At 40.8% G+C, this 288,358-nt stretch overlaps 3 protein-coding genes and 2 long non-coding RNA genes across 8 annotated transcripts; 2 read left to right on the top strand and 3 right to left on the bottom strand.

The window, feature by feature from the left end:
* Window positions 1–45,712: 45,712 nt before the first annotated feature.
* Window positions 45,713–52,726, bottom strand: Fbxo5 (F-box protein 5). 2 transcript variants are annotated; one of them, XM_076926743.1, is made up of 6 exons: window positions 52,069–52,723; window positions 49,840–49,981; window positions 48,569–49,232; window positions 47,858–47,948; window positions 46,969–47,148; window positions 45,714–46,367 (listed from the first exon to the last, which is right to left on the bottom strand). In XM_076926743.1, exons 3-6 carry the CDS (start codon window positions 49,150–49,152, stop codon window positions 46,116–46,118), a joined length of 1,107 nt encoding a protein of 368 aa, XP_076782858.1. In that variant the 5' UTR covers window positions 49,153–49,232; window positions 49,840–49,981; window positions 52,069–52,723; the 3' UTR covers window positions 45,714–46,115. The 2 variants fall into 2 exon arrangements, with proteins under 2 accessions (XP_076782857.1, XP_076782858.1); XM_076926742.1 differs by lacking the exon at window positions 49,840–49,981 and having other exon boundaries at window positions 45,713–46,367; window positions 52,069–52,726.
* Window positions 52,727–59,359: 6,633 nt separating this feature from the next.
* On the bottom strand, window positions 59,360–70,517 carry Mtrf1l (mitochondrial translation release factor 1 like). Of its 2 annotated transcripts, XM_076926741.1 has the most exons (7): window positions 70,134–70,509; window positions 67,502–67,581; window positions 66,125–66,308; window positions 64,764–64,927; window positions 63,254–63,371; window positions 61,985–62,121; window positions 59,360–61,339 (listed from the first exon to the last, which is right to left on the bottom strand). In XM_076926741.1, exons 1-7 carry the CDS (start codon window positions 70,369–70,371, stop codon window positions 61,139–61,141), a joined length of 1,122 nt encoding a protein of 373 aa, XP_076782856.1. In that variant the 5' UTR covers window positions 70,372–70,509; the 3' UTR covers window positions 59,360–61,138. The 2 variants fall into 2 exon arrangements, 1 of the variants encoding a protein (XP_076782856.1); XR_013107997.1 differs by lacking the exons at window positions 59,360–61,339; window positions 61,985–62,121 and having other exon boundaries at window positions 66,252–66,308; window positions 70,134–70,517.
* A 5,658-nt stretch (window positions 70,518–76,175) lies between these two features.
* Window positions 76,176–165,304, bottom strand: Rgs17 (regulator of G protein signaling 17). 2 transcript variants are annotated; one of them, XM_076926739.1, is made up of 5 exons: window positions 164,974–165,304; window positions 114,780–114,923; window positions 95,041–95,130; window positions 92,438–92,672; window positions 76,176–80,419 (listed from the first exon to the last, which is right to left on the bottom strand). In XM_076926739.1, exons 2-5 carry the CDS (start codon window positions 114,896–114,898, stop codon window positions 80,231–80,233), a joined length of 633 nt encoding a protein of 210 aa, XP_076782854.1. In that variant the 5' UTR covers window positions 114,899–114,923; window positions 164,974–165,304; the 3' UTR covers window positions 76,176–80,230. The 2 variants fall into 2 exon arrangements, with proteins under 2 accessions (XP_076782854.1, XP_076782855.1); XM_076926740.1 differs by lacking the exon at window positions 164,974–165,304 and adding an exon at window positions 164,577–164,854.
* Window positions 90,158–125,852, top strand: LOC143440103 (uncharacterized). Its single transcript, XR_013107996.1, has 4 exons — window positions 90,158–90,291; window positions 120,024–120,204; window positions 120,907–121,059; window positions 123,992–125,852. It is a non-coding gene; the product is annotated as an uncharacterized LOC143440103 (long non-coding RNA).
* A 116-nt stretch (window positions 165,305–165,420) lies between the features above and the next one.
* LOC143439962 (uncharacterized) lies at window positions 165,421–209,524 on the top strand. The gene is made up of 5 exons (XR_013107921.1): window positions 165,421–167,658; window positions 167,778–167,850; window positions 171,175–171,278; window positions 208,176–208,301; window positions 208,859–209,524. It is a non-coding gene; the product is annotated as an uncharacterized LOC143439962 (long non-coding RNA).
* The last annotated feature ends 78,834 nt before the right edge of the window (window positions 209,525–288,358 follow it).

Below are 288,358 nucleotides of genomic sequence, written 5' to 3'. Positions count from 1 at the left end.
TTACTTTGTCTTACTATTCCATGTGTATCATAAAAACAAAGACTTTTCATTTGATTCATGTGATGACTATCAGGCTTCAGAAGTATATGGACAAGGTCTCACCAAGAATTCCTCCTTCTTAGATATCTGGATCCTGGCTCTGCAAAGCTCTCTATTAAGTTCTAAATTTGATAACACCAGAGTTATTTTTTTATACCTTAAGCCTTAGATATAAACCTATTTCTTATAGTAACTACCTCTATTCTATGGTTTCAATGTACCCTCCATGACCCAAATTTCAGACATGCAAACTTAGTTGCCAGTATGATATATGATTGTAAAATGTAATAGTATCTATTAAATAACTATCTCTTCCCTTTTGGAACAACCTTAATAGCCCTATAAAAGAAGTGTTAGGCAGACATTGAGTTCTTTGCTCTCCTGCCACACAAAATATCATTCCTCCTCTTTAGTATATAAAACAACAAGATGTTATCTTAGAAACAAAAAATAGCCCTCATCAGATGGTCATATCTGCCAGAGCTTGTATCTAGAACTCTGAGGAAGTGATTTTCTGTTCTTTATACATTATCTGACCTCAGATATTTTGTTGCAGCAATGTAATGGACTGAGAAGCATTGACAATTAGTAATCCAATCTATCTACAGTTATAGTTCCTTGATATCTGATTGATAATCCTTACAAATGAATCACTTCAAACTAACCACTATGGTTTCTCTGTCTTAATTCTACCCTGAACAAGAACTGAAAGAGGTTGAAATAACATAGGTGATACTGTAGAAGGGGGCTGGCTGAGCTTCTCATTTGAAAAGCTTAACTGTGTAATTTACATCAAAGTTGAATCAACTTCCACATCCAGTTCTCCAGTTGGGAAATATGTCCAGGCTTCCGATACCAAGCAGGCATTTTCTGATCCTGTTTCCCTTACAGAAAAATAAATACCATAAGTTTTGAGTTTCACTCGTGCAAATGACACTACAAAATCTTCTTATGTGCATGGCTAACAGGGGAAATAAACAGGAGAAATGAACAATTTAAGATATTCTCATTTCCTTTAGTCCATTCCCTTAATAAGAGAAAATGGACACATAATACTAAGAGCACATTCTTTGCTACCACCAGTACCGTAGACTAAGCAGCAATGTGCAATGTCATAGAACCATGCAGTTTACTGAGGATGATAGCTTCAGGTGTCAACTTGCCACAATCTAAGCTTGCCTGGTAAGAAAGCCTCACTGATAGATATTATCTAGGTCAGGTGAGCTTATTTTTATGTCTTTGAGGTATTGTCATGACTACATCAATTAGGTTAGAAAGCTTAGGCCACCATAGGTACACCATTCCTTGTCCCTTGGTCTTGCACTAAATGAATAGAAAAGATGAGCTAAATCCTATTTATATATGCATGCATACATGATGCATTCATTCTCCCCACCAGCCTGCTCTTGGTTGAACTGTGAATTCTTGACTTGAACGCAATGAACTTCTTTAAGTTTCTTCCTGGTTTTCCCTAGAACAATGGGCTGTAACTTGAAAGTGTAAGCTAAAACAAACCCTTTCTCCCTTGGTTGCTTTTCATTGGATAATTTGTTTTAATCACAGCAATAAAAATGAAACTAGAACACTGAGCATTTTGGAAGGGAGAAACATAATTGATTCTCTTTACAGTGATATGGTAACATAGTGTCCAAAAGTGATGTCTTCTAGAAAACATCTCTCTCTCTAGCACTCTAAAAACATGTGTCTGAGGTCAGTTGATATCTAGGGTTTTTTTTTTTTGTTTTTTTTTTTTTTTTTTTTTACAGATTTGTGGCAGTTTTGGAGACTGGGGCATTGGCTACAGCACACACTGCTTTGTAAAAGTCAGTTTTATTGTCTAAATCATGTCTACTGAACAATTTGCAAACTAAATCTATGAGGAGTTCCTACAAATCCCTAAAAAAACCACAGTGGACACAAAGAATCAACTTTGATATTTAAGTAGTATTTCTGGGATATTTCTCCTTTCTCTGTTGTAAACCAATTATTCTTTGTGGAAAAACTTTGTTGCTTGTTAAAGGAAAGAATTAAAATATTTTCAAACCACTACTTTTATTTAGAAAAAAAAGGAAGTATCTCTAACAAACTACATAATCTCATCCTTCCTCCATTCCCAAGGCTACTCCTATCTTCCAATGGATGAGAATTTTGATCAAGTATTGTGCTGTGTATACATATTACTACTCCAAACACTGGAAATGTAGACATCCTTAAACTAGAGTAAGCCCTCAAAAAAGATGGATAGATGGATAGACCTTAAAGGGGGGAATGGATAAGAAAAATCAGAAAGCTATAAAAATTCAGAGAAGACAAGGGCCATGCAACTAGGAAAAATCAGAAGCACAAGTAACATTTGTTAAACTCAATGTGTTACAGCATGTGGCTACTGAGGTACATGCTAATTGTACCTGCATATATTAGACTTTAATGAGTCCAGACTTGAGAAGGACTGTCCCTAGGGCTAGGGAGATGGCTCAGTGGGTAAAATGCTTTGCCCTTTTTCTGTTTCTTAAAGTCATCAAAGCTCGATGTTATTACTGCTTTGTTTTGTTGCAGAATTTATAATTTATATCAATATAAACACAAAACAAAAAAAATAGTAGCAATTTCATTGGCCTTTATTTGATCTGTTCTATCTACTATAACAAAATGTCATAAACTGGGTAGATTATGAATAACAAAAATTTATGTTCTCAAGGTTTGGTTATCCAAGATCAAAATGTCTGCAAGTTTGGTGGCTGCTGAGGCCAAGATCCCTCTCCTTGTTCAGAAATGGTGTCTTCTTCCTTCATCCTGGCAGTGTCAAAGGAGCAAGGAGCTACCTTGTGCCTATTTAATAAGGTCACTAACATCACGTTTGAAAGTGCAATCCTCACAATCTTACTTTCTAAGGACCACCTCCCAACCCCATCATCTGACACACCATCACCTGAGAAGTGAAAGTCACAGCACGAATGGAGAAAGGGTCCAGTATCTCCCCTCAATGACTATCATTTTCAAATATCACTGAACTTTCTGCCTAAGACTATTCTTTTTCAGAGCAGCCACTGACCACTCTTTCTGGTAAACTAAACACAAAAATTAAACAGTACTCTTTCAGATAAATTAAACAAAACGAGGCTGGCAGGGTGTGTGTGACTTATATGCTTGTTCTATAGCTTCACATCACATTTTGCTATCTCTTTAACCAAAATTTGCCTTTCATCTTTATCTCTAACTTGCTTCTCTACTGGTGGATTGGCACAGAAAGAAGGAAACACTTGAAAAGCTGAACTGCAAGCTCGGGCTTCCATTTGAAAGCGTGGTCAAAGGAGATCTGAATCAAAAACCCAGCAAATTTATGCTAATTGTGTCCAGTTCCATGAGTTCCAACCCACTGAGTTGGAGCCAGGCCACCTGATTGTTCTTCCTTTGGTAAAGAACATCTCAGATGAGCCAGCTGTCATGGACATGGTTCAGAAAACTGGCCCCCAAAAGAAACCTGGGACATCTGTGTTTGCTGTTCTATTCATAGGATACTCTGCAATTCACGTATTTTTATCAGGAACCTCACAGCGAGGGCCTCTACCATTGGAACACTGGAGAACCTTGGTCATCACCATCTCTTGCACTCCCTTGGGGTGAGAGTGCTGTGATTCCTAGCAAAGAGAACTCAGGGCTAATGTGGATAGCAAAGACAACGTGGAACTTCCAACATCAGGAAGCGTCCTCCTCTTCCCCTTGCTTTGTCAGATTCTGTGACTGACAAGAAATGGGGTGTGAGATTATGTGAAAGTATCTTGTGTGTTGCACAAGAACATTTGTAGACTTAACCTTTGTGATGAGAAAAGTTGTTTACATTGTGAAAGAAATGCAAGGAAGCCCACAGTCTGATCTTTCAAGTAACTTGACCACATAGACACAGATGGTGAGTGGTCTGGAGAAAGTTTGGATATAGACTCTTTGATGGCAGAGATGGTGAGATATATATTGGCGTATGCCTTCTCATACCTTAACAAAAAGGGTTTTTTTTTTTTTATCTTATTGGTGTACAGATGGCATCTTGAGGGAATATCTGCAAATGCCATAAGGTACTGAATTAGATGAAAGTGGAGTTACAGTATCTGTGATCTACCTGGCATGGGTACCAGGAATAGTGCTTGTATCCTCTGCAAGAACAGCAAACATTCTTAAATACTAAACTGTCTCTCCAGCACTATTTCTGGTACTTTTTTGCTCTATGCTTTTGTTTGTAGGAAGCTGAACTTAGATTATGATGTATTTGTCTCTACTTAATCTTTGGAGATTTTTTTCATGACTCCAGAGAAAGGTGAAATGATGAATTCAGTGAGGCTGAAACAGCAATGAGGGTTCCAAATATTTATGTGTGTCACATGGATAAGACTAAGGTTCATAGAAATAATACCAGAGAGTATAAAATATGATGTAGTGTCAAACCAGGCCAAAACCTATATGCTTGACACAAGAGAGAAAATGTTGAGCACACAAAGAGAAACTAGAAACAGTAATTGTGAAAGGCAATCTTTTCAAAAGGATTTTAAGATTTTTTTTCTTCAGAATCATGTAATGTAAGTAGATTCCAGAAGCATTGCAAATATATCAAATATATTTATGTGAACTATAGGCATAGCATCTAAATTTGCTTCTGCTATGCATATTATCTATGGATCAGGGCCCTCAGATTTTAGTGACTGTGATAGCTATAGAAGGTTATAATTAAGAAGTAAAAAGATGTAGGGATCAGGACAAGGAAGAGATAACAAGAGAGTATAAGAGATGTGGATAAATTGGGGCTAAAGAGATGATTCAGAGGACCCAAGTTCAATTCCCAGCATGCACATGGCACCACACAACTGCCTATAACTCCTTTTCTAGGGGATCCAGTGCCCTCTTCTGTTCTTCATGGACACCTACATTGCACATGGTATGATATATATACACAGGCAAAACACTAATACACATAAAATAAATCTGACTTTTAATTAAAAATACAAATAAATCTTTTTAATGATGTATTATAATAAATAATGTTTTATAGCAGACTAGAGGAAGAAACATAAATAGCAATTTTAAGAGCACAAGGAAACAAGCAAATAACAAGCACTGGCCTTATGAAATATGTTGAGTCACTATTTAAAACAGGACAGTCAGCTACTACTTACCAAAAGTGAGGTGTAAGGAGTAGAAGCTATCCTAGTATTTGTTTTCTGAAGGTGACATGAGAAGATTCTTTTGGAGCTTGAAAGATGGAGCTTGTAGCACAAGCTGGAAGCTTGAAAACTGAGTTGCTGGAAAACTGAGTTGACTCTCTGGGACCCATGTAAAGGTGAGATAACAGTATTCTTCAAGTTGTTGTCTGACCATTGCACACATGTGCCGACACAAATACACACACACACACACACACACGTGTGTACACACTCACACACAGACATAAATAAATACATGTTTTAAAACTTGCAAGGGACAGCTCACTACTTTTGACTTTAATCATTAAATATCACTTTTAATTATCAATATTATATGAGATTTTACTTTTCTAGCTACTGTTGTCCTTTTGCTCCTTGAAGGCATTAGTTGAGGAACTGTGTAATTTCATGTTTGAAGGGTTGAGTCCCTTTGGCAATACATCATGATGACAGGACTTTGCCTGTGGTGACTGTGTGAGCTACAGCCTTCCCACATTTCCACAAACACAACCTTTACTGACCTTTGGAATTTGAAAACTGCATGAATCACCATTGTAGGGAAATTGGACTAAGACATCTAGACAGTTATTTCCCGAAGGATTAACTACATACATCCTGAGTCACATATGATCAGTAAAGGTAGGTATAGAGCCACATCATTTATCAAGCTAAGAAATGTTTCAGTGATTCATTATCTATGATAAGCCTTGATGTGATCATAAATTCTACACAGCTATAAACAAAAACTCAAGAGCATGACTAATTTGATGTTGCCAGCATTAAAAATAGAGTTCACTTATGTATTGCACCTTTGTTAACTCTGAATGAAGGTTCATGTGATATGCAAAACTCAGCTCTGGAAGATCACTTCAAGATTAACTTTCCAAAATTACTATTAATAATTATAGATTATTTTCCAAAACAAAACAAAGACCTATGTATTCACAAGAAACTTACAGGGATTGCTTGAGCTTGCATGAGAAATAAGTTTAATTTGAATTATACAAGGGTGAGTTAGAGTTTGGCTTTAGGGAAATTATTTCTTTTTCTAAAGAAAATAATTACTAGAATCCATTTTTATCTTTACCGTAGGATAATATTTCTTAATCAGTCATAGAATATTAATAAAGTTTCCTCAAAATATTGATAAATCTACCAGCATAAGATGCAATGTCTAACAGCCAGTTCAGAAATTTTATATATTTTCCCTGCATGTAAAATACATCCCTCGCCTTTTGGCTAGGGCAGACACCTAGCTGATCTGCTCCCTTGAAGACACCATATCCTGAGCCATCCTAGAGGAACCACTGCACTCAGAGAAGCAGGTAAGGACCCTTTTCCAGTACTCTACACCCCAGAGCTACAACTGGGAGCGTGGGGCACTCAGGACCCATGAGCCACCCAAACCCTGCCCCTCCGAAATACTACTTCCCTTCTGCCCCTCGCTTGGTCCTTTTGGCTAGGGCAGACACCTAGCTGGTCTGCTCCTGTGAAGACACCATATCCTGAGACATCCTAGAGGAGCAACTGCACTCAGAGCAGCAGACACCTAGCTGGTCTGCTCCCTTGAAAACATCATATCCTGAGACATCCTAGAAAAACCACTGCACTCGGAGCAGCAGGATTTCAGGATCCCAGAGGAGCCCTGAGGCCCAGGAGTTCTTCCATCCACAAGCTCAGGATCACAGGATCACAGAGACATCTGGACCCTGAGTAGTTCTGACACAAGCAAGATAACTGAAAAGACAGGCTCCAGTCAGAGACAGTGAGTGGAGGTAGCACTGGACTTACCAGATGGTGAAAGGCAAGTGCAAGAACATAAGCAACAGAAACCAAAGTTACTTGGCATCATCAGAACCCAGTTTTTCAACCATAACAACCCCTGGACACCCCATCACACCGGAAAAGCAGGATTCAGAATTAAAATCACTTCTCATGATGATGATAGAGGACTTTAAGAAGGACATAAATAACTCCCTTAAAGAAGTACAGGAGAACACAGGTAAACAAGTAGAAGCCCTTAAAGAGGAAACACAAAAATCCCTTAAAGAATTGCAAGAAAACACAACCAAACAGGTGAAGAAATTAAACAAAACCATGCAGGATCTAAAAATGGAAGTAGAAACAATAAAGAAATCTCAAGGGAGACTACCATGGAGATAGAAAACCTAGGAAAGAGATCAGGAGTCATTGATGCAACTATCATCAACAGAATACAAGAGATAGAAGAGAGAATCTCATGTGCAGAAGATACCATGGAAAACATTGACACAACTGTCAAAGAAAATGCAAAATGCAAAAAGCTCCTAAACAAAATATCCAGGAAATCCAGGACACAATGAGAAAACCAAACCTAAGGATACTAGGTAAAGAAGAGAGTGAAGATTCCCAACTTAAAGGGCCCATAAATGTCTTCAACAAAATTATAGAGGAAAGCTTCCCTAACCTAAAGAAAGAGATGTCCATGAATATACAAGAAGCCTACAGAACTCCAAAAAGACTAGACCAGAAAAGAAATACATCTCATCACATAATAATCAAACCATCAATTGTACAAAAAAAAAAAAATACTAAATGCAATAAGGGAAAAGGTAAAGTAACATAGAAAGACAGACATATAAGAATTACACCAGACTTCTCACCAGAGACTATAAAAACCAAAAGATACTGGACTGATATTATACAGACATTAAGAGAACACAAATGCCAGCCCAGAATACTATACACAGGAAAACTCTGAATCACTATAGATGGAGAAACCAGGATATTCCATGACAAAACCAAATTTACACATTATCTTCCCACAAATCCAGCACTTCAAAGGATAACTGATGAAAAACTCCAACACAAGGAGGGAAACTGCAACCTAGAAAAAGCAAGGAAGTAATCTTCCAACAATCCCAAAAGAAGATAGCTACACAAACATAATTCCACCTTTAATAACAAAAATAACAGGAAGCAACATTCATTTTTCCTTAATATCTTTTAATATCAATGGACTCAGTTCTCCAATAAAAAGATGTAGACTATCAGACTGGATACATAAACAGGACCCAGAATTTTGCTGCATACATGAAACGCATGTCTGTGACAAAGACAGACACTATCGCAGAGTAAAAGGATACAAAACAATTTTCCAAGCAAATGGTCCCAAGAAACAAGCTGGAGTAGCCATTCTAATATCAAATAAAATTGACTTTCAACCAAAAATAATCAAAAAAGATAAGAAAGGACATTTCATACTCATCAAAGGAAAAATCAACCAAGATGAACTCTCAATTCTGAACATCTATGCTCCAAATACAAGCACACCCACATACATAAAAGAAACTTTACTAAATCTCAAAGCACACATTGCACCTCACACAGTAATAGTGGGGAATTTCAATACCACATCCTCAGCAATGGACAGATCATGGAAACAGAAACTTAACAGAGACACAATGAAATTAACAGAAGTTATGAACCAAATGGATTTAACAAATATCTATAGAATATTTCATCCTAAAACAAAGGAATATACCTTTTTCTCAGCACTTCATGGTACCTTCTCCAAAAATGACCATATAATTGGTCACAAAACAGGCCTCAACAGATACAAAAAGATTGAAATAATCCCTTGCATCCTATCAGATCACCATGGACTAAGGCTGGTCTTTAATAATGACAAAAACAATGGAAAGCCCACATACACATGGAAACTGAACAATGCTCTACTCAGTGATGACTTGGTCAAGGAAGAAATAAAGAAAGAAATTAAAGACTTTTTAGAATTTAATGAAAATGAGGACACATCATACCAAAACTTGTGGGACTCCATGAAAGCAGTGCTAAGAGGAAAACTCATAGCTCTAAGTGCCTACAAAAAGAAACTAGAGAGAGCATACACTAGCAATTGACAGTACACCTGAAAGCACTAGAAAAAAAAGAAACAAATATACCCAAGAGGAATAGACTGCAGGAAATAATCAAACTCAGGGCTGAAATCAACCAAGTTGAAACAGAAATAACTATACAAAATACCAACAAGATTTTCTTTGAGAAAATCAACAAGATAGACAAACCCTTAGCCAGACTAAACAAATGGCACAGAGACAGTATCCAAATTAATAAAATCAAAACTGAAAAGGAAAACATAACAACAGAAACTGAGGAAATTTTAAAAAATTATCAGATCCTACTACAAAGGCCTATACTCAACAAAACTGGAAAATCTGGATGAAATGGGCAATTTTCTAGACAGATACCAGGTACCAAAGTTAAACCAGGAGCAAATAAACCATCCAAACAGTCCCATAACCCCTAAAGAAATAGCAGCCGTCATTAACAGTCTCCCCACCAAAAACAAAAACAAAAACAAAAAACAGGACCAGTAGAGTTTAGTGCAGAATTCTATCAGACCTTCAAGGAAGACCTACTACCAATTCTCTTGAAACTATCCCACAAAATAGAAATAGAAGGAACACTATCCGTTTCATTCTATGAAGCCACAATTATGCTCATACCTAAACCACACAAAGACAGAACAAAGAAAGAGAATTTCAGATCAATTTCCCTTATGAATATCGATGCCAAAATACTCAATAAATTCTCGCAAACCGAATCCAAGAACACATCAAAACAATCATCCATCATGACCAAGTAGGCAGGAGGCAGGGATGGTTCAATATTCAGAAATCAATCAATATAATCCACTATATAAACAAACTCAAAGAAAAAACCCACATGATCATCTCAGTATATGCTGAGAAGGCATTTAACAAAATTCAACATCTTTCATGGTAAAACTCCTGGAAAGATCAGGAATTCAAGGCCTACATCTCAACATAGTAAAAGAAATATACACCAGGCCTATAGCTAAATGGAGAGAAACTTGAAGCAATCCCACTAAAATCAGGGACTAGACAAAGCTTCCTACTCTCTCCCTACCTATTCAATATAGTACTGGAAGTCCTGGCCAGAGCAATAGACAACAAAAGGAAGTCAAAGGGATAAAAATAGGAAAGGATGAAGTCAAAAATATCACTATTTGTAGGTGATATGATAGTATACTTAAGTGACCCAAAAGCATTCACCAGAGAATTCCTGATAAAAAACTTCAGCAAAGTGGCTGAATATAAAATTAATTCAAACAAATTAGTAGCTTTCCTTTACTCAAAGGATAAACAGACTGAGAAAGAAATTAGGAATATGACACCCTTCACAATAGTCACAAATAATATAAAATACCTTGGTGTGAATCTAACCAAGCAAGTGAAAGATCTGTATGACAAGAACTTCAAGTCTCTGAAGAAAGAAAATGAAAAAGATCTCAGAAGATGGAAAGATCTCCCATGCTTGTGGATTGGCAGGATTAATATAGTAAAAATGGCCATCTTGCCAAAAGCAATCTACAGAGTCAGTGCAATCTCCATTAAAATTCCAATTCAATTCTTCATAGAGATAGAAAGAGCAATTTGCAAATTCATTTGGAATAACAAAAAACCCAGGATAGCGAGAACTATTTTCAACAATAAAAGAACTTCTGGGGGAATCACCATCCCTGACCTCAAACTGTACTACAGAGCAGTAGTGATTAAAAACTGCATGGTATTGGTACAGAGACAGGCAAGAAGATCAATGGAATAAAATTGAAGATCCAGAAATGAACCCACACATGGTCACTTGATCTTTGACAAAGGAGCTAAAACCATCCAGTGGATAAAGGACAGCATTTTCAACTAATGGTGCTGATTCAAGTAAAGGTCAGCATGTAGAAGAATGCAAATCGATCCATTCTTATCTCCTTGTACAAAGCTCAAGCTCAAGTGGATAAAGAACCTTCACATAAAACCAGATACACTGAAACTAATAAAAGAGAAGGTGGGGAAGACCCTCGAATACCTAGGCACAAGGGAAAAGTTCCTGAATGGAACACCAATGGCTTATTCTCTAAAATCAAGAATTGACAAATGGGACCTCATAAAATTGCAAAGCTTTTGTAAGGAAAGAACACTGTCAATGGGACAAAATGGCAACCAACAGATTAGGAAAAAATCTTTACCCAATCCTACATCTAATAGAGGGCTAATATCCAATATATACAAAGAACTCAAGAAATTAGACTCCAGACAACCAAATAACCTTATTTTTAAAAAAAAAAAAAAAAAATGGGGTACAGAGCTAAACAAAGAATTCTCAATGAAGGAAATTTGAATGGATGAGAAGCACCTAAAGAAATGTTCAACATCCGTAGTCATCAGGGAAATGCAAATCAAAACAACCCTGAGATTCCACCTCACACCAGTCAGAATGGCTAAGATCAAAAACTCAGGTGATAGTAGATGCTGGCGAGGATGTGGAGAAAGAGGAACACTCCTCCATTGTTGGTGGGATTGCAAGCTGGTACAACCACTCTGGAAATCAGTCTGGCAGTTCATCAGAAAATTGGACATAGCATTACCTAAAGACCCAGCTATACCACTCCTGGGCATATACCCAGAAGATGCTCCAACATATAACAAGGACATATGCTCCACTATGTTTATAGCAGCCTTATTTATAATAGCCAGAAGCTGGAAAGAACCCAGATGTCTTTCAACAGAGGAATGAATACCAAAAAAAGGTGGTACATTTACACAATGGACTATTACTCAGCTATTAAAAAATAATGAATTTGAGAAATTCTTAGGTAAATGGATGGAACTAGAAAATATCATCCTGAGTGAGGTAACCCAATCACAAAAGAACACACATGGTATTCACCCATTGATAGTTGGATATTAGCCCAGAAGCTTGAAATACCCAATATTCAACTCAGAGACCACATGAAGCTTATGAAGAAGTAAGACTAAGTGTGGGTGCTTTGGTCCTTCTTGGAGTAACAAAACACTCAAGGGAGCAAATATGTAGACCAAATGTGGGACAGAAACTGAAGGAGGGGCTGTCTGGAGACTGTTCCACCTGGGTATTCATCACATGTTCAGTCACCAAAGACAGATGCTGATGTTGACGCCAGGAAGAGCATGCTAACAAAAGCCTGATATAGCTGTCTCCTTAGAGGTCTGCCAGAGTCTTATTTTTACGTTGGGGATCTCATGCAGCTCAGGTTCATGCTGGCCTCAAATTCAGTATGTAGCTGATAATGGTATCGAGCTTCTATAGAAAAAAATAATTCAATCCAGCAACATGGCTGCTCTGATCACATACAAAAACCTATGAGGTTTGCTGATCTGGCTGATATGCAGACATGCCCTTAGTACACACCTTTAATTCCTTTGGCTGAAATCCTTTAGTAGACACCTTTAATCCCAAATAATAACATCTAATTGAGGAGCAGACAAAGTGAAAAATCAGAAAAAGATTTGACAGAATGAATCAGAGATGAGAGATGCCCAACACCCTAGGAAAAAGCTATTCAAGAGTGCAGTTGAGGAGAAGTTAATCAGTTGAAAGTCAGTGCTGTAGAGTTGAGTTTATTCATGAATTCATGCAGTTCAGTGCAGGTCAGCAGAGGCAGTTGAAGCCAAAGAATAAGATGGAACCAGAAGATTAGAATAGATTGCCAGAGTTAGCTTGGAGATAAGCAGAGCAATTCAGTAAGGAAGCCAAGAGAAGCCAGATTTAATCAGTCAGCTTGGAGAGGATTTTGAGCCAGAACAGCTGAGTTGAAGCAGCTAGCTAGAGTTCAGAAAGAACTTGGAAGGGTAAGCTTATTCAGCAGTAAGCCTTCAAGATGACAATTACATCAGGCAAATAAAAGTTACATTTATACATATTTATGTCTCCATCCCCCTACTTCTAGGATTACAGATAAGGACTATATTTATGAGGTACTTAAGATTGAACCCAGGGCTTTGTGCATCCACAGAGCTATGTACCCAGCCCAAGAAAGTACATTTTGATCATTACATTATTACTGAAGTATAAGTCTAGTGAAAGTCATATGCTCAAAGAAAAATCCACAGAGAAGATTCTCATAAGCCTCAAGTTTCAGAGCCCTGCCTTCTAACACACTGTCCAAAATTCAGAGGAAGACAATAGATACACTACTGGTGTCGTTAGCATTCATAAAATTTTTGTTGCAATTGTTTGACACAGACATTTCAAACTTCTTTGTTTTAGTTACATAAATATAAAAACCACAAATTATTTCAAAGATCACTGCAAGGTATGGAAAAGATTCAGGGAATTATTCTATACAATGAAATGTAAAATATGGTATTGTACATGTTTTACTGTTTCTCAGCTGATTCTTGCTTGGGACACATTTTATAGTTACCATGTTGGTATTCATAAGACTGTTACCTGCTAACTCATATATGAGCTGCTTGCCTAAGTACCATACAAAGTATTCTACTGGTCTTTTGTTTAAAAGCTGATGTCCAAACAGTAAGGCAAGAAAAACATTATGTTCCTGGTACTCTACACAGTCTATAGATTCATGGAATAAATTATATTATTATCACAAACATTTTTATAAAAATTTCATCCCAGATACTAAACAAAATTCAATATTTTCAATGTATTCTTTCATCCTGACCAGATACAGGAAAGCAAAAAAAAGCAATTTTCTTACCTAAGTCCAGATACTCCCACAGGACCCATTTCTCCAGCAACACTTCCCAAATTACTCCCTTAAACCTGTCACTAACAGTAATAAAGACAAAATTAGTGAGCAAATAATAGCCAGTACTGTGGTATGACAAAAATTTTGTCTGTTCTCAAATATTTCTTTATTAAATAAGTTGTCCTGTTTGTGGAAGATCAGTAGAGACTATACATCTGTGCCAATATCTTTCTTATACCTCCTGATGACTCAGAAAATACTGAAATTCTACAGTACCTACAGCCAAGTTAATAATAATTCTTGAGATTAATTTAGACTGTGTATTTAATCTGCTATCCTACTGTGTGCTCTATCTGTTTTAATTAAATCTGCCCTTATGAAAACAATGTAAACAACCTTACTATGATTTGGATTTCCCATTTAATCAGCTTTTACAGCCTAAGTTAAATGTATAGCTTTCATCTTTAGTTATTCATTCTTCTATGCCCCTAACCAAAAATAAAGTTTGAGTGAGTGAGTGTGTGTATGTGTGTGTCTGTCTGTCTGTGTGTGTCTGTGTGTGTGTTAGTGATCCATTATGAAACAGCCAACTGGTTGAAAAAAATCCTAAACAAAATAAATGTTCTATCAGTGTGAGAAGCAACATACAGACAGAGGTTGATAACATCTTTGTGCAGTTTAGAGTGTTATTCTGGGTCAATTAGGGACAAACAACAGAGACAGACACACACAATAGATAGACAGCAGACAGACCAACAAGTAGCTAAAAAATACAGACATATGGAAGACAGAGACAAAAGTGTAGAATTTAAATCTGGGTTCACTTTTAGACAAAATACTCTAAGAGGAAGTCTCCTTTAACTCCTTAATGTAACACTGGTACATAAATCTATTCAGAAAGAAGGTGGAGACCTGACCTCAGTGTGTGGATTAATATCAGGAGCACAATGTAAGTTATAATCAGGACCTTGGAACAACAAAGACTCCTTCATAGGAGTTTCCAATTTGGTACTAAAAACTCCTTAATTTAACATTGGTACATAAATCTATTCAGAAAGAAGGTGGAGACCTGATCTCAGTGTGTGGATTAATATCAGGAGCACAATGTAAGTTATAATCAGGACCTTGGAACAACAAAGACTCCTTCATAGGGGTTTCCAATTTGGTACTAAATGCAAATATAGCAAAATTATGAAAAGAGCTATATACCTCATTCTGTTCCCCTTGTACTGAGAAATATATATTTCTGTATATATTCATGATATATATTTGTAAAGGAATATTAGTAAACAAACAAACAAAAAAAAGAACAGGAAAAACCCCATCACCTTATTGGATTACTCTGTCTTTGTGTTGGGTTATGTGGTGGTTTGAATATGCTTGGCCTATGGGAAGTAGCACTATTAGGAGGTATGGCCTTGTTTTAATAGGTGTGGCCTTGTTGAAGGAAGTTTGTCACTGGGTAGGCAGGCTTTGAAGGCTCCTGGTTGTTGGGGTCCACACTAGCCCCACGTTAGGCGCCAAAATAATGTTGAGACCTAAGCTCAAGTCCCTGTTCGGGCGCCAAAATAATGTTAGGCTCCACACTAGCCCCACATTGGGCGCCAAAATAATGTTGGGGTCCACACTAGCCCCATGTTGGGGCAGCCAAAATAATGTTGGGGTCCACACTAGCCCCATGTTGGGGCAGCCAAAAACATCACAGCCCAGGCAAAATGTTGAGGCCCAGGCCGACCCACGTTTGGGCGGCCACTGTATCCAGGCCCAAGCTGCCGCTCCGGTCTACGGGTCGGGGTTCAGCAAGAGCGAGGGTGAGGGCAGACTCAAAGAATGGAGACCAGACAGGGTGTGATTCGATCCCGTTTATTCTTCAGTCTCTCTTCCTCTAAGTGTCTCCTCCTCTGTTTCCTCTGTCTGCTGTGTCTGATTCTGTCTGGAGCCAAGTGTCTTCTACCTAATGTCTGATGTGTCTGATTCTCTGATCTTAGTCTGATTTTGATCTGTTCTGTCTCTGCCTTTTATTTGTGTCACTTCTAAGCCACGCCTCTAAGTTACACCTTTAATCATGCCCTTAGGTCTTGTCTCTAACTCTGATCTCTATACTTCTAAGTCATACTCTTAAATCACACACCTTTAATCTCACACACCTTTAATCTCAAGGTATCTAAACCAAGATTATTTGAGTGTGCTCAGCTGTTGTAGGTTATTGTAATCCAAATCTCTTGTCAGGGTATATGGCTCAAGATGGCTGCAAAGCTGATAGCCGCTTTCTGCTAAAAGTCGGCCCCCAACACCTGGTGATCAAGCTCTGCTCAGTGTGTAAGAGAGCCTCCTCCTGGCTATCTTCAGACCAAGATATAGAACTCTCAGCTCCTCCTCCAGCATCATGTCTGCCTGCCATGCTTCCTACCATGATGATAATGGACTGAACCTCTGAACCTGTAAGCTACCCCCAGTTAAACACTGTCCTTGATCAGAGTTGCCTTGGTCCATGGTATAACTTAATAGCAGTGAAACCCTAACTAAGACAGGTTAAAACTGTAAAACATATCACTAGTTGGAAAACTGGTACCTAGAGCAAATGTACTAGTTAATTTTGGAGTATCCAATGTGTTGTCTTACACAACACATCCCAGAAAAGAGGATTATTAAATACAATTCAATTGCCATTGATCACATCATATTTCCAGTTTATACCCTGGAAGCCACAAGTAGCTACATCTCTATTTAAAAAACTATCTTTGTTTCTTCTACTGCCAAATAGAAAGCTACAAGACATGCAACACATTTAGCCCCCAGGAAAATATCTCTCAAAGACATGACGCTAGAGGAGGAAGTGGAGTCAGGTGAAGGGCACCTGCTAAAATGAAAGGAGGCAGAGCAGGCAGTGGCAGAGGATGACACAATGCCTATTTTGGTCCAGTAGGTGTTGACTGAGGAAGAGGAAGATTTACATTGCTGTAATTACACCTCTCTGAAAAAGGCTAAAGATTTCTAGGTCACCACGTACTGAGCTTTCTCAAAGTGACTTTCAAATGTCACATAGCTATATAATTTCTCTTTTGGCTGAAGTTAATCAAATAAAGTAGGAGGTCTTTGAGGATCAAGCTGACCCTGACCTGGCTCTATTCACTCTCCATAGTATGTTCAAAATGAGGAAACTATTTCAGTTTTCAGCAGTCTTAAAAGTAACAGAAGGTACACTTTTCCAGAACCTATACATTAGGTGGGGGAGAAATAACCATTCTCAAATGCCTTTTCTTTCTTCCAATTGATTATACTCATTATGGTCTGACGTTAGACTTTCAAGCTAACACTATAGAGACAAGAAAAGAACTACACTGACTGCTTACAAATACCACTATCTTACTGGGAGAGGAGATTGGTGAAATCAGCACAGAATCTAACAGTAGAGTTAGCTAACTCTAATCTGAGTGATCATAGGATAGTCACTGGTGACAATTTGGAGAAAGAACAGTCCCATATGACGACAGAAGATCAGGATTCCTGAAAAGTTATCTCTGTGTGAGCAGAAAGGGATAATTTAAAAAAAAAGTCTTCCCTCTTTAACTGTCATTTATGTGCAACTAATAACCTATTCTCGAAGTGGTGAGTTTAAGATAAGTTTCATTTGGGGAGATGGGGAGATGGCTCAGTTGGTAAACTGCTTCTGTATAAGCCCCCCAAAACACACCAAAAAGGTGGCATGGTGGCACTTGCTTATAATCTCAATCTAGCCTAGTTCTAATTGGTGAACTAGGAAGAGACTACCCTCAAACACAAACAAACAAAACAATGAATGGGATCTGAGGAATGATTACATCTGATCACACACATACATACACACATGCACACACACATACTACACATATAAATCAATGTAATGGTGGGCTTTGTCACCCATGCTCAGTTTCCCTGAAATAATGATTCTGAGACTTAATTAATTATGAATAAAAGCCTAGGCCTAACTCCTTTTTCATCCCAAATAACTTGTAACTTAATTAATACAGTTATTCTAGCCTAAGGCCTGCCAGGTAGCTAGTTGCCTCTCCTCAGGTTCATGCCACTGTCCATCAGCATTCATAGTGAATCCTCTCCTGTCTATTCCAGAAATCCTCTCTCTCCCTTTTGGATGTCCCACCTTCTAATCCCACCTCAGTTCATTGGCCATAGGCTTTTTAATTGACAGGTGATTCGTCCACACGTTTCACAAGAGATTTCCTCTGCAAATGAATAAATAAATTCTATTTTGATTAAATTGTGTGAACTATAAAATTCCTACTGTTTAATATATTCACACATTTTATATAGTTATTTCTACTGTTTAATATATTCACACATGTTTTATATAGTTATTTTCTCAGAATATCACTCAGGCATGATTAAAAGAGTGAGGAGGCTGTCTGCTTAGTGTTGGGTGTTAGGTTACTCTAGGTTAACAAGACTGAGAGAGGGGAAGAGGAGGACCGGAGCAGGGAGAGGTTGGGATTTGTCAGTGGCTGAATGTGGAAATAGGACAACCATTAAAGATGAGAAGGACATTTTATCAGGCAAAAGTATTTTTATCAGAATCTTGAAGTTTAATACCTCTAGTCTCAGGAAGGATATCATACATGTCTGGATCAGGCCAAGTTATAGGATTCCCTTCTTCACCAATAAGTGCCTTCATTACATGTGAACTACATACACACTTTAAGAAGGAAATGAAAATGATTATTAGTCATCCAGTCACATCCTGAGGACTTGTGACTGTGTTTTCCTTCTTTCTTTCCTTCTTTCCTTTTTTCTTTCCTTCTTTCCTTCTTTCCTTCTTTCCTTCCTTCCTTCCTTGCTTCCTTCTGTTCTTTGACTTTTTCTTTTTCTTTTTCCCCAACGTTATCCCTATATATAGATGTAGAAAAGAAGACTGTCAGGAAACATGTGTAATTGTGTAAATGTACCTGAAGGTTGTAAATGGCATCTCACCCCTCGTTCTTTTCCTTTGTCACTTGGTCCAGAGATGTCAGGAGATATCGGCCATCATTATTATGTTCATACGGTTTACAGAAATGAATAAAAGCATCAAGCATAAAGTTGCTAAAGCCATTGCCTCTCACAGGTGGTGAAAGAGGGATTCCACTTGCATTTATCTTGTACATTTTTGACAGTTATTATTATGAATTATCAACATTCTCTACACTACCAGGAGAGTCTTTAGCAACTTCAGGAATAATCAAATTAGACAGCCAGCTCTAGAAGACACCAAGCCCAGTAAGAAAATTCATCCTTACAATTTTTTTCTGTAGAGCCCATTCATAGTACCAATATCTGCATTGATTAGGGTTCCTTAACAGAACAGATCAATCCTGTCCACATATATATACATGCATGTATACATATAATACTTACAACTATTACAATTCTACATGTATCAATCCTACCTGAAAATCCCCCAACAGACATACTCAGAAGTATCTTAGAAATGTGTACATTTAGTCATGTTAAAAACCAACACCAATTATTAATTTCCTAGCATCAACCTCAGGAGCACACACACGCACGTGTATATATGGACAAACATACACAAATACACACAAAAAAGAGGAAACTTTCATATGCACTTATTGTGACTGTGTTTTGTGTAAACTCACATAATAAAGCTTAAAGAATATAGTGAATCTAAAATAATAATGAGCAATCAATTTAAAATAAAGATACAACATTTTTCCCTACCTTCCAGTTTACAATGCATTTCTAGGTTTATACCATCTGAAGTGTTGTGCATATAATAAATTGTAAGTTTTCTGAAAGGAATTTGAAAAAAATAAATTTTGCAGAGAAAGCTGTGCTGTGTCCATATATTATAGAAATAGCCACTGTGTTAGAGGCAACAGTAGTTAAAGCCATTCAAATGCAATTAGTCTTCAGACTTTCAGAGTAAGAGATTTCCAACTCCAGTACACTAACTCAGGAGTTAATTACTAGCTTAAAAGTAGTTGAAGGCCATTTGCATTGTGTTCAGGGGACAGCTGCAGGCCAGTGTGAAAAACAGCTCAAGAGAACATCCATACACTGAGACCTACAAAGCTGTAGGGGCAAGGCTGCATGAAACCTTGAGGAGCTATTTCTCAGTCACACCATATTGTTGCCAGTACTTACAGCTGAAAGAGCCTGCCCAGAGTCTCAAGTGAAACTGTTGACTTAGAGTTGTTAACAATTTCGGAACACTTAAGGCTGTACTCTTAAACAGATGCTAGTGGTACATACCTTCAATCCCAGCATTAAGGAGGAAGAGACACTGGACAACGACAGGAGGACCGGAGCCATTACAAGGTCCCCTTTAATTTCTGGAGGTCAGGACTCTATCCCTGCCTTGGCAAGATTAGAATTGCCACAACCCTTCTAAATGCCTGCTAACACAAAGTCTTGGGTCTCTGTGGAAAAATACTGAAACAGATGGCTATAAGCTATTCTAAACAAGCAGTTTTTGTGGAAATCTACCAGCCTGAGTAGTCATAGATCTTGTAAATAGGCAGCCTTGGTGGATAGTACCAACTTAGATAAGGACAAGTGAATCATAGGCAGAGTCATAGTGACCTGTCCCCTGAACCTTTACCCAGTTGATACCCTGTTCTGAAAGATATCTGTACTCCCCCTGAACACCTATGCTCCTGTGTCATCCCCTTCCCCACATCCTGCATCTTTGTGTTTATAACCCCTGTGTTAAAAAGTAAAAATTATGATTTGATAATAATAAAAAAAGAGAGAGAGACAAAAAAAGGAGGCAGAGGCCAACCTGGTCTACAGAGAGAGTTTCAGGACAGGTAGAACTACACACACACACACACACACACACACACACACACACACAACCTGTCTTGAAAAGAACCACATTCCCCCCAAAAAAGACTGGACTCTTGATAATGAATAGATAATGAATGTAAGACAGACATGTACATTGGAAACCAGGGGTAGAGAACTGTGGATTAAATGTCTTTGAGAGTGTCCAAAATGTCCATTTTAATCAGAGGCTTGATCCTCAGACTGGACCCAATAGTGATGGTAGAGGTGCTTAAGACATCAGCACTATTGAGAGATTCTTAGGTCATTAGAGATCATAACCTTAGAAGGGATCATGGGACCTCATTCCTTGTTCTGAGTTGCTGGATAAAATATAATATTTGCACCAGAGATGTTCCACTTTCTGCCACTTGCCATGAGGTCCTCGTGATGTTCTTGAACCTTTAAAGCTGAGTTTGATATGTTCTCTGTCTTCCTAGTAGCTGGTGCCAGACATTTCTATATAGCAATGAAAAGCTGATTAACACAGTATAGATGCAAGGGTCCCAGAAAAATACCCACAAACTGAATTTAACAACACATTCAAAGGTCATGTGTTATAACCAACTTAGATTTATCCTTGGGATGCAGTCATTTGGCAAATAAAAATCAATTGAGGTGACATACTACATTAATAAAACTAGAGATTTACTTAAACCTATATGGGTATCTCAAAAGAAGCAAAAAAGAAAAATTGAGCATTTAGCAAAAAACTCAAAGGTCTTTTCATGACATATTATTATAAGAACTGAGGCAGACATGAATGGAGGAACGAGGCTGCTATAGAAAGCCACTTCTTTTGTAACAAGATATATATCCATCCAGTGAGGGGGAGTTAGGCATCAGGTAATGAAAGAAATTGTAACTGTATCCTGCCACCTGTGTCTCCTGATATTTAAAATGCTTCTTTATGGCTAGAAAGCCTAATAATATGAACATAAAGACAATCAATTAGACCATAGGACAGATTAGGGAACTGAGAAATAAACCTAGGTATGAACCGTTAAATCATCTCTAGAGTGTCAAGTCTATACAGCAGGGAACAGAAAGTATGGTTTTCTAGTATGGAGTGAAAACCGGTGACTCTCAAGGAACCCTCCAGGCCATCCATTAGATAAGACCGCTGAGACATCCAGCCCTGTGGGATGAACCCCTCCAAAGTGAAGCTTGTAAGCTTAGATTTTTCAAAACCTACTTTAATTAGGGTTCTTTAATGCTTCAGCCTCCCTTCTAGCCCACCACCCACCAGAGGTGGGTGAAAAGAGAGGTTACTAGGAAGTGGGGGTTGTGGACCTATTTAGAAATAGTTTTTTGGGGTGATTCTAATCTTCATTGTCAGCAGTACAGTCCACTAGAGAACACTAAACACAAATCAGCAGCAGTAGTCAAGTTCAGTCAGCAAACACCAAACACAAATCAGTAGCAGTGGCTTGATCCAGAAGAAACTGAGAGGCTCTACCGACTGGCTTGAGTCTGCAGAAGGGGTAAGAAAAAGTCAGAATATCACCAGATTTTCTTTGGTGCATTTCTTCCTAGAATGTCACGACAAGTGAAGGCCAGCAAAAAAAGCAAGGTGAACCAATGCAAGAGCATCATCCACTGTCTGCTGTGTCATACTTGCATCCTTTCCAAACATCACACATCCTCTCAAGCATCTACCCTAGCAAAACACCACATGCCCTTTCACCAGACAGCTTCCAGAAAAACATCACATGACACAACTGAGTCTCCAATGAAACCAGAAATTCCCACTTCAGAAGCTAGCCATTGTTAGCCTACCCAGCACATTTAATGTCAGTCAATCTAATAAATCCCCTTTGAAATGTGCATTCACTCTATGGGTTCTTAGTCAGAATAAAAGTCTATTGTAGAAGATTCTATCTACAGTTCTACTGTCTAGCAACATGCCTTCAGTCAACAATCCCCCACTACCATTAGTGGAGAGAGTTCGTGTCATATATATTTTTACTGCAATTAAAACACATAGCCCAAACAAGGAGACTTCAACATCCAAATTTACCCATGTGTCATTCTCTAAGAAGCTCTACGGAGATGTTGTTAGGGTATTAATAAATTACAGCCTTATGGCTAGCAGATCCTAAGCTCGGATTGTCCTTTGGAACTGCCTGGCATAGAAGTCCTCTACTGTGCTGTTGAGAAACATCATCTAGACACATATGTAACTGCCTTAGTTGTGGATTCTATTGCTAAGGGATTGTTTTGCCACCATGACCAGAAGCAACTTGGGAAAGAAGGGGTTTATTTCATCTTACAGTTTCTAGACCATCACTAAGAGAAGCCATGCAGGAACTCAGACAGGAACCTGGGGGCAGGAGCTAAGCCAAAGACCATGGAAGAGTGCTGCTTACAAACTTGCTCCTCATGGCTTGTTCAGCCTCCTTTCTTATAAAACTCTGGACCTGTCCAGGGGAGGTGTCATCCACACAGAGCTGGACCCTCTAATAATCCAGAAAGTACTTTATAGACTTGCCTACAGGCCATACTGATCATCTAAAGGAAGCATTTTCTCAGTTAAGTTTCATCCTCCCTGCTTTTGTCAGCTTGAGAAAAACCAAACCAACCAAAGAAACAAACAAAAATAACAAAAAAGGCAAGGAAAGCAACCATGACCCCTCCAGAGAGCTTCTCTTTTCACCTTCTCTCGTGAAAGGTTTCTTCCAGGTCCACTGCATAGACTCTTGCTATAAGGGTTTTCTCAAGTGACTTTGGCCATGGTCTTTGTGGTTGTCTTTTTTCTAATACCCAAATACCCAGCATACAATGTTGATCTAGAGCTGCCAAATGCTTTAGCAGTGACCCTGAAGGACTGCTGTTAGGTAGTGGAGAATTTAAGGAGGCAATAGCCATAGAAAGAACAGTCAATGCTGCCCATCGAGTGATCACAGTGCATTTACAAGAAAATAAACACTATGTGACTCATCTGGAGGGTGAAGAGAAGTGGACATGGCAAGGTGAATCATGGAATCCTTGTGCCAAGCTACACTCAACAATCATATCAGATCAGGTCATGAGAGATATCTCAGTCCTGGAGACATCTTTGTACTTCCTGAAGTATAATTTAGTCCCTGGAGGCACAATATATTATTGTACTAACATCTGTTGTCAAGGTTTACACAATTAGACTTGATTTAGCCAAAGCTCTGAGAAACAAAGAGAGACTGTATGAGAAAGCAGGGTCATGTTTCTATTCCTAGATGCAGTGATGTTAATGTTCATGCTTTCACATCAAAACAAGCATGGTGAATTCAGGGTTATAAACATGAAGCATTGTGGGAGAAGTACCTGAATATCCTTTATTCAATGAGAACTTAATAATGGTAAGGGTATACAGATTTTCTTCATGTGTTAGCCTCCACCTGACACATGACCAAACTTTCATCAAAATCCAAATACCTTGGTGTTCCTGCTGCCTCTTCTTTCCTTACTGCATTTGTCTTTCCTTATTGAATCTGAGTCTTTGACTTGTTCATATCACTACTGTGGTACTGACTATATGTGCTGTGGCTAGTTGCTAGTCTCCACTAGACAGAAAGCATCATTGATGCAGAGAATACACTGTGTCCATGGGAAATCCCCATCACATGGGGACATATGCTTTCTTAGGATATAAAAGGCCAGTACACACTGTTTTGCTTCACTAGCTGTGAGCTGCTACCACACCCCTTGCTTTTCAGCAGATCGGGAGAACAAACACGAGTACCACAAAAAGTGTTAATCCCTTTTGGTCCTAAAATAGAATAATATTTCATATATCTCTTCTAGTAAAATATGGTTCCCTGTGCTGTTTTATAAAAATGTTGTGCACTTGCATTATAGGATTATCCTTTTGAAATTTACTAAATATTGACTTTTGTTTTATGAAGAAGAATTTTATTAAGAATATTCCATGCTGTCATTGAGATTCATTCCTTGAGCAAAAGATGCTGGACATCTATTATATAACTGGAGGGAAATGGTGAGTTTGATGAAGCTTAGAGACTAGCAAGAAACATAAGATGTGTCTTGTCAGAATATTCCTCATTACTCAATTTCTCTCTCCATCTTAGCAAAGTGACAATTGGGAGGAATGGTGGCAAATGTGGTCTGGTCCCCTTGCCTTTAACAATTGTCTCCTTCAGCACAAAAACAGGCAAAGGTTGAAAGGAACTTGCAGTAGTAAGATCCAACTCACTAACTAGCCTTACAGTTAGGTAGCAGCACAATCTCTCTCCTTCAGTATTCTTATTAAAAAAAAATGTTCATCTGCCCAGCCCAATATTGTATTGATTTTCTTCTCCCTCACTGTAAGTTAGGATACTCAAGAGAAGACTTCTTGCCATCCTGCGCACCATTGCCACTCAGTTTACTTTGCCATATCTCTGAAAGAGGACAGTCCTTGTTCTGGCTCATTTTATCAGCTTGGCAGGGAGTTTTTTCCTTCATATATTTATTCAGAAATCCTGTCTTTTGGTTATTGCTTTTTCTCCTCATGTTCTGTCCTCAGAGGAGATTTTGCATATTTAATTTTCTTCCCAGACCAAGCCTTCTCAGTATCTTTCATCCTCTTCTGATTTTTGATGTGCAATGTGGTTCTTCTCTGATGCTCACACAAACGTTTGGCCTGGGTCTAAGTTTTATGGATGCAGGAAAGCAGCAGTGATGTCAATAATGATCTGAACATGGGCCAGTATGTACTACTCACCATCAAACCAGGAGGGTAAGATGGCGGTCAGTGGCAATTTGTTTCCTTCACCTTTGCCCAATGAACGTGAAAATTCTAATTCAGTACATATACATACAGAAATATTAAAGTTATATTCTTTAAAATAATAAAATGGTTTTATTATTTTATTGGAAATAAAGATGGTTGACGTTCTTAAACTTTAAACCCAGAACTAAATAACTTTTTAAACCATGAGTAACCATAAATAGGTCCTCCCAATCCTAATTGACAATTACTTTTCTTTTGTACTTCCCTCCTTGTTGTAAGTTTCAATGAAATTATGGTTAATTTTTAGATATTAGTTCTCTGTCATCTGAGCCACACAGATCAAGCCAATAATATTTGGCTTCATAGAGCTGCAGGTATCATGTCAGACTCTAAACTACTCAATAAAATCAGCCCCATTTCTTGAATATGGATAAAAATTTATCTATTCCTCCAGCAGAAAGAGTATCATCTTACAAGAATAGGGTCTCTGATATTAAAGGAATTGGAGAAGATTGGAGAATTTTCTGAGAATGGCTGATCATGCATTCTGTTATTCTCTTTCATATGAAAATGTTTTAACAGACACTGAAGAATTACAGGAACGAAATGCAGAAGGCAGTTGGTCTTTTTGCAAGGAGGATTAAAAAAAATTCTGGCATATCAAAAATGAAAATCACTATGGGACTTTAATGACCAAATATTTAATGTCCAAAAAATTTAATAAAGACTTGCTGATTTCATTCCTTGACATTTTTTTCCATTGTGTTCATAATGAAGGCTGAGATATACACAGGGTTTAAGTACAGTCAGATAACAAGAAAGAATTAAACACAAAATTCCATCTACCACTGACTGAATCATTTTCCCACACCAGGAACAATATCGACCTCACACTACTCTGCATGATAAATAAAACATTAGCATGAGTTATAGGTCCTCACATAAGTTGGTGCTATATTGTCAACTTAATTTTCCATCAAACTACTTCACCGTCTTAAATTGGAAATATGTCCTCCTAAAGGGCTCATGTGCTGGACAGCTTGGTGTGCAGGCAGTAACACTAAGAGGAATCAATTGTGTAACTTTATAAAAATTTAAGTTTCACATATTGATACTGAATCATTGCTGGCTTTACTTAGTTTCTATGTTAAGATGCATTTTAAAGCCGGGCAGTGGTGGCACACACCTTTAATCCCAGCATTTTGGAGACAGAGGCACATGGATTTCTGTGTTCAAGGCCAGCCTGGTCTACAGAGTGAGTTCCAGGACAGCCAGGGCTACACAGAGAAACCCTGTCTCAAAAAACAAAACAAAACAAAAATAAAAACAAACAAACAAAACAAACCAAAGATGCATTTTAAAACCTTAGCAACTGTGAAATTACAGAAACGACAGTTTCACGTTCTCAACCAAATAATTTAGGTGTCCAAATATCTTTATAGAAGTGTTAATTTGTGGGCATGTCAGTGGAGTGTGTGTGCAGGAGAGAGAGACAGAGACACAGAGAAAGAGAGACAAAGACAGAGAGACAGAGACAGAGAGAGTTTAAGAACATGGGTATGTGGAGACTAGAGGTCGAAATTTGAGTCTTCTTCTGTCACTCTCTGCCAAGGACCAAGTCAGTCTCTCCCCACCAGCAGTTCTCCATTTTAGAGACTACTGAGCCTAGAGCTAGACTGATTGGCCAGAATGATCCTGGGATCCACTTGTCTGATCTACACCAACACCTGGCTTCTACATGGGTACTGTCAGTCTGAAAAAATGTATTTGTAATGTATATGTCTATGTCTTATATGTCTTCATGATTATATAGCAAGGCCTGAGAACAGGAGCTAGCATCTGACAGGTAAGTTTGTACTGCAGTGGTTGGCAAAGCTACCATTCATTCCCTGTGATATTGAAGTGACACACAACAAACTGTCAGGGAACAGAGAAATACTGAGGTTGGTGTAGGGGTGGGCAATGGGGGTAGCTGCACCAGGCTCGGGATCTAACCACTGAGATCCTTCAGTCAAGAAGACTCACAGTAGTGAAGCCAGAACAAGAGAACCTGACCTGGGAGCTGCTGGCACCAAGGTTCTTGTCCATGCTGGACTTGCTCCCAGGACAGGTGGAGTCATGGTCCCTGAGGGAACAGGCAATGTAGACAGAGATGGAGGATGAGTGGTCCCAGCGGCTGCAGATTTTGGAGTTAGAAAAGAAAGACAGGTAGGTAGCCCATTCATTGCAAAGCACAAAGTAGCTTAGCACAAATTAATTAAAGGTATGGAAGTTTTAGCTGGGCCTGGTAACACAGGCCTTAAACCTCAGCTGCTTAGTAGAGAGAGGTAGAGAGATTGCATCTTCATGAACTATTTGTGTTACAGAGTGAGTTCCAAGCTAGCCTCCACAACTTCCTTACATCCCACCTCCTGATCAAAGGAAGGCTGTTGATAAACTTTGGTCACAGTTAGGTGTTTTGCCATGCATAATACCTTTGGATAGCATTTGGTCAGCCTAACCTACTTGATATTTTTTTTTTTTTTAGTTTTTATTATTTTATTAATTGTGCAATCATCACGAGATAATAGACTTAATTAACGCATGTTGGTATCATAAGCAAGAGAAGCATCCAATGATGAAGACTTCCAGAATTTTAAAGAAAGTCTTTTTTTCCCCCAGCTACAGTGCCCACTAAGGATCAAATTATCCAAAGTTAAATATACAGATCTTAGTCATGCTTGCAATGTTCTGCCTGAATAAGCCTGTCACATTGGATACTGTGATTAATATTTCAACATCATCAATCATTTCTAGTTAGTAAAGCTTTACTTTATAAATGCTCTCAAGTCAATGATGTCATGAGACCGATTTTTTTTCTAAATACATTCCAAGTGAATTCAAAGAATAATCATAAGAACTTAAAATAAACTTGAAACAAAATAGAAATTACAGGGAACAATGATAAACATAAATTACTTCCTCTAAGTAGACATACTTTTATGTGCAATCTGCAGAAAATTCCTAACCTGGAAGCCAATTGAATAATGCTAAATCACATTTAAAATATCATCTCATCTCTGATATATTCTTCTCTTATAATCTTGTTAAGATGTTACCATTTGAAAAATTCTGATAGTACATTCAAGAATGTGATTTTTGTAATAACAGTTCTGTCCACACAGTCTCTGTGATGAAAGGTAGATTATTCTAAATATAATGGCCATTTAGAAATAGATGCATTTTTCATCTTCCTGTGACTCACTTCCCCATCATAGCAAGCTTGGTGCTTTTTCTCCCTCTCATTTGAGATGGTTGTCAATAGCTCCAGGGGAAGAGAGCAAAGAAGCCAATATTCTCTGTAAAGGTCAATCTTAGTCATAGATGAAAGAGATGGACATCGGGGGTTTAGGGATATAATTTAAGAGGTATCAAGATAGGTTTCTAGTCCCCAAATATTTTCTCATTAATCCAAAATTTATAGATGGAGTCACTGTATAGATGGAGTTGTTAGGAGGATTTTAGACATCCGAGCCTCATGCAAGGCAGAAAGATTTGATCCTAAGTAATTTAACTTCTGTGAATTCTTAAATAAATGTTTGTGAAATAAGAGAACTTAGCTGAAAGTGGTGTAAACTTTTGGTTAGGCGAAGCGTGGCAGAGGCAAAAGGACTGAATTCGTTCAATGACTGTACCCCCTATAAAAATGCTTAACTAAGAGCTGGAAATGTAGAGGCCACTCCGATGTTAGTTGTCAAAAATATCTCAAATTCTGAGAGTAAAGCAGAAAATTCTCATGACAGATACTTCATGTGCACATAGCTGTGTGTCTGTCAAATGGATGAAGGGACACTAATGAGGCTAAAATCCGTTTAGGATTGCATTCTGCTTTGAGACGCTCTGGTCCTATGAAAGTTAGTCACCCAACAACGTGAGGTCCTCACAGTACCCTCCTGCAGCTATTCTGGGGAGGAAGGGAATATCATTTTGCCATTCTGGGTAAAGATATGGAAAGCTTTTACTCTCAGGGGTAATTCAATTCAATTAAAGTTACATGCCTGACACCCAGAATGGTAGCTTATCAGGAAAGGTATTTGGGACATGAATTGGGACTTGGATTGAGTAATGTATTCATTAGTGGATTCACAGGAATGAAGCTTTTAATTAAATAAATCATAAGATGTGGTTGAGATATTGGAAGATCAGCCCACAAACAATGTGTATACAGGTTACTGAGAAAAGGCAAACATAAAGTGTTCTTAATGCTGTCTGTGCTCCTGTAATTGATGTGACAGAAAGCCTGTGACAAGCAGACTCGGGAGATAATAACACGAGGCAAATCATGATGCATTGCAGGTTAGGTGAAGAAGTAGCCTGAAGGAATTATGGGAAATCTCCAAACAATGAAAAATAGAAAGCCAGCCAAGGAGTCCTCAAGGAGTCACCCTCCTTGCCATTGGTGAGAAATGGAAAGAAGGGGCTAGAAAACACATTTAAAGTGAAAATGCAACACACAACTCAAGAAATCAGATATAAATCGGAGAAGCCAATCAAAGCCCAGTTTGTCTTTAGTTGATCCCTGCATCCCCTAACTCAATACAGACGTCTGCTAGTACACAGCACCCAGAAACTGTGGCATAGTGCTTTCATAGTTTACAGTCCAAATGCAAGGGTCTTTCTCTCCATTATTCAGCTCAGATTCCAAATCCAGGACTTAATAATCACTGCCCTCTAGAGAATCACCAACAAAACGAATGAGAGAAAGATGTTGAATATGGACAATTACAGCTTATGTAGATCCTTGTAATTAACTTCAATTTAAATGAGATTATGGTATCTGTCTGATACACAACAGTTCGTGATCTTTCTCGCAGATACAAATGAATTTGCTCATATTACTCCAGGAAGCTATGGTGAACCCTAACATACTGGATTTCCTTAGGAATGGGTTCACTGGGCATCCAATTCCAGATCCCAACATTTCAGATTCCCCATTTTCCTTATCATGTAGCCACTACATAGTAGAGCATTTTGAATCCCATGTCAGCTTCCCTTAGCCCATTGGTGGGCTTACCCAAAATAAAGAGGCATCACCCTTAAGAAAAGGAAAGCTGCTGTGCAAATTCAAACATTCCTCCCTGAGGTCTTCAAATAGAAGAATTCAATTTTGCAGAGAAGCAAAAATGAATGAAAGGAAATCTTTAAACCCTTGAAAGAAACCGCCTTGCTGCACCTATCATTTCTAACCTGGAGATAATTTTGGTCTTGCTAGAACTGCGGCTGAAACAGTCCAGTATTAGCTTTATGTGTTATAACTTTTCCAGATAATGTACAGAGATCAAATGGAGTTCAGTGGTGAAGTGCTTGTTCAACCTGTGAAAAGCCTGGGTCAACCCCCAGTACTGCAAAAACAACCAGTTTTTTTTTTTTAAGAGTATTTACAAAAATCTGTATGCATTCACAATATAGACAGATAGACAAACATACATACACTCATATTCACACATAGTCACACATGGTCATACATATATACACACTCATACATACATGCATATACATACACACTCATACACACTCTCCCATGTACTCAGCCATTTACATACACACACATGCACACTCACATATACATTTGAAGGTTTTATGTGGACACTACAAACTTTCAAAAAGACATAATAAAACACAGATATTATTAAAAAAAACTACATGCATGTAAGTTGCATGTAAAATACCATTTACATGATGCATAGAATGAATGCATGTGCAGCATATATTTAATAAATAAATATTTGTATAAAATGTATGTACAATATATATACATATACAAAATACAGTAGACAGCAAAGATTTCCCTGTGTATCTCCATGGGACTGAACCATATATACAAACGTCACTTCAAGTTTCTTTGACTTTTTATAGGAGAAGTTTTATAACCCAAGCCAAGACATCTGTCCTGCAAAATGACAGTCCCATGGATTTCTGCCTGGCTATTTGCCTCCAGCTTGGAATTTAAAAAACAAGTCTTGATGATTTACACGTAGAGCAGAATGTAGCCTTGACAGATTCCTATAAATAAAGGGAAGTCAGACCTTTCACGCAGGCAAGCCACGAGAAATCCCCCTGCAAAATGACTGTAGAAACTTGGTCTACACTGGCATGCGTGTAAGTCTCTTAACAAGAAGAAATAAATACATTTGCAGTTTTCACTTTCTAAGACAAGCATACAGAGCACCAGGGTCCCCTGCAGCTCCCTTTTGGAAATGTAATGCTGACTGGGATGAGTTTTCTTCCAATGTTATACTTTCTGAAATGTGCTAAGATGACTGTTTCTTTGTTGGGGGCCGACTTTTAGCAGAAAGCAGCTATCAGCTTTGCAGCCATCTTGAGCCATATACCCTGACATGAGACTTGGATTACAATAGCCTACAACAGCTGAGCACACTCTGTTAACATTTTGCTTTGGATACCCAGGACTTTCCTTGGATGAGATTAAAGGTGTGTGAGATTAAAGGTGTGTGACTTAAGAGTGTGATTTAGAGATCAGATTTAGAGACAAGACCTAAGGGCATGATTAAAGGTGTGACTTAGAGGCGTGGCTTAGAAGTGAGACATATAAAAGGCAGAGACAGACGGCAGAGAAATAGACTCTTTAGGGAGACTCTTTAGAGAGTACAGCTGGGAACAAGACACATTATTGAGTACAACTAGGAACTCCAGACTTGGGACTTGGACTAAGAAGAGAGACTGAAGAATAAATGGGATTGAATCACACTCTGTCTGGTCTCCATTCTTCGAGTCCGTCCTCACTCTCTCTCTCTCTCTTGCTGAACCCCGACCCGCGGACCAGAGCAGCAGCTTGGGCCAGGATACAGTGGCCACCCCAAACATGGGGCAGCCCGGACTTCAACATTTTGCTCCGGTCACGACATTTCGTTAAAGGGGATCAGCCCTTGAACAATTCAATTCCGCAGTGGGACCGTATTAGCTAAATGAGGCTGCTCGTGGCTGCATCAAATCACCTAGGGGTAGTGATAAAATGCCCCTTTCCTATTCTTTAGGTATGAAAGAGACTGCATTCCTAGCAAGTATCCCATAGGATACTGATCTTGACCAACAGACAAGACACTATGTACTAAAGCACTAGATATTTTTTTAGCTATAGTTACCAGTTTCTATTCTCTCACAATCAGCAAGCACTAATGTAACACTGGCTGTGGGCCAATCATTCTGCCTTCCTGAAATGTTAATTTTATTGTATTTCTCACTTTCTCCTCCTCTTTCTCCTTCTTGAGATGTCTCTCTAGATAGCCTAGGCTAGCCTTACACTTACTGCTTATCCTAGGCTGACTTTGAACTTGTAACCTTACTGCCTCAGCTTCCCCGGTGGTAAAATTGCAGATATATACCACTGTGACCAACACACCATCGTGTCTGGCTTCCAAGCAGCTTTTTAATGTGTTTATTTTTCCTCATATTTCACAGATGCCATTTGGTTATGGAAGATAGTTGGGAAATGCCATTCTAAAAACTCCTAGTTAGGAATATTCATCAGACCTGAGCATTCTAATGCCTAAAGTTACATTTTTCCTCTGTCCCATCTAAATGCTGTTGGAAATAAATCTCAAAAAGTATTACTGCAAGGAGTACCTCCCCTCCTTCCTCCTGAGCAGTACAAAGACTCAGCCAGGCAGGTCAGTTATCAGACTCAGTCACGTGTTCATTTTCATGGAGCTTCTGAGTCTATCTTCAAGGTAACAAAGCCCCATGAAAAAAAAATGATGGCCTTCAAGGGTGAACCTGATGTGGTTTAAGGCACAGTAAGCTCCATCTATTTGTGTGATCTGGGAGAGTTGTGCCAACTCCTTGTGTTCTTCCATGTACATCTAGATGGGTGTGCTAGGTTTCCATCACTATGAAAAATACCCAAGAGAATAAATTTAAAAGAAAAACATGCTCATGTTAATTCATTGCTGTAGAGATTTCTGTCCATGATCACTCAGCCAGCTCTGTGACTCTGGGTACCGTATAGAATATCCGGAGTTCATGCCTGCTCATGGAAGCTCAGAAGCAAAAAGGAAGCCCCAGTATCCCCTTCAAAGACATAATTCCAATGACCTAACCTCCTCCCACTAAGTCCTTCCTACTAAACATCCCAACCTTCTCTTGATGGTGTCATGGGCTGGGGACAGAGCTAACCTGTAGGCTATGGGAGGCCTTGAGATCAAAACGTTAGCAATGAATTAGTAACCTTCTGTTTCTTGAACAGCTAATTTTTTTTATTTATTTATTTATTTATTTATTTATTTATTTATTTATTTATTTATTTGGTTTTTCGAGACAGGGTTTCTCTGTGTAGCCCTGGCTGTCCTAGAACTCACTGTGTAGACCAGGCTGGCCTCGAACTCAGCCCAGCAAAACTTTTTTCCTTCTTTTTTTTCCCCCATTAGACGCGGGAGGAGATGCACAGGATTCGAACCCGCGGGTCAGAGAAAGAGCGCAGAGGGCCCGCCCCCTATGCAGGAGGACGCCTTACGGGCTGCGCCACCACCGGTTCGCTCAGCTAATTGTTAAGAACCTGTGATATGCTGGGTATTGTTCTAACACTTGAGATAAATCAGTGAGCAAAGGAAATGGGATTTACCTTGCTAGGCAGAAGACATAGTGGGTGGGAATAACACACGGAAATAGATGCTCATCTATGTACCTGACTCCCACTCCCCAAAAAGCCAAAAACTAGTAGCTTTATTTAGTATCTTCTCACTCTTGGCTGTCTTCCAGGTAGGCCTTAGGTAATACAGACCCGTCGTTTCTGTAAACTCCACAGGGACTCTCCCTTGCGTAAAGCATACTACATACTAGGCTTGGCTTGGCGGGAAGAGTGTGAGGCATGTCTAAACTTACTGAGTACTCACAGCTGCCCCCAAAATAAGGTTGCTGCTTTCCTGTTTACAAGGATGATAACACCATTGCTCGGAGCTTGGGGATGGCGGGGGGGGGGGGGGGACCAAAAACAAAAATAAAAAACAAGAGATCCTCAAAACCATGGACCTGATGAATAGTGAAGCTGAACACTAACCCCAGAGCTTGTCCCTGGGTCTCCTCAGCAGCACTTCTTAGGAGCAATGAAATCCCAACCATTCGAAAGAAGCCCAAAGAGTTCCATCTCAAACACTGAGGAAAGCTGCAAGCTGGGGATTAAGTGGGTTGGTTCTGCCCTCTGGTGGAAACTCAAAGAGGGACAGAACTAACTAAGAGACCATTAGCTACAACAGGAAGAAAATAGTAAGTCACCCCACATTCTCAGCTCTTCAAAAGTTTGGGACACTTAAAAAAAAAAAAAAAAAAAAAAAAAAAAGGACAGGAAACTCTAAAAGCAACACTTAAAGAATATAAAGTGAGTTTCCAAGTACCTCATACAACACAGATTTCCCCCACGTTCTGTAGAGTGAAAAATTATAAAGGCCATTTTATGAAATATGTGTAAATTTATCGCCTTAGACCTTGGGCAGAAAAGCACCTGCCAGCAGGTTTGGGCCCATCTAATTAGTTACAGAGGAGGGGGGGTTACAAGACAAAGGCCTGTTAAGAACATCCCAGAAACTGGCTGGCCAAGGGAGGAACTACACCCTGCCCCATGGTATGGCCTACTAGTGTTCAAAAAAAAGTAAAACAACCAATCCTGTGCACCCGCGCGAAAGTTCGCTTTTTCCCCACCCCGCCCATATATAAGCGCTAGACCCCTGAGCCACGAGGTCAGTCCCTCTATCCCCTATGTGAGATATGGGGATATGGGCTGGCCCAGAGCTCTGATTTAATAAACCACCTCATGTGCTTTACAGCAAGACGGTCTCTCGTGTATCCTTTGGGTGCGTGCTATCCTGTGACTTAAGTGGACCTCCTTTCTGGGGAGTCCCGGACCTTTCAGTTCTAGCCACACAGGCAAAGAACCAAAGGGAAAGGAAACGAGGTAACATTTGGAACAATAAAAAGCAGAGGTTGAAATTTTGCTAGAAATACTAGAGATTATTCTAAGCAAAACGGGTTTTGTTAGTATTGAAGAGACATGGTCGTGAGTCTACAGAAATGAATTGTTAAAAAGAAATGCTGTTGCCGGGCAGTGGTGGTGCACGCCTTTAATCCCAGCACTTGGGAGGCAGAGGCAGGCGGATTTCTGAGTTCGAGGCCAGCCTGGTCTACAAAGTGAGTTCCAGGACAGCCAGGACTACACAGAGAAACCCTGTCTCGAAAAACCAAAAAAAAAAAAAAAAGAAAGAAAGAAAGAAAGAGAGAGAGAGAGAGAGAGAGAGAGAGAGAGAGAGAAAGAAAGAAAGAAAGAAAGAAAGACTGTATTCTTTTCACTATCCAGCCTGAGTTCTTAAGGCCGATGAGTACCCAGGATGATGCCCCCAACTGGCCTTACTGGCACTCTGCACTCCTTCCTGTCAGCTCCCCAATAGGAGCCTGTGTGGAATAAGACATCACCTCTTCACTCACCAAGCTAGTCTAACACCACAGGTGTCAAACGTAAGATGACTGCTGCAAACCGGCAACAGCACGGGGTTTCTTGGACAGCCCCTACACGGATACATTTCTGTGCTCCAGCAGCTAAGAAGAGTGGAAAGGGCCGTACATTCCTCTTCCCTCTTCTCCTCAATCACAGACATGCCAACATCCAAATTTCGCACAGGCCAGCGGGCTCTCCAAAAGACTGCTGCTATTTCTTGGAGTGGTAATAGACCATCACCTTCAACCACTCTCTTAGGCTAAGCGTTCCCTTGTCTCTTCCCAACTGGGTCCCAACAGAATATAGGGATGGCATAGATATTGCTTGTGTATCTGTATCCTGAGAATCTGTGGCTTTGTGTAAGCGTTGGTTTATCTGAGGGGAAAGGATATGTTCGCCTCCGTCTTGGGTCTAGCACGTCAGTTCTGCAGTAGCCTGACCCAACAATGCTCTCCTCACGTTTCCTCTGACGATCTTCTTTACTTCCTTAAAGCACTTTTAATCCACCCTCTACAACAAGGAAGTCAGTTATGGATACAACGGAAATACTTTTGCTTAGAAAGTACTAGCCAGTGTGGTTAGTAATAAACACCTAAGGCATCTAATACTATCTGTTATGAGGTTTGAAAGCTGGGTAATCTGATAGAACCGGACATGGGCTTTGCATTTGACATTACCCAGCAGGCTAGCATTGTATACAGAAGGAGCTCAATAGATGTTCTAACTAAGGACAAAGGAATAACTTTTAAAAACTAAGGTAGCATTTTGAAGGCATTAAAAAGTTCACTACCTCCATCCATAGTACAGCACATTTTTTATCTGGCAGTAAGTCTATTTTCTCTTGTCATCTTATTGAAGACAAAAGGCTTTTTAGTTTCCAGTAACACAGTAATACAGATGAGAGAAAATTCAACACGGGATTATTCTGGCTGTAAAAATCACAGAGTCATTGGAGGGGATTCCTCCATTTTGACTATCATAAATAACAAGGTAGTCATAATAACTAACATTTGGACCATAAGAAACTGGTATGGTGCCGGGCGGTGGTGGCGCACGCCTTTAATCCCGGCACTTGGGAGGCAGAGGCAGGCGGATTTCTGAGTTCGAGGCCAGCCTGGTCTACAGAGTGAGTTCCAGGACAGCCAGGGCTACACAGAGAAACCCTGTCTCGAAAATCAAAAAAAAAAAAAAAGAAAGAAAGAAAGAAAAGAAAAGAAAGAAACTGGTATGGTAGTTACATTTAATTACTTACGTTACAATTGTTTAGTGTTTCTCTTGTATTTTCTAGTTTAATCATTGCGCCAATAGTATCAAGTAGGCCATGTTCCCTTTTCTATATGCTATGAAAACAGTTTATTCATGTTAAAAAAAAAAAAATCTTGTCCAAGGTTAAATAGTGAGAAAGAAGTTGAAGCCACAAGTATCTGATGAGGAGGAATCAGGTGCCAGCACTGTGCCATAGGAGCTTTGGAAAAACAAAATCTCACTGTACTCAGGAGAAATGGCTGAGAGTGCTTGCTACTCTTGCATAATAGGACCAGAGTTCAGAGTCAACAGCCATGTCAGGTGGCTTATAGCTGCCTGTAGCCTCAGCTCCAGGGGATCGTATACCTTCTTCTGATCACCAGAGGTATCCCTCTTCCCTCCACACACATACATGTGAGTAATACATACATGTACACATATAAATAAAGGTAAAGTAAAACCTCTCAGTGTACACCTAACTTCTAACCCCATCTCTTCTATTGTAGATAAACTTACCTTTTACACGGTAGCAACTCAGAATTACATTAGCAAAACATAGTGGGTATTCAGCCTCAGTGTTGACTTAAGATTTTTTTAGATCCCCCTTTGCTCATTTTTCTAGTTGGTGTACTCTCACTGACATGTCTATTGAATAAAATGACTTTTTAAAATATTTTTTTATTTTTAAAGGTTTATTTATTTATTTATTTATATGAGTACACTGTAGCTGTCTTCAGACACAACAGAAGAGGACATGGAATCCCATTACAGATGGTTGTAAGCCACCATGTGGTTGCTGGGAATTGAACTCAGGACCTCTGCAAGAGCAGTCAGTGCTTTTAACTGCTGAGCCATCTCTCCAGCCCCAATGTTTTCTAATAAAAGAAAAAAAAAAAAAAAACACTTGAGCTCTGAACGCTATGGTCCTCTATCTTGACATATCAGTTATGGTGCCAGAAAATACTTCTCTGGAACTCAGGAGAACTTCATAGTCTTTAATTAGCCAGTAAAACTAATATATGATTGTTTCAATCACAAGATGAAACGTGACCATCTGATTTTGTTTTGCTTTGAATGAACTCTCTGATATCTGGTGTGCAGGGTACATTCATAATGAATCTCACTTTGAAACTCGAAGAGATGCATTTCAACTGTCCTCTCTCTACATGCTGCTCCCACACTGGCTAGTATGGAGCTATACTTTGTAAGGAAGAAAGGCTTTCAAACATTGAACTGAAGAAGTAAGATTTAGCCTTCATGTCTAAGACTAAACGTTAAACTGTTTAAACTATAATTATCCATATATATATATATATATACACACATATATATACATATGTACTTATATATCGATATGTACGTGTGTGTGTGTACTTGATTTTCTAATCTGGCAACATAAATTGAGTAGAAAAGCAATACTATTCTTCCATCTTTTTTTTTTTTTTTTTTTTTTTTTTTTACATTAAATTCACAGGAACGAACATGCGAAAGGACAGTGTTGAAACTGCGCCATCTCGTGGTGAGGTGTTAAAACAGTTGAAGTAGAATTTGAAAAAAAGGGAGCAATGCCGTACAGTCAGGGTAGGAGAGAAAGGATTAGTCTCTTATTTAGTCTTCAGCGGGACCCTCGAGTTGTGTTTAAAAGGCACGGCCAGCTTCCTAGGCAGAGTCCTGAAAATATTCATCTCCTGGTACCCAATAGCACTCCCTACAGGGCCACTGGTGTGTTGCAAGTTAGTCTAAAGGCTAACCTGTGAAGACAGCATTTGATTCTATGAAAAGGGGAACACCAAGGTTTAAAATACCCATGAGTATTATTAGCACATGAACGCTAACCCATCATTCCCAGCATCCGATAGGAGAGTTGATGCAGGACTGCCAAATCTGAAAGGTCTTCATGAAGAGTTAAGTCTCAGTTAATCTGCATCTGCCGTCAAAGGGTTATTATCCAAGGGACACAAAATATTCATTCACCTCATGCTCTATCAGGATGACGAGACACAGGCCGTAGGGAGCACAGGCTGCTCTCTGGCTTGATCAGAGGGACTATGGAAGGGAGTCACCGCCAAGCTGAATGCCCAGCTCGGACCTCACTTAGCTACCGCCAGCCTCTTCCAAAAGTCGTGTGTGCTCTTACTCCAACACGCACCAATTAGGGAATCTTGTGGTCTAGATTTTATGCAGGTTCAATCCAGAGAGCCGGGTCAACCGAGTCTTACAAGAAGTTTCGGTAAGTTTTAAGCTAGCCCTTGGTCTTCCTTGGTCTTCCGTACAGAGACAGTGTGTAGCGTATCACCGCAACCAGGAAAGCGCTGCCATCTAGAAGTTATCTGTCTTCTTGGTACATCAAAGTGGGTTGAGATCAAGCTATGCAGCAAAATTCTAGCCAAACTATTCAGTAAAAGGTGGAGACCATGTACAGAGTCTGAAGTACAAAAGAGACCATTCTGACCACTCCATGCCGATCAATTTGGTAAACGTCAATCCTAGGGAAAGTTCTTGAGAGACTAATAAATTCAATCAAAGAGAAATGAACAAAAGTAGAAAACCCAAAGAGCCTTGTGCCTATTTTTAAAACACACAAGTAAATAAACACTTTCCCATGGCGAAAATTCCTGATCCAGACAGCTCTCCTGGTGTGTGGGGAGCCGACAGAAGGCGGCTATCATCCTTGCAGCCATCTTGAGCCATATACCCTAACAAGAGACTTGTTTACAACAGCCTACAACAACTGAGCACACTCTGATAACATCTTGTTTTAGATACCCAGGATTTTCCCTTGGGTGTGTGAGACTTAAAGGTGTGTGACTTAAGGGCGTGACTTAAAGGTGTGATTTAGAGACAAGACTTAAAGGCGTGACTTAGAAGTGAGACACATAAAAGGCGAGAGGCAGACAGAAGACAGGCACTTGGAAAAGACACTTGTATTTGAGAGAAACTTGGAAAAAGAACTTGGAACTGGAGACTTGGAACTGGGAAAGAGACTAGTAACTTGGAACTGGGAAAGAGACTAGCAGTTTAGAGCTGGAATTAGGAATTAGGACTTGAGACTTATTACAGCTAGAACTAGGATTAGGACTTGAGACTTGGTGCTTGGAACTAGGGACTTGGAGAGAAGAGAGACTGAAGAATAAATGGGATTGAATCATACTCTGTCTGGTCTCCATTCTTCCTCTCTGTCTTCACTCTCTTGCTGAACCCTGACCCTCGGACCGGAGCAGCTTGGGGCAGTGCGGGCTCTAACAATTTAGCATCCAAGGCTTTTGGCAGTGTGGGTTCCAACATTGATAGAGCGGTTTGCAACATTTTGGCCCCCAAGTGTGGGGCAGAGCAGTCTGAGACACTGGTGATTTCTAGATAACAATGAAGGAGAACAAACATTCCTGACCTACACAAATGTCCAGGAGACTGGAAAGGGGTTAGGGGGAGTACATCTCAGACACTGTAAGAAGTTACAGACCAACATTTCATATGCACACAACTTCAGTACTTCTCAACACACACATCATGTGCACATACACACTTGTGCACATGATGTGCACACATGTATGCACACACACTCTCTCACACATATATAGTTCAAGAATACAAAGAATAAATATCCTAACTAAGTGGACCATCAACATAGGAACATCCTCGAGTAAATAAATGAAGGCAAACTCATGGAAACAAAAAAGACAACTAACGTTGTTTTCTGTTTTCCTTAATATCTGGGGCAAGACAGAAACACCAACATTTTTTGCTGAACTGCAGGTTTTAAGTCTACAAGATGGGCCACAAAAAAAAGAAAGAAAAAAAAAAGAAAGAAAGAAAGAAAGAAAGAAAGAGAAAGGAAGAAAGAAAGAGGATAAAAGAAGAAAAAAGAAAGAAAAGAGAAAGACACAGGCTTATAGATTGATAAGAGAAATAAAGTTGTTTTGACTTGCTTAAGGCAAATCTACTAGAGATTCAGCTATAATTAACTGTATTTAATAAGGCTGCCAGCCAAAAGATAAATGTATTGCACTTTAGTATGTAAGCAACAAACCATTCAAAATGAAATAGGATATATTCACAGTATTATAACTAATATGGACTTTAGGGATGCACTTAAGGGTGTGTTATATATGTAGTAGACATATATAATGAAAAAAATAGTGTTGCTAAGAGACATGTTGAGTGATGTATATCAGACAAACTGCCATGCTCAGGACTGTTGAGACAGGGGTACTTGGCATATTAATATGGACCCTGTACTCCCGATCAAAACTAATGTGCACCAATTATAACATTTATGTAGAAATGCAAGCCATGACATAACTTGGAAAATGTTCAAGAAAAGTTAGAAAGCTTCCATTGTTAGATTATAAAACTTAACAGGGTGGTCCAGTGGAGTCCCAGAGGACTGCAATCAGTAGATAAAGGACATGTGTCAACAGTGCTGGGACAAGTGGAAACCCATTTCAATACACTCCTCCCACTATTCTCAGAACTGCAGACTAATCATTGACTCCAAACACACACACACAAAAAGTATACACAGTTGGACTGGCAAGATGGACTCAGCTGGTAAATGTGCTTGCTGCCAAGCCCAATGACTAGAGTTCAATTCCTCGGCCCCACTGATACCAGGAGAGAACCAACTTCCAAAAAGCTGACTTTTGACCTGCACATCTATGCCCTACAGCAGGCATCTACCCCCGACCCCCAAATTAATGTAAAACTTCTGAAAGGGAAGGTGGAAGAAAATTGCCGTGTAAGTAGACTAGATAATTTTCTTAGCTACAACAGGAAAAACATGACCTGCAGAAGGGAAATCATTTGGAACAATAGAAAAAAGTGAAAGGCGTTAGCAAATGGAAAGAGACGGGTGAAGAAAGCATTTGATCGATAATATATACCTTTGAACGCCAGTAAGAAAGTAATGCAAACAAAGGCAAATCATTTAAATTCACTAAGAAAAATGTATAACGACAAGTAACATGGGAAGATGCTCAACATCCCTCCATCCACCCATCATTAGGATATAAATGAACGCTATTAAGGAAGTACTACTACTGCCCTGGCAGTGCAGCTGCAAACTACGGGCTGTACTGAGTGCTGAAAGAATTCAAAATAAATGGAACCTTTATATGTTTCTTGAGAAAAGGGTGCCAATCTGAGAAATATCTTAAAGCGTCCTTAAAAAGTTATTTTGCAATCTGTGATAAAACACTACAACCAGAAGCAATTTGGAGAAGAAAGGGTTTGTTTCAGCTCATGGTTTACAGCCGTAGTCCATCAGGAAGGGAAGACAGGGCAGGAGCTCAAGGCAGATGCAGGAACTGAAGTAGACCGTGAAACAAAACAGTAAGTAGCCCTTAGATCTATGGCTTGCTCAGCTTCTTTTGCCTACACCCGGGGCCATGCTTACAGGGATGGTACTACTGACAGTGGGCTGGGCTTTCCCACACAAATCATTAATCAAGAAAATGCTCCACAAGCTTGTCCATTGACCAGTCTTATGGAGGCATTTTCTCAATGGAGGCTTTCCCTCTTCCTAGGTGATCCTAACTTGTTTCAAGTTAACAACAACAACAAAACTGAACTGAGACAGGCGGTGGTGGCACACACCTTTAATCCCAGCACTTGGGAGGCAGAAGCAGGCGGATTTCTGAGTTCCAGGCCAGCCTGGTCTACAGAGTGAGTTCCAGGACAGCCAGGGCTATACAGAGAAACCCTGTCTCAATAAATAAATAAATAAATAAATAAATAAATAAATAAATAAATAAAATAAAAATAAAAACTGAACTGAACTGAATTTACCAGCACAACATAGACATATTGACATTTTCTTCAAAAATTAAATGTACTAGATTAGAAGCTCCCTCCAAACCGCTGGGCAAAAGTTTTGGTAACAAAGCAGAGACACTATCTCAAGAAGTGGGGGCTGGAGTGATGGCTCAGCGGTTAGGAACACTGACTGCTCTTCCAGAGAGATTCTGAGTTCAATTCCCAGCAACTATGTGGTGGGATAACCATCTGTAATGGGATCTGTTGCCCTCTTCTGGTGTGTCTGAAGATATCAACAGTGTACTCACATAAAATAAGTAAATCTAAAAAGCAAGTAAACAAAAGAAGTGTATTTAAAAACCAAGAAAGAGGTGACAGGGCAGCTAAGCTTAGAGAAACAGAAAAAGTAGTTTAGGATGGGAAGCCTACACACCGTTCCAAGATATGAAGACCCAAAAGTGCCAAGCACTCTGTGTGTGTGTACCTAGGGGCAAAGCTGGGTGCTGGTACCACCCCTAGAAGTCTCAATTGCTATTTACATCTACTTGATTTCTTTTCTGGTAGTGCTGGAGAGTAAGCCCTCAACTGGCAGCTGCCTAGCAAGACCTCCCTTCATCAAACTATAAGAGATCTCCATCACAGTAAATATGCCAATCAAAGAACACAACAGGAGTCAGCCTCGCAGCATGGCTCCTTTGAAAGCTCTGGAAAGCTAAGGAAAAGTTTGAAGTAAGGAACAAAGAACTTCAGTCAGGTTTTAAAACTGATCAATGAGCTTAAAAAGGATCAAAAATAAAACGAGTGAAATGAAGAAGGCAAATCAAGGTGGGGCGGGGGAAGATTCTGATTTAAGAAATGAACAAACTATAGTGACAAAACCCAGAAGTCTAGGAGGAAAGCTCAACAAATCAGATAGAAACAAGAAAATCCGTGGACACACCCCTCTAGTGTGAGGGCTAGTTTTGACAACTACACCCAAACTAGAATCATCTGAGACAAGAGGAGGAACCCCAGTCGAGAAGATTCCTGTGTAGGATGTAGGTGAGCTTGTAGGGCATTTTCTTAGTGATTGATGGGGAAAGGCCCAGCCTGATGTGGGTGGGGTGTGCCATCCTTGGGCTGGCAGCTATGTTCTGTAAGAAAGCAGGCAGAGAACCCCGTGGTGGTGAGGCACCCCATACTGTCAATCTCAGCACCCTGGGAGACAAAGACAGGTGGATCTCGTGAGTTCAAGGCTAGCCTGGTCTAAGTGTTCCAGAACAGTCAAGGGCCACAGAGAAATTGTTTCAAACCAAAACCAATGGGGGGGGGGGGGAGGGGAGGAGCAGGGAGGGGGAGTGGAGTTGGGGGTGGGGGATGTAGGTTGAGCAAGCCTGAAGAATGAGGAACAAGCCAGTAAGCAGCATCCCTCTATGGCCTCTGCTTTAGCTCCTGCCTCTAGATTCCTGTCCTGTCTGCTTTTGATGATGAACTAATATGAACTATGAATGAAATAACTCTTCTCAAATTGTTTTTGGTCATGGTGTTTCATCATCAGCAATAGTAAGATATACGGCCTGCCCCTGCACCAACCCAAAATAAGGGAGGCTAGCCAGGCGAAAGATTGGCAGGATCACATACCTAAGAATGATTATTTAGATACTAAGGGCTGGGGGAAGCAATCCCAACTTCCAAAGCTTAGGCTACAACTAAGAAACCAAATCTGATACCAGTAATGTTCAAGAAACTGAGGTACAGAAAACCTATTTGATGCAATTATGGAAACCCCTCACAGGCAGATCTCTGTGAGTTAAAGGAAAGCCAGGGCCATACAAAGAAAGCCTCTTGACGAACTAATTCCCCAAATCTAAGAAAACTGGATCACCAACTCGAGGATGCATTCAAAAATCAAAATTGTCAAAACACAAAATCAAAATCCCTGTTCATGCCCTTCCTATTATATATAAAATGCTAATAGTACAGAATACTGACAGCTTCAAAAGGTCAAATTATTTCCACAGGTAATCCCACTAGAGGAATCAATTTGTTCATCAGGAATCCCTAAATCAAGGGAAGCAATGACAGATGGTGTGCTTTGAATATGCTCCGCCCAGGGAGTGGCACTGTTAGAAGGTGTGTCACTAAGGGTTTGGGCTTTAACATCCTCATCCTAGCTAGCTGGGAGCCAGTATTCTGCTAGCAGCCTTCAGAAGATGTAGAACTCTCAGCTCCTCCTGCACCAATGCCTGCGTGGATGCTGACATTCTTGCCTGAGATGATGAAAATGGACTGAACCTGCCGGGCGGTGGTGGCGCACACCTTTAATCCCAGCATTTGGGAGGCAGAGGCAGGTGGATTTCTGAGTTCGAGGCCAGCCTGGTCTACAGAGTGAATTCCAGGACAGCCAGGGCTACAGAGAAACCCTGTCTCAAAAAATAAAAAAAAAAAATTTAAAAAAAAAAAAAAAAGAAAGAAAGAAAATGGACTGAACCTCTGAAATCTGTTAAGCCAGCCCCAATTAAATGTTGTCCTTATGAGTTGCCTTGGTCATGGTGTCCGTTTACAGCAGTTAAACCCTAAGACAGATGGATTTCAAATCTTGAAATGAGCAAAGTGGTGGGGTGAGTAGGTCTCCAGAGCAAGTTCCATGACAGACAAGGCTACAAGGAGAAACTGAAAACAATCCTGAAATGAATAATCACTGAACTCACTATATGCAATTAAGTTATGATTAACACAGGGGCCCTTCATTGTTTTAAGGAGTTGCTGTATTGACTAAGATGTTTATCTACAAGTCTGTATGACTTACAAGCTTCTGGGAGAGAACTCAGGGAGGATATGACATGTCCCATGGGACATGATCCACCCAGTTTCCTTCACAGCTTAATGTGCTTATTTCCAGGACTAACACATTCATTACACAAACCGCACACAACACTAAACCTCTAACAATTGTATTGTAACAAAATTATGCATATTATTTATTTTCTTTGGCACATAAAAACAGGTATTTGCAGATATAAAAACATTGAAACAGATTTCAGAAATAAATAGGACTCTACAATGGACACTTAACACTGTAAGAAGCTCATATCGACAAACATAGACTCAAGTTTATAGGAGTATGATACAAATTTGGTAAAGCATCTCAGATGCTAACACTGAAGCACATCTATTTTCAAGACAAAACACCACCCAGGCTTCCCTTTACCCTTGCCCCCAGGGGGAAAAAATGAAAAAGAAAGAGAAAGAAAAAGAGAAAGAAAAAAAAGAAAAAAGCAATCAATTTTATCTTAGCATCTAACTACAAATAGATAAAAAGTAGCCCTTAAGATCTACAGCTGACCTAAAAGGTCATAATCTTTGTAAGTTCTTTTTACTCCTTTTAGTTCCAGGCAAAGGATCCACTTTACAGCTGGCTTTCAGGATCTTGCCATTCAAACAGTCTTTGCTGTTATGGTAAGCACACAGACACTTTGTACAATATTCAAATTTACAGCTTTCCCGTTTGCAGACTGCTCGCTCTAAATACTGGTCATATTTTGCAGGGAAATTACAACGAACACAAGCTTTGAGGCTTTCATTGTTTTTCAATGTCTTTGCCACCTAGAAGAAAAAAAGAAATCCATATAAACTTTAGTATCCTGAATGAATTTGTTACTAAACCAGGAAGGGGAGCCAGACTTCCGACATTTTAGTATCTATCACACCCAATGGGTTCAGAGTAATAGGAGCCCTTAAACTCCTGAATGGCATACCTTACACCCAGCTGTTCTCCCTTTTGATGGTAGCAACTATAAAATGTATTATGGGACAGTCTAAAATATTTGGTTTTTGTATTTTTTACACTTGCTGCCTTCAGAACAACAGAAGAGAGCATTAGATCCCATTACAGAAAGATGGTTCTGAGCCACCGTGTGGTTGCTAGGAATTGAACTCAGGACCTCTGGAAGAGCAGTCTTAGCTCTTAGCTGCTTTGACACCTTTCTAGCCCCCAGTCTGAGATATTTCAAGGTCACTACTAGGAGTAAATGAAAGGGGCAGAAGATGTGACCTCTAACCACCTTAATGCTTCTTACTACAAACCCAAACATCATTATGTGATTTAGTAGCAGACACTAGATGAGACCATCTAGTGTCTAACTGTCCTGTGAAACCCTCTTTCTTACTTTAAGTGTTCCTTGTTTCTAACTTTCCTGATAGTTACCTCCAAGAATTCGTTGTGCCGGCTATAAGTAGAACCTTTCTGACCACGCTGACTGGAGGACTTGACTTGAACATCTTTTTTTGGAGGTGCCCAGGTTGATGACTTCTGAATAGAAGTTAGTGCAGTTCTGCTCATGACATATCCTCTGGTTGAAGCATGCAGTGACAACTTACTGCTGTCCTGATTGAAAGTTTAACAAGAGATTTTAAATTCCTTTTTTTTTTTTTTTTTTTTTTTTTTTTGGGTACTCATTACATTTACAGTTGATAAAAGGATCCCACAGGAATGTAATACCCAGGCCTCCACTGAACAGAGCTATGCACAGAAACACTCCAAAATGAACTCACTCAAAGTGTGGTGAATCAGAGAAGCTTATTAGGAATTCAAGGTGCCTTTTACACTACCCAAAGCCAAGACTAAAGTCCTATCCATAGAACAAGTAGTCATTCTTCCCACTGCCAATAGATGGCAGGAGTCAGTTAACAAACATTTATTTTAGGTTTTGGGGAAGAGGTTTATGTCCTTAAACTTAAGCCTCCAGCATTCCAAGATTATAGACACTTGCCACCACCCTGCCTTAGCGGTACATTTCAGTCATAATGATCAACTGTCAGAAATACCACAATTACTTCAGAAAGTTAAACTCCCTCTATACCACAGTTCTCAACAGTTGCTTGGGACTGCTTTGTGGTATGTCTCAGAGAAAAGTAGAATCTTTTAAACGAAGGCTTATTGATGAGTTCTACAGAAGACCCACACACTGCCAGCCCCGCACCCTCTCTCCCCAGGAAGCTGACATTCTTTATGAATTTAAGCAATTTACAACCATCTGCCTCTACCTCTGAAAGAGCAATGGAAGCTGAAGAAGACAGCACTTTGAAAGACTTACAATGATTCTTTGCATGGCTTTGCTGTACAGCTGGAATGCTCCTTTATCATTTTCTAGTATCTTCTTCCAAATTCTGCTCACTTTAGACAAACTAGAAAACGAAGGAGACAAGGGTCTAAGTCCAAGGGAGAACAGAAGCAGGTTACAAACCATACTGACCAACTATGCACTGAAACTGAGTACATTAAGCTTTAGGAAGGACAGAGCCTAGTCATTAGTGCTTAGCCAGACTAAATAAAGGGCCAACATTTTTAAGGATTTAAAAAACCTCCCATCAAGCTTTTTGTATCCATCTTTTCAAGTATCTATCGGGATAAGCATTTCACACAAGTACAGTACCCACACCTCCACCTTGGTTAGTTGTTCGTTTGATAGGACATTAGGCTACTTGTAACCAATTTTGAAAAATCCGTTACATCAGCCGAAATGGCACACGTCACCATGCTGAATACAGAAATCAGCCAATAATAGGAACCAACATATACATCCATTTCATTTCGGCTAGTCAGATAATTCAGTATAGAATACTAACAGCAAGACTATGAAATTCAAAGTGACAAGACCGGAAGCAGATTCCTATAGATTTTCTTCTGTTTCAAATGTCAAACAAAAATTAAAGTCAGCACTGTAAAGCCATATATATATATATTGGTCTGCACAACCAGGTCCTCTGTTATCTACTCATGCAGTGTGCAACACACTCAAACTCACTTTATTAAGTCCATGCCACTGAGCCTCGTCAAGATATTAGCTAACAGGTGCATAAATCCCCTCCGGGAGAGCTCCGCCAGGATATCTAGGTGCTCCAGGCCCATTTTCTTGCCAATTATATTTTGCAGCCTAATGTTTCCACTGGCAATAACTTCCTTCAGCATTTCTCGGTCCACTTTAGAGTTTCTCTTGCCATTCTTTTTTAATGTTGAGCAAACCACTCTTTCAAAATGCAGGACAGGCAACAAGTTTTTGTTGGGATGCTGGTCTGGGCTCTGAGATGGCAGCAGACGGGCCTGAGAATTGTTTCGGAAGTTCTCCAGGAGAAGGATGCCATCCTCATGGTCACTCTGTATGAAGGATGAGTAGCCACTGTCCTCATACAGTCTACTGGCCTCTAGCTCTTCTGTTTCGTCTGTACTATCTAGTATGTTTTGTACACGTTGATTTTCCTTGTTATCATGCCCTACAACTGGGGATTCAACAGAAGATAACCTTTCATGGTTTCTAACACAGTCCTCACAGGAAGGTTCCAAACACACAGGACTGTAGAAGCCGTCTCCCCCAGTGTCCTCAGGCTTCATCACTTTAAGCTCAGAAAGACCAGGGTCGCAATTATAACACTTCCTTGCAACAGAAAGGACAGGGCTCTCTTCTTTACAACCTACAAGAACACAAGAACAGAATAAAAAAAAAAAAAAATCACTTTTGTGCTAACTTGTTCCTCAACCTCTTGCTGGGGACTGAACCCCAAAGTCTTTACAGTGACTATCATAGCATACACACACACACACACACACACACACACACACACACACACACACACCTATCTCAGCACCAGAAATGGATACCTTCAATTACCATGGTGTGCATGTGCCAATACAGACTACTTCTTTAGTTCTTTCTAACCTGTTCCAGTATGCCACATCCCAACCAGCTATCATTTCCATAGGCTTCTTCTGAACTAATGAACTAAGTCTCCTCTCTCCCATTTTATCCTTCTGTGTGGGTATGCCAAGAGTCACGCTGCACAAAAAGTGAGGACAACGGCCATGAAGCTGGTTTTCTTCTATCTTTATGTGACTAGGCACAGGTGGCAAGCACATCCACCTCCAGCCCTGGCTGTCACTCTCATGACTCCCCTTAGTCAGTGCCTCTGAACTGCATTTCCTCATTTCTTTGAGACAGAGGACTTGCAGGAGCAGGAAAACCACAGTGGACAGCTCTCCACCAAACCGAGTGCCATCCTCGTTTATATTTACAGTGCTTACCTTGGCTCAAACTGCTCTAATGCTTGCTCTCAATAGCTGTTCCAGTCAGCCTGGGACTGCGTTTCATAGGCTGCCATCATTTCGTTTTTTTAAGAACTTTTAAAAACTTTTCCAGACTACAGGACTCTCTCTTATTTGTTTTCTAAATTAGAGAAAAGTATCAGAAGATTAAAATCTGGAATATATATATATATTTAATAGCTAAATCCATCTTAGATCAAGAGACTTTCAAAGATCAAGCTAAGTGCTTCTAAACAATAAGAAATATTTTGTATTCTGTTCCTGTTGAGCAGACAGATAAAGGCAGATTAACAAATTCCATAGCACCCCCCACAATCAAATGTGGAGCACATGCTTAGCCTCGCCACTTCATTCACTCGATATCCACTTAATGAATGACAAAAATTTGGCCTTGGTTTTCCCATCCATAAAATGAAGAAAACAAAACTGTGTCAAATGAATGATCTAATCAAAAGTATCCGTTTTTTTTTTTTTTATCTAGTCAGTCACAATAAGGCAAAACTCGCTGGCATTTCTTACATTGCAATTCAAGACAAATTCCACCCACGTACAAAATTAGGAGGCAAAACTTCAACTGAAAATATTTCTGCTAAGCTTTCTGATCAGCTTATTCTATTAGGCTTGGAGTGGCTCTGTCCTTAAAATGAACTTACAGATAAAACAAAAGGTATTTCATGTTTTAGAACTCACATTAGCACCCCTGAGCCAACCACAAGGTGGGGGAAAGGTTGATAGTTGTAAGATACACTGACCTTTCATTTAACCTAAAAACACAGGCTTTACACTCTACATTAAATACTGTGATTAAAGCTGGGGTTAAAGTCTTAGCTCTTCCATATGTGAACTCCGTTTCAGTCTCAGTACTCAGCCATGTGGCCAAGGTCAAACACCATCCTGTCTTTGTGGAAGAGTGAGGAAAGGTGACTGAAAGTATAAGTCATGAAAAAAACCTTTATGCCTAATTTTAAAAAAGTATATTTAAATGTACTAATTACTTTTTAAAGTTTCTTCAAGGCTGCAAACCAAGTGGGGGAGGGGATTTGGGGATAGCAAGTATTTCCTGAGGAAGAAACATTGAGCAAAAGAATCCCATCCTAAAACCATTAAACTTCCAATTTTTAAAGGGCGACTCAGGTGACCCTTTACAAACACATTCTGCTAAGGGTGGAGTTTCTTCCCTCAAGACTTAATTCCTTTTCTGAAGAAGGAAGGTTACCGAAGTTATATATAAAGTTGCTTTTTCCTTCAGTTTCGAAATTTTCTAGGGTAAAACCGATGCATCTTTCATTGAGGTTTCAAGAAAGATTAAAAAACTTTAAAAAAAAAAAAACAAAAAAAACCAAGCAACTGATTTTCTCTGCTCTCACCCAAGCGTTGGAACAAGTGACCATTAATTCATCAAAACTGAGGAAAATTAAACCCCTCTTAGATCCTTTCATCAACTAAACACTACAAGCAAATTCATGGTTTTGGAGGAAAAAGGGCGCTTTTTAAAAACCCTCCCCTGCTCACTCCAGGCCTTGAGACTTAGTGAGAAAAGGCAAAAAAAGGAGAGAAAATAAATCTTTTTCCATTTGGTAAGGTGGGCAGGCGGGGATGGGGGTCCTATACATTTGGCGGGAGCTGGGAAGGAGCCCCTAGAAATGCTGAGGGGGTCGGTGCTGGGAGGTGCCCCGAGGGCGCGGTGCACGAGGGAAGGCGGGAGATAAGAGCGGAGCTCAATCTCCCGCGCTCTCCAGCCAAGACTCTGAAGGCAAAAAGTTTAAGAGACTGAGTTTGGATGTGAGGTAGCTGAAAGCTGTGAAATGGGGGGGTGTTGGGGATAGAGATGGGGCCATCTGGCCAGCCTGGAGTCCAGCAGTCCTGTCACAGCTCGGTCAGGAATGGGGGAGGGGAGAGGAGGGGACATTTGGCGCCCAGGCGGGAGTGGGGGGTGGGGGGGTGGGATATAATCGGGCGCGCAGAAGCCACCACCTTGCACGTCCCCGGTGCGGGGTCTCTGGGTGGGATGGTAGGACCCCGTGCAAGGACGACCACATCTGCCCCACTCTGCACCAACCACCCTTGTCCCGCGCTCACAGTCTCTTTCCTCCCCGTCCCGGGTCTGGGAGGTCGCCCGAGGCCCAGAACCCCGTGATCTGCATGCACCCCGTCTCTGAGGCTGCGGCCACAGAGTGAGGATTTCCACGATGCCCGCCTCACACTCACCATCTACGGTCGTCCGCGCGCCAAGACCGCAGGAACAGGAGGACGGCCGGGGCAGATCGCTGCAGGCGCGCCGGCTCATGCCGCATGCCCCGGGCTCCAATGCAGGTGAGGTGGCCAGCAGCTGCGCCGAGCCTTAGCTCTTAAAAGGCGCCAGCTGGTACTTTTAAAATCTTTGAATTTGGTGCCCAAATCAGAACAGACCAATGGGGCGCGGCGTTTGCACGCGCGTGCCAATAGGCAGGCGGCATCCGAGGACGCCCTCGCTTGCCCAATAGGAGGGCGCAGGGGCGGAGCCAGCCCTGGAGCCAAGGCCCCTCCCACACTCCTAGGTCCGCCCTCGCTTCCCCAAAGATGCTGAGTGAGCTGGCAAGAACCCCCATGTAGGCGTGGCCTGCGAGGCGGCGGGGCGCCTGCGTACACCCGCCGTGCTGCCCTGCCTCCCCCGTTATCCCGCGAACCGGCCTCCCGGGAGTCCTCATGTCCTGGGGACAGCTCCGACTTCTGCCTGTAGGTCTGTGATGAGCACAGACAAACAGGGCCCCGGTCTTCCTCCATCGTCTGTTACGTGCGACTTGGATGAGCTGCAAAGCGGCCACCCTAAGCCTACACCTTCCGGAAAGCAGGCCCTTCCCCTAGCTCCGGACCCGCCTCTCTAGGATTTAGGCGCGCTCTACTCTCCCTCCTAAATTGGCTCCACCCCCTGCCTGGAGCTCCTGCGCTTGCGTACTGCGCGTCCGCCGCTGCTGTGTTGGCGGGTTGGCGCTTGCGCGCTAGGGGCCTGGCGGTTCCCTCCGGGAGGGGTGGACTAGCGGGGCGGGACGGGTGGCCGGAGAACCGCCTTTGCCCCCGGGAGGGCGCGCTGCAGGACCCCGGCGTCCCTTGGCTTCCCGCCACCCGGAGGCTGAGGGCGCGGCCTAATCCCTAAACCTGGTCATTGCATTCTTTAGGGTTTTCAAACACCACGAATTCTTACTAGTGTTAATTTGTATTTTGTTTTATGTGTTCTTAACCTTCTTTGGCTAGGCGCTAGAGACAGCCGACCTGTTCCCCCAATAGTCCTAAATAAATCAGACCCCCACCATGGTGGGGTGGAGGGCCCTGGCTACGTGGATGTTTTTGTAGCAAAGGCGAGAGTGAAAGTATTAACTATTAAGTCTTCTGGTGAGCTGTAGTGCACCACTAATGATACTGAGTATTGCACACCTTGAATTTTTGCCTAAGTGGTGACAATACACCGGACTCCTATTCAGAATACCGCTCAGTAAAGCTACAAGATATGCCAAACCCCTCCACTTGCCATTTCCCTCTTGCTTTTCTGCCAGCGTGTGTGACTTTCTGTTAGTGTTCCATGCAGCTCCTGTGTAAGGCGGGACCAAGATGAGTCATACAAATGCTGGGTGGATCCAGTTTTTATCTAAATTCTTTTTGTTTAAACCCTAGTTTTCTGACGTTTTCACGTTAGAAAGTGTTGCATAAAAATAGTGATGTGGATGGCGCTGCTTGCCAAAATCGTCACAGCTTTTTCTGTTTTGTACCAGAGAACTGAGCTTCTAAGTAAAAATGGCTGAAAAGACATGAGCCCTGTCTTTCAGGACGTTTATATACTAATGAGAAGGAATTTGGGAATCAAAATTTTCTGTAAATAGAAGATACAAAACCGCGTGTTAAAAGGACTGTTAATAGAAGTTAGGGTGAGAATCTTGAATGATGAGTTAAGTTGGAGACTTTGAACCATCAGCCGAACTGTATTGATCTCGTAAAGAACTATATTTAAAAAGTGCCTAGAGCTCCTCAAGCAAGTGGGGTCCGAAAAGTCAGAAGCTAGATCATTTGGTATTTGTAGATTGTATGAATTTTAGCTAGAGAATTTGCTGAATGGATATTAAAACGCTGGGTGGTCAGGCGTGGTGGCATGCACACACACACACACATACACACACACACTAAGGAACTGGAAAACCTAGTTTCCAGACACAGAGGGCTACACAGAGAAACCTCTGTCTCAAAAAACGAAAATAAATAAACAATTTTAAATGCTGTACCTGGGAGATCTTTGTGCATGCGAAATGTACTCCCTAATGTGAAATAACACTAGATGCAGACCATTGGTGTATTGAGTGTACAATAGTGGATTTGGGTTTTAGCGACAGTGGAAACCTGTCACAGTGCTGAGAAGTGACAAGAAAGAGCTTACTATTGGCTTGACATTCTTAACTAATCTTAACAGTATTTTTTCACTTTATACTGATTCCGATTAGAAGTCTAAGATCTCACTGTGGTCTCAGAGCTAGTGAAGAGAGCGCACAAACCTTTGAATCCTCCTGGGGTAGTGGGAGGTATTCTTGAGGGCAAAATGAACCAAGTTCCTTTCAGCAAGACTTCAGGAGTCCAAGAGTTCAAAAGCCCAGGCACTCCCTTCTGTTATCCCAGGGAGTAGTATTTGCTGGAATCTTAATCATTGATAGTGCACATTCCTGTTTCTACTCTGCTTGACCTTGGAGACTCCTTATCATCTTGATTTGCATACACAGAGAGTTGGAAATTTGAGACAAGTTTAGTAAACAGCTGAGCACCTGGACTGCAGCCTTTGGTTCTTCACCAGAGCCTGAAACTACTCTTCAGCATTTTTTCCCTTCCGGAAGAAAATGGCTGGTGGATTATTGGAAAACCTCACATTTCTATAAGGAGACAAGCATGTTTTCTTACATACTGCAATAATTTGTCACAGTCTTTGTCAGTTTCCAGGTTAACTAATCATTGACTTTAAATGTTATTTGAGCTTTATTATAATGGAACAGTTTTTTTTTTTTTTTTTTTTTTTTTTTTTTTTTTTTGTGGCTTTTTCGAGACAGGATTTCTCTGTGTAGCCCTGGCTGTATCATAGTATCATAGTAATTTCTATAGTGGAAACTTCCCTGAGTCTTAGAACTTAGGCGGTGAAGAAAAAGGCACTAGTGTGGGATGAGAGCTGCATGGTGCCTTGGAGATAGCCTCAGGAGAACTAAGCCAGTCTGTAGACAAGGCTGGCCTGGAACTCAGAAATCCGCCTGCCTCTGCCTCCCAAGTGCTGGGATTAAAGGCGTGCGCCACCACCGCCCGGCATGATGGAACAGTATTAACTGATGCTCCTAGCTGGCTCGTGGGCACTTGTGAATCTCTCCCTCCATGAGATAGAGAGGGCCATGCTGCAATTCACTAGATGCCAATCTTTTCAGGCCCATTCATGTCAAGTTTTTGTTTTTCTCCTCTTGGGTGAAAGATGAAGTACAGAATAAATTGCCTTCATCTCTGCAAATTCTTTTTGCAGACTTAGTGCAGACAAGACATTGAGGTATATAGAAAGAATGGAGACGTGCAGATTGCCCTGTGCTCACTGTCTCTGCTCTTGAGATTTTCCGAATATTCATTTATGAATAAAATAGAAATAAGTAATAAAATGAATAAAATAATTGTAAAGTGCCAGAGTGCTGAGACTCATCACTGCTCAGAATCATAAGGGGTTGTTCTACCATAACCTTTTTTTAAATATGCAAATTTGGCCATTATTAGTGTGTGTCAGTGACTTTGTATATTTTTACCCTATCCTGTAACTTTACCATTTCATTCTTTATTAAGCATACAAACTTGGGATAGAAATCAATAAATTTACTATGTTGAAGTGAATATTGCTTCTTAGATATTACCTTGGTTTGTTTTATACTGCTTATATAAGTATCATAGTAATTTCTATAGTGGAAACTTCCCTGAGTCTTAGAACTTAGGAGGGTAAAGAAAAAGGCACTAGTGTGGGATGAGAGCTGTGTGGTGCCTTGGAGATAGCCTCAGGAGAACTAAGAGGCAAGGGCAACTCCTCAGCTGTTAAAAACAATGAATTCATAACATTTTTAGGCAAATGAATGGAACTAGAAAATATCATCCTGAGTGAGGTAACCCAATCACAAAAGAACACATGGTATGCACTCACTGATAAGTGGATATTAGGCCAAAAGCTCGAAATACCCAATATACAATTCATAGACCACATGAAGCTCGAGAGGAAGGAAGACCAAAGTGTAGGTGTTTTGGTCCTTCTTAGAAAGGGAACAAAATACTCATGAGAGCAAATATGGAAACAAAGTGTGGAGCAGAGACTGAAGGAAAGGCCATCCAAAGACTGCCCCACCTGGGGATCCATACCATATACAGCCACCAAACCCAGACAATATTGTGGATGCCAAGAGGTGCATGCTGACAGTGTAAGGCCCCCATGAAGGGAGGACCTCAACTAAGCCTCAGGAATTCGAGGACACCCATTAACTCACAAGACACTAAACATGATGCAATCAGCAAGTGGTATATTTCAATCAACATGTTGAGGTCAAGACCCATGACCCACACAGGGGCAGTGGGGTCTGACCCGGGGCTTTGGAGACAGAGAGAATTTAAAGCCAAAAGCCACAACTCAGGAGGGAAACCACAGCCCAGGGGGAGTAAAGGAGGGTTATTGGAGAGTACCTGTGGAAAGTCCCAGTCCATTATTCAGTTTGTGACAGGGTCCAAGGAACAGTCACGGGGAACATTTTGTATAGGCTATTTTCTAAGAGCCTATTCGTAACCAACCATCTATCTTGTGGCCAGCCAAAGTTCCTGAAACACAGAGCTCACGACCAAGCTGACCTGCACTCTTGGTTCTGCTCTGTTAGGAGTTTTTGAAAAATTTTAACCCTTTCAACAGAAGTCTGATATAACTGTCTCTTGAGAGGCACTGCCAGAACCTGACATATAGAGGCAGATGCTCGCAGCCAACCATTGGACTGAACATAGGGTCCCTAATAGGGGACTTAGAGAAAGGACCGAAGGAGCTGAAGGGGTTTGCAACCCCATAGTAAGAACAACAATATCAACCAACCAGACCCCTCCCCCTCACCTCCGAGCTTCCAGGGACTAAACTACCAACCAAAGAGTACACATGGAGGGACCCATGGTTCTAGCTGCATATGTAGCAGAGGATGGCCTTATCTGGCATCAATGGGAGGGGGAGGCCCTTGGTCCTGGGAAGGCTCAATGCTCCAGTGTAGGGGAATTCAAGATTGGGGACAAAGGAGTGGGTGGGTGGGGGAACATCCTCATAGAAGCAGGGGAATGGGAGGTAAGGGATTTCTAGGGGTTGGGTGGAACCAGGGAAAGAGGATAACATTTGAAATGTAAATAAAGAAAATATCAAAAAAAAAAAAAAGATAAGGGCAAACAGGCCCAAACTTGTAATCTTCTGTTTATCCCATGTCTAGAAGCTTTGGACACCTTCCAGAAGGTGTAGGTCCACATACCTACTCATTGTATTGGGATTAAGTTTTCAGTTCTTGAATTTGGGAGGACACATTCTGACCACAGCATATGGAGAAGTGTTGTGGGGTACAAATAAAAGGTGTCATTACTTCTGTCTTGAAAGTAAAGTATCCTTTGAGTTGGGCCTTGACATTTATCTGCAGAGGTAACCGGAGTTTGAGTTTCTAGGTTTAGGCAGGTAAGAAAAAGGGCATGGCTCCTAATGAGATGGTTGTAACCATTCCAAGAATCTCAACACATTATGGAGCTATTAGGCTTCTATTGCTTATTATTATACTGCACTGCCTTAACTTTGTATTTACTTCCAAATCACATTTAACAACTAGGGATTACTTAGTGAGTTCACAGATGGAAATCTGTCAGTTACTCTGCATGGGCTGATAATGCACTCAATGGTATCTTAGTTTTAAATGTATTTTTGCAGTCCTGAGTATTGAGCTGAAAACCTTTAATATGGTCATAAGCACATACAGTGCCATTAAGCTGCACCCTAAGGCCCGACACATTTTACACCTCTACTGTTGAAATAGTCACATAAGCTTTGGACAGTTCCTTCCTAACCAGCTATATCCCAATGCACAGGTAGTTTAAAATTCCATCTAAGGCTCTTTTTGATCTATAAGGTACAGGTCTCACACCTTTCTCTTCCCAGGGGTAAGGGAGTTTTCCCTTGTTAATAGAATGCAATCTAACATTTTGTTTTGTTGAGACTGGGTCTATGCAGTCTTGGCTGTCCTGGAACTCTCACTATGTAGACCAGGCTGGCCTCAGTCTTTAAGAGATCTGCCTGCCTCTCTCTCCAAGGAGTGCACCACCACTGCCCAGTGAAATCTAACATTTAATATCCTTCACAATCCATCTTAACTTTCTAATAACTGTCTTTTGGATCAGGGAGAGATTAGGTAAAGTGTAATTACTTAATATAATTGTAATGTTAAGGTTAAAGCAGAAATAATATGGGAAGCTCTGAATATAGTTGAATGGCCAGTCTTGAGTTGTATAGGTTATTGAAAGCTATTTACCAATTTTTTTTTTTTTTTTTTTTTGGTTTTTCGAGACAGGGTTTCTCTGTGTAGCCCTGGCTGTCCTGGAACTCACTCTGTAGACCAGGCTGGCCTCGAACTCAGAAATCCACCTGCCTCTGCCTCCCAAGTGCTGGGATTAAAGGTGTGCGTCAGTTTATTCACCAACTTCTTAAAAATGTTTTTTTTTTTTTTTTTTTAAAAAAAAAAAAAAAAAAGGCTTCTTTAATCCTAGCACTCAGGAGGCAGAGGCCAGCTTGGTCTACGAAGTGAGTTCCAGGACTATTAAAGAAAAGTCTAAGGGTGGAGGTAGGAGACCCCCCCCCCCAAAAAAAAACAACCCCCAAACAAAACTACTGCAAAATAAGGGCTGGAGAGATGGCTCCTTAGTTAAGACCAATGGCTGCTTTTTTAGAGAACCTGAGTTCAATTCTCAGTGCTCTCTGGGCAACTCACAACTGTCTCTAACTACAATCCCAGGGGATCATACACCCTAATCTGGCCTCCACAGGCACTGTAGGCATAGTGCACAATCATACATGCATGAAAAACACCTATGCATATAAAAAGGCAGATTAATATACACATTTTAAAGGTAAAGTACCTTTCATGAGATTTGAAGGGATTGTTCCTAAAACCTGGTTTGTGTTAGGCACTGTAGGCAGCTTAAAAATCCTTGCCTATCACTCATGGTTTTGTGCTACTTCCTTTCAGTGAGGCACTAAATATTCAGTATAAAGTGTTAATGTCCCATAATGTCTGAACAACTCACATAGTACCAAAATATCTAGTTTGATCTTTATAGGTGAAAATCCAGTGCCTGACAAAGGGGATTAAGAGTCCAGTAAGGGAAAGCCCACTAGATAGTACATAACTGGATCTTAGTTTGAAGAAGCCAACTCTAACATATCTAGGAAAAAAGGAGAGAAATCTGAACTATTAGGTATTGAATGAAGTATTTGGGATTTACTGTACATTTTGTCAGGCAATGATACATACTTTAGTAGAATTGTGTTTAAGTGTCAGCTGATATGTGTGAGAGTAAAATATGTTTGTAATTTATTTCAGACACTGAATGTATGAAAACATTATTGGTTTCTGGGTGTTTGACAGTGTACAGACATCAGCCCCATTCAGAAGGGAGTCTTAAAACTTTAGTTGTGAAGCTATATACTTTATATGATCATATTAGCATCACCTGGATTTTAGAGGGAAGACAAACTATTGACGTTTACACTTTTTCTGCTGGTATATGTGAAGCTTGTAAGTAGTAGGCGGTGGAGAACACTGTAAGCATTTTATGGCACAGCATCTGGGGTAATCTTGGATACCATAATGGTTAGTTTTGTAGACTTGGCTAGCCTTTATTGTGACTGTGATGGCTAGTTGTCAACCTGACTATATATGGAATGAACTACAATCTGGTTCTTGAGGCAAGAGGACAATGTGCCTTTGATCTAGATCCTGAGTTGGAAAGATACCTCTAATCTGGGGCCACACCTTCTGCTAGAAGTCTAGATAAGGACACTGGACGAAGGAAGTTTTTCTTCATTGCTTCTTGCCTGGCCTTGCTATTGCATCCACTCCTTCACTGGCATTAGAGCCTACTTACTTCTTCAGATTCCCACATAATACTGAAGACCAGCTGAGATAGCCGGCCTTGTTGGACTGAGTAACTATTAGATTCTTAGACTTTCACATACAGCCATTGTTGGATTAGGTGGACTGTAGAGTGTTAAATCATTCCAATGAACTCTATTTACCTGTGTGTGTGTGTGTGTGTGTGTGTGTGTGTGTGTGTGTGTGTGTGTGTGTACAGAGACAGGGAAAAGAGATTCATTCTGTAAGTTCTATGACTCCAGAGAACCCTAATATTTGGTAACACATTATTTTGGGTGTCCTCAAGATTTGGAAGTTTCACTGACATTTAAATCAGTGAAATATCAGTCATGCTAACATGTTTTATCCAACTGGGCTAAAGGCCTGAGTAGAGAAAATCTAGCCTACTCCAACCAAAAGAGATTTCCCCAGCAAACTACCAAGTAAAGTGAACCATCAACTCTTCTTGGTCTCTATCCAGCTGCTTCATACTGTAGATCTTGGACATACGGTATTCTATATGAGGCCATCCTTATAGCAAATTTGTGTAGACACATCCTATTGGTTCTGTTTCTCTGAGGAACTGATATAGAAGACCACCAAAGCTTACAATCTAATAAAGTTCACACCTTGGCAGAAGGCTTCTGGCTTACCAGGCCCCATGGGCTTGAGGTTCTGTTTACAAGGCCAAAGCTTTCAGATGCAGGGCAACCCAGGAATATTTCCACCATTGAGAGGCTATCCTTACAACATGCCTGACTCCATTAGAGGGAGGAAGCACCTTGTAAGTGCTTCCTTTCTCTAAGAACTCTGTATAGGCTGTTTTCAATCCTAACAGTCCTGATGTGCTTGACTCTTATCGGTTCTTGTTAATTCCACTGCCAGCTTCTGGTTCCTTCTGTCATATTAACATGAACATATCTGCTTTATATTTGAAATTTCTGATTAAATATTTTGCATAAAAACAACTGTCTTTCTTTGTGTCTATTTTTTTTTAGAGAATTGTCCAAGAAACTGTTAACTTACATTCCTCAAGAGAATACTGGTTAAATATTTGCACACAGTGGATTTGCAGTAGAATTTTCCTAGTCTATATAAAAAAATATATATCTTTACAAAGAAGCTTAGTCTTTTCTGGAAATCAATTCTACTAGAGATTCATAATCCGAATAGTCCTTCAGTGACTGTATCAAGTCATCCAGAAGACAGTCTCCTTGCATGAAGCTCTCAAGGTCATGTAGTGATTTGTTTATTCTGTGATCTGTGACTCTATTCTGTGGGAAGTTGTATGTTCTTATTTTCTCTGATCTTCCTTTAGTTCCAACCTAAAACAAACAAACAAACAAAAAATTGGGGGAGGCTGTATGAGATGCACTTAGATCCAGGACAACTTAAATCTACAGCAATACAAGAACAAAGTATAAACCCCAGACTCCCCAAATAACATGGGGTTATGATACAGAGAAAAGGAGATAGACCTTATAGTCAAGATGCAAGTATCTGAGTCCTGCCTGTGCCACTTCAGTGCTCTATGACTTAAGGTTAAGCTTTAATTTCCAATCAGCAAAATATTGATTATAATGAGAGAGTCTGGCAAATGGCTGATATTTAAATAGCAGAAGCAACATATTTATATATGCACTTATGTATATGGTAGCTCTGGGAATAAATATCCTGTTGTGGACATAAGGTGATGGGTCTACACACTAAAGAAGTCATGGAAAGACTGTGTATGACATACAATCAAATACAAAACAGTAGGCATAATCTTCCAGTACTCTTGCTTCCAGAAGTTCAAAGGATTAAAAACTGAGTAGGGATTTGGTACACTTTCACAAATCTGAGAAAAATGCCTTTAACTACAGATAAAGTGTATAACAGGATAAAGTGTACACAGGTATTTGTCCTTATTAAAAAAAAACACACACACTACCGATAAATGTTTTTGAGTTTCTTAAATTCATTTTTACCTGGATCTTTCGAGCATTGTATCTCTTAGTAGTTTCTTCCTCTAGATGCATGCTGTATAACCTTGCTCGTAACTTTTTCATAGCCAGCTCCCTGTTCTTCAGCTGAGATCTTTCTTGCTGGCATTCAGAAACAATGCCTGAATAATGTTATGCAAATTAAAGAGTTTTAATACAAAAATCTTTATTATCAGGGATTATTCCTTTTCTTTCTCATCCTTTTTCTTCTTTTATGAGGCAATAAAAACAAGAATCAAACAAAAGACTTTAATTTGTTTGTTTGCTTGTCTGCTTGTCTGTGACTAGGTTTGTTTGTGTAACAGCCCTGACTGGCCTGGAACTTGCTTTGTAGATCAGGCTGGCCTCAAAGTCAGAGATCCACCTGCCTCTGCTTCTCAAGTGCTAGGATTTAAGGCGTGCACCACCACACCTGGCAGACTTTAAATATTTTTAATACAGACTTTTTTCATAGCTTCAACTATCATAATTTCTAATAGACTTACAGAAATGAACGGACATATAAAAGCTACAAATCCTAGTATTAGAGTAAGCAGAATAGAGTTGAGGACTTCTTTTTGAACCTATTTTTATTTATACACCCCACTAATCACCGCAATATCTAACGGTTTCTATATTTAAAGCCAAAGTCCTATCTGCCCAGCTATCGTCATTACTCTTGGTTAACAGGAACTGTGGTAATGTAAGTTCCATGGATGTGGGAGTCCAGGAGAGCCTGAGCTATAGTACCTAGATGCCCCTTGTCACTCATGAGCCACTCCAGTGCTCTAGTAACACTTAAAAACTAGATTCAAATTCCACTGGACTTTACACTCTCAATGGAAAGACGCTCCTGAAATCGTATCTAGAACTATCCATGTATCATGCTTCTGTGTAGGAAGTCCAATGCTTTTCTTGCCTTCAGGGTCCTTGTTACTATCTTAGTCCTACAGCTAGTAACTGGTAATTTAGAACATTTTCTGATAAATAATTCAGATAAGTCTGTCACTGAGGTTTTTGGAAATAGCAAAATCCAATAAGTATGTATTCCATAACTCAATTGGCAGGACTCTGCTCTCTTCCTAGTGACTAACATGGAGATTCCTGTGCTTAGCCTCCTTCTTCCTGGCTTTGTAATTATCCTAAACAAGTGGTTAGTTAAGAGCCCTTAATGGTATATTTTGGTATCTGGAGGTCTGTTTCAGTGAAAAATTAGTCAGTGCTCCAGAAATTGACCTTGACTCAAAGTTTCACATTGAAAAACAAAGTACATACCTGTGGGAAGATGAACTATCCGAACAGCACTGTCTGTGGTATTCACGTGCTGACCTCCAGCTCCACTTGCTCTCTTAGTATCAATTCTCAAATCTTTAGGATTAATCACCAGTTTAATCTATACAGACAAAAAAACTTGGAACTTTAAAAAACAATTACATGTACCAATTGTCTTCAGGTGAGACCTACGCATTGTAAATAAATGCCATACATAGAATTCACATAAAAGGTAAAATGTTTAAGAATAGACCAGAAGTAGAATATTATTTAAAAAAATTTTTTTTTTAAATAAAGGCAAAACAGCACCAACACTTTCTAATCCTCAAAGTCGAGTTTTGTGCCTCACACACAGAATTAGGGAGTGTGAGAACAGGAACTCTGGTGCTGAACAGATGCCTCAGTGGGATGAGTGTGGTCAGCACTTCAGGTGACTCCCGCCTCCTTTAACCTCAGCTCCAGGGCATCCCTGCCCTCTTCTGGCCTTTATGGGCTACATGCACAAAGATGCACAAACATAAATGTGATTTAAAAAAAAAAAAAAACAGAAAAGAAAGAAAGAAAATATAGAATTTTGCTGAATTCAAAGATTTTAGCAAAGGAAACAAAAAAAAATAGCAATTTGACTACATGAAACTGTTTTGGGGAGGGGATATTGTTTTTAAAATATTATAACCATAATTGGGAGGCAAAGACCATGAAGCCAGGTTATACATTCCATGAACACTGGAATTCAACAGGGTAATGCAGTGTCCCAGGAGAAAGCATGAGAAGCACCATGTTTAAAAATGTCTGTTCCATGAACAACTGCTCTCTATGGTATGTCAATCATCCTGCAGTAAGACAACCCCTCTCAGAGTTACTAAAAAAAAAAGCCGGACAGAATCTAGAGCACGCTCCATGTCCCAGGAGCTAGCACGGCTCCTGACCTGGACTCTCCTGCACTTCCTATCTTAGCTCTTCTTTTCTCACTCAGGCTTCCCAGAGAAACTAACCCATCAACCCTACCATACAGCTAAATAGTACTATCTCTTAAAAATTATTAAGTAGAAACCCCAAATCACTCATATTTCACTTTTTAAGTGAATTAATTTGTCACTTTTAGCAGAAGAGAAATGAACAAAACAGGCTGTTTTCTTACATACTGAGGTCTTGCTTTGTGAGGCCTTTCTAATACCTCTGGGTTCTAAAGTAGCATCTGTGCTGAGCATCAGCCCTTTACTGACGGCAACCGGAGAACCCATCCTGCAATGCGAAGTGAAGCAGCCAGCCTACATTCAACAGTTCATATTACCTGACTCATGAGGACGCTTACAATGTCCATTTCATAGAGAAAACATCCAGTGTTTTTCTAGACAATCTAAAAACATTTTCATTCATACCATCTGTTGTAAAATTACATTTCTTGAATTAAATATTTATGAGTAACTCAAACTATGAAAGAAGACCAAATGATCAGGTTATGCAGTTGCTGGGGGAGGGGCCCTGCGCCAGCTCCATTCCTATGCTTTACCTCAGTAGGCTGGGGCAAAATCGCCACTGTCATGGTGCTAGTGTGGATGCGGCTTTGCTTCTCTGTCTTTGGCACTCTTTGTACTCTGTGCACTCCTCCTTCAAATTTCATGTGTCTATAGGCTTCTGGACCGCCAATGCTGGCTGACGCATGTCTAAGGCCACCTTGAAAACAGAATTGAATGATTTCCATCATTCCTGCCATGCAGAAACAATTGACCATCACATGTATTCTCATGCGCTTAAAAAAGCTACAATCTGTCAGTAGAGAGTGCAAGCATATTAAAAACTTTAAAGTTTGATATCTGCTGTTTTAACACATAATCTTTACTTCTTAAAATCTATGTATTTAATTTTAGGTCTGAGTTTTTAACAGTGTACACGTATGTATGCATGTGTAACACATGTATACCAGGTGCCTATGGAGTCAGAGGACCACATCAGATCCATTGGAAATGGATTTATAGGTAGTTGAGAGCCACCATCTGGGTGCTGGGAACTGATCTCAAGTCCTCTGCAAAAGCATCTTAACTACTGAGCCAGCTCTCCAGCACCTTACTATAGAATTATTTAGTCACTTATTAAAGTATGGTACTGATGAATTCATAGGAGCAACAGCTAAAAGACCACCTTTTTGGTTTCTTTTTTAGATAGGTTCTCCTGTAGCCCAGTCTAGTCCTGAACTCTGCAATTCTCTTGCTACAGCCTCTTGGGTGCTAGGATTAAGTGTGAGCCCAGAGAATCCTAAACTATTTTTCAAAGCTAGAAGTGCTTCTCATGGAACAGCTTACCACCATGCTTCACAGGAAATTTCAAAACTGTGCTTTTATTTAAAATCATTAGGCAAATAATGAGCACATCACTACTTAATCCTTACAAATGCGTTCTCATCCTCATCATCTTGCCAACCCTTTCCCCAAGACACACTGTAGGTACATCTATGCTTTAAGAAAACTAATCAATTCACATGCTGACTGTGCTGGTTAGAATAATCTAAGGAGCAACTTCAACTGAGAAATTCCACAACACCAATCTGTAGGGAAGTCTGGGAGACGGGATCTTGATTGATGACTGATGTGGAAGGACCTCTTGACTGAGCTAGAGGGTGATGCTACTCCTGGGCCAATGGTCTTAGGGTGCATAAGAAAGCAGGCTAAGCCAGCCAGAAGGAAGAAGCCACGAGCAGCTTTCCTCCATGGCCTGTGTTTTAGTTCCTGCCTCCAGGTTCCAGCCTGGAATTCCTGCCCTGACTTGTCTTCAAGGTACTGCAAACTGAAAGATGAAATAAATCCTTTCTTCCCCAAGTTGCCTCTGGTTATGGAGTTTTTATCACAGCAATAGAAACCTAACTAAGACACTGACCTAGTTCACTTGGGAAATATTCCAGTGTTTCAAAATGCCATCTTTTAAATGCAGCATACTGCTGGTACATGTCAAACATCTCAGAAGTGAAAAGCATGGCTTCCTGACCACCCACACCCGCAGTCACCTCCAGGATCAGGTCACTCCCATCCATTTCTTCTGAAGGAACCAAAAGTGAGATGATCTATAAACAAAAGACAACACTTTCCTGTAATTAACCAGTCCTCAAGACGATTGCTCAGAGCTACAGATCAGGAAACTTAAATACGGAACCTAATTTTCTCTAAACAAATAATTTAATATTGCTCTTTGAACAATTTGACCATCTTGCTAACTAAAAATGTACAGTGCATAATTTCAATATGGTATTAATGTTTCAGTTACAGTTTAAGGGTTATAAAATGCATCTGTTTTTGATAGATTTGTTTGTACTACTTCTTGGAACTCTTTCGTGTTTTCATGCTCCTGTCTCCACCTCCTCAGTGCTGGGAACACGGGTGTACAGCACCACACCAGATCTTATGTGGTACTGAGGGCTGAAATCTATCAACTCCGTGATCAGGTAGTTAGGAATGAAATGTCTGGGAGCAGACATTACACCACATGTCTTGAAATACAAGGCCTAATACAGAAGGAGAACAGGGCACTCGTCCTACATGTGCTAGGTAAGTTCCCTTAGATGGCAGAGAGAGTTACTGCTTTTGGAAGTTGAGGACTGACCCTCTATCAGTGCTAGGATAAGGTCACGTTCTCACCCCAGGACGTTTACTTCGCCATCAGTCAGTCTAAAATCTTTGCTAACCATTGTCTATCCACAGTGAAAAAAGACAAAGAAAAGGCAAAAGCAGAGCTTTCTGTATCTTTTTGCCTTTGCAGTAAGAGCTGGTATAGGAATTTATCAGTGAGGCTTGTAGCCTGAGAAACCTGGATGATGAGAAGCATGTCTTTTTCTGCTTTAAAATCCTCTTTGATGCTGGTAATTCCTTCATGGAGTAAACACAAGAAAAACAGACAAGAGCTTTGAAAGAAAGTCTAGAGTTGAGGTCTAGAGATGGAGAGGTTAAGAACAATGGCTAAGTCTGCAGAGGACATAGGTTCATTTCCCAGCACCCACATCAGGCAACTCACTCCACCCGTACATCCATCCCAGGGGATGTGATGCCTTTTTCTGGCCTCTAAAAGTACCAGGCATGCTTGTGGTTCAGACACACTTGCAGACAAATACAAATAAAAAGAAAAATCAACAGCAACAAACAAGTTCTATGTAAGTAGCAACAGGCTCCTTTCCTGGACTTTCTGCTAAGCCTGTAGTGATATGGGAAAGAGGCCTGACTTAATTCTCTTAAAGGCTTGATTCTTCATGCATATATTACATACCTGATGCTTCAGCTCAGTTATTTCTTTATGACACAAAGCTATTTCAGTTGCTGCAAGTTTCTTTAAATCTTCATTCTCATCTAGGAAAAAGAGCAGCATTTATATTTTGCTTAATTACTGTTAAATTGCTAATAGATTTTCAGTTTGTGTGTTTATAGTTACTACAACTGAAGGAAAAAGGAAAATATTTTTCTTGTTCTTTTCATATTTGCCACTAATTAAAATTACTGATATAATAGTTTTTATAAGTATAGTTTTTCCTGATGATGAAAGTTAAAATAAACAATTCCAATATAAACATTAAGACTAAAGTTCTCTATATTTTCAACTCCAGAAAAGCTGTAATAACAGACTTTAAGAGAAAAAAAAAATTAAGAAATGGCTCAGTAATTAAGAGCACTTGACAGTCTTGCAGAGAGCCTAGGTTCAGTTGCCAGCACTCACATGTCGGCTCACAATCATGAAATTCTGGTTCCAGGAGTTCTGACACCCTCTTACCTTTCGGGCATCAGCACCAGGCATGCATATTGTGCACGTGCACAGATGCAGGCAAAATACTCATACGCATAAAATTAAATTTCAGAAATGTTTATGGGTTTTATTTGATATTTATGGGTATTTGCCTGCATGTATATGTGTGTACCACATGTATGTTGTGCCCAGAGGCCAGAATGGGTCTATGCACCTGTGACTAGAGTTACAGCAAGCTGTGAGATGCTATCTGGGTGTTGGGCACAAAACCTGGGTCCTCTGTAAGAGTGTTCTTCACAGTTGCGCTGTCTCTCCAGCCCCAGTAAATAGACTTAGTTTACCAAGTTAGGTTTCACATTACCAAACGGATGCATCTAGTTAGAATGCCCAGGCAGGGGCACAGAAGGCTTGAACTGTTAAGCAAAATTGAAGCCTACAGTTAAAAGTCAGTCTTAGCGAATGTTTCCTTAGGATAAAGTATCCAACCAAAACACTCACTAGAGTCTGCCAATGTTTATATAAATATTCCTTTCATCTCTGGCTTTATGATTATTTTATCTTTGAGTTTTCACTTTTGACTTAAAGATAAACTTTCTCATTTGTTTCCCTGTTCTATGGACATTTGCAGCCTAGGAAAGAAAGGGATTACACACTGGTTTTGCTCTGAAACATCAAATGTCCACATAGCTTAAGTGTGTGTGCTTACCAAGACCTTCCCTCACTGGGAGGTGGGACAGTGCACACACAGGACCTCTCTTAGGGCAACATTTTACAGTTCTAGGTTCAATGGCTGCCCCACTCCAAAGGGTTCTGTTTTCTCCAATTCTTTAGGTAATGGCTGTTGTCAACCTCAGTTCTTCACCCCATCAAATCTTGTTTCTTAGTGTCTTGCTCTGTACCAACCTACTACTGTCTCTCCTTTGGATGGTAAGCAGCTTCCTCCTGACTCAATTCTCCACACTAATGTCAACAGTGGACTTTCCCTAGATGATGCCAATTCTTTACCTAAAATGTGAGGCACTGCCCTCAGCCTATAGAAATAATGCTAATCCTTCATCTTTGATTTGATTAGGAATGACTCCCAGAGATGTGTGTGTGTATGCTTGGCCCAAACTGAGTGGCACTCTTGGGAGGTGTGGCCATGTTGGAGGAAATGGGTCACTGTGGAGATGGTGGGCTTTGAGGTCTCCTATGCTCAAGCTATGCCCAGTGTGGCACACAGTCTACTCCTGACTGCTGAGCAAGATGCAGAACTCAGCTCCATCTTCAGCACCGTGTCTGATGCATGCTGCCATGCTTCTACCTTTGAGGAAAATGGACTAAACCCTCTTAACTGTAAGCCAGACCCAATTAAATGTTTTCCTTTCTAAGAGTTGCCGTGGTCATGGTGTTCACAGCAATAGAAACTCAAACTAACACAATGTTTCTCTTCTGTTGCCATCTCCCATACCAATACTACTCTTCCACCATATAGTGCTTCTCAAGCGGCACCTTCATCCACGTTGGTCACTTTTGCCTTCTAGTCCCTATACCACCAAACCACCTCTTTCTTGCCTTTAGGGATCCACTTTAATGCTACTTTCTGCTTTTTAGCACTGCTTTTTATATTGATATTTAAAGTCCTTACATTTTATTTGTTCCCATTATCGCGCGTATGAGAGTAGGCATGTTTGCATATGTGTGAACTCACATAAACATGGAGCCCCGAGCTTGATCTCCGTAACCAACCTCTTCCTATTTTCTTCATCGAGGCAGGGTCTCTGAATCAAGCCTAGGGTTCCCAAGTGTGTTCTACTGGGCAGACATCTCTGGAGGCTTCAGGAACACTTGGGCCTCCGACGCATTCTCGAGGGAGAAACGTGCTGAGAACTCGAATTTCCAGGTCTCGGGTTCTAACGGTACAGGGCATCACTCACTCCTCTCACACTGTGGCGGGTCAATGTCATAAACTCACCGGGCTTCAGTTCCTCTGCTGGGACTAACAAGTCTTTCCTGAGCATCTGAGCTGCCAGGAGGGGAGGGGAGGTAACCGAAAACCTTAGCACTTTCTGAGGACAGACCGGCAAGAGCAGCGTGTCCAAGGAGCTCTAGAGAGCGCTAGGGAGGGTTATCGGAACCCTAGTGACGAGTGGCTTCCGAACCCACGGAGCGGATGGCTTACCGTGCAGCAAGGACTCCGTGTCCCGCAGCTCCCGCTCCTTTTCGCTCAGCAGCCGGGCCGCCGCGGCCAGCTGGGGGCCCCCAGCGTCCAGACCGCCGGCCTCCGAGCCCAAGCGGCGCTCGAGGAAGGCCCGCAGGGGCCCGCCGCGGGCGAGGAGCTCCTCGGAAGGCGGCGGCGTGCGGCTGAAGGCGCGGCGTGCCCACAGGCACCGGGCACCGCTCAGAAACCCGCTCCGCATCCTGGTGGAAACTATTCAGGGAACACTCTAGGAAAGATTCGGAGCCAGGCCGCCAAGGCCGGAATTTAAAAGCTCGGCCGGAAGTGTTGAGAACTTCCGCAAAGCGTGAGGACACCCGCTAGGTTCCCAAAAGTCAAAAGGTAAGAGGGCGGGGCGGGCGGTCATGAAGCCTTTGCCCCGCCTCCAACTCGAGCGCACAAGTCTCCGCCCCACCTCGGGGGCGGGGCTCCGGATCCTCAGCTCCACCTTCAAATGAGAGAGTTCTGGGACCTCGGCCCCGCCTCGGAGGGGGCGGAGCTCCGCCGCCTCAGCCCCGCCTCCACGCGGGGGCGGGGAACCTCCAACGCCTGGGTCCTGCGCTTCTAGCGGGTGAGTTCCGCTGACTAGGCGGGATCTTGAGGTGACGCCTCAGCCCCGCCAGAACTCCACTTCCTCAGACCAGCCTCTAGGGAAGAGTTCCAACGCCTCAACCCCGCCTCCACGGCCCCGTCCCCAAAGGAAGCTCCAAAACCGCGACTCCACCTCTGCAGCCCCGCCTCTAGGGAGGAGCTTTAGGGCCTCAGTCCCGCCTCCTCGGCCTTGTTCCTTGAGGAAGTACTTCCTCCGCCTGTCCTCTAAGGGGGTGGAGCTCCACCTCCTAGCTCCGCCTACAGGTTGAACTCAGAAGCCTCGGCCCCTCCTCCAAACCGACTCCGAAGCCTTGACTCCGCCCTCAGGCTGAACTGGTCTGCTCCCCAAGTCCAGTTCTCCCAGCATGCCAGGCTGGAAGTGAACAGCAGGTCTCTGCAGTCTGAAAGTGAAGGTTTGCTTCTCAAGGCTGTGGGGACTTGAAGAGCCTTGAGGATAGTCAAGCGACCATCAGGCACAGCGGTCACAGCCACAGAAGTCATCTGTCTCCCCAGTCTCTAAGGGTTAATTTTAGGGTGGTCATCGGACACAATTAGGTTCCTTTCAAGGGATGGCATATCTTAGTAAACCTCCCAGTGATGCTACAAAGTTCATGTTTTCCTAAGGTCACCTTCCACACCATTCACTAGCTTTCTCCGTTTCCTGCCTCACCTTCTGATCCACTCAATCCAATTCTCCATTGTTCTCTCACTTTCTTGGTCTCGCTCCCTCCTTCTACAAATCCAAGTTAAAACTAACACAGTACAAAACGAAGCATTTAAAAACTTCTCTCCTGCTCCGAAGTTGTAACTCACAGAGAGTACTCGCTTAGAGAGAGAGAGAGAGAGAGAGAGAGAGAGAGAGAGAGAGAGAGATCAAAGGCCTACCTCTAGTGGCCATCCATCCTCCTAACTACTAACTGATGCATTTGCAATTCCAGAGAAGGATGTGAATAAATACAGACAAGCCACTCTTGGGGAGGCAGGAATTGAAGCTTAGTCTACTTGCCAATTCTACCGGATTACTAGCTGTTTTTTGAACCGTGGTGGTTCACTGCTGATCAAACAATTGGTAAACAATGGCTACTCTTACCGCCAACAGAAACCAAGACTATTAATTACAAGCTTTCTTTATATAAAATGAATTTTGCATCATATCTATTCAATCCTTAGCATCACATACAAGGGCACTGGCAGGAAGAAATGAAGTGACTCTTAAGTAACAGCAAGCAGTTTTAGCACCTCAAATGTCCCTTCCCTTTTTGCACCCAAGTGACACTATGTAAATGTTTAGCTCTAAGATGGAGGTTGAGACCCTTGATTCTGACCTGAGTATAGAAAAGAATTGTCATGTGTTTTCTATCTCTACCAGGAAAAGTTATTTCTAACCCTATGCTCTATTTTAAAGTTTTTTTTTTTTTTTTCCCCTGCGGTAGAAATGAATGGTGAGGTACTTTGATTTTAGTGTGAGAAATCCCTCCACTGTACTTTTAAGACATCAGTAATTTCAAGAATATATTTTATTTCTTATATAAAAAAAAAGGTACTCTAATGTTACATAACAGTGTGAAGGCTCCACCCAGAAGTCGTTATACTCAGATAGCATTACACCAATAAGCAAACAATAACTTGTCTAAGGATACATGGGAGAATTCTTTATTAATTCAAAACAGGTTAAGAAAATCAGTGTAATGCATATGCATTTTACAATAATACCCATAAATTGCCACAATATAGTTAAATGAAAACACCTATTATTTGATTTCCTTTGAAAACTCAGATCTACTTAGGAACGTCTGAGTTTTCTTACAGTATTGTCATGCTCAAATCTATTACATGGTAAAAACTGTAGCACTTTCAGGAAGTCTATTATTGTACACAGGTAAGTGATGAAATCGGTTCAATGGAATAAAAACCCAGAAAAACTTGAGGTGCAAGAAAAAGAATCTGGAGTATCTATTCAACTATGAGTACCCACAGGTATTTCGGTAATATAAAATAGCCAGGCAGGGCTACTCCTGTATTCATGTACTCAGAACCTTTTTGTGGCCTACTAATAAGTATATTGGTGGAATATAAAATATGGAAATAGATCACTAAATAGAATGAACATGGAAGTAAGAAGTTGTACATGTTCAAAATGGTGTCTTTCATAGAGTTGAATTCATTAAAATACTTTTAAGTGTTTTTGCAAACTCTTTAAAATCACACACAAGAGACACTATGACAAACGGGTTAAAGCTTGAGCAACAGCATCAAGTCTTCTACACTTGAGCATTGTATACATTGCTCAGGGGACGGTATATAGGAAGGCATTAAACACGAGTAAGAAATAACCTCTTGCTACAATTAACGAGACTAAAATCTTCAAGTCCAGCATGTGTGCAGGATCTAAATACGTACACAGGGTGTTTCAGGGAAAAGGGAACAGTTGCACTTTTATTAAGAAGATAGCCAAGCTAACACTGTTTTGGACTTATTTCACTTCCTGATCCATTACATTTTATTTATAGTATTTGCTAGTAATCCTTTAATGGAGCCTAGTATTCATGCTGAGAAGTTAGCCAGAGTTGGTTGTTGTTGTTTGGTTGTCTTTCTTGCTCAGTGTATATGCAGGGTCTATTTGCCCCTAAGATATCCTCTTTGCATGCGTGTCGTGTCACTTGGCAGCAGAGAGACTGTATCCAACAGGCAATGTGACAGCGTGAACAGCAACAACAACAGCAAGGAGGAGCCCAAAGCAAGAGTACTTAACCCTGGTGGCATTTGCCTTTGAGATATCATGTAATGAGGTTGGCTATCCGGGGCTGGACAGGTGGCTCAACAGTTAACAACACTTGCTGCTCTTACTGAGGACCCTGATTCAGTTCCCAGAACCTGTATAGAGGGGCTTAAGACCATCTGTAGCTCCAGTTTCAGTTTCTTCTGGACTCAGGTGCTGCACACATATGGTCACATCTTGCAGACAAAACACTCAATCACATAAAATAAAAATTTATGATAGAATGGAATAACATTATTCCATCCAGAAACCAAAACCACTAGTCTAAACATGAGAAACCTTGACACATGCAGAGTGATGCCCTGCACATTAAATGCCATTTCCACTCAAAACTGTCAAGGTTTTGAAAAACACAAGAACATATATAGTCATAGCTGAAAGAAGCAAAAAGAGAGGTAACACCAGGAGGTCATGTGGTTCCAGGATGGGAAGGGCAGAGAGAAGACAAGAGGTGACTCATCAGGATGACAGAGCAGAGTACAGACTCAATGGGTCAGTGTTAGTTATTAATTGGGGGATAATTGCTTCCCACACATGGAGAACACACAAGAGCATTCTGTATTTTGTAATTTTCCCATAAAGCTGAAAACATTCTAAAATTTTGTGAAACTGTTAATGAACACTTAGCCACTTGTGTTCATCTTTCTATTCACATTTTCATGACAGAACCGACAAAGTCACACTGATATTGAAGGGATTATTTTTTTTTCAGTCATGCTTTATGAAATTGCTTTCAGCTCCGTCGCCCACTGGGCGTACTTGGAATATTGGTAACTAACTTGATTCTATATTATTCTGATGCATGGGGATGATGATTTTATTTCCTATGTCTCCATCTTTGAGTATGTCTGCGTGTGTGTCTATGTGTGTGGTGGTGTATGTGTCTGTGTTTGTATGGATGTCTGTGTGTGTGTGTCTGTATATGTGCCTGTGCATGTGTGTATGTGTGTGGTGTGTTGCATGTGTCTGTGTGTGTTGGGGGCCAACTTTTAGCAGAAAGCGGCTATCAGCTTTGCAGCCATCTTGAGCCATATACCCTGACATGAGATTTGAATTACAATAGCCTACAACAGCTGAGAACACTCTGATAATCTTGGTTTAGATACCTTGAGATTAAAGGTGTGTGAGATTAAAGGTGTGTGACTTAAGAGTATGAATTAGAAGTATAGAGATCAGAGTTAGAGACAAGACCTAAGGGCATGATTAAAGGTGTAACTTAGAGGCGTGGCTTAGAAGTGAGACTATAGAAGACAGAACCAGAGATCAGAGAATATAGACGGAGATCAGAGAATACAGAGGGATCATCAGAGACGAATCTCAGACATTAGGTAGAATCTGCCGTCACCCTCGCTCTTGCTGAAGCCCGACCCGCAGACCTGAGCGGCAGCTTGGGCCGGGATACAGTGGCCGCCCAAACGTGGGTTGGCCCGGGCCTCAACATTTTGCCTGGGCTGCGACATTTTTGGCCGCCCCAACGTGGGGCTAGTGCGGTCCCCAACATTATTTTGGCGCCCGAACAGGGACTCGAGCTTGGGCCACAACATTATTTTGGCCGCCCCAACGTGGGGCTAGTGTGGACCCCAACATGTGTGTATGTGTGCTTGTGCATGTGTCTGTGTGAGGGTGTTGCATGTGTCTATGTGCATGTGTGTGTGTGTGTCTGTTGCTGAGTGTGTGTGTGGCAAGTGTTTTGCACACCTGTGCAAATTTAAAATTTTCAAGTATGTTTAAAAAAATAAGCAAAGAAAGTTAGAGGGCCCAGGAAAAGGCAGTGGGGAACCAATGAGAACAAGACACCGGTATGAAAATGTCATGAGGAAACCCTCCTTGTTTGCTAACCTAAAAATTCAAGGAAGCATTAGGAGAGAGTACACCGAAATGACACCCACTACAGACCTTCCTAAAAATGTGATTATTACTGGGCCGAAGAACTCTGATCAATTATTATATGCAACATTATTGTTCCCATGGACACCCTATAATCAATAGTCTTCATTTTCAGACAAAGAAACAGATGCAGAAAGGTTATTTGACTTTCCCCTACCATCTCCGGATATAAATATAACTCGAAATCAGATCCATCATTTCAAATGGAAATGTGCCCAAACTTTAGACAGCTTGTTTAATCATTGGCTTAAAACACATAAATTTCTGTTTAAAAAGCTGAAATGCTGTGATTAAGGTACGAATCAATGGAAAAAATTGCAACAGAAAACACTAATGTAAGACAGGAGGAGGGAACTGAATTTCCGATTGCATGCACGATATTAAAATATTACATATGGTTGTCATCATGAGTGTTTTAGATAACTGTTTTTTCCCAACTTGGAGCTTTTGTCATGAGAATCAAATGAGTCCCCAACTCCATTTGCCCAACTAAGTCAACAATCCATCTCTAGGTATTTTAATAGAATGATGGTCTGGTATATTCTCTTTAGCCAGTGAGAAAGTAAGCATGTCCCTTATGCTTTATATTACTTTTATAGATACAGTAATATCTGTAAGAGTAATATTTTTAACATCCATGGAAATCAAAGCCAGTGCTCATCCATGCACTGTGTTGCAATGATATTATAACGGTATTATAATCTTGCAGATATGTTCTAAAGGAAGGCTTGGTAGGTTTTAGTGGTGGTAAATATTTGCAATTGTGGCAAGTGAACAATTACTAACATTATTACACGTGGTATGCTCCTTCTAGGTACAGCATTTGATGTTGATTGGGAATTTAAGAACAGAAAAGAGTACTCAAACAGATTTTAAAATAGATACTTTGGAGACTGGTCATTAACTGACAATCTAAATAGATAGGTAACCCAATCTTTTGACTGTATCTTCTATTTCAAAAATAATTATATCAATATATAAAGCTGAAAGTATTTAAAAAAATTCATGCTATACTGGGTTCTAGGTGTATCTTCTATGTGTTTAAAAATAAATTGATGGTTCTTTAAAAAGTTCATTTTTCTATGCTTTATTTTCATTCCTTCCATTTAAAAACCTTCACCAAAGCACCTGAAATTTTTTATTTGTTGCAAGTGTAGTTCCCACAATTACAGTGTGACTTTTTCTGAGACTATTAAAAAATTCTAGAAAAAAGAATAAACTTAAATTAAGATTCAAGTATTATTTTAAATTAGCACAATAGGGAGAGATGTATATTTGTTTTCAACAGATAAGCCTTTAACTATTTCTATAGTCCTTTGACACTTAACTATCAAATAAACATACCACATTCTTTATGCTAGGAGACATTGAAGGGCACTAATAAATGTTCTCAGCACAGTGACACAGTGTTAGAACTGGTCATATATAAATATTGTAAGAATGTTTTAAAGGCCATATTATGATTTTGAGTTTTATGTTTATAACTTCAGTATCAAAATCCTGTTTTGCTTACATTCATATGTGCCTTGTTATGCTGTCAAAGCATCTATGCTAGCTTTGGATGACATCATAATAAGCCAGAAAGAGAGGAGTCACCCCTCCAGTGTTAGCCTGTCAATGTGTAAGATCCACCTATGAAGACATCTGTCATTGAGTCACCTCTATATACATCACCTATACAATCTTCTTTTCTTTCCACAATAGATATGCCTATAGACAAGTACTATAGAAAGTGTATTAACCTCTTGTGTGTGCATTAGCAGATTCTAACAATATAGAAAGTCATCTTGGCCATCATAAATGCAGGGTGCTTCATTTAAAGTGCTAGGATCTCCCCAGGGAGCGATTTACTCTCTAGGAATTAAATCAAAATTGAACAAAGCAAATGTTGTGCTCTTGAAACGGTGGCAGAGACACCAGTTGAGGGCTTTTGTTTGTTTATTATATAGCTCTGTGACGTAAACAGAAGAAATCACACCATACTTTAAAAACCATACTGGCATAGTCACAAGTCCACAGACACACTCTTCAAAACTTGAAACATTCTGAAGTGAAATAAGAAACCATCCCCCTGACATATGAATTTAGCCTAGAGCTGCTCACACAGCATGGCTAATGACAGGGACTGTGCAAATCAGCTCTAGAACCTCTTCAGTGAAACTTCGTACCCAGGTTCTAAAGACACAGCAACTTTGAAATCAAACACTGCTAACCGCCTAGGCCAGAGATGAGGACTCTATAAAGGTCCTTACCTCTTACATTTGGTAAAAATATTAAATGCATTGTCAAGCAGACAACGTGCCCAGTAGTCCAGTGTAAAGATCACTTGTGACAGTAAGTTCACTAGCATCCACAGTAACAGGAATATAATAAAGTCTACATCAAAAACAATGCATGCAGGGTGTCGTAGTATATTACATATCTCCTGGTCATGTGCACCAATTCATTGTGCCCCAAACACAGAAATAAGGATGATGGTATACTATATATATATGTGTACACATCATATTACCATAATAAACACTAATCAAGAAAAGAATCAAATCATTCAGAACAATGGGACTTCACAGTAGAAGCAATGATGCTTTTATGTTTTCTTGACTCTTTAGGAAAAAATAGGATTGTTTTTTGTTTTGTAAACATCTTCATAACTATCTTTTTTTCTCAACAGATTACTGAAACTATTCAAATAGTAAATATCTAGGTGACATGAGCAAAGCATATCTTAAACACACTAACACTTTCAGGAAAAAAAAATCCATAGGCATTTGTTAAAAGATGACTATTATAAATATCTTCTATTTTGATTTTGAACTATGTTTTCATAAATAATGTATTTAAAAGTGCTGAGCGTGGTAGGATAGTCAGCGGCGCCAGTGTAAACACAACATTTGGTTTTTCCACTCTGCAAATTGTTTTTTTTTTTTAAATCCCATTTTGTCAAACACTGCAACAGTTAAAATATTTGCATAGGGAATATGTAATAGCCCTTTGATTCATAGCTCCTGAATTCTATATAAATTAGAAAACCATAGTCACTTAAAAAACAATTCTTGAAATGTTTTAAATTTATGGAAAAAGAAACATGATGCCAACCTTTCAAGTAAAATGAAGTGAAAAAGAAAACTCCAAACTTGCGCTTTAAAAAAATATGTTTAATAAATTAAAAAATGAGAGGTAGTTAAAAATGACAAATAAAACCTATAATTTTAATATCATCCTTAATATAAGGCCAGTATTCTCAATGGATATAAATCTTTTTAAATCTTTCATTTTTTTAAAGGTCACTCAACATATACTCATTGAGTTTAAGATTAAAAAAATAGTCTCCAGGGGATTTTGATAGTGAAAGGTAAGACCTTGATACAAATAGGACATTGATTGTAATTTTGGTTTTGTGCACTAGACGATACTGTTCTGAAGGTCAGAAATACATGCCATAGTCAGGGGAGTATTTCATGGGAGTATTTCATGTAAAGAGTTAATGTAATCATAAAACAATAATATTGGCAGCTAAAAGGTTTGAGCACTGTACTGCCTTTTAGTTATGGATGAGGGTTAATAGTTTGCTTTTAACAATGTTAAAATAAGTCTTTCTTGAGAGACTACGTGAAGACAGTTAAGGTCTGACATCGAAGGTTGTCTCTATAATCCTTTGTAAAATGTTGCTTAGGAGAAACTTAAGCTTTTCACTGGATTATACGTTCAAGGTGAACACGCCACATGCCAGATGTGATTCCTCAAGATGATTTTGTACAGTGCTACATGTAGGCATTCTTTTACTATATCTTTTCCTTTATATTCCCAAACTGGATTATCAAGCTTATTATTGTTTTACCTGCTGACATTCATTAGTTTACAGAACTCTTTTAGAACTGGAGAGCCATGCTTTAATAAATTAATTACAGTATTGGAATATATATATATATATATATATATATATATATATATATATTTCTTCTTTTAGACCTAAAAACAGTATCACTCTTGGAATTATCAATGAGACAGGATATCTGCAGATTGTTTTGTGCTTTTTAAAAAATTTCTTACCATTAGTTATTTTTGTTTCTTCTCTCTCTCTCTCTCTCTTTCTTTCTTTTTCTTCTCTCTCTCTCTTTCTTTCTTTTTTTTTTTAATATATCAAACTCTTCTGTAACAAAAATGCCAGAATTTGGGCAGTGAACAACCAGAGGGCTCACACATTAAGATCCTTCAACAGCTACTTTTTTTTAACATGAACAGAAAAATTGGCTTCAGAGTTCGTGTACTAAACACAGTATGTAGCATGGTTAAATATCACGGTTACATGTTTAAAATAGCCTTTGTGTGTATCAGATTATGCTTTAAAAAAATGCAAACCACGGCCAGTTTGTTGGCAATTGTTTCTAAGAGACCATATTGCACAAAAGTCCTTAAATACAGAGACAAGGTATGCTACTGATTTAATAGTATACGTATAGGGCAGACGAAGCGGTTTTACTTTGCACATGCGGCCTCTAGAGATGCGTTAGGGGATTGCTCAGAGGACTAGGAACACAGTTTGCTTGCAAGGAGAGCAAGTGTTGAATCAAACAAACTTAATTTGGCAATTCATTGTCTTACATAGGCTTTGTTTGTTTGTTTTCAAACAGAATCATGGATAACCTTGATAAAAAATGGAGACCAAAGACCTTCCCGGTTGTCTTTTCCCAGTAGCCAACCTGTAGGTTTTTCAGGAACTCAATTTCTGATGTTATTTAATTACTTTTATTTCCCATCCCAGCCCTCTGAAATGATTTTTTTTTTTTGGCCTTTCAAATGGAAATTAGGATTCAGAAGTAGGGCTGGAAGTACTTTCGACAAAAGCTTTATAGATCTGCGAGTTCAAGAACCTTGGGAAAGAATCTCTGTGCATGAGGGTGTAGATCTGAAGCTGGGCATCTTCGTACATGTGAGGGCTGGGGTCCAGCAGATTCTTGTTGATCACCTCTCTCACTCGAGAATCCAGGCTCACCTAAAAGGAACAGAAGCAGATATGTCCATGCGTTTTTGGTTTTTGTTTTCAAACAAAAGACCTCTGTTAAGTAATCATGACATCTCCGAGAGACTTCATAGATTAAGTCTCACACCCATAAGGACCACACCAAAGGACCAGAGATGGTCCTTTCAAAGGCTAAATAATTCTTAATGATTGCCCTTCCCTTCTAGTGCTGAATTAAACAATGGTTTAATTCAGTGTTTATCGTCTCAACATATTACAGAATGCCAGAGAAGAATCAGACATCACAGCACCCTCAAGCCTCAAGGATCCAAGAAAAATAAAAAGGGCTGGAACCATTTTAAGAGCCAGAGGCCAGGGAGGACCAGAATGAACCTATGTCTTCTGGACACGACAGGACTCCACTCAGGAACCCACAATAGCCGTGATTGCCCAACCTGCACAGGATCAAGCCAATCAACATCCCATCATGGGGTCCAAGGGCCCAGAAGCTCAAATCTCTAGCCAAGGAGCTTCTGGGGGAGTCAACTTGTTTTTTCTTAGACATCTGGCTTCTGGTAAGACAACCACAGTTGATGGCCCCACAACCAGGAGTATCAGACAGTACAAACTGGAGTCAATGCATTATGAAAGTTAGAATAGAGCAAAACATTTTTTAAGAAAGAAAACACAACACAACATTATCACCAAGTGTGGAGGCACCTAGCCGTGCTGGTGTCATCTGAAGAGTCGACGCTCTGATGTTGTGCTGGTGAATATTGCTGATTCCCCTCAGCTCACGGCTTAGAATGATATTGTAGAATTCTAGAGGTCGTCTTTCATATCAGAAATTAAGTAGACTCTAACTCGTTATAGAGCAACTTCAAAAGCTATAACCTATACTAATGGAAATATTTTTGTTACGATATGTTATAATAAAGACAAATTAACCTTTAAAATAGAGGGAAAAAAGAATCAGAATTTGAATTCACCCCCTTTTCTGGTGATTGTTAGGGGTGACTCTGTTGACAAAGGGACACAAATCTGAAGGGCGAAAAGAGCTCTCTAACCAAAACCAGCACACAGGTCATATGTGGTACTCAGTAGCTTCATATTCCAGTGGTCTCTCAAAGTCAAGGATGGAAAGCATGGCCATGGAAGAGTAAAGAAGAAACAGAGGTAGGCTTAATGTCCTATCTGAGGGGATACATCTGGGAGACATCTGTAAAAGATCTCTACACACATGAAACAGAAACCAGGGTAATGATATGTAATAATAAAAGAATCTTAGGAATTCAGAATATTTACTAATATTATCAATGTAGTGGAGCTTTAAAAATACACAGAAATTAAATTCAGTAAAAAATTCAGTAACATAACACATCCTTCTTTTACTGGATCACTCCCTTGAGACACAGGGGACATGTTAGAAAGGAAAAGAGTGACAAATATATAGCACTAAGCCTATGGTTAGAAGGAAAGCTCTGTCCTGAAAGGCCACATCAGGAAAAAAAAATCCCTATAGATGTAAGAGGTTTCCTTCCCCAGCATAGCAAAAAGAGAGGGATAAAAGAAAAACCATACAGGAGACAAAATAATTACCCTGAGTGTTGACTGCTTTCAGCTGTGACCAGGGTGCAGTGGTCAACAGCTGACTGTCTCTTTTTTGTTTAAGAATTTATTTATTTGTGAATACACTGTCACTATCTTCAGACACACCAAATGAGGGTGTCAGATCCCATTACAGATGTTTGTGAGCCACCATGTGGTTGCTGGGAATTGAACTCAGGATCTCTTGAAGAGTAGTCAGTGCTCTTAGCCCAGTTGACTACCTCTTAAAATGCACAGCCTTTGACATTTATGTTGAAACACCTTAGTGTAAGCCTGTTGAGACAATCATCTTGATTGATTCTGGCTGCTTTTCTCCTCTGCAGAGAACTGTGTGCTGTCTATAATGATCTCAGAATCAGAACATCTTGCCATGTTCCTGAACTCAACAGACACATGTGTTAGGATGCTGGATGCCCCAAAGGGCAGTTTGCTAGATTTGTTTGGAAATGAAGGTCAGCAATTTGTTTCCTCAGTTTGACCCAACCAACATAAGCACAGAAAGAAGAACGTATTCATCTCTTAGTTGAACTACACATTCTTTTTTGTTGGGGATTCTCTTTTTAAGAACATGTTTTGGCTTCTGGTTTCCATCTGTGCCCAGGAGCTGACTCTGTTCTACAACCCTCCAAACCCCAATCCCACCCAGAGAAAGTTTGTCCCCCAGGAGTGTTGACACACCTAAGTTAACAGGTGAGACCACCACTACCACTCCAATACCTGGCCCAAGTGGGAACCACAGGGGACCCAGTGGATGAAGAAACTGTAGTGCAGTCGAGAACACAATTGTTCCAGGTTCCATCTACACCTGGGAGCTGACTCTGTGCTACAGCCCTCCACACGCCAATCCCACTTAAAGCTGGACCCCCAGGGGTGCTGACATACCCAGGCTCACAGGCTCACAGGAGGCATAAGCTCCAGTCAGAGACAGCAAATCCAGCTAATCAGAGATAACCAGATGGTGAGAGGCAAGCACAAGAACAAAAGCAGCAGAAACCAAGGCTACTTGGCATCATTGGAACCCAGTTCTCCCACTACAGCAAGATCTCGATATCCAAATATACTAAAAAAGCAAGATTTTGATCTAAAATCACATCTCATGATAATGCTAGAGGAGTTTAAGGAAGACATAGATAACTCCCTTAAAGAAATACAGGAGAACACAGGCAAACAGGTAGAAGCCCTTAAAGAGGAAACATATAAATCCCTTAAGGAATTACAGGAAAACACAACCAAACAGGTGAAAGAATTGAACAAATCCATCCAGGATCTAAAATTGGAAATAGAAACAATAAAGAAATCACAAAGGGAGACAACCTTGAAGATAGAAAACCTAGGAAAGAGATCAGGAGTCATAGACGAAAGAATCACCAACAGAATACAAGAAATAGAAGAGAGAATCTCATGTGCAGAAGATACCATAGAAAATACTGACACAACTGTCAAAGAAAGTACAAAATGCAAAAAGCTCCTAACCCAAAACATCCAGGACATGATGAAAAGATCAAACATAAGAATAATAGATACAGAAAAGAGCAAAAATTCCCAACTCAAAGGACCGGTAAATATCTTCAACAAAATTATAGACAAAAACTTCTCTAATCTAAAGAAAAAGATGCCCAAAACCATACCAGAAGCCTGCAGAACGCCAAATAGATTAGACTAGAAAAGAAAATCCTCCTCATATAATAATCAAAACACCAAATACACAGAACACAGAAAGAACAGTGACAAAGACAGACACTACCTCAGAGTAAAAACCCGGAAAAAAGATTTCCAAGCAAATGGTCCCAAGAAACAAGCTGGAGTAGCCATTCTAATACCAAATAAAATTGACTTTCAGTTATTTAAAAAGATGAGGAAGGACACTTCATACTCATCACAGAAAAAAACCTACCAAGATGAACTCTCAATTCTGAACATGTATGCCCCAATTGCAAGGACACCCGCATTTGTAAGGAAAATGTTATTAAAGTTCAAAGCACACATTGAACCACACACAGTAATAGTGGGAGACTTCAACACCCCACTCTCATCAATGGACAGATCATAGAAACAGAAACTAAACAGAGACACAGTGAAACTGACAGAAGTTATGAACCAAATGGATTTAACAGATATCTACAGAACATTTCATCCTAAAAACAAAATAATATACCTTCTTCTCAGCACTTTATGGTACCTTCTTCAAAACTGGCCATATAATTGGACACAAACCAAGCATCAACAGATACAAGAAGATTGAAATAATACCATGCATCCTATCAAGTCACCACGGAATAAGGCTGGTCTTCAGTAACAACAAAAACAAAAAAAAATCCACATGCACATGTAAGCTGAACAACTCTCTACTTAATAATAACATGGTCAGGGAAGAAATATAGAAAGATATTAAAGACTTTTTAGAATTTAACAAAAATGAAGACACAACATACCACACTTATGAGACACAATGAAAGCAGTGTTAAGAGGAAAACTCATAGCTCTGAGTGCCTCCATAAAGAAATTGCAGAGAGCATAAACTAGCAGCACATCTGAAAGCTCTAGAAAATAAAGAGGCAAATACATCCAAGAGGAGTAGATGGCAGGAAATTATCAACCGTAGGGCTGAAATCAACCAAGTAGAAACAAAGAGAACTAAACAAAGAATCAACAAAACCAGGGGCTGGTTCTTTGAGAAAATCAACAAGATAAATAAACCCTTAGCCAGACTAACCAGAGGGCACAGAGACAGTATCCAAATTAACAAAATTAGAAATGAAAAGGAAGACATAACAACAAAAACTGAAGAAATTTAAAAAATCATCAGGTCTTACTACAAAAGCCTGTACTCAACAAAATTGAAAAAAATCTAGATGAAATGGATGATTTTCTAGACAGATACCAGGGTGCTAAGGTTAAATAAGGAGCAGATAAACCACCTAAACAGTCCCATAAACCCTAAAGAAATAGAAGCAGTCATTGAAAGTCTCCCAACCAAAAAAAAGAGTCCAGGACCAGATGGTTATAGTAGAGAATTCTATCAGACCTTCAAAGAAGACCTAATATGAATACTCTTCAAACTATTCCACAAAATAGAAAGAGAAGGAACACTACCGAATTCATTCTATGAAGCCACAGTTACACTGATACCTAAAGCACACAAAGACCCAACAAAGAAACAGAACTTCAGACCGGCTTCCCTTATGAATGAATATCAGTGCAAAAATACTCAACAAAATTCTTGCAAACTGAATCCAAGAATACTTCAAAATGGGCATTCACCATGATCAAGTAGGCTTCATCTCAGTGGTGCAGGGATGGTTCAGTATACAGAAATCCATAATGTAATACACTATACAAACAAACTCAAAGAAGAAAACCACATGATCATCTCATTAGATGTGGAGAAAACCCCTTCATGTTAAAAAGTCTTCAAGCTGAAAGATCAGGAATTCAAGGCCCATACCTAAACACAATAAAACCAATATACAGCATCAAACTAAATGGAGAGAAATATGAAGCAATCCAACTAAAATCAGGGACTAGACAAGGCTGCCGACTCTCTCCCTATCTATTTAATATAGTACTCAAAGTTCTAGCCAGAGCAGTTAGACAGCAAAATGAGGTCAAAGGGATACAAACTGGAAAGAAAGAAGTCAAGATATCACTATTTGTGGATAATATGAGAGTAAGCTTAAGTGACCCCAAAATTTCACCAGAGAACTTTTCTAGCTGATAACTTCAGCAAAGTGGCTGGATATAAAATTAACTCAAACAAATCAGTAGCCTTCCTCTACTCAAAGAATAAATGGGCTGAGAAAGAAACTAGGGAAATGATACCCTTCGCCATAGTCACAAATAATATAAAATATCTTAGTATGACTCCAATTAAACAAGTAAAAAGATCTGTATGATAAGACCTTCAAGTCTCTAAAGAAAGAAATGGAAGAAGATCCCAGAAGATGGAAAGATCTCTCATGCTCATGGTTCAGCAGGATTAATATAGTAAAAATGGCCATCTTACCGAAAGCAATCTACCTTCTACCCAGCAAAATTCCAACTCAATTCTTCACAGAGATAGAAAGAGCAATTCACAAATTCCTCTGGAATAACAAAAATCCAGGATAGTGAGAACTATTTTCAACAATAAGAGAACTTCTGGGAGAATCACCATCCCTGACCTCAAGCTGTACTACAGAGCAATAGTGATAAAAATTGCATGGTATTGGTACAGAGACAGACAGGTAGAACTGATGACCCAGAAATGAACCCACACACCTATGGTCACCTGATCTTTGACAAAGGAGCTAAAACCATCCAGTGGGAAAAAACCCAGCATTTTCAACAAATGGTGCTGGTTCTGCATGTAGTGGTCTGCATGTAGAAGAATGCAAATTGATTCCTTCTTATCTCCTTGTACAAAGCTCAAGTCCAACTGGACCAAGGACCTCCACATAAAACCAGATACACTGAATCTAATAAAAGGGAAAGTGGGGAAGAGCCTCGAACACATGGGCACAGGGGAAAAGTTCCTGAACAGGACAACAATGACCCGGGCTCTAAGATCAACTATTAGACAAATGAGATCTCATAAAATTAAAAAGCTTCTGAAAGGCAAAGGACACTGTCTTCAGGAAAAAACAACAACATACAGATTGGGAAAAGATCTTTACCAATTCTACATCTGATAGGGGGCTAATATCCAATATATACCAAGAACTCAAGAAGTTAGACTCCAGAGAACCAAATAGCCCTATTCAAAATGAGGTACAGAACTAAACAAAGAATTCTCAAGTGAGGAATCTCTAATGGCTGAGAAGCACCTAAAGAAATGTTCAACATCCTTAGTCATCAGGGGAATGCAAATCAAAACAACCCCAAGATTCCACCTCACCCCAGTCAGAATGGCTAAGATCAAAAACTCAGGTGACAGCAGATGCTGGTGAGGATGTGGAGAAAGAGGAACATTCCTCCATTGCTGGTGGGATTGTAAGCTGGTACAGCCACTCTGGAAATCAGTCTGGCAGTTCCTCAGAAAATTGGACATAGCATTACCTGAGGAGCCAGCTATACCACTCCTGGGCATATACCCAGAAGATGCTCCAACATATAACAAGGACACTTGCTCCAGTATTTTCATAGCAGTCTTATTTATAATAGCTAGAAGCTGGAAAGAACCCAGATGTCCCTCAATAGAGAAATGTATACAGAGAATGTGGTGCATTCACACAATGGAGTACTACTCAGCTATTACAAACAATGACTTCATAAAATTCACAGGCAAATGGATGGAACTAGAAAATATCATCCTGAGTGAGGTAACCCAGTCACAAAAGAACACACATGGTATGCACTCACTGATAAGTGAATATTAGGTAAAATGCTTGGAATTCCCACAATACAAGTCACAGACCATTTGAACCTCAAGAAGAAGGAAGACTGTGCCCTTCCCCCAGGCCTGAGCAGGCCTGCAAGTCATTTACCACAATAGACCAAGCAATAGTAGGACCTGAGATGCATTACATTACCAGCCTTGACGCCTTGGAGCCTGCTACCAGAGCTAAGAAGAATGGACTGCCTGCTGAGCTAGCCTTGACACCTTCCGGACTACTATCTCCTCTCCTAGCCCCTGGGCAGAAGAGACTCTGGGGGGCAGGGCGTCCCCTTTATACGTGAAAGCAAATTATTAAACTTCGGGCCTTGATCAGAATACTTTGTCTTAGCCCCACCTGTCTCTCACCCTCCATTCCCGTTCATTCCCAGGCTTCCTCTCAGGAGAACCCGGTTACCCGTGGCTGCAGGCAGCTACAGAAGACCAAAGTGTGGATGCTTCAGTACTACTTAGAAGGGGGAAAAACAATCATGGGAGGTAGAGGGAGGGAAAGGTATGGGGCAGAGAGAGGAGGAGGGGAAAGGGGGACAGGATCAGGTGTGGGAGGAGAGGGGAATGAAGTACAGAGGATCAGGAAGTTGAACAAAGGTATACAGCAGTCGGGGAAGCGGAACTGCATAGCCACTAGAACGTCCCAGATGGCCTGGCAGTGGTGGTGCACACCTTTAATCCCAGCACTTGGGAGGCAGAGGCAGGCAGATTTCTGAGTTTGAGGCCAGCCTGGTCTACAGAGTGAGTTCCAGGACAGCCAGGGCTACACAGAGAAACCCTGTCTCGAAAAACCAAAAAAAAAAAAAAAAAAAGTCCCAGATGCCAGGAATGCAAGAGGCTCCCAGGATCCAATGGGGATGACATTAGCTGAAATACCCAATAAAGGGGAGACAGAACATGAAGAGACCATATCCAGAAGTTAACCCAGAATTGCTCCTGTCTAAAGGAAATGCCGGGACAAAGAGTGGAGCAGAGACAGAAGGAAAGGGCATCCAGAGACTACCCCACCTAGGGATCCATCCCATATGCAGACGCCAAACCCAGACACTATTGCTGATACTATTGCTGATAAGAAGTGTTTGCTGACAGGAGCCCGGTATAGCTGTCCTCTGAGAGGCTGTGCCAGAGCCTGACAAACACAGATGCAGATGCTTGCAGCCAACTATGGGACTGAGCATGGGAACCTCAATGGAGGAGTTAGGGGAAGGACTGAAGGAGCTGAAGGGGTTTGCAACCCCATAGGTAGAACAACAATATCAACCAACCAGACTCCCCAGAGCTCCCAGGGACTAAACCACCAGCCAAAGAGTACACATGGAGGGACCCATGGCTCCAGCTGCATATGTAGCAGAGGATGGCCTTGTAGGACTTCAATGGGAGGAGAAGCCCTTGGTCCTGTGGAGGCTTGATGCCCCAGAGTAGGGGAATGCTAGGGTGGTGAGGCAGGAATGTGTGGGTGGGGGAGCACCCTCATAGAAGCTGGGGGAGAGGGGATGGGATAGAGAGTTTGCAGAGGGGAAACCTGGAAGGGGAATAATATTTGGAACGTAAATAAATAAGATATCTAAACAACAACAACAACAAAACCCAAAAAACAAAACAAAACAAAACAAAAAAACCCATGGTTTGTGGGGCTGGAGAGATGGCTCATTGGTTAAGAGCACAGGCTGTTCTTCCAGAGTTCAGTTCCTAGCAACCACATATAATATAGCAACCGCTCATAACTATCTCTGATGAGATCTGGTGCCTCCTTCTGGCCTGCAGGCGTAAATGCAAGTAGAATGCTATTTCCATAATAAATAAAATAATCTTAAAAAATGTTCCATGGCTTCTTTAAAAAAAACATGTTTTCTAAATGAATTATTTACATTTCTCATGAAGTCACCATCAACTACAAAAATACTAAAATGTGTAGAGCTTTTTAAAATTTTCTTTAAATACATCTTCGTATATTTCTTCCCAAACACATGGTGGCTCACAACCATCTCTAATGGGATCTGATGCCCGCTTCTGATGTGTCTGAAGACAGCTAGAGTGTACTCACATACAAAGAATAAATACATCTTTTAAAAATATTAGCCTTGGAGTTTAAACCAACTCATCTTATTCTGAAACGTCACTGTCATGTGATACCTTGCCAAACAATACACCCCCAGAGTTTTGCTACAGTTGTTTTACTTTTACACGTGAGAGAACTTTTTTTTTTTTCCTGTGGAGAAAGAAACTGAGGATTTGTGGCCAAGAGAAGTTTATTTTCTTCTTAGCAGCACAGTGAGATCTAGTCTAACAGTTGCCTGTGGGGTAGTAACTGGTGTCATGTCATATCTTAGGACTAATAAAATGACTTTGATAATTGTATGGACCAGAACCTAACAATATATTTTTAAAAAATTAACACTAACAGAATACCAAGGCACACACTAGACAGTCCAACATTCAGTGCCCTGCAACAATAATGTCTTTTCGTTGGTCTTTTGGAAAACGAAATATTTACCCTTCCCTCCCACTGGTTGGTTTTGCTTTGTGTTTCATCGCAGCAACCCAGCAACCCAGAGGGTTTATCCGTTTGCAGAGAAAACCCTGCTGGAATGCTGGTAGCATTTCAATACGAAAACGGGTGTGTGTGTGTGTGTGTGTGTGTGTGTGTGTGTGTGTGTGTGTGTGACTTGGGAGGGACTCATTAGAAGTGAAACTGTTGGTCACAGTCACAACGTAGAGAATGGGAAAGAATCTGCATTTCACATGTCTCAGAGGAAGAACGTGCGTGCGTGCGTGCCTGCGTGCGTGCGTAGAGAGGATGAGATCCCACGGAGGACAGCTCGTCAAAGCACTGATGCCCACCACAGCCCTGTTCTAGGGGACTTTGGCTGGGTAATGCTCAAGAGACTAAACTCTGGGAGTAGAAAATACCAGGTCCAGACATTAAAACGTGCAGGTGAGCATCATGGACAGCAAAGGGCCGTCGGGGTAGTGAGAAGGGAAAGCCTTCTTGAAGCCGCCGTGTTTTCTGGAGGTTGGTAAGCACATCTGGAGTCTGATACTTAGGATCCAGGGGACTGGGTCAGCACATTATTCTAACCCCTCGATGAGACTGTTGCTCAAGAGGAAGTTGATGTTTACAGATTTAATATGCTTGCTAGAAGTTGCTAAAGATAACAAGGGAAACAGGCTGGCGCCTCTTAGAAAGGGTTCAGGAAGTCAAATAATTTCTATTTTTCCATCTCTATCCAAGAGTTAGTAGTAAAGAAAGGTAGGAAGGGAGACTTTCAATATTGTGTGTGTGTATGTGTGTGTGTGTGTGTGTGTGTGTGTGTGTGTGTGTGGTGTGGTGTGTGTGTGGGGGAGATGGGCAATCCCAGCCTAAGAGTCAACATGGATGCCGTGGGGTTTTATTTTTTGTTTGTTTGTTTTGAGTTGCCACCCAGAGAAATGTCTTCAAACTAGCATTTATGCCAACAGCTGGGTAAAAGCACAAAATCCTGGGCTGGGTTTCCAAAGGGCCGGATTAAGCAGTACTTAGTGGGGGTGCAGTGTGGGGATAGCTTAGCAGTTAAAGTGGTGGGGCTTGCAAGCCTGAGGACTAGAGTCTGGACTCCACTTCAAAAAACTGATAGAAAGAAAGAGAGAGGAATACAGTAACTGGGGGAGGAGGGGCAGAGGGAGGGAGGGTCCTGAGTGGGAGAGGCAACAGGGAGGGGTAGGGGGAAATGTGATCAGGTATTGGGGGGGGGGGGACAGGACTGAAGCCCTGAGGGCCAGCAGAAAGAATGGAAACAGGCAACCTCGGGAGGTAGGAGGTGGGGAGACCCTCTAGAATGTACCAAGACCTGGGAGGAGAGAGATGCCCAGAGCTCAAAGGGAGGGACCTTAGATGAAATGCCCTACAGTGGGGAGAGGGAACTTGTAGAGTCCACCTCCAGTAGAAAGACAGGGCATCAAGTGGAGGGATGGGGTTGCATCAAAAACTCTGACCCAGAATTGTTCCTGTCTGAAGGAACTTCAGGGACAAAAATGGAGACGAACATGAGAGAAAGGAGGTCCAGTGACCTGCCCAAATAGGGACCCATCTCAAGAGAAGGCCTGGGGCCCTGACACTGTTACTGATGGTGTGGTGTGTTTGCTGACAGGAGCGTAGCATGGCTACCCTCCAAGAGGCTCAATAAGCAGCTGAAAGAGTCAGATGCAGATACTAGCATCCAAACAATGGACAGAAGCTGGGGAACCCTTTGGTTGAATTAGGGGAAAGTTAGAAGAAGCTGAGGGGGAGGGCAGCCCCATGGGAAGACCAGCAGTCTCAACTGATCTGGACCCCCACCCCAGCCCCAACCCCCCCAAGATCTCTCAGACACTGGACTTGGTCTCAGTGAGAGAAGACAGGGGGGACAGTGAGTGGGGAGACCTGGTGAGGTGGGGGTGGAGGGGTGGGGACATCCTCTTGGAGACAGAGTGGGGGAGGAGGGATGGGATGGGGAGTGGGGGCAGGGGTTGGTCAGACTAGGAGGGGGATGAAGACTGGACTATAAAAAAAATTTTTAAAAAAAAGCCTGGTGGGTGTGGTAGTCCCTTGTGATTCTAGCCCTGGAAGCAGAAGACAGGATATCTCCAGAGCAAGCAGGCTGGGGAGCTCTAGGTTTGATTGCAAGACCCTGCCTCCATAAGATGGAAGAGAAACTGAACATGATGGCTAATGCACGTGCACCAATAGGCATGTACACATTCGTGTGTGTGTGTGTGTGTGTGTGTGTGTGTGTGTGTGCGCGCGCGCGCGCGCGCGCGCCCGCGTGCGCACATGCGCACACACAGAAAATAAACAAAGACTTCCTGGGAAGGCTTCAAAGATTTGCGTTTTAGACAAACGACTCAGGTGATTCTCAGGCACATGGTCTGAGCATCTTGTTTTGAAAAGCATCACCCACTTTAAAACATAGTGATTTACTTACTTGTGCCTGGAAGTTTTTATGGAAAGGAAGTACCTGTCACACACCATTTAGCCAGAGATAAATGATCAAAGCACAGTGGGGAGACCTGGCCTGTAACATGGCCAGGCGGACTCTGAAGGGAAGTGCCCTCCGGATTCTTACCTCTTTCGGGGACAGTATAGAAATGTAATCCTCGTATATCATCCTGGCCTTTTCTTCGACGGCTTTTTTGTTCTGCTCTTTCTTTAAGTCTTCACAGGCGAGCCAGAAGAGTAGGTTCTCTTCGCTGTATTCTGTTCGGAGGAACTCTCGGAATAGGTTTCTTCCCGCAGGCGCCTTCATCATCTTGTCAAAATTTTGAGACCAGGACAAGACTTCGTCTGCAGTGGGGTTTTGGCTGCAGAGACAGAATGAAGCCCTTAGGAACAACATCCATCTGAACACGGGCAGAGGGAGCCGCTGATGGTTTGAAATGTGTAGTCATGTGCTGCCCTCTAGTGGCCAGGGTCTTGCTATTCCACCTGGCTTGATGATCTGAGAGACTGTCATTCCTGGGCCTTGACAAATGATCCCGTGGGTGCAAGAGACAAGAAAGGGAGCTGAGGGTTAGAGCTGTGAGGAGGTACGCACCACATGCCCATGGCCGTCAGACACTCCTAATGAATCCTGAAAGTGGGGATGCGTCTTAGCAACTTGTTGTAAATGGATAGGAATACTGTGAGTCCCTTTTCTTTCTACGTAGTTTGCTTTGTCCAACCATAAGAGGTTATTTTTCATCTCCAGTAACCAATCCTAAAACAAGGATACACTTCGTGCATTTAGCACAAAATATCCTCTTGTTCTCAAGGTATTCTTTGAAAGGCAGGGGACTTTGAGAACAGTAAGAAGAATTTTTCTGGACAACCACATAAATTAAAGATCAAGTATTATTGCCAAGACTACCACTCGCCGATCAATTTGTCCTTATACCAAAGAAGAAGGAGTACAGATTGTGGAGATTTTTATTTTCTAACAGAAATCTTGAACAGAATCTTGGCTTTTGATTAAAATATATATATTTACTTAGGAGGGGCCCTGTGTTTTATTTTTCTTAATTTCTGACCAAGGATCTTAAATAGATTTGCAGCTGTCCCATGGTGTCTGAACCTCTTTATTCATTTACAATATTAAATTTGGGGTTAGGGAGACAGTTCAGTGGGTAAAGTGCTTCCTATGCATGTGAATCTGAGTTTCCAGCACCCATGTAAAAAGCCAGGTAAGACGATGTGCCCAGTGCCCAGGGGAAAGGGGAGAGAGAGGCAGAGGCCAGGGACTCACAAACCAGTAAGCTTAGCAAAAAACCTTGAGCTCTAGATTCAGCAAGAGATCCTGTTTTAAAAAATGGCAGAGAGTAATAGAGATAGACACGATCTCCACCTCTAAGATCCATAATACATACATGGGAGAGCATGTCCACACACATGTGCATACACACATCCATCTAACACACACACATGCATTCACACATACACATTTTCTCTCTCTCTCTCAATAAAAAATTAAATGTAAAAATCTTTAACATCACAATGAAACTTATATTCAAATATTAAAATTTCTATAAAAGCCGGGCGGTGGTGGCGCACACCTTTAATCCCAGCACTTGGGAGGCAGAGGCAGGCGGATTTCTGAGTTCAAGGCCAGCCTGGTCTACAGAGTGAGTGCCAGGACAGCCAGGGCTACACAGAGAAACCCTGTCTCGAAAAACCAAAAAAAAATTTTTTTTCTATAAAAAGCAAAAAGGATGCATTTATCATTATGTGAACCACCAACTCATAGTTAAGTTTTATCCTCTAAAATTGCTTTTCAACTTCTCATTTTAGAAAGACTTAGATGAAGTCTGTTCTGATGATTATAAAACCAGGAGCTGGCTAGCTGGGTATGTTTACTGGCTGATTTTGGTCATCCAGAGTGTGTGTATCTGTGCATGTGTGTGCATGCACATGTGTGCATGTGTGCATGTGCACACATATGTGTGCATGTTTGTATCGTGTGCACATATGTGTGTGTATATGTGTTCTTGAGATTCTTCTCTTATAAAATGAAGACAAATTTTAAAGTATTTTCAGTGGGGCTGGAGGAATCGCTCAGCAGTTAAGAGCATGCAGGCTGCTCTTCCAGAGGGCCCAGGTTCAACGCTCAGTATCCAAATGGCCATGAACAAACTGTTGTGTAGCTCCAGTTCCAGAGTATTCAAGTGCCATGCAGGCTTCCCTGTCCACTGAGCATGGACATGGCACACAGACCTGAATACTGGCAGAACAGATCAATGCACGAGAAGTATTTTCATTCCAAAAATATTTTAAAATTTGTCTTCATTTTATAAGAATCTCAAGAGCACACATACACACACATGTGCACACGATACAAATATGCACACAGATGTGTGCACATGCACACATGTGCGTGTGTGCAAGTACACATCATGCACACACATGCACAGCTACACACACTCTGGATGACCAAAATCAGCCAGTAAAATTAAGGCTTTTCTGTGATAGTTCATGCAATAATCTTTATTTACTAACAGAGAAAGATCAATTTAAACAATGTGCCAGCTTGGAAACTCAGTGAAAAGTTATTGTAATCACAGAAGAGGCCTTCCAGGCTGTCACTTTTCATTTTACAGAACTATGTGCGAGAGGACCACAAAGAGATGGTGCTTCGGCACTGAGTGGACATGCGTGGTGTTTAAACACAGAAATGACTGTTCCTGTCTTGAAACTCACCATTCCTCTAGGACCTGGATGCTCTCCATTTTGGTGGTGTGCGGCGGTCTCCCAGAAGAGTCTCCTCTTTCCTCATTCCTGACAGTGAGGCTGTAATGCAACACACGTCGTCAAGGGAATCGCAAATAGCCAAAGAAAAGCATCACTTTTTCAGGAGAAACATGTCTCAGGAGATTTCATTGCCAACCATGTGGGATTATTCAAAAGACAGAGAGAGAGAGAAATTACACTTTTAAATGGTGGCAGAGAGTGGGAGTTGGTAAGTCTATACCAACTTTTAAAAATCATAAAATAAGTCAGAATCCTCACGCCATGGATATCACTATCCACTCTGACTCCACGATTGCTTAGTTTAAATTAATTAAATTCATTTACATAGTTGTACCTTTATAGTTTCAAGATTGGACATGCTTTGATATTTGACATACTATTATGTTACCTTTAAAAGTAGAGAATCGCTGGGCGGTGGTGGCACACGCCTTTAATCCCAGCACTTGGGAGGCAGAGGCAGGCGGATTTCTGAGTTCGAGGCCAGCCTGGTCTACAGAGTGAGTTCCAGGACAGCCAGGGCTACACAGAGAAACCCTGTCTCGAAAAACCAAAAAAAAAAAAAAAAAAAAAAAAACCAAACAAAAAAAAAAAAAAAAAAAAAAACCCAAAAAACCAAAACAAAAAAAGTAGAGAGTCATTTTGAATTTTGCTTAGTTCTGTTCAGTCTTTTTCATTTACTTTCTCCCTATTAATAGCTAACAAGACAGATTATATCAGAAGTCAGCACAGACCTAAATAACTCTGTACCAGCCTTCTCTTTAAGCCATATTTTCTTTGTCATTAATGCCATCATTCCTCCAGTCTCTAGAGATTGAGAAACTGCATTAGGTTCTATGTCAGTCAATCTCCAGTGTCTTGGCAGAGACAAGGGAGTGACTCTGAGGCTGTGGAGCAGGAGACCCACTGGGCAATCGTGATGGTTGCTTCCCACTGTCACCTCTATGGTACCTAGAACCATCTGGGAGATGGGACTCTGGCCATGCGTATGGGGAGGGGGAGGGACACAATATCTTTATTATCACAATTGAATGTGGGGAAGCTAATTTAATTGCGGATGGAGCCGTTCTCCAGCCATAGATCCTGGACAATGTAAAAATGTTTGCATTCACTCCCCCAACCCCCGTTTCCTTACTATGGGCGTGATGAGATAGTTTCATCAAGGTCCTGCTGACTTGACTTCCCAATTATAATGGACTGTATCTTGAACTGTGAGCAAAACCAAGCTGGTTCTCCTTCAAGCTGCATTTGCCAGAGTATTCTATCACAGCAACAGGAATGGGAGCAGTAAGAGAAGGCACTGGGACCCAGTGAGATGTTGGGCAACCCCGTGCGTTCTCCTAACCCAGGACAGTAAGAATGGTTAGGTACCCTTCAGCTTAACGGTGACTTGGGGTAGAAACCAGGATCCTAAGGATAATGAGGTCACTAGAAGAGATATTAAAGAAGTTAGGCTGAAACCCCTGCTTGCCCTGCACAAGCTGTGAAAGCCCATCTGCCCTTCTTCCCCTAACTCCACTTGCACAGGGAAAACTTCCTGATCACTTGTCTCAGAGAAAACTCTGGGCTAACCTGTCGTCATTCCTCATTTCCCCATTTCTGGCAACCCGCCCAAGAGTGCCCGCCCAAGGGCTCAGATTTTGTCCGTGTTATGGAAACAATTGTAGCTCCTTGCTGGCACGCCCTCACTCTTTGCCTAAGCTCTATAAAACTCCATTGCTTTAGCCTGGATCCATGACTTCACTGACTTCCCTCTAAGAGCTGCTTTCTAGTAAACCTGCCTTTATCTATTTTTAATCTGGTCTAATCTGGCCTGTAGCTGCATCACTCAGGGAGAGAAAAAAGCTCATTGTAAGGGAAGGTGGGACAGTTCGCCCTTAGTTGGTTAAGACACCTATCTGCCTGGCAAGAGAGGAGGTAGGAGGAAGACTCAGTGGTCTTTCCTCAGTAGAAACTCAAGCTCCTGAGTTAATAAACTGATATTTCTGTTGAGTCTAAGATGACAAGCTTCATGAGAATCCATCAGAAGCAAAAGAAGGTCCTGGTCCTGTGACATGTCTTTCACTGGTTCACTCATTCAGTGACACCATTCTCTTTGCATTGACATTATTATCCCCATTTTACAGGTGAGGAAAATAAAGGTCAGAGTGGTCTGGCAGGTTGATCGTGAACAGAGGGCCAGCTGTATGGTATGGCTAGAGTTTGAACTCTGCAATCTGCATTTTTACTGAGGGCCTACTGTTAGACTCAGTCATCATATACCACTAAATACGACTGTGGTAGAAAGGAAGCCTTTGGAGTTGGGGAGGTACCCACGAGGAGTCCTTCTCAATCTGGAAAGTCTGGCTAGAGAAACTGAGAGACAGTGTCTGATGAACATGTTCTTGAACTGTCAGGTTGGGGGAGGTAAAGATGGAGAGAATATAGCTTAGGGAAGAATCTAAAGACTTCAGGTCTCTATTGGTGATGCTGCCTTTGAGTTTAACGAGGCAGGAAAATTAACTAGAGGAAGCACACTCATTGCAGAAAAGAGATTAATTGATGGTGGGAAAGATCATTAAACTGGTAGCACCATAGACCTCAAAGGAAAAAAAAAACACCTTAACAATGAAGTAAAATACAGTTTCCTCCTCCCACTCTGGGGTGCAGTGGCAAGCTTGCTGGTATAGAGTCCCCAGGGAACATGAACCTCTGAGAAAAGGGGCATAGTCCAAAGACTCTAGAAAGCAGAACCAACATCTAGCTGGTTCCAAGAGGCACTGATACTGGCAATACACCAAGGAGAGCCCAGGAGAGGCCACCACGCCAGGGCTAGAGAAGCAAAGGCTTTGATGTAAGGTAGAGCCAGAGGAGACAGACCCAGAGAGCAGCCAGGCTTGATTCAGTCTAAGCATCTGAGGTCGCCTAGGGAACCACAGCATTCAATGCATTTAGGTGTGGCATGTGTTATCGATGCGATCCATCAGTTTCCCTCCATGTCTGGGTGAGCTACACCACTGACATTATGCTGTCAAACTTCCCCACAGACATCAGATATGCACCCTTTGTGACTTTTACAAAAAGATCTTACTGCAATACGAGGTCACTCATTCCACACAGCGTCCCAGAGAATGTACCGCACAAAACCAAGGTTAGCGCTCATCTCAGGCAACCATCTTAGAAATCCCTTCTCTCTGTGCCTCTCTGCTGTACAGCAACATGTCTAGAGTCCACGGGCATGACTGACACAGTTCTGAGCATAAATCCTGGCTCCCGTGTCTGTTCCTGTGATGTTTACAAACACCACAAATGCTACCATATTAGAGCCATCAGCATAAAATTTTGGATTGTGTTTACGTCTCTCGTTTCTACGGGCACACGTTTGGACTAAAACTAGTTATGACTGCCATTCAGTAAGTGCTTAACTGTTCGCCATGGGTGCTGTCCTCAATTTAATACTGAGCACAGTCTTACCCTCCAATAAAAAAATTGAACTTAAGCAGTGGTAGCCTCTGAGAGTAGGACAAGGATCCCCCAGGACGCTGGCTAGAAAAACCAGCCAAACGGGCGAGCTCTGGGCTCGATTCAGAGGGTCTGTCTAAATTAGACATCTGACATCAGTCTTGGGCTTCTAGTGTTTGGGCATGCATGTGCACCCCTGACAGAGAGAGGGAGATGAGCAAGGAAATGAAGGCATTGCTGCTGGTCTGCCTGTCTGACCTGATCCTGACCAAACCACAGTCACTTTCTCTTGGTTCTGTTCTAAGGATCCCTAGGCTAGGAGCTGTTTTTGATGGCAATTAATTCTGACTTTCCATTTACTCTCAACATCTCATGCATTCTATGTGTTTGAAAGGTTGAAACTGAAGGTGCCAAACATAAGAGTTGTGAGTTCTCAAAACCATATGTGTCGTAGTGTTCATTGACAATTTGACAGAATGTAGAACCACCGGGGAGATGGGCCCCTGGGCTTGCCTATGGGGGGTTATATTGATTATATTAGTTGGGATAGGGAGACCTGTTTTGATTGTATGTGGGACTACTTTTGGGCAGGGAATTGTAGACCACATAGAAATGGGGAAAGTGAGTTGAACACTGAGACACATTCATTGCTGTTTCTTGACTGTGGATGTGCTGCGACCAGCTGCTTCAAGCTCCTGAAGTCCTGATTTCCCTGTCACGATGAACTGTGTCTTGTAAGCCAGAATCAACTGTCCCCTCCTTAAGCAACTTTTTGTTTTTGTTATTTTCCCCCCTTCTACCTAGATAACTAGGTAAATTTCTTCCTTTTCTTTTTTCTTTTTTTCTGTGACAGCATTTCTCAGAAATCTTCTGTAGGATTTCTCAGGAACTCCCTCTGTAGAACAGGCTAGTCTTGAACTCACAGAGATCAGCCTGCTTATGCCTCCAGAGTGTTGGGACTAACTGTAGGTAGGTAACATTTTAAATTAACATTTCCAGCTTCTAATCTAAGACACAAAGACAATGAGACACATCCACAATGCTCACTCTGGGAATCTTGATCGAAGTCTCAACATTTGAAGGAGGAGAAACATCAACAACTTAGGCAAGATTTACCAAAGCAAGTGTGGAGACACATTAGAGCCTGGTGACTTTGAAAAGGGGGAAAATGGGGCTAGAAAGATGGCTCAGTGGTTAAGAGCACTGATTGTGCTTTCAGAGGTCCTGAGTTCAATTCCCAGCAACGACATGGTGGCTCACAACCATCTGCAATGGGGTTTAATGCCCTCTTCTGGTGTGTCTGAAGAGAGCAATGGTGAATACAAAGAAAGAAAGAAAGAAAGAAAGAAAGAAAGAAAGAAAGGAAGGAAGGAAACAAATAAATGTGTGTAGGCCATTCCAAAGCATAAGAACAGTGGGCTCTGTCTGTGGTTGGTGAGCTGTTTGTAAAGAACACTGGATTGTAGTGGAAGAGAAACATCTGAAGCCAATGATGGGTTTCCTCACTCATTATCAGAGATAGTGCATAGTCCATTTGGAAGATGGTCGACCGTTGTAAGAAAAGAATCCATTTTTAGAAACAACGCTGGAAGAGAGTGGTAAACAGCTTGAAACCTTTGCAGTAGCCATGGTGATGCAGGAATAGCAGATGACTGCATATACTTTATGCAACATGCATGTGAGGGGATCAGTAAAGTGCAGAACTGAATCCATTTCAGCGGCAGAACTCCAGAAGGGTACCACCCTCCTCAGGCAATGGGGACTGAATTACTAACCAGCACCACTTCATTTGCAAGGACACAGAAACTCAGGTCGACTCGTGCAGTGCCCACATCTGCAGCAGGCTGGCTCTGACCTCCTCTAACTCCTGGCCTCATGCAAGCTTTGTTCTGAAGCATGACCACTGCCTTCTGCTATAAAAGCTGCCTGAGATGGGTTTTTTTAAATCTGTTTTGTCATTCACAAAAGGGGGATGATCTTAAAGCTATGGGAGGAGCACCTTTGATTTCCGACACAGAATAAGTCAGTTTCAAACCTAGGATGCAGATATCACCATCTTCTCATTTTTGTAATATGACCTGTAATATGAATGGTGTCAATGGATCAAATAGTTTGTGCAATTTGTGTCTGGAAATGTCAGGCAACACAAATGTATACTTCTAGTGTGTGTGTGTGTGTGTGTGTGTGTGTGTGTGTGTGTGTGTGTGTGTGTTTTAAAGATTTATTTATTGATTTTAAGTATGTAAGTACACTGCCACCCTCTTCAGACTCACCAGAAGAGGGCACCAGATCCCATTACAGATGGTTGTGAACCACCATGTGGTTGCTGGGAATTGAACTCAGGACCTCTGAAAGAGCAGTCAGTGCTCCTAACCACTGAGCCATCTCTCCAGCCCACTTCTAGTGTGTTTAATGAAATGCTAAAGAAGACAAAATGCCACACTGCTGGGATTGAGAATGTAGCTCAGTTGGTCGGATGTGTAGGTAACATGCAAGAAGCCTTGTATTCAATTCCCAAGTCTGCTCAAAACCAGGTGTGGTGGAGCATTGCTTGTATTCTCAACACTGGGGATGTGAAGTCAGGAGAATCAGAAATTGAAAGTCAACCTCAATAAGTTTGGTCAAGGTTAGTCTGGGCTATGTAGACCAGGTCTCAAGAGAATCAACCAATCACATGACGCCACATCACAAAGACTCGGGTTTTATAGTCATATGTTAGATAATGAAATAAAAATGCATTCAGCTAGTTTTTGTTTCATCTTTAAATCCCTGGAATAAGAGAATCTGCTATTATTTCCGACAAGAATCTAAATTTTAGGCTAGAACAAAAAGTAGACCTCAGACATAAAAATGACCTTGGGCTAGGACAGGGAAGTAGGCTCAGATACTTTGGTCATCCTGATGAGCCTTTAGAAACAGTGATCACGGGAGTGTTCACGTAACTGGGTTTAATGCCTTGCTTTTTCTTTGACTATTTGTGTTTATTGTATTGCTTGTTCCTTGACTATTTGCATCTATTGTAGTGCTAGACCCTCAACCTAGAACTGACCTTAATACATGCATGTAATCAAAATGGTATAAAAGCATAAAGGAAGAGGGGGTATAGGATGGGGGTTCTAGGGAGGGGAAATGGGGAAAGGGGATGACATCTGTATTGTAAATAAACAAAATATCCAATAATAATAATAAAAAAAAGAGAATCTGCTATTAAAGTTCTTTCCACTAGATGGCGGTGTTACCGTAGAAATACAAAGTTAAGTCACTAGAAAGGCTGAAAAATCTGAGTGTAATTACCCTTAATTTGGTAAAAGAAATATTTTCTTACATGTAACACATTTTGGTAATCCTGCCTTTCCAAGGACTTTGATAATAGGTGTGCAGTTTTTCTGTGGATGTATTAATCAAGATGGGATGGGAGGGTGGATTTTCACTTTGAGCTGTGTGCTCGAAAAACCTGGGGTTATTTCCCTCTTTGGGTTTTGAGAACGAATACGCTCTGGCCCTCAGTCACCTGATTTGGGAAAACAAAGCCTTAAAAAAATGCTGGCATTGCCAGGTGTGCTTGTGCACACCTTTAATTTCAGCACTCAACTTGGGAGGCAGAGGCAGGCACATCTCTGAGTTCAAGGCCAGCCTGGTCTCAGGGTGAGTTCTAGGACAGGCAGGACTACACAGAGAAAACTTGTCTTGAAAACAAACAAACAAACAACATCAAGAAGAATAAAACAAAACAAAACAAAAAACAATGTTGGCAAAATCTTATTAACATCATCAGTATGAGTATGGAAAATGGTCACGTATACTTAGAGAAAGATCCATCTGTCTGTCTGTCTGTCTGTCTATCCATCTATCTGTCTGTCTATCTATCTATCTATCTATCTATCTATCTATCTATCTATCTATCTATCTATCCATCTATCCATCCATCCATCCATCTATCTATCTATCTATCTATCTATCTATCTATCTATCCATCTATCTATGTTTTGAAAGAGCTGTTGTGAGAGCAGACTCTACATCATTTTCAGCTTAGCTTGGGCAGAAGGATTTACTTTGTACCAGGCATAGTACCTTTAATTCCAGAACTTGTGAGGCAGAGGCAGGTGGATCTCTATGAGTTCGAGGCCAGCCTCATCCACAAAGGGAGTTCCAGGACAGCCAAAGCTACATAGTGAGACCCTGTCTTGAACAACAAAACAAAAGAAACAAAAAACCATTTGATTCCTTTTAATATATGGAAAACAAAAATACATTTTTTTTTTCATCCTGACTCAATCTCTCTTTGTTCTTGATTTCCATGCATACACATGCTTTTAAAGATAGGTTTCAAAAATATCCTCTTTATATATGTTAAATTATATTTCCAACCCTAAGACAGGTATTTTAGGCTCATCACCAAGCTTATCAGCAGTGGCACTTCTAACCTTATTCAATAAGAAACTACATGGTTAAAATCTAGACCTATTTAAGCTGATGTTCAGCTAGAGGACCAACGTTTCTTATTTTGCAGGAAGAAGGTATCTTTGTTTTTCCTCAGAATGAAAAGAATTACTGGGACAAAACTATAGAGAATACCATAACACAAAAGTCAACCATTGGGGCTCCTCTATTCTCAGAGTGGTTGAAAAGCCATCTCCTTTAACTCACTGTCATTTTCTTTACAATTAATAAGGAAGTTAGTGAATGCTTTTGTAGAAAACAAGTACCTTGGGTTGAGCAGGGCAAATCAATACCGGTTTAGTGAACAGACACTGTCTGGGAAATGGAGTGTAAGTAATCACTCTACTGTTTAAATGTACCCATTAGACTGCAGCTCGGGCTTGTGATTTAGATTGTGTTCCTGCCACGACCAGCAGGGTGGAAACGTTACCACGCTAGCAGAAATGTGTTTGGATGGCAGGGACATTGATTCACTCCTCATTCATGCCTAGACTGGGACTTCCCAGTCATTGTGCATGTGGTTTTCTGTGGAATGGAAATCAAGGACACGTTTGGGGACATGGCTGATTGACAAAAACAATGTTAAGCTGTAGAGACACTTGAGTGTAGAATATGGAATTCTCGAGGCTCTGAAGGTTTTTCTGGATGTGTGGTATACCCTTTGAGAAGATTCTAGTTAGTCAGAAAACCCTAGAGGAAAAAAATACGGTGATGGAGAATACAGGAATAGTGTAGATTACATCAACCAGCTGCATACTGAGAACGTTTGCAAGCATACAATGGTCAAACCTTACAATGTCCAGTAAATAAATCCCTTGCACACTGAGACTTGTGCAGATGTCAGGGTAACCTCAGTTACAGATTATCCATGTGAAGACCATGGGCTAAAAGGTTTACATCTGCAGAAGAGCTGGAAGACAAACTCTTGATGTACAACCTTGAAGACCTGAGATCACAAGTACCAGCATCCACATAAAAAACAGGTACGAAGCTGTAACCCCACTGATAGTGGGGGGCAGAGGCAGGGGCATCCCTGGGGCTAACTTGTCTTCCAGACTAGTCTCCTTGTTGAGCACCAGGGCCCAGTGTTAGGCTCTATTTCAACAAACATGGTAGACGTCTCTTGAGGGAAGAAAATTGAGGTTAACCTCTGGCCTTTGTATAAGCACATGAACATCCATGCAGGTTCACCTACATGTTCATACAAACAGGTTTGTTTATGCTCTTAATCATATCTCACTAAGGGAGAAGCTGAAACTCAGAAGAGGGATTAAGTGGCTTGCCATCAGCTTCATGTTTACATGTGACAAACTGGGACAAACCAGACTTTGTCCCCTACCTCATGCTGCCTCCCAAAAGTCAATTTTATTAAAGGGAAAAATATCACGAGAATTTTTTGTGTTATCCTCAAGTGTGACAGGGTGGCTTCTACTCATGATAAAACACATGGGGCTACCACTGTGCTGCCATTTGTAGAATGAATAATTGGAAAGTTTTCATAATTATGTAACATATATGGTTTTATAAAAAAAAGAATAATGATAGGTATTTGGTTTTTACTTTGCAACAGAGGCTGCCATCTGTCCATGATATGAACGGCCATATATTCCATATAGATGTAAATACAAATATGTATATGCTAACTAATAGTGATTATGAATTTGACACCATCTAAGAATTACCTAGGAGGCAATGCCTGTTAGGGAGCATGTAGATTAGGTCAAACTCTGGTCATGCTTGTGAGAGAGTCTCTTGATTAGGTTGAGTCACGTCCATCCTAAAGGCAGGCAACACCAGTCCCTGGGATTAGATCCTCAGTGGATAAAAGGAAAAATCCAGGAGAATACTGGCATGGTTCTCTCCATTCTCTTTGCCTTTTGACTGCACATGTGGTGTTCTCTCTCTCTCTCTCTCTCTCTCTCTCTCTCTCTCTCTCTCTCTCTCTCTCTCTCGTTATTGCATATTTATGCATCTGCTGTATGTGTCTATTTAGCTGTTCTCTTATACCACCTGGGGGATTGAACTCATGGCCTAAGGCTTGGCAGCAGGTGCCTTTACCCACTAAGCCATCTCACCAGTCTATTGGGCTAGGACTCTGGGCTTCTGTACTGGCAGAAGACACTTCAGACTGTCTTCAGAGAGACTACGTTTTCATGTCACTTCTCTTCTTTCCCACTGCCTTCAATGGCCCCCTTAATACCCATACCCAGCATTGCCCCTCCAAGGAGCTTTACAAAGGCTGCTTCTCCGACACATGCCATAGAGCAAGGAGGGGAACAGCATCTTTCTCCCAAAGCCAATGGTGCTGTGCCATCTGCCTCCCTCTGGGTCCTTTCTTCTCATGGCACTACTCACTGCACAGCCTTCTCTCTCTTTCTGTCCTCACCTCAGGGTACCCACGCCACATACGTCACTATTGCTGACACTGAGTCCAGGCCATTTTGTTTGTTCTGCACTGAACTAGCTAATGAATGTAGGAGGTGACTTAGCTCCCAAGATGGCTTCCCCCTTACCGGAGCTGATGCAAATTGGTCATCTCTCTTCTGTTCTTTTGCATTATTTCGTCTCCCTTTATTCTATTAAATATGCCACGCACAATACTTTTATCTTTCATTTTATTTCTTTTCTTTTTTTCTTTTTTTTTTTCTTTTTTTTCGAGACAGGGTTTCTCTGTGTAGCCCTGGCTGTCCTGGAACTCACTCTGTAGACCAGGCTGGCCTCGAACTCAGAAATCCGCCTGCCTCTGCCTCCCAAGTGCTGGGATTAAAGGCGTGCGCCACCACTGCCCGGCGCTTTTTTTCTTTCCATCAGAAATCTAAATCGTGCAAGGCGAAACTTAGAAAATTATTCATTCCTGAAAGAGTCATTTATTTTTTTTATCTCATGTACAGGATTGTTTCGTCCACACATTTGTAACTATATCAAATGTGTGTCTGGTGCCCACAGAAACCAGAAGAGGGTACCAGATCCCCTGGGACTGGAGTTATGGATGGTGGTAAGCTGCCGTGAGGGTGCTGGGTATTAAAACAGAGTCCTTGGCAAGGGCAGCAAGTGCTCCCAACAACTGAGCCATCTCTTCATCCATAGATGAAATATTCACTTAAAAAAAAAAGAATTTCAAGAATGGTAGATGGAATATACCTGTGATGGACACAGGTCAACTTAATTTTTATTCTGACAGTGTCACAGTAGACAGGAGCCTGTCAGGTCTGTTTTACATGTGACGAGAAGCTGCCATAGTACTGAACCCTTTAAAGGGCTAAACCTGGTAATTAGAACAAACACTGATGCTTGGATAGTCTGATGCCTTTCTTCTCTGCCACTGTGGAAGAGGCAGGGACAACCTGGTGAAAAAGTGCTGAGGAGACAAAAGCGTGCCAGCAATGGATGCTTGACCAACCATGACCTTGCGACTTAATGAATGACGGCTGTAAAGGAGTCCCAGTGCCCACTCGTTGGCACCTGTATACAGACTAGGGAACCTAACATCAATTGGTAACCAGCCTTTTTTCAAGACAGGGTTTCTCTGTGTAGTCCTGGCTGTCCTGGAACTCACTTTGTAGACCAGGCTGGCCTCGAACTCAGAAATCCGCCTGCCTCTGCCTCCCAAGTGCTGGGATTAAAGGCGTGCGCCACCGCCCGGCTTTTTTTTTTTTTTTTTTTCCCATTAAACGGGCAGAGTCACACGGGGAAAGCGGGATTGGAACTGAGAGAGAGCAGAGGGCGCGGGCTCGCCCTCTGCAGGCGGCTACCTTAGCTGCTGCGCCACCAGCGGCTGGTAACCAGCCTTTTGATTGCATAAAGTTCACATAAATGATAAGAGCTATTCAGGAAATTGCCGCACATCATCATGGGATGGAATTTTAAGCCTCGACCTGTCTGTAAGCTATGTTCATGATAACCCTGTGAAATTCTGTGCAGAGTAAATCAGTGGCTTACTCCATGCAAGATGAGTCTCTGTGGGCAGTGGGTACGCAGGAGACACTTGGCTTATTCACCGTTACCTCTGATGAGATGACTCGGCTTGCACATCGTGAGTATCCGTATTTCCAGAGAGTCTTTTTTTTTTTTCTTTTCCCTTCACCATGGCGCAAACTTGGATTTTTGTTTTCTTTTTCAAAAAATATCCTTTGGCTTTGAAAGCATGCATCTTAGTGTTTTCATTGGCAGGGAGCTCAAGCGTGACAGCATCGGAGGATAAAATAGCACATTCTTTTTGCACTGTTTTGAGTTACAGAGGCTACGGTGCTTGTAAAAATGGAGGGAGGGACAACCAGAAGCATGCTTATGAAGGTCCCAACATTTACTTAGCGAGATCTATCCCACGGTCTGGGAATTCTGGGAACTAATGCGTCTAAATGGAAGACCATTTTAGTTTCAAAGGACTAGTTAATTTACTAAATTTATTCTGTGACCAATCTTTCCTACGAAGAATCTAGTGTCACTGCCCAAATCCAGTGAGCAATACCCCAAGTAGCCATTCAAGACTTAGGCTGGGAAAGCTGTATTTATCAGTGGCTCACATCAAACGGAAATGCCAAGTTTGTAAGGACCATGTTAATGGGGACTAGTCACTGCACTGGATATTAATCCTACCTTTGCAGCAGGTATGTTTTCAGAACTATGAAATTAAAACATATTTCCATCATCATTCTCACCACCACCACCACCAACCCCATCATTTTTTAGTGAAGATAGCTTTGTTTCAAACAAAGTTTTGTTGTTGTTTTTTTTTTTTTTCTGTGTTTTTGTTTTGTTTTTGCTTTTTGGATTTTTCAAGACAGGGTTTCTCTGTGTAGCCTTGGCTGTCCTAAAACTTACTCTGTAGATCAGGCTAGCCTCAAACTCGAAGATCTACCTGCCTCTGCCTCCCAAGTGCTAGGATTAAAGGTGTATGCTACCCTCTACGCCCACCCACTCAAACAAGAGTTTCTATCTAAGCGTGGGAGTTACTGTTCCTGCTGATACAAATACCTGACAGAAGGAGTGTAAAGAAGAGAGGATTATTTTAACCCTCAGCCTCAGAGGACATTAATTCATCATAGCAGAGAAGACATGCCAGCTGAAACAGCTTCTGTACAGATGGCTGTTCCCTCCAGTACAGGCAGGAAGCAGAGAGAGACAGGTAGACTTGAATCAGGTGTGCAATAGCCTTCAAAGGTCCACACTGACAAGCTAATGTCTGCCAAATAAGCCTTGCTTTTTAAGTGTTATGCAGCCTCCAAAACAGGGGCATCAGCCAGTGATGAGATAAATGAGTCTGTAGGGAATGTTTTGTCTGTAAATCACAATACTAAGTCTAACACTATAATGACCAGAGGAAGTGCAATTCAGTGGGAAATGGAAACTGAAAATGGGAACTCAGGAGGGCTTTGGTCAGGAGTCCCTCTCTCGTGTGTTCCCGAGAGTCATGACTGTGTCTTACATCGATTTGATACAAGCTAGAGTCACCTTGAAAGAGGGAACCTTGATTGAGAAAATGCCCCCCATCAGATTGTCCTGTCAGCAAGCCTGTAGAACTTTTTCTCTTTTTGATTGGTGATTGACATGGGAGGGTCCAGCTCACTGTCAGGGTGCCACTCCTGAGCTGGAGGTTCTATAAAAAAGCAGGCTGAGCAAGCCATGAGGAAGCAAGCCAGTAAGCAAGCACTTCTCCATGGTCTCTGGCTTCAGTGCCTCCCTCCAGGTTCCTCCCTTACTTGAGTTCCTGCCTTGACTTCTCTCAGTGATGGACTGTTACCTAGAAGTATAAGACGAAATACCGTTTCCTCCCCAAGTTGTTTTTAGATGTAGTGCTTTATCACAGTAATAAAAATCTTAGGTAAGACATTGATCATCACTCATTGTCAAACAGAGAGCTGAACATTGGGGACTAGTAGATCATGGCTCTGGAGTTCTAATCTTTAATCTCTCCTGCTTGGTAGACACCATTAAAACTGGGCAGGCACTCAAGAGATGATTAGCACCCAGTGACTTTGGAGGTAAACCAGCCCAAATTATTATTATTATTATTATTATTATTATTATTATTATTATTTTCATTCATTCATTCATTTTACTTCCAGATTGCTGTCCCCTCCCAGTCCCCCCACAGTCCCTCCCCTTTTTCCTCTGAGAGGGTGGAGACTCCGTCCCTAAGTATTCTCCCACCTGGCACATCAGGTCTCTGGAGGGCTGGGCACATCCTCTCCCACTAAGGCCTGACAAAGCAGCCCAGTCAGGGGAGTGGATTCCAGAGACAGGTGACAGTTTCAGGGACAGCCCGTATCCAGTTGTTGAGGGACCCACATGAAGACTGAGACGCACATCTGCTACATATGCGCCTCTGTCGAGCTCACCATGTATGCTCTTTGGTTAGTTAGCCTGACTTATTTTAATGAAATCTATGCTATCCTGAGAGAGGTTTCATGGAGCATTTGGACCTTAGCTTTAAGGTCAGAAAAATATTTGAAAGCTTTACGTTGTGACCTTCTTTTTGTGCCCCTTATGTGGCCAAGCACAGAAGTTTCTAGTCTCCAATGCACTTGTACAGATGCCATCTTGGGTGCAAGTTTCTCAGCAACTTCTGTATTCCATACTGTGCTGACAGCTAGTGGTGAGGAACCTTCAGGCTGTTTAAAAATATTCCTCAGTTTTAAAAAGAATCATTCTAGTTGAAAGAGTAAGTTGTGGCCAACCTCGAACCCCTTCAGATGAGTGATTCTCTCAAAGTTCCCGCCCCACCTTTTTTTTTCTTGCAGAAAAGGCTCAGTTGGTATGCAGATTTTGTTCTCTGCACTTAGGGCATCTGTGGTCCATTTATAAGACAGTTGAAGGATATAAACGTCCTTCTCTTGTCATTCCTGCTTGAAATGGAGGCCACAAGGGCACAAAAGAAAGAGACTTCGTTAAGGAAGAAAGTGGCTCTTTCACAAGGAGACAGACAGTTCATGGTGGTTGTTATGAATGTGCAATGCTCTGAACTTGGGGGAAGATGTAGTGAGTGATACCCAGCAGGTATGCATGCTACAACGATCTCTACAGTGCAATGCTGATCATTTCACGAGGAGGGGTAAGTTAAAAACCGAGAGACAGGCTGTCAGTGAAGTATAACCAGACATGCAAACTAGAAAGAAACGCTACATCATTTTAAAAGTCCGTGTTGTGAAGCTACAATAAAGCATTTACATTTATTTCTAGACATAGACATTTATTTTTTTTCAGCCCTTTATTTCCTTAAAAGGAAGCGAAACCAGCTACAGGACAACGGTCCCCATCCATGGTGACAGTTGTTTCAAGTTTTGATTCCTAACACTTTTCAGGCTCTAAATCACATTTTTTTCCCATGGTGCTTTTTGTTCTGCTCCTTTGACCTAGCCTGGGAATTTTAAAGAACATTTCTTCCTTCCTTACTTTCTTTTTTTTCTTTTTAAAAATTTCTCACTCTAAACAAAGAGCCCTCACAATGTTCTTTCCTAAATTCAAAGGGCAAAGATAATAAAATTTTAAAAAAACCATTAATGTGTAAAGAAACGGTATTCTCATCTGCAATTATGTAAACAATTTTATAATTAAACTCTGTAGCGCAAGGCAACTGGATTTTTGGGCTTTCTGAAAAACCAAACTGCTTATATCTGGAGGGATGAATACGGTAGGGGTAGGGAGAGCTGAGAAAGTGAGGGGTGAATACAGTCAAGGTATATGATGTTTATCACTATGTACAACGAGTATAAATAGGATAAAAATTTCATGTAAAAAGAGAAACTACCTGTCATGTGTCTCACATGACTTGTAATAATTTTAAGTCCTAGTCACAGGCAGTTATGATCCATTGCTGAGTAAGGCAGAACATCCAGACAAGGTATCATGTCTTTGGGGGTGTCTGAAATATTGTCCCTGGCTGATGCAGCTTCTCAAAGCTACGTTGCTCGTGATCCTTAGTCTATGCTTTGTGGCAATTTGATGCTCATGAACAAGTTGAAGTGTTTGATTATCCGATACATTTGGTCACATAGATGTCTATCTATATGGCAATGGCATCAAATCTCATGGTGAATAGTTACATACTAAATGATTCAGTCAGGGTAAGACCATAGGTTCACAGTGGTTTATTATTATAATGGAGCTTAAAGGTCACTCTCTTAGTGACATCATAACTACTGTTGTGTTGTGGTGCAACACACTACCCGCTCATCCGTGATGATCCCGGTGCAGACAACCACCTGTCTTGGAGGTCACAGCACATGGGACATACTTCCTAATGAATAACCAACCATGTTGTTACCAAGTTTCTGTATTGACTAAATTGTACTTTTTATTAGTGGAGTACACTAATGCATAGAATGTCATGGGACTGGAGAGAGAGGTGGCTTAGCAGTTAGGAGCACTGGATGTTCTTTGGAGGGATCCGTGTTCATTTCTCAATTCCCACATAGTGGCTCACTGTAACTCTAGTTTAAGGGGATCTGGTGCCCTCTTATGGCTTCTGCAGGTACTGCGAGCATGTGGTAGATGTACATACAGACAAAACACTCATATAATTAGATAAAATAAAAATAATATAATATATAATAATATTATATAATTATAATTATATTAATGTATAATATAATTAAATATAATATATTATTATATAATAATATATAATATATAAAATAAAAATAATATAATATATAACAATATTATATATTATATATTGGTTCAATTCCCAGCACCCACACAACAGCTCACAACCATCTGTAACTCCAGTCCCCGGGGCTCTGACATGGTCTTCTGGTCTTTCTGGGTACCAGAGAGGCACATGATGCATAGACATACATGCAGCCAAAATACCCATGCACATAAAAATAAGTAAAAAAAAAAGCAAAACAAAACCAAGTTTACCAGATTAAAAAAAAAAAATATATATATATATATAATATTGTTATATATTATATATTATAATATATTATATTATATAGTATATATTATATAATATATATATTATATATAATATATTATATTATATATAAAATATTGTTATATATTATATTATTTTTATTATATATTATATATAATATATATAATTAAATATATATTTAATAATATATTATATATTTATAATATATAATAATATATAAACAATACCAGGAGCTATCCTTGCAGCATCAATCTCTTGTTTCCTGAGTCCTCCAAGAGCTACATGGAGTGGATGGCATGCACGATTTTTGGTTTGTTTAGGTCTAGCATATAAAGCTACATCAAGGAAGAAATGGCCCTCATTATAATTTTCAGAATACATTCCTCTTGTTAAAATGACAAATGTCTGTGCTTATTAAGCATCTAACAGAGTGAAACCCAACTTCAAGATTATTGTACAGTGTTTTAATTCCAAAAATAATGAAGAACAGGCCGGGGGGGGGGGGGGATATCCTGGAAAGGTGAGCTGTTGGTTTAAGAGCACTGGCTGCTGCTCTAGATGAGATTGGTTCAATTCCCAGCACCCACACAACAGCTCACAACCATCTGTAACTCCAGTCCCCGGGGCTCTGACATGGTCTTCTGGTCTTTCTGGGTACCAGAGAGGCACATGATGCATAGACATACATGCAGCCAAAATACCCATGCACATAAAAATAAGTAAAAAAAAAAGCAAAACAAAACCAACTTTACCAGATTAAAAAAAAAAAATAATGCCAGGGGCAAAGTGAACATGAGAAATAGAAACACACCTTTCCAATCACAACTGTATTTCCAATGTTTATACAGAATTGTGTGTGTATATGGTGTGTATGTGTGCATGCACACATATATGAAGACATGAGTGCACCTGTGTGCATGTGCAGGTGTGAGTGTGCTAGGGCAGGAGTGTCAACTTTCTATGGTTGCTTTGCTCTTTTCCCCATGTTGGTTCCAGGGTCACATGGCAAGTCCTTTTGCCTGCTGAGCTATCTTGCTGGCCTCACATGCTGGTTTTTAAATTTTGCACTACACTCTCTGAACATATTTCATTATCCCCGTTTGCAATTTTCCATTGCCTGGGGGAGCAAAATCACATTAAATGCTCACTCTCTGACATATGCTCCCCTTAGTGCACCACACGTAGCATCTCATTTAATTTTATAGCTTTATGAGATATGAGTTCACATTAGTTATCTGACAGATAAGGATTGTGAGGACCAGAAAGATGAACTAATTTGCTATTGGTCACACAGTTGGTAACAGATAAGGACACAGTATGATCTCTGGCAGTCTGACTTTAGAACTCCTATCCTGTCTCACTCAGTCCTTCATGGGTTAGGACTTGTGCTTGACAGTCTCTGTAGTGTATACAAGAAACAAAACATATATAACTGTGACAGAAACTGCAACCTCACCTAGAGTTTTCCTTCCTCCATCTGAAGTTAAAATTTCAAATTAATCGTGTGTGACTTTCCCTAGCGGAGACTTGTCATCCAGAAAGCAAATTTTATACTTAACAAAAACAACCATTCTGAGCTTTCCCGATATCTGGAGGTTTTCTGAGCCTGCAGTTTTCTGAGCTGCAGCTTTGACATCAAGGGAAACCACCAGCATGCTATGACGACATTCTTTTCTCTACCCTGGCAACAGCAAGGCTGGACCATACCAAAAGACAAACTGAAGGGACACTGGGAAACAGCAGAAGCCATGTAGAAGATGACTCAACCACTTGGACCTTTTGTCAGATTTTGAAATAGGCCAGGGAGACCCAGTTGTCACTGCTGTGCTAAAACTTCTACTTATAAGGTTGGGTTTGGAAGACCCCCAAACTTAGGGCTCTATGGAAAGTTCCAGTAAGTCTAGTCTCATCTTGACATATCTCATCAATGTAACTCTTACGATTTTGAATTGACTGGGTGTCTCGTGAAGTACATTTTGGGAATCTGGGCCTGAAAAGAGACCTGCATCATGGAGACTTAGCGTAAGGCAGGACCTTGGTGACCAGCTTGTCTTTCTCACTATGGATCGAGGAAGCAAAAGAATAAGTAAACAGACATCTTGCAGCTTGTCAGTATTCACTTGCAGCAAAAATCGGACCCATTGGCTCCAATTCCAGAGATTTTAGTTGACTAACTTGATCTTCCTTCCAAGCACAGTGTCCGACCTTTCAGATTGGCAGTCAGAGTCCCTCCGTCTTCACTCCACGCCCTTGTTGGCAAGAGTGCTATGGCTGGAGCTACCACTCTGACTCATAGTGTTCTGACTATATAACTGAATGACCAATCCCTATGAGGATGTATGTGATGAAAAAAATAAAAACAAAAAATCCACACCACAGGCTGGAGAGATGGCTCAGTGGTTAAGAGCACTGACTGCTCTTCCAGAGGTCCTGAGTTCAATTCCCAGCAACCACATGGTGGCTCACAACCATCTGTAATGGGATCTGATGCCCTCTTCTGGTGTGTTTGAAGACAGCGACAGTGTACTCATAAACATAAAATAAATAAATCTTAAAAAAATATCCCTACCACAATTAACACTATGTATATTAGTATTTGATATTTCTTTAATATTTCTAGCTCTTGAACCATCATGACACTACTGTTTATAGATAGATAATCCTATCATTATAATCTTATTTTTACCCATAGCCATAATAAGCATGCATGGTAGAAAACATGACATGAAGCAATTTTCCATTCTTTACCTTGCTATCATTTTAAATGTAGGTTCTGAGGAAGTTAATTTTGCATTTGGGGGATGTGTGTCTTATATCAGTGATGGTCTACAGTAATTCCTACATGCACTGTGGGCAAATAGAGCAGGTTGAAAACTTTCTGTGGGATGGAGGTTTGGCATACGTGCTTATATTGGATCTAGTATGAACCTACCAGGAGCAGCTGCAGCAGCAGCACCAGCAGAAGCAGCAGGTATTGTTGGGCCTTTGGTTTCCAGGCGCTTGAGACACAGCCTGCGTTCCTTCATTCTGTGACTGCTGCCGCTTTCTCATGTCAGCTGCTTCAGAACCCAATTGGCTGAGGGAAGACAGAAAATATTAAGGCATGAAAAGCCTTGGTAAAGGCAAGCAAAGGGAAACAATATTAGATACAAGTGAATCAGAGACGGAAAAGCCAAAGCATGTTCAGTGGTTAGGACCACTGGCTGCTCTCGCAGCTGACCCATATCCATTCCCAGTACTCACAGGGGACTCACAAGCCCAGGAGATATATGATGCCCTCTTCTGGCTCCTGAAGGCATTGCACACAGATGGTACACCTACTTACAAGCAGTCAAAACACTCAGGCACGTAAAATAAATAAATCTAAAACAATATTTTAAAAACTCTACAAGAATTAAGTTATTGTGCCAAGGAAGATATGGAGAATGCAGTAGATATAGAAGCAATGGATTAAAGTGTAAAAAAATTGGCCCAAGGAGAGGGGAAACAGAGAGGCCCCAGCACACACTCAAAAATATTTCTAGCCTAAGAAGAGAAGTAACAGATTGTCAGGGAGGTGATATTTTTAAGGGGAGTTGGTAGGAACTTCTCAGAAGAAAGAAAAACAAAGACTTAAAGTGCAAGAACATTGCACACGCTGCTGAGCAGGATAAATTAATAAAAACTGAGCTCACACTTGCACGTGTTATATTAACACACAGATTTGTAAAGCTAAGTGGGGTATAGAATTAATAGCACAGAAATATGATTTTGATTGACAGTAAGCTGTTAACAGGCACAGTAACAGGGAGGAAAATAATGCTTTTCATATGCTGAGAGTATGACACTCCACAATTTTATATTCAGCTAAACACAACTTCAGGAGTGGGGATTATTTCTGACAGATTCACTCAGGTGTGTTACTCTGTGTCGTAGTACGCTGTATTGCTGGACTCCAGTCGGAGGGAGGGAGCTACAACATGCTAACAGTTAAGCATTGAAACTGGTAAAACAGGACACCAGACTTAAGGACTAGCTATGGGAAGCCCCCAAGTTTCTCTGCTTAGGAAGAATCAGAATTAAATTTAAGACTACGTCAATCAGGAAAAGGGGACACTGTCTTTCCCTTAAAATTGATTTTGTAGACATCCCAATGTCCCCAAGTTTTTTTTTCTTTTGTTTTAATCCAGGAGTCATTTTCCCCTTTGTTTACTGAACAAGGGGTTGCATGCCAGATTCTCTCAGTAAAACTCATACTGAAGCTCCTCAAGGTGTGATAACAGTAGTGGGTAGTAAAAACCCTGACAAGTGTCATGGTGGATCCACTCGTGTGAAAGTGTTGATATATTTCCAGTGAGACTGATCTATCTAAGAGAAAGCTGTGAGAGTGGAATACTTTCAGTCAGCTTTCCCCCCAGTCCACTCCTTCACATCTGCCTGCTTGCTATCTGTTTTCTGCCCTGTATTGAATTAGCATGTGGCCTGCATCAGAAACTAAGCTGATGTTGGGCCCGAACTTCTAATTCCCCAGCCTCTAGAACAGCAAGGCCCACAGCCAGCACACGTTTCTCTATACATTGCTGGGCTCCGGGCATTCTTTGATAATGTGATAGAATAAGTTAAGACACAGTAGGCCTAACGGTTGCATCCAGCACTAGAGTGATCTGAACTTATCATCCTCAAATCCATAAATGGGACTCCTTGTCTGTACTTCAATGGTACTAAAAGGCAAGGCTTTGGAGGTAACTGAGTAAAGCAGACGGAGTCCATGGGAGTGGAATTACTATCTTCATATAACGGACCCCAGGACATTTTCCCGCCTTCTTCCATGTGAGGCAACTGGGAGAAGCTGATAAACAGTTCATCAGAACCTGGCCATGCTGGACCCAAGACTCAGATTCCCAGCCAGTGAAACCACTTCCCTGGTTTATAACACACCTCCTGCCCCTAGTCAATGGACATTTGTTACAGCAGCCCGCGGTGAGGAAGACAAACACCGATAGAAGTACGGTCCTTGCTTGCTTTCCTGGTCACAGTCCTCACCCTCTGTCTTTCTAGCTCATGCGTCTCTTCCAGGACACCACTGGTGTTCTTGAACCACCTCCTTTACCTTCAAAATGAGGACTGTCACAGTGATCTATCCTTAGAACAATTCTCCTACTTTTTTCCCCCTGAAATCATCGATTCCTTAAAAAGTAAATCTAGTAGGTTTCTATTAAAAAAAAAATCCTTAAATATGATGCCCAACTGAGATTTTTTTTCTGTCAGAATCTAGGACCTGCAATTCAGCCTATTTAGCGTCACCTCATGGCTTTCTCAACGTGACACCTTGAAAGTAACATACGTCGTAATCCGGGCTATTATCTTTCCTCAAAACTTTATTTCTCCCAGTTTTCTTAATCTCAGTAAGTGAAATGGCCCACTCATCCTTCTAAAGATTTAGGCCAACGCTTTCCATCCCCCCGGAGGCCCTCTGTTCTATCCAAATTCCACATCAGCAGGTCCACAAGTGTGAGGCTGGTTAATCACCATCCTCTCTGCTCCGTCTGGCTCCTTCCCGTTCCACCTCATTTACCCCTAACACAGTAGCTGGTTTCTCTTTTAAAACAGAGCCCAAGCATCTCCGCAAAGAGCCTTCTGTCTAATCCTGCTCAAAAATCTCCCAGCAGTTTCTCATACTCAAGAGTGGAGCTGGGGTTCTTGCCTCAGCGGTTTCTCTGAATGCAGCAGGGCTCCCTCATCACGTGATGAGGAGGATGCACTCTGAGCCAATCACAGCGGCTGCCCTGGTTACTCCTTTTTTAAAATATATATTATTTATTTTATTTATATGAGTACACTGTAGCTGTTTTCAGACACACCAGACACACCAGAAGAGGGCATCAAATCTTATTACAGATGGTTGTGAGCCACCATGTGATTGCTGGGAATTGAGCTCAGGACCTCTGGAAGAGCAGTCGGTGCTCTTAACCACTGAGCCATCTCTCCAGCCCCCCTGGTTATTCCTTAGCAATGTCCGGTGCGGTGCCCACAGGTGGGTCCGAGACTTTGTACTTGTCCCATTGCATGTCTTGACTCAAAAGCTACATTCTCCACGGAACATTCCATAGCTGTTTTATTTACAGTGACAACTCATTCTGCTTCTGTCATGAACCATCATTTTTTTTTCAGTTACACTCTCTCTAGTGCGCAAACATCAATGGATCCCTACAAGTTTTACACATCTTTCTAACCAACTAGAGAGTAACGTTCCCTGAGGACAGGAAAGGTGTTTTTTTTTTTTTTTTTTCATTGTTGTGGCAATGTATATGTGTAGCATACAGGAGGCAGGCATAAATATTTGTTAAGCTGGTGACTTTTATACATAGTCCTATTATTAACAAGGAGAGGGCCATAAAGTTTTTTACACAAACCATTTAAAATTATCGATTTCCTAGGCAGCCGATTCAAGTGTATAAGACACGGTGAGTACTATGGGGAAGGGGAGCGCCTGCCTCCTGGTTGATATGGTACTTCCTACAGACAAATCCCAGAAGACTGAGGTGATGCTTCATCACAGACAGCTCAAGAACCAATCTTGCAGAACCCGTTTATTTCCAAGACACGAGGACCAACCATCAGAATATAATTTGAAAGGCATAACAAAGACATCAAACTTTCAGAAAGCACTATATCTAAAACTCTTCCACAAGTCTCCCCAAGCTCTGTCTAATGCTTGACTGTGGGTCTCTGCAACTGTTTCATTCAGCTGCTGTGTGGAACCTCTTAGAAGACAAAAAATGTGTAGACTGGTCTTCATGCAGGTCCTCCAACAACTGGAGCTGGGCTGTCCCTGACTCTGTTGCCTGTCTGTGGATTCTATTCCCCTAACTGGGCTGCCTTGTCTGGCCTCACTGGGAGAGGATACGCTTAGTCCCGCAGTGACTTGATGTGCCAGGGTGGGCTGGTACCTGGGGACACCTCCCACTTCCTCTCAGAGGAGAGGGAGAAGGAAGTGTGTATATGGGGGGGACTGAGAGATAAGGGGTGGCTTTGATGGGAATGTAGGGTGAATAACTAAATAAATTAACGGAAAAAAACCAAACAAACAAAAACAAAACAACAACAACAAAAACAAAGACAATTCATAAGTCAGGTATTTCTGGAAGTAAGAACACAGAGGAGTGCTTGTCCAACTTATCAACATAATACTATGATATTATAAAAATGTATTTATTTTATATATATATGGGTATTCGTCTGCACCACATGCATTCTTGATGCCTACAGAGACCGGAAGAGGGCATTAGATCCCCCAGACCTGGAGCTGCAGATGGTTACGAGCCACCAGGTGGGTCCTGGAAGAGCACTAAGTGCTCTCTTAACTATCACGTGATCTCTCTAGCCCCTGTAATTAGGATAATTGTGAGAGTGCAGCAGTGAAATAGATAAGTGGATTGAGAAACAAAGTCAACCCCCTTGCAATCGTGGCTAACAGGCAAGATGTTCCGTGTCCTTCAGGGCACACACCTGAAAATTCAACACCGGTGCTGGAGGGTATGGGGCGGGGTTTATCAGCACACACAGAAGAAAAAAAAAAAAAAAAAAACGGCAGGACTCAGATCTTTATCTTCTAGTTCTCATCAATCTCAGTTTTTAAGCAAAACAAATTTTAATGTCATAAATAAAACATGAAAGAATTACATTAAATGAAGCATAATTCTCAAATACTTTTGAATATGTGGAGGCTGGTTCTTTTCATCCTTCTCCTTGAGTCTTGGGGTGCGGTAAGAAAACAGAAGAAGCTGCTCCCTCCCTTTGAAGGAATCGTGTAGCTGCTCCAAGCTCGGAATTCACATCAAGCTCTCTTAGAACAGCCCAGGATCCTGTTCGGAGCAGAGCAGAGCCAGTGGGCTGTCCGGTTTGCAGCCTTAAATGCTTCCTCCCACCGACCACATTCAGAAGTGCTTCATTTAGTCTTTATAATAAGATGCTGGGAAGGCCACAATGCAATCGATACCAGTGGTCCCAGCATCACTAGTCCATCCTCAAAGACTATACAAATGAGTTAATAAGGAAAACCTAGAAATTAGATACAGTGACCAGGGAGGGTTGATTCTGTTATGTAATAAGTGTGTCTTTCAAGGGAGGCTAATGGAAGTCTGATCTCATTTCCAGCTGTGCATAATTTTACTCTTCTATTTTTCTTCCTTTTCAGGTTCCCTTTGACTCAGATACAGTGATCAAAACCATTTTATCGGTTGAAGACTGGGCCATATAAGGCAAGATAAAATTTTAAAGGGATAAATTTAAAAGATGATGGTTTTGGGTCCCAAAGCAGCTGTTTAAAGCTAGGACGGGAAAAACACAGCTTCGTGGCAGCACATGAAAACATGTAGGTATGTGCAGGACTATATTAACCCTATGTGTTGTTCTGAATAAAATAGTTAATGGGAATTCACATTCCATTACCACCTTTCCCTAAAATAACCCCATAAAGGATGAGAATGAACTTCAGCTACGGGTCTTAGAGAACTGTGTATGCTTGTGCGTATGTGAGTGTGGATGAGTGTGTATGTGAGTGTGTGAGGTGCACACAATGCAAACACTTGGATTTTATCTGAAAACTTACAAAAATTGGATCTTTCGATCTACATAACATATAAATATGAAAGCAATGAGTTTTGCATTTCCTTACTTTGGAAGAAAGAGAAAGGCTTTACATCTTTAATGGTTAGGAGACTGGGATACGGAGATGATCCACTTTGGAAAATTAGGAAGACTTGGGGAAGAACTGACTCTGTATAACAAAGTTAGTTCTTGGGCAAGGAAGATGGTTTAGCAGGTTAGAGAACTTGTTACACAAGCATAAAAACTTGAGTTCATATCCTCAGAACCCTTATTAAAAACTGCGCCTGGGTAGGCATTGCCTATAACCCCAGAGCTGTTAGGGAGGTAGAGCTAGAAGCACAAGGACCTCTGGGCATCACTAGGTGCAAGCCTAGGTCTAGCCAGGTCCAATGCCACACTGAAGTGTGGTGTGTGAACAAGCTCCCCATTCATATTGCTTCGGTCTAAGTCTTGCGTCTTATTGTTTACAGGAAGACCTTCAGGTAATTATTTAACTCTCTTTCGTGGCAGTCTCCTAACTGGCAGATAGAGATTAACAACAGGACGCATCAACATACCAACATCACTGTGGGGGTTAAAAGAATTGGATGCATTAAAGACTTGGATGAGATCCTGCACTCACAGTAAGTACCCGCTGAGTGTCAGCTCTGTCAAGGGAATACAGAGCGAGTTGTTCTCCTTATGTGCCAGCAAGCTGGATGCCAGTGTTTTCAGGCTCCAAATGGCAAAGAATTTCATTAGTATCTTCTTTCTTAAGACCATTTCAGTTCCTCTGTGATGGGCTTTTATGTGCGCTGGTTAGGATTTTCCTGTCTCAAAAGATCTACACAAAAGCTTACTCACTGAAGAAGTAAGACTAAGGAGCTGGCTCTTTCCCTTTCACTTCTATACTGTAATTTTTATTGCATATAAATGAACAGAGTCCCAAGTGACTCAGAGTACCCACAAGCAGCTTGCATGCACATGATGATCATTGTGGTCATCTTGTCATGTATAGGGGAGGCAGTCTGCTCAATTATGTTCTTACTGACTCAGTGTCCGGCCCCCAAAAGGTACTTACTAAACAAGCTGAATCTGTGAGCCTCTCTTTAGCAATGCAGTGGACAACGGAAGCAATTCACCACACAAAGATACTTATTTTTAGTTATGATAGCCGCCCCCCACCTCCTTGGAAAAAAGCAAATCCTCAATGCAAAATTTCTGCTCAGTCTTCCACTTCAGCTGGGTCAGCATGTCCTTCTAACTGAGCAAGTTAGATGCTAGATACCATGTCCTATTTCATGACATATATACACATAATATATTATATGTTTATTATATATAATATAGTTATATAATCATGTATATTATAATCATGTATAATCACATATATAGAACATAGTGTATATAACACATACATATTTGTACATATGCATATGTTATATAATATATTTTGTACATATAATCTATAATATAACCACATATATAACATGATATATATAGTATATCATATAATGTAATATATATATATATATATATATATATATATATATATATATAAATAATCTCATAATGTATACTAGTTATACCCAAATGAGAAGGGTATGTATTTTAGGGTTGTTTTTCATCAATATATATATGTATGTGTATATATATATATATATATATATATATATATATACACACACATATTTTCAATTCTATTTATTTATTGTGTGTCTGTGTACACTCACACCACAGTGCACATGCGGAGGTCAGATGACAGCTTGAAGAAGGGAATACAGTTGGCTCTCTCCTTCCAGCATGTGGTTCTAGGGATTGAATTCAAGTCGTCAGGTTTGGCAGCAAGTGCACTCACCTGCTGAGCTAAGTTGTTGGCCCCCAACACCAATATTTTCATGAATGTATTAAAAATATCAGCACTGGGGAGACAGACAGGTTAGCAAAGGACCTGAGTTTGTTCTCGGCACTCATGGAAGAAGCTACCTCAGCATTCTCTGCAGAATCTGGGTCTACCACCTCAGTGCTCCTGTTGCCCACAAGAGGAGAATCAAGAACCCCACTCAGCCCCACTGAGTGCTGAGAGTTTGTCAGCTGCAGCTTGCTTTTCTCAGAGGCAAAATGACTTGACTGAGAAAACAACTTTCAAGGTGATTCTATAATTTTTATGACTTTAAAGTGACTACGAATATTTGTATATTGTTAGGTAGTATTAATTTGGTATTTAATTTTCACATATAAATTTTCTAAATTAAAATATAATTATATCACTTCCCTCCATTCCCTCCCTCCAGTTCCTCTCTTCCCACACCCTTCAGAGTCATGCTTTTTCTTCTTATGGTTATTGCATATTATCTATATTGAATGTATTACATATATTCTTATTGCATATACCTATATCTGTATGAATATGTATAAATATAAATATATGTAAATTATATATCTATAAATATTATATATACATTATACACACACACACACACACACACACACACACACACACACAACCTGCTGAGTCCATTCAGGCATGTATGTTTTAACATCAGCTATTTTGACACTCTTGCTTGCTCTATGACTACACTTAACTGGTGAGTTTGGTTGTTGTACTGTGTATTAAAGGAATGAAGCAAGAGAAAGAGAAGTTTTTTTCTACCCAGGCAGGCATCCTCAGAGAGGCCAGATGTACACAGATAAGGCAAAGAAGGTCCCATTGGTGAGACATTTGGAGCACCTGGAAGTCCAGTTAGATAAAATAGCATTTTGGGGTTTCTTGGCTTACTATGATTTTAGAGATAAGGTTTCGAGGTCTAGCCCTGGCGGCCTGGAACTCATTATGTATACCACTCACAGAGATCCACTTGCCTCTGGAGTACTGGCATTAAAAGTGTATGCTACCAGATTCCACTACAATAATGTTTTTTAAAAGTATAATTTTTTATGGCTGGGAAAATTGCTCAGTTGGTAAAATGCTTGTCGCTCAAGCATGGGGACCTGTGTTGTATCCCAAGGACCCACATAAAATGCCAGGCATGGGGTATCACTGCTGTGATCCCACTTTGGGGGCTATGGAGATAGGCTAATGACTCCGGTTTACTGGCTAGCAAGCTCAGCCCACTCAATAAGTTCCAGAGGCGTGAGACACATGGCCTTCATAAACAAAGTAGAGGGTTCCCTACTTTTGTAGGCTGTCCTCTGGCCTCTACATACATATCTGTACACCTCCCAGCACATAGGTATGTGTAGACAGCAGCCAGGCAGGCAGCCAGCACACATCTTTTATGGCTGGGAAAATTGCACACATTTGATTTTTACCTGTCTTGTTCAGGATGTGTTTTTATTTTGGAATACCAGCATTATACGGGGGGAAAAACACGGTGAGAGCTACTTTAGTCATACACACTGGATAGTAACAAGGATTTGTTAGCACAGCCCCATTGTAAAAAGAAAAAGCCATGTTTAGCGTGGAGCTATAATGTGCTTACTTAGGAAAGTCCCCAGAGGAACACTCAGCCGTATGACACGGGCATTTCAGCAAATAACAGTCAAAGAAGGTGTGTTCTTTGTTTCCCTCCTCAGAAAGAATATGAGCCAGGTTAAAGTAAGCCGAGGAAGGCAAACTTCAGATATGAAAAAAAATTAAAGAGAAAAACCAAAGCACTGTGAATGAGAACATGTGGCAGGACCATGTTCTCCAACCGCAACGCGTCATGTGGTTCTTAATGGTCGTTATTCAAACAGGGAAGTTGCTATGGAGACGATGCATACCAGTGCTTAACATGTGGAGGGCAGAACATCACCACTATGAGGAACTATCCATGGAGAATGAAGCACACTGGCTGGGTCTCCTTGGTGACCATGTTTGATGTAACATACCTGAATGTAAATCACCTAGTCTGTGCGTCCACTGCAACACAACAACCTCTGATGCTCTCTCTCAGTCCATAGCACCCAGCGTATTGAAGACCAGCTTTGCTTTGGCATGCTCTCAGAAACATCTGGCCTAGGAAGGGCCATGTGACTGACCAAGTCTTACCAAAACTAAACAGTGTCTATGCAAACAAATAGAGATCTGAAGAGAGTCTGTAAATACATGATCAAATAATGAGTAGTTTTTAGAAGCCTGTGTTCTACTCTATGTAAAATTAGCCCTAAGGGATTTATGCATATTTCCCTGCAGTGCATACCATACTGTATATTTAATCAAAATACTGTGCTTTTGGCAATAACGTCTTTTTGGCATCCTGGCCCTGACCTGTTATTAAGTTCATACCAGTTCAATCACATTTTGCGAAATCAACACACTGACTTCGAGGAAGTACCCAAGTGATGGAACTCACTCAATCAGAGTTGTTCACGCACACTGCCAAACATTTTCATTCATCCCAAGAGCAGAGGGTAGTGGCTGTCAGAAACTGTGCTTGCCAAGGAAAGAGGAAAGGTTCCACCCGAAGGCCAGACAGCATTTCCCAGACTCCCAGTAAAATACTCTCTAAATACAGACATGAAAATAAGACGTAAGATGGCAGATCCCCACTCTTTCTCTGGTGGAGAAGAACTATATGAAGCTTCTCTAGCTTTGCATATGCATGAAGGAGCTTTGGTGCATGGACACGCAAGGTCATGGTGGGTCTAGCTTGCAGCAGAGCATAGTGCTGGGCGAGCTGGGAGAAGTGGGTCTTAGCAGTAACATTTGAAATGTTTTCAGGTTGAGCAACGACTGCAAACACCTTAGATGCTCCAGGGCTGCTGTGAAAGCACCAAACAATTCCTATACAATTACTAGGTTGCCAGTGCTCCAGCATCATAATTTTCAGGTTACCAACATGAACACCTCATCTAGATATTTTGACACTTCTCTAGTGTCTGGGCTAGAGAGTCACTTTCACACTATTGCTTGTGAAAGGTCAAGGTTACAGAAGTTGTTTTATTCTGAAAGCTATAGTAGCAAGAATTCCATTGACTGCCCTACCAATTAATAATACAATGTAAAAAAATGAGAAATGCAATCTCTGGTTAGTTTTCCAATGATATTTAATAGATATAAATTTCCTCTATCAAATGTCTGTGAAATTTCTAATATATACCCATAGTATTGTAGTGTGTTGTTGTAGGGCAGTGGTCCTTAACTTTCTTAATGCTGTGACCCTTTAATACAGTTCTTCATGTTGTGGTGACCCCCCAACCATAAAATTGTTTTTGTTCCCACTTCATAACTGTAAGTTTGCTACTGTTATAATTTGTAATATAAATATCTGACGTATGATATTGTTATGATTTGTAATGTAAATATCTGATATGTGATACCTGTGAAAAGGTGGTTTGACCCTTCCGCCAAAGAAGTCGTGACCCACTGTTGTAGATCTATAACAAACTTTTTTTTTTTTTTTTGTTTTTTCGAGACAGGATTTCTCTGTGTAGCCCTGGCTGTCCTGGAACTCACTCTGTAGACCAGGCTGGCCTCGAACTCAGAAATCCGCCTGCCTCTGCCTCCCAAGGGCTGGGATTAAAGGTGTGTGCCACCACCGCCCAGCTTATAACAAACTTTTGCCACTGAAAACAGATAACAGAGAGTAGCTGTGTTTCAGCATTTGACTATGAACCAGAACTACCATGTTTACGGAACACTGTTATACTCTCTTACGGTCTGCTAGATGTTTTGGCAACCATGTTAAGTTCTAGATCAAGCAACTATAAAAATCAAAATAATGGCATTACCTAATTCATAGGATTCTTGTAAGAATGAGAAGAAACACTTTGCAGTAATTAGTACAGCACTGGGCCCATGCTGATCCTTTAATATATGTGAATTCTCTTTATCTTTAAGCTTTTGTACTTTCTCTGATTGTACTTTTTCTGTGATTGAGGATGAGAACATTTGAAATTATTATTTATATCTGTAGCATCTAAGGCAGTGCCCAACTGCCACTGGAAGATCCGTTAGTGCTGGCGATTTCTTATGGAGAAACAGAAGTATGTCTAAAGCATAGGAAATGTCTAAACCATTTACACACTGCTGGGAAAGCACCAGGGAATGGCTTATCCCATAGAATTCAAATGCCAGGCTTATTTCATGGAGCTCACAGCCATTAAAACACTCAGCTCACATGCAGACACAGTAAAATCAGCATAGCCATCAGGAAGAGTTGGTTTTATGAACTGCCACTGTTGGGGGTGTCAAAGGCTGCTAAAAGTGGGTTGAGTAAACAAAGTTGGGGTACAGAGGCCACTCTCACTACTGAACTACATGTATTCTCATGTACTCTCCAGAGCTACCTCATGAAGCACACATTGCTATTGTATCAACAGGAAACCAGACAGATCACCCAGACACTGGTTATTCTGCTAATACTAAAGTTAAAATGAAAACTGCCAGTCTCCAGAATCTATGATCCTTCTTTCTGAGTGGACAGACTTCTAGAACAAAACTTACAGAGGGTTGAAGAAGTGATTATAACAAAAACAAAAATGGGAACCCTCTTGCAAATGTCTTCCTAGGCAATGGGCATATTTCAGACCTTGAAAGGCTTGTTTGTTGTGGCCATCGATGCTGTCAATTCTAGAATGGACTAGGATTCAGTACCTTGTCCCTATGGCTTGGAGCCAATTGACTTACTTATTTGGGAAGTTCATTGATGAACTTGTTAAAAGCTTGTCTTAAAAAAAATGTATAATGCTGGGTTTCTATTTCATCTGAGTTATGAAACACTTGATCTAAATTTAAAATAAATAGATTTGAAAATATCAGAAACCAGTGAAGACCCACAGATGCATTCATACAGCTTCTATTGGGCCTGATGATGACATCTTGTTTTTCATGCTAATAACTGTCTACATGGGTTCACAATGAAGAAGCACCCCTTTGCCACAAATGTTTCTCTATAGGGATTTTGCAGTATTTCGGAGAACAATGCAAATGTAGTCATTGGAGTTATTCTAAGGAAAAGTTTCGTTCCCTATTTTTTTTAAAAAATATTTATTTTGCTTTTTCTTCTTTTTGGTGTGGGGACACACTTGCCATATGGCACAGGTAGACAGAAGATAGCTAGCAGGCATTGGCTCTCTTCTTTCACAATGTTCCAGGCATTAAACTTAAGTTGTCAGACTTGGTGGTATACATTCACCCACTGAGCCAGCTCCCCAGACCAGGGAAAAATACCACTTATTCTGGTACTGCTGGCTTGTTCTGTCCAACAAACCCTCTCTCTCAATCCCTCATCAACCCAGCCAGATGATGCAGATAAGAGACACTTGCTTCACTCGAGACAGCCCTCTGGGCACCCACTGCTCTTCTTCCCTCAGCTCCAGGTGGCACTGCTGTGTCTTTGCAATCACCAAGATACTCTGAAAAATTCAGTGTCTGGCAGTTAAGACTGCCCAAGGTAACTGATGATGCAGTCAAATTTTAAAAATAGTTTTTTTTTTTTTTTTTTTTTTTTAAATAGGTACTGCAAATCCAGAGAACCCTCAAGGTATGGTGTACCCCAGAGGAACTAAGTAATAGGTTCGAAATCAACTGACCAGAGTCACAAGGCATGGGAGAGACAAGAAGTGACAGGAGCTAGGGTCAGCATGGCCAGTATAGAGAAGCCTCCGTTCCAAAGTGGCCTTAGATCAGGAACAGTGGCCTGCCCCAGGGATTGAGCATTACAGACAATGAAATGCCGCTCCTCCCAGTGACCTGCCTTTGGTCCACTGACAATTTCACTCCTGTCTCCTCACTGAGGAAACTCTTCCAGACCAGGCTACCTGGACAAAGGGGAGCAGAAAGAGAATATCCTGGAGGATCAAGTATTGGATGTTGAGCCACAAGGGTGGCTCTGTTCCTGGAATTGCGACAGAAGGTTTCTGACCATCATTGTCAGGGTCAGTTCTAGTTGTCAACTTGACCTAGTCTAGAATCACCTGGGTGACAGTCTCAGTGACAAATTGTATACAGTCTCAATGGCAGATTGTATACATCAGGTTGGCCAGTGAGCATATATGAGGCAGAGGCTGTCTTGATCATGTTGATGGATGTGGGAAGACGCAGCACACTGTGGGTAGCACCGTTCCCCGGGTTCATGTCCTGTACTGTATAAGAGCAGAGACAGTGAGCTAAGCCATGGGCACATTCTGCTCATGACTGTGGATGTGGCCAGCTGCTTTAAGTCCCTACCTTGACTTACCCACAATGATAGTCTGTAACCCACAATTATAATCCAAACAAACGTCCTCTCCCTTAAAACTTGCCTTGCTTAGAATATTTTTTTTTATCACAGCAACAGAAACAAAAACAGGACACTCGACAAGTGTAATACATGAACCTAAAATAAGAGGAAAATAAAACCCAGTTCTCCTCTAAGGAGTGTGCTAAGGTAGGGCTTGATTATGTTCAATAGGTCGTGTTACATGTCACTCGTGAAACGTAAATCAAGAGGTTTTTTTTTTCAGCATTAGAAAAAATATTTTTAAGATGAGTCTTGGTCTTGTCTTATATATAGCGTTGGTCTCAAACTCATTTTCTATCTAAGGATGACCCTGAACTCCTGAGTCTCTTGCCTCTACTTCCCAAGTGTTGGGTTTATAGGCATATATGCTTGGTTTATGTGACCGTGTGGATAAAACCCAGGGCCTTGGGAATGTTACACAAACACTCTTTATCAACCAAGCCACATTTTCAGGCCAAGGAGAAGTAGCTCAAAAACTCTCAGATGAGCTAAGTTTCCTACACTTCCCAAACTGTGTCTTATTTACTCACAGTTTACTCCTGTCTGTTCATTTACCCATATTCAGCTCGGCCAAAAGTCAGGCACAGTGAAGTGGATCCCAGGGCAGCTTTTGAGTTTTGACGGCAGACAAAAATCAATTCGACACCAGTCTATTTCCCTTAATAATAGATTGCCTGCATATTTTTGGCTCTGCCTCCCTTGTTCTTAATGAGACACATAAAATACATTATTAAGAACACTATCCATCTTCAACAGCTTCCTCACTAGAAGTCACCCTGTTAAAACAGGATGGATGCCAGACACAGGGATCCCTGAAGCAGACGAAAAGACATCTTTCCTTAATTTGCTACCAAGCCTCATGACACGAGTTGTTTCCCTGGGTCCTACCCAGTGGGAAGAGAAAAGCAACACCTGGAAATTGTCTTCTAACCACCCCAAACACCCTTCAGCATATACACCTGCCCTGCATTAAAATAAAATGCAATTTAGAAAAAGAAATGAGATCTAATCTTGTACACAAAATCAGTGCTCATGAGAGCTCACTAAAAGCACCATATTTTAAACACCAGATGTAAGAATCAAGATCCTGACAACACACCCTTTAAGAAAAACTGGTATAAAGAGTGTATTTCACAACTGTAGGAGAGATGGCAAAACCAACTCCTGCAGAGAGAATAAGGTGGTAGGCGCGGATCCTTTGATACAGCCAACCCCACCTCCAGGAATCTACTTTGAGAACTCATGGCTACAAGGGTAAAACAGCTCAGTTCAGTCACACGATGCAATGTTCACTGAGATGAAGGGAAGTAACCCAGATGTCCATCAGTATGAGACTTGGTTGAATAAACTCTGGTATATGTTCTGTGGGTAGTGTTAGCCAAATCATTTTGCCTTCTGTGTGGGGATTTATTTAACTGTCAGTCTGTATTCCTGGCAACAGCACAAAGTTAGAATGCTCACTATAACCCAGTAATGCTGCCTCTGATATAAATGACCTCAACTTATAAAATGTATCTTGACTGGGAAGGTAGTAATAAATTATATATGCTTTCACATAAGATGCCCAACCTTTAAACCTGGGCATGTGACGAATAGGGACAGTTCAAATAATGCCTGTCATAGCCAGATGGTAGTGAACATCTTCAATCCAGGAACTCAGCAGGTGTCAGCAGGCAGGATCTCTATGAGTTTAAGGCCAGGCTGGTTCATATTGGAAGTTCCAGTGCAGTCAGGGCTACATAGTAAAATCCTGTCTCAAACAAAAACAAATGTGTGTGTGTGTGTGTGTGTGTGTGTGTGTGTGTGTGTGTGTGCCTGTCTGTCTGTGTATGTCTGTGTATGTGTGTTTGTGCATGTCTTTGTGTTTATACATATGTGTGTATATGTGTGTCTGTATGTGTGTGTCTGTTTATGTATGTATGACAGTGTGTGTATGTATGTGTGTTTGTATGTATGTGTGACTGTGTGTGTACACATGTGATTTATTACTAGAAGAACTGGCTTCTTTGGGAGGTAGGAGCATCCCTGCCCTCTGCATCTCTCCCTTGCCCCTGTCTGATGTGGATCTAACTTGCTAGCTCCTGAGTTGTGACATTCGAGGGACAGAGCTCCTGAGATACCTTCTGGACAGCAATCTGACTCCTGCATGGATTGCTGCTGAGAGAGACAACCAACCAATGCCACTGTGCTGGCTTTTTATATGGTAGTGGGAATTAAACTCAGAATAAAATGCTTACCTGGTAAACACTTTACTAAGTATCTCTAGTCCTTATTCAGGAGTTAGAGAGAGGGAAAAGTAAAGATAGATAGATAGATAGATAGATAGATAGATAGATAGATAGATATGTACATACATACATACATACACAGACAGAGACAGAAACAATGTGTGTGTATGTGTGCATGTGTGTGTGTATGTGCGTATGTGTGTTCATGTGGATGTGGATACGCATATTATGGTATGCATGTGGAGGTCATGGGACAACCTCAGGTGTTGGTCCTTGCGTGTCTACTTCTAACTGTTGCATACACCAAGCTGGCTGGCCCACGAGCTTCCAGGCAGTCTCCTGTCTCAATCTCTGATCATGCTTAAGGAGCATGGAGATTACAGATATGTTCACTACTGTTCCTGGCTTTCTATGGGTTCTGGTGATCTGAACTCAGGTCTTCACACTTGGTGTGCGAGTGTTTTATGCACTGACTGTACAGCTGGTTTTGTGTCTACTTGACACAGTCTAGAATCATCTAAGAGGAGGAAACTTTAATTGAGAAAATGCCTCCATAAGGCTGTGGGCAAACCTGTTTTCTTAATTGGTGATTGATGTGGGTGGGCCCAGTCCATTGTGGCTGGTGCCATCCCTGGGCTGGAGATCCTGGGTCCTATAAGAAAGCAGGCTAAGCAAGCAATGAGAAGTAAGCCAGTCAGCATCCTTCCATGGCCTCTGTATCAGCTCCTGCCTCCAGGTTCCTGTCCTGTTTGAGTTCCTGTCCTGACTTCCTTTAGTGATGAACTAAGGATGTGAAAGGATAAACCAAATAAACTCTTTCCTCCCCAATTTGCTTTTGGTCATGATGTTTTAGCATAGCAATAGCAACGCAAAATAGGACATTAACTGATTTCCCAGCCCTTGCTCTGTATTTTACTAGCCAATTTATTTCCCTACTTTTACTTTTTTTTTTTCCTTAACAAAATCCAAGAAATTGAATGTTTGGAAACATAGTATCAGTGTTCTATTAACAAGTATGAAATTGTTATACTAATTGTGATGGTTTAAGTGAGTTTACTTAGGGGGCTCTCCTGGAAAAATTAAGGTTCAAGAGGCTCTGCCTTTTATCTTGGTCTTCTTCACGCTTATAAAATTCAGTGGAAGGGTTGGGGATTTAGCTCAGTGGTAGAGTGCTTGCCTAGCAAGCGCAAGGCCCTGGGTTTGGTCCTCAGCTCTAAACAAACAAACAAACAAACAAAAAACCAAAACAAACAAAAATTCAGTGGAGATCTTGGGATGCACATGCATCTGTGCACATCTGGCAGAAAGTGACTCTTGTAGGATAATTATGACTCCACTAAGTCATAGGCTTCAATTATTCCTCTGTCTACCACTAAAATAATTGTTTCAAGAATGATTTTATGGGTTTAATCGTCAAATGAACAATTATAATCCTGCCCTGTTTTCCTTCATTAGGAGAAAATGACAATATAAAAAAAGACACGTTGTCAGGATGGGGCGATTCATTGTACTCACACTGAGTTGGTTTTGAGACGTAATGACAAATTTGGGTACCATGCTTTAAATATGTATTTCCCAGTTCACAGTCTATCCAAAGGTCAATACTACACCTGAGGGAAATTGCTTTCATGTCCTAGGGCAATCCAGAGCATTGGTGGTCACCGATCACATTTCTCATCAACAAACCAGTCTACAGATCAGTCATGCTGAAGAGAAAGTACATAGTGTGCTTTGTAAGATCTGTAGGAGATGTGATGCATCACCACCATGGTTCACACTATACTTGTGACCTGTGAAGGAAGCCACAGCTACTACTGGGTTCCATTCATGTTAGATATCAAAATTTGGTTCTGAACTAATTCTTTCTCTCTCTCTCTCTCTCTCTCTCTCTCTCTCTCTCTCTCTCTCTCTCTCCCTATATATCTATTTCATTTTCATGTGTATTGTATGCATGTGTGTTCATGCATGTTTGCACGTATATGGCATACTAATGTATGTATGGGTATATTGTGTGTTCACACATGCATGTGGGTACTCAAGATTGATGTTAAAAATTATCTCCACTCCTTCTTCACTTTATTCATCAGGGAAGGTTTCCTCAGTGAAACTCCAAGATTGCCAATATGGATAGTTATGCTAGCCAGCTGAATTTGGGGATTCCATGTCTACCTTCCGAGGCTAGAATTGTGGGTGTGCTCCCATGCTCCTTGGCATTTATGTGGGATCTGGGGATCTGGCATCTGGTACTCACATTTGAGCAACAAGCATTTTAACCATCGAGCAATCTCTCCAGCACCATGAAACAATTATAAAATATGTACTTATATATTTATGTATGAACTTATATATAATAAAGCATATATATATGCAAACTGAAATTCAAGCTATGAAATTGTATCCTCTGAAGAAAACTGTGATAATAGAAAATATATATTTTTTTTAACACGGAAAAGGTAGATTTGAAAAGAATACTCATCATACAATGGGTACATTCTTTATACTTCTGCAAAGAAACACAGGGTAATAATGTCACCTATTAGTCTGACTTGATGTTCACCCAGGAACCTTCATTATGGCTTCTTCTTCTTATATTCAAACTAGGAAGGATTCTAGAGGCAACATTTCTTAACATTCATTAGTAAACAGACAGTGGCTGTTCACATTATGCTGTTTTGTAATCTGTTAGAATAAAATAGTTCATTACATTAGATATTTGAATAAAGTCCATTTCTCTCACTGAAAAAACATTTTAAAGTGTGTATGTTACAAAAGCTAAATATGTTCATTAGAAAAATGTGTGAAAACACAAATATTCACAATGATGAAAAACATCCTGTCATGCAAGAACAAGTCTTAGTATCTGTCTCTCTACCTATATATCTATCCATCACCCATCTGTCCAACATCCATCTATCCATCCATCCATCCATCATCCATCCATGCATCCTTGCTCAGCTATCATCAGAGAAGCTTCTACCTACAGCAGATTTGAATAAATACAGACACTCACAGCCAGACAATATGCAGAGAGTGACAGAGTTTGCAACACTCATTTTGTTTGGATGTCTCCATCAAATTTGTCCCACTAGGACTCAGGGAACCCCCTGTAAGAGGAGTTGGAAAGAGTGTAAGAGCCAGAGGGGATAGAGGACACCAAAGAAACAGAACCTTCTAAATGACCATTCACAAAACACATAAGAACTTGCAGGAGCTGAGGCAGCGTGCACAGGGTCTGGGAAGGTCTGCACTAGACAGGGCCCTAAAGCTGACAGGGGACATGGACACATGGACACATCCTTGACCCAGAAGCTATCTCCAACTGATAACCACTTGAGAATAAAAATGTAGCTTCTTCCAAGGGAGTGTTGCTATGGAAACGAACTATTCTTAAAGGTAGACTCCATGATGAAAAGTAGATGGCAAACAGAAAAAAACCTCAAGGGCACTGCTGGACGCTCCTCATCTTATAATGTTGGGTCTTTTGTTTTAAATTTTATATTATTATTTTTATTTAATTTATATATATATTTTTCTCTGTTCCCTCTATAGGTTCTTTTAGAACATATTATTGATTTCAGTTCTAAGAAATCCCGAGTTTGTGAATAAATGGGTCTCTGTTTCTTGTGCCTTCTCTTGGGGTTTTTTTTTTTTTTTTTTCTGTCTGTTTGTGTGGCTGGTTTTAATGTGTTAGGTTTTTTTTTTAAAAATCACATTATGTTATTTTACATTACATACATTATTATACCTTAGAAAAGATAATGTTTTCTAATGAGAAACAGAAAGGAGGCAGATTTTGATGGAAGGGGAGAAGGGAAAAATTGGGAAGAGTAGAGGGACTGGAAGCCATAATCAGGATATGTTGTGTGAAAAATTATTTTCGATAAAGGAAACACAAATAAAAATAAAAATTTAAAAATATTACTTATATATTTTTCCTACTTAAAAATATGGAAATAATATCTCCTTTTAAAGTCTAGATAAATAGTGAAAGTTTTACTAGGTATGTGCCTGTTTGCTGTGGGCACTCACTTTTAATACACATTGTAGTGTGTGTGTGTGTGTGCATGTTTGTGTGTGTGCATGAGTGTGTGTGTGTGTAATATGTAGAGGTCAGAGGGTAACTTGCAAGAGTTGGTCCCATCATATGAGTCTATGGTAGCTGTGAAGACCAAGGTAACATTTCCTTAGGTCAATTAAAACAGTTCTTGCTGACTTTAAATTGCCAAGTTGACTGAGACTTGGAAATGCCAGAGTCAAGACACTGCTCACAAGTCACTCATTCGATATAGCTTATGAATGTCTGGGAGTTATGTAAATTGTGTCTATTGACCCATATAATTTGTACTTTAACATCTTTGCATTCCTTGGGAGGCCCTCAAAAGACAAGTATCCCAGGTGTCCCAGATCAGTCATGCTTTCAGTATCCATTCAGGATTCGCCTTCATTTGAAAACCCATAAAAAGGGACACAGGCTGGACTCACCAGCTTCTGGACTCTGGGCCCCAGAGTCCTGAATTTCTACTCTCCCTGTGTCATGTGAGACACTCTGACAAAGTCTACTAGTAACTTGAAGAATCCAAAAAACATTAAGAGGTTATTTGAGAAATGTTGTCAATATTAGTTAACCTTAGATCCTATTATTAAATACTGGAAGACATTTTAAATAAAATTATTGCACACCTAATGTCTTCTTTTATTCCGGTCTGAGTGTTAAATATCTTTTGACATTTTAATCATTCTATTCACAGGCAGGCAAATGGCTATAGGTTACTGGAGTTATCTGAGTCTCTCTATAGCTCTGAAATCTATGGTTCTCCAGGCACAGCTCTGTGGCTCCAGGGATGGTGAGCCTTTTCCTAAGTCAATGCAGCATATACCAGTTTTATTCATATTTCCCCTTTTGCTAGTAAGGTTCACTTTATAGTCTCCGAGTTCCTTGACTACCAGGCAAGATACCCACTCCTAATTATGTGCATTCTTTATTTCTAGCCAAAGATAAGAAAGAGACAAAGGGATGTGTGGTGAGGGTCCTGGAACCCATGTGAGAAAGGTAATTAAAAGGTTAGATACATAATTCACATAGGCAGTGAAAAAAATGGGTTCTCAGAATGGCACCTGCTCAGCATGCTTTTGATTTGAATGTTGCGGGGGGATAAAATCATGTTAGATTCTAGATTACAGCTTTCTGGAGACTCAAATAGATCCCATAGAAAGATGCTTAGTCTAAAGAACCAGAAAACCTCGACCACAGTTTTACCTGGACCGATCAGTAATCCACAGAATCAACTCTGCATACCAATTAAATTTACCAAGTCTTTATTGCTTTATCTATGACACAAGGATGAAACCGATACCATGATGAATTGCTCTGACTTCCAAAGCCATAACGTGAAATAAATGAAAGTTTACTCTGAAGAACAATTATGTAACACTGGGCATCATTAAAGAGCGGCATTCTGTATGTAGTCTTTCAACAGACTACATCCATGACTTACTGTAAGCTTGTTAAATATGTAAGTCACACACACACACACACACACACACACACTTGAAGTTAATACTTGGAGAAAATTATTTCCACTGTATTAATAATTTGCAAATTTTATTCTTTTGCCTTTCCACACCTGCTTTTCCACATTTTTCCTTATGAGTTTTGAAAATCCAATGTTGGAAACATTCAGAACACTGAGCATTCATAGGAAGCATGGCTCTCTTACTAGAAGATAATCCCCATTTCCCCCTCCCTTACCTGGGTACAGATGGCTATTTTAAGTACAGAGTATCTTCTCCAAATTTTACACCAGGTTTTGTTATTAATGAAAGCTCTACTTCCTTTAAGAAATTTTAAGTCATTTTATAGCCAGTAGATTCACAGATAACTACAATTTGGGGGTTACCATAAACTTCATGGATAAACCAATATTTATTTCTAGAGATTACAATATTAAAAAGGCAAAATTTCAGGTATATCCATACAAATTGAACTTAAGAATCTGATGTGCAGAAATTCCTGAGCTAGTCATATTCTTAAAAGCAATATGGAGAAAATGGAAATTTAAATGACTTATACTTTATGAGTGGATGCCATTTGCAAAATTCAGTTCTCATCAATTGTTAGCACATGATTTAGATACCCAGAAAGACAGGGAGAATCCATAATGACATTTTCTGGTGTTTAAGATAGCTGTTAAGGGGGTACCCTAGGCAGATTTTGGCTATCTCCCATTCTGTATATTTATAAAGAGGAAACACAGACACAACAAATAAACACACAAGAGACAGGAACAACATTACAAATATAAGGTTGTGTTTATTTAGAACTTTAAATATTTCTACTTTGCATTCTGGGAAATGTCACAATTAAAAGAATTATTTCCAAATTTAATGCTAGGTACATTGACTCTAGGGAAATAAAGCCATGTAGTAATTCAATCTGTAACATAGTTGAATATTGCATACACTGGACTCCATAGATACAGAATTAAATTTATTTTTATTAATTTATTTATTTTATATCCTGATTGTAGCTTCCTCTCTCTCCTCTCCTCGCCATCCCTCCCTTTAACCTCACCTCCCATCTTCCTCAGATCCTCAGAACCTCTTCAGAAGAGGTTCAGAAAAAGGGAGGCTTCCCATAGAGCTGAATTTCTAAAACTACTCCAGGCAATTCTCTGAAACAAATTATTTGAGAGAAAGAATCTCAATCTGCATCAGAATACCATTTCCCAAATTTTATTGTTGGATCAAGAAAAAAAAAAAACCCATCGAATTATATACGTATTGTTCATATTTCCTGAGTCACTTAAAAGATGTATACGTCCTCATGGGGAAAACACCTAATCATTTGGAATTTAAAAGAAATATTCATATCTTTATTCACAAACTCTAAACTCCAAAAAAAATTAGAACCCAAACTGCCTAACATTTGAATATAAAAGCTGTAGGTCTCTAGAACACTGGTCCCTCATAAAGGTCAGTTGTAACCACCCAGCTAATGTCACAGCCACACAGTTAATATTGTTACAGCTATACAGCTAATACTTGCTAGATGTATTCTTTGTCTTAGAATGGTTTGTGTGCAAGAAATACAAGGGCAGATAGTCTTCATGGAGCCAATGGCCTTGCGTGAAGAAAGGTACAGGATGTTAGTGGGTTACGAAGTCCATTAGGATGCCTCCAGCCCTCACAGGCACACACACTACAAGTAAGTCATTTCCTCTTTCTTTTTTGATGGAGCAGGAGATGCATCAAGTAGAAGTTGGTTTCTGCTTTCTTCTATGTCACAGATATATGACTGACCATTGCTAAATAATCAGAAGTCTGCACCAATTTCTAAAATTAAGAAACATTTTTATAAGAAATGCCTCAATTGCCGGGCGGTGGTGGCGCACGCCTTTAATCCCAGCACTTGGGAGGCAGAGGCAGGCGGATTTCTGAGTTCGAGGCCAGCCTGGTCTACAGAGTGAGTTCCAGGACAACCAGGACTACACAGAGAAAACCTGTCTCAAAAACCAAAAAAAAAAAAAAGAAATGCCTCAATTACAAAATTTTAATATGTCAAGTTTGATGACTTCAAAAAGTCACAGAACTTTCTTCCGCTTCTTCAGACTGGATGAGTCATGCAGAATTGGACCCCTTTTTTGTATTCACTTCAGATAAATGAACTTTTAGTTCAATTGATCTCAGAACTGTCACGGACAGCATATCTGAAAAACCTGGCCAAAATGGAGTGCACCCCTTCTGTCTTTATACCAGGGTCTCCTCTAAATGCAGCACCTTTGAGTGATGGAGGACAATCTATAGCCTGGCTGTTCTGTCTGTTTTAACTCAGTGTCTTACGTGGTTGCATCTTAAGGCACTGTGAAATGTAGTGGAACAGGCACCTGGCTTAATTTGCTCTTTAAAAAGCATGTAAAAACCAGGGAACTTGCCAGTTGTTTGCGACTTTTTTCTTTAACATATGGAAAATTCTCCACGTTTTGTTTTTAAGCTTTAGTTTATACGCTTGGGTGTTTTGCTGGCTTGAATGTCTGTGCACCATACATGTGCCCAGCACACATAGAGGCCTGACCAGGGCATCCAATCCCCTGGGACTGAGTTAGAGTCAGTTGTGGGCCTCCATATGGCTGCTGGGAATCTAAACTGTGTTCTCTGCAAGAGTTGTGAGAGTTCCTAACCACTGAGCAACCCAGCCTCTATTTGTGCCTTTAGCATATGTATGCATCATAGATTTTAAGATAAAGAAATAAGAAAACAAGTATTTATGAAGATAAAACCAATAGGAGTTATTCACATTTTTTGACCTATTTACTTCCATGATGATCGGTTACCTTGACATATCAGGATTTGTTATGTCTATACATTTCACTATATTCTTTTCAACACTGTATCTCCTTATTTTAGCACACCCTATTCTTAACACTAAATGCCTATCAAACATATTTATGGCTCCCAGGATGTTACAACATTATAACATGGAAGGCACTCTGCTTTTATAGAAGATGGGAGTCTTCTATACAGTGATGTTTTGGTCTTCCATCTCCACGCGATGATCAGCTTCCCTGACCCTAGTCACTTCCTGGTCCGGTTTGGTTCCCCCATTGAGTTATGAAACTAAGAGGTAGCAGAAGCCATCAAGTATTCAAACTAGACAAGGTCTAGTCCTCTTTGATGCCCAGGTGACAACTAAGCTTCAAGGAAGGGCAGATAAGTCCCAGTGTTAGATAGCCTGCCAAGGGAGAAGTTAGAAACCAAACTCTCCTTCCCACTACCTTCAAAGATTAAAAAGATCAATCAGGATACTTATTTAGGACCACAAACTTGAAGAATAAGTCGGAGGAGATGCATCAATGAATCAAAAGAAAGCTAGAAACAAACACACCAGGTGTAAGCAGGGTCCGTAGGATCCTACACTTAGTAGGACTTGCATAGAATTATCTGTATCTACACAGCTCACGAGAAAGGTTTCTGGAATTGCCTTCTACTTCCTAAAACGAACCTGACTTGACTTATACAGGATGCGATCATACTAGTGATACAGAATTGCAGAATGAGCTTGGACGAACCACTGTACACACATATATGTGGCAATTAGAAGTACAGTTTGGTCCACCCATTACCACGAACACACTTTAAAACAGAAGCAGGGCCTTGCTCATTTGTCTTTTTCTTTTAGCAAAGATGGAGTTTAGGGAAAAGTGACCCTTTCTCTTATTTTTGTTAAATTAGTTAATTAATTGAGCTTTTTTTTTTTTTTTTCTGCTTTGAGGCAGGGTGTGTTGTGTCTCAGGCTGGCCTTGTTCTTTGTGTATAGTCAAAGGTAATCTTGAATTCCAGACCCTCCTGTTTCCACCTCCCAAGAGAAGATCACCCCTACCCTCAGGTATATTTCTTTATTTCAGTATTTACTTTTTAATTCATATCCACATGTTTTGGATATCTTTAATTTTTGTTCAAAGATGTAAGAGGAGAGATGGAGAGTCAGCATTAAATATGCCTGGGTCAAGATGAAGTTCAAGTAAATATAACTTTGGTTAAATTTGAGTTTTGTTTCTACTTTATCATGTTTAAATGAGACTAACTGAGATAGGCAATTATCTAGCACTTATTCAGGGAGAAAAAAAAGGAAGAAAAATGTTGCATGTGTTTTACAGGAAGCCAGCACTCTGTCTGCACCAAGTTCCCCTCCTGCTGGTATCTAAATGGCTTTGTACATAATGAGTGACTTTTCATATAATAATAATCGTGCATGTGTGTGTGAGCATAAATGCATGTATGCACACACACATTTGTATGTGTTTATTTTTGTGTGCATGTGAGTGTGTGTTGATATGTGTGTGTGTGTGCATGTGTGTGTTCGTGCACACATGCTATGGTATATGTGGAAGTCAGACCCATGCAGATCCCAGATACTGAACTTAGATTGCCAGTCTTGGTAGCAAAAGCCTTTACCAACTGACTCATCTCACTGGCCATAATTTATGTTGTTGAAAACAAAATGCCTGGATTTATGTAAAAATACTGCCATGCTTGTCTTAGGTATATTACAGTTATCCCCACTGTCTGTGTGTGTGTGTGTGTTATGTATAAGGGGCAATAACAATATATTACAGTTTATCTTTCTTTTAGAACTTTTTATCACACATACAATAATACTCTAACATAATTATTTCAAATTTTGACTAATCTTCAATGTTAGAACTGGAATTAGGATTCATACAGCCAGTGGGCCTTGGTAGTAAGATAGCAAATTCATTATCTGGCACTCAAGCTTCCCAAGGGAGTGGCTTTCTTTAGATTTGAAGGCATTTTGCCTTTTTTTTTTTTTTTTTTTTTTTTTTCTGTAATAGGAAGTGTTAAGCCTATCACTTAGCTTCTTCACAAGGCCTAAGAGCCCAGCCCCAGGCCACACTGGGAGAGGGGCTAATGAGACCCAGTTCAAGGACAGGGAATGAGTCACACTTTGTTCTGTTTTCTTAACCCCAACCCCTCCACACATCACCATCAGACTCAGGTGGACGAAACTAACACTTCATGAATGTCCAAACAACTGTACATGCGCACAAACTAGAAGACACATATAGACGTGCCCAAGTGTCACCAAAAAAGCAGACTAAAATCAGACTCTTTAGGACTTTATCTGACTCACCTTTAATCCTTAGGACTTACATGTTAAATCTTACACTGGGTCACACTTCCATTTTTAGCTTGCATGGAAGTGCAATCATATGAAAGGTAACATCATCATTTATGAATGTTCAGATCAAGGGGAAAAAGAATTGCAAATAGACGGGTTAGCATCTTAAATTAGAAGAGCCTCCCATATGCTAATCTGGTTAATCAGTTTTTCAGAGAAAAGAGAACTGACAGGAGGCAAATCTTAAAGAATTTTGACTTGTAACTCCATGACTCCTGAACATGTGGGATGCAAGAGACATACACTTGAGTCACACCCATGATCAGAACATGACCAGTATATAATAAAAACAGATAAGAAAGAAACCTCAGGCTTTACTAAAAGCTTCCCAACATATGTCATGGCTGTTCCTGGAGTCCATATCAAACCCCAGATGTCACAGATGGAGATGGTCTCTTCCTATTGCACACGTGCATGACTGCTGGCCTCAGTGACTAGTAGCTAAAACATCTTTCCCAGAATATTTATTTTCTTTCAAATGCTAATATTTGCAAACTCCAGAGCTTTGTGTGCCCTCTTAATATAGGGTAAAACCACAACGTAAACCCGAAACGGCCTGTTTTCATTGTAACTGTGTCTTGTTTCGTGTTTTCCTAAAAATACTTATTTTTAGACCCTTCCCTGATACACAGGGGTTGACACTTTGTAGCCTGTCTGCCACAACTGCTGAATGAATAAAACAACAAACAATGAGAGTTTGTTATTAGAAATCATTATGGAAATGTGATACAACCATCTCGGAATTTTTATATTTCATAGAGCAGAGAACAGAGTGAATGTGTTTAGACTTGCCTCCAAATCTCCATCTGGCACTCTGGCTCTTCTTTGCCACTTTTATTAAGTGCAAACCAGGAACTTTATAACCAGTCCCAAGACACAGAAAGACAAATTTTGAGTAATGGCCTCTTGTTAGAGGGCCAGTAGTTTCTGTTTAATAGATGATTGTTTAAAGGATTCCGAATCTGAAATATCACATTATCATGATGATCTCTAGTAACTGGTCATTTTGACTCCTCTGTCATGATGTTTGTTTAAAAGAGGCCACACAATATTGACACTGGTTGACCAAGGGCATGATAAGATAGCTGGATTTCCAGGAGCTTTGGCAGAAGGCAGGGCTGGTGGAGGCGGCTACTCTGAGCTCATGCCTTCTGCCACAACCCGCTGCCCTCCTCCAGGACAGCAGAGCCACACATCCGCCCATGTGCTGTGCTGTCCTTTCTCCTAGCAACCATATTATGCTGAAGTGCAATCGCTGGGGTTGCCAGGATATTCTTCTATTCTTGTCCACCATAACCAGCCCCCAAACCAGAGAGTACAAAGCAGACGAGAGGTAAAAACAAAGGTAGTGGGGGATCAGCATGGCAAAGTGCCTTTTAATTAAGAGGAAACTAATTCATCAAATCATTTTGTTGCTGACACTTTCAAACTTTACCCTTTCTTTAAAACCAGACAGGCCAGCAAGGAAAAAGAAATCTACAAAGATCGCAGCTATTAAATGCTGTAAGAAGGACAGAATTCACCGCTTTATCCATTAGAAGTCACTTTTTCCCAATGGAAAAATATAGACAAATGTCTTGCTCTTGTCAGTCTAATCCAAAAGATTCTGAACTGTAATTACGGTCCTGCTCCACAAGTAAATCTCAAAAGTAGAGACCACATACTATAGAGCCAAAAGAGAGTACTGATGATCAAATGCATCTTTTTGAAATGGCAAAAGTGTGTTTAAAAAATGTGTAGATTAAAAAGGGCGGGCACTCAGGAGGCAGAGGCAGGTAGGTCTCTGTGAGTTGAAGCCAGCTAGGTCTACAGACGGAGTTCTAAGACAGCCAGGGCCGACACAGGGAAACCCTGTCTCAAAACAAAACAAAAAAACAAAACAAAAAGTGTTGAGTCATGGTTTCTTACCTTATTGGATATCATAATGGAGTCTGTGTTTAAATGTCCCCCTGGTTTATAGAGAAGGAGCCCTTCTTAGACTCATGCAGCCAAACAGAAGTTGAGACAGATCTCAGATTCTTTATCTGTTTTACACCGACATCCAACTTCATTACGTCACGTTGCCTAGGTCCTTACACGGCTGATAGATAAAAGCAGCCAATGCTTGTAGACATGCTTGTAGAGTCTCTGAGCTATTGGTGTGTTTGTCAGGCTCTGAGCCACTCAGTAGGTGTCTCCATCCTGCTTTACAAATAGGAAAAACGGCTGCAAAAATGACTAGGTGACTCACCAAGGTCATGTAACTAGAAAGTTGCAGAGCTAGGAGTAAAGCCCAAGATAAATGACACTGAATGCAGAACGTGTTTGCCTAAGGTCAGACATTAACCAACAGATCTGATATTGGACCATGGACATAAAGATAACTCAAAGAGCATGATCTTATTTGGATATATAAGAAGGCCGGGTACACATGTCTAAGGGATTCATTGATTCATTCAATAAATGTTTACTGAGGGGCTGTTTTGGTACCTGGGATACAGTAGTGAGCAAGAGAAAAACAAAAGCACATAGAACTTCTAAGCTGAGTGGACACAAAACACATGTGTGTCTGAGGTGTGGAGTGGAGATTTTAAATATAAAATGTGATGTTTAAGCAAGACAAAGGGAGATCAAGTGAGCCACATGGATTTCTATGGGAAGAACACTCTGGGTATGGGGAAGAGGACGGGCTGACGATATCCTGGTCCTATTTGAGAACAGAGGGGAGATGGTGTGGAGGGGCAGATAAGAGTGCTGGAGGTGGTGAGCACTTAAGGTGAAGAGTGAGGGAACTGAAGATTGACCACGTAAGGGCTTCGGAAATCAAGGTTAGGATTAGAATTTACTCAGGGCTGAATGGTAATCCTGAACCAAGCATCCTCATAAAATTTAGCCACCATAGTATCAATGAATCTGTCCTAGGATCCTACCTAGGTCTACGTCACCAGTCCAATTTGACCTCTGGTACCTGGATGACAGATGTCATTTCTTCTGTTTTGTTGTTGTGTTATGAAGTAGGATCTGCTTCAGCAAGTGACTGGAACTTTCTCAGCAAGATGGCTAGCTAATAAAAACGTTGAACATGGTAAGGAAAGTCTAACCCCACCTCATCAAAAAAAAATTTAGTCCCCTTTCTCAGTGAACTTATAACTTAGCTATGGAATCATAAATTTCTCTGCCAAGTGTCCATTTGTGGAGGAGTACACACGGGGTTATGGTTATACCAAGTTGCAGCAAGAGACAGTGTTACTGAATATGGTATTCGAGGGAAACTTTAGTGGTAATATGTATCATGAGGTTGTTCAAGTGGGTACATATAAGTAAAATATTCTGTACATGGGGTTGGAGAGATGACTCAACAATTAAAAACCTTACTCTTATTAGACCTCTTAGAGAGGACCTAAGTTCCATTCTTAGCACGCACATGGTGAATCACAAGCACCCAGAATCCCAGTTCCATGTGACATGTTTTTCTGACCTCTGAGTACAGTAGGCATGGGCACATGCACATAACATGCATATGGATACTCACATGCACATATAAAATAGAAATAAAGCTTCCTTTTTAGATAGATGCACTAGCTACAGTGTCACAGCCTACAATCTACTTGAGAGACTGAGGCAAGAGGACCATGTGGGTGACAGAGTGAGATGCTGTATGGAATTTTTTTTTTTTTTTTACCTTAAAAGATTAAGATTTAGAAAAGCACAGGACTGTGAAGCAGGTAGAGCATTCTAGGCTAGAGGAAATGGGAACAATGGCACATGGAGAAGAAAGGCTAGAGAACATTTTCTGGGGGTCAGCACTCGGACTTGTGAGAGGAGAGCAGAGGTAGAAGCAAAGCAATGCAGTGGCTGATCTCTGAATGGTACAGGCTCCGGGCTCTTCATTTGGAAGTTTTACTTCTCAGAATAACAGTGCATTATCCTTCCTTCCTTCCTTCCTTCCTTCCTTCCTTCCTTCCTTCCTTCCTTCCTTCCTTCCTTTTTCCTTCCTTCCTTTCTTCCTTTTTTCCTTCCTTCCTTTTTTCCTTCCTTCCTTTTCCCTCTCTTTCTTTCTTTCTTTCTTTCTTTCTTTCTTTCTTTCTTTCTTTCTTAGATTTATTTATTTTATGTATGTGAGTACGTTGTCATTCTCTTCAGACACACCAGAAGAGGGCATCAGTTCCCATTACAGATGGTTGTGAGCCACCATGTGGTTGCTGGAAATTGAACTCAGGACCTCTGGAAGAGCAGTCAGTGCTCTTAACCACTGAACCATCTCTCCAGGCTCTATTGCATTCTTTTCCAATCTGTAGGTGTCTCCCATCTTATGATATTGGGAAGTTTCCTTTCTCAGAGAGACCATGCAGTGTTGTGCAATCCCTTCATGTCTACCCACTATCATCCCTTCCTGGATGCTGAGCAAAAGCCCTCAGATCTCCTCAGTCACAGAAAATGGCTCTAATAGACACATTACTTCATGGATTGCTATGTTCCCCACCTGGAGCTCTAGCTACTATTAGAATTCTGATCTCTAGCTCTCAGGATAAAATATTGTTGGAGCTTAGCTCTCATCCACTGATGCTGTGTGTTCTCCAGCTGACTGCTGGGATGGTACATAAAGACCTGAAAGCAAGTTTATCAGCTTTTATCTGATTTCCATTTCATTGATCTTTATTTTTTTTGTACAGGCTAAGCTAAATAAGTTCTATAGTGAGTATTTTATACTTTAAAAAATAATTCTGTGTACAGCATAATAAGTCTACATGTTTGCAGAACTAATGGGACTCAATGGATTTAAAAGAGGGACATAGATATTAGGAGGGTATAGAATAGGGGTAAATTTAGGAGGAGATGGAATGGGGACAAATCTGAACAAAATGCAGTATATGAAACTATGAAAGCATTAATAAAACATTTTAAAAGTCTATAGTATTATTTTTTGTTATGACAGGTATTACGGTCATCAAGTTTAAATTCTATTCAAATTGCAGGTGGCATTTTGGAAAAATCAGCCTTTAGAAGTCTTGACTACAAGAAAACTGTCATGCACTATGTTTAGCCTTAAACAATTGCCAGGCAGTGGTGGAGTGCTTGCGGTATTTTCTCCACACCAATCATTTCCAAACAAACAGAAGACCAACTAGGGTATTAGCTATTGCTACACATTTTCCTGGAATACATTCAGATTCATCCCCCCTATTTCCCTTGGCAACAGTCAAATCCCTAGCAGCTCTCAATAACCCATCATGGCTTGCTTCCGTGTTACTTTTGAAAATAAAGCAATCCTGTTTTTCTGCATATGCCCTTGTGAACGAGAAGGGACGAAAAATCAAGTAAAAGTGAGTTCAGATGGCTCTGAATTTATTATTATTATTTTGTTAATTGTTATCATTATAATTATTATTTTGATAAGAACTGCTTTCCTGGTGGCTGGAAACTTGAGTGCATGTCAGTTACAAAGGATTTCTGAAAACTATACGCAACCATTCTCCAAAGGAGAAAAGACCACGTTCCTGAGGCGTTAAACTGCCTCTTCTCTCATGTTGTCCTACTATGGCTCTGTGCATTACACAGACTGCAAGTTTAGACAATGTAAAATTGAATTCCTATCCTCTTGTCTAGATATGCATTACAAGAATATATTCCTTTTGTGTTTTTTTTTCTCCCCTTACTTCTGTTGAATATGATTTTCATTTTACTGAAGCCCTACAGAATTTCTGCTTTAGTTAATTATGCTGTAAATTTTCTGGAATGCTCCTCCAAACCTAGAGCGCTTGGAACCAGGTTTGGCAGGCAAATGCAAGAACAGTTAGGCAATGGGGATAAAACATGAAGCTCATTCCTGGGAAATTCCTGGAGGGAAGTCAGATTTCTAGTCTGAGAATAAATGAGCTCATTTCTCCCCCTTGTGCCCAGAATGTTGTGCTACCAGCCATGTATTTTCTTGAATGGGAACATAGGGGGTGGAGGTTGGGAGGAGAGAGAGAGAGAGAGAGAGAGAGAGAGAGAGAGAGAGAGAGAGAGAGAGAATGCGAGCAGGAGGAAGTGAGAGAGGGAGAGAGGAGAGGGGAAGAGGGAGAGGGAGGGGAAGAGGGAGAGGGAGAGGGAGAGGGAGGGGAAGAGGGAGAGGGAGAGAGGGAGAGAGGGAGAGAGGGAGAGAGGGAGAGAGGGAGAGAGGGAGAGAGGGAGAGAGGGAGAGAGGGAGAGAGGGAGAGAGGGAGAGGGAGAGATTGCCTTTTTCCATTGGGTTGAAATGGATTGATACCCAGTTATGTTAATCTTTAGGTCCCTGCCATCAAATCCCAGCCGCATCCATCCAGTGTTCTTTTCCTTCCTCTTCATTTGATCTCGTGCATTTGTATGCAAGTATCCCTGTTTTACAAAGGACCACAGATTCTGATCTCAGAACAGACTCAACATGCAAGTATGGAAGCCTGATTAGAGCCAAGTATTTTTGGTTTGTTCCTTAACAAATTGGAATCTTCCAGAACAAGGTCTGGCACATAGTAAGTGTTCAATGAGAATCTGTTACAAGAGAAAGTCAATAGGATGAAATATACAGGAAATTTCAGCATGAAACGCTTGTCCTTATGATGTCCTCTTCCCCAAGGGCCTACCTGTCACTCAAGTCTATGTCTATAAAAGGGAAAAGCAACAGAACACCAATAAGTAACAAGTGATATGGCAGAAAGTGAACTCAGCTTCTGCTTCATGTTGAAAAGATATGTCGCTGTGTTCCAATGTGTTTTTTTTTTATTTGAATTTATTTATTTTTTTTAAAAAATCTGGGCTTCTTCTTTGAAGTCCTGTCTCTCCACCGTCTTTGGGATGACAGCTTCTCCTTGTGCAGGAGAATGAGTATGTAGGGAAAGTTAACTTATTTCAAACTTGACCTCAAGAGTCTTTTCCCAATAAGCTTTTGAGGTCTTTTTTTTCCTGCTAACACTCATTTCCATTTGGAAGAGTACATTGTTTCCCTGCGGAAATAGCAGCTAACTGGTGCCTGGTGCCTGGTGCGTGAAGATGAAGCCCAGTAGCTTGCTGATTTTCTTGTGGAGCAATTTAACAGATTCTAATGAGGAAAGTCGTGGCGTTTTATGAAAACAAGCAAACTCAGTTTTAATGACTTAATAAGGCAGTTAACGTTAGGACCAAAACTTGATCGCCACATAAGCAGTGGTATATTCATAATATTCTGTCTTTGTCTAAGCTGGAAACTGCAAGGGGTGAGACTCAGATACCGTAAATAAAGCTAATGGAGAAGCATCGGTTTGTACTATCTGTCCCACCGCATCTTTCCTCTGGCTGTCAGTTAAATTGTTAGAGAAAAGAAGTCGAAGGGAAAAATCCATTATTTCTGCAGACTTGGAAGATTTCAAGGTGGCTTCTGAACTTATCATGCTCTGTGATTCTAAACTCCCTTGCCTGTCCTCAGCTTTGGGGAAATTCCATTATCTCCACTTTGCAAACTTGTACCATGGAGCCTGGAGTCAAAGCCTCATAGGGTGCCAAGATCATGAGAACTGTTTCTTAGTACTAGGTCTAAGTCAATAAGGTGACACCAACAAGCCCCATAAGTACTGTGTACTATATCCTAGCATATGTTTTTATTTTGATCTAAAATACTATAAGTTTCTCAAGAATGGCTGAAACCCAAGCTTCAGGACATCCCTTGATGCCTTTTCCTGATGTTTCACCATTGAAATTCTTGCTTCTCACAGTCAACGAGCTCAGGGCTCCTCTCTGATAAATATTAGAAAGTTTTCTGTTCTCTGTGTTCCACTTCCATTAGTGCTTCTCCACTAGTTTTATACATATACATACATATATATGTGTGTGTGTTTGTGTATATATATATACATATATATATGTATATATATAATATAATATGGGTGTGGGCATGGTGGTATAGATATGATCTATCCCGTGTAAATGTATAGATATGTGGATTATAGGTGCTTGCTTGTCAGCCAACCTAACCTACTTAAGAAACCCCAAAGCCAAGGGAGAGTTGTTATCTCAAGAAAATAAGGTGGTCGCCCCCTTGTTTTCTAACACTATAGAAATAACAATAGAAGTTGATCTCTGGCCTCCACACAAATCCATACATATATATAAATAGGTAACATGATATATATACTTTTATGTAATAAAGAAAATGGTATCAATACAAACAAGGGCCCTTATTCTCTTCCCACAAAGGATCTATCCCGTATTAACATTGTCAATTAATATTCATGATTTTCCCATTCTTATTAATAAACAGACCTCTGAGTGTACAGGAAAGTGTAATCACAGTGAAGTGTGCCCTTGCTCCAGTATTCCTGTGAAAGAATTGCAGTATTACTACAATCATTATCTTCCTCTCAATGACACATGGGGACACTTTGTTCCAGTCCCACCTCTACCTCCTCACATCGACACGCAGCCAAGTTCTCTCCTACAGGGCAAGCCTCCATCCCCCCTCAGCACACTAAGCACCTACTGTGTGTCTGGTACTAGATTACATTCTACCGTGTAGGAGGAGGGAGATGGAGACCACAAAGTAATCAACAGAATAGCAAATGCCTTGAACGGAAACGGAAACGCTGATGTTAGGGGAGGAGAGCAAAGAGGAAGGTGAAAGATCGCCTCAGGCAGAGTCCGACAAAAGTCTCCTTGGAGCTGAACTGAAGGACAGTTCAGATAGAGAGGTTGCAGGGTTTTGATTTTCCTTTCTTTCTCCAGAGGAAGCCCTGGAATTACCCCAATGCCCATTTATCTCCCTTTATCACCAAGGAGTGTCTGGAAGCCTAAACTAGTCCTTGCCCAAGGGAATCGCCACTGCAGTACTGGAATCTAAGAAGGACTTCATCCCCCTCTGCAAACTGACCTTAAAAGGCTTCAAGGAGAAGCAGCGATTCTAAGCAAGGCTGGAGTTGCATGCACTTTATCTCCCAGGTCACCGTCCGTATCTAAGAATCCATGCCACACACTCTTACAGAACTGAGTGCCAGGAAAGAAAGTTTTTGTTTGAAAACTATCTTCTTTCCTTAACTAGTCAGTTATAGACAATTTGACTAGTTACCCAGAAGCCTTAGTTAACACGAGGGGCTCCCGTTACAACCAGTCTTATCTGTTTTGTGGTCTCTTCCCCCGATTGCCCTGATAATTTCTCTTTCTGCCTCCTTCCTTATCTTGGCTTTGCTTCATAACCATTGCCCTGAATGAAAGAACTTCACTTTAAGCTGTTTGAGTATTTCAAAACATGTAGTGTATAAACCCTTCAATACACAAAGTCTGACAGTTCCCCTTGGTTCTGATGTTATTCAAACTTATGCTGCGTGATATGTTACCTGCTCTTTCTGGCAAAACTTTTAAACTTGCTTTTAAACTCTTTTCCACAAGATTTATACATATATATTATTTATTTGTATGTCTCTATGTATACATATGTATACACAGTTGGTTAAAAATCTCTTCTTCCTTGGCTTGAGCACACTGCAGCATCCTTGACCCTTTAACATTTCTTGTTCCTTCTGATGACCTCATGCATACATGTACATATATAGAACATAGCTGTGTATGTGTGTATACAGTTGTGGTCCCCCTTTTTCTCCGCACCTTCATTCAATTCAGATAAGGCCCAGGTTCCTACTGTAAGCTTGCTTTCTCTCTCTCTCTCTCTCTCTCTCTCTCTCTCTCTCTCTCTCTCTCTCTCTCTGTCTGTCTCCCCCCCCCCCAGTCTTTCTGTTGAAAAGCTGGGAGTCCTTTGAACCTCAGAAGTAGAAGTCACTTGTGGTTTCTATTAGGTTTCAAACCCAGGACAAATGGCAGAGGTGCCTATTTAGCGTATCAAAGTGGGCCTGGTCACCAGGTTCTCCTTGCATCCCTCAGCGCCAACCTGTTATAGGGCCTTCCAGGCTGGCACACCCCACTTTCTACCATGACCCCTCCAGCCCTGAGAGTCTGGGCTGTTCTTGATTATTTATACAATCCAACCATTTTGGTTATGTACTCTTTTTTTGTACCTTTGGGCCTCTTGGCTGCTCATATGGTCCCCTTCTCTCCCCTCTCCCTTCTCCTCCCCCTCCTCCACATGGCCCAGCTCAATCTGGTTATGTCCAGTCTGGGCTATCCCAGAGGTCGATCTCTGCCTTTAGCTCTGCTCTCCCATCTACGTACAATAAACCTTCTCCTCCACCATACCTAGTGGCAGTCCTGTTGACTTTCCTTTCCTTTTTATTTCTTTTTCTTTTCACTCAGTTCCTCTTCCATAAATCTCTTCCACCACGTCTCTGCCAGTGTCTGTTTCCAGCTCTCAGGCACAGCCAGCTCAGTGCTCAGCATATCGCCTTCCCAGGCGGCTCACCTCACTAGCAGGCTGGGATCATTGCAAACGTACTCCCAGTAGGACAGCTAAATCTCTGGCAATGCTGTGTGTCCTCTGGTCCCACTGTTCCTCCAAAGAGTCACAATAATAAGGAAGATGGACCAATAGCAACTGTATGCCAGGCTATTGCATATATATTATCTCTGATACAGTCCATCCTGAGGTTTTATTGCTTCTGTTATACACCGTGATCATTTTGATAGAGTCTAATAATGACTTCCCATGGCTTTTCTCCAAGAGGAGAAACACACCCATCTGCCAGGGGAGCCACTCTATTCCAGTCTCAGAAAGCACAAGTTCCTCCAATCCCGTCTCATACAAATTACTTCATTCTGACCTTGTGCATCACTCCCGACACAGCTCGAGATCATGCTTAATATTCCTGCAGCTTTTTGGTTACAGTGCGTTAATCACCTGGAAGAATTCTGATAGATATGTCAAACCATTTCCCAAATTTTGCATCATTCTTAACACTTCATCCCTTTGTCTTTGCAAGAACAGATGGTATCTTTAGTGGTATCTTATTTCCCAGACACTTGGACTTAGGATTCGCACGTTAGCTTTAAGGCTCCGATTAAATCCTCTATGCCTCTATTGATAAGAATTCCAGGGCTCCAAATGTCTTCTCACCGTGCCTGCTTTCTAGAGGTCAGGCTTCACTGATACCCACCTGGAGGAAGTTCTCCTGTCCACTACACAGACCTGCCTGCTGGCATGCCCTTCCCAAACCCCCCCTGCAACCCAAGATCCCTCCTTCAACAAACAGTACTTGTTTACCAAGGAAACAAAACTTCCCACCCTGGAAGGGCCGCAAGCAGTACAGATCTACTTCCTCCATCAGCCCACAATCTCCTATATGTCTTAGGCTTTTGAAAATTTGAGCCCAAAATATTTGTGTTTTCCCAGTCTTTCTGTGTTTCCCTCGCCCCCAATCACCTTGGTTTATTCTTCCCATAACTCTAAGGAAAATCTCATATTAAAAGTTTACAATATCTTTTGACATAAATCTAACCCTCTCACCTGAAACCTGAATAACAAAGAAAAACTTTCACTCAGGGCTGCAATCTCACCTGCCTTGAACATGTTTCTAAGCAAACAATACTATAAGCTTGTATTGCTTAAGCCACAGTTTCAGAATTGCTGCGTAGGACTTTATGAGAACACCCATAGTGTTACTTTTGATGTAATTTTGATTTTATTCTCTAAAAATTGAAAACAATATTGTGACATGAAACCCCAGGGTTATTTTCACTGATTAAAAAACAAGAACTGAGTTTAATTCTTAGGTATCTGTTTCTGAAGAGTTCAATGTCATGTAGTTGGAAAATTATGATTGAAACAAAATTTTCTATATGTCCGTCTTCTGAATATATGTGTCATAGCACACTTGTAATTGATGAAGCTTAGATAGTCAGACTATACCATTAAAATAATATCTTCAGGGGCTGGAGAGATGGCTCAGTGGTTAAGAGCACTGACTGCTCTTCCAGAAGGTCCTGAGTTCAATTCCTAGCAACCACATGGTGGCTCACAACCATCTGTAAAGAGATCTGATACCCTCTTTGGGTGTGTCTGAAGACAGTGACAGTGCACTCACATGCATAAAATAAATAAGCAAATCTTTAAAATAATACCTTCAGGTAAACATGTTAGCATTGCGCACTGAAGTTACTCTTTGAAGTTTAAGTGTTCTTCTTGTTTGGAACAGGCAATGAGTCAGTCGTTGTATGCAACTGAGTTCTATTTCTTTTCTTTTTTTTTTTTTTTGGTTTTTCGAGACAGGGTTTCTCTGTGTAGCCCTTGCTGTCCTGGAACTCACTCTGTAGACCAGGCTGGCCTCGAACTCAGAAATCCGCCTGCCTCTGCCTCCCAAGTGCTGGGATTAAAGGCGTGCACCACCACCGCTCGGCTCTATTTCTTTTCTAAACATTCTTTTAATAAACTTTTTCAAAGAGAGAATACACTCATCTATATCTTCAGGCACAAGGGTTCCTAACAGTTTCTATGTTCAAAAAGATATTCTGTATTTCTTCTGTTTAGATTACCAATTTAAAAACATGTTGTTCATCCATGTCTTCCTAAGGTACACAACCAGAAGAATGAAGATCTCATTGCAAGCCCATAAGTAGTGTCATACAGAATGGTATTATTATGAGGTCATCAGGATTACAGAATAATAAGTGCTATGCTTCTGTGGCCACCTTTCTTTCGGGTGTCAAAATATGTGTTTGGGACCTTTCCTGGTGGCAGTTTATAAGCAACCTTCTGTCTGCAACATGGACACAACCAGTCACAACACTCCTGGCTTTGCCGAGTACCGTGCTACTGCCTCAACAGTTATATCCAAGATAGGAATTTGTTCATCAGCAACCCCCCACCCACATCTTCCCCAGACTTCTCTGCTTTAGAAGTGGTGGACACTGTGTTGTGGCCCCAGCCCATTGCCTATTGGACAATGCGGTCTCTAAGATGTAAGTACCCAGTACCTTTGATTGTATTACTCTTGAACTAGACAAGCCTTTCAATCTAATTGCACTCTCCATGGAAATCCCCCTGCCCCCAGATTCTGGTTTAATTATCTCACATGATTTCAGTTCTTTAATTTACATGGAATCTCATTTCTCTCCTGGACTATTTTATAACAATAAAAAAAAATACATACTCATCTTCTCTCTTCAACTCATCCTCAGGCTCCTTGAGACTCAGCTATTTCTTATTTAATTTTCATATTCCCAGATGTAGATCAGGGCTCCAATTACACAGCACATTAATTAAGAATAAGAAGGAAGGACACAGCAGAGGTGAAACTGGTAAGCAGATGAGTCTGAAGGAACCAGGAGGTAGAGTGCAAACACCGGGACACTCAGACCAGACTTCTCTCTTTTTCCATCGCTGTGTCCACTTTTAAGATTGTACCCTGTGGGTTCAACTCTCAGGCAGATAGTCTCTCTTTTTCCCCCTGAAATCTAACCAGACTACAATTCTTTTGGGGCTAAGTAGTCAGAGGCTAGCACACCAAGTACCAAAGTTGATTTCAGTTATAAACAGCAGCTTCACTGAGTGGCCACTTTCGGCAATCCTACCAAGCTGTTAAATACACATTCTTTTCAAAATAGTCTTAGGGACAAAAGTGCAAGAGCTTCTCCATTCACACTTGTTACCCTCCTTCCCCCCGAATCTTAATAAATACTCCAGGCATTAAGTCACTGAATGGTCCTGTGATTCAATGAAGAAAAAGCTTAACTTGCACATTAATTTATCGCCACTATTTAAATATACAGATGGGCATGTCTACATCATAAAACCAGAACTGATCTTGCCCACAGCAGATGCACGAACAGTTGCATGTAAAAAGAAACACTTGGCATAGACATTTTAATAAATGTGACTGAACTTTGGTATCACTTATAAACTTCCGTCGATTATTTCCAGCAACCTGATGTGTACATCAGGGCAAGAAGTGCTTCAGGATTTTTTTCCCCCTTCCTGGAACTGACATTTATTTAATGGGATTCTACCTCATGACAACCTCTTTGCTTCACTCAGATGTTTAGTCAATGAAAATTACTGAATTAATGGAGGAAAATTACCTTCTTAAGACTGGGTTGCATGGATTCTCAAAACTGGCAGTGGTTACATAACGTACCAGTTACATAATAGCGTAGCAAACAGTGTTTTAAAATACAGTGAGTTTTAGCTGGGAGTACTGTTTTCTGAGTGTACCCTTGCTTCCTTCAACCTGAGTCTCTATTACCTTCTCTGCACCATCTATATATTTCCCAGGGACACACCTTTTTGTTCCCCGAACGCTAAGCTATAATCGTACAAGTGTCACATCGGTTGTTTGTCTTTCCACCCATGAATAAAGACACACGTACATCCATGTAATGACGCATGACTCATCTACTCCAGATATTACACTTCAGAGATAATTCTAATCTATAAAGGATTTCCCATATCCTGGCTTTCAGTATTACATAGTTATGCAAGTATATTTTTCAATGATGTCACTCTATTTTTTATGAATATAGGTAAACCATTGGACATTGGCTTTACTGAGGATAATTTCATCTAAACAATTTCTTCATCAGTGAAAATTGGGGCCATTTAACTTCTATAGCTTGAATAAAATAGTCAACATTAGTTACTTATAACTTCACACAGATGGAACAAACGGGCAGTATATAGTCAGACACTAAATAGATAACAAAATGGCATTTTGTGTTTGATTTTAATTTTTGTTGTTGTTTTAATTTGTTCTCATAGACTGAAACATTTGCATTTAGATAGGCTGAAGCATTGATACATTTAAATTTTCTAATAGAAACTTATCCTACAGTCCCCTAAATAACATGAAATAGGGTTGGCAAGACGGCAGAGCAGGTTACCATATAAACACTCACCTCATAAACCTGGTAACCTGGGCTCAAGCTCTGAAATCCATGACAAAGGAGAGAATCCACTTGAGAAAGTTGTCCTCCCACTTCTATACACACAATATCAATAATAAATAAATATTCAAAAATATATAAAATAACAGTAAATGTCAATGTTTTCCTGATAGGTTAGAAAAATTTAAAAAGAATTTATATTCCTTCTTCTGTAATTTATATATTTAGAAATAATCTACACAAGATGCTGGGAGATGGCTTACTGGGTATAGTGCCTGCTGTACATATTTGAGGATCTGAGTTCTAATCCCTAGTACCATATAAAACGTATAAATCTCGGCACAGCCAGCACATCAATAACCCCAGTGCTGGGAAGACAGACACTACCAGGTTCTAGGGGCTCCCTGGACATACAGTCTCCTCAGAACTATGAGGTCCAGCTTGGGGGAAAGGTGTCCTGGAAGAATATGATGAGGGTGTTGACTGAGGAAAAAAAATTGCTGGCCTTCACATGCACATGCAAGTGGTGAGCATGCTGTCTACACACAATCAACTCACACACAACTTATACAACACACAACACTCATACAATACACACACACACACACACACACACACGTACGTACCTGCACAAACAACTTACACATACCGAACTCATACAACACATACACACACAACTCACAAACAATTCGCACACTTAAATCATACAACACACACAATACACGCACACGCACACACACACACACACACACACACACACACACACACGCGCGCGCACATAGATGTATCTGTTTGGTACAATGACCAACAACACTGACAAAGGGTTGGGGAGTCAAATATCAAACTTCACTAAATAGTGGGTAGGGAAGTGTGAAAGTCACATCTCTCAATAGAGTCTTCAATACTGTAATGAATGCCTTAAGCACGGATTCACAGAGCATCCCTGCAGTAAATTGTGCCGGTTTATAAATGACACAAGTTACTGTGTATTGATCCATGCCTTAGGGCCATATACAACTCAGATGTTACAGGCAAAATGGAGTGGTACAGTGATGCTGAGCAGTGATTTCAGAAAGAAATAGATTCAAACTTCAAATTCTCACACACTGTTATTTACTAAGAGCCCCGTCAAAGGTTCAATGACAAGCACGTTATATCTGGTGGCTGACAGAGGTTATACTCATTTCCAAGATCATTCATCCCTACTGTGACTGTCCTTTATCACCACAAGTAAGCAAACCAATGGTGTGTGTATAACATTGCCAAGGAAGAATCCATCTTTACCGTTGTACAGGTAACATCAAATCTTTGTAGATCAGGATAAATCTGGGTAGTAGGGTTACAAATCACTCTAGTCATTACAACAGACCGATTTTAAAGATGTTTTTTATGTCTCCTGAATCAAAATTTTCTTTCTCAAAGGAGTATTCTGGCTGAGCATCTTGGCAAATACCTGTAATTCTAGCCTGCAGGCACATGGGGGCAGAAGCATCAATAGGTTATCCACTGCTACCTAATGTGTTCAAGGCCAGCCTGTGCTATGTGAGACCCTGCTATACACAAAAAGCTGATTAATTAATTTCAAAGGGAAACATCCTGGTTTTGGGGCCTCGGTTCCATTTTTTTCAAAGACAGTTTATTATCAAAGATGGAATTGGAATAGCATCAAGAGAAGAATGTAGACCATCCCATGACAGAGAAGACACAGACCCTATATAGCACATGGGCAACAGGCTCCCAGTCCACTAGGATGCCAGCACTGCAGGACATCACCCCAGGGATAGTCAACCCAAAGGCACTTTTAAGTAGAGGAGGGGCATAAGACAGATGCAGCAGGAACTGGAGAACCTCCCTGTCTGTAAGATCACTAAGAGGCTTAAGCCCGATATCTTTGGCTGCTTAGGAGTGTGGTGGTTCTGCATGTTGCTCAATTGTTGGCCAGGCACCATCAAAGCCACTTCCTATCTTTCTTCTTATCTTTGACTTTGTTTTTAGTGACTCCCTTGCCCTTTATAGGTATTAGCTTCTAAGTTTTGAGATCAACTAACTTAAGTTCCCCAAAGCCCAGGGAAATCCATCCCTATTATTCCCACGTGATTTTTAGGGATCCCTTGGAAACTTAAAATATGAGTCCTAGCAGATAAAATTAAAAAGTGAGCCAAAGAAATATGTGTGAATTTCCTAGGCAAATGGGGTCATATTTAGTTTATCTTTGCATCTAAAATTCATACCAGGAAGTCTAACAAAATTAAAAACGAGGCCTTGACAGGGAGACAGGCTTCAACATGGATAGGGGCCTGCTGGTTAAGACAAGAACTTCTAAGACAGTAAAATTCTTTCATATATGTAACATGTATACAGTGTTCCTTGTATTTATTTAACCATAGTACAATACATTATGCTTGCAGAGTGAATGAATGACAGTCTATTGGATATTTTACATAGATATACCCTCTAGTTTGCTCTCTCAGCATTTTTGAGAATTATCACTTTCAATGTTATTTTGACAGTGGCAATAATAGGGCCCAAAGAGCTTAAGGTTAAACTCTTAGTTATCCGCAATAAAATTCTTGGATCTGCACACAAGTTACATTCTCTGCTTTTCAAATCTCTGTCAGGGACAGTTTTACATGTGTTGATTACACCTGTTGTTTAAATGAAATGTCAAATGCCAGACATTAGTTTTGGCTAACTGAATTAAAATACAAGTAAGTAAGTAAGTGTGCCATGCCCAACAGAAGAAGACTGCTTCTTCTGTTGGGCATGGCACACAGAAGAAGACACACACATATATATATATGTGTGTGTGTGTGTATGTATATGTATATACATATATATATGATATATGTGTGTATTAATCTTACTGTTCTTTTATATATATATTATAGTTTCTGGTTTCATGTTTTAACGATGTGTGGGGTGTATGTGTGTTTGTTTCTCATGCCCTTTGTTTTTATTCTTTTTTTCTTTATTGCATGTTGGTTTCCTAAAAAGATAGAGAGATGGGGATATATTGTTCAAAAAATACTTTCAATTAAAAAAAAAAAAGAAAAAAGGTGAGTTGGGGGATATAGAGATAAGGAGTAGATATCTTGGGCGAAATTGACTTAATAATTTAATAGACAGGGTCTCACTATGTACTCCTGGTGGCCTTGTTCTCACTATGTAGATCAGGCTGGCCTCAAACTTACAGAGATTCCTTTCTCTCTGTTTTCTCAGTTATGGGATTAAAGGCATGCACCACCATGCCTAACAAGACTTTTTATAATATACCAAAAAAACTAGCCCATTTTTTCGTCGTTGAGACAGAATGAACTGATAAAGTGTGGTCTTGGTGAAGTTTCCACTGGGTAAGAAGACCAGAGCCAACTGAAGAAACAGAATAAACACTTACCCTGCCCTGTCACTGATACCATAATGTCCCCCTGGGCCATGCCTGTTTTATTATGATGCCACAGCTCTTGAATTACAACCTGTGCATTTCAATAGCCAATCAGCACTATAAAAAAAAAGCCTTTGGTCCAATATAAGGAAGTAAATATTTGCTTTGTTAATCACACTCATCGTCTATAATAAAATTATATTTATTGATAAAGGGATTTAAAAGAAAATGTCCCATGCAAAATTTAGAGAAAGTCAAGGAGATTTTGTATGTCAATACCTCTTCTTAGAATTCCTAATTCAAGATACTTGTACGATTTTTTTAAATGAAAACTCTGTAATATATAAGTAACTCTGTCTATATAAGTAATAACTCATATCTAGCTCTATTGGAAACAGGCTTTATATCCCACCACTTTGCTTTTAAGGGCCTTTCACCCATCATTAGAAAGTCCAGGCTTTACTCTTGAATTGTTGCGGTTTGATAACATTGGGTAAACAGAAATACTTTATTATTATAAAATTCTATGCTTAGTGGTTTATTTAGTTTTTAGAGAATGCCATAGATTGTCCAAGGTCTGCAATCAAACTTTGGGAACTAAAATCATCAAGTCATAAAACTTTAAAAGTCAACACCATAAGCTCAGAAGGCCATTGCTTTGTACAGGTGAGGTGTCTCAGCCATTCAAGCTTGGGGACCATGTAAGGATGGATGGTGAAAATTGACTTTAAAGTTAACCTTTAGCCTCTATTCACATGTTGTGGCATGTTCTCTAAATATCTCTCCTTTCTCACATATTAATATAAAAATTCATAAAATTAAAAAAAAAACAAAAAACCTCCCACTGATTCCTCAGGCACACTATGGTGGTTTGAACAAGACCTATTCCCTACAGGCTTGTGTATTTGAACACTTGGTCTCTAGCTGGCTGCGCTGCTGCTTAAGAGTTTGTCAGACCTCTAGGAGGTGGAGCCTTGCTGGAGGAAGTTTGTCATTGGAGGAGCCTTGAGATTAGGTAGTTCACTCTTCTTCCTGTGCTTGCCCCTCATCCCAGCATGCAGTTGTGACAATGTTTCAGTGCTCCTGCAGAGACTCCTCCCTGACATTTCACACATCTATCCCACTGCAACTACGAGCCAAATGGACACTCTTACTTAGGTTGCTTTTGGACACTGTGATAACTTACAGTAACAAAAAACCATACCTAATAGACTCTGGATATAAAAAAAAAATCATTAAGGTAATAGGTCAGACACTTGCCTCTTAAAATATTTAAATTTTATATGCAGCTGAAATTTAAGGATAGGATATGACACTAACTGACTTGATTTTATGACTGTTCGATTATTTTATTTTGATGAAAATTTGACTTAATCCTCTCATTGGATCACTATTGTGCCTATTTTCTTCTTAATTCCATTAAAATTGAAAAGTTATCTCTATGACATCAGCAACTGGTAGAACAATCTTCGAAACCCAGGGAACTCTTCCTATTGAACCATTCAGAATGAAGTGTATGCTTGAAAACCATTTAGTGACAGTGGCTTCTAAAGGGAACTGTGCAGGCTGAAAGGAAAGCCAGACATCAGGACTTGAACTCTGAGCACCAAGCCTCCCTGGCTCCTCGGATGACCAGGCTAGGACCCTTCAGCTTTAACCATGATAATTTCTCTAATCTTTGTCCCCCATAGTCTTTGCCATTGAGCTTTTTTTTTTTTTTCCCTTTTTTTGGGGGTTTCCTTTTAAAACGAGCAATATTATCACTCAAGGGACAAAAATGTATTTACATAGTATTACACACACCTGGGTGTAAATGATACAAACAAATCACAGTTGAAAAAGATGGCTACAAGCATGTCACAAAGTAATTCTCTTCCTTAGTAAATTGTGTAAATTTTGAAAAATATTAAGTTCACCTACCATCTTAGCAATAATTTTTTGGAGAAGAACCCCATATCTTGATGAGAATTATGTAGTGTATAGAACAAACCTAAAGGAAAAAGGTATACATAAAAATAAGAGAATAAAGGTATGTATCTGTTCAAATAGGAAAACACTAGAAAGAACATAAAAGTTCACAAGTAAAAGAATGGCTAATAAATTAAGTCATGCATCCGATGAGTTACTTGGCAGTCACTATATCACATTAAAATACAGAAGTGGTAACAAAGTAACAGGAGCTTTGTAAAGAGCCAGAATGATACTGTTCAATACACATTAATTATTCAAGTGATGGTATACCTATGCATATGATGAATTTGTAGTAAATATATCTTCTGTACAGTATATTCTATCTGTGCTTAAAGCTATCCCAGGATCTTCGCACCGAGGGAAACTGAGGCTGGGCAGATGAATAACAAAGTCACTAAATGGTGGAATCAGTACATCAACCAAATCTGTCTTGACAAAAATATTTGTGTTTGTTACAGTCCACATGTGTCCTCATTTTATATAAGTTCCTGTGTTCTAGGAGGTATCAGATAAGCAAATATAGCGTCATCACCCAGAAGTAAGCCAACACTCAAGTGTTATATCTGGAGAATGCATTCACAATTCTAAACCTTGCTTCCTCCAAGATGTAGGACCATGGGCATAATCTCAATGAGGATACTTGGTAAAGAGTATCGTGTGTGTGTGTGCGCGCACACACACATGAATACACAAAAACATTTTTTATTTGTACCTTAACTCCTCCTGCAGGAATGGCTTCCCATCCCTCTTAGCTCCGCCCTTCTCTGCTGGTGACCACTTCTCCAGGGAAGTCCACGCAGTTCAGCAAATGGACTTCTAACGTGGGACCCGCTATCTTCACGGTAGAACATTCACACCTAAGTTCTCCCTGACTCTCTTTACTGGGTGAGTCGGCGGAATGCTCACCAATTAGGACAGAGATCGTTCACTTGCATTTAGCTGTATAAGGCTAAATAAATAAGAATATACCTTTTTGTTTTCAAAGTGTCCAGTTCTGGGGTAGGAAATGCTAATGAGACTGACGTATTATGAAAAAGTATAAGAAGTCCTTGGGAATGAAGATGGATTTAGACCATTTACAGTATGACTTAAATGAACTAAACCCTGATCCGATGGCCCTCCAAAACCGAGACGGGAAGGCCATTTATTTGCTGTAGAAATGAGCACAGACTCCAAAGTAGGGACTAGCCCAAGGAGAAGTTGAGGCATCACAACAAATGAAAACCTTACACTGCTGGTTTTAAAATGAGTGGATTTCTTTATCTTTCGGAGACCATTTCAAGAGGAACGATGACTACTAGTGACCTGGGTTCCGTTATTGTCACCAAGGAGAGGCATCCCGCTTAACAAAATACGACATCTGATCCTTTTCTGTAATAATAAACGCTTGTTTTCTTAGCTCCAAAACCCATCAATGAACCTGATCCGTGGGCCCTCAATACAGACCTTAAAAATGATAACCCAGTAAATAAATTTATGTTGTCATGAGTGGGCTAGTTACTGGTTTAGTTCACGCTAACAGAAGAAATGGCTTCGTAATAGTAACTTAGGAGGTCAAACCTTTCAGTCATGTGACTTGATGAGTACGAATTACCTTTTGATTGGTTATCAGTGTTATAATGCATGTTCCGTACATAACTGATGTTACTAAGACAGACTTCAGAAATGCATACAAGGAACTTAAAGGCTTCGCACCTTGCAAATTCTTCAATGCATACAGCATCTAGCAGCTCTGAACCTATGAGCAAAACACTGTCTTCACTGTAGGAGTAAAATTTATTTCTCATTTTGTCAATTAAATGCTTTTTCAGAAAGGTTCAACACCCTGAAAACCAGTGTGCCTCAGTGCCGGAAATGCAGATGGAATCCAGTCTCAGAAGTGTTTATCAACTAAGGTTTCTCTTTATCTGTGATAGCCAAACCATTACGGACAGAATCCAGCTGTAACACCCTCCTCCCCTGAAGAGACAGAAACAGCTGTAAGCATGCAAAGTTTTTCAGACAAGACTTAGAAGGATGAATTTACTACTGAAGGGTCTGTAGGGAGTGGGGAGTGTTGGAAACACTATGCCCAGAGCCAGGGGCAGGGTTCCTGGGTGACCAGGATCTCCCAAGTGAGCGAGCATTCTCAGCTCTCAGTGAAGGAAGAGGACACAGGGTGGTCTTGCGCTAGCATCTTTTAGACCAGGTGACCACTGCTCAGTCTCTTCTGAGTGAGTGGCGCGGACTGACTGAGACACACAGCAAGCAGGCTTTCCCGCTGGCCAGGAGCAGGTCTCCACCCGCTGCTCTGTCCTTCCGCCATCCTCAGGTCCTCCGACATTTTCCACCAAGACAACAGAGGTAGGATGAAGAGGAAACAACAGTGAAGTGTCTGCAACCAGCCTCTGCGGCAGGCAGCCGGAGAAAAGAGAGAAGGAGGTAGGCTAGGGAGGAAGCAGCTAGTAGCTGCGATCTATCCATAATCTGGAGAGCTAGATCCCACAGCAAGGGAGTCTGTGATGCACCCAAGCGGGGCAGCGCTTGGGGGCTGGTAGGCGTTCCCAGTCTTCACCTCCTTAATTGCTGTAAAACCGACCTGATGCCGTGCACACACACACCAGAACTCGCTTTCTCTGGACTAAAGGGAGTGGGGGAGGAACAAAAGAGACTCTCACCTCTGCACCACACACACACACACACACACACACAGGCGCGCGCGCGCGCGCGCACACACACACACAGCAGCTGCTCAAGGTATTTGTAAAGCCATCACCTGCACCTGAATCTCTATTTTCCCTAAAGGCACCAAAAGATAAAGGGAGAAATGAGACCATCCGAGGTGGTCCGCGGCTGAGACCGTCTCGATGTATTTTCACCATCAATTCTCTACTAACCAAACAGCTACGAAAAGCCTGGGGACCCCGAACCCCTGCGCGTTCCCCCACTCGCCACCGCAGCGCCCTCTCACCTCCAGGTCCCCGAAGGTGCTGAGATTTCTTCCCGCGGGAGCAGGGACACCCGAAGCCGTGACACGGCAGGAGAACGGTCCAGCCCTTCCACAGAACCCGGGGACGCGAGTGGACCGAGCCCTGAAGCGGACCACGCGGGATTCAACTTCACGGAGCCGCGAAGCTGTGCTGCCCGCTGAGACCCGCGCGCCCCACTGCCTCACCAGCCAGGACACAGGCAGCGGGCGCCACCTCCGCCCCTTCTTTCCTACCTCCTCCTCGCCACCTACCTCGCCGTGAGGTGGGGGTGGGGGAGCAAAAGGAGAGAAAAAAAAAAATCAAGCCCACCCATCAGTGCAAAGCAGACATTTTTATGTTATTTCTTGTCCTCTCCGGGATTCAGAGGTCGCGTCTTACCGGGTGGCCTGGGATGTGGGCGAGAGTCCCGGGGTTCGGGTCCTAGTGTGCTCTAGGCTGGGCTGCTCCGTCCTCTAGCGGAGCGGGCTCCTTGCCATCCGCCCAACTTCAGCACCCGGCGAGGGAGAGAGGGAGAGAGGCCAGGAAAGAGCCGAGAGGGAGGAGGCTGGGGTGGGCGGGGAGGGAGCGGAGCAGCTCGCGGCGCATGCGTCCCGGAGACAGGCGCAGCCCCTCGCCCCGCGCAGCCGGAGGTGAGGCGTCCTCCCCTCCCGCGGGCGCTCGGATGCGTGAGTCACCGTCGTGTCCCTTCCCGGCGTGCCCGCCCGGCGACAGAGCTCAGGGTGTCAGTGTCTCTGTGCCCAGGCGGCTCTGGCGACGCCAGTGGGGGAGGTTCTGCGGTGGGGGTCGGGGTCGGGGTTGGGGGGCTTCTTTGAGAGGACACACTTTGTGGGAAGGAACTTCCTCCCCAACCCCCAGTTCACTTTTACCCACAGCCCAGATAGTGTTCACCTGGTCCCTGGGACCATGCATGTGAGTCTTTCAGTCTCACAGGCTCCCTTAGCCTCGGGCTAACCTCAACCCTCTTGCCTGGGGGATTCAAGAGAATGTGAAGTTGAGTAAGTTCGAGTCTTTTTACTTTATCGATGGCTTACCCAGAAATACCCACGAATTCCTCCAGGCGCTCTCTGGTCTTAGGTACGTGTACCCTCTGGGCCACTGGAGCTGGGGGTTTTCAGTGAGAGAAACCTAAGGCAGAGCAGGAGTCAAGAACTTTTAGCCTGGTTTGGAACAACGTGGGGCCTAAAGCATCCTTTGGCAGTCTCAGGAATTATCAATCTTTCTGTTCACCAGCAGAGCGCAGCTTGGTAGTGAAGGAGCCTCGGATGCTGTTCCAAGCGCTAGATTGTACCTCCTGTGATTAGGCTGAAGTGTTTCTGAGGGGGAGCGAGGAAAGCGGATATCTTTCTCTTTAGATTTCACATCTGTGGGGAAGAGGAGAGTTCCCGCAGGAATGATTAGACTCTTCCCTTACAGCTAATTAGAACTGATTGCTTGTAGATGTATATGACACTCCCCTGCTAGGGGTCCTCCTGTATGCAAATTCTGTTGGTATTCCAGCCCACTGACTACCGGAGCCCCACACCCTTCAATTGATATAACTCAGAGTCTTTTTTAATTCAGCTATATCGACTGCTTTGGATACTAATACCCTGAAAGTGCACTTCTTGGAGCCTGTTTACAAACTCTTGGTTTGTAATGAGAAATAAATACAGAAATGGAGAGTGAACTTTGGAAAAAAAAATTTTTTAGCGATTTACCATTACCATGGCACCTGGGTGCTTTGCTCAGTTGTCCTTGGCAGCTTTATTTTAAGGGTAATTCATTTTTTTGTTGTTGTTGGAGATTATGAAAGTTTATATTATTAGTCCATTATGGCTGCTCTAACAAAATACCACAGAATGGGTGACTTACAGATAGCAGAAACTAGCTTGCCATAATACTGGAGAGTGGCAGGTCTAAGGTTAGATCCAGTCAGATTCAGTGTTTTATGAGGGGTGGAGTTCTGACATATGGACATGCTTTCTCCTCAGATGCTGGAAGTACACAAGACAGCCTCTGGTGTGACACTTATAAGATCACTACATCCATGCATGAGCTTTTTGTCCACTTGATCTAATCACTTTCAAAGCCAACACCCCTCGCTACAATTACTTTGGGAGTTAAGGTTTCAACACAGGGATTGAAAAAGAGGTATTCTTTATTATTGGTCTTTGCAACTATCGCTTTCGAGTATCTGAATCTTTATTCTTAATCTTTAATGAGTTTTGGCCGACCCGCGTTAAATGAAGAATCACCACCATCGTTTCCGATTCAACAACTATCCTTGTTCATTTTTATTGAGCAGTTACTTCCTGCTTGACACTGGCCTAAATTCTTTTCATATGTTTCCTATTTTCTCCTCACGACAACCCCACAAGGTAGCTACTATTATTACCACGTTTACCAGGCATCTCAGAAGCTGAGCGGCGGAAATCCACCCCCTCCAAACCTGTTCGGCTTTGGACTGTTCAACCCAGTTATCCAATCCAGAAATGTAGAAGTCATCCTTGCTTTGCCTTCTTGCTTTTCATCCTCATCCAGTTAATTAGCAAGTCATATTTCCTCTACCTTAAAAATATATGTCCAATTGGTACACGATGCTCCTTCTCCGCTGATGCAGCCCCCGTCGCGCCCACGATCATCTCTCACCTCCACTGATGTAGCCTCCGTCCCGCCCACGATCATCTCTCACCTGGACGACTCAAAGACTCCTGTTTGGATTCCTTGTTTTTTCCCCCCAGACACTCCAAATAGCAGCTTAACGATCTAGAAGCATACAGATTATGCCTACTTAAAATCCTTCAGGAGTCTTCCTTGCCTTTTAAATACAGCCCATGATCCATCCCCTAGCTTAGAAGGTGCTGGTTCAATATCCTTCACGTTGTATTTGTTATCTTGCTCACATGGACCATAGCTCTGAGTGTTCTAGCTGTGCAGAGATGTCAGGATATGATGCCTATCTCGCTCTTCCTTCCAAGGAATCCCACACATGCAGTTCCTACATACAAGGTTATTTAACATAATGGAGGCACCTGCTCCTACTAACGGCCTAATACAACCATTTTATAAACTGTCCCAAATGAGGTAAGCAGTTCTTTTCTATTTAGAAGGATTCCTGTGTCTTGTTTTATTTTATTAAGACAATATTTTTTTTTCAGTATCAAAATAAGTTGTTTAGTATCTACCTTCCCACCCTATACTAGGATGAAGTCTGCCAAAACTTTACTTTCACTGACTTATGGGGCCCAGAAGAAGATTTGACACCAAATATCAAAGGTGAATATCTTTTGATCAAATGAATGATTGAATAGATCACAAATATAGAAAGATGGTTTTTATGTTTACTAATGGTTCTTCCTGGATCCCAAATGCTTCTCATCGGAATCTGTTGTTTCTTGACATATATAGAGTGCACTGTTTCCTCTGCCCAGCCTGCGGAAGGTGGTTCTACATGGCACACGATGTCAAGACAGTTGCAGATATTTGCTAAGACCAAGATGTATTCGGAGACTGAAAGAATCACAGGGCGAAACACTCAGACCAGCTCACAGGTCTCATGGAGGTAGCCACTAAGGCTTACAGAATGACACACAGGCAGGCTGGCAAAGCCGTGGGCTCAGGCTCTAGTACCTCTGACCCCAAGATCAAAATTATGCAGAATGCATATAAAAATGGCAGTCCACCAAAAAATAGATATAGAGCAGGTTATGTCACTGGTCTCTTGGATATTTAGTGTCAGCCATTTTGTGCTCCCAACTCACTGGGTGTCCCACGTCAGCCGTGTTTTAGCTGACTTATTGCAGATATCCATATTAACACCACGTGGTCTAAGCATAAATTGCTCTTAAGACCTTTTGTTTCCAACACAGACCTCTGGAGTAGCTTCAGAAAAATACTCAGTTGATAGAATCTTCACCTTTACATTGTGTTTGGTTCACTGCGGTGTCCCTTGAGTCAGACCTTAGCTCCCCCACAGTGATGAAGCATCTTTTTCTGTGTGTTCACCTCGTTTAGAAATTTTGGTAACTTTCAATCAGTACAGTCAGATTCTTGACTAGCAAATCACAGACGCTAATGGTGAAGGGTACGTTATCTAGAGACTCGCAGAAGTTCCTACACGAGTTACTGGTTTGTGGAATGACCTTCTCCCTTATCAGCTCTGCCTTCAGGGCCGGAAGGAAGTCAAGATAGGGAAAAAACTATGTTTTGATTTTCTTGCCGGGGTTTTTGGTATCTATTAGGTTTTGGTTCATGGTAGAGCAAGTTTGCAAAGCGGATCTTTGAGTGCATGTGTGTGAGAAAATTAGCATGTTAAGGCTTTTCAGCCTGAAGGCTGTCCATGTGGCTGGCTTTTGAAATACTCTTAGGATGCAAACAAGGAATGCAGACTCGTGTTGCTATAAGCCTTGTTCAAGGTTTCCTGGTTTTCCTGTGGATTAGTCTCACAGTGTGAAATATGTTGGAGTGGTATATGAAAATAAAGAGTCTCGCCTAAATCTTTATGTGTGAATAGTGGTAGAATTTACCGGATATGGAGTGATTGCCTATTCAAGCTTCATCCACTCATCCTTTCTCTCTCCCACTCCTTTGAGCGCTCTTAGGCAGCATCTGCATGGATTGTGGGGAATGAAAAATCATAGGAAAATAATCTTGAAGCCAGGTAAAGTAGGCATTGCGTATGTGCTGTGGCCAAATAAAATCAATGTGAATCAGATGCTGGGTGAGTTTACAGGTAGCCTGTCAGGTTGTGAGATGAAAGAATTCAAGGGACAAAGAAGACTGTATTGGATTTAATGTTATGACTGGGGCTTTCCTTTGATAGTGATGAGTCTTCCTTTCTGGGCTAGTGCTCACTGAATCTCATAGCTGAGGACAATAAATTACCACAAACATCATTTACCAATTTGCTCCAGGTCCCTTGGTGTAAAGGCCTGGAAGAGTTATAGGTAAAAATGAACATAGAGAGGTGGGCCATGACTGTCTTGTTGCCTTGACTTGAGTCAACCTATCGAGTTGGGCTGCGCTTGCCTTTCATACTGGCTCCAGATCCTCTCTGTATATCTTGGGCTTTGTGCTTCTGATGTCTGCTTGTATAGTCCAGGGCAGGAATGCCACTCTATCCCCTAAAGTCCTTCAATGCAACAAGGTCCTGCTGTGTGTGGTTTGTCTGTATCTTGTTTCATAGTCTTTGATGCCAACTATCTACCTGTCTGCTGCCATCTGCTTTGTGTGTTGATGAATCTGTGGAGACAGACTTTGCCAGCCCATCAAAAGTTCTGTCTGTTGCCTGTAGTGGGACTTCTACGTTGATGATATCTTGCCATAATGGCCCAAATCTTCTGTATCACCCTCTGTCACTAACCTCTCAAGCTTTATTATTGTTCTCACGTATTTAATATTGAGCAGCTAAATTCACTCATTTGAGGTCCCATTCATTCCTATCTGCACTGATACACCATTAACTTTTGCTGAGTGGTGCAGGTCATCTACCTGTTCAGGACTAAAGTTCAGGGTCCTAGATACTCTTCTAGAGTGTGGGTAAATGCTCATCCTTAGTGAACTGTACTGAATGCAGGTCATGTCTATCATGCTCTTAGAAAGCCAAGTATTTACAGTTATATGAAGGTTGAAGTGTGTTTTACAGCCTGAGGTTGGAGTGGAGGTTGGTTCCTACCCCTCATCAGCAATGTTCCTTCCTCCTTGACAATCTCTCTCTCTGTGTGTGTGTGTGTGTGTGTGTGTGTGCTCATGCCCATTTGTGCATGTGTGAAGGGTGGACATTTATGGGCATGTGTGTGGAGGACAGAGAACAACCTCAGGTGCCATTTCTCAGGAGCCGTCTACCTTTTGGTCTGTTTGTTTTTATTGTTATTGTTTGTGTGTTTTCTGAGATGGGATCTCTCACTGGCATGGAGCTGTGTAGCTTACTGTGTAGGCTAAGCTAGCTGGCTAAGAAGTCCCTGGAATTTATTCATCTCCTACAAACATCTGACATTACGCTCAGCTTTTATGTGAGTTCTGGGCATCAAATTCAGGTTCTTGTTCTCCCCCTACCCTCTCATCACTTTACTGACCCAGCCATCACTCCAGCATCTCCCTTTGAGCTTCAGGAGTCTGAGTCATTAAAGTTCACAGATTAGACAGGATGGCTCTGTGCTTGTTATTTGTCTTGCTCCTCGGAGCCAACCCTGTGAAAAGGTCCTGCGTTATTATCTTTCTTTAAAGTTCAAACACACTGACAACACTTTAAAGGGAATTTTTCATTTTGTAGATGAGCAAACCTGAGCTCAAGCATTTGATATGGAGAGTTACATTTTTCTGCTGTCTTTGAACGTGAACATCCCCTAACTTGCTTAAATAGGATCATATGACCATGATATGCCCCACAAATAAGTATGTAGTATTTTATGTGTCTAAATTGTCACCAATTCTTCTTTTCCAATTACAGTTTTAAAACATCCTGTGTCAAACCACCCTCCCCCCTCGTTCCTTGATGATAATTCCAAAATTATCATATCACTTTTTATTATTAGACATTAGTGCAGTTTATAATTCTAATTTATCGGGTTTTTTTGAAACATTTATTATTCTTAATTGTAGGGCAAGCTTCTGGCTTAAGGGACTTGGAATGAAGACTGGACACAGATCTGTTGTTCCCTGCCCCCTCCTCGCCTTGCTGTGATTCAGCTCCTACTGGGTTAGAGGTAAGCAGGCAAGAGCAATGTAGAGAAAAGCACACACATCTCTACTAAACTGGTCTTGGCTGCAGCTCTTTTTTTTTGGCTGTTTGGGCTTAGAAACGGACAGCAGAGGCTGGCATTTGCATGGGGGTAACAGGGGAGCAGGAATTGGTGAACCAGGAACAATCATGGGGTCTTCAGAAGGCAGGGCATGGCTTTTTACTATATAGGTCCCTGATACTTGAGAACCCGCTTCTCTCTGTTTCTTGTGTTTCAGGGTCAAGTTTTGCTCTCGAGTAGCTGTTAGGCTACTTTGTATTTTCTCTTGTCTACTCTTGTTCTCTTGTGATCATCTCTTGGCTCTTTATTTTTTCTGTGTTTTTTTATTTCAGTCCCAGGGTAGATTTCTTTGCATTTTCGTGATTCTGAGAATAGCTTAAGACAAATCCAGTGTCCACTTTTGGCCACCAGGGACACATTGCAAGGCTCACTATGGATGCCTGAGACTACAAGGAATCCTGAAACTTATGTGTACTGTGTGTGCTCTTTTATTATACAGTCATAACTTACAATAAAGCTTAATCTTTAAATCAGGCAAGAGAATTTTATAATGATAGCTAACTATAGGATAATAGTAACAACCCGCTACAATAAAAGTTATGTAAACACAGTTCCTCCTTCTTCCTCAGAATCTCAGGCAATAGTCATTTCTCTGATAGGGTGAGTGTCTTGGGTAGGGTTTACTGCTGTGAACAGACTCCATGACCAAGGCAACTCTTATAAGGACAACATTTAGTTGGGGCTGGCTTACAGGTTCAGAGGCTCAGTCCATTATCATCAAGGAAGGAGCTTGGCAGTATCTAGGCAGGCATGGTACAGGAGGAGCTGAGAGTTCTACATCTTCATCTGAAGGTTGCTAGTGGAAGACTGGCTTCCAGACAACTAGGTTGAGGGTCTTAAATCCCATGCCCACAGTGACACACCTACTCCAACAGGGCCAGAACTTCTAATAGTGCCACTCCCTGGGCCAACCATATACAAACCGTGACATTCCACTTCCTGGTCCTCATAGGCTTGTTCAAACATGTGAGTCTTTGGGGACCATACCTACACATAGCATAATGCAAAATACAGTTAGTCCAACTTCCAAAGTTCCCATAGTCTATAGCAGTCTCAACAATGTTAAAAGTCCAAAGTTCAAAGTCTTTTCTGAGATCCATCCAACCACTTAACTGTAATCCCCAAAGCAAGACAGGAAACCAGCTGGGTAAACCCCACACTCTGCATCACCATGTCTCATGTCAAAGTAGTCTTCAGATCTCCAAATCCTTTTTCATCTTTGTTGTCTTTCTTTCTCCTGGGATGTTTCCACTCCCTGTTAGCAGCTTTCCTCAGGAGATAGCCCATGGTTCTGGCATCTCGAACATCTTGGATTCTCCAAGGCAACTTCAGTGTTACAGCTTCTCGTTTCATTGTCTGGGATCCACACATGATCTTCTGGGCTCTTCAAAGGGCTTGCGATCACTTCTCCAGCTCTGCCCTCTGTAGCACTCTTAAGTTCAGGTTGGTCCACTCCACTGCTGCTGCTGTTCTCAGTGATCATCCCGTGGTACTGGCATCTACAATACACTGGGGTCTTCCACTGCAAGTAGGCTTCACCAATAGCCTCTCATAGGCTCTCTTCATGGTGTCAAGCCTCAAATCCTTTGCATGATCCCTTCAGTCCTGGCCATCAACTACAGCTGAGGCTGCACCTTCACCAATGGCCTTCCATGGCCTCTCACAGTGCCAAGTCTCAGCTGCTCTTCATGGCCCCTTTATGTTTTCAAAACCAGTACCACCTGTGTGACTCATTACACATTACCAAGTCCAGCTGCAGCACGAGGTACAACCTTGGCTATCTTTGTAACACAGCTTCTTTGTGCTCTCAGAAAACAGTTTCCAGAAGATTTCACCTCAGTGATGCAGGTCTCTTCTTAATCACCACTAATGTCTTAGCTCCAGCTAACCAGCATCAGTTGTCCCCATAGTCCCTTCTAAGTCACTCTAAAGTCAGAGCCACATGGCTGAAGCTGTCATATTCTGCTGCTTGCTGGAGCTGAAACATGGCCCACTCCCCTTATTGTATTACCAGCTTTCTGGTTTTCAAGTCCCTCACTGCCTAAGCTTGGCTGTCCTGGAACTTGCTCTGTAGATTGACTTTGAACTCAGAGATCTGCTTGGCTTTGTCTCTTAGGATTAAAGGTGTGTACCACCATGCTTGAATTTAAGCTTTTCTTTACCTAGAACTTGCTCTAGCCAAAGCTAAACTTGAACTCAGAGATCTGCTTGGCTTTGTCTCCTGGGATTAAAGGTATGTAGCACCACGCTTGGACCTAAATTCATCTGGGTGGGATTTTACCCCAACATCACCACTCCCCTAATTCAGTGTAATATCTTTGAGTACAGGATTCAGCTCCATTTCACTTCCTGGTACCCCTTTAATACTGGAACCATATATTTTATATTTTTCCTTTCTAAGCTTGCTTTGCTTATTCAAAATGCTCTTCAGGAGATCTAACCAGAGAACAAAGTCTATGATGGGCTTTTCTGAGATGTCCTTTGTCAATGCAATTAATCTGAGTCTCTTCACCTTAGCCTCAGGCAGACTCTTCAGATGAGGGCAAAAAGCAGCCACATTCTTCAGCAAAATACTATAAAAACTGTCTCTAGGCCACATACTGAAGTTCTTCTCCACTGAAACCTCTTGGGCCAGGTCTGCACAGTTGAAATCACTCACAGCAGCAAAGTCTTCCACATTTCTATTAGGATGGCTCATTATGCCTCACTTAAAACATTCCATGGCTTTCCAAATCCAAACTCCCCAAATCCACATTCTTCCAAACAAAAATATGGTCTGTCACGGCAATATCCCAGTCCTTGGTATCAACTTCTGTCTTAGTTAGGGTTTTATGGCTGTGTACAGACTCCATGACCAAGGCAACTCTTACAAGCACAGCATTTAACTGGGGCTGGCTTACAGGTTCAGAGGTCTAGTCCATTATCATCAAGGAAGGAGCTTGGCAGTATCTAGGCAGGCATGGTGCAGGAGGAGCTGAGAGTTCTACATCTTCATCTGAAGGCTGCTAGTGGAAGACTGGTTTCCAGGCAACTAGAATGAGGATCTTAAAGTCCACACCCACAATGATACACCTACTCCAACAAGGACACACCTACTCCAACAGGGCCAGAAATTCTAATAGTGCCACTCCCTGGGCCAAGCATATACAAACCACGACAGTGGGAGATAATACAATGACTGTACAATGAGGTGAGGTTAGGTGAGCGATGATATTCTAAAATGGCCTTAGGCTTCCATGTAAGTAGTTCTTGAACACAAGCACTACCATACCTGGAGCTCACTCTGTAGACCAGGATGCCTTCTCACTCACAGAAATACTCCTGCTCCCACCTCCCAAGTGGTGAGATTAAAGTGTAGCCACCACAGCTAGTATCTGGGATTCTTTTAGTGTTTTTATGTGGCAGAAGACAGGAAAGGTTATGTGTTTACAGGACAGATAAGCAGTCCTCTCCTGAGAGCCCCCTTCACAGCAGCATCATCCACGAGGACAAAGCTTTCAAAACCTAAAGGCCCCTCTTAGAGATCATCTTCCAACTTGGTTGTGGTGGAGACTGAGTAGCTTACCCATGAGTGGGGGAGCGGAGGGATTCTAGATTGTAACAGCTGAGTAGTAACCATGGGATTAGAGGCAAGTTAAAATACCAGAAGCTCACAGCTTCACCCTTTCAGACCTTGAATTTTGAAAACAAATTCTGACTCTTAATAATTTTTGCTATTTTTGTTGCATTTTTAAAATACTGGCAGCTATTTAGCCTTTTATACTCTGTTTTTTTTTCCTCTTTATTGGTTTTTAGTTTAAACATATCTTAATTTTTCCCCAGAGCATTTCCAAGGAATGGCGATGCATAGTCTTAATTGATTTTGGCGTATCACAAATGAATCTTATCTATGACCTCATCTATACTTGAAGAAGGTTGGAATAGCTTTTTTTTTGGACTATACCCCACTTGCAGCTATTTTTGTCAAATGTGTCATAAACCTCATGATTCAGACTTTTTCTCTTAGATTTAAATAGCCAGACGTCCTTTAAATAAGTCAGAAAAATAAAAGACATTGGCTTTCCTATTCATTGGCATATTTACTACTGTTTCAGACATTTAATCTTTCAATAACTTTTTTGTTGTTGTTGTTGTTGTTCTGAGAAATGGAAGAAACGCTGGACTTAAAAGTAGGACTTATTGCTTGCAGCATAGCATCCCCACCATGGATTTTTATCAGCTTTTATGTATGTGAAGGTGTCCCATCTCATCTTCATATTTTTCAGATGATCTTTCCTATAATAAACAATTGGATTAAAAAACCATTTCACTCCTAACAATGTATGACTGTCTTCTGACATACTTAGCTCAAGCCAGGAAGTCAAGGATGACATTTTCTTTATTATTATCCGAATGAAGTGGGGTTAGGTTTCCCTTGTTTCCCTTGCCACTTTCTTATATTCTCTTTGATTTTTGCTCATATCCGATGAATCACCATGTGGTCATGTAGGTGTTTCTTTGGATTTGTGTTATTGAATTTTGTTAAATGTGTTAGATCTCTGGATTGCAGTTTACCCAAACAAACACACCGCAGTGGGACATTTGGTACTACTATTCATATAAAAAAATATATTCTTCCTCCTTCTGTTCAAACTGTACCGGGGAATCTAATTTTTTTTGTATGTGAAACAAAACCAAAATTCTTAAATTTTCTATTTGGTGTCTTTTATTTTTTCCATTTTTATGTTTAGTGACTTGTGCTTAACTCCCAAGGTTCACTGCTACATTTTTTTTTTTTTACTTGTGCCATTTTCAGATATTGTGATTGTTTCCAATGATCTTCTCTGACTCTAGTCCTGCCAGCTGTTCTTTTCACCTCTGCCCCCTATACTCAAGGCTCCAGATGTTGAGAGCGTCCTCAGCTGCAAGCATTCTTTTTGCTTTGTTGGTCTCTTCACTTTTCTCTGTAAACTCAGTAGTTCTGATGCAGAAGAATTGTTAGCTTGCAGGGAGTCACTATAAAATAAAAATAATACAGAAGTCAGGAAAATGATTTCTTTAAAGAAAAAGCCAGAAAGAATAAAACACGCCAAATTTAAGAAGAAAAGTAAAGGACTAATAAAGTTCAGAGAAAAATCTAGGAGAAACAAAATAGTACAAAAACCCATCAAAGCAAAACCACATTTAAAAGTGATCAATACTGTTAACATTCTGTCAAATCTTTAATGAAAAAAAAAAAACAAACAAAAAGAAACATAATTATCTGAATTTACAAACATTTAAGAAAAGACCTAATTCTAAACTTGTTAGCTCATTTTACAAAGTTTTAATGACATTACTTATAGGTCCTGAAAGACATTCTTATTTAAAAAAAAATAAAATATGGGCTAATACTGCTAATTTAAATTCAGACCAAAATTCCTTGGAAAGGAAAAGACTAGTCAATAAATACTCCGAAGGTATGCTTCATAAAAACAAGTTTGTCCCAGGATACACGATGAGTGTTGGGAAGCGGATTCTCATGCACCCTCATTACTGGTATAGAAATAGGTTTAGGAAATGTATTCAACAAACATTCACTATAAAAACTCTAAGAAGAAAGTATTAAGATCACCATCAGCTTGTAAAGACACTCTCTTATGGACAGGGACGCCACAGGAAGACCAACAGAGTCAACTAACCTAGACTCCTGGGAGCTCCCAGAGACTGAACTACCAAAGAGCATACATGGGCTGGACCTAGGGCTCCTGGACATATATAATAGAGTAGCAGTTTGGTCTTCATGAATAAAAGTACCGCAACTATAGGAGTGGGGGCTGTCCCTGACTCTGTTGCCTGCCTGTGGATCTCGTTCTCCTGAGCTGCCCTGTCTGGCCTCAGTAGGAAAGAATGTGCCTAGTCGTACAGTGACTTGATGTGCCAGGGAGGGCAGGGGGTGGGGAGGGAAGGTGGGAGTGGTTGATATCTAGATTCAAAGGAGAAGGGAGGAAGAAATAGGAGGAGGATCTGTGTGAGGAGGAGAAGAGGGGGGCCTGATACTGGGATGTACAGTGAATAAATGAATTTAATTTAAAAAGATACTGTCTTAAAATCTTACAATATATATTTAATGGGGAAATAAATATTTTCTTCCTAAGATAGGGAATGAAGTAAGGAAAGTCACTTCTACCAGGCTACTCTACATTAAAAATCTCTACTTGGTGTATTACGAGGTGAAATAAATAACAGACATAATGATTGGGATGAAAGTAAAAAATGAATGTGGGGTTTCTTTGTTTTTGTTTTTAGGTGGCATTATTTTAAACAGAAAAATTTGAGGACTCACTCTCTACCAAACACTGTAGTCAATAAGTATATTTAGCGAGACATAAGGACATGATTTGTAAATTGTGTCAGTTACTTATAGGGAGAGAGATTTATTTTGACCCAGGTCTCGAAGGATGCAGTTTATTGTGGTGGGAAGGCACAGAGGCAGAACAGCTGCATCCTTAGTGATGTCCTCACACCTTGGCAGAGAGGCAAGAGAGGAGGCATCAGGCATAAAAGAAAATGATCCTATTTCCAGGGACCTACATACTCCTGCCAAGTCCCACCTCCTAAAAGGTCCACAGTCCTTCCCAGCTGCCCCATGTCCCTCCTCCTAAAGGGCCTACAGTTTTTCCCAACTGCCCCAAGTCCCACCTCCTAAAAATCCTATAGTCCTTCCCAACTGCTCCAAGTCCCTCCTCCTAAAGGGTCTACAATCCTTCCCAAGTGCCCCAAGTCCTACCCTTTCCTCCCTGAGTCACTTTTAGTCATAGTGTTTAATCATAGCAATAGAAATAATTAAAAAACATGGCAAAAGCACACACACACACATATATATACTTATACATATATGTATATATAAATTATATAGTTATATACATATATATATATATATACACACACATATATATATTTATAAAACTATATACAAATATATATTTCCAGAAAGTTTTAATTAAAGAGAGTAGGGCTACCCTGATATGGGTGGCATTGTCAATATGGTGGTGGGTGCCCTAAATTGTACAAAGAGGAAGAAGTAAGTAGAACACCACATTTTCTGTCTCTGTTTCTCATATATATACATACATATATACACATACATATACATATGTATATATACAGACTTACACATATTTTATACATATATGTATAACGATATTTATTATATAATATATACATATATATAAAAAACTATACCTATGTGTACATTTTAATGGTGATTCTTTTTTTTTTTTCCCCCACGAGACATGGGAGGAGGTGGGCGGGAGCGAGCGGGATTCAAACATACACACACACAGAGAGAGAGAGAGAGAGAGAGAGAGAGAGAGAGAGAGAGAGAGAGAGAGAGAGAGAGAGCGAGAGAGCGCACAGAGGGACCCACGCCCTCTGCAGGTGGACGCCTTACGGGCTGCACCACCGCCGGTTCGCTTAATGGTGATTCTAAATCCAGTCATATTACTAATGAAGACTATCACAACTCTACTGTTGTCAACCTGACACCTGAACACTACTCTTTAAACCAGAACATTCCATCTTGTCACTTAAAGTCTTATTTTTACTGCATAATGCAAAATGCATTTAGCCCATCTTTATGTATCCCAAACCATAGTCATCCACGGTCCCAACACTGTTCAGAAATTCCAAATTCCAACCTCCTGCTGAGATCCCAGGTAATCTCTTGATAGCCCTACTAATATGAAAAAATATTTCCAATACAAATGACATGCTGACTAACAGAAGGATGGCAAGGAAAGATTGGATCAAAACTAAAACACTATAGAACAAGCACCAGCACCTGCAGCCATATATTCAGCACCTGGGGCTCTTGATAAAATCATCTGGGCTCCAACAGCCTTGGGAAGCTGTGTCCCTCTAGATCTGTCAAGTACAGATCACGCAGCCTTTCTCTCCGTTCCCGATTCTCTTACATTAGCAGAAACTACATCATGATCCTGCCATTTTCAGAATCCTGTTGTCTCCATTGACAAGGATGCCTGCTGAGGAAAGTTGATCATTCCCCATAGTTTCTGATCTGGTTTCGAAATTAAACTCTCTAATGGGATTCTCAGAGAGATCTAGGTACATACGATATAAACACAATTGTGGTCCATCAACTCTCATGGCTGGGTATGGCTGCCTATTCTTCATTAGGCAAGTATTGTAATTACTTTCTGCTTGACTCTGGGCTGGTTTATCAATGTGATTGATCGCTGAAGTATGGCAGGAGGGGTAGGCAGCCAATTCTGAAGCCTTATGAAGGAAGGCTTTTCTTGGTTAGAGCTGGGAGCATCCCTGTGAGCCATTCAATAACCTCAAAGTTGCCAGACTATGGAGAAGCCACAGCTGCAGGGGTAGAGCATACACAAAGGCCAAGTTATCTTAATTGAGGCCAAGGCATCCTGGAAAGGGAAAGATGAATCTTCACTATTGAGCCCTGGAAAGGCTTCCCATCTGTGAGGTAAATACATGATTGATGAGTTTTATATAGTTATAACTTGGGATGGGTGGTTTACAGCACATAATTTATCCAACACCTTATACAGACTGCTTAGCATAAATTACACCAATGCCTTTGGCTGAATTGAGCCCAGTTTAAGATCCTGACTTGAACCTATTGAGTGCAAAGCAGTCAGCTGTCGTTTAACTGTGTACTGTGGAATTTGGAAGCTTTTATGCTGACCAGAGGTATAAGAGCCTGGAAAATGTTTTCATAGACACCTGGTAAATAGCGGCTTTTGAAACTTAGAGCTGTGATTAATCACTGTGTGTGAAAGCTGATCACACAGATAAACCCAAGGTATTCTCTATGAGTCTAGTACGGAATAAATTCCTGGTATTTCAAGTTTCCTGTTCATGTATGAAGTCTCTTCCAAGTTTTTATTTCTATAGTAAAACCAAGATTTTTTTTTTCCTGAAAGCAGAGAGGAGAGATGAAAACCAATCTTTCAGTGTTAATTCTAGCAGCATATTTGAAACAACACGATAAAGTAGGATGTAATGAAAGATATGTAGTCATTACTATACGTGTTACAAAATGTGCTTACTGTAGTCATTGCTATACCTGTTCCAAACTCTGAAGCAACCAAATCACATGAATATAGTTCTGTTAGCAGCGTCCATGTCATTTACCAAGACAAGATGGCAGACTATGTGTGTGCCTGCGGCAGATGTTTCAAACCTTTGAGCTTTGAGTTTTGATTTGATTGTTTTTTTTCAAATAAGAAATGGACACAGTGCACTATGGCTAAATATTCTATTCTTTGCTCTTTGACAGAACTCAGCTCAGGTATTCCACAGTGGGCTGTGCCTTTACCTCACGTCTTCCAGGAGACTTTTAGCGTGTGTCTATGAGTGTGTCTGTGCTATCTCAGCTTCCTTTGGAAAACCCCACACGTAGCGAAGAGTAGAACCCTTTGGGTCACTGAAATGCAACTAAGAAAATGGTGACGGACTTGGGTATGTACTGCCTGACTTTGTTTCCCGGGCTTGAACTGCAGATCAATTTATTTCTAAAACAAAAAAGTTGCAGATGGGTCTCCCTGAGTGGCTCAACCTTCTCTGTGGGCTGGGGGGGGGGGGTGTTGTTTAGCTGTCATCCACCTCTCTATACATAATGGTATATTCTGGAATCATTATGAAAAGGCAAGAATGTGTCCACTCATCCCACTTTGTAGGTTAAGTCCTTTATAATTACATGTGACTTTTCTGTCTTACAGGAGCCCAACGGCAGAGGCCACTCTGAATGTGACTTTTGTTTTCTGTGTTTATTAGTTTTGTTGTTGCTTGACTAAGAGCACACATGCTGTCATGACATCCTGGTATTTACAACACTCTCAAGATCTATTAGGAGTAGTCTAGGCCTAGGCCAGCGTGTTTGGCCTGTTATTTCTGCCCGTGTTCTGTCTTTTGGGTGAAGTTCTCTCAATTTCTGTTTTATAAAAGTGGAAGTAAATGCTGCTATCCATTCTTGTAAAAATACTGAAGGTTATTCTTACAGGTTTCTACACTATAATGTTTTTAACTTAGCAAGGAGCATCCATGTTTTTCATCCTTCTCTTAACAAGAAAGAAACCCTGCTTCCTGTTTTCCAAAGTTAGGACTGTTACAGAATTGTCCTTTCCTGCCCCAGCTCATTACTACACAGACCTGTTTGGGAGGAATGCTTGGAAAAGCAGACTCTGTGTCTACATTTTGCAGGATTCTTATCTGTTTAAAGCTGGGAAATGGGGTAGCTGTTTCTGCCTCCCATCTCTGATAAGGATCTCATCAGGTTCCCAGTAGCCCCTCTGTCTGTGCTTCTGAGAGTGTGTGTGTGGATGCTGGGAATAGATAAGGGGGAACCCTCAGTGATAAGCTGGCACTTCTCAGCCTTAATGGCTCTGACTTTAAAACCAGGGATATAGCCATTGGGCCTTAATTATAGAAGTTTTAATGGAACATTGTCACAAAATGAGAAACCAATGATGTGAGGCCATTGGATTACCACAAGTAATTTAGTCATGCTCTCAGCTACCCATTTTATTCTCTGTGCTCAGACAAATGAGCACATTATTAAATGCCAAGTGAATGTATACTTCAATGGAAAATAATTTATAAAAACCAAAATTCTTTCGGTGAGTTTTATATTATTACTCTATTAAAACAGATCACCCACATGTCTCCACTCTGAGTACAGAGTTTAATTATTAGGTGCATAAATTATAAGTTAATCACCTGGTGATCTACATATCCTATTTTTAGAATCATAGTGCCTATGTTTAAAGGATGATCATGAATTCTTACGTTGCTGCGCATAGCAACATCTAATTTGAGTGTAAGAAAATAACAATAAAAAAATCTCCACAAAGAAGCTTGAAGATAGAAAACTATTTTAAAAATATTTTTTAAGTTATTATTTCAAGTGTGTGGGTGTTTTGCCTGCGTGCATGTCGATGTTCCTGGTGCCTTCAGAGTTTGAAAAAGTCGTCAGATTCCCCAGAGTTCCAGATGCTGGTAAACTGTCATGTAGGATGCAAGGCCACTGGAAGAGCAGCAGGTGTTCCTAAGTGCTGAGCCATCGCTCCAGCTGCCAGGAAAATAGTTTTATTTGTGCTTTACAAATTTATGGGCAGATAACATCTATATTAGTTAGCTTTCTCATTGCTGTGACAAAGTCTTCTGACAAAAGCGACTTAAGGGAAGGAAAGGAAGTCACGATGCAGGAGCCTGAGGCAGTGGGTCACACTGCATCCAGAGTCAGGAAGCAGAGATACAAATGCCTCTGCTCAGTCTACATATCCTTTTCAATTCAGCTCAGAACGCCAGTCTAGAACAAAGCTCCCCTCTTTATTATATGTCTTTTAAATTCAATTAATTTAATCAAGATAATCTCTCTGATGTTTGGCTGTGGGTCTCTGCATCTGTTTCCATCAGCTGCTGGATGAAGCCTCTCAGGAGACAGTTATGCTAGGCTCCTGTCTGCAAGCAGAGCAAAGTATCATTAATGGTGTGAGGGGTTGGCTCTCTCCCATGGGATGTCTCAAGTTGGGCCAGTCATAGATTGGCTGTTCCCTCAATCTCTGCTTCATCTTTATCCCTGTGCATCTTGTAGGCAGACCAAATTTTGTTTTGGGGAGTCATGTGGAAGAGTGGGGGATAGGATTAAGAGTGCTAGAGGGGTCAAGGATACCACAAGAAGACCTACAGAGACAAATAACTTGGGTCTATGGGATTCACAGAGACTGAACCAGCAACCAAAGAGCATGCAGAGGCTGGACCTAGGTCCCCTTCACATATGTAGCAGATGTGCAGCTTGGTCTTCATGAGGGACCCCAAACAATTAGAGTAATGGCTGTCTCTGACTCTGTTGCTTGTCAGCAGATTCCTTTCCATTAGCTCAACTGCCTGGTTGGGCATCAGTGGGAGAGGATACACTCAGTCCTCTCCCACTGTGACTTGATGTTCCAGGGAGGGGTGGTACCCAAGGGGGAGTAATGGGAGGAGGAAATTGAGTGTGCCTAGGAGGAGAGAATGGGGTGGGGGCTGTGACTGGGATGTAAAGTGGATAAATAAACTAATAGGAAAAAAAAAGAGACAATCTCTCACAGGTGTGCCAAGTGACTTGTCTCCTAGGTGATTGCAGAGTTGTCAAATCGACAATCAATACTGACCATAGAACAGCCTTATGCTGATTTTTTTATTGGATATTTTATATATTTACATTTCAAATATCATCTACTTTCTGCTTTCCCTTCTGGGAACCCTCTATCCCATCCCCCTCCCCCTACTTCTTTGAGGGTGCTCTCCTACTCACTCACCCACTCCTGTCTCCCTGCCCTGGCATTCCCCTACACTGGGGCATAGAACCTTCACAGGACCAAGGACCTCTCTTCCCATTGATGCTAAATAAAGCCATCCTCTGCTACGTATGCAACTGGAGCCATGGGTCCCTCCATGTGTACTCTTTGGTTGGTGGTTTAGTCCCTGGGAGCTCTGAGGGGGAGGGGGTGTCTGGTTGGTTGATGTTGTTGTTCATCCTATGGGGTTGCAAACCCCTTTAGCTCCTTCAGTCCTTTCTCTGTCTCCCCCATTGGGGTTGCCATACTCAGTTCAATGGTTGGCTGTGAGCAACCACCTCTGTATTTGTCAGGCTCTGGCAGAACCTCCCAGGAGACAGTTATAACAGGCTCCTGTCAGAAAGCACCTCTTGGCATTAACCATAGTGTCTGGGTTTGGTGTCTGTATATGGGATGGATCCCTAGGTGGGGCAGTCTCTGAATGGCCTTTCCTTCAGTCTCTGCTCCACACTTTGTCTCTGTATTTCCTTTAGACAGGAGTCATTCTGGGTTAAAAATTTGGAGATGAGTGGGTGGCCCCATCCAGGGGCCGTGCCTAACCTCTGGATATGGTCTCTACAGGTTCTCCCTCCCCTTTGTTGGGTATTTCAGCTAATGTCATCCCTGTTGGGTCCTGGGAGCCTCTTTCTTTCCTAGCATCTGATACTTGCTGTTGGCTACCCCCAATTCCCCATGCCCCATTGTTATACACCTCTGTTCAAATTCCTGACCCTCTGTGTATCATCCTAGTCTCCCCCATACCTGATGCCGCCCCCCTTTTCCCCTTCCCCTCCTCTTTTCCTCCCACGCCCCCCCCCCCACTCTTTACCTCCCCTGAGTCCTTCTAAGAAGGACTGAAGCATCCACATTTTGGTCTTCCTTCTTCTTGAGCTTCATATGGTCTATGAATTGTATCTTGGTTATACTGAGCTTTTGGGCTTTAAAATTAAAAAAAAAAAAAAAAAAACCCTACATTTTAAAGACGAGGTGATATATCTTTTAGTAAAAACGTGAATATAAGAAAAAAGCCTTAATAGAATTGTCTAAAATATCTCTCAGAGAAGTAGAAACACATTACATATCTCCTAAACACATTACATATCTTCTCCTAAGGTGAAGAAGAAAGTTTCTGGGGAACTTTGCCATGGTCCTAGCAATACATGTTCTGTATTACTGTCAATTGTTATGTGTCCGGTACATGTCTGTACTCTATTACAGGGCACAACTGCATGTTTATGTCAAAACATGGCTGCCCCTTGGCTTTAGAATACACTGGGAATAGAAGCACGTGTCAACAAGTTTGCTCTTGTCTATGAAACACATCTAAAATATTGATGCGAGAATATAGAGTATTCCATTTAACTTAAAATACCAGAAATGAACATTGAGAAGTGTGTTTAACAGGATCGAGACTTAAATGCATGGAACAAATAAAAACACATGTGAAATATTGATGTAAGAATATAAGGGAGTCTGCTTTACTCAATACAGTACCAAAAGTGAATGTTGAGAAACATGCCTTACCAAACAGAGACTTCGCAAATAGACTGGAGTTAGTATCTTGATTAGGGAGGTGAAAATTAAATTGTGATGATCCTTCCCGTGTAAATGTTGTGAATGTTTGGAAAGCTATGACAAAGAAATAGATAAAGGACAAACACGTGTGCTGAGGATATAGAGAAGCTGGGACTCCCGTGAAGGATGTGAAAGGGAACTCCTGTGCAAAATGTGGGGACGCCTCAAATAGTTCATCACAGAGTTACAACTGGCTTGATACCAGTAATTGCACTGCAGTCATTATACTCATGAGAGGAAGACAGACTCAAGTTGGTATTTGTTTGACATCGTTCATCACAGCAGTACTTACTGTAGCTAAGCCACAGAAGCAAGAAGATGAGTGGATGAGCCAAGAGAGATTGCAGGTAAAGGGTATTTGTCTACGAAAAGGAATAGAATTTTGATATACACTCCAATATGCACAGGTCCTAGAAAGTTTGCACTAAGTACAGCGAGGCAGATAAATGGATAATGATCTTGTGATTCTACTTAAGAAATCCTGTTGCAGTGACACAGACTACAGGATATGAGAGACAGGTGTGTAGGGGAGGGAGCATGCGTGTGACCTACGACACACTTGTGAGCTAGTTCTATAAAACTGGTGTGGAGATGGACCTCACATAAACAGGTTCTTCAAGAACACCAGCCACCACAGTGGGAACCTAATTCCAGATCCTACCAAAGAAGTTTCCTGAGCTCAGGAAGGAAGAGTCTGAGAACAAAGGGAAGTCTTCAAAGTTGGAAGTTTCTCAAAGGCGCGGGTGCTCTAAGATACTAAGGGACCTCACCTTGAGAGATGCATGATTTGGCGGCACTAGATGAGAAAGAGACCAGTTTGGCGTGGGTATCAGGCCAGGCTGGCTTCAAGCCACACGGATGGAGAAGTATTTGTTAGCTCATTGTACTGTACCTGCAGAAGGATAGGGACCAGGGTTCGGGGAAATGCGGCTTGGTCACTGGCTCCCATGACGTCCTGTCTCTTAACGCAATTGTGTCTAAAGGGAGCTCTAAAAAAAGTGGAGCAGGTCCTTAGTCTAACATTGAGGACTTAAACATCATGTTTACGGACCTAAACTGGGGACAAAAGACTTCTGGGAAGAGATGGTGTAACTACTATGAAATCAATATCATGTAGAACTGTGAGTAAGGGGCTTGGGGACTTAGCTCAGTGGTAGAGTGCTTGCCTTAAGTACAAGACCTGGAGCTTGGTACTGGGTTTGGTCCTCAGCTCTGCAAAAGACAAAACCAAAAATACTTAGGAAGAAGAAAGTATGGCAATGTATAAATTTATGGTAAGAGAAGGTGTACACACAAACTCAGAAGGCTTTAATGTATAACAGACAAAGTGTTCATAGATTTAATATGAAGATTATAACAGAGAAAACCAAAAATAACTACACGGAAGGGCCAATATTGTATAGCTATAATATTAAGACATGAAGAGACATAAAAATTTAAGTGTGAAGAGAATGTGAGGACAAGTTTCCTTTTTATTGTTATTGTTTTTATTTTTATTTTTTCCAATTGCTAGGCTGGGCAGCAGAGGATTTGAACTCTACCTTATTACTGTTGGAACAAATGCTGCCTCCTGCTCACCTCCACCAAGGTTTCTTTGTTTTGTTTATTTTTTTGAAGTGATTAAAATGGGAAATGTGCTATGTATTATCGCAATAAAAGAACAAGCAGAGGGGGAGCAGAGATAAAAATCAGAGCTGTTCCAGAAAATTTGATTCCCCTTTTTAATGTGAGGACACCACCCTATGCCAGACCCCTGAGAACTGTGTACATGGTTTCTATATGAATTTCCAGGTGAGTGGTAGAGGTGGTTTCTATTTGAAACTTGAATGCATCCCCAAATCCATGTCCAAGTCATTAGCAGTCTCCATTCCCTTCACAGGATTCTGAGGATGGAAGAAAGTGTAAGAACTGATATCTACTGAGACTTGTCCTAGTAACTTTAAAGCTCAAGGTTAGAATCATGAAACCCTAAATGTGTACAACACCAGGGACTTCTCAACAATTAATAAAAAATGAAACCAAAAAAGCTACGAATTTCAAGGAGGCCTAGATGATAGGGCTTGGGTAGAGGAAAAGGGGAAAGAAGAAACGATGGAATTATATTATTATCTCAAAAAAATAAAAAAAAATAGTTTTCAAAAAGAAGAGAGAGGTTTAGGCAATTTCATATTATCTGTATAGCCAAAGCAGATAATTAAATAGATAATTCTGCTATATATTAATATAGAAAACAGTTATGATGGTTTTAGTGGTAATTTGAAATTTTCCTGTGACTATGGATAGGTTGGTGGCCTCATTAAAACTTTTAAGCCAAACTGAACTTTGAAAAGCAGTTCAGTGCCTCCTTCAACAGCACCCTGCCCCCATTCCTACTGACAGGAGTGTTCTGACAGTGAACACTATCCTCAAACTTGTAGTTGTCATTCTATTCCATGTGTATCAACTCTTCCAAACCACTGCATGCCTTGTCTGTGCCACCACATATTTTTAAATAATCTTATATGTATGTGAGTATACTGTCGTTGTCTTTATGCACAGCAGAAGAGGGCATCAGATCCCATCACAGATGGTTGTGAGCCACCATGTGGTTGCTGGGAATTGAACTCAGGGCCTCTGGAAGAGCAGTCAGTGTTCTTAACCACTGAGCCACCTCTCTCCAACCCTTCAAGTTAGCTTCTTATTTCCTTGAGTCTTAATCACCAACAGTTTATGTCAGCATAAGCTCACTCAAATCCATTACTATTACAGCAAAAGGTATGGTAAGCAACCCAAGGACTTATATTTTATATAATATCTATCAATCAGATATAAGCAATTCAGTGATTCTCCCAGAAGTTCTTTTATTGTTGAGAATAGTTCTTGCTATCCTGGGTTTTTTGTCCCTGACCTCAAACTATACTACAGAGCAATAGTGATAAAAACTGCATGGTATTGGTACAGAGACAGGCAGGAAGATCAATGGAATAGAGTTGAAGATCCAGAAATGAACCCACACACCTGTGGTCACGTGATCTTTGACAAAGGAGCTAAAACCATCCAGTGGAAAAAGGACAGCATTTTCAGCAAATGGTGCTTGGTTCAATTGGAGGTCAGTATGTAGAAGGATGCAAATCAATTCAATCTTATCCCCTTGTACAAAGCTCAAGTCCAAGTGGATAAAGGACCTTCACATAAAACCAGATACACTGAAACTAATAGAAGAGAAAGTGGGGAAGACCCTTGAATACTTAGGCACAGGGGAAAAGTTCCTGAAAAGAACACCAATGGCTTATGTTCTAAGATCAAGAATTGACAAATGGGACCTCATCAAATTGCAAAGCTTCTGTAAGGCAAAGGACATTGTCAATAAAACAAAATGGCAACCAACAGTTTTGGAAAAGATCTTTACCAGTCCTACATCTGATAGAGGGCTAATATCCAATATATACAAAGAACTCAAGAAATTATACTCCAGACAACCAAATAACCCTATTAAAAAAGGAGTATAGAGCTAAACAAAGAATTCTCAACTGAAGAAACTCAAATGGCCAAGAAGCACCTTAAGAAATGCTCAGCATCTTTAGTCATCAGGGAAATGCAAATCAAAACAACCCTGAGATACCACCTGACACCAGTCAGAATGGCTAAGATCAAAAACTCAGGTGATAGTAGATGCTGGCGAGGATGTGGAGAAAGAGGAACACTCCTCCATTGATGGTGGGGTTGCAAGCTGGTACAAGCACTCTGGAAATCAGTCTGGCAGTTCCTCAGAAAATTGGATATAGCATTACCTGAGGATCCAGGTATACCACTCCTGGGCATGTACCCAGAAGATGCTCAAACATATAACAAGGACATATGCTCTAGTATGTTCACAACAGCTTTATTTGTAATAGCCAGAAGCTGGAAATAACCCAGATGTCCTTCAACAGAGGAATGGAAACAAAAAATGTGATACATTTACACAATGGAGTAGTACTCAGCTATTAAAAATAATGAATTTGAGAAATTCTTAGGTAAGTGGATGGAACTAGAAATTAACTCCTGAGTGAGTTAACCCAATCACAAAAGAACACACATGGTATTTACTCACCGATAAGCGGATGTTAGCCGAAAAGCTTGGAATAGTCAAGACTCAACACACAGACCACATGAAGCTCATGAAGAAGAAAGACCAAGTGTGCACGCCTCAGTCCTACTTAGAAGGAGTAATAAAAATACTCAAGGGAGCAAATATGTAAACAAAGTGTGGGATAGAAACTGAAGGAGGAGCCATCTGGAGACCATTCCACTTGGGTCTCCATCCCAGGTACAGTCACCAAAGGTAGACACTGATGTGGATGGCAGGAAGTGCATGCTGACAATAGCCTAATATAGCTGGCTCATTAGAGGTCTGCCAAAGCCTGACACATTCAGAGACCGATGCTCACAGCTAACCACTGATCTGATCAAGGATTTCCCAATGGAGAAGTTAGAGAGAAGACTGAAGGAGCAGAAAGGGTTTGTGGCCCCATGAGGAGAGCAACTATACCAACTAACCAGAGCTTCCCAGGGTCTAAACCACCAACCTGGGAGCACATAGGGAGGCACCCATGACTCCATCTCTACATGAAGGGGAGGATGGCCTTGTCTGGTATAGGTGGGAGAGGATATTCTTGGTCCCATAAAGGATGAACACTGAGTAGCGTGGGGAATTCGAGGGTTGGGAAGTGGGAGTGGGGGGTAGGTGGGGGCATATCCTCATAGAAGCATGAGGAGGGAGGATGGGATAGGAGGTTCCTGGGTGGTGGGTGACTGTTATAGTAGAACTGTCCCTTTAAGCTTTTGGTGACTGGTAGTCCCTGCTTTGCCTGCTAAAAGTCCTGTAAAGGAAGACTTTCATCATTAGTGCTGAAAAACACCAATAGGATAGCCTCATTCATTTTGTCGAGTGAATCTATACATGTTTACAGGACATGGTTTGGAAGCTATCGTCATTTGATAATTTATGCTCAGATAAACATTTATAAGTTAATCTAAATATCTCATGCTACGTGTTTGTTTTGCTGGGATGCGCTTAGTGAAAATTAAGCGCTGAGTCATAGAAACATCTGGGCAAAACTGTGGATGACTCAAGACAAAGTCATTACCATTATTGAAACTGAAAGACCAAGGCTTCCTGACAATGAGTCACATATTCTGAGGCAAAGGGTCATGGTCTCATTACACGTTCACTCTTCCATACTATGGTTTCACCATGGTATTCGTATAGAATTGCAGGTATGGCCGGTAAAATATCATCAATAAGAAATTGGCACTGCATCTTATTATAAGGTATTTTTGTGAGCATAGCTTAATGACTTCATATAGTAACAATCACAAAACCCAATTCTCTGTAAATGACACTGATAAAGTCATGAATTGTAAGAATCATGAATAATAAATATGTCATTCCCTGTTTGGATGGATGCTTACACTCATACTAGAACCCAAGACAAAAAACAACTTGGAAGTCAATTAACAATTTTTATTTAAACTAAAACTAAATCCTTATTATTAACCTTATTAATATCAATTAAAATTAATGAAAATGTTGTCATTATCAAATCAAAGTCATTTTCCTTGATAGTGGTTCATGTTTGAATAAGAATATAAAATATGTAAACACACTCTTTGGGGATGGAGTAAGATCAAAAATTCCATCATTCTGTCTTAAGTGACTCTTGCATAAACGTTAATGCTGTGTTACTCCTGTGCCAGAGAATTTAGATCACAGCTTTAAATCAAACAATTTCTACTCAGGGGCTAGAATGCTTGTATGGCAAAGAGCACTAACTTTTTAATGCTTTTTTAAAAATTTTTTTCTGAAGCCTTGCTATCATTATTGTAGGCTATAGCTCTGATGTACAGGTATTTGGATTATAATTTAATGTTTTTCGTGGATGATCTATGATAGAGATTGAGGATGATATTCTGGGTTTTTGAAAAGATTCAATTTCTTTGTAGAAAAAGACAGCAAGGGGAAAGACAGAGAGAGAGAGAGAGAGAGAGAGAGAGAGAGAGAGAGAGAGAGAGAAGAAACAAAGAAAGAAAAGTCAGTTTTCATCCTGAATCAGCCATCTGGAAGTTACTTAATCACAATAATAAAGTAATACTTGGAATTTTTTCAAATAATATTCTGGGTTGAGCCGTCAGTTTCACAGGAAGAATGGCTTCATCTAGCAATGCCCTTGTTTCAGGAGCAGAAGCACAGAACACTGCTGAGCCATGAGAGCACCCATCCATCCATCAACCAAGAAGAGACAGCATCCATGCATTTAGTAACCAAGAATCTGGGGGGAATTGGAGTAGTTTTTCCATGTGTGTTGTTTAGTTCTGGGCAGGTTGGCTGTTGTGTGTTTGTAAAATTTAGCTCTGTCCGGATTGAAATACAAAATAAGTTAAACCAATTTGCTATGACCTCTAAATTCTTCTTTAAAAAGCGAGAGATGTAGTCCACAATGGTGGGCTTCTTGTCAAGTAGGAAGGTCTGCATGAAGGTTGGGATCCATGGTTAGAGAAGAAACTTGGCATGCATGATGATCCCAGGATCTTAGGTTCAATGAAGACAATTGTTGGCCTTCTGAGCTCAAATTAAAATATTTGGTTTTGGTGTTTAAAATATTGAGTCTTGTTTTTTTTTTGGTTCTCATTATTTTTTTTCCCATTTTTTATTGGATACTTTATTTACACTTCAGAAGCCATCCCCTTTCCCCATTACCCCCCCCCTTTGAAAACCCCTATTCCATGCCCCCTTTTCCTTTTTGCAATTATACATTTTTTAAAAAATGTTAATCAAAGGCTTTATAAGTTTGGTATTGCTCAATCAGAGGTGTAACCCACTACCCAACCTAGATATATCAACTATTTTTGATTGGTGGAGATACGTGAACATCTGCCTCTCTGTCTTCTTAGGAGCCTCGATGAGCGTGACAACATTCGCCATTACAAGATGGAGCGGGCATCCTGTGCTCCCACAAGTAAACAACTAACTGTGCAGGTGCAAAAGGCAAAAGCTCGCCAAGCCACTGCCCATTCCGGGGCGTAATATGGGGTGATGAGTGAACAGCCAATCAGAAGTGAACACACCACTCTAGGGTACATATAGCAATGCCTTTCCTGGGCTTGGGGTCTTCCACTTCTGCTGATACAAGAATAAAGCCTTGTTGTAGTAACCACCCGAACACTGCCTCACGGGTCTTTTTCACAAGCGAAGGGGACTCGGAAGGGGCGCGGAATAAAGCCTTGTTGTAGTAACCACCCGAACACTGCCTCACGGGTCTTTTTCACAAGCGAAGGGGACTCGGAAGGGGCGCGGAATACTGTCTCCCCCCTCTTTCTCTCTCTCATCACCTATCTTCTCCTCCTCTTCTTACTCCTTCTCTTCCTCTCAGTACTCCTCCCACCTTAGTTCCTCCTACATATCGCCCTTCCTGTTAAAATGAAACTTTTCTCTCAAAATACAATTAGAGTATACTTATGTCAATTTGTACCAGTGAGGTACAAGATAGTCCTAATACCCAGTCCATCATTTTGTTGACTAACCAGAACCTCTGTCATCTATCCTAACTAAAACACTTAGTTCTGAACCTGGCTTTTTCTTTGTCTTTAGGATGAATGTCAGCTGACGACCATCCTCTCAAATCTTTTCTCTCAAGGTAAATAGCCAGGATTGGCTATGAGGCTATAAGTTTTCAACCTCTTCAGAAATCCAGAATGACTGAGTTAACTATAATTGTGGGAAGCACAAAGCATAGCTTCTAAAACTTAGCCAATTTATAGAGACCTCTGAACACCTGGACACTCCCTCTACTACAAACCGTTGGAGCATCTGTTCTTCCACCTTCTGGCCCAGGATCATCTGACAGACCTTAGTGCTGCAGAATTATTAAGGGCTGATTACCCTGTCTAGGCAGATATAATCAGTCGACTATTCTGTGAGTGTGTCCTTTTCTGGACAGTAATTTGTCTGTAGAAGGAAAGAGGCACTTCTTGTCTAGTGGCTGTCTCACCACAACTGGAGTAACTCCAAAGATGCTCAATTTCTTCTTAGAATTCAATATATGAAGCTGTCAGGAGCAGACAGGTCTCTAATCAAAATGAACATTAATACAGAAATGTTTGTCATGTCAATTCTGTGGATTTCTGATGTTTTGAAAACCAACTATCCATGTAAGGTAATCTGGACTGTTGTCTGTTAACTCCACTCAGCTATCTCTAAATAAAATATAGAAAACACCCTAACAATAAACTCCAACCCATGAATTTGCTATAGTCCCTTAACTCACAGGCTGACCATCTCAAATCAGTTAAAAAAGTTAAAGAAGGACTGGGTCTAAGCCTTGTATTCCTAAGTGTGTTATACTGGTACAATGCCTATGAGAGTAATAATATTCATCTCACTTTTATATCAATAAGAAGCTCGTACCAATGAAAACCTTAAAATTTGTAATCAAAGTAAATTGGTGCCATTTAAGAATTTGTATCTTCATCTTGATAATAATTGTACAGATTTCTACTAATAGGTTATGGCTATGCAATAAATCCTAGCTAATCCTCTCTATTCCCACAAAACCACTACTTTTCCCTAGAAAGACAGCCCAACATTTACCACCTTAGTCCCCAAGCCCAGGGAATAGGGGCACTGACTCTTCATTAGCTTCTTCAAGCTGATTATGGGTGTTGAGATATTAGAAGAGGAGTGAGGGGAAGAACAAATTGATAAGCCTCTGATGCTGTGTCTTCACTGCATCCAGATGGAATTCCCAGACCTCAGAGGTTTGAGCAGGTCTGCCCAGCTTGCTTGTTGAGTAGATACACCAAGGCTGATCATTCTGCAATATACAAATCTCAAAACAAATTTTAGTATCAAGATAGTTTTTTTTTTTAAGAGGGTAACATTTTATTAAGGATGTTGGTTCTAACCGCTTTTCTTTTTTTCCCCCCTCTTTTATTGGATATAATATTTACATTTCAAATTTTATCCCCTTACCGCATTCCTCCCACCTCCCAGGAACCCCTTATCCCATCCCCTCTCTTTCTGCTTCTATGAGGGTGATTACTCACCTACTCCCCTCCCCCTCCCCACCTTTAGATTCCCCCCCCCACTCAGTGTTCAGCCTTCATGGTACCAAAGATCTTCTCTCCCACCTATGCCCAACAAGGCCATCCTCCCCTTCATATACAGCTGGAGTCATGTGTCCCTCCATATGTGCTCCTAGGCTGGTGGTTTAGACCCTGGGGAGCTCTGACTGGTTGGTATTGTTGCTCTCCTCATGGGACTACCAACCCTTTAGGCTCCTTCAGTCTACTCTCTAACTTCTCCATTGGGAACCTTTGATCAGATTAATGGTTAGCTCTGAGTATCTGCCTCTGGGTATGTCAGACTCTGGGGGACCTCTAAGGAGACAGCCTTATCAAGCTGCTGTTAGCATTCCCTTCCTGTCATCCATATCAGTGTCTATTTTTGGTGACTGCCCATGGAATGAATACCCAGGTGGAATGGTCTCCATACAACCTCTCCTTCAGATTCTGTCCCACACTTTGTCTCCTTATTTGCTCCCTTGGTATTTAGTTACTCCTTCTAAGAAAGACCTAGGCATCCTCACTTGTTCTTTCTTCTTCATGAGCTTCATGAGGTCTGTTAGTTGAATCTTTGTTGTTTCAAACTTTTGGGCTAATCTCTGCTTATCAGTGAGTAAATACCATGTGTGTTCTTTTGTGATTGGGTTACCTCACTCAGGATCATATTTTCTAGTTCCATCCATTTACCTAAGAATTTCTCAAATTCATTATTTTTAATAGCTGAGTAATATTCCATTGTGTAAATGTACTATGTTTTTTGTAGCCATTCCTTTGTTGAAGGGCATCTGGGTTATTTCCAGCTTCTGGCTATTATAAATAAGGCTGCTATGAACATAGTGGAGCATATGTCTTTGTTATATGTTGGGGCATTTTCTGGGTCTATGCCCAGGAGTGGTATAGCTGGGTCCTCAGGTAGTGCTATGTCCAATTTTCTGAGGAACTGCCAGACTGACTTCCAGAGTGGTTGTACCAGCTTGCAACCCCACCAAGAATGAAGGAATGTTCCTCTTTCTTCACATCCTCACCAGCATCTACTATCACCTGAATTTTTGATCTTAGCCATTCTGACTGGTGTGAGGTGGTATCTCAGGGTTGTTTTGATTTGTATTTCCCTGATGACTAAGGATGTTGAGCATTTTTTAAGGTGCTTCTTGGCCATTCGTGTTTCCTCAGTTGAGAATTCTTTGTTTAGCTCTGTACCCCATTTCTTAATGGGGTTATTTTGTTGTCTGGCATCAAATTTCTTGAGTTCTTTGTATATATTTGATATTAGCCCTCTATCAGATGTAGGATAGGTAATGATCTTTTCCCAATCTGTTGGTTGCCATTTTGTCTTGTTGACAGTGTCCTTTGCCTTACAGAAGCTTTGCAATTTGATGAGGTCCTATTTGTCAATTCTTGATCTTAGAGCATAAGCCATTGGTGTTCTTTTCAGGAACTTTTCCCCTGTGCCTAGGTATTCGAAGGTCTTCCCCAACTTCTCTTCTATTAGTTTCAGTGTATCTGGCTTTATGTGAAGGTCCTTTATCCACTTGGAGTTGCGCTTTGTACACGGGGATAAGAATGGATTAATTCGAATTCTTCTACATGTTGACCTCCAGTTGAACCAGCACCACTTGTTGAAAATGCTGTCCTTTTTCCACTGGATGGTTTTAGCTCCCTTGTCAAAGATCAAGTGACCATAGGTGTGCGGGTTCATTTCTGGGTCTTCAAGTCTATTCCATTGATCTTCCTGTCTGTCTCTGTACCAATACCATGCAGTTTTTATCACTACTGCTCTATAGTACAGTTTGAGGTCAGGGATGGTGATTCCCCCAGAAGTTCTTTTATTGTTGAGAATAGTTCTCGCTATCCTAGGTTTTTTGTTATTCCAAATAAATTTGTAAATTGCTCTTTCTATCTCTATGAAGAATTGATTTGGAATTTTGATGGGTATTGCATTGAATCTGTAGATTGCTTTTGGCAGGATGGCCATTTTTACTAAGTTAATCCTGCCAATCCAGGAGCATGGGAGATCTTTCCATCTTCTGAGATCTTCTTCCATTTCTTTCTTCAAAGACTTGAAGTTCTTGTCATACAGATCTTTCACTTGCTTGGTTAGATTCACTCCAAGATATTTTATTTTATTTGTGGCTATTATGAAGGGTGTCATTTCCCTAATTTCTTTCTCAGCCTGTTTATCCTTTGAATAGAGGAAGGCTACTGATTTGTTTGAGTTGATTTTATATCCAGCCACATTGCTAAAGTTGTTTATCAGGTTTAGGAGTTCTCTGGTGGAAGTTTTAGGGTCACTTAAGTATACTATCATATCATCGGCAAATAGTGAAATTTTGACTTCTTCCTTTCATATCTGTATCCCTTTGACTTCCTTTTGTTGTCTAATTGCTCTAGCTAGGACTTCTAATACTATATTAAATAGGTAAGGTGAGAGTGGGCAGCCTTGTCTAGTCCCTGATCTTAGTGGGATTATTTCAAGTTTCTCTCCATTTAGTTTGATGTTGGCTACTGGCTTGCTGTATATTGCTTTTACTATGTTTAGGTATGGGCCTTGAATTCCTGATCTTTCCAAGACCTTTTAACATGAAGGGATGTTGAATTTTGTCAAATGCTTTCTCAGCATCTAGTGAGATGACCATGTGGTTTTTTTCTTTGAGTTTATTTATGTAGTGGATTACATTGATGGATTTTCGAATATTGAACCATCCCTGCATTCCTGGGATAAAGCCTACTTGATCTTGATGGATAATTGTTTTGATGTGTTGTTGGATTTGGTTTGCGAGAATTTTATTGAGTATTTTTGCATCAATATTCATAAGAGAGATTGGTCTGTAGTTCTCTTTCTTTGTTGGGTCTTTCTGTGGTTTAGGTATGAGTGTAATGGTAGCTTCATAGAATGAATTGGGTGGTGTTCCTTCTGTTTCTATTCGATGGAATAGTTTGAAGAGGATTGGTATTAGGTCTTCCTTGAAGGTCTGAAAGAATTCTGCACTGAAACCATCTGGCACCGGACATTTTTTGGTGGGAAGATTTTTAATGACTGTTTTTATTTCTTTAGGAGTTATGAGACTGTTTAGATGGTTTATCTGCTCTTCGTTGAACTTTGGTACCTGGTATCTGTCTAGAAAATTGTCCATTTCATCCAGACTTTCCAATTTTGTTGAGTATAGGCCTTTGTAGTAGGATCTGATGATTTTTTAAAATTTTCTCTGTTTCTGTTGTTATGTCTCCCTTTTCAGTTCTGATTTTATTAATTTGAGTACTGTCTCTGCACCTTTTGGTTAGTCTGGCTAAGGGTTTGTCTATCTTGTTGATTTTCTCAAAGAACCAGCTCCTGGTTTTGTTGATATTTTGTATAGTTCTTTTTGTTTCAACTTGGTCGATTTCAGCCCTGAGTTTGATTATTTCCTGCCATCTACTCCCCTTGGGTATATTATCTTCTTTTTATTCTAACGCTTTCTGGTTTGCTGTCAAGTTGTTAATGTATGCTCTTTCCATTTTCTTTTTGTGGTCACTTAGAGCTATGATTTTTCCTCTTAGTACTGCTTTCAGTGAGTCCCACAAGTTTTGATATGATGTGTCCTCATTTTTATTTAATTCTAAAAAGTCTTTAATTTCTTTATTTCTTCCTTGACCAAGTTATCATTGAGTAGAGCATTGTTCAGTTTCCACGTGTATGTTGGTTTTCCGTTGTTTTTGTCCATGTCAAAGAAGAGTCTTAGTCCATGGTGGTCTGATAAGGTACAAGTTATTATTTCAATCTTTTTGTATCCGTTGAGGCCTGTTTTGTGACCAATTATATGGTCTATAAAATATTGAGTCTTAAGATGGAAGAATATTAAAATTCGAGGTGAAGATGGGAAAATGTATGTTGGCAGAACTGTAGTAATTTAACTTGGTAGCCTAGTTGAAAGATGGTGGTATATACAGCTAGTTCATTCAATGGCTGACATTTATTAAGCATAGATTAGAAAGAAAACATTTTTCTTTATTTTATTTTCTTCTTTTACTTCTTTCTAGTAAGCCTTATTAGGCCATGTTTCCCTTTCCTTTAGTGATACCTAGATGGGTCCGTACCATACCATCAGTCAGTTGGGGCTAGCTGGGCCTATCTATACTGGTAATTTCATTTATATCCAGTTATCGTCTTTTCTCATCTGCTAGGCTGCTTAATGTCCTTCTGTGAAGACAGTGCTGCATCCTTTCCCCACTGTTCCACTTCTGCTAACTCCTCTTTCTCTGGTATGCTCTACACACTCAGAAGAGGATAAAGAAGCTGGGTATCATATGTCCATTCTTCAATTGGTGTTAATGGCATCTTTTACCACACTGTTGCTCTGGAAACTCCCATGGCTGAGACAGCTCCGAAGGGAGGACCTTCTAGTGCTCTTTTCACAGACCATGTGTGGGCCTGTTCCATCATGCCTCAGGGGTCTCCTTCCTGTTTAGTTGCCCCTCATTTCCTCCCACCTCCCATCTTCCACCTATACATTTATGTTTTTCTGATAAGCTTGTTTATATAGATTGGTGACTCTTTGTGGGAAATAAAAAAGAACTGGAAAAACATGCATATTTGTAGCTGCATCCCACAAACATCCAGAATTCCAATATTTGCCTGGGAACAGATGTATAAGCTCTACATGGATCCAGTAGACACCATGCAGTTTCTTTGGTGTGAGTCATGTAATTATTATTTATGCACTGAAGAACTACATAGCATCTTCTGGACCCATGAACTACTTAATTGTGTGAAACTATCTAAGTATTGGTGGGGAAAGACTATACCTACCTCAGAACAGAGGATCTTGCAGGAGGAGTCATCTGTTGACCTCAAGGTAAAGATGAAGGTATCTAGGCACATAGGGCATTGCAGAATAAAGAAGACCCACAGCAAACAGGATGGAGAGAAGCAAACAGACTGTGGCTGCATTAGTTGGCATTCTGATCAGTATTGGTGATACTAAGTTAAACCTGGAGTGGAAGTCAGAGATTTGGATGAAATGCTAAGAACTGAGAATGCTTTTGTTATTATCAGTAAACATTTTCCTCCTAAGATACTTCTTTTAAAAACCAGTGTAGCATCACTGAAGTTGGCTATTAAAGATAAAAGAAATGAATAATAGCAATGAATAATAACGATAGCAGTGCAAGCTTTTCACTGCTGTGTCATCTAGGACAGCAGTGGAGGGACTCTGCACATGATCTCTTGAGGAGCTGACGGTGTGATGCTCTAGAGGATGCAGAGATATGTGAAAATGTCAACCAATGCCGCAGAGCATGGAATAACTTGTCTTTCTTAACGTGCACTGCCCAGAGGTTGTTTCCTGATACATTATTAATAATTCTTTCTCACTTTGGGAAAGCTATATCTCACTGTAATTTAATCAGAATTTGAGATTCTCATAAAGCAGGACTTTTTTGCATAGGACCACATGTGCATTTTGATTTGAATGTTTAAGAGGTTTAAGACTCACAGGACAGAGTTGCCTTCATTATAGATCTGTCTTTTCTCTCTCTCATAGTATTAAAAACCACTCAGGATTAGAAAATAGTTATTCACATCAGTTTTTTTTTCACATGAAGAGAAACTTTTGAAAGAGATCAATTACACATTTTACCTAAGATATTCAAGCTAATGGAGGAAAGTTATTTCTAAACCATAAAGTCTTTTTTGTCTTTATGCATTAGCAGAACAATTTAATTTTGGTATGCAAGAATGCCACTAAAAGCAGTTTATTCTCTCTTGAGATTAATATTTTTATTTTGTGGCTTGATTTTCCTGGCTTCCATTCTATTCAGTCATAGGAAAAGCTTTCCTGTATACAAATTTCTTAAACATTTATCAGAATGCTGTGTGGAGACCTGTATTCAAATCCCAACAAGTTTAGGTTCTTACAAGCCATTCATTCCCAGCTTTGGGAGCACAGGGAACCAAGCAAATATGTATATCGTTGAGGGTCTACTGTCATTGCCCTTGTGACTCAACTGCTGACTTCTTGGATATATACAAGGCCCTCTGGCTATATAGCACAATCCAGTGATGAAGACAGTTTAGAGCAGTTGGTACAGTGGGGTTCAGAGGTAAGAGAGGCAGAAAGAAGCCCAATTTAGGTAAATCAACATTTCCTCACTCCCCTCTAGGAATGTTAAGATGTCTCATGGGAGGAAGATAGCGAATCTCGTCTGTGAGTAATAGTGTCCTAATGTATCAGTCTTGAGCAAGCTCCTCTCCTTTGCATGCATCCCCTGATGGTAGTTGGGGCCTGCTGTATAACATGATTTGGAAGTGTTACTTCTAACAATCTGAAATGCACACATGTGAAGGAATCAGAAGACTTGAAGAGTTTACTCATCTTTTGGTGGTTTCATTAGAGAGGAGAGAGGATACTTGAAACAAATCATCTCAAACATTAGTTATTGCTGCTTGAGAGAATTCGCTAAGGGAGATAGATGCTCTGCATGGGGAGCTTAGATGGTGTTTAGCAGTCAGGCTGATTTGCTTCAAATGGTTTACATAGTTGGCCCGAGGTCCTGATTCCCTAGAAAATGACAATTCCTGGCAGGCTTCTCTATTTTGCTATAAGAATATTACTTCTTTCTGAATGCCATGATAGAAAATGGATGGGAAGACTTCTCTAAGGCTTTCTTTATTTTCCTGCTGTTTCCAAATTATCTCTGGAATTTGAATCTTTAAATGCCAACGAGTCTGCTTGTTCAAAAGAGACATTCTGGCCATTCACAATGTAGAAATGCATTTCTGAAATATAAACATTTTAGGAATATCTGATCGTCAGCTATACCTGTTCCCTGAATCTGCATAGAGTAGCTTGCATTCTTATATGACTGTTGGGTGCGGTTGATATGTTATTTGCTAAGAAGCTACACCATTTGCACCTAACCTGATATTCAGCAATGTTGTCGTAACATGACTTGACATCACTGTTCTTGGGTTTCCTAACCTGTGCATAAATGTGTATACACACATGCATATATACCTATATACATGTATGTATATATATGTACATATATACATATGCATACATATATGTATATACATGTATAATATGCATATATACATGAAATCTAAACCAATTATAGTTTTATCTCATTAGCTTGATCAAGGTGAATGGATTCATTAGTGGTTAAAAATGAATGCCCTGTGTGGAGTGGTAAAATTATCTCTGAAGAATTTTCAAAAAGCAGCAGTTTGAGGTATGTATTATTAAAATATTAGGTACCCTGTTTATGTTCAGAAATCTCCAAGGTAGGCAGAGAGCAGAGCCAGTTATATATCTCCAGGTCAATAGCACTGGTGAGAAATTACTCCCTGCATTTGTACGTTCCAGTGAAAGAAACTCAGGAAGGTTCTGGATCTTATTCAAGGCCTTTATGAAAGCCCATGAATTGTCCAGAAGGAATTCAAAATTGACTCAGCCTTTCTGAAAGAAGGCTGATTTACTTTATGTGTTCATGCCTGAGTATATGTGTGTGCACAGTGTGCATGCTGGTTCCCTAGAAGACCAGACAATTGCATTGGATCCCTCTGGAAATGGACTTACCCGTGGTTGTGAACTGCCTGATGTGGGTCCTGGGAATCAAACTCAGATCCTTTGGAAGAGAAGCCAGTGTGCTTAACCACTTAGTCATCTCTCTGCCACAACACAGGATATGCTTATACCAGCTTCCAGGCACTATATGATAACAAGTTCATGGAAATAACTCCTTTAAATGTACTGTATGTTTAATTAAGCCACCCATGACTATACCAATAGCATACTAATTACAGGGCTATATGGGATCTTTTTTTAAAAAAATTAATTAATGTATTCATTTTAAACTCCAAATTTTATTTCCATTCCGGTCCACCCTCTGACTGTTCCACATCCCATACTTCCTCCCTGCCCCCTTGTCTCCACGAGGATGTCCCCAACCCCCTCCACTCCACCCAACAAGACCTCTAAACTCATCTTTCTTTTTTTTTTTGCAGTTTTTTTGCAGTTTTTTATTAGATATTTTATTTACACTTCAGATGCCATCCCCTTTCCCCATTACCCCCCCTTTGAAAACCCCTATCCCATGCCCCCTTTTCGTTTTTGCACATATACATTTTTTTAAAAATGTTAATCATAGGCTTTATAAGTTTGGTATTGCTCAATCAGAGGTGTAACCCACTACCCAACCTAGATATATCAACTATCTTTGACTGGTGGAGATACGTGAACATCTGCCTCCCTGTCTCCCCCCTCTTTCTCTCTTTCATCACCTAGCTTCTCCTCCTCTTCTTACTCCTTCTCTTCCTCTCAGTACTCCTCGCACCTTAGCTCCTCCTACATATCGCCCTTCCTGTTAAAATGAAACTTTTCTCTCAAAATACAATTAGAGCATACTTATGTCAATTTGTACCAGTGAGGTACAAGATAGTCCTCATACCCAGTCAATCATTTTGTTGACTAACCAGAACCTCTGTCGTCTCTCCTAACTAAAACACTTAGTTCTGAACCTGGCTTTTTCCTTGGCTTTAGGATGAATGTCAGCTGACGACCATCCTCTCAAATCTTTTCTCTCAAGGTAAATAGCCAGGATTGGCTATGAGGCTATAAGTTTTCAATCCCATCAGAAATCCAGAATGACTGAGTTAACTATAATTGTAGGAAGCACAAAGCATAGCTTCTAAAACTTAGCCAATTTATAGAGACCTCTGAACACCTGGACACTCCCTCTACTACAAACCGTTGGAGCATCTGTTCTTCCACCTTCTGGCCCAGGATCATCTAACAGACCTTAGTGCTGCAGAATTATTAAGGGCTGATTACCCTGTCTAGGCAGATATAATCAGTCGACTATTCTGCAAGTGTGTCCTTTTCTGGACAGTGATTTGTCTGTAGAAGGAAAGAGGCACTTCTTGTTTAGTGGCTGTCTCACCACAACTGGAGTAACTCCAAAGATGCTCAATTTCTTCTTAGAATTCAATATATGAAGCTGTCAGGAGCAGACAGGTCTCTAATCAAAATGAACATTAATACAGAAATGTTTGTCATGTCAATTCTGTGGATTTCTGATGTTTTGAAAACCAACTATCCATGTAAGGTAATCTGGACTGTTGCCTGTTAACTCCACTCAGCTATCTCTAAATAAAATATAGAAAACACCCTAACAATAAACTCCAACCCATGAATTTGCTGTAGTCCCTTAACTCACAGGCTGACCATCTCAAATCAGTTAAAAAAAGTTAAAGAAGGACTGGGTCTAAGCCTTGTATTCCTAAGTGTGTTATACTGGTACAATGCCTATGAGGGTAACAATATTCATCTCACTCTTATATCAATAAGAAGCTCGTACCAATGAAAACCTTAAAATTTGTAATCAAAGTAAATTGGTGCCATTTAAGAATTTATATCTTCATCTTGATAATAATTGTACAGATTTCTACTAATAGGTTGTGGCTATGCAATAAATCCTAGCTAATCCTCTCTATTCCCACAAAACCACTACTTTTCCCTAGAAAGACAGCCCAACATTTACCACCTTAGTCCCCAAGCCCAGGGAATAGGGGCGCTGACTCTTCATTAGCTTCTTCAAGCTGACTATGGGTGTTGAGATATTAGAAGAGGAGTGGGGGGAAGAGCAAATTGATAAGCCTCTGATGCTGTGTCTTCACTGCATCCAGATGGAATTCCCAGACCTCAGAGGTTTGAGCAGGTCTACCAAGCTTGCTTGTTGAGTAGATACACCAAGGCTGATCATTCTGCAATATATAATTCTCAAAACAAATTTTAGTATCAAGATGGTTTTTTTTTTTTTTAAAGGGGGCTGACATTTTATTAAGGATGTTGGTTCTAACCACTTTTCTTTTTTCCCCCCTCTTTTATTGGATATTATATTTACATTTCAAATTTTATCCCCTTACCGCATTCCCCCCACCTCCCAGGAACCCCTTATCCCATCCTCCCTCCTCCTGCTTCTATGAGGGTGTTTACCCACCTACCCCCAACCCCCCTCCCCACCCTCAGATTACCCCCCCCACACACACACACACTCAGTGCTCGGTCTTCAAGGTACCATTGATCTCATCTCCCACCTATGCCCAACAAGGCCATCCTCCCCTACATGTACAGCTGGAGTCATGTGGCTCTCCATATGTGCTCCTAGGCTGGTGGTTTAGACCCTGGGGAGCTCTGGGTAGTTGGTATTGTTGCTCTCCTCATGAAGCCACCAACCCTTTGGGCTCCTTCAGTCTACTCTCTAACTTCTCCATTGGGAACCTTTGATCAGATTAATGGTTAGCTGTGAGTATCTGCCTCTGGGTATGTCAGACTCTGGGGGACCTCTAAGGAGACAGCCTTATCAAGCTGCTGTCAGCTTTCCCATCTTGACATCCATATCAGCATCTATTTTTGGTGACTGCACATGGAATGAATACCCAGGTGGAGTGGTCTCCATATAACCTCTCCTTCAGATTCTGTCCCACACTTTGTCTTCATATTTGCTCCCGTGAGTATTTAGTTACTCTTTCTAAGAAAGACCTAGGCATCCTCACTTGTTCTTTCTTCTTCATGAGCTTCATGTGGTCTGTTAGTTGAATCTTTGTTGTTTCAAACTTTTGGGCTAATCTCTGCTTATCAGTGAGTAAATACCATGTGTGTTCTTTTGTGATTGGGTTACCTCACTCAGGATCATATTTTCTAGTTCCATCCATTTACCTAAGAATTTCTCAAGTTCATTATTTTTAATAGCTGAGTAATATTCCATTGTGTAAATGTACCACATTTTTTTGTATCCATTCCTCTGTTGAAGGGCATCTGGATTCTTTCCAGCTTCTGGCTATTATAAATAAGGCTGCTATGAACATAGTGGAGCATATTTCTTTGTTATATGTTGGGGCATTTTTTGGGTCTATGCCCAGGAGTGGTATAGCTGGGTCCTCAGGTAGTGCTATGTCCAATTTTCTGAGGAACTGCCAGACTGACTTCCAGAGTGGTTGTACCAGCTTACAACCCCACCAACAATGAAGGAGTGTTCCTCTTTCTTCACATCCTCACCAGCATCTACTATCACCTGAGTTTTTGATCTTAGCCATTCTGACTGGTGTGAGGTGGTATCTCAGTGTTGTTTTGATTTGCATTTCCCTGATGACTAAGGATGTTGAACATTTCTCAAGGTGCTTCTCAGCCATTTGTGTTTCCTCAGTTGAGAATTCTTTGTTTAGCTCTGTACCCCATTTTTTAATGGGGTTATTTTGTTGTTTGGTGTCTAATTTCTTGAGTCCTTTGTATATATTCGTTATTAGCCGTCTATCGGATGTAGGATTGGTAATGATCTTTTCCAAAACTGTTGGTTGCCATTTTGTCCTGTTGACAGTGTCCTTTGCATTACAGAAGCTTTGCAATTTTATGAGGTCCCATTTGTCAATTCTTGATCTTAGAGCATAAGCCATTGGTGTTCTGTTCAGGAACTTTTCCCCTGTGCCTAAGTATTGGAGGGTCTTCCCCAACTTCTCTTCTATTAGAAACTCATCTTTCATTCTTTCATTTGACCATATTCTTTCTCCGATCTAGTGTGTGTGTGTGTTTGGGGAATATTGGAAGATACGTAGAAAAACATACTTAAAGTCTTGATTCTTTTTTTTGTATGAAAGGGATTTTATTTGGGGGAAGCCAAGGGGACTTGGAAAAGGAACAGAAGCAGGGAAAGCAGGACAGAGAAAGAGAGAAAAAGGGAAAGAGTGCAGCTGGGGACACATGGGAGGGAAGGAGAGAGAGAGGGAGGGAGGGAGGGAGAGAGGGAGGGAGAGAGAGAGAGAGAGAGAGAGAGAGAGAGAGAGAGAGAGAGAGGTCTTCATGAGACCTGCCCTGCTCAGGCTTGATCAGACTCCATCCAAAAATTAGCAATGACTTTTTGACATCTCTTTTAAAGATCCTGTAAACTATCTTCAAAGGAGGAAAAAGAAATTAAGTTGCTAAATTTATAATGTTGTGAAATATGCATGAAGCTACTTACATTTTTAATGTCATTCACCAAGGACATAGAGCTACATCCTAATCCTTATATAATAGAGGATAGAGGCATCAGTTTCTCTGTCAGATGAATCCCTGGGCATTTCCTAGAAGACAGAGTATGATTTGTGTAGACCCTAGAGTGAATTCTGACATTTCCCATGATACAAAGCCCAAATCATTTTTGTTTGCATTATGGGTTTTTATCTCCAATGTAAGAAATAAATAATTGAGAAAAATCAGAAAGAAATTCTCCATTGGAAATGTTTAAGACCTGCTTTGACTCATTTCCTGACTGTCTGATTATTGAAGTTCCAACATGTCTCCTGGGAGTCATATACTCAAGAACTGAGAACAAAATTAAGGATACCATTTCACTTTATAAGGCGAGGATGAAAGAGATAGGACTTAGCAATAAAAGAATTCAAATAAAAACAAGGCCAAAGATTTATGACAAATAAAATGTAAGAAAGGACTTGAGTGCAAACACAAATAGTTTTTCATAAATATAGAATTATTGAATGCTGGACAGGCAGGTCAGAGACTGAGTGCATTTTGTTCTCGCTGGGGACTTAAATTCATTTTCTAGTACCTACTTGTAACTTCTGGTCTATGGGAGAGAATACCATCTTCTGGTCTCCATGGCTACTTGCATTCACAAATGCAAAGACACACCCCTTATAGACACAATTCAAAACAACAATCTAAGAAAAAGAAGAAATATAGAGTTATTGAACTATGCATTTCATGGTTTCACACACAAGGAGTATTTAAATTAAGGACGCAAAATCATTCCCTGAGAGTCAACTTTTTCATTACTTTATTTAATCATCATTTATTGATTACACAAGTATTTGTCCAGTGTAATCTTGTTCATTATGAAAAATCTGAGGATCTGTCAGGGGAAAATACAGAAATTGTTTTGTTTTTTTTCCTATTCATGGAGAGATTAAGATATAATGTATATCTCAACAATTAAATAGATGCTTTGTCATTCCTAAGATACAGGTGAAGGGAGAGGACATCAGTGTAACTCTAGAGATCTGCAGGACAGAAATATTTTTGATTGCCTACTATAGTTCATCAATTCAATATTAGATCAACAAGAATATAAATATTGATGTTAATGAGGTAAATATACCAGTCAGACTGTAGGAAATCTTGACTAGCATTTGGAAGCCACCACTGAAAGATACTGTCCTCCTCAATACTTCTATACTGATTGTGTGAGCTTCCAAAGTTTGTAAAGAGATTAACACCAGTTTCGTAAAGAACTTGATGACTCTAAGGGGTTATTTCCAGATGGGAAAGTAGATATAAAATCTGGTTCAGTCTTATTAGACTTCATAACGGATGTGTTCAATATTTGATCAGCACTTGCTGTTGCCTCTCTGCCTCAGTCCTCACCTGAACGTCTACTTGCAATTAGGCCATTTGACACAGGAAAAGGAAGAGAATGAGGAGGGTCTAAAATACTGCCTGCTTTAGGAACCAAGTGGAGAAAAAGTTTGAAGGAAGAAGTGACACCCATGTACACTTAACAAGCTAGCATTATAACAAAGGGACAGGAGGGACTGCTTGATAATAAAAATGTTGCTTTGAGTTTATCTGAGCAAGGAGCCAAAAGTATCAGTGACTCTAAAACTAAATTGTTTCTTGATCAAACATGACATAGACCTACAGTAAGTTGTGCATTTGTTTCTAGTAAACAGTGATGCTGCATCAGAATAGAATTCCAACAGAGGCTCTGCACTCGAGGCCTTGCAAAATTCTTGTGTTATTAATTAAACAGTGGATTCACCAGAGGTCAACAATGTTTACAATTCTCTCCTTAGAAATTCTGAAGAAAAGTTACCAGCTTTGGCAGGCAGTAGATGGGTTGGTGGTGGATGATGGCTCACTGATTGAGAACACATACTTCAGTTTCCAGTATCCATGTTGGGCAGCTCTCAACTTCCCAGGTGAGTCTGATGCCTTTCTCTGGCCTCTACCAGCACCAGCACACAGGTGTGCATGTTCGCACACACACATACACACACACACACACACACACACACAAATAAATGAATGAAACAAATCTTTAAAAAGTGGGAAGATTACTGTCATTCATTAACATATTTGTTTGATGATATAGAAATCACTATGAATGAATATTCTAGTATATAACAAGTATCTGTACTTGGTCAAGCTTGGCAACTTTACTTGGAGATAATAAAAGTCATAACCTGTTTATAATGCCTTGGGCACTGTATTCAGTATTTTGCCAGTGTTTGAGATTAGGCCCTCAAAAATTTTTGGTCATACTGCAAAACCTTGTACAGGAATCATGAGTATTTTATTCAGGAGGGATGTCTTACAGAGGAACAATTAAATTTTACCCAATGAATTTGTCATAGGTTAAGGTACTAAATTGCATGATTTATATCACTCATGTATATAATCCTGGGTTGTTTCCCTACAGCAAAGAATTTATAAGGTTTAGACATGCTCACTCATTCACTGTTGCTCTGTGTTCTAGATTTTAACTGCCACACCTTCTCCAGAAGACTACTACATGGGCCCACCATTTGGCTTCCACAACTCTTCCACCTGCTTCTTTTGCAACATTGTCTGTAGTACATAGGTCCTTAAAATCGGTTTCATCTACAAAACTATTTGTTTTCCCTTGGCACAGATGATGATACTCAAGAAAGTATTCAAAATAGAAGCCTAAATCAGCTAATGGGTGCTATGGAGAACGAGGATAAGAAAAACTTGCTTTTGTTGAGATTTCAAAGAAAAAAGAAAATCTGTCCTCAGCATCAGATACCTGAACCTATTGGCAGTGACCATACCAGGAAATCACATGTTGAACACTTCCTGCTTATAAATCCCCTATTAAATAGTTTTTGTGCATTATTTCTTTTGTGACACATGTGTGTATTCCATAGATAAGGAAGCTGAAGCTAAGACAACTCAGGTTCATCTGGAAGGTGCAGATGAAGACTCAGATGTGGACAATTGGTTTCTAAATCCCGTGACCATGATCTCTGTGTACCATTCTCTCATACTAAAGAAGGAAGGTCCAGGAAACAGCTTAGCAGGTCCACAATCTGAGACTGATTCCTGAATGCCACTCGGTGGAAGGAGAGACCTGTTTGCCATAGACCTCCACACATACACTGTGGCACACATGTAGCCTCTTAAATAAATACGTGTAAAGATTCTATATGTGTGGTATAAAGTGTTAAGTACAGCAAAACCCTGTACTTAGCATTCTAACTTAATTAAAACTATGGCTCCAAATACCAACTACACTTGAACTTCAACACATGACCTTTGAGGGGTACAATCTAGCCAACACCAATAGACTAGAAAAAGTGTATGATAAGCAGCTAGAGAGTTAGGACTTAATTATTATATGCCAAGAACTTTATTAGATATGAGAGTTTGGGAATTAAATGTAAATTTTAACTACCCATTATCCAGCAGGTCTAAGCAGAACACTTCAATTTATCAACACCCAAGATAATAGAAAAATAATAAAAAGACTCAGATAGCAGTGTAAGAACGAACAAAATACACAGTAAGATGAACAGTAAAGGAAGATTGAATAGGGGAAGAGCTCTGGTAGCCACGGGTTCTAGGGATGGAGTTCTTCACCCCAGGGACATTGAACAATAGATAGAACAACACCTGGCACAATATAGAACCAGATAAATTTATCATTTGTCTCAGTTTCTTTTCCTGTTGTTGTGCTATAATATGATAAAAGTAACATAAGGTAGAAAGGGCTTAGTTATGCTCACAGTTCAAAGGTTTCCTCCAGCATGGTCAGGAAGCCAATGTGGCAGAAACTTGGGGCAACTGGTCAAATTGTATCTGTCTCATCAGGACTAGAGTGGTGATGGATACTAACATCATTCTCCACCTTTTTTTTAGACCTATGTCTTAATATTTTATTTTTTAAAATTCGTTTTGTCTATACGTAATTTTCATCAGTTGTTTGTGTCTTTTTTTTTAAACCATCACCCAAGTTTAAGAATTATCATGACAAACCCTGGTTGATTTATACCCAACCTATTCTCCATCCTTTTTCTTTTTTATATATACAATTTTCTTTAGTATTAGTCAAAGGCTTTATAAGTTTGGTAATGCTCAATATCAATCAGAAGTGTAACCCAATACCCAACCTAGATATATCAACTATCTTTGACTGGCGAACATGTGCCAACATCTGTCTTTATCTCTCTCTCTCTCTCTCTCTCTCTCTCTCTCTCTCTCTCATTCTTTCTCTCCCTCTCTCTCTTTCTCTCTCTATCTCTATCTCTTTCTCTTTCTTGTCACCTAGCTCCATCTCTCCTTCTCTTCCTTCTCTCCTTACTCCTCCTCTTCCTCTCCTTATTCTTCCCACGTTAGCTCCTCCTACATATCACTCTTCCTGTTAAAATAAAACTTTTCTCTCAAAATAAAATTAGAGCATAACTATACCAATTTGTGTCAGTAAGGTACAAGATAGACCTAATACCCAGTCCGTCATTTTGTTGACTAACCAGAACCTCTGTCATCTCTCCTAATTAAAAAGACTTAGTTCTAAACCTGGCTTTTTTCTTGGCTTTAGAATGAATGTCAGCTGAAAACCATTCTCTCAAATCTTTTCTCTCAAAGTAAATAGCCAGGATTGGCTATGAGACTATAAGTTTTCAACCCCATCAGAAATCCAGAATGACTGAATTAACTGAAATTATGGGAAGCACAAAGCATAGCTTCTAAAACTTAGCCAATTTATAGAGACCACTGGACACCTGGACAGTCCCTGTACTACAAAACGTTGGAGCATCAAATCTTCAGCCTTCTGGCCCAGGATCATCTGACAAACCTAGTGATGCAGAATTATTAAGGGCTGATTACTCTGTCTTGGTAGATATAATCAGTCAACTATTCTACAAGTGTGTCCTTTTCTGGACAGTAGTATTTCTGTTGATGAAAAGAGGCAATTCTTGCCTAGTGGCTGTCTTACCACAATTGGAGTAACTCCAAAGATGCTCAATTTCTTCTTAGAATCCACGACAAGAAGCTGTCAGGAGCAGACAGGTCTCTAATCAAAATGAACATTAATACAGAAATGTTTGTCACATCAATTCTGTGGATTTCTGATGTTTTGAAAACCAACTATCCATGTAACATAATCTGGACTGTTGTCTGTTACCTCCTCTCAGCTATTTCTAAATAAAATATGGAAAACAACCTAACAATAAACTCAAAGCCATGAATTTGCTATAGTCCCTTAACTCATAGGTTAACCGTCCCAAATCAGTTAAAAAAGTTAAAAAAGGGCTGGGTCTAGGCATTGTATTCCTAAATGTTTTATACAGGCACAATGCCCATGAGCATATCAATATTCATCTCATTTTTATATTAATAAGAGGCTTGTACCAATGAAAACCTTAAATTTGAGATCAAAGTAAATTTTGTACCAGGGAATAGGGGCACTGACTCTTCTTTAACTTTTTCAAGCTGATTATGGGCATTGAGATATTAGAAGAGGGGTTGGGGGAGGGGAGAGTAAATTGATAAGCCTCTGATGCTGTGTCTTCACTGCATCCAGCTGGAATTCCAGGACATCAGAGGTTCGAGCAGGTCTGCTCAGCTCACTTGATGAGTAGATACACCAAGGCTGTGTATTCTGCAATATAGAAATTCTCAAAATGAATTTTAGTATCAAGATAATTTTTTGTTTGAATTCTGGAATCTAGTCTTCTGGTGGCCTGCCTCTGTCATGTCTAATCCATATAATTCTGGGAGTTGCTATGAGGGTGTGCTCTCACCATCCTCCCATTTCCACCTCCCTGCTCTCAAATTCCCCAACACTAGGGAATCCAAACTTTCAGGCACCAAGGCCCTCTACTTCCACTGATGCCTAACCAGTTACCCCATCTCCCCCCTCCAATTACTATGAGGGTGTGCTCCCACCATCCTCCCATTCCTGCCTCCCTGCTCTTGAAATTCCCCAACACTAGGGAATCCAAACTTTCAGGCACCAAAGCTGTCCATATCCACCGATGCCTGGCAAGGCCCCCCTCAACTACCTATACAGGTGAAGCCATGAGTCCCTCCCTTTGTGTTCTCGGACTGGAGAGTTTAGAATGGCTACTCCAGCTTGTTTCTTAGGACCATTTGCTTGAAAAATTGTTTTCCAGCCATTTACTCTAAGGTAACATCTGTCTTTGTCACTGAGGTGGGTTTCCTGTATGCAGCAAAATGCTGGGTCATGTTTACATATCCAGTACATTAGCCTATGTCTTTTAATTGGGGAATTGAGTCCATTGATGTTAAGAGATATTAATGAACAGTGATTGTTGCTTCCTGTTATTTTCTTTATTAGAGGTGGAATTATCTTTGTGTGGTGTTGCGGTAAATCTCTTGCCCATAGGAAGTCCATAGAAGAAAAGACACAAGTCAATAAGTATCAAATGAATGCTGCATGCCTAGATTGGGCAGATTTACCATTAAACTACACTATTCCCCGGCTATGAGAGCTCTTAACAACTTGTGGTTTCCTTGGTCAAGGTCTCCTTCGTCTTCTCTCCTTCCACCAGCTCCCAACTCCTCCGCTTCAACCAACTGCCAACCTTCAGCCGCCTCTCTCCTCCAATGGCTCTCCTGTTCTTATCCTCTTTCCCTGCCTCTGGCTCTTCCCACTCCTCTTCCACTGCCCAATCACTGGCTGTAGCCTTTATTTAACAAATTTGATTGGACAGAAGGTTTACAAGATTCACTTCTCCTTCGCAGCCCCTCCCAGGAGTGGAATTACCATGACAACAAGAGGCTAGGGCTATCCACCACAGTGTGGCTATCTTCTTTTGGATTTGTTGGAAGAAGATTACTTTCTTGCTCTTTCTAGGGTATAATTTCCCTCCTTGTATTGGAGCTTTCCTGCTAGTATCCTTTGTAATGCTGTGTTTGTGGAAAGATATTGTGTAAATTTTGTTTTGTCATGGAATATCTTGATTTCTCCATCTATGGTAATTGAGAGTTTTGCTGGGTATAGTAGCCTGGGCTGGCATTTGTGTTCTCTTAGGGTCTGTATGACATCTGTTCATCATCTTCTAGCTTTTATACTATCTGGTGAGAAGTCTGGTGAAATTCTGATAGGTCTACCTTTATATGTTACTTGGCCTTTTCCCCTTACTGCATTTAATAATCTTTCTTTGTTTTGTGTATTTGGTGTTTTGATTATTATGTGACGGGAGGTATTTCTTTTCTGGTCTAGTCTATTTGGCGTTCTATAGGCTTCTTGTATGTTTATGGGCATCTCTTTCTTTAGATTAGGGAAGTTTTCTTCTATAATTTTGTTGAAGATATTTATTGGCCCTTTAAGTTGGGAATCTTCACTCTCATCTATACCTATTATCCATAGGTTTGGTCTTCTCATTGTGTCCTGGATTTCCTGGATGTTCTGTGCTAAGAACTTTTTGCATTTTGTGTTTTCTTTGACATTTGTGTCAATATTTTCTATGGTATCTTCTGCACCTGAATTTCTCTCTTGTATCTCTTGTATTCTGTTGGTGATGCTTGCTTCTATGACTCCTGATTTCTTTCCTAGGTTTTCTATCTCCAGGGTAGTCTCCCTTTGTGATTTCTTTATTGTTTCTACTTCAATTTTTATGTCCTGGATGGTTTTGTTCAATTCCTTCACCTGTTTGGTTGTGTTCTCTTGTAATTCTTTAAGGGATTTTTGTGTTTCCACTTTAAGGGCTTCTACCTGTTTACCTGTGTTCTCCTCAAATTCTTTGACAGTGTTATTTATGTCCTTCTTAAAGTCCTCTATCATCATCATTAGAAGTGATTTTAAATCTGAATCTTGCTTTCCTGGTGATAGGGGAATTCAGGACTTTCTTGTGTGGGAGAACTAGGTTCTAATGATGCCAAGTACCCTGGGTTGCTGATGCTTATGTTCTTGCACTTGCCTTTCACCATCCGAATCTCCTTAGTGCTACCTGCTCTGTCTCTGCCTAGAGCCTGTCTTTCCTATTATCTTGGTTGTATCAGAACTGGGTGTTACTACTAGGGTTAGATATAGGGCCCCAAATCAGCTCAGTGCTCAGGCAGAGACAGGAAGGAATCAGTGCTCTGGGCTAGGAGTGACTTCCTGGGTCCTAGTGGGTCCCAGTTACTCAGTTTGGGGTGGGCATTGCTGTCTGCTTACCTAAGATACTGCCTGGGTTAGAGCTCCTGGGAGGCCTGCTTCCTCTGGATTCTGTGAGATTGGGGGCAGAGCTGCTACCCGGGATCTGCTCAGTGCTCTGGCCCAGACTGGAAGGCTGTTCTTCACTTTATACTCACTCTCCAGCATCCTGTGGCTCAGGAATCGTCCTACCCTTAACTAAGATATGCCTTCTCCATCAATGAATGTGATCATGATAATCCCACTCAGGAATGTCCACATGTTCCTCCTCTAGGTGATTTTAGATTTTTGTCAAGTTGAGAATACTAACCATCATGTCACTGAGGGCTATACATTACCCTGTGGTTTCTTCACAATAATTCACTCACCAATTATCAATGTGAGAATCATTCACGAGACCAACAGCATTATGGCAAGCCACTAAATACATCCCTCAGGGAGTGTTTCATTGATGTATATTCTGCTTTATTCAAGGACAAGAAGAGAAATGAAACCAATGTAGAAAACTTCTGGTCCAGGAAAAGGGGGGCATCATTTTAAAGAAAGAGGAAAACAGAAACCAAAAAAAAAAAAAAAAAAAAAAAAAAAAAAAAAAAAAAAAAAAAATCACGAGGCTGTTGCAAAAACATTATAGAATGTAAGAAAAAAAAATGGCAATAAGAATATGAAAGCCCTAAAGAAACACTCGGCAAATGTTATCAAATCAAAAGATATGTTAAAGAAAGCTTTGTGAGATGAACTGTATAGGAGGGCATCTAAAAGTGAAGCAGCAGAGTTTCCCACCTAGGATTGGTCAGCATCAGAACCAGAATGTAGAGAACAAGTCTGTTGGGCCCCATTTTGGCCCTGGTTTGGGTTTTGTGGACAAACCCAAGCTAGGCTCAAGTTTTGAGACTTGTCTCAATTATTTCTGTACTGGGGTGACTCAGCAAGACCACTTTGGCACTGCCTCTGCCCATCATTGCTAATGTAGAGCTTTGCTATTGGCCCTGTCAGTCACCTCATACCCTCTAGCATCCTTTCCTGCCTTCTACTGTCATCTCACCCCACCAAAAATCCCCCTCCCTATGCTCTGAGTTTATATAAGCAAGAGGCTGAAGCAATAAAGTTGAGTTTCTGCTTCGACAAGACTCCCAGCCCGGTGTGTTTCTTTTGGGCTGTCAACACTCACCATCCTGCTCACCCCCATAGAGACCTGGTGGGACTGGGACCACTCTCTTCTCGCCTGAACCTGTTGGCGAGAAGCGAACAAAGTCATTGATTTGAACATAGTGCATTGCTGAGTATAAACTCAGGCAACAATCAACACCATAACCAGTGAAAGCTCTTTTCATGTGCTAATTGAAAGGTGCAAAGACAATGGGGCCGGGATCTCCCTGTGACAAAATTTGAGTCTGAAACAGAAAGAAAAACATAATAATCAAATGAGCAACTCTTTTCAATTAGCCTGCAGGGAAAAGGAGATCTTGACTAAAGCATTTTATGTGATCCTAAAAAGCAAAGATGTGCATCATGGTTTGTGAAGCCATAGATGATCTGATAATACAGCCAGCCAATTTGTCCTTTGATTAGGAAGGGATATAAAAGCATACTTATAGATAAAACCAGCACCTTAGATGCTACCCATGTGCTATCATCTTTTAAAAGTCTCTCAATGATGCAAATTAACAAGAGTTAAGAGATATTATAAATAGAGCATTAGGCTGAGATGACAAAAAATGTGGATGAAATGTGCTATCATGATTCAGCAAATCATGATAGGGGTCATAAAAATGGAATACAGACAAAGTAACTGGTGCAAAACATGAAAATGAAGACATTTAAATACATAATGTTGAAATCCCACGATAGCATTTGCTATAGAAAAGCTCAGCTTATATTTAACCAAAGCATCAAGTATATGAGAAAAACAAAAACAAAACAAAAAACCCTTAAAGGTTAGCACTAGTAGAAATAAGTTTGTACGTGTTCCAAAATATTGCATATTATATAAGTAAATGGAAACTTAAAATTCCATGTATTGGAGAAAAGAAAAGAAACAACATTAATGTACAGCGAGGAATTGTGGAGTAGTCCAAACACAAGCCAAAACTGTGCTGGAAAATATTTTCTCATCCCATTTGAGAAGAAAGTTATTATATGGAACAGTATTGAAAGACACCTACCTTGGGGAGATGGCTGTGGTTCAGAGTGCGTGCTGCTGTGGCAGAGAACCACAGTTTGGGTCTTAGCATCTACACTGGTGGCTCACAACTGCCTATACGTCAGCTCCAAGAGGTCTGAAGCTCTTTACTTGCCTCTGTGAACATTACAATAACATGGTGCATGCGCGCGCGCGTACACACACACACACACACACACACACACACACACACTTGAATAAAACTGTGAAATGAACTAAGACAAGGTGTACCAAACAGTAAGATAAAATTTTAATAAATGGTTGCATAATGCTGCAGTCACCAGCCTTCTTTAATCTTTCCTCAGATAAAACCTGGGAAGAAAGGCAAGAATGAATGCCCTCCATTTTTGGAACTTCAAGATTCAAGTGAATGAAATGAATAATAGAATGAATAGTGAATGGCAAACCTGACAGGTATTTGTGGAGTTGTGACAGTCAAATACATCGAGTTTAATGATTTAGCAAATTGTCAATAAATACTGAATATTATTGGCCTAATCAGTGCAGAAATAATCAATAATCAAGGCAAACACAGAAAAGAGAGGGAGCAGGTTGAAAATGAAGTTTACCCAGTTAAGGGCCACAGCAATGCAGAACAAAATGTTTTTAACTACTAGTTGAAAAGCATAGGCACTTCTCAGTTTGAACACACTTGCATATCGTACTTCGTATTTGATTCTCTAAAATATTCATTTCCTTTGGTTCAGTCATTTTAGTCCTGGAAATTTATTTTAGGGCAAGAAGATATTTATTCATGTAGTAATGCACTACAGAAGTTTCAAAGTTTGAAGAAACGTTCTTCTAAACCTGATAACTAGTCAGTTAGATTATAGAGCTTAAAAACTAGACAGAAAGAAGAGCTATGAATAAAAGTGGACAGAGTGACAGTGTGCATGAACAGTCCACACAACTTTAGATATAATGTCTGTTGGTCTGTCCATCTGTCCATCCATCTTTCTGTCTGTCTACTATATCTATCAATCCTTTCTATCATCTGTCTATCTATTATCATCTATTATCTCTATCATCTATCTGAAGCATATAAACATGAGCACATAAGTATATTCACCTTCTTCACTGTTACAGTTACAGGAAATGCCTAATAAAATAATACAAAAACATGTCACAGCCTTTATATTTTTCTAGAATGGAGAAATCTAATTTTAAGGTTTATGTCAATAATGATCCTTTTAAAAAAAATGGATACTTTAACTTCCAGAGTCATATGTAATTACATGATCTGCACATGAATAATGGGATGTTTCAAAAGACCAAAAATATACGCAGATGTGATGGAAGTGTTGCTGAAGGCAGCATGGCAGGGATGAGGTACAGTAGGGGATCTGGATTTCCAGTTTGGTAAATGTCATCTCTATTGGAATTCTGTCATGTCTAGGCTTCTATCCCTTGGCCATATGAAGCTCCAAATAGATGAGGATGGCTGTAAGTTTGTCCAAAACAAAATTGGAGACATAAAATATTACAAAATTATCTGTAATTGCTGCCTTGTGTTGCAAAGTTTTTTTTTTTTAATGAGTGATGAAAATTTTATTTTGTGTATTTTGGGGTAATTAGATTAGATTGAGTACTTCTCAAGCATGAACTTTGTAGATGACAGCATCATGTTGGGATGCCCAAAGGTTGGACAGCTCAGTAGCATGAGTAAAAAAAAAAAAAAAATGAGTAGGTGGATAGAAACTTGCTTATTCTAAGTCCCTCCATGCTCAATGCTCTAGGAGGATGACTAGTAGGGATGGAGATTGTCTGTGGATTCACCACCTTGGGCATCCCTTAAAAACAGATGATTTTGCTACTTCTCAGTTCACATCATCCAACCTCCCTACAGGAACCCAAAGAGGAACTTATTCCTGTCCCCCTCCCCCCAAAGGAGGCATGGTGGCAGACTGGTTAGCTTTTTCATGTCATTGACAATCATCTTTACAGGGTGAGAACTTCTAGACTTGTGACACTTCTACCAGTATCACTGTTAGTGGTCAGAGAACCCAGACCTTGGCAGTTTAGTTAAACTGCATGGTCAGTGGAGCATGCAGAATCTGTGCCATAGCATGGAGGTTTCACACTTGCTCGGCCATGCTGGCTCTTACATAGGTGCAAGAGAAGTTGGCTGTGGATCCTCATACTTGCACATCAAGCACTTTACTCTCTGAGAAACTTCCTTAGCCCCCCAGATATTTTAATATATATTTAATAAATATTTCTAGATAGCATGTGTCCCTACCCCTTACTGACATCTAACACAGGCATAAACTCTCTTTGTTTTGCGTTCATTAGCAACTCAAAAATTTCAACATTTATGCCCTGTCCTATTTTTTTTTAAGCTGGATCTTTATCCATTCCTTCATTTGTTCTTCATGTTAATCAATAGCAATCAAAGCATGTTTTTCTTCCTGAAAAGAGAGGTTTCATTAGAAGAGTATAAATAACTTAAACAAAGCTGTAGCAAGCACCACGACTGAAGAGTCTCCCGACAAAGAACAAACACAGAACTGGACACATTCACTGCTGAACACTACTATACTGGTTAGTTTTAAATGTCAACAAGCCATGACTTAGAATCATCGGGGGCAAGAGTCTCAATTGAGTAATTGTCTTTATAAGATTTGTTTGTGAGGGATTATCCTGATTGTTAACTGATGGAGGAGAATCCAGCCCATTGTGGGTGACACCATCCCCTAGGCAGGTAGTTCTGGACTATGTAGGATTGGAGAAAGCTAGAAACAAGCCTGTAGGCATCACACATGCATGTGCTTGTCTCTGCTCTTCACTATGTCACTCAGCCTCAAGCTCTTACCTCTGCCTTTTCTGTAATGATGAAATGTAACTTGGAACTGTGAGGTAAAATATCCCCCTTTTCTCTAAGTTGATGTTGGTAAGAGCATTTTATTACAACAACTATCAAGCCTCTAAAAAATGGCATATATTCCATAAATGGGACGGTGAAGGAATGCTTCCAAATTCATCTAAGGGAACCAATAAGAACCTGATACTAGAAAGCAGAAGAACAAAACGTTAAAAGATGAACCTTGAATTCGAGTTTTCATGACAAGCATTGACAAGTATCAATAAATTACTTGCAAATAGAATTTGACAACCTGGTGAAAGAATGCATCACACAATTAGGTTGGTTTCATTTTAGGCTCCCAAGGGCTGCCGTATATAAAGATCAATAGGTCTAATGCAACATATGAATAGAATCAGTGACAGAAGTCATATGATCTTCCATTAACTGCAGAAAAGGTCCTACCCAAATGTCAACATACCTTCATGATAAAAGCCCCGTAGGCACTAGAAACACAAGGAAGGATCCTTGGTGTATAAAAGTTGCATAGAGCAAACCTATAGCCAATATTGTATCAAGTAGGGGGAAAGTTGAGTGTATCTCTTCTAAAGTCAGGGATAAGAGTGTGGTTTAATGCTCTTCTCTTTTATTCTGTGTAGCACTTGAAGTTTTAGCTAGAGAAGAAAGGCATGAGAAAACACAATAATTCAAAGAGGAAAGGGAGAAATAAAATTGCCCCATCTGTAGATAATATGAATTTGTACTTAAGAGTCTCAAAAGCTTTCTTTAGATCCCATAAACACTTTCTGAATTGTATCTGGTTGCGTTATCAATACATAAAAATGAGTAGCTTCCCTATATACCAATAACAAATTTTTTCAGACTGAAATTAAAACAAAAAATATAAAAAATATTCCACTCACAATAGCCTTTAGGAAGTGTAAAATATTTATGAATAAATTTAACCAATGAGGTGGAAGCTTTCTAAAACAATGGAGAGATTGAAGAAAGACTACAGAAAATGGAAAGACCTTCAATGCTCATGAATCAGCAGAACTAATATTGTGGAGATGACTACAGGCAGAAAAGCAGTCTATGGATTCAACACAATTCACATCAAACCCACAGTGACTTTCTCCCACAGAATGTGAATATCAGCCCTAAAGTTCTTAAGGAAGCACAAAATATCTCAAGCAGGCTGAGATTGTGTTGGTATCACAATGTACAATTTAAAAATATTCTGCAGAGTCATCATTACAGATAACACAATGGAGCAGAAGAAGCCAAGAATAAACTCACACAACTACAGCTACCCGAGTTTTGACAAAGGTGCTAAAAAGGCCTTGAAAAAAAAGATGACCTCTTTAATAAATGCTATTAGGAAAACTGAATACCCACATGTAGAAGGATAAAACAAGGTTACTACCTACTAGCTAGACATGGTAGTGCATTCCTTTGATCCTAGCACTTGGGAAGCAGAGGCAGATGGATGGACCTCTGAGTTCAGAGCCAGCCTGGTCTACAGAGTGAGTTCTAGGACAACCAGGGATACACAGAGAAACTTCGTCTCAGAAAAAAAAAAAAAAGGACAACAAAACACCCCAAAGCAAAACAATAAAGGTCTCTTCATACTGATAGGATGAGCTTCTAAATCAAAATACAGTCCTTTACTTGTGGTAACATCAGTCCAGTCTCTACTTTGTTTCCACATTGTGCTCCTCCTGTGTGCCTCTGTGTCAGATGACCACTTTCTTATAAGAGAAATTTTAATGAGCTTCTGGGCTCATTTTCCCCTAGTGGGAGTTCATTACAACCAATTATATCTATGAAAACCTGAATTATAGGCAAGGCCATATCATAAAGTATTCAAGCTTAGAACATTAATATATACTTTTGTATATTAATTTAATCCACTACACATATATATCCTAATATATTAGCCATTAACATTTAATGGAATGTAAGCATATTCCTGATGCACCCCAATATAAGATATGAAGTTACAAAATGAGCATAATCCTACATCATATAAAGAAAAAGTATCTTTTTGTTAGCTTCTTTCCTTAAGTCTTTGATTTTCAAGATAGTGTTTTTCTATGTGTAGCCCTGACTGTCCTGGAGCTTTGCTCGGCAGATCAGGCTGGCTTTGAACTCACAGAAATCCAGCTGCCCATTCCTCTAGAGTGCTGGAATTAAAGGCATGCACCATCACCACCTGGAGAAAACATGCATTTTGAGAACAGAGGGAAGGAGGGACCTAGGTGGGAAAGGGGACAGGGAGGGAAAAGGGGGAACATGATCAGATATTGGAGGAGGGAACAAGACTGAAGCCCTGAGGGCCAACAGAAAGAATAGAAACAGGCAACCTCGGGAGGTAGGAGGAAGGGGGACCCTTAGAATGTACCAGAGACCTGGGAGGTGAGAGACTCTCAGGACTCAAAGGGAGAGACCTTATATGAAATGCCCTCCAGTGGGGAGAGGGAACTTGTAGAGTCCACCTCCAGTAGAAAGACAAAACATTAAGTGGAGGAATGGGGTTGCCATCCTACAGTCAAAACTCTGACCCAGAATTGTTCCTGTCTGAAAGAACTGCAGAGACAAAAATGGAGAAGAGACTGAGGGAAAGGAGGTCCAGTGACAGGTCCAACTTGCGATCTACCTCAATGAGAGGCTCCAAGGCCTGACACTTATTGATGCTATGGTATGCTTACAAACAGGAGTCTAGCATGGCTGCCCTCCAAAAGAACCAACAAGCAGCTGAAAGAGTCAGTTGCAGATACTTACACCCGACCAATAAACAGAACCCGGGAAACCCTGTGGTTGAATTAGGGAAAAGCTGGAAGAAGCTGAGGAGGAGGGCAGCCCTGCAAGAAGACCAGCAGTCTCAACTAACCTGGACCCCAAAGATCTCTCAGTCATTGAGCCACCAACCAGGCAGCATACACCAGCTGATATGAGGCCCCCAACACATATACAGCAGAAGACTGCCAAGTCTGGCCTTAGTGAGAGAAGATGCATCTAACCCTCAAGAAACTTGAGGACCCAGGGAGTAGGGAGGTCTGGTGAAGTGGGGTGGAGGGTGGTAACATCTTCTTGAAGACGAGGGGGCAGTGAGGGGAAGGAACTGTCAGAGGGCAGATGGGGGGATAAAGACTGGACTGTAAAAAAAATTAAAGAATAAAATATTAAATATAAGGATATAACTTAAAATCTGATAGTTGTTTTCTCTGGGCAAAAGAAAAGACTATAATTTAATTTTTTTTTACAACGACTTTGGGTTAATTTTGTGACAAAATGCTTTTGAATTAAAGTAAACAAAGCTACTTTAGTAAGTGATACATTTGTATAATAACCAGTTTTCTAATTTTTAAAGCACTATACTTACAAATAATCCAGTATTTTAGGGAATTCATTGTTAGTGATGAGAAGGGTAGAAAGGAAATTAGGATTTGATTATAAATTTGGATACAGAAATTTCTATGTTTGTAATAACTGATTGAACCCTGGAATTCACAATTGCCTAGGTTTTCAGTGGATTTGGGGTATCAGGGCAGGGTTGCTTTTGTTATTATTTTATGTAACTAAAATCAAGTATTTATACACATCTACACATGTGTCTTGATGATATTTGCACTAAAATGGCTTCTGTGTGGCCAAATTTAGTCAAATCAGGCAGTAAAGGAGTCTCTGTACCTCAATATTTGACTAAGTAGGTGTTGTTAAGTCATAATAAATGTCTGAGCATCTGTATCTGTTTCGTAATATTTCAAGAAAAAAAATTTGCCTGTGAAGGTTTCCCATAGTGACATGCAAGGCGTGGCCAATGCAGATGTCTCCTTCTCACATCAGATCTATGACTTTGGGCATGAATTTTTAGTCAACACAATGTTCTCTGATGAAGGCAAGAGCTGGCTGCAAAGTAAGGCTACTTTACTTTTCACATTACTGTAATTGTAAATGTGAAATTCAACCACTGCAGCAGCGACCTCTGTCCGTATCTGGGGTATTTGGCGAAAGAGCACTGACAGCTTCCCTAGCCCTCCTGTACCCCAAATCTTCAGTGTTTCAGCAGAAGAAAAACTTAGCACTAAACTTATCTGAGGAGGAAATTTAGAAAAAACAGTTAAATATATGTTTGGAGCACATCTCCGTGTGGTGGTTACTACTCTTGGGGTAGCCCCTCTAATTTCTTTGTGGATTTCAGTGGGAATTGCCTAGGCTACTCCTGCCGCAATTTGGTCTCTGGAGAAGTGAGCTTAAGATGTCAGAAAGTAATATGCATGCTGAATGAGGAGGGCCAGCCCACTTAGAAAGTAATAACTGTGGCTAAAATTCCTTCCCAGAGGGAGTCATAAACAATGTCAACCCTTCCCCTAAGGTTCCAACCACAAACCGAGGGAGGCAGGATTCTACCAAAGTTTACTCTGAGAAACCAATGGATTTATTGGGCTTTCTTACAGGTGAAAGGTTACTTACAGGGTGTGGGTGCTCCTTCCCCCATCAGGCCAGACCTATGAAGCCTTTACCCAGCGGGATGAGGGCTTTCCCCTAGTGATGTGGTCTATGCTTTAGTCTTCCCTGGCCAAGTGCATGACATATACTTCAGAGCCCCTCATCCAGGCCATTGCAATTAAGGCACAGCTGTGCACAGCAGGTGGTAAGGAGCAGCCAGATCTGGAGGTGACAATCTAACACTCATCTCTGTCCCTGTAATGTGAGGCTGTAAAACAAACAGGCTCAGCTAACATTATCTTTTGCAAGGGAGTGTATTTGAATGCCCCAGGATGAGTGCTGCTTGGCTCAGAGGATGGTAGCTCAGGAAACATTCCTACTTTGCTTTTATGAGGACTGGCCTCTCTTATCCAGAAGATCCCAGTTTGCCTCTTAGCTGGTTTGATGATCCATCACTCTGCCCCCACCCCCACCCCCCAGCCATGGGTGATTAAATTAAGGGTAAATACTTGAGTCTAGTTGAGTAGAGTGTGTTTGGCAGTAATTTGTGTTGCTTACTAAAAGATCTTGTTCATCCCTGGCCTACAGCTATTAAATCCCAAGATGATTTCAGTTAACAAAACCAAATAATAATAAAATATAGGTTTATATTTTTTTTGCCACATAGCAGAGTTAAAAAGGATCAGAACTTTATTCAATCAATCCAAGCATAATTAGTGAACTTCAGATAAAACTAAGTATGAAGATTATTAGCAAGAATGGTAGGTTTCTTTTCAGTACCCTTTTCTTTGGGTGTACTAAGCCAAAAGTTATATAAGAATATCTGTGCTGTTTATGCATGTAACATGGAAACTCATATTCTCTGTGTTAGCATCCACCAGTGTTTCTCTTTCCTGTGGAATGAGATGCGAGAGAGGTTCTTCCCTAAGCATCTTCATCATTCATGAGCATGCCGAAGTATGTGCATTCCAAATTTGGTCAAGCTGAATATGGGCTCTTCTCTTTGCTCACCTTACCTATCTCACAGGCCAGTGATTCAGTGCTGTGGACCACACCCTCTGTCTATTTGACCTCTGCCCACAACCTTCTACCAGCTTCCTTGGCTTAGAATCGAACTCCCCATGCTGAGGTTTCTCTTTCATTTATTTAGCAGACATGTACTGAGTCCCTTTCTGCCAGAATTGCGTGTGGAGTTGAGACCCTGACACCGACAAGACCTAGACTCTCCTGCCTTATTGAAGTCATAGGTCAGTCACATATCCACTTAATTTAATGAAAATTTGTATACATTTATAATGGTCACCATGATGTTATGAAATCCAGGGATGGTTAAATTAAGGAAGTCCACCTAGATTCTTTATAGATTCTTTACATCTTTTATTTCCTTTTTTCCTGGTTTGAGGACTTTTAAGACATTTTAAAGCATTAAAAAGTATGTTATTGTACATAATATTTTTCTAGTTGGTGCTACAAAATACCTAGAAAAACCCACATAAGGAAGGGAGGGTTTATGTTGGCTCCTGGTACAATCCATCATGGTGGGTAGATTAGGAGTCTGAAGTATTTACTCATAATAACCAGGATCGTGAGGTATTTAATCACAGTTTATCGGAAGCCAAGATGTGGAGGGATGCTGGCACTCACCTTGATTTCTCCTCTTTATTTACTTCAGGACCCCAGCTCATTGGATGAGGCTGTTCACATTTGGGGTAGGTCTTTTCTACTCTAGTTGGACCTTTCTGGAGAGCCTCCTCTCAGTACTCTGAGAGGTGTGTTTCCATAGTAACTCTAAATCCAGCCTAATGACATTGAAAATTAGCCATCGAAAATATTTATTACACATGCAATATTGTTCCAAGGGTCCATGGGAAAACAATGAGAGAAAACCAAAGATAAACTTTGAGTAATAAGTGCCTGTAGGAAAATACCTAAAAGGGACAGGAGGAATAGCAACCGAATCCAAACCCTGACTGACAATCGAGCTGGATGCCCTTGGAGCTTCTTTGGACTTCACTATGTAAACAAGAGTTTGTGTGTAAGAGACCACTGGAAATGAACTCTGTGGACCCAACCAAATGTAGATGGTTCCAGAGCTGGCTGTCCCTTGGTCCCCACATACACAGAAGGTCATCCGAGTTAAAGACTCTTACCCCACTTGGAAGCCGATTAGATGATGTAAGGTTAAGCTCAGCAGTGACCTGACACACTGCTCAACTGACCTGATGACTCTCGAGACCTAATACATGTTTAGTGGTTTTAGCTCACTGAGTTTTAACTTTTTCCCCTTTTGTATATATTAAGAATTAATTTGACCACAGATGATTTAGAAAGGATAAACTATTTATTTATTATTTATTTATTTTTTTATATTTTATTTACATTTCAGATGCCATCCCCTTTCCCCATTTCCCCTTCCTAGAAAACCCCTATCCCATGCCCCCTTTTCCTTTTTGCTTTTATACATTTTTTTAAAATGTTAATCAAAGGCTTTATAAGTTTGGTAATGCTCAATCAGAAGTGTAACCCAATACCCAACCTAGATATATCAACTATCTTTGACTGGTGGAGACACGTGAACATCTGCCTCCATGCCCCCCCTCTTTCTCTCTCTTTCTCTCTCTCATCAAGAAAGGATAAACTTTTAAGGTTGTTAAAAGTTTAACTTTATTTATTTTATTTTTTATTTACTCTCCTTACATCCCAATCACTGCCCACGTCCCGGTCACCCCCTCTCACAATCTTTCCACCATTCTCCTCTGAAAGGATAGAGGCTTCCCCTTGGATGTCCCCTCAACCCTGGCATATCAAGTGTCTTCATGGCTAGGTGTATCTTCTCCTACTGAGACCAGACAAGGCAGCCCAGCTAGAAAAACATATCCCACTGACAAGCAACAGCTTTGGGGATAACCCTGCTCTAGTTGTCCAGGACCTAAATGAAGACCAAGCTGCATATCTGCTACATACGTGTGGGGAGGCCCAGGTCCAATCCATGTATGGCATTTGGTTGGTCATTCAGTCTCTGAAAGCTCCAAGGGTTCAGGTTAGTTGACTCTGTTGGTCTTCCTGTGGAGTTCCTATTCCCTTCAGGGGCCTCAATCTTTATACTCTTCCATGAGAGTTCCCAAGCATGGCTGTTTGGCTGTGGGAGTCTGTATCCATCAGAGTCAGCTGCTGGGTAGAGCCTCTCAGAGGACAGCCATGCTTGACTCCTGTCTGCAAGCATAAAAAAAGTATAATTAATAGTGTCAGGGATTGGTACTTGCCCATGGGATGGCGTTTTAGTTAGGGTTTTGCATTGCTGTGAAGAGACACCATGACCAAGGAAACTCTTATAAGGACAACATTTAATTGGGGCTGGCTTACAGGTTCAGAGATCCAGTCCATTATCATCAAGGTGAAAGCATGGCAGTATCCAGGCAGGTATGGTGCAGGAGGAACTGAGAGTTCTACATCTTAATCTGGAGGCTGTTAAAAGGAGTCTGGCTTTCAGGCAGCTAGAACCAAGGTATTAAAGCCCACTCCCACAGTGACACACCTACTCTAATACGGTCATACTTCTTAATAATGCCACTCCCTGGACCAAGCAAATACAAACCATCACATTCCATTCCTTGGCCCCTATAGGTTTGCTAAAACACATGAGTCTATGGGGGCCATACCTAGCCATATATAATTTAAAAATGTACATCTAGTCCAACTTTCAAAGTCCCCAGAGTCTATAGCAGTCTCAACAATGTTAAACATCGAAGGTTCAAAGTCTCTTCTGAGATTCATCCAATCACTTAACTGTAACACTCAAAGCAAGACAGGACACCAGCTGGGCAAACTCCAAACTGTATCTCCATGTCTGATGTCAAAGCGGTCTTCAGCTCCCCACTTCTTTTTCATCTTTGTTGACTGCAACAAACTTCTTCCTCTTGGGCTGGTTCCACTTCATGTTAGCAGCTTTCCTCAGTAGGTATCCCATGCTTCTGGCATCTCTAACATCTTAGGGTCTCCAAGGCAACTTGAACTTCACAACTTCTTGTTCCAATGTCTGGGATCTATACATAATCTCCTGGGCTCCTCCAAAGGGCTGGTTTCACTTCTCCAGCTCTGTTCCCTGTAGGGTTCTTAGGCTCCACACTGCTGCTGCTGCTGTTGGTGATCATCCCATAGTACTGGCATCTCTAATTTGCTGGAGACTTCCATTGTAACTAGGCTTCACCAATAGCCTCTCATAGGCTCCCTTTATGGTGCCAAGCCTCAACTTCTTTATATGACTCCTTCAGGCCTGGACCATCAATTGACACTGAGGCTGCACCTTTACCAATGGTCTTCCATGGTCTCTCCCATTGCCAAGCCTCAGTTGCTTTTTATGACCCCCTCATGCCTTTAAAACCAGTACCACTTGGGTGACACTTACACATTACCAAGTCCAGCTGCACCTTGACTATCTCTGGAACAGAGCTTCTACTTCTAGTCAGCCAGTTAGACCAGCATCATTTGTTGAAGATGCTTTCTGTTTTCCATTGTATGGTTTTGGCTGCTTCATCAAAAATCAAGTGACCATAGGTGCGTGGTTTTATTTCTGGATCTTTGTTTCCATTGATCAACCTGTCTGTTTCTGTACCAATACCATGCAGTTTGTTTTTTTTTTTTTTTAATCACTATTTCTCTGTAATACAGCTTGAGGTCAGGGAGAATGATAGTTCCAGAAGTTTTTTTTTTTATTTTGCAGGATTGTTTTGGCTATCCTGTTTGTTTGTTTGTTTGTTTGTTTTTTCCGTATGAAGTTGAGAATTGCTGTTTCCACATCTGTGAAGAATTGTGTTGGAATTTTGATGGGGATTGCATTGAATCTGTAGATTGCTTTTGGCAAGATGGCCATTTTCATTACATTAATCCTAGTGATCCAGGAGCATGGGAGATCTTTCCATCTTCTGATATCTTCTTTGATTTCTTTCTTCAGGGACTTGAAGTTCTTGCCATACAGATTTTTTACTTGCTTGGATAGAGTTACAGCAAGACATTTTATGTTGTTTGTGACTATTATAAAGGGTGTTGTTTCCCTAATTTCTTTCTCGGCCTGTTTATCATTTGTATAAAGCAGGGCTACTAATCTCTTTGAGTAAATTTTGTATCCAGCCACTTTGCTGAAGGTGTTAATCAGCTGTAGGAGTTCTCTGGCAGGATTTTTGGGGGTAGCTTATGTATATTATCATATCATCCGCAAATAGAAAAGTTTAACTTTTAACTTGGCGAGGGAAAAATAATTCTCTAAATATGTGACAGATAACTAGTTGAAGGTTATGAAAAGTAAATGCTGAACCACTCTCATTAGAAATACACACTCCGCTGGGCGGTGGTGGTGCACGCCTTTAATCCCAGCACTTGGGAGGCAGAGGCAGGCGGATTTCTGAGTTCGAGGCCAGCCTGGTCTACAAAGTGAGTTCCAGGACAGCCAGGACTATACAGAGAAACCCTGTCTCGAAAAACAAACAAACAAACAAACAAAAAGAAATAAAGAAATACACACTCCTTAAGTTGTATTGCTTTGACGTGAGTAGAGATATTGAAAGTAGACAGCTATCATTGCAGCATGATCTTTTACTTATAAGTTTAATGACTACTATTATATTTGGCTAAATAATAAAAGGACACATCTTTAACTCTACACATTTCTCAGGAGTAACCAGTTTCACCATTTAGTGGGCTATTCTATATAAAGTAATCTACACTCCAAGTGTAGATTTTGTTCCCGGAAATTAGGTGTGGAGGATGGATGGAAATCCATCTTACTAGCACACAGAGCCCGAGAGATTATGCAAGTATTAACTGATTTTTTTCCCCCAGATGATGAAATTAAGAGTCAGCTTATTGCTGTTTAGTGACTCATCCCACTGTAGGCAAAATGTTTTGTGCACTGTGAAAAGGATATCCTTGTGTTTTTCAAATGCTGATTTGTCTGCTCTCGTATTTTGCTTCAGTCAGGACACAGCACTGTAACGCTTAAGTCTAGAATCTCCTGTCTCAAGTAAACAATTCTTACCACTTATTCTTTGCCTTGTCAATAGATGCTGATTACAATGGCTCAGCAGAAGACAGAACCGGGCAGAGCTTCTGCTAGCCAGGGGAAGGAGACAGAGAGGAAGGGAGATTCAGATCAGCAGGAGAATGGAGAAAGTAGAGCCTTGAGGAGCGAGTCTGGGAAGACATCATGGGGAAAAACATGTGAAGAAGAGGGAGCTAGACCAATATTAAACTGTAAGTATCACAGGTATGGTGCTGGAAGGAAGCCAGATTAGCATAGGGAGTTAAGATAGATCATTTAACTGCCCAGCTATTAAGTGACAGCTTGAAATAAATCTTCATTTATCTGTGTGGTTTTGGGGACTAGCTTAAAGTAAAGAAATACAGCAGCTGCATTAATCAACTGTTTATATTTACATTAAAGTTATTACTTCACATCTCACTCTTATATCTTTACTTTTTGATAAATGAGGTTTTCATGATGATAATTATTCAGTCACAAACATTTTATATCATATTTTCTATTTAACCCACATCTCATTTGAAAGTGTGATTTTATTCACTTAAACTTTTGTGGGACTGGCTTATTCTATTGTTCTGGAGTGGAACAGATAACGATGTATTTGCTCAGCCCTGAGGGCTGTAGCATGCATATGTTTTGTTTCATAGCATTGATCTTGGAGGATCTGTAAGTCTTGAGTTGGTTCTACCACTGCTATTGCTCAGATCTTCTGTACTTTGTATCTGGTTTTGTATCATTTTTGTATCAGTTTCTGAGACTTCTAAACCAGTTTGTTCAGGTAATCATGGTAGAGAACTCTGATTTAGCTTAATTTTTGATCTATCCAAATGCTTTACAAAACATACTCTTTCATGTTAACACTGACGACTTCTTCCTTCTCAGCTGCTACCAGACAGAGAATGGAGACAACCAGAGGAGACATCCCACACGTACCCCTGAATCTGCATTGATCTGCTACAGAACCCAAGAATTTGTGGTCACTGACCTTGCCGTTTTACTGTGTCATCTATTGGACCTTTCACACCCCTGCTATTCTTCCTGCGAATTATCTTCCACGACATGAAGCTAACATGGCAATCTTCTGCTGTCTTTACCGCCCAGAGAAGCAGATATAAGGGAGTCTTCCTGTGATTAACCTTTTTCAGATACCGAGACTGAGAGTAAATTGTATTTATTCTAACCCACAGTTAGAGGGAACAGAGTGCATCATGGCAGGGGAGGAATGGCAGAAGGAACTTGAGGCCGTGAGTCACATGATGCACTTTGGTGTTCAGCTTCCTTCCTTTCTTATTTGTTTATTGCCTGAGACTCCAGCCCCGAGGAAAGTATTATTCTTAATAATTAACTGTGAGTCTTCCCGCTTTGGTTAAACCCTGAGGTATGTTATCATTGTGATCTTAAACCGGTCAAGTTGACAATGAAGAGTTAGCTTTGCAGTCCTAAGGGGTAAAATCTCTAAAAAAGGCTTCTCTTCTTTTGTTCTATTATTGGTAGGTAGATGTTATCATCTTTTTTGCACTCCTTAGTTCCGTGGCAGATGGAGGTGTCTTGGTAGAGGACCATGAATGTCCGATGCACATTTGAATCTCGGACCACTTCTCTTGCTTTTTACAGGAATGACAGAATTGATTGTACTGTATTATAGTTAAGGCTGCCATGTTGGGACTGTCTCTTGTTCCCCAGTTTGTATTTGACCACACAATACAATATGATAGGGATTGGAGAAATGGCTAAACGGTTAAAAGTACTTGCTACTCTTGTAGATGACTTGATTTTAGTGTCTAGGAACTTTGCTGGATGGCTCACAACTATCCATGACTCCAGCTCTGAAGCATCTCACACCCTTTTCTGGACTCCACTGGCACACACACACACACACACACACACACACACACACACACACACAAATAAAATAAACTCTGAAAAATATATTATGACTTTCCTTCGGGTTTTCTGGGTCAACCTTTTTCTAGTGTTTTAAAGGTAGACCTGAGGAGAATTCCAGTAGACTAGAAGGGGAGAAAATGGAAACTTCCTGGCCTGATTCTCTACTTCCAAAGACATCTCCAAGAGAGGAAAGCACAGACTGAATGGGTGGATTTCTGGAGCATCATCCATGGACTCCCTTCTCTGGATACTGAGCATCTTCAGTCTCTGCTTACAAGGATGCAATGCAACTCTACTTCAGCTTCCTTAACCTTGGATGTGAGTTCCCCAATACCCACTGTCATCTTTTTAGTTATGGGGCTTCTGGGGATGAGCAGTGGCTTTTGGCCACTGTCAGGATGGGAAATGTGATTTTTCTTCTGTTGAGCCTCTTGAGAAAGGTGCTGACTCTTGTGTTAGCCTATCACCTGAATGAAAGGTTAAGGAAGAAATTGTATTTATAGTTAGGAGTTGCATCTTATTATAACCTTTACGGGAACAGGGTTCTAGCAGGCCTTGTGCTCAATCAAGAAGGTCAAGGAAGAGACCTTACCTACTAGTGTCTGTTTCTTCGTGGTTCCTGAGATGGCAGGAACAATCTTTACATTTAACCTGGTTAAAAAAAGATCCTTTGCTTAATGTTATGCTAGAAAAGAGAAGAGCCTCAGAACCCTGAATCTAAGGATTGTATTACTCAGTGATGGTCCCCAGAGTTTAATGATGAGATATTTTAAAAAGCTACTTGAAGTCAAAACATAGAAAGGGAAGGTAACTCCATCCATATTTACCATGTGAGAAGCGGAACCTGATATTCCTGCAGATTGTCTTGCTTTGAGAAGGTCCCGATTTGCCCAGTTCCAAGACTTCACTATTTTGTCATGGGAGCCTGTTAGTGGCAGATGCTTTAATGGCTTTTAATTGTCTGACTCATGAGAGCTGATTGATGGAAAACAACAGGAAATTTAAAGATAAAAGGAGTCGCTGAGCAAAGATACCTGAGGAAAACAAAAGTCTTATATAAGGGTCTCCTGTGGAGAAGCTGAAAGGTGGGAGAGCATTGATCAAGCTGGAGGGGTGGCTTGGCTTTTACCATCCAGAGGGCCAGAGGCAGGTATGTTTTCCCCTCACCTGTCCAAGGCTTTGTGTAGCCTGAAATAGAATTAGTTTGTAACCGTTTTAGGTAGTTTGTGACCATAGAGGTTTTAGCAACTTGCTTGCCTCATAATAAGCTCCTCAAGAGAAGCCACAGCATCAGAACATGTCATGTTATTAATGTTTAAATTTCAGAAATAGACATTTAATAATTTAGACATATGTGACATTAAACAGAAGTCAGGAACAAAAAAAAAAAAAACCAAAAACCAAAAAACAAAAAAAGGGAGAAAAACATTTAAAGCCAAAGTAACAACAAAGTTAGGTCTTCTGGAGAGCAGAAACAACTCTAAGGGGTGAGGTGGGTAGCCCAGGATCTAATCCTGTTTTTGGTCAGGCAGAGATACCTGTGGTCTGTCATCTTTCTTATCTTATCTGAGGTGAAGCAGCTGGGAAAGGGGTGTCCAGCTGCAACTGCCTACTTTTCCTCAGGACATAAATCTTGCCACACTGTCTGTGATCACCTGTCTATCCTTCATAAGCCAGGCAAAGGAAGGGAGAGACAGTCTGGCTGCACTCTAACCAAACTGACTGGTTCAACTGGCTGTCAGCTACTGACATCAAAACGAAAGGGAACTGCAGGGGATGTTGAGCAGCAAGATAGCAGAAGTAGGTTTCTTCAGCTCCCAGATGAGTGTCAAATACAGTAATTGTGTTTTGGGATGGAGGTGAGTGTTTTCTCCGGGTTCTTGGCCCCGTATATAAACACTTTAAGTAAGTAACACACATATATGCAAACATAGCAAGATGACTTTATTTGGGGGAGAGTGATAATACAGATTAGGGAGAAGTAAGCTATCAAGATTGACAGTTGGCCACATGCATGAGAGTGTTCAAAGGCCCTGATCATATGTTGGGGTTCTTCCTATATGGTTCAAAGCAAGTAGGAGGTTGGTTGCTGAGAGGTCTAGTTTGGGAGGCTTTCTATTCTGATTAAAAGATTAGGTATGTCATCATATAATAATTTTCTTACTGCATATGTCCCTTCCCATAAATCTATTGGGTTTTAATCACATGGTCTAGGTGTAAGATGTTAAGTAGGGGAGTTGCCCTAAGTGTTTGAAGACATATATTGACTATCACAGGAGGGTTATACAATTAGTAGATAATTTCATGAAATAGCAGACAGAGTGCTTGGCACAGTGCTGGTCACAGAATAAGTTATCTGTAATTGTGTCAATTTTCCCTGTATGAATGTTCACAGAGACAAGAGTTAGTGTGCCATAGGATTCCATTAGGATTCTCTACAGGAGACTGGGAATATCTAAGCCTTATGTCTTTTCTATGCTCCCAACGTTAACTGTTACACATTTTCTCCCAAGTGACATGGCTGAATGTTATCTGGGTGAGGCTACCCTTAGTGCTTGTGAATCTGCAGTCTTTGTCCCAGTCCTTGAGCCTGATGGGGCAGGAAGTAATCTTGACACTCCAGGTGGTGTCAGGAGTCCTGTTCCATGTGTGCTTGGGTTGAATAACCTTTGAGATTGTACAGGGGGAGGAAGCTGTGCTGAATATTTCCTCAGACAGTCATGGTCTTCATTTGTAGCAGATCTATATCTAAACCAGCACAGGGTACAGTTCCCAAAATAGCCTATATATTTTTTTCCTTTTCCCTTTATGCAGACTCATTTATCCCAGATCCCACATGCTTAGGGAATACTTGAGGACTAGCGAGTCGAGTGAGATGCTTCTGCATCTTTGCATGTTGTCAGTTGGCAGCTGGAAGCCTCTTCTCCTCTTCCTGCACAGCTGTTCCCTCTGTGTGTGGCAGCCCACCCAGCTGGGCCAGGACAGAGAGCCTTTTCCTCTGTTGGGTATAGAGCTAAAGATGATGTTTGTTTGTCCTAGATAGGACTGCTGGTCTACAGACCAAAGGCAAGGGATGAAGTGAGTCTGTTCCATTGCAGACAAAGGAAGGATTCTATGGAGAGATGATGACAGTCAATGGTCTCCCATTTTGGCTCTGGAAGGAGTTATTGGTTCCAAGAGTTACTCCAGAGGGAATACATCTCAGTGTCCAGAAACAAGTTGGGAGGGGTGGTCATAAAGCAGGAATGTGGAATAATCCCTACTGTTAAGAATTAACCATATTTTATTCTGATCATGAGATGCCCAATCCCAAGAATCCACCCAGCTTCCTTGGGCTTACTTTCCTATCTATGTGATAACATTCCTTTTTAATTCTTGTTTGAAAAACAAAATTGATATTTTACACTTATTGTTGGTGTAGCATTTTCCAGTGGCTGTCATAAAAAAAATAGCCACAGATGTGATGGTTTTAAGACAATAAGAACTTATCCTTTTATATAACTTTCTTATTCTTTTGGACTCCATAAGTCTGGATTCCAGATGTGCATGGGGCTGTGCTCCATCTAGATGCTCAGGTGAGGTATTCTTCCTCATCTCTGCCATTTTGTGGACTGCTGGCATCTTCTGACTTCTTCTAGTTGCTTTGTACAAGTCTGTCTCCATCTTCCGTTTGCTTCCTTTTGTGCGTGCATTTATGGTGTATGTGCACGGATGTGAGAAGTTATTTCTCCTCTTGTGAAATGAGTCAATTCAAGCCACATTAAAATATATAAAGGCGGGTTTACTGCCATGAAGAGGGAGAAAGAGGAAAGGGTGAAGAAAGAGAAATAGAGAGTTTGTGTAGAGAGTGGGGAGAGAGATAGAAGGAGTAAGAAGGGAGACCAAACTGTCTGGATTATATAGGAAAGATCCTCTGGGGGAAGGGTAGCCTAGCCTCTGGGCTGGAAAGTTCAGGGTTAGGGGTAGGGTATGCCAGATAGGTACAGAGGGATGATGGGAGAACCTGGAGATCAGGTCTGCTTTGGCATGTAAGATATGCACCCCAGTTCTTTCTCTGGGATATGTGTGTGTGTGTGATGTGTGTGTATGTGTGTATATATATATATGTATATATACATATATGTATATACACACACATATACGTATATTCATGTATGTATATATGCAATATATTCATGTATGTACGTACATACACGTATGTATGTATGCATGTATGTAGGTATATATGCATGTATGTATGTATGGATACATTGTAAGAGATGTGTGATAGCGCTAGGGATTTTGTTTGGTTGATAGAATGCCTGCTTAGCATGCCAGAAGCCCTGAGTTCAATCCCCAGCACTGCAGAGAACTGGGTATAGTAGCATGCGCAGGGTCTCCACATGACATGAGAACGAGTAGTTCAAGTTCATTCTATGCTACATAATGGGCTCAAGGCCAGCCAGGACTTCATTGAGACTCTATCTCAAAAACCAACCAACCAACCAACCAACCAACCAACCAGTCAATGAAACATAACAACGAACATGTAGGATGGCATTTAGAGAGCTGCTGTCAGACTGGGGCAGGCGTTCTAGCCCAATGCCTTTAAACTAGTCACATCTTCGAAGTCCAGATTTTGAAATGTAACACCATTTGCATAGTCTTGTAAAAAGAATCTGAGGTCTTTTGGGCCACTGCCCAGGCAGTCTGTCCAATGATGGTAAGAAACACAATCACATGATGGCAAATGATGTTCATGATCATAAACAGTACATTTCATAAAAAAAAATAAGCCAAGTTAATCTGTCTCCTAAGATAAATATCAAAGATGCATTTAAGGGCAGGAGAAAAATAAATTTGTGAATGAAGTCGTGAGGGATGGGAGCAAGCAGACAGCAGCCAAAGAGACTGGATCCTGAGAGCATTCAAGTGATTCCGATTGCTAAGGAAACCACTTCACGACTTCCTGTGTCTGTCTCAGCTCTCAACAGCTGCTGTGCTTATAATTTGGCTCCCCTTAAGCACGTTAAGTTCTAGGTAAAGAAAACTCAGAGCCTCAAGTTAGAGTGGAAGGGGAAACGGTGATCATGCCACATAATAACATGAGAGGGATTTTTCATCTGTTTGTTTTAGTTTTTTTTTTTTTGTTGTTGTTGTTGTTTTTGAGACCAGGTTTCTTTGTGTAGCTCTGGCTGTTCTGGAACTCCTTTTGCAGAGCAAGCTGGCCTCAAATTCAGAGATCTGCTTGCCTCTGCCTCCCGAATGCTGGGATTAAAATCTTTTCCACCACCCACTGTAGCAGTGTTTTTCATTTTTGTTGTTGTTTTGTTTGTTTTTGTTTATTTATTTGTTTTTCTGAGACTGGGTTTCTCTGTGTATAACCCTGGTTGTCCTGGAATTCCCTCTGTAGACCTGGCCTCTAACCAAGTGCTGGGATTAGAGGCATGTGTCACCACTGCCCTGGTGTTAGTGGAATGTTTTTTAAAGAGAAGGCTCCTTTTTCTTCCCAAAAAGTCCCCTGAGGACAGGGATGGTTACTGAAAGTGACTTCTCCTCTGGTGTTTTTAGGTCTTGTATGATGATAAAATGGAAAAGAATGTTGTCAGCTCGTTCTCATCACTCAAGAGTGTCCTACTATCTAATACTGGTTGACTGTCTCTGCTTTTGTTGACTTCTATCCAAAATGAAAGTGATGCTGGACACCTCAGTGTGCCTGTGAAGGAGTGGGAGGGATACCTCCAGGTTAGCAAGCTTTATAGCAGAAAGCTTGCAGTCTGCAGAGGAATGTAGTTTAATCTTGGGCTTTGTCAAGAAGAGGTCTACCAAGAGAATCTTCTCCATTCTCTTCTACAGTGTCCTCTTCATATGTATAACAGAAGGAACAGGTGCCTATCAGGTTTTCCCCTCCCCCACTTCTACTGGGGAATTGTGACCTTCTCTCTTTGTTTTCATTTTCCCCAAAGAATGGATTTGTCCCTTAATTTTTTTTTTTTTTTTTTTTGGTTTTTCGAGACAGGGCTTCTCTGTAATTCTTCTTCTTCTTCTTCTTCTTCTTCTTCTTCTTCTTCTTCTTCTTCTTCTTCTTCTTCTTCTTCTTCTTCTTCTTCTTCTTCTTCTTCTTCTTCTTCTTCTTTTTTTTACAAAGTAGGAATTGACCAAAGAAATTATGTGCTAATTCTGGATGTCATTGACCTTAATAAGAGACTAAAATGTAGAATAACTTTTTATCTTTAGTCATGTGAAGATTCAAGATACTACATGGAGAACAATTATCAACTGACACCCTGCAGCAACATTAACTTGTTCCAAGTGGTCATTATTGTTGGAGCCTGTGGCTCTTGATGAGCCATGGTCATAATGTCTTATTTATTCTTACTCTCATAATGTTGCCAGCTATGTTGGTACTTTTTAACCTACTGAAGGTCACATAGGAAAGAGAGTCCTGTCTTAATAACCAAGACACTCAAAGTGCACATAGGAAGTAGGCTGTGTATGCATCTGAATTCTGATCACGACTTAGGTATTAAATAATAGATATGTCACAAGATAATAGAGATGATATTTTCACTTAAGATGTAAAAACAATACCTGCTTGTTCATATGCAATCAATATATTCGAAGGCATAAATCTTGGCATTTTACTATCTCAACTTTGTCTGTGTCATTTTGCCCATGTCGCAGCTCTTAGGTAAGAGTCAGGCTGGGCACAAAGACATCTCTCTTGCTCTGTATTACAGTATGGGAGGGGCCCAGCTGCTGGAATTTATGCCAGTATCTGTTGAAAGTTTGGACAGGAAATCAGCCAACATTACCTGGGCTAGTCCCCAGAGTCAGCATCTCTCCACGTCTTTGTTGATCAGCTAGCTGTCCTGGGCCACAACACTAAATGTTGTCAGTGCTTCAGAAGGTTATCTCTCTCTGCTGCTATCTTTGTCTTCAAATGGAGCCAGGTGATCTACCATAGGCTGTCAGCCTCTAAAGAAGACTGCCAGTCTCTGCAAAACCATTCCCTCTTCATTTAATTCCACTCCCAGTCTAACTGCACAAACATCTCAACTTCCTCTCCCTGCCCCGAGGGAAGGGAGCTCAGAGTTGCAGCAAGAAGAAAATTTTATTCTTTTATCATTGACATCTACTAAATGATCATATCCGAATGATTTGAAAATGATCTTCGTCTTTTGCATTTTCAGAGAGAGGAAGATGCAGGACGGATTTAATATTTGACAAGGAATTCAGCTGCTTCCTAGAAAAGGGACTTGTGATGAATACAGAGGGATCAGAGAGACCATATAGGCTCCTTCCAGCTTCTCAAACCACTTCCCTAACCTGGACCAAGTGACTCTCATATCTGTTCTTCAGCCATGTTTAGCGGCCGTTGCAAAATCACTATGTGTTGCTTGTTTCAAATTGTGATTATGATGTTGAGAGTAGGGAATCCAAAAAGAACCAAAGTGTTCTGAACATCAACTTGTAAAGCTATTTTCTTCCTATGGGGTCACTCTGGGTATCTGCTGCTCCCTGCTCCCTGCTCTCTGCCATCTCCCCCATCCCCCACAGTGTGCTCAGTATAGAAATTCTGTACATGTTCCTTGCCTTCTAGCTGAGATATGGAGGAGCCTGCATGCATCATAGGATACTGGAGCTTCAGCAATTAGCTGCTGGCTCCCACTTTGGTATTAATAAGAGAGGTGAGAATGAAGGTTAATTGCTACTTTACAGAACAATTCTGCAGGTAATTAATGAAAGTATTTTTCCTTAAGAAACAGGAGATTACCAATTAATTTTGTGAAAGACCCGAAGAGACTGTCTTATTCTTCCTGGATCTGTTTTTCCAGGTAATAGAGGATAATTAACAAGTATCACTCAGCATTTGTATAAGGAAAAACAATTATAAGACCCAGAAAGGGAAGGTAAAACCCAAGCGAGTTAGCAGAACATTTACAGTAAAGAAAATGTTCATTTCCAGTTGTCCTTATAGAGTAGAGCTGCAAAATCCAATTAACCTCTGCTTTCAGTGTTATAATATTTCCATATATGTACCTATAAATAAAATATACTCGTAGCTTAATATGTATGTGCAGGTGCTTGTATATAATGTGTACATGTTGTGTCCATACACGTAGATACACACATAAATACACACAAACGCCTGCACATACATGGCTAGTCACATGGAGATGTATAATGTATATATACAAAATGTGTATGTATATGCTTTTATTTCTGAGTGACAGCAAAAGATGCTGACCAGTGTGCCTAGTATGTTCCCATTCATGTTTCAAAACACAGGATAACATACACAAACATACATATACTCACACACACATGTAATTACTTTGCTATCTTTTTATAATTTAAGTGGAGTCTTTAATACCTTTGCAATTTTTGTATGTGAAAGCATACGTTTGGTTTTGACATGTTTTTTCTAGGTTAGCATATTGTCTCACTGTTAGGTTTGAGTACTTCTTTTGTTTGAGCCTCAATCTTTTTTATTTATTGAATTCCTACATCTGCTTGGATTCTTTGTAACCATGAGACGACCGCCTCCTGCTCCCCTGGTTGTATCATGAATTTGAATTGCGAGGCTGTGCACCCCTTGAGAATTGCGACTACTCTTGTTGATGACAAGAGCAGTTAGTATGTGACTTCAACCTCTGCTGGGTTTTCAGTGGCTTCTAACAAACAGAACTTAGAAACTAAGTTCCCTGTTACCCATTTGATTGTGGTGCTCTCATAAGGCAAACATGTCTCAGCAGTTGGGCAAGCCTCAGGTGACAAGAGGACTGCCAGTCACCTCTCCTTCAGATTATTTCACCTCTTCATGGAGCCCTGCTTGCCTCTGTCCTCTTTGTAGTTCAGTTGGGGAAGGGGCAGTGCTGTTCCTTCTATATTCCCCTGGGAGGCAGGCACCAGTTACCTCAGATACCAGCCCAGATTCATCCTCAATCAGCTCTGTGCTCTGCTGATGAGAGCTGAACAGGGAACACAATGGAGTCTAACTGGAGGCAAGCCCTGGAGAGAGGTCTGGCAGCTTCTGCTCCCTCTGTTTTGGAATGCAGAGTTCTTATCTGTTGTTCCCTGTACTGAGGGCTTAGCCAACATTACAAAGGTCAAAAAGACTCTTGCTTCCTCATGACTTGCTTTGCTAGGATGTTCCTGGTTTTTAACAGACAGAAAAACTAGCTTCACTCTCCTCCCTTCCAATATTCTCTATGAACTATTTTTTACCCTATGGGTAAAACGTCCTGTCTCCCCCACACCCACACTCTTCCATTCAACACAATTGCATTAATTTAGTGACATCACTTTGCCAGGCTCGTCACTTTGAGTGCTTCCTTCACAGAGTGTGAGCGTGTTCAGACTTTGTTTATACCAGGTGGAATGGTGGAAATTCCACACTCTGTCCTACGCTGATCTCTTTCCTCCCTCAGAAAGAGATGGAGGCTTCAGGTGAAGAGCAGGTGGGTGGTGTAAAGGCTTTTTGAGGGACTCTTCACAAAAGGTATCTCCCTGAGTAAAGAGGACTCATGTACTAACGTGTAAATGTTACTTTTATTTCTTCAGGTGAAGGGATGAGATGAGAGCCATACCAAAGCTTTGAGACTACAAGGCTTGGGATGAGCCCAGACCATTTCTTTGTCTGTTCTAAGGATCCCTAGGCCTAGGCCTGGAAGGTTCTAGCCTCTGTACAATCTAATTATCCAAGATGACTGATTCAATCTGGCTTCTCTAAGCTTCTGCCTTAATTGATCTGCTTGGCCTCATACTAACTTTGGCAACTTGTTCTAATAGTCTGGCTCCTTCTCATTCTTTGGCTTGTTCTGTTTTCACCGTGTCTAGCCTGTTTCTGTAAAACTGTCTTGGTAAAAATGCCACATATACAACCTGTCTTTCTGTTTCTTTCTCTCTCCTCTCTCCCCTTTCTCTCCCTCCCTCTCTCCCTCTCCTCTCTGTCTCCTGACACCCCCCTCCCACTGCTCTTAAGTAGCCTCTCTTTCCTGTCTGTCCTTGAGTGAATTGGGTGTATTTTATTTCTGTCTCATTCTGTCAAATCTTTCTCTGATTGGTCACTTTGTCTGCCCCTCAATGTCTCATTCTGTCAAATCTTTCTCTGATTGGTCACTTTGTCTGCCCCTCAATGTCTCATTCTGTCAAATCTTTCTCTGATTGGTCACTTTGTCTGCCCCTCAATTAAATGTCACTTTCAAATATGGTTGCTTCCTTCTACAAAGTAATCTTACCTTCATTATTAGGGATTAAGAGTATGTAATAAGGGAGTCTCTGAATACCAGCCAGATCATACTGTAATTCAGGGCATGACTACATTCTGTCTGGATCATGTCTTTGGATGTGATCCCTTGCCAGAGCAATCATATTGCTGGATTAAAATTCCTCTTCACTATCATGATGTGGGGAGCATAAAGGACATGGGCCAGGAGCCAGGGGCCAGGGACAAGTCATTGGAAGACACTGAGTGCATTGGTGGATCTCAGCTGGAAACTGTGCAGGACAGAGAACCCCTGGAGAGGCCAGTAGGGCTGAGATACATTCAGAAATCATTAACAAAAATTATTAATGTCATTCTTTTAATTATGTGTGTATGAGAGAGACAGAGAGAGAGGCAGTGAGACAGAGAGATGAAGAGGTGGAGAGACAGAGAGACGGAGAGAGGGAGAGAGCACATGAGCCCCGTGTGAACAAATGTGTACTCTGAAGGCTAGAGGTGTTGCAACCCTGGAGCTGGAGTTACAGGTGACTGTGAGTCACCTGATAAGGGTGCTGGGAGCCAACCTTGTGTTTCTGTGAGAACAATATGTCATCTTAACCAATGAGCCATCTCTAGCTTCTTGAAAGTTTTTAATAAGAGGGGCCTTGCAAGTAACAAAAGTAATTATAAACCAAAAATGACTTCAGAATTTAGAAAATACTTTAACTGAGATAACAGATCATACATATGGTGAAGTCCCTGAATATATATCCTAACAGATAACACAGATACACAGACACACACACACACACACACAGACACACACACACACACACACACACACACACACGTGTGTGTGTACCCCACAATATGTATACCTCAACAATTCCGAGTATTACTCACAGAGAATCTAGAGAAAATTTATAGACCTAAGTACTTATTTAGGAAAAACTATTAAAAATAGATGATATATGGCAAGAGATAACATTTTCCTTGAGAGTATCAAAGAAAGCAAGAGTTTTAGGTTAAAATAAACTTGACATAGTGTTGGCAAGATAACACAAAAAAGTCAAAACTACATTTTCAAGGAATTTTACAGTACTATAAATATATACAAAAACATAATACTGCTTTTATTGGCTACAAGTTAAGAATACATGGCATGTATTACTAGAAAAAGTGGTAGGAAAACTTTATCCAGAGGAACAGGAGCCAGGAAGGATCTTGGACCATCACGGAAGGGTATTGATGGCTAAATCTCCACATGCGCAGATGATGTATTCAGTTGAACACCCACGGTGAAGCGTGTCCTTTTAATGTCTTTTTAATGCACACCAAGTGAAGGGACTGCCAGGTCTCATGGCACATAATCAAAGGAAATAGATAGCATACACGCCTTGATGTTCCCAGTGCAGCTTCTCCAGCAGTGACAAATGACAGGGTCTCCAGTTTTCATCAGTGAACACTGGGTGAAGAGGTATGGCCGACATATATATATGTGTGTGTGTATATATGTATATATGTGTATATATACGTATATATACATGTATATACGTATATATATACATGTATATATACATATATACATGTATATATACACGTATACATATATGTGTGTATATATACGTATATATGTGCATATACGTATATATGTGTATATATACATATATATACATATATGTATACGTATATATATATATATATGTATATATGTGTATGTATATATATACACACACACGTATATATATGGTACAATGCTGTTCAGCCTTTCAAAGGATGACATTCTCCTACTATGTGAAGATGGGAATAAAAACATCACCAGGTTAACGGATGTATGTCAAACGATAGACCAATACCTCCTGTTTCCTCTTCTGTGTGCAATGTAAAACTGAAAATCATAGAAATGGAGCAGAACAGTTGTTCCCAGGGCCTCCATGGAAGAGAAACTGGAGAAGTGGGTCAAACAGTGTGGAATGTGGAATTCCACCTGGGTGGGAGGAAGAAGCTCAAGGGGCACGCTTTACAATAATATGGAGAATTAGATTATGAGTCTTCTCACCACAACCTGGTATGTGGAGTAACACGTGCTGGTCACCTTGACTCAGCCAGCCCGTAGTTGAGCTGTGTACAGTTTAAAACTGCATGTGTACCATACATTATGTAATTTCTATTTGTCAGTTAAAATGATGATGACAAAGAGAGGAGACCCCAGAGGTACAGATAATTTTTCAAGGACGGGATAATGATGTGCTTGAAAACGTACAGCTGCGGATTGCAGGAGTCTCTTCTCAAGGTTGAGAAACTGATTATCACACCAGTAGCTGTAGACCAAATACAAACACCACCCTCCCCACCCCCACCTCCAACAGGATGTTGCTATGCAGTCCTAGCTGGCCTAGAACTGTATGGGTATGTAGACAAGGCTGACCTAAAATGTGCCAGAGATCTGCCTGCCTCTGCCTCCCGAGTGCTGGGATTAAAATTTGCACCGCCAAGTGTAACTGGTCTTTGGCTAATTTGTGGGGTTTTTTTTTCTTCCACCCTTCTCTACCCTTCCTTCCTTTTCCCACCTTTTCAACCTTCTAACACTAGACAGGAGAGAAAAAAAAGGATAAAGGGGAAAGAGAGAGACATTATCACTGGACGATTTCCTGTTGATTCAGGGAGTCCAGTTCCCTGGGGCAAGTGTGATTTTTACCCTCAGGATATCTCATTTCTTCTTCTTTTGTTTCTTCTTTGTGCACAGCTGCTTAACAAACTGTAACCAACAGGAAACAGCCAACAACCACCACCTCCAACCCCAGCTCTTGGGGTCCTAGCATTTAAATACCCTCTGAAAAGTCCCTAGAGTTCAAGTTGTCACACAATTGCAGAAACTATTTGCAGTTGGCAAAATCACACCCCCTGCTAGATAGAGCACAAGGCAAATAAATCATAGCCAGCTGCTGTGGACAATCTGAAGCAGCCCCATATCCCACACCTGAGATTAAAATGAAAACATATTCCTATAGTATTATTTCTTTTCTTTTTTTTTTTTTTGAAACCAAAAATTTCACTACAACTAGGTCTGTCTAGATCAGACATGGCATGTGAATTTACACCCTGGAACTAATCCAGTGTTATAAGTCAAGTCTTTGAAAACTGATTAACAAGTGTGATACTTTGTGTGTGTGTGTGTGTGTGTGTGTGTGTGTGTGTGTGTGTGTATACATGACTACAAGTATGACTATGGGTGAATGTGTGTGCAGATGCACATGTATGTGCATGCATGTACAGGTTAGAGGTGATATCAGGTGCCTTCCTGCTGACGTCAGAGCCTGAGGAACTATAGCTAGCTTGCCCACCAGATGGCTTGCCCACAGAATTTGTGAGTGCTGGGATTACAGTCTGGCCTCCATGACCACTCAGTATTTACATGAGTGGGGTCTGAATTCAGTCCTCATGCTTTTGAGAAGAGAGCTTAATCCATTGAGCCATCTCCGCAGCCCAACTTGCCGTTCTTAGACCCATGAATCTCTTACTGTGTGTCAACACACAGCAGTGTTTCGTAGGCTCCTTTGTTAGCTAATGATTGGCATAAAACTTGGATTTCTCAGTTTTCCTATTCTCTGGTGTAACACCCTCACCCTTAAGACTCTATACAACAAAAAGCAAAGCAATCAGGCATGCTGGCTGTGCACTTGGAAAGCTGAGGCAGGAGGATTGACAAGAGTATGGGTTGGCACTGTCTCAGAAACACCAAATAACAGTAACAGCAACAATAATGCCTAGTAGTATACGTTTAGGACAATATAAACACGGTAACAAAAACCCAATTACATTCTAGAGATTTACCTGCAATGGAACGAAGTATTGGGGCTATTTCCTTAAATATTATGAAAAGTTAAAATAGATTTGAATCTGTATCTTTTAAAATATCACTTCTTTGTTTTGTTTTTCTATTTTTTTAAAATTAATCATTCAACTCGTTTACATCTCAAATAATATCCCCCTTTCCAGTTACCCCCAACAACTCCCCCCTCCATCCTCCATCCGCCGTCTCCTCCCTCCCCTTTGACTGCTGTATGAGGGTGCTCCACCACCCACTCACCCTCTCCTGCCCCACTGCTCCAGCATCCCCCTACTCTGGGGCATCAAACTTCCACAGGAACAAGGGCCTCCTCTCCCATTGATGTCAGACAAGGCCATCCTCTGCTACGTGCGTATCTGGAGCCATGGATCCCTCCTTGTACACTCTTTGGCTGGTGGTCTAGTCCCTGGGAGCACTGTGTGGTCCAGCCGGTTGATGTTGTTCTTCCTATGGGAGTTATGATCCCCCTCCGTTCCTTCAGTCCTTCCACCAGCTCCCTGATGGGGTCCCTGAGTCTGATGGTTGGCTCCAAGCACCCATCTGCATTGGTCAGTTGTTGGCCAGACCTCCCAAGGAACAGCTACACCAGTTACACAGCACTGGCAACAGTGTCTGCAGACAGGATGGATCCCCAAGTGGGGCAGTATCCCCATGGCCCTTCCTTCAGCCTCTGCTTCTTTTCTTTGTTTTCAAATGTAGTGTGATTACATTATTTCCTCTTCTTTCCTCCCTCCAAATATTCTCATGCTGCCCCCTTTGTTCTCTTTCAAAATCATCACTTTTCTCATTACTTGTTTCATTCATGTATACATTTCAAAATATTATTTTTTATTAATTGGTTTTGCATATCTATTTCTCTATATATCACATATAGAATATACATATTCCTAAATATAATCTGTTCATCTCACATAATATTAGACATATACCTTCAGGGCTACCATTTGGTATTGGATAACCAACTGGGTGCTGTTCCCTGGAAAAGACTATTTCTTCCAGTATCAGCATTTCTCAGTTGCCTGTAGTTCTTTGAGTAAGGCTGAATAGCTTTTGCAATGTTGGATGATCGCTTTCACAGAAGAAATGTACATTGCAAAGCACCATGTTTGACTGTGGTTTTTAAATTGGAGAAAAATGAGAGCTTTCTCTGTGTCTCTGTCTCTGTCTGTCTGTCTGTCTGTCTCTTTCTCCGTTTCCTTCTCCCTCTCTCCCTCTGTCTCTCTGTCTCTCTCTGTCTCTCTCTGTCTCTGTCTCTCTGTATCTCTGTCTCTCTGTCTCTCTGTATGCATAAAGAAAGAAATATGACATTGACTATCCTTGGACAACTGAGGAGGTTTCAGCTTAAGGGCTTGCAGAGAACCATGCCTTTATTGCCCTCATTAGTCACTAGAGTGGCTTCTCTTCTCCTGTACACATAAAGAACAAGATTGCTAATTAACCTGTAAATCATTCCATAGCTCAGCTTCTTCAGAGTGGATAATCCCACTCCAATAGTCCCAAGGCAGCAAACATCCTGACTGTTTGTATATAAGTGTTCTTTCTTGCTCCAGCAATGGAGTAAAAATGTGCTAGTAACAAATTCTTGATTTTCCTACTTCTCTTGGTGAAGGTCTAGCCTGATGGAAGATGTATGAAAGATACTCTTGCCTTCTACTCAGTTGAACAGAAGGACTGACAATACCAGTCGGCACTGACTGATTTTACAGTGTTCTTTATATACGAGAAACACAATTGTATGTTAGCCTACTACTTTATTATTTAAAAATATAAATAATATATTTACGTTGTTTATATTTCTATGGCTGACTCTACAGCTGACAAAACCAGCTCCCCCTGAGGCGTTGACTCCAGGAAGAACCCTTACTTCTTAAATGTGTTTAGTAGATTTTTTTCTGCTTACTCATAACTGTTCATCTATTTATTGTTTCTCCAACAATATTTAACCTGGTGACAACATTCTTTATTCTAGCTACTATTTTATATGAATGCTTCACTTTTGTTCTTTTCTAATTAGCTCTTCTCTAGGGGTTCAGATTGGGCAATTCCCAGCCAAAGTGGTTTCTACAAGAATGTGTCAATTTCAGACAGAACTTTGCATTAGTCCTGGTGGGTATGGAATATATATGTCACATCTCCTTACAAGTTGAGTTCCTGGTTAGTATTCACTGGGAAATTCAAAACATCTTCCTAGTTTAGTTAGCTGGCATAACATTGCACAGATCTGGTTTTCTGCCTGGAACATCTAGTACCAAGCCGATCAGTCTTTCTCAAATTGAAATTCCAATCTCAGTGTGGTCTCCACAATATCCCTCTTATTTTTCTGCTGGCATTCCATGGCCCCTCCTTGTTCATACTGGGTCCAGGTTTTCCCCTTGTTTCTCTTCTCAGAATTTAGGGAACCCTGGTGCATTCACCTGCTGCTTAGATGGACGGTGATGCTTTTAGCCTGAAATCCAACTGGGCTGACCCCTAGGTTTTCAAATTCTCATTTTGCTTCCATCATCAGCCACAAAGACAACATTTTAAAAGTATTGACTTTGGTGACTCAACCCCGCTGTTGGAAGGGAAATGTCCTGGAAAGCTAGAGCGATTTCACAACACAGTAAAGGGAACACTTAGTCCCCAACACTGTTCCCAATGTCCCTTGTATCCTTTTTGGTCTACCATGCTCACACCAAGGCTCCTCATGCTTTGTTCCAAAGGGATTCTGTGTTCTTCTCCTGGGCGAGCCTCATATTCTCTGCCATGTCTTTTCTTGTTGCTTCACAAAAGCACAGATTCCTGACCTACAATAGCCTCCTCCAAAGAGTACACAGAACAGAAACCAGAACAAAACGGGGGCAAGACAGAGTCTTTTGTGGAGGTTAGAAGAGAAAATTGGAAGCAATTATTATAAATGAATTAAACAAAACAAAACAAGGTCTCATGTATCCCAGGCTGGCCTTCCACTTGCTATATAGCTAAGGATAGCCTTAAACTCCCAGGAGCGTCATGTTTCCAGCACCCAAGTGCTGGAATTACAGTTGTGCCACCAACTCACGTGGCTGAGTTCACACGTTTCAACTTGACACAGAGACAGATGAATATTTCTTTTTTTTTTCTTTTAAAATTTCTTTCCTAATAGTGATTGGCATGAATGCCTGTGGATTTGAGGCCACTAACAGAATCTGTGGTCACCCAAATCACCTACTGCTGCCGTTTGTTGATGCTACAGACATTATACTTTTATATACTAGAGCAAGACAACATTATAAATGTTGACAGTAGTTATAATAAGCACTTTAGAGCAGATGTGAAATCAGTGGATAATAAAGGATGGGCCTGGGGAATCTACAGAAGAAGTTCATTATTTTTCTGAAACACATAACATTTTTGGGAAAATGGATTTCTCGGGGATAAACTCCAATGATCAAAAGGAGTTGAAAAACAATAATGGGAAAATAATAGAAACCATTGGAATCTTTCTCAGTTCCTCACCACACTCAGCAATGGACAAGGAAGAACTTCATGGTGGGGAGGGTGATTTGGTGCCTAGCAACCAGGGAAAGGGATTCTGAAGGTGTCTGGTGAAGGGATCCAGGGCCAAGTCATGATTTTGTTTTAAAGCAGTTTTGAAGGTGGGCACTTCACTGTTTTTTTTTTTTTTTGTCCACCAGAAACCAATCAGTGGGTTCCCTTGAAGCAGAGGTAGAACCAAAGGGGTGTCCAGAGGAGTCCGTGAGAAGAGATGGGCATTTTGTAGACAAAGTTCCAGTAGCATGATTTATAAAGTACTTAAAAAGAAATTAACTAGGCACAATATAATGTGAGGCACAATAAATAAAGTACAAAAGAATACATGATAAATTAACAGAAAAAGGAACTGGAAGGTACATAAAATGTTAAAAAAAAAAATGAAAATGTAAGCACAACGAAGAATAGGCAGTCCTCTTCTTCTAAAGCATCTTTGCATGTGTGGAAATGGACTGAAGTTCATACCTCAAACAAATGAGGGTGATTGGCAGCATAAAGGTGGGGCCCAGAGCCCTAAAGCTAATGTTCTCACATGCAGGCAAATAAACACTGTGAGATACAGTGAGAAGGGACCATCAGCAAACCAGGAAAGACCTCACCAGAAATGAACCCTGGAGACACCTTGACCTTGAACTGTAGCCTGCAGATCTGTGAAAGAGAGAAAAATTCAGTCCCGACATGGTGCAGCCCTAAAGATTGAAAAATCACGGAGTGAGTGCACAGAGCTCAGACCATAGAAATCAAGATCAGAGTGTTGTGGGAATATTCCGGAGCCTCCCTCAGACTGTGGAAAAAGAGCTAAAGGACAAGTGGGGAAATTGAAGATTTGGGACTTAAGAGATTTTGAGTGTATCTTTTTTTTTACAGGAAAATGACACCAAAAATAGTATCTACACAACATTTGCAAACGTAAATTGCGATATTTAAATGACAAAAGTGCAAAGATTACTCATAGAGTGGCTCCTTGTGAGAAAACATATTTATGAGACCAACTACTTCCTTTAGTCTCACAATGTTGAGCAGGTCCAAGGTTAAACAAAGAATCTTCTAAACCTTGGTTCCCACTGTTTGTTGGATGTCTCAGGGCACCAGGGCAAGCACCCAGGGCATGGGTGGGGTTGTTTTACACTTTGAGGGAGACACAGGGACACTGGCACCTTGGATTTCGTTCTTCAAGGTAGTCCATAATTAGGATTTTAGAGAGTTTACTATTTCTTTTTATGATAGCATGTTGTTGTAAAACTGGATTCCCGGATTCCTGCAAGCAGACTGCCTTGCCTTTTCAGATAATAAATACAATAAGATTAATTTAAATTTTTTATTGGCATCTACTGAAATTTCTTTTTGCATGCTTTATTGAGAGAATAGCATGCTCTAAGAGGGTCTAAGATGGTAAGCTGCTTTTTATTATGTCAGAAATTTCCAAGACATTTTACTGATATTCTTAGCTTATTTAGGAAAACTTCTGGGAGTCATAAAAATGTGATTTTCAGTGCAGCTAAAGTATAATCTGAAATTGAACGAAAGAAGTAGGATATACATAGTTAGCTTCTTTTGACTTATTTTTATATTCAAAAGCAAAATGTGTGGTTAAAATGCAACAAAACTTGTTGCATTAGTGGTGAGTTCAATGACGGAAACTTATGTAATAAAATATTTTAAATGTCTAGGTAATAATTAATATTTTTCTTTTACTGCAAAGAGCTATTTAGAGTTAGCCTTTTAAGTAACACACTTTAATGACTTTATAAATATCAAAGTATAAGGGGTTAGGCATGTGTACTTGGCTTTATTTTTACAAACTCATTTATCAAATTATTTTGAGATATTTAGGTTGTATTGTATGAAACCAAAAACGGTACCATGAACAAAAACAGGAATCCTAAGATTTAAGATTAATGATACAAATGCCAAAGGTTAATGCCAAACATAGAAACGTAAAATATGAAGATGACAGTAAGATTGTGGGCTTGCTGAGGTCATGTTTGGAAGTAGGTACGAAAAGAATCCGAGTAGGAAGGTTGGATTCTTTCTTTAAGTCAACAGTTCTTAACTTGTGGGTTGCAAGTATCAGAAATCCTGCATATCAGATATTTAAATCACAATTCCTAACAGTAGCAAAATTACAGTTATAAAGTAGCAAGGAAATAATTTTATGGTTGGGGGTCACCACAACTTGAGAAACTATATTAAAGAGTTGGAACATTAAGACAGTTGAGAACTGCTGTTCTAAATTGAACAGCACAACCTTGCTAACATAAGTAGAAACTTTCTCCCCTTCAGAGTCCCCCCTCCCTGGAAGCCCCGTGATTTGGTTAAGAAAACTAGGGATTTAACTTGAGTGCACCCAGCCAGGTTCCCAAGCAAAACGCCTGGGTTTGGCTTCCTGTGTTAAAATACTTAGAGATGCTGTAGAGAGCAGTGGCTACACAGCATTTTGAATGGTGTCTAGTTATCAGTCCTGTTGATCTTAGACTTATAGAAAGGAAAAACAACAGACAAGAGAGAAGAGCTCCCACAGCCTAGTCAGCTGTGAATGGATGTTGGAAGAGAGCAAAGGACACTACGGCTCTTTCAGGGCAGGCGTGGGTGCATAAGCTCGGACCTGACATGACTCAGAAACAGGACCCTCGCAGCTTATTGTCATAAGAACAGTTGGCTTCAAGAACAGCTGCTAGTCACGAAGCCAAGGACAAAGAAAAAAAGAGCACTGTGTGTGTTTGTGTGTGTGTGTGTTCGAGTGCGCTATATGTGCTATATGGGCAGCACACAGGACCATACCTTGCAGGGAACCCATGGCTCAGTCTCTTCCGGCTGCTGTCCAGGTGGACATCCTGTGGTCCACATGCCATCTGAAGGCACATATAAATTAAAGCACAACTATTCTACTAATATGAACACAGTTATCTCTTTATGGTAAGTAGGTCTCACGATTATTTTAAGTAATCACATTGTGATAATTTCTTTGCATTTGTCATGATTAAAAGCTGAACATATGCTGGCCTAGCTGGATGTCTACATGTAGAAGGATGCAAATAGATAAAAGTCCAAGTAGATCAAAGACCTCAGTGTCAAACCAGATGCACTAAATCTAATAGAAGAGGAAGTAAGAGATAGCCTTGAATGCATTGATACAGGAGACAACTTCCTCAAAAGAATACTCATAGTTCAGACGCTAAGGTCAACAATGAATAAATGGGACCCAATGAAACCAAAAAGCTTCTGTAAGGCAAAGGACACTGTCAATAGGACAAAACGCCATCCTACAGATTGGAGAAGGATCTTTAACAACCCAACATCTGATAGAGGGATAATATCCAAAATATATAAAGAACTCAAGAAGTTAGACCCCAGCAATCCAAACAACCCCCCAAAAATGGGATACAGAACTGAACAGAGAATTGAATGGCCAAGATGCACTTTTAAAGAAATGTTCAAAGTTCTTAGTCATCAGGGTAATGTAAATCAAAATGACCTTGAGATTCCACCTTACACCAATCGGAATGGCTAAGATTAAAAACTAAAGTAACAGCACATGCTGGAGAGGATGTGGAACATGAGGAACACTCCTCCACTGCTGGTTGGAGTGGAAACTTGTACAACCACTCTGGCAATCAGTCTGGTGGTTTCTTAGAAAATGGGGAATAGTTCTACCTCAGGACCTAGCTATATCACTCCAGGGCATATACCCTGAAAATGCTCCAGCATCCCACAAGGACACTTGCTCCACTATGTTTATAGCAGCTTTATTTGTAATAGCCTAAAACTGGAAACAACCAAGATGTTCCTTAACTGAAGAATGGATAAAGAAAATGTGGTTCATTTACACAATGGAGTACCACTTGGGTATTAAAAACAAGAGCATCATGAAATTTACAGGCAAATAGATGGAACTAGAAAATATCCTGAGTGAGGTAACCAGACCCAAAATGACATGCATGGTACGTACCCTCTTGTAAGTGGAAATTAGCCATAAATACAGGATAATTATGCTATAATCAACAGACACAAAGAAGCCAAATAACAAGGAAGGCTGAAGGGCAGGGTGTTGTGGACGCTAAGGATGCTTTTTTTTTTTGTCTCTCTTTAAAAAAAAATTAGATATTTTATTTATTTACAATACAGATGTCATCTCCTTTCCCCATTTCTCCTCCCTAGAACCCCCATCTCATCCCCCCTCCTCCTTTATGCTTTTATACAATTTTAATTACATGCATGTGTTAAGGTCAGTTCTAGGTTGAGGCTCTAGCAAGACCATAGAAGCAAATAGTCAAGGAACGAGCAAGACAATAAACATAAATAGTCAAAGAACAAGCAAGGCATTAAACCCAATTACGTGAACACCCCCCCCCCCCATCACTGTTTCTAAAGGCTTCTCAGGATGACCAAAGTATCTGAGCCTACTTCCCTGTCCTAGCCCAAGGTCATTTTCATGTATGAAGCCTACTTCCTTGTTCTAGTCTAAAATTAGATTCCTGTCTGAAATGACTTTTGTGTTCTAGCCTAAGATTTAGATTTTTATATGAAATTACTTCTTTGTTCTAGCCTAATAATCAGATTTCTGCCTGAAGCCCATTTCCCTGTCCTTGGCCCATGTCAGATTCTTGCCAAGCAGCCCCAAAGGCTCTCCGCCTCTCCCCTTCTTTATTTCATTAACAAAACTGAGCCTGTCTTAGGTCGTTCTGACAAGAATGCCTTCCTGATCTCATGGAATATGCATCATCAAAAGCAATCTAACTCAGAAAAAAAAAAGACTTCAGGGGTGGATAGGAGAGAATTGGTGGGAGAAAGGATTGGGAAGGGAACCGGGCAGGAGGATCAGATCTGGGCTGGGAGAGAAGAGAAAGCAGCAGGGGTCATCTCTAGGAAGTGCCAGGGACTTGGGGCAGGGGGTGTGAGGGAGGGGAGGCCCCGGGGACTCTATAGAAGTGATTCTAGCTGAGACTAACAGTGAGGGATAGTCAGCCTAAAGTGGCTACCTTCTGTAGCCAGGCAGGACCCCCACCCCCACCCCCCCAGTGGAGGGATACCGACAGCAATTCACCCACAAAACATTCCAGCCGAATTATGTCCTGCCTGCAAGATTTGTAGGGACAAAGATGAAACAGAGACTGAAGGAATCACCAACTAAAGACTGGCCCAACATGAGACCCATCCCACAGGCAAGAACTAATCCCTGACACTGTTAATGACACTCTGTTATGCTTGCATACCTATCCTCTGAGAGGCTCCACCCAGCAGCTGGTAGAAACAGATGCAGACTCCCACAGCCAAACTTAGATGAAGCTCTAGGAGACTTATGGAAGAGCTGGGGAGGAGGGGTGGGTGTTGAAGAACTGAAGGGAAACGGAACTCCATAGGAAGACCAACCCATAGGAAGACCAACGGAGTCAACTAACCTTGACCCATGGGGGCTCCCAGAGACTGACACACCAACCAAAGAGACTTAGGCCTCCTGCACATATGTAGCAGATGTGCAGCTTGGTCTTCATGTGGGACCCCCAACAACTGGAATGGGAGCTGTCCCTGAATCTGTTGCCTAACTGTGAATCCTGTTCCCCTGAACTGGGCTGCTCTGTCTGACCTCAGTGAGAGAGGATGCACCTAGTCCTGCCGGTGACTTGATGTGCCAGTGTGGGGGGACATTTGAGGAGGGATCTCCCTTTTCAGGGGAAAAGGGGGAGGAGCTGTAAGGGAGGCTGTGAGGAGAATGTGTGTTGAGGTGCTGTGATCTGAACATAAAGTAAATAAATAAATAAATAAATAAAACTTTAAAAAAGGCTAATTGTGTAGTTCCACACAAAGAAACCTTCGTCTCCAGGCCAGGCTTACTATAGACTGATTCAAAAGAATGGGAAAGACTAGCTGGGCTCAAATTCATGGCAACCCTTCTGTTTGTGCCTTTCCAAGTCACCGTGCAAGCTTTTTGCTCACTTTCAAATTGAATTTAGAACATTTTTGAAATTCAATTTAAATTTAAACCGCACATGAAAGGAACTTGGATTGGGCTCACTTGCCTCGCACGCAGGAGGCCCTGGGTCCCATGCCCAGCACTGCCTGTGTATACATTAGCGCTTCCCCCAGTACACACAGGAAGAACTTCCTGAGCGCAGCGATGAGGATAGAGGAGGGTAAGATCTTATCTAGTTTACATGTGAATGAGAACCAATCACATCCATCAAATGTGGAGTAAAACCCAGCGATATTAACATAGTCCACAGTTCCGAAACTTATTAATGACCAGATTCTAGACAGAGCAGCTGCCTTTAAGCCACTCCCACTCTGCACCACCCTCCCTCTCAGATTAGGCTTGAGCCAATTTTACATTACGGAATATTTAAAATGCTCTAAAATATCTTCCAAAAGAAATTAACTTGCTTGCAACTTGTATATATCTCCCTTTGATTTTGACAGTAGAATGGTCCTAAGGAAACATTTTTGATAGACAAATGCTGGCTTTCTAGGGCTTTAATACGGTAGGTTTTCACTCATTGAACAGACTCCTTGAAGAGCCGGATTCTCTCATTTGACAGTACTGTAATTTAGGTCATCTCTCCTGATGTTTTCCCATGGCTTATAAAACATCACACAGGCACTTAATGATTCTATGGATAGACAAACCAAGCTCCTTTCTGTTTATTTTTATTTCAGTATTTTATTTTTTAGACTGATTTTCTGAGACTGTTATCTGTGAAATTTGCCTTGGTTTATGCAAACAAATGATTTTAAAATGGAACGAAGCAATTATAATCACTCCAAGCTCTTCATTGTGAGTGTGTGTGTGTGTTTGGGTGATGTTTATAACAAACCAAAATCGTGAAAGAATTCTCTGATAAATTAGATGTGATCTCTGCATTTGTTCACAACAACTACATTATTAGAACATTTTGTACACAATCTTAAAAATCCACAATCTTTAAAATCCTTTCCTCAGCGGCATGCGACATAAAATGAAGTAGTTTCAAAGCTTTTATTAAGATTTTTAGCTTCTTTCAACAATAAATTAACGTGTCTTTGTGCAATGCGAAACGAATTTATCTGCAAAGGAGAGATCTGTGCGCCTTGCTCGCTGAAGGGGTGTGAATTTGGCAGCTGCACTTCTCGGCAACAGCACCAGGAGGCGCTAATGTACCGCAGTTCGTTGTCGCTTTGCCAGCCCAGATGTACCCAGCCTGCTCTGAGCTCAGCATGCTCTGAACCTGCTGTACAACCCAGGGCATGACTCTGATGGGCAAACTGAAGCCGCAATCGACCTTAGATGACGTTTACGTAAGGGCATAATTTAGTTTCTTTGTGTATCTGGGAGGGAACTTCATGCGGTGAGGTGAAGGCTGCTTTACTTTCCGACTCATTCTTCGTGGCAATAATTAGTGGCTGAGGTCTGGAAGGGAGAAAGGAAACAACTCTTTGCATTTGCTTGAATTAATCACTGGCCATAAATAGTTTAATTCCGGCTATGGAGCAGGCATTCTTAAGAACTGGAGGAAGCAGACCAAGGGTGTGATGGAGAGGCATTTCTATTTCCTTAGAAAATGCTGAAAATATGTGACTATATGATCATAATCATTATAACATTTTATTTTAAGAAAAGGTAAATTGTCTTGAAGCAGGCCTCGTCTCAGAACACGAAACGCTGGTCACTGTTATGGTTTGGATCAAAAACTCTCAGTGGGAAGAAATAATCACTAGGCTTAAATTTCATCGTCGCATATCATCAGATGCGTCCAGTGAGGAAGACAACAAAAGCAAAGTGTATTTGTCCTGTAAAGAATGTGATGTAAATGTGCTCCACACAGCACAAGCAGTCAGTACGTGCACTTTTTGTTGTTTGTGACATTTACGGGGTCCTGTCCATCCCCAGGGGTATCATGGTGGAGCTAGGTAGCTGCTGAATATGGATGCTGGCGGCTCTGCCGGGGCTGAGGGAAAACACATTCTGCTCGTTGGGTTCTCTTGAACTCTGTAACCAAGCCACTTACCAATGGAAAGCATCTGATATCAATAGCAGAGATGGACTCATGAACAGTAGTTTGTATAGGGTGCTGAGAGCAGAGTATTGGCCCTCCCTCGCTCCCTCGCTCCCTCGCTCCCTCGCTCCCTCGATCCCTCCCTTGAGATTTCCTTCTATTCTTTCTCCTGCTTTTGCTTCTTCTTTGCTGAAACTATAAACATGTACCACAATGCCTAGTGTGACTCTTTAAAATAACCATACAAACAGAAGGTTCTCTAATAGCTTTCTTTGTGTCTATTTTTGACGCAGGAGCCAAACTCTATGTCCCTTCGACTTCCTAAACATATCCTGAAGCACTGAGTTATATTCCCACCCTGAAAATCTTTTTGAAGAGCAACAATTTTGACAAGAAAGTTTGACAAAATGCAATTGGCCATATGTTGTGGTTTATGTGTGAGATACCGGCACTTGGGAGTCTGAGGCAGGTAGATTCTGAATTCGAGGCTGCTTTAGGTGACACGGTGTGTTCCAAGCCAGTGTGGGCTGGATAGCATGGCTCTGTCTCAAAGACAATCAAAGCATATGGAGAAATGCATCACCGTGTTTTCTGCTCACTGGACAAATCAGATGGATTTGTGACATTGAACAGTGACCTATCATAAAGCTTTCAATAGAGATTTATATCTCAGAGATGAAGTATTTTAGGCTATTGTTGAAGAAGCATTTTATACTCATTACTACTAAGCCTACTGCTGATAAATTTACACATGCATGGGCTGGACCTAGCCTGCCTACACATTTGTAGCAGATGTACAGCTTCATCTTCACATGGGTCCCCTAACAACTGAAGCAGAGGCTGTCTCTGACTCTGTTGCCTGCCATTGAATTTCTTTCCCTAGTTGGACTGCCTGGTTGGGCCTCAGTGGGAGAGGATGCACTTAGTCCTGCTGAGACTTGATATCCTAGGTTGGGTGGTAACCAAAAGGACCTTTTTCTTCTCTGAGAAGAAGGGGAACGCTAATGGGGGGCAGGGATTTGTAAGGGTGGGACTGTGAGGAGAGGAGGGAGAGGAGAGAGGGGGGGCTTCAACTAGGATGTAAAGTGAATAAAAAATAAATTATCTAAGAAAAAAATTACAGTAAGATAAAATAAATTTAATCCCCCCAAAATGTACATACATTTATCACCAATGATCTAAAAGTTAGTTCATCAGATGGTGCCATCTCCCTCTGTGTTTACAGGAGACACAGTGCAAGGTAAGTGGGGTCAAGAAAATTGGTAAACAACACCCGCTTCTTTACATTTTGGAGGGAAGTTTACAGGCAGTGATGCGACTGACTTGTTATAGATTAAGATGATGGCATCGGTATTTGATAAAGAGGAGAGGTTGCAAGTCCATCCCCCAGATCTTCATCTTTAAGATGAGAACGTTACAAACCCACAACTCATTGGCAAAATTTAAAAAGATAATGTTCAATGAATCAACAAGACTTAAAATAATTTTTACCAAAAATATTAAACTGATGTTCAGGAGCAAGGTTTTTTGGGTTTTTTTGTTTTTTTTTTTTTTTTCATGAGAAGCATTTGGAAAACCCAGGATGACTAAGGAAAGTTTATACCATCAATTTGTGGTTCTTCTTGTGATTGCAAACAGAAAGCTGGACGCAATACTCTTTAGTGGATGACCTAAGTGAGCTCACTCTCAGTAGTGTGAATCAGCTCACCCTTTTAGGCTGTGAGGCAGTTGTTCTACGAGTGCAGTGATTACGGAGTTAACTTCTGAGGCAGTGACAGAGAGACACACAGACATACTCTCGAATTTTCTTATTGCTGTTTTGTGTAATAGCTTCATGATCTGAAATATCCAGGTAATTTATACCTCTCCCAGAATATGAATACATAAAGGTCATATGCTTATCTTGAATCTTTTATTCTAAAACAGCGGGGTTATTGACACATATTGAATCATTTGGTTCTCAGAGCCTGGATAAGGTTGTGAACTCTGAGAAACTCATGACATCAGAAAGCAAGAACTGCAGATGTGATCTGTGAAGACAGAAATGGAAAAGGGGTGAGTGAGTGTCAGGGTCTTGCGCTCAGGATCCTGATTTGAGAACGGGACATGCGCTAGGCGGATGGAACCGGATAGGCGCTAGGCAGATGGAAAGGTTCACGTGCTAGGCGGATGGAACGGGACACGCGCTAGGCAGATGAGGGTTGACTGCATAGAGAGAGGTGTGCTTGATGGAGTTCAGATGCGTGTGTGCTGTGACTCGGGAGGAACGCTTGAAAATCGGGAAAACTCTGAAATAAATACACACATTGCTGGAAGGTTCGCATGAAGCTCAAATGTCCCCTCATCCAAATCTCTTATAAGAACACATGAGGTTGCTAGCCCAAGCTACATTTGCAGTAGCTTGCCCACAGTCAAAATGTTGGAACTAAAAGTGACAAATAATTGAAATACTTTAAGACTTCTAACATCGTTGATGTTTCATGTCATCCTGATCATTGTCCTCCTCTTCCTCATCGACACCACCACCATCTTCATTCTCCTCTCCATCAACATCTTCACCATCAGTATCATCCATCATCAGCACTCTTACCATCACCTTCTGTTTCATTTTATACATCTGTAATGTTGCACTGGAGAACTTCCAAATGAGAATGTGCCCAAGCATCAGCGTCCATACTGTCAACAATGCCTATGAGTACTGGAGAAACACACAGTCTCCTCCCTTGCCACATACACATAGGGTTCTGAGTCTTTTTGACTTCTGACATGATCCTTACATAATTCATTTGCAAACTTAAGCTGCTTGGAAATCCCTTTATTTGGGGGGGGGGGGTTTATTCTATGAGAGTGTTTGGAATTTCCCTATTTTTGCCAAGAGTGTCTTAATCTTCGCTGGCTGGTTTTATGTCTCGACACAAGCCAGAGTCATAAGAGAGAAAGGAGCCTCAATTGAAAACCTCTCCATGAGCCCCAGCTGTAAGGCACTTTCTCAATCAGTGATCAGTGGAGGAGGGCCCAGCCTGTTGTGGGTGGGTTCCTCCCTGGGCTGGTGATCCCAGGTTCTATAAGAAAGCAGGCTGAACAAGTCATGGGGACCAAACCAGTAAGCAGCACCTCTTCATGGCCTTTGCATCCGCTCCTGCCTCCAGGTTCCTGCCCTGTTTGAGTTCCTGTCCTGACTTCCTTTGGTGAACAGCAATGTGGAAGTATAAGCTGAATAAAACCTTTGGTCTCCAGCTTGTTTTGTGGCCCTTTTCTATGAATATGTAATTTTAAAGTACATGGCTGTTTAGAGGTTGCAATTTCTCTTATATTAAACTTAGTTAAAACTCTTTAAGCATAAATTCATTACAGCATAAATTCACAGTAGATCCCAGTGGATATATTGGTTTTGTCTTTGAGGGATGTTTGTAGAACACTTGGAACTTGGGAACTAAAGTTGGTTTAATATAATTATCTGTGAATAGAGGCTAAGTACAAGACTAAACACCCTCAAAAGAAAACATACCGAAGATGAAACCCCAGCTTGTCTGAGAAGTGAATGCCAGTAACCTGAGGAAAGACTGCTGTAACACTGTTCCTGGCTATTGATATTAGGATAAACCTGTTAGCAGATAGAATCAACTTTCAGAGAGCTACCATAGGATTCAGTGTATGGAGAGAAACCTAAGAGAGTCGGCACAGAAGGGAGGGAGGTATCTCCTAGTCATGTGGATTGATGGAGCCTGATACACACAGTCAGGAAGGCCACGCAGTGAACAGTGTAATGACCGAACTGCCCCACGTTGGGCGGCCAAACTGTATCGGCCCGCTCTGTTCCGCAGGTCCGGGTCTAGAGAGAGAGAGTGTGGGGCAAGGGGAAGAGACTCAAAGAATGGAGACAAGACAGAGGTTCTGATCAAGTCTCAAGTCTCGTTTATTGTGGCTCTCTCTTCTTTATTGTCTCTCTCATTGTCTCCTGTATTCTCTGTATTCTCTATTGAAGGGAAATCTGAGGTATTTATACGCTTTTGCCACGTGCCTTGTAGGCTCGTGGATACCACGTGCCTTAGGTGTGGATATGACGTAAGCCTTACAGGTGTCTATAGTGTGGATAGCACATGCTCCGAGTGCCTTGCAGCCTTGGATACCACGTGCGCCTTACAGGCATGTATGGCGTGGATAGCACGTGGACAGCATGTGGATAGCACGTGAACCACATGTCTTGCAGGCATGGATACCACGTGCGCTTTGCAGCTGGGGACAGTAAACAACAAAACAAAATATGTGGGATATCAGAGTGTGCTTCAGCTGTTGTAGGCTCTTGAAAAACAAGTCTCATGTCAGGGTTTATGGCTTGAGATGGCTGCAAAGCTGATAGCAGTTTTCTGCTAAAGGTTGGCTCCCAACAGAACAGAATGCTCAAAGCATAACTTGTGGGATTGGAAATTCATACAAGTACTTGAACAAATGGACCAGCAATATCCAGTAAAGTTACTTCACATATCCTCTGACTTAGAATTCAAAACCCAGGACTGCAGCCTAGAAACTCTTGCACTGGGCACTGGGAGACTCATTCCCCTTGTGTAGAGAGGCATTTTTCATAGTAGTCAACTCTGGAGACAACAAGGTTTTCTTCAGCGGTAGAATACACCAAATTGTGGTTTAGTTTACATATAGGTGGCAGGGACAAAGGCAAGGAAGAGGATTGTAGCTGTGTGTCGCCACCCATGTTTTCACACACCACAGCCAAAGGAAAAAGCTCTCATTTCCAAAACCGCACATAGAATAATTCTTCAAGACTTTTATTAATAACCTATGCTATTATATTATTGTGTGTGATGCATGTGTATGGTGCTCATGTAACACAGTGTGCACCTGTCCTTTATGTGGATTCTGGGGCTCGAGCTCAGGTGGTCAGTGTACTGAGCCACCTCACCAGCACTATATGCAGAATACTTTTTATTAAGATGTGATGCACAATAGAGTATGGTAAGTACATATCTAAGTGAACAGAAAGGGGGAAATAGAATGAGGGAATGATAACACCATATGTTGCAGCTGGTTCTCTAAGCATTATGGGAATGTACTGTGGTGACAAATGAGAAATTGGACCTCTGAGGCCTCCATAGTACATTCAAGAATGGGTACCTAATCTTCACGTCAGCTACATGATTCTTCACATAACATTTTCTGGATAAACCACATGCCTTCTCTGTGTTACAGCCTTTTTTGTCTGGAAGCCACCTCACTGTTTAAAGATAGGGACGATGTGGAAGTGTGTGGTACGAGGAAGTAATACCAGGACAAATATTTAATACAAAACTCCGAGAAAAATAAAGTAGCACACACATGCGTCGCACCCAGACTTAGCAGTTGTGGCAGAAATCACACAAAAGAATCCTGAACGGCTCCTTTTTTTCTTGGTAAAACATGGCCAGTCTACTCCATAATTCAACCCCCAAGTAATTAGCATGACACCAACTCACTAGCATGGGGTACTAAGGATAGCAGCTGTTCTTGTTTCTCTCTCTCTCTCTCTCTCTCTCTCTCTCTCTCTCTCTCTCTTGTTCTTTCTTTCTAGATTTATTTATTTATTTATTTATTTTCCCCCTCCCTTCTCCTTCTTGCTCTGGCCCCCACACTGTAGCTGTCTTCAGACACCCACCCATATGAAGGCATCAGATCTCATTACGGATGGTTGTGAACCACCATGTGGTTGCCGGGATTTGAACTCATGATCTCCTAGAAGAGCAGTCGGTGCTCTTAACTGCTAAGTCCTCTCACCAGCCCTGGTGTTCTTGTTTCACGGATACTTCAGTGAGCACAGAAGAATTCTGGTTTACCATCTGCCTGTGTCTTCCTGTGTGTCATGTGTCATGTGTCATGGCCAGCTTCTCTGGCTTCTTTCAACCCTCAAAGCTCAAGACCTCTTGCGTAAGATGAAGCCCCGCAGGCAGGCAGTTAGCTGTCTGCACTTCATCCCCTCAGCCTTTGTCACCATCTCTGTGGCGCATGACGGCTGCTGTACAAGTGCTGAGGGACTCGTGAAACGTGTCAAGCGTGTTCATATTGGAACGACACTGCCCAGAGAAATGAGTGTGAGAATGGTGATTGTATCTACCCATGTCAGGTGGAGAATAAGCCAGGGGACAGACACAGACAGGGTTGGTTCCTAGGCAGTCTAGCTGTGTGCCCAGCAAACAGACCTCAGGAACATAATATAATGAAGATAAAGTCAGAGGGATGGGAGCAAGATAAAGTACATAAGATAAACACAAACATCGCAGAACAGTTGCACAGGTCTAAGAACCCAAAGATGGATGTATGCAAATGAAGCACACTGAGGAGAGAGGCTAAGGTTGGGAACTAATAGTAGATGCTTGGGGTAGGACGACGGACTCACAAAGCTAAAGCCATATGGGATAAACTGATGGGATTTTGTTGTTGTTGTTTTGTCTTCTGGGTCTTGAGTAGTTGCCTTATTCCCACCACCTCTCTAAATGAGTTATTAAAATAGCCAATATTAGAGCCTGGGTCTTCAAAATGAAATATGATCCCAATTTAAAATTAGCTTTTATCTTACACTTGGTACTGTGTAAATAGTAATGATTGCAGAGGGACTGCAAGAGAGAGAGAGAGAGAGAGGGGGGCTGGAGGCTGACTCAGCACTTAGCATGTGCTCAGCTCTTCAGAGGACCAGGGTTCGGATCCCAGCAGCCATGTCAGGTGGCTCACAGTCACATAAATAGGATCTGGTGCATCTGACTTCTGAGGGCGTCTGAACTCACATGCATCTTTCCAGCCTTACCCAGCACATATACATAATTAAAAAAAATAAAATTACAAGCTACAATTTTTACCCTTGAAGAATTAAGACAACTTTGGTATAAAAATAGAGTGAGAAGTAATTACTATATCTAATTCATGAAAATAACATGCTTTGGATGTCAACTGAGGGCGTGTTTGACATAAGCCACCTAACAGTCTTTGAATTCTTTATCTTATTAGTCTTACATTTTATGTGGGCTGTGGGGCTTTAAACAATACATTCAGCAAATGAGTAATGTTCAAGAGGTATTTTTGAACATAGTAGAAATTCTGAAAAATAAGTAAAATAATGTAAATTATGTGACCATGCTGAATGTAAAACTTTAGATTAGATGGTTATCACAAAATTCATTTAAAAAAAAATGTGCCTTTGAGCTAATACCTGAAGTGGAAGCATTTCATGTTACCCATGAGGGTCTCTAATGGGAAGAGAATCACAAGTTACAAGAGAGTTCCTAGGCACTGCTGGTGCAGAAATTTTTAAAGTAGACGGGGCATTGAGTTTGAGCATGTTTGAGAGGACGTTACACATCCAAGAGAGAACTTAATGTCATGCAGTGGGTCTACAAGTCTGGGTTTTCGCCTGGGTTTCAGGAGAGCTGCCTATGACAGTCTGGGAAGTCTGGGCACTTACACATCTTTTCAAGCTGTGCTGTGATGTCATGTCTCAAGTGGAGTGTTTGCAGCTGGAACGAAACCAGCAAACATTAAGAGTGTGTAGCACACCAACTATGCTCAGTGGCCAGCCCCAGACCCATGAGTATGAGGCGCACAAACTGGACTGGGTTGCTTATTAAAACTAAAATAAGACAACATAAAGGTGGGGCACGGAGACGTGGATCTGGAAGACGGATCTGGTTGGAGGAGAAGAGGTGAATATGATCAAAATAATTTATAAAATTCTCAAAGAATGAACTATTTATACAACTAATGTGGTATCCCAGGAACCCATGCTAAGAAAGTGTCAAGTGAAAACAAGATCATTTAAAAAACATTGGCATTAAAAATATGCTCAGAATTATAAAAACAGATGAATATAGGGGGCGAGAAATCAGAGGCACAATCAAATAGTCAAACTGGTATTTGTAGGTAAATATGAAGTAGCCATATAGTATATTAATTGTCTGGAAAATAAGATCCTTAGACAAGGAAAAGGCCATCGGGCTAAAATACTTAACAAGTAGAACTAGTGTGTAGGAGAAAAGGCAGGCATGACCTGGAGGTCAGCCTACTTGGCACACTGTGCTTCTAAAGAAGAAACATGGTACACCATGCCCCAGAAGTTGGAATACTGAATTCTTAAGTAGCCTGTGAATAGCCGGTAGCTGGTCTGCACTCTCCATCTCTCCATTAGTGTGCTTCTTCTGCATAGAGAACATGGTGTTATGAGTTTTCATTATCCAGTCCAAGGTAATGTGCTAACCGATCACAGTCCATAGGCTTTCACTGTGTGAGTGGTTGCTTACATGCAATAAAGCAGATGCTGTTCCCTGAAATCATCTCTGGGGTCGTTTATCTCTGTGCCCTTTACCAACCCACCCACAAAGCATTGCAGTCTTGGAGGGGACCCCTGTAGTCATGAGAGTGCTAGCCAAAGTAGAACCAGAAGGAATTCGTAGCCAAAAAGAATGAGTAACGCCAGTGACCTTGGAGACAGTCCCACTGGCTCAGCTGGTTTGTTGGAGTCTGGGAAAGGAAGGAAGAAGAGAAAGGAAAGACACCTAGATTGCTGATTCCTGCCTTAGGTAAAGGATGTAAAGGAAGGGTTCCAGGTGTGGGGAGAGACAGGAAAGAGGGCCAGAGGGCGAGGAGAATGAAATCTGCAGCTGCTGAAGGTGGGGGTTGGGTGGGGGAATCTATGGGAAGTACCATATTCCTGGGATAGGGAGGCTCCCAGGAGTCAATGCAGGTGACCTTAGCCCAGGTGCCTAACAGTGGGGGGAACACGGAACCTGAAGAGGGCACTTCTTTTAGCCAGGCAGGAGCCCCAGTGGAGGTAAAAGGACACCAACCCATCCACAAAACTTTCATCCCAAATTTATCATGTCTAAAAGAGATGCAGGAACAAAGATGGAGCAGAGTCCAAAGGAAGGAATGGCCAACCAATAAAAGGCCTCCTCTGAGAATGAGTTCTCTTTATCGATTGCTTCTTCCAGGAGCCTGGGGGATGTGCAGAACCCACTTCTAATCTCTTCATTTCCAAGTCCAGAAAGCTCGGCGTATCCTGGAGTGCGTAGTTCTGCACTCATTACTGTTATTAGCGTTTTGCAACCCATTAAAAAAAAATCTTCAGACCCAAAGAAACTAAACAAGAAGTAAGGCTCAAGCAAGGTTGTCTGAATCTCCCTTAGAAGGGGAAATAAAATAGATATAAGAGGCAGATGGAGGGAGGAAACAGAGGGAATAGGGATAGGGATGGGAATGGGGGGTTAGGATCAGGTGTGGGGAAGGACAGGAGAGATGTCTAGATGGCCATGGAAATGAATGGAAATCTGCAACTGATGGATGGGAGGAGGTAGGGGGCATCTCCAGGATGAGACAGAGACCTTGGACAAGGGAGGCTCTCAAGAATCAATGAGGGTGACCTTAGCTGTGTCTCACCGAAGAGGCCACCTCCTGTAGCCAAGCAGGAATCCCAGTGGAGAGACAGAGACATCAACCCATCCATAAAACTTTCAACTCCAAGTTTATACTGTCTACAATAAATGCAGGCACAAGGGATTGAGCAGAGACTGAGGAAATGGCCAACCAATAACCAGCCCAATTTGAGACCCACCTCATGGGCAAACACCAATCCCTGACACTATTAATGATACTCTGTTATGGTCTTAGACAGGAGCATTTTGTCCTCTGAGAGGCTCTACCCAGCAGCTGACTCAGACAGATGTAGACACCCACAGCCAAACAGTGGATGGAGCTTGGGGACTCTTATGGAAGAATAGGAGGAAGGATTGTGAGCCCTGAAGGAGACCAGAACTCCACAGGAAGACCAACAGAATCAACTAACCTGGACTCTTGGGTCTCTCAGAGTCTGAACCATCAACCAAAGAACATACACAAGGCTGGACCTAGGCCTCCCCGCACATGTGTAGCAGATGTGCAGTTTGGTCTTCTTCATGTGGGTCCTGAAAAACTGGAGTGGGGACTCTCCCAAAAGCTATTACACGAACTTGAGGTATGTTCTACTAGCTGGGCTGCCTTGTCTGGCCTCAGTGGGAGAGGAAGCACCTAGCTCCAAAGAGATTTGATGTGCCAGAGTCAAAGGATGCTCAGAGGAGAGAAGCAGATGGGAGACAGGAGAAGGATTGTGACAGGGGGTACCTGGGAGGAGAGCAGTGAGCAGGATGTAAAGTGAATAAGTAAAAAAAGTAAAATAAAATAACAAATGAACAAACAAAAAACAAAGATAAATATATGCCCAATTTGATGCCGCTTAGTCTAAAATGAGGAAAAACATGAAACAAGCAATATTCTTTAAATAAGAAAAGTCTTAGTAAAATTTAAAATAACTTTGGTAAACCCTGACCCAGTCTTTCGCTTGGGTGAGAAATACCGTCATGTTAAGCAAACTTGTGGGGTTCCTTGGATTCTGTTATGACTATTGTATGCTTTGTGATCATTGGGTAATAGATCAAATTACAGAAATCCAGTTAAAAGGCGGATTCTCATCTTGTAGGCTTCATGTAAACAACTGTGTTTACTAAAAGATGGTGTGAATGGATCATTTGTCATGAGTACAATGCTGCTGACTTAGTTTTATAAACTAAACTGATACGTAATTTTTCATTTCACCACAAGCTGGAGACCTTCTGGAGAATCTTGCTTTTGCCTTGAGATGTTTGCCTCCAGACAAATTCTTTGCTTGGAAGAACTTTTCCTCATTTGTCTTTCCGTAGGATCAGATACCGCCTGGTCCTCAATTTCATGTTTCAGTGATGTATCTCACTGCTTTTCTTCCTGACTTCTGTAATCTTGTTTTCTTCTTATCTTGAATGGTTATACAACTTGGACTTTGAGCCCCGGAACTTGGACGTTACTGCGAGCTGTGACCTACTCTTGTGTTTCTTGAGTTTAAGAGTTACAGAGACCTGCAGGAGGCCAGAGGCCATGGTGAATTGCAGGCTCCGGGGCCCCCTCAGTGCACGGACTCTTCTGTGGGATTCTGTACAACCCTTTCTCCCTAAACACCCAGTTGTCACACCTCCCCACTCAGAATGTCACAGCTCTGGTGCTTTAATGTCACCAAGAACACATCCCCTCACATAAGAGTAATTTCAGAGTATGGTGCACAAACCAAGTTCGTTTGTATTTCCTAGGAATTACAAAGGTCAAGAGCATATGTAGTTATGTTTTCTGACTGACAAATTATTTCCCTAAAAAAGGCAGGTGAGATTCCATGTCATAAATAGAAATGAATTTGGAGAATGGGAGAGTCAAATGAATGGAGTCAACTCATATAAATCTTAGAATTTTGTGGTCAGGAATGACTGACATCATCTCCCATAGTAAGACCTGCCAACTGGGCCAGGTTGCTCCTGGTTCTCTGGGCCAAAACTATCTCTCTCCTGGACCAACAGAAGACTATGGTTGGTTTTGGCTTTCATTATATTTACTTTTATATTATTTTTTGGACAGAGAAAAAGCTTGTGTCTGGATGGCTCCTTCATTCATTTAGACAACAGTAAGTTTTCTGTGACTCCGAGGTGTTGTTTCTGAGGTGAATAAAATACTTCATAATTCAATGATTTTTTTTTTTTACTGGTAAACTTTCTAGTGTATACAAGGCCTTATATCGATTTTGTCAATGCTATCTTTCTTCATGGACTGTTAGTTAGTACTTGTGTGTAGGGACAAGTTGATCTCTGTTATACTTCAGATGGTTTACGGACTTCAGTTGAAGGGTGATGTAGTTATGCTTGGTTAATGAAAATATTAGGTGAGACATTTTATTTTGATTGGGTGTGCTCTCTGTGCATAGGCCCATCCCCAGTCATGTCCACTATTGAGTTTTGAACTCTTTAAAATTCTGCAAAGTTTCCTTCTCACTGGTCTTGGTCATACATATGTGTAGTTTACTGTGTATGTAGCTTCCTGGCTCTCCTGCTTTTGCATGTCTAGAGTAAGACAGTACTTTATATCTCTAAGATACATTTCATCTTCTGCCACTTGAGGAATGATGCATCTTTCATTTCCCACCTTTGGTGACTATATTCTGTGTTATTTCTGATGGAGAGATGGGTTATTTCATTTTGTTGCTTGTTAAAAGATTTATTTTTAATTACAAATTTATTTTAAAAATTTTATACAATGTAGTTTTTCCCTTTCCCAACTCCTTGAAGATTCTTCCCAACCTCCTCCCTGCTGATCCAACTATGTTTTCATTTTCTCTCTCTCTCTCTCTCTCTCTCTCTCTCTCTCTCTCTCTCTCTCTCTCTTTCTCTCTCTCTCTCTCAACAAAACCCAAAGACATAACAAACAAATAAGAAACCACTAAGGCAAAAATGCTAAAGCAAAATGAAGAGAACTAAAAAGTTCCCCCTCCCACCCCAAGAAGTCCCAAACACCCGTGGAGTTTGTTTTGTGTTGGCCATAGTGTGTGTCTGTGTGGTTATGTGTACATGAACACAAGTGTTCACAGAGGCCAGGAGCGATATTCTGTTCTCAGGAGCTGGAGTCCCAGGCTATTGTGAGTTGTTTGATATGGGTGCTGGGGACCTATCTGGGATCTTCTGTGAGAGTAGCAATCGCTCTTAACCACTGAGTAATCTTTCCAGCCCCAAGAAGGGTATTTTTTTAAGAAAAGGAAAACTGAAAACAGCATAGGAAATACTTGTAATATTTGATTCCTTTTTTTGTTGCTCAAGTAGTTAGATATTAAACTATAAGTGTCTGTGAACATGATTGATACATTTAGCTCTATTTATATGTGTTATGACTGTGAAGGTTGGTGAGATTTGCAAGTCAATAGACATCTCCTTGTGACCAGTGTATACTACCTACCTCAATGAAGACCTTGCAATGGAGTTCAGTATAAAGAGTTAGAATCTCAGAGCAGTATATAAAAAAATACAAAGCAAACCCCTGTGGTTTTCTCTCTTCTATCGATGCCTTTAAGAAGGCCACTGTTAGTAGCTTCTTGTGATTCTAGAAAACTTTACTATTTTGAACCTTACCTTTAGTAACATAATTGGTAGTCTTTTTAATCTTAGGACTGGTTTTCCTGTGGTATTTTAGAGGTGCTTGAATTGATTTCAGTTTTCCAGTGGTTTTCTTTAGGGCTTTATTGAATGCATAGAATGTCACAAGGTAGTTTCACCAGAAAACACACAGACGTTCTTAAAGCTGAATAGAAAGTCAGTGCTGCTGGCTAGTGACTTAAGGAGGAACTTGCCCAAATTATGCAGCCATAAGCCTCCCTGGTATTTGCCTTTTATGCACAAAACTTACAATCTGATTGACACACTTCAGTTAGCAAGAACAATAAGGAAGAAACAAAGCTACAGAAGCCAGAAAGGAAGCTTTGGGCATTTAGTGACTTTCCTGGAGCTATGGACTAGGTCTTGGATGGATTATTCCTTTGTCCCTATTTTCCCAGGTGCTGAGGCCTACATGCTAGTGTCTTAGGTCAGAACGGTTTCTGGTATCAGTTGTGCTAAGGTCTCAGTGCCTGTTACAATAACTTCTATATTTCCTATACTTACTGTAGATAGGCTGTATTGCCTCCCTTCTGAGGAAAACGAGATTACTCAGTTTCTTATTAATTTTCCACATACATAGCTCCCACTATGGTTTATCCTTTATGTCATTTCATTTACGACTCTGCATAATCCCTCCCTGTATATTTCTCAACTAATTTTAATCCTTCCTACGAGCAAAAATATGGCCATAAAGAAATAAACAGAAATACAAAAAAATGTTGTTTCAGACATTTGTTTTAATTTTACTCATTTTAAAATTTAATTATTTTATTTTTTATGTTTTCTAGATTGATATTACTGTGCTGTTCTGTGTTCAACACTTCTTTCTGCAGAACGCCTTAACAATAAAAGTGTAATGTGTTCCTGGCTCGATCCTATCTCAGATTTTAAGCATTTGAATCATGCTCATGATGAACATTTCTTTAAGATTTAGATGCTTCAAAACAAAGAACTGTGTTCAGACTGTGTACCCTATCATGGCCGTGATGCAGCGCCATTTCTAAAGATGGCAGACACATAAATCTCCAGTGCTCCTGAAGATGCAGTGTCCCTCCATGCCTTGATGACTCACTGGAAAGCAGATGTTTCTGTCATGAATCTTTCTGAGGGTCTGCCTGTAGCTGTGATGTGTGGTTCTGTTCCCTATCAGGGTCAGGGAGAAGCATGCATTAAGTCTACTTGGTACTGATGGTATGACAGTGTTCTGGGAATGGACTTAAACGTGCCTTCAAGAGCTGGCAATTAGATTTAAAGAAAAAAAAAAAAAACCTGAAGAAAAAAAAAATCAAATGCCATGTAAGAATGTCCAGACCAAGTTCCCAAAAGCTTGTTTATTTTGATGTCAATATTATTCCCCACTCCATGCTAATTTAACCACTAGTGTCTGTTTATATCACACATTTGAGATCTCTCTGTTAACAAGCGCTTAGAGAAACCTGGAATTTGGGACTTTAAGCACCTTCAGCCCCATGCATATGTTAAATAAATGAATAACTGGGCTGACATTACCTATACCCCTCTCCTCCCACGGTAATCAATGCCATTACCCAGTTAAGCAAGGATATTTCACTTGTGCAGCTCAAGTTATGAAAATGCTAAATAATATTAAGAGGTCTTTTATTTCTGCATCTTACTTTTCTCTTTTGACTTTTGTTTGTTTGTTAGCTCTAGCTGTTCTGGAAATTACTATGTTGATCAGGCTGGCCTTGTACTTGAACTCAAGAGATCTGCATGCCTCGATCTGATCTCTGCCTCCTGAGTGCCGAGGTTAAAGATGTATGTCACCACAACCAGCTCTCGGGTGTGCTTTTCTTAAATTAACATGTAAAAAGTTAGACAGCAAACTAAACTAAAGAATAATGGGTAATATCTTGTCTGTTATCAGAAAGGTAAATAAGTTAGATTTCTGTAATGGTGTTAAATCTTCAATTCCCATGCAGAAATATATTTGTCAACATTTTCTGTAAGAAAACATCCCGTTTCTTCTCTCAGCATTTCTGATTATTTCACTTGAATTTTTGAAACACAATACTACAAGTGGATCATTTATAGGAAAAAAATTAATATTTTAGCTTTAGAGAGCTGGGAAGCCCAAGATGAAGACATTGACGTTTGGTTTGATGAGTTAGTCAGCTTTTCTTTAACAAACACACCCAGGGTTGTCAAATTACTAAGAGAAAAACTGATTTTAGTTCACATGTTTACAAGTGTCCGTTCACAATTAACAGCTACACTGACTTTCTTCAGTTTCTTGTGGCTCACCAGAGCAGAGACATGCAATGGAACAAACCCTCCCTTCCTGCAGGGAAGAGACAAAGCAAGGTAGCAAGGCTCCCATAGTCTTTGTCAAGGACACATCACCAATGGTTTCGGCCATTCTACCATGCCCCATCTTCTAAATCTTCCATGGCTCCTTAGTGTGCCAGAATGACAGCTAAGCCCTTTGGAGGTATTACAGATATGAACTATAGACAGGAAGTGGGCTTCCTGATGCATCTTCTCATGATAGAAGTCAGAAGGGCAAGCTTGAAGGCAGAAACTTCTTGTAGAAGGACCTGTTGAAGTAAGTATTTAAAACAACGGCATTCAATCTGGCTTTTCCTAATCAGCTGCCATATTCCTGAGTAGCCTCAGTCTGCGGTCACTAGTGGCAGTGGCTTATCGCTGCTGCTCAGTTTATGCCGTCTGCTTCGGTGACCAAAGACACTGGCCTTGCCACCCACGAGACAACTGCATGGGAGATGGCTCTGCCAATCTTCCATGTTGTCTCCACAAAGCTGGGCTGTGCCCAGACCATCCCGCCATCTACACGGCCCGGTAGAAATGAGACTCTGAAGTTTAAATATTAATCAAAGGCTTTATATGTCTGGTTATACTCACTGACAAGATGCCCACACAATCAGAGGTATAACCCAATACCCAACCTAGATACACCAACTACATTTGACTGCTAGAGACATGTGCGCATCCACTTCCATGTTCCCCTCTCTCTGGGATTCTTTCCCCTAGCTTCTCCTCTTCCTTCTCCTCTTCCTCTCCTTACTCCTCCCACCTTAGCTCCTCCCAACTTTCGGGAAAAATATCCCCGCTACAAGGACCTGGCTAACAAAGGAGAGGGAGCAGCCCTAAGACCCAGAATCCTCTCAAGGACCTGAGATCAGAAGGGGTCAGCTCAGACCACATAGCTTCGCCTTCTGAGTTCTCGCGCCTGTTGTACTTACAGGGGTTCAGGTATTTTTGGATACTTGCTTATGCATAAGTCAAGGACCAATTTTCTAATTCTGTATTTTCCTTTCTGATTGCCTTTTAAGACGTCCCCCCACTAATGTGCCAGCTCTCTAATTACTTGAATTAAGTTTCTGAGACATCTCCTTGCCAACATTCAAAGCAATTACTTCACTTCACACTTTGCTCTGAAGACAGCTTCATAAAGAGAGGTTTCTTACCATAATCCGCAGTAAATTTCAAAATAAACAATTATATTTGATTTTTATCTTGTTTTCTTTTGTACCATAACCAATCAAAGTCTCTCACTGTTGACCTAGTTGATTTCTTGACCCTTTAATGAAAAAAAAGTAAATTTTAACTTTCTTTAACTTTGGAAGCCTTTCCACACTTAATGTTTTATTTAAAAAATCTTTCTGTGAACATTCTTCCTAAATATATTAAAACAAATAACTCTTTTTTTTCCCCTTTAGAAACATTGAAATTGATAGTTTTCTGTTAAGGTTTTGTCTTTTGCATATGTGTGCATGTGCTTGGTGTGTACATGTGTGTGGTGTGTGCATATGTGTGTGGTGTGTGCATATGTGTGTGTTGTGTGCATGTGTGTGTTGTGTGCATGTTTGTGTTGTGTGCATGTATGTGGTGTGTGCATGTGTGTGGTATGTGCATGTATGTGGTGTGTGCATGTATGTGGTGTGTGCATGTATGTGGTGTGTGCATGTGTGTGGTATGTGCATGTGTGTGTTGTGTGCATGTGTGTGTTGTGTGCATGTGTGTGGTGTGTGCATGTGTGTGGTGTGTGCATGTATGTGGTGTGTGCATGTGTGTGGTATGTGCATGTGTGTGGTATGTGCATGTGTGTGGTGTGTGCATGTGTGTGTTGTGTGCATGTTTGTGTTGTGTGCATGTATGTGCTGTGTGCATGTGTGTGGTGTGTGCATGTGTGTGGTGTGTGCATGTGTGTGGTGTGTGCATGTGTGTGGTGTGTGCATGTGTATGGTATGTGCATGTGTGTGGTGTGTGCATGTGTATGGTGTGTGCACGTGTGTGGTATGTGCATGTGTGTGGTGTGTGCATGTGTGTGTTGTATGTGTATGTGTGTGGTGTGTGCATGTGTGTGGTGTATGTGTATGTGTGTGGTATGTGCATGTGTGTGGTGTGTGCATGTGTGTGGTATGTGCATATGTGTGTGGTATGTGCATGTGTGTGGTGTGTGCATGTGTGTGGTATGTGCATATGTGTGTGGTATGTGCATGTGTGTGGTGTGTGCATGTGTGTGGTGTGTGCATGTGTATGGTGTGTGCATGTGTGTGGTATGTGCATGTGTGTGGTGTGTGCATATGTGTGTTGTATGTGTATGTGTGTGGTGTGTGCATGTGTATGGTATGTGCATGTGTGTGGTGTGTGCATGTGTGTGGTGTGTGCATGTGTGTGGTGTGTGCATGTGTGTGGTGTGTGCATGTGTGTGGTGTGTGCATATGTGTGTTGTATGTGTATGTGTGTGGTATGTGTATGTGTGTGGTGTGTGCATGTGTGAGGCAAGTCAGCCTACTTCAGAGATATCCTAACCTTGTCCTGAACATGAGGGTTTCAGGCAGGTGTCAGGAATATATTTGGATGCTGAAGATCTGAATTCTGCTTTTCAAATTAACGTCACAACTGCTTTTCCCACTGAGCCATCTATCTCCCTGGCCGGCATGCTGAGTTTTGATTGAGTTCATAATAAGCTTTCTTTCCCGTATGCTTAAATCTCATATTCTTATTCTCAAGAAGTAGTTACGTGATTTGTTGGGCTACGATCTTGGTGTGAAGCTGTGTCTCTGTCTGTTCAATTGTTAATGCTGTACTGGCAGAGAGAGTTAAATACTACCTGGATCTTGGCACTGGTCTCATATTTTATAAATATTTGTTCCCTCCTCCACTCCCTAAGGTAATCTATGATTGTATCTGATTGGCTTTAATACAGATCTGACAGATAATAGCTGGGCAGGAAATGGAAGGTTGATCTTCTGGGCAGAGAAAGACACAATAATTGAGAAGCAGGAGACTCCCCAGTGGACTTGGAGGTGGATAGATGGACCACAGTGGAGCAGAGAGGGAGACCTGGCCACTTGGTGGGATATAGGCCAGGATTAGTAGAGATGGAGTAGTTGGAAGACTGCCCAGCTAAGGACTAAGATTTTAAAGTATTAATAAGCCTCTGTGTCATTATTAATATCACTGGGGAGTCCGAGAAATTCCCCTATAGGAGTTTGTTTCATATCCCTATACAGACAGTTACTGGAGGCTTGTGCTGTGTTGGGGCTTCCTCCTTTATCCAGGCAGTGGTTACTAGCTTTTTGACACGCAGGTATTTCAGCAAACACACCCTAGAGCCATGCAGGATGCTTCAGACCAGACACAGAGGAAGACGCACAGCTGCTAAGTAAGCACTTACCAAGAGCAGACAGCATGCGGTTGAGTTTGACACTTTCTCTAATCGAATCATCACTGGGACTCATGCTATGGTAAACTTATGTGCCTCTTATCATAAAGGAGATGGAATAAGACAGACTGAGGAACACGACTTGGTCAACAGTAAAGAGAAGCAGGGGTTTAAACTCAGTCTGGTGGCCCCTGGGATCCCCCTGAAGCTATGTTCTTGGACAATCCAGGGCATGTGAGTGCAAGGGGTTAACTCTAATCTGTCACCTTCTCCGTTTCCTGCTCAGGGCTGGTAGCTGGCTTTCTGACTTTCTTCTGCTACAATTGGTGTTTCTTTATGGATTGTAGCAGTATTCTCCTCTGGGGAAGACTATTTCTCTGCGCTCAGCACTCCTTAGTCGCGTATGGTTCTTTAACAAGTGTTCAGCTCTGAAAATGACTACCCACAAGCAATATTATACAAATGGAGATGACTGTATTTAGGAACATATCTATTATATTATGTACATGTTACATTTATATTGTTGTGCCGTGAAACATTCCTGAAGCCCCAAAAGGACCAGCAAGGAGCCGATTCTGATGCAATTGCATTAGGGTCTCTATTCAAGTTCGAGCTTGTGCTCCCCGCCAACCCTGACATAGAAGGAAGGTGGAGTCCTGCGCCTAGTTTTAGACAAGCATTTATAGAGGCAAAAAAGGGCTATCTAGCCTGGTACACATCTGATTGGGGGGCATTATGGCCTTTAGTATAATTGGCTTATGTTGAGAGCCAAACCATAAACTTAACTTCTGTTTTCCTCCTGACTGGTGGTTGTTAGGAAGTGAAGTGGCAGGGGCAGGCTTGTAACCAGGGGGTGCAGATTTGTTGGGGGAATAACCTGGAAACTGGTGTTAGACACAGGTCTTGTTGGGGGGGGTACCCTGGAAACTGGTGCTAAACACAGGTCTTGTTGGGGGTAGCCTGGAAACTGGTGCTAAACACAGGTCTTGTTGGGGGTAGCCTGGAAACTTGGTGCTAGGTACCGGCCTGTTAGTTTACTTGAGTTCAACCTCAGTTCAGGATCTCGAAGATGGAGTCTGAACCCAAACTGTGGTCTCTCAATAGTATATACTTCCCATCATGGTGACCATCAGGTGAAGAGTTTTCTTTTGCTACTCTTGCAGTAGTGTTTCTGCCACTAAATCTTAGAATGGTGACACCAAGTGACTATGGACTGAGATCATAAAACCATATGTGAAAATTAACCTCTCCACCTGATAATCTGATTATCTCCTGTGCCACCAGCACGGCTTCTCAGCAATGGTGACAGGTGGAAGGTTCAGATGAATTTCTTCTGCGTAGGAACCATGTGAGGCAGCAGGCTAGAGAAATGTAGTCACTTGATACACTAAACCAACAGATCTACAAAACGTACTATTTTCTAAGCAAACATCAGGAAATCCATTGTTTTAAAATTGTTATTTTATTTATTCGTATCATTTATATACATATACAGAATCGCAAGATTCTTTGTTTTCTCACTGAAGGCTGAGTTGGTCACTATACTTCATTAGACAAGCTTAAAGTAATTGATTTTTACCTATTGTTGTGTAGGTAAGTCTAGTTAGAATGTTGTTACATTGTTATTTAATGCCATTACTTTTATGGTCTGTTCAATATGTCTAGAAATTCGATTTTTATTTCATGAATCCTGTCACGTTCTGCTGACGGCCTTTGATTATCTGTCCATGCACATAGCAACACATAGTAAATCTCACGAGCCTTTACACATCTGCTTATGTCCAACATAAACCAAATCCTGCAGGAACCATTCTTATGTTTATAAAAGCTGTGAAACTGGGAAGGTGCAAAGAGGAGAGAAACTCTTTTTCTTTCCACAGGCGACTAGCCAGATGGCTGATGAGGTTGTTTGTCCAGCTGTGTATCATAAAACACCTACAAGGTGAGTCTCATATCCTATAAAACACGTAATGAGTCTTATTGTAGTCACCTGCCTTTGGAGTCGTCTTTGTAAAGCCAAGCTGTGTAAGAAGAGCCATGATAGATTTTTCTCCTTTCTTCTTGCCTCTTTCAAACCCATAAATAAGCATGCTGTTATTGATCTGTGTTCTGAGCAGCTGGGACCAACGCCTTTGATTTATAAACCTTTGCAGCAGTTTCAGGTCCCTGGATTCATCCCTGCACCCCCACTCCCTTGGTTTTCTTAACCTGCTGCCCACCTCCACTTAGCAGAGGGGTCCCTTTAACAGCCTCGAGGCTCATTTAAAAAAATGAAAATGAAACAAAATACACGGAGCAGTGACATGTGTTCTAGAGTAAGCTCGTGGCTTATTATAATGTTTCCTCACACCCGACTCCAAGGTCATTTACTGTTATTTGTCAGTGTGTTTCGTCTGGCTACTCTGCTTGCCGCACAGAGATAAAATAACCCCTTGCCCTGTAAATGCTATCTTTTACTTCAGGAAAGGCCGTGCTTTCATTATTTTGTTTCACCATCATATCACTTGGACCTTTGAGAATCGCGAACTCCAGAAGTTTAGAGTGTCTCAGAGCCAGTGCTAGAGAATCCATTCATTGAGTGAGGGGGCCCAAGGGTGAGACTTCACCCCTACATCTCTCCCAGCTGAGATGGGAATCCCGCATCTCCCAGAGCTCTGCTTTTCATGTGGCTCAGTCCCCTCAGAATTTACAGCTCAGTGAACTAGAATATATGTCTGTCTTCCAAACATTTGAAAAACAGCGCTGTAATGTTTGATTTTAGTTTCTTTGCTTTTCGAGTGAAAATATTTCTGTCTCGTGAGCGGGTGTATTGCTCAGTCATCTCGGTGGGAGACGGGATTCATCATCGCTCATTGCTCATTCTCATGGAGGCTGTAATCTAGCAAGGAAATCGGCTGTGATATGTTAGCAAATAGCAGGAGAGAGGATTAGCATCTGCAGTAATACCAGTAATATCCGCAATGCCCTCCTGCCCTCTCTTCTGAACAGTCTTCCCTGACTCTTTGAGTTAAGCAGAGAAAGCATGGATTGGTTTTGATTATTAGAAAAAGATGTAGATTAATGGCAGTGAGTGCTTGGTGGCCCACACTACACACACACACACACACACACACACACACACACACACCCAGACCCAGACACACACACATACACACTTACACGCACACCTGCCTACACACATAAAAACAAACGTATACTAAACAGATACACAGACATACTTTACACACACACACACACACACACACATACACACCCATACCTGTCCACATACATAAACACAAATATGTATAAAACACACAGACATACGTCTCTCTCACACACACCTGCCTATACACATAAAAACAAACATATACTAATACAGAATTCACACCCTACCTGCCCACATACATAAACACAAATATGTATATAACACACACAGACATACGTCTCTCTCACACACACCTGCCTATACACATAAAAACAAACATACTAATACAGAATTCACACCCTACCTGCCCACATACATAAACACAAACATGTGTATTAACACACACACACACATACTTGTACACGCATACATACATTCAGTTGGCTCAACAGAAAATAATATTTTAAGGTGTAATTAGAAAAATCAGTTCTGGATGATTATGTTTGTAAATGCCAAAGAAAGTAACAAGTCTTTCACATTACATTTTTGGTAATCTCTCTTTTTTTTTAGTTCCATCTCCCACTAACTATCATTTCTGGAAATAAAAATTTTAGTGATTAAAAGGTCCATTTTGATATATGTATATATACTAGTAGTTTAGAATATATTTTGTTTATACAGTATATATGTGTAGTATTGTTTGTTATAGATGTTACAGTAAAGATATAGTTGAGGAAAAAAAAAACATACCAAGGTGCCAATCAATGTGTGTGGCATATAATTGTATCCAGAACACAATATTTGATGATTAAATAAATGAGTAAGTTAGTGATTGTGATTATTAATTTGAACCATCTACTTTATTGGGTTGAGACACACTTAGCAGATCAGAAAAGAACACTTCTGAGTATGTCTATGAGGAACTTTCCAGAGAGGATTACCCAGGCAGGGAGACACTCAACATGAGTGTGTATGGGCAGCACTTTGCAGTAGGCTAGGAAGCCTGCTAGCATAGGCTTGCTCTCCCTCTGCCTCTGGCAGTCTCTGCTGCTGCATCCCACCTGCTGGGAGATTTTGCCTTGCCTTAGATCCAGAATGAATGAACAGACTTAGGGTAAAAATGTATTAAATTTTATTTTTTTATTTGTTGTTTTACTTATGAGTGCTGTATTTGTCCCCTTCCCCCTTACTTCTCCTGTTCATCTCATCCCAGCCCCCCGCCCCCCACTTCATCTCAAATTTTGGCCACTTCTTCTATAATCATTGTTGTTATGTATATGTACATATAACATATATACTTTTTGGTATCCAGGCATCCACTGAGAATAGTACGTATTTGTCTTTTATAATTTGTTCCCGAGTAGATTTCATTATGTGTTTGGTCCATTATCTGTGTATTCATTCACCAAAGAGAGGGCAGCAAGGCTGTTTCTCATTTTAGGTTGTTGCAGCATGTTAATGAAAACAGAACAGACCCTACTTACCCTCTACGCTGTTTCTGTCAGGTAACATCTCAGCCATAGTAAGTGTGGCCCTTACACAGACTTACATAATTATAGTTAACGTATACATTTTACCATTATTTCCAAAGATGCTCCTCCTTAGTAGTTGATGGTGAATATTATGCCACATAATGTACAGAGTTGCCTCAGCCATCTCATGCTTGAATACAGAGGTTCGGTGGGATGTAGAACAGAACTGTCCAGCTTTAGTGTTGGACTGTACCATCCAGCTTTGTGTTGGTACACTTTAGAAAATTTTGTCTGACAAGAATTGCCTAACAGTGTCCTTCACTGAACTATGCCTTTGTTAAGGGATGTCTGGCCATACACATATCTACAGATGTCAGAGTCTTCAGTTATTCATTCCGACACACAGAATTTTGTCACACAGATATTTTTCAGTCTGTTTACTTAGTGGTCCTATTCCTTCCACTGGCAAAACACCAAGGATGCTTCGATTTCACCCCACTATAAACAGAGTTCTGTGCCCCACTGTTCACAGATGGTAATTTTTCCCATTTAGGTAGAAATATATAATAGTGTTTGGGGGGGTTTTATTAACATAAATGTTATATTACATTTTAAATTGTGTTGTGCATTTGGCAAATGTCTCTTGGTTCTGTGAATACTTTAACTGTAGCAATTTGCATCTATTCCTTCAACAAAACATGGTGTTATGTGAGAAGAAACAAAAGCTAGAAGATTACAGAATGATCATATTTAAGGGAAATATGAAACAATTGAAAAATGAAATATGAAAATATGAAAAAAAAATCCCCATTGAAAATGGGGTACAGAGCTAAACAAAGAATTCTCAACTGAGGAACCTTGAATGGCCCAGAAGCACCTAAAGAAATTCAACATCCTTAGTCATCAGGGAAATGCAAATCAAAACAACCTTGAGATTCCACCTCACACCAGTCAGAATGGCTAAGATCAAAAACTCAAGTGATAGCAGATGCTGGCAAGGATGTGGAGAAAGAGGAACACTCCTCCATTGTTGGTGAGATTGCAAGCTGGTACAACCACTCTGGAAATCAGTCTGACGGTTCCTCAGAAAATTGGAAATAGTTCTACCTGAGGACCCAGCTATACCACTCCTGTGCATATAACCAAAAGATGCTCCAACATATAATAAGGACACATGCTCCATTATGTTCATAACAGCCACATTTATAATAAACAGAAGATGGAAAGAACCCAGATGTCCCTCAACAGAGGAATGGATCCAGAAAATGTGGCACATTTACACAACAGATTACTACTCGGCTATTAAAAACTGACTTCATGAAATTCACAGCAAATGGATGGAACTAGAAAATATCATCCTGAGTGAGGTAACCTAGTCACAAAAGAACACACATGGTATGTATTCAATGGTAAGTGGATATTAGGAAAAAAGCTCAGAATACCCATGATACAACTTACAAACCATGTGAAGCTCAAGAAGGAAGACCAAAGTGTGAATGCTTCAGTCCTGCTTAGAAGAGGGAACAATGGGAGGTAGAAGGTGGGAGAGACTTGAGAGGAAAAGAGGAGGGGGAGAGGAAGAAAAGGGGGCAGGATTAGGTTTGGGAGGAGAGGGGGCAGATATACAGAGGAACAGGAAATTGAACAGAGGTGTGTGGCAATGGGGGGTGGGGAACTCGGGGTAGCTACCAGAAAGTCTCAGATGCCAAGAAAGCAAGAGGCTCCCAGGAACCAATGGGGATGACATTAGCTGAAATACCTAACAAAGGGGAGAGAGAACCGGAAGAGACCATATGTAGAGGTTAGGCATGGCCCCTGGGTGAGGAATGAGGCCACCCACCCTTCTAAAAAATTTTAACCCAGAATTGCTCCTGTCTAAAAGAAATACAGAGACAAAGTATGGAGCAGAGACTGAAGGAAAGGCCATCCAGAGACTGCCCCATCTGGGGATTTGTCTCATATGCAGCCACCAAACCCAGTCACTATTGCTGATGCCAAGAAGTACTTGATAGAGCCTTACCTATACAGATGCAATTGCTTGCAGCCAACCATCAGACTGAGCATGGAGACCCCAATGGAGGAGTTAGAGAAAGGACTGAAGGAGCTGAAAGAGTTTGGTATCCCTTAGAAAGAACAACCATATCAACCAACCAGAAGCCCCAAAGCTCCCCGGGACTAAACCAGCAACCAAAAAATCCACATGGAGGGACCCATGGCTCCAGCTGCATATGTAGCAGAGGATGGCCTTATCTGGCATCAATGGGAGGGAGCTCTTTGTTTCTGCGGAGGCTCAATGCCCCAGTTAGGGGGATACTAGGGCAGTGATCCGGGAGTGGGTGGGTGGGTGGGTGGGTGGGTAAGCACCCTCATAGAAGCTGGGGAGGGTGAGTGGGATAGGGGTTTCGCAAAGGGGAAACCAAGAAGGGGAATGACATTTGAAATGTAAATAAATAAAACAACCAATACCAAATTTTAAAAAAGAAAATTCATGTTTATTTTTAGTCTTTTACTGTGTAAGTGGTGTCATTATGGTCAAGTATAGTATTTGCCCTTTTATTTTAATTCATGAAAGGTGTGAGTTGCAAAGAGCGAACCATGTCTGGGGAGGAGGGGGAAGAAAGTGTTTATCTTTATCCCAAGCTTCCAGCTCACAGTCCATCATTGTGGGGAGGGCAGGGTCAGGAAAAAACTTAAGGTGGGATTCCTGGGGCAGCAACTGAAGCAGGGACTGTGGTGGAATTCTGCTTACTGTCTTGCTCTTTAGGGCTCATGTACAGGCTACGTTCTTTCAATCATTTTTTGTTTTAATTAAAATGTAACTATATTGTTTCTGTCTTTCTTTTCCATCCCTACAACCCCTTTCCATGTCCCTCCCCTTCTATCCTTCCCAAACTCCCCATTCTTTTTCAAATTTATTACCACTTTTATTATTGTTTTACATATATGAATAGATTAGATATAGGTATAGGTGGAGATATAGATGCTATAGAAATTGTTATAACTGTGGAGTCCATTTAGTGTTGCTTCTAGGCATGTGATTTTAGAATGGCTACTTGTTTTCATTAACACGGATTATAAGAGATATTTTTTAGAGCTGAGGAGAGAGCTGAGTCTCTGTATTACGTTACATACTTACATTTTTTTTTCAAGCAATAAGCACACATGACTTGTGACACCAAAAGACATTTTAGGGACAGGACACAGAGCACTGGCTGCTCTTGTAGAGAGGATTTAGGTTCAAGTCTCAGGATATACACAGTGGCTCACAACTTTCTGTACTTCTAGTTTCAGGGGATCTTATACTCTGTGCCCCACCACACACACATGGGCACAGACATACGTATAGGCAAAACACCCATCAAAAGACATTTGAAATCTTACATCACATTGGTTATCATCTGATCAATATTTTATTTAACTTTAGACAATAAAAGATAAATCTAAAGCAATATAATGTTTTCTTATTATTTCCTTTTAAAGTGTTATGCTCTATACATTGAATATTTTGAAAGTTTTGGGGAATGGATTTTTACCTCTGCCTATATTAGCATTTTCACATGTTCTGAGGTTCAAACTTGCATCTCACTAATATGTTTCTTATCATGTAGTCCCTTGGGAAACACCACATGTGCTATGCAGCAGTGGTGGTAATGAACACGGCTCAACTGCATAGATACCAACATACTGACTTAGAGACTTACGGCACAGCTGTCACTGGATAATCATGCTTCTGAGATTCGTTTGCTTCAAGTGTCACTAATGCATAAATGTTAGAAAAGAATGTGGTGGTTTGAATATGCTTGTCCATGGGGAGAGTGGTATTGTTAGGAGGTGTGACTTTGTTGGAGGAAGTGCGTCACGGTGGGGGTGGGTTTTGGAGGTTTCCTACGCTCAGGCTCCACCCATTGTGAAAGGGAACTTCCTTCTACCTGCCTGTGGGTGCCCGTCTTCTCCTGATTGCCTGCAGAACAAGATGTAGACGTCTCAGCTCCTTCTCCAGAACCATCCATGCCTGCCCTGACACTGCCATGCTTCCTGCCTTGATGATGATGGAGTGACCTTCTAAAACTGTAAGCCAGCCCTGATGAAATGTTGTCCTTTATAAAAGTTACCTTGGGCATGGTGTCTCTTCACAGCAATGAAATCCTAACTAAGGAAAAGAGAGAAACAGAAATGATTGCCACATGCGTTTAGGTGTTCTAGCAACAGTAATGTTGGGAATCAGCCAACATAATCTCAGAAGCATGATCATTCAGTGACAGCTGTGCCATAAGTAAGTCTCTAAGTCAGCAATTTTTTTTTCTCTCTACCCCAATCTAGCTCACCCTACACAGGTCTACTGGAAGAATTCTCTACTCCTGCTTGCTCTGAGTTCTTACTTTGCAATCTCACTTATCGCCACATGGCAACGTGGGTTCCACACCTAATATTATATTGAGCCTCTAATTTATAGGGTCACCATTGACATCTTGATCACAACAAGGTGAGATTTGCCATGGTTGGTCCTGGTCGGCCCTGGTCATGAACCAACACTTTCCTGATTCTTTTTCTCTGCTGTTCCTTCCCTATCTCCTTTCCTAGTTCTTTTTAATCTTCCTTCTATTAAATGTTAACGAGTTTCTGCTTTCGAGCCGGGTGCACCTTCCCATACCAAGTACAGCAAATGAGAGTCAGGAAACTATCCACACGATTGGAATGAGCCAACAAAAACGGTGTAAATCAAGCTGGAGTTTGTAGCCAGATAGACCACGGCGTGACGTGCTGAATGACATTCAACCTCAGGAAATAATAATTTTATAAAGGAAAAAAGTGAAAGGAATCTATAGAACAGAAAACAAATTAACCTTGCTGGATTGCTTTGCTGTGTTGCGTCCCTTCTGGATTCTTTCTACAGTCATATATCAACATTTATCTCCTTGATGTTAACAACTCTCTATGCTTACCCCATAATTCTCAGATCTGCTCTTCAAAATCCTTTTTGAGTGGAAGGCTGTGATCCAAATGAGTCCATTCAATCCTGTCTTGCAGAGTCCTGCAGGGAGCCATTCTCTTCGCTGCCCCACACTGTGGGTCCTTTACATCCTCTGCAATCTCTTCCGTTGCATCCTGACCTCTACTTCTCTGGTCCCAACCAGTCTTCTCATGTCCTTTCACAGACTGCTTCCCTACAAGTGTCGATTTCTCTGATCTGTTTTTGTTTGACTGCCTTCTTTTATTTATTTCATCAGGACTTCCTTTACTGCTGGAAATCTCTTCCCAGAATGCCCTTGTGCTCAGCCGTTCTTTTTTTTCCCATTGGTTGTATTCTTGGATCAACTTAAATACCGTTGCCTCTCGAAGTCCAGCCAAACATCCCACTGCTTTTCCTGCAGACCCTTAGCTGTATGGTTTGTTGCTTGTTTTGGATTTCCATCCCCTACTGATTGTACCTCATTTTAATTACACGCCAGTCTTTCCTCTATCTGGCTCTCACAATTTATGGAGAGACAGCTGGCCACCCATAGCCAGTGACTTGTATAGATCAACATATAACATATGTATCTGGAAACTGCTCCCTCCACATTTGCCAAATAAATACACATGACATTGTTTTATTATTGTTTTCTCTAAATATTAGGCCTCTGCCTGCTTTATCTTAGGCATTTTCATCATTAAAACGGAGGGTTGATATGGCAGAGATTAGCAAGTGCTGTGAACTGTGGGAAAATGATTAATGTAGATAATTGCCTCATATTATCTCCATAAAGATTATATAAAATGACACATAATAAACTATGTGAGTGCTTCTAAAAACTTTAATTTTGAGGACTGGAGAGATGGCTCAGTGGTTAAAGGTATTTACTACTCTTGCAGAGGATCTGAGTTTGGCTCCTAGTGCCCATATCCTGTGGCTCACAACTATAGCTTCAGCTCCAGGGGATCTGATATCCTCTTTTAGAGTCCACAGGCACCTGTATTCACATGTACAAGTGCATACACAGACACAATATGCATCGACACACACACATAATTAATATAAAATTATGGAACTGTCTTTAAAAGATTTATTAACTTTTATGTTAGTGTGTATGAGTGTTTAACTGTGTATATGTGTATCATGTGTGTGCCTGATACCCAAAGAGGCCAAAAGAAGGTGTAAGATGTTTTGTTACCAGGAATGGAGATGGTTGTGAGCCACTATGTGGGTGCTAGGAACTGAACTTTGGATCCTCTGGGAGAGTAGTCAGTGCTCTTACCCTCTGTACTATCAAGCATCTTACAAAAGATAAAGACATTATTCAAAAGCTGGTTATTACTAATTTAGTATTTATAATTTCCTGGGAATAAACAACAACAGTTAAAAGGTAAAAAAAATCACAGAACAAGAAGAAAGCCTTATGTCTTTAAGGAGATATGAAACATTTACTAGAACTTCATGTAGTGCAGAATAAGGGGGAGAGGTAAGCCTAGATTCCCCTCTGTTCTTCCCATGTAGGGATGATGGCTTGATCTCCTATAAAGAACATGTGATTTATATCTTAGTTTTAGGACGACTTAAAAGCATTATTGATGCAAAATTGAGTCAAACATAACAATGATTTTAATTGTGTATTTTAACAAGACTGACAAAAATATTTTCAAGTATAATTACAACATAGGATGCCAGGGACTGCCCTCATCTTAAAGAATGTTCTTGCGCTGCTTGTATCCAAAGCTCTCTCCCAGACTTTCAGCCACATCCATCTGCTTTCCACTAAAGATTATTCAGTTCACATAAATCTCATAGAGATTGAATAGTATAGTTTATATTATTTAGCATCTCACTTTTCTGATCGGTATACTGTTTCTGATGTTAGTCTGCATTGCCATATATACTAAGAATTTGCAATTTTAATTGTTGAGTACTATTACAGTGTTCAGATATATAAGGACGTATTTATAAGTTCATCTGTTAGCAACTGTTCGAGTATTCCATTTTTGGGGGTATTATGAATAAAATTGACTCTAATGATCATACACATAATTCTGGTTGGAAATTTGCTTTAAATACTCTTCGGTAAGTACCTTGGGCTAACAACGCTGGATCATATAATACATGTATTTTAATCTTTATGAAAAATGACGTGGTGTTTACATTCTAGATAATTTAATGGAAACCTCTCAGAATTCGATTGCACCCCCTCATCTTGAGTGCTCGATATTGTCAGGCTTGTAGCAGGCTATGCTTGTGTATGTTTAAGCGTGACGTTCTATGTTCTAACTATTGTTTCTAAATTCTTAGTGTTATTTATTCATTCTTATGTCTCCATTAGACAGATGTTATTGAAAAAAGGCCCCTGGATGGTTGACCTTAGTTTGAGTCCTTTGAATTCTGGAGTATAGTCCTTGACAGAATATTGCAAGCATTTTCTGACCCTGTTCTTATTTGGTTTTGTTTTTTGTTAACAGGATGTTTGAACTTCTATTTTGTTGGAAGCAAATTTATGACTATTTTCGCCAAGGAATGGTTATTGCTTCAAGATGGTAAAGAAAATATTTTAATTTTAGGTTTTGCTCTTAGGTCAGCCAGAAAAGTAGAATTTCCTTTTGCAGATAGCCTTTATTTTTTATATGAGCCTACAAGAAAATTATTGAACTCCTCTTCAATCATTTACCTGATCCTCACATCAAGATGTTAATAGCTGTTTCACCGTTTTTCCTTTGTAAACTCTGAAGTTGTCTTATGATTCTGACATTATTCT

Source organism: Arvicanthis niloticus, chromosome 28 (assembly GCF_011762505.2).
Source record: "Arvicanthis niloticus isolate mArvNil1 chromosome 28, mArvNil1.pat.X, whole genome shotgun sequence".
In the NCBI taxonomy this organism is placed as follows: Eukaryota; Metazoa; Chordata; class Mammalia; order Rodentia; family Muridae; genus Arvicanthis; species Arvicanthis niloticus.
The sequence above is the reverse complement of the archived record's forward strand: the minus strand, read 5'-3'. Positions and strand labels throughout refer to the sequence as shown.

Coding starts and splice junctions, on each gene's coding strand:
- Fbxo5 (XM_076926742.1), bottom strand. CDS start 52,147: ATGAGCCGGCGCGCCTGCAGCGATCTGCCCCGGCCGTCCTCCTGTTCC. Junction 49,233..52,068: donor CGCGCGGACGACCGTAGATG/GTGAGTGTGAGG, acceptor GTGTTCTTGTAG/GTTGTAAAGAAGAGAGCCCT. Junction 46,368..46,968: donor GGCACAACGAATTCTTGGAG/GTAACTATCAGG, acceptor TTTTTCTTCTAG/GTGGCAAAGACATTGAAAAA.
- Mtrf1l (XM_076926741.1), bottom strand. CDS start 70,371: ATGCGGAGCGGGTTTCTGAGCGGTGCCCGGTGCCTGTGGGCACGCCGC. Junction 66,309..67,501: donor TAACTGAGCTGAAGCATCAG/GTATGTAATATA, acceptor TTTTGTTTATAG/ATCATCTCACTTTTGGTTCC. Junction 64,928..66,124: donor ATATTTCCCAAGTGAACTAG/GTCAGTGTCTTA, acceptor TCTGTTTTCAAG/GTGGCCTTAGACATGCGTCA.
- Rgs17 (XM_076926739.1), bottom strand. CDS start 114,898: ATGAGAAAGCGGCAGCAGTCACAGAATGAAGGAACGCAGGCTGTGTCT. Junction 95,131..114,779: donor TGCTGCTGCAGCTGCTCCTG/GTAGGTTCATAC, acceptor GTTGCATTACAG/CCTCACTGTCAGGAATGAGG. Junction 80,420..92,437: donor CTATACTGTCCCCGAAAGAG/GTAAGAATCCGG, acceptor TGTTCCTTTTAG/GTGAGCCTGGATTCTCGAGT.